Raw genomic sequence first — 266,957 nt, forward strand, 5'->3', positions numbered from 1 at the left:
ACTTGCGAAAGATTCATCTTGATGTGAGAAGCGCATCGATCCACCTGTTTTCCTGTCCTGTGAAAGTCCTGGGCCTCAGCCAGGATGGAGAATGCTATATAGGCAACTCTATAGCCATGGGAATAGGATGTCATCCATGTCAGCACAGATATACCTGTCACCATACTCAATAAAATAAACAATACATCCATGAATAAGACTCAAAATAAAAAAAAGATAACTACATTGAATGCAAGATGCATACCAAACCTGTATGTAAATAGAGATCCTATATGTAAAAGAGTTGGGCTTGTTATTTTGTCCAGTGCTTGGGCTTCAAATCAAGCCCTGGACCAGGCCTGACATTCTAGTCTTCAAGGATGGTGAGCTTCCCCTTCTCCCACAGTGCAATGGGGTTACCCAGACCTGAGTTTAAATCCCAGCTCTAGCAGTATCACAGTGTGAGTTCTTAGCTAGGGTGCTTCATTCATAATTTTTTATTTATTTATTTTTTTGCCAGAGCCGGGCCTTGAACTCAAGTCATGGCAACTCTGCCTCAGCTCTGATCATCCTAGGCTGCAGCCTCTGGACCCACAGACCTCGGACCCTAGGATCCAGGGGCTTGCTGGAAAAATAAAAGCCCCGAGGGGAAATAAAAGCGGTGGAAAGTTCCACCTGGCACTTTTACATTTATTTTCCTTTGCATGCTGACCATGCTGGGTCCAAACACGGTGGCCTGCAGAGTGAAGGTTACCTGGTGTGGCTGATGGCCTGTTGGCCATCAGAAGATCCAGAGGCCGACCCAGCAACGTAGGCCCCGGGGTCGAATCCTGGTCAGCCCCCATGCATTGAGGGAATGGTGGGAGATTCTGAGATACTCATTTCCAGACCTAGGAAGAGTCATGGAATTCGATGGATCTCATCTTTGAATGAGTAGTTCCAGTTTGATGCTAGTAGGAAATGATAGGCAGGACTTATGGGGTATAGATTATTTTTAATGAAGAGCTGATGAAACATGGCCATAATCATCACAGTCATGAAATGGAGGCATTGGGGAAGATCCAAGAATCATTAGTCACAAGGTAGACTGGATTCCATCACTGGTCGCCATCCTACTCTATACAAATATGTACTTATTTACATACTTCCTTTAGATTATGAAAGGATGACTGTTATGCTCCCCTTCTCCGCCCTGCCCCACGCCCACACGGGGCTCAATTTCAGGTCCTGGGAATGGCCTCGCTCCTTAGTGTCTCACAGTCTGGTGTGCTTACCTGGACCCATTCGCCTATTGGTCCTGCCATACCCCGAGGTCAGATCCCAGCACTGCCAAAAGATGAATCCTGATGTGAGAAGCCAATCGTTGCACCTGTTTCTCTGTCCTGTGAAAGTCCTGGGTCTCAGCTAGGATGCAGTATGCTATATAGGCAACTCTATATTCATGGGAATCAGTTGCCATCCATGTCAGCACAGTTATAGCTGTCATCTTATACAATAAAATACAAAATGCATCCATGACTAAGGCACACAATAAAAAGAATAACTACACTGAATGCATGATGCATTCCACATCCCTATGTAAAGAGAGATCCTATGTATAAAGTAGGTGAGCATATGATTTTTGCCAGTGCTCGGGCTTCAGTTCAGGCCCTGAGACTAGGCCTGACCTTGTAGTCTTCAAGGATGGTGAGCTTCACTTTCCCCCACAGTGCAACAAAGTTACCCAGTCCTGAGTTGGAATCTCAGAGGTGGCAGAAAAATGGTGAGAATTCTGAGCCAGGGTGTGCTATTGTTATTATTATTATTATTATTATTATTATTATTATTATTATTATTATTGCCAAGCATGGGATTTGAACTCAGTTCATGACAACTCTGCCTCAGCTTCAATCACCTCAGGCTGGTGGGCTCCCATGGGCTTGTAGCCGATCCTGGGATCCTAGGCTCTAAAACTTTGCAGGAAAAACTGACAGAAAAATGACAGGAAAAGATGACAGAAAAATGACAGAAAAAATGTCGCAGGATGGATTTTTTATATTTTCTTGTTTTGCACGGTGACCATCCTGGGTCTGAATTACACGGCTGCAAATGGTACTTCACCTTGCATTGGAGAAGGCTAACGGCCCATCAGGGAAACCATAGGCCCATGCGGCAAAATAGGCCCTGAGCTTGAATCCTGGTCCTGACACCTACCAGTGCGGGGAGATCCCAAGATACTTGTTCCTATGCATGGGAATAACAATGAAATGTTAGCAAACGCATGATTGAATGAGAAGTTTCTGCGTGTATTGGTGAAGTCCAAAATTAGAGGCAGTGATCCTAGGACAATGATTCATCTTAATGAATGGTTAATTAAGCATGAAAAGAATACTATTCCTTCAATGGTGGCATAATAAAGTCCTAAGAGTTAGTAGGAATGTAGTTGATGTCATTGAATATTACGTAGATATCTCTGGCACTATGTACAAATATATTTTTTTTGTTGTTCTACCACCTGTCTATCCATGTATGGCTATTTTGTCCACTCCTGCAGCTCAATCTCAGGGTCTGGAAATGCCCTGGCAGCTTCATTGGCTTGAGGTTGCAGTTTTGACACACCCATTCAGGGTCTGAATTGGGTCTGCTAGGCCCTGAGTTCAGATCCCAGCACTGCCAACAATTGGATCATGGAGTAAGAAGCTGAGTGTGATACCTGTTTTCCTTTTCTCTGAGAGTCCTGGGTGTCAGACATGATGGAGAACACATGTGCAAATCTAGATACTATGTGATGGGTTGTCATCAATATCATGAATGGAATGTGTGTCATCAGAGTCAATAAAAAATCTCATATCTAAAATATACTGGGAAATCAGAAAATTAAATCGCCCAACAACACATCCTCAAAGAAACAATTGCCCAATAAAAGAGTGGGCAAAGGACTTAAAGAGAAACTTCTCTGAAGAGGAAAGAAGCATGGCCAATAGACACATGAAGAAATGCTCAACCTCCATAGCCATAAAAGAAATGAAATCAAAACAACATTGAGATACCACCTCACACCAGTTAGAATGGCTATAATCAAGAACTCTAATAACAACAGATGCTGGAGGGGATGTGGACAGAAGAGAACCTTACTGCATTGTTGGTGGGAGTGTAAACTTGTTCAACCACTTTGGAAAGTAGTATGGAGGTTCCTCAAAAGACTCCACATAGAACTCTCCTATGACCCAGCAATCCCACTTTTGAGCATTTACCCAAATGTTTACAAACAAGACCACACTAAAGCTACCAGCACGACTATGTTTACTGCAGCACTATTTACTATAGCTAAGATATGGAACCAGCCCAGATGCCCCTCAGTAGATGAATGGATCAAGAAAACGTAGTATATATACACAATGGAATTCTATGCCTCCATCAGAAAGAATGACATTGCCCCATTTATTAGGAAATGGAAAGACTTGGAAAAAATTATATTAAGTGAAGTAAGCCAGGCCCAAAGAAACATAGGTCCCATGGTTTCCCTTATTTGCAATATCTAGTATATGTCTGGGTCAAGCAGAATAGGTCAGATAAGGTGATGTTAGGGAAATGAACCCTAAGATATGTACTCAAATGATTTTTCTCTCTCTTGTGATTGTTTCTAACACATGTATAATATTATTTCTTTGTTGCTTTGTACGTCCCTCTCCCACAGTATAACACCTGCTTTCACTGTATTTGATGTCGGTATAATTTGTGGAGGGAAACAGGAAAAATTAATCGTTTAAATAGGGATACAGGTGGACCCATTGCAGCAATGAGATGTACAAGTCGTTATGTCAAAAATGAACTTTACAACATTGGTGCAGGGGGAGTGCGGGGGAGGAGCAGGGAGGATTGGTTGGGGGGGTGAGAGGGAACATGGGAAGGGATGGGAAGTGGAAACAAAGGAGGAGGCTACAATGCTTGATATGAAATGTACTCATTATCTTGCCCATGTAATTGTATCCCCTATGTACAGTATTTTCACAATTAAAAAATGGAAAATAAATGAATAAAACAAAAATACAATAAATAACCAATACAAACAGGACATGGACTGAAAATCTATATGTAAGTAGAAATCTTACCTTTACAATATATATAAATAGAATTTTTCCAGGGCTGGGACTTTAATTCATGCCTAGGGACCAGGCCTCACTTTCTTGTCTTCAAGCATGGTGAGCTTCCCCTTCGTCCACAGTGCTTCAGAGTTACCCAGGCCTTAAGTTCAAAATCAAAGGTAGGAGAAACAGCGTGAATTGCAAGCCAGGGAGCTAATTTTTTTCTGCTTTTTGCTTTTTTTGCCAAGCATGGTCTTGAACTCAGGTCATGGTAACCGTGCCTCAGCTTTCATCACCATAGGCTGGGGTGCAGCCGCTGGAAACACAAGCTATCCTGGGATCCTAGAACTTCAGGCCCTGTGCAACGGGGGAATTGCACAGAAAAAAGTGGCAGGATGGCATTTTTACATTTTCTTACTTTGCAGTATGGCCATCTGGGTCTGAGTGATCTGGCTCCAAAGCATACTTCACCTTGCATTGCTGAAGGCTTGCAGGCTACTGAGGAAGCCATAATCCCGAACAATGATTAGCCAAGCACCAGTGGCTCTCACCAGTCCTCCTTGATACTTACAAGGCTGTGATAGGAGGATCATGGTCAAAGTAACCCTAGGCAGGAAAGTCCTTGAGACACCTGTCCAACCTCAATGCCAACAAAGCCAGATGTAGAGCTGTGTGGCTCCAGTGGTAGAGGGCTAATATTGAGCAAGAACACCTCATGGACTGTGACCAGATCCTGAGTTCAAGGTCCAGGACTGGCAAAAACAGACATACACACAATCTGTGCAGCCATCTGGCTAAAGCAGGTCTCCCTCTTGTCCCCAACTGGATTGGACAGACTTTCCTGGTAAAGGAGCTGCTGTCATGTTGACTAGGCCCATTTGGTCTGCATCCCAGGATTCCAGGCACACCCCCATTTTTCATCATTCTTTTTCACCAATGGGATCCAAGAATAGTGGACATGCCCATATTACATGCTTCCCAGTAGCACCTGGAATCCCTCTGTTGGGTGACACCACTATCAGCAGTTGAGGAATGTAGAGGTGGCTGAGTGGTGAGCAAGAGACTCCAGGTGACTTTGAGGTAGAGTAGGAAACGATGTCCTAGTCAGTGAGTGGGAGAATAGAAGATTTTCTAGAGCCTGGGAATGTGGCCAGCCCAACTTTCCCGTCCTGGCGCTCAGATGTCTGAAACAATAAGAATCAATGAGAGAACTGTGGGCAAAAAGCTGCCACAAGAACACCAGCAGTATCCTCCCGACAGACCTGAAACATTCAAGAAAACAAAGAACACGAAAAAGGGAGGGATCCCCAAGACAAACACCACTGGGGAGCGAGATTGAATGGAGAGTCCAGCGAAAGGTGATGCCGACCATGGGCCTACCCTGACTTTGGACTCAGTCACAGCCACCAGGGTCCAGAGTGTCAAGGGTCCCAATCCCACCAAGGATCCACAGAGGTGCTACCTGCATATGGTGCCCACCCTGGACCACAGAAAAGAAGAAACCAGGCACTCTGTGCCAAGATCCAACCACTGAAGTAGGGAGACAGACCCGCAGGGTCAATGGGAGTAAGAGAGGGAGAAGATAGACCAGATACATGCAGCACCAAAAATGGAGGTAGAAATCCAAAAGGCACCCATACAGCGGTTGGTTTCGGCAGAAAGCGATTTACAATGTGCACTGGCCCAAGTGCAGCAGGCCGCTGATGACAGAGAAAGGGAGCATGAAGCTGTCACCAGCTGCCTACAAGCTACAGAGTGGCGTGTGGCAGAGCTGGAGATAGTGGCTTCTCTGGTCACTGCTGCAAAGGAGAAGACCAAAATGTTCCTCAAACAGCTGAATGATGTGATCCTTCAGCTCGAGGAAAATACCAGAAACTTTGATGACCTGGAGCAAGTGAACACAGAGTTGCAGGAGAAGGTGGAAGTGCTGTAGATACAGAGGAGCAACATGAAGAAGAGAATATGCAAGTTCCAACAAGCGCTGGAGGGCATTAGGTACTGAAGATGGAGTTGAATAACCTGGAGGAACAACTTCATATCCAGGTCCAGGAAAACCAGTCTCCGTCTTCAGAACGTGGAGCAGCAGGAGCAACTGCAGAGACTGGAGGAGAAAGCCTAGGATCAGCAGGAGACCCCTGAGACCCCACGATATGCATGTGTGTGGGATAGACAACCGGAGGAAAAGCTGGCCCTGCTGTGGGACGCTCTCCACCGGGTGAGCAGTGAGAAGGAGGAGCTTGCCAGCATCCTGGACACAAAGCAGCAGATGAAGAAACATCTGCGGGAGCAGTAGGACTGCTCAGAGAAGAAGATAGAGAAATGGATAGTGGTGGCTGAGAGAGAGAGAGCCAAGCAGCTCAGGAGCAGCAGGAGCAGTCCCTGGGCCAGTGCAGGAGTTCAGAACCTCCTGTGAATGGCACATTGTCTCCAATGAGCGACTGTGGTCTGAGAAGGAGGCCCTGCAGCAGCACTTAGAGAGGCAGATCCAGCTGCTGGAGCAGCTGATGCAAGTGAAGGGCTCAACAAACTGGAGGGACCAGGTGGTGTCCCCGAAGTGGCAGGACACTCTCAAGTGCCTGGAAGCCACCAGATCACAGGAGGAATGCCTGCAAGCCCAGCTGAGCTTCCTGGCTTTCCCTGGGGAAGGGGAAGGGATGAGCCCTGGAGAAGCAAAAGGTAACTAGGTGAATCCCCCCCACCACATGTGACCATCACACAGGATGGAGAGGTTCCCCAGACCAAGAGTGACATGGCTCTGAGAGTGCTCTTGGAGGATGAGATCCACAGGGGGAAACTCCTGACCCAAGAATGGTGGGCTAGCTTCAGGCACCCCATGGCCAACCCAGCAGCTCAGTGCCAGACTGAGCTGGAGCCACAGACCCTCATCCATGACCTGCCTGATGAGGTGGACTTCCAGAGTCCAGCAGGTGAGCTCCACCATTGATGCAGCCAGCTTTTGGCACACATCCAAACTATCAAGGAGTCCCTCATGGTGTGTAAAGAGCAGATGTTGGTCCTGAATGAGCTATGTTGGGAAAAAGCCCAGTGCATGCACTGGCTGTCTCAGGAGAAGATCGAGAAGAGGAGAGTGTTTAGGAGCTGCTGTCACTCCTAGCCAGGGAAAGCACAGACAGCAGTTTCCAGATGCCAGCACAGGCTGAGCCTCCCATCCCCCTCCCCAACACTGCTTCAGAAGCAACTTGAAGACAGCATGGAAACTGCCAGAGGAGAGGTCAGGGTTCCCGACCCCATAGTGGATTCCCCCAAGGAGCAGGTCCCGCCCCAGATGCCCCACATCCAGATCTGCCCACAGCTTCCAGGCTCAGGGGAGGAGTGCTCTCTCACTTTCTCCGGTAGACTGATGTAGATGACGACTCTCTATGTGACATACTGACTCTCAAAAGCGTTGGCAGCCACCAGAAGTAGGTGACCAAGTGGCTTTCTCTCAGGCCTCCATCTGCCGGGCAACGGGAAGGTTAAACTGGGGGTAGGGTAGGGCAGAGGCTGAAGGGAGTTGGCCCAAACTCAAGGGACATCTAATGGCCTATTGGTGGCCCATTGGTGACTTCTGGCATGCTAGGCAAACACTCTACCACTGATCCACATTCTCAGCTAGGATGATTTTTCCCCCTCCCAAACCCATATGGCCATTCCTCAGATAAATAGGAAGTAGGGGCTAGGATTAATATGAAGCACAAGTCTGGTTCAACCCAAAATATTCCCCTGCCCCCTCTTCCCACACCCTGAGTTGAAGTTTTTCTTCTACCATTGAGGGATGAGAGAGGGAGGGGGGAGTCCCAAGAAAATACCAACAACAGTGGCCCCCTGAGTCCCACATCCTTCCCCACACAAGTGGTCCTCCAGATTCCAATCTTACCTGACTCAATGTAAAGTCTAAACTGTCTCCCTACCACTGCAAGGCTCAGGATGAAATAAAAGTCAGCCCAGGCCTCAGCCCACACCCAAAGTGGAAGCTCCTAGTCCCAGACCTACTTCCACCTCTGACTGCCCCTAGTTAGGCCACACCCACCACTCACCACTATGATGGTGGTGATGACCTCATGGATGGATTCCAGGAAGAAGGTCTATGGCAAAGAGCAGAAGCATCAGGGTGAGCAGGGCAGAAGGAGGTGGGGTGATTGCTCTGGGATCTTCCTTGGAGCCCTCCCATCCAGCCAGAACCATGCTGACCCAAAGCACGAACAAGGCCAGGGGGTGAGACGAGATGGAGGAGCACAGGATTAAAGGAGGTACTGCTTTGTCTTGGAGGACTTGATTAATTCCAATTATAATTAATTCCAATTACATTTGGCCCATGACAATCCCAAAGACATCATGCAATGCCTCTCCGTGTTGTTGTTGGTCGTGAAGGCTGTCCCTGAGCTCTTTTTCTCAAGGCTGGCACTCTACCACTTGAGCCACACTGCCATTTTTGTTTTCTGATGGTTCATCGATAAGAGTCTCATACACTGTCCTGCCCAGACTGGCTTGGCACCATGATCCTCCAGATCTCAGCTTCCTGCGTAGCTAGAATGACAGGCATGAGCCACCAGTGCCCAGTATGTGATGCCTTTTGAAGGCATCTTGGCGAGTCTGTAAAGGAGCCCCAAAGGGCCTGGATAGACGATGACCCAATCAAGGAGCCGGGATGGGGGAAGGTTGACCTTCTAGCCATTCTGTTCCTCCAAAATTGAAGATGCCAGGTGATGTTGTATGCACCAAACATCTGGGCCAGCAGCCACCAGGCTTAGTGGGGGAAAAAGTAGAGAATACCCAAAGACTGCAGTGTAGAAATCTCTGATTTTGCATATATGTGGTGTGTGTGTTTGTGTTTGTGTGTGTGTGTGTGTGTGTGTGTGTGTGTGTGTGTGTGTGTGCAGCCCCACTTCCTTTTTGATGGTTAATTGTAGGTATGAGTCTCAAGGACTTTGCTGTCCATGGTGGCTTTGAATCATGATTGGGGGCCCCAGGGAAGCAAGAGTAAACACAAGTGACAAGTACAATCCCTATTGTGGGCCACTCCTGCCCCCTGGTGGCCACACACGGAACATGCGGTCTCATGCCATTATCCTCTAGAGTTCAATTTGGGCAAGTTACTAGGGCCAAGCTGACTTTTGCTCACCCTGATTGCTGATGCCTGAGTAGGTCTGTTCAACCCTAGGCCCAGAGAGCTCCAGGAGGCCCAGCTTTCCAGGGCAACAGGGAAGGGAGAGGTCAGCTCCAGGCTGAGCTAAGAGCCTTTGCCCACGGATACCCTAACTTGGCCTTACTTATCACCATAAGACCTGTCAGAGAAAAACCCCAAAAAACAAAATTGGATCTGTGCCTCCAAGTGTTAGAGCTCTAGCATTGAACCAAAGAGCTCAGGGACAGGGCCCCCAAGCTTTTAGTTAAAGACCCCCAGCTGACTTCCCTCATAAAACACAGCTTGTCTAAATGTGAACTGGTAGGATTTGTGACGTGTTTCTGAAGAATGGTGATACTGAAGAAAGCACCCTAATTCTAATGACAGCTGAACTTGTGACATACAGCTATGTGCTGAGTCCTTCACAGGGCGCTATTTACTGGGTCCTTCCCTCATGGGAGTTATATGCTGAGTCCTTAAAAAGATGCTGTTTGCTGAGTCATCCCAAAGGGTGCTATGTGCTGAATCCCTGAGAAGAGTGGGCCATCCTGGTTTTTTTTTAAGGGGGCTTTTTGCTGAGTCCATTACACAAAGTATTGTACTCTGAGTCCTTCAAAAGTTGTGGTGTGTTAATGCATCCTAAAGGGTCCTGCTATGTGTGAGCCATTGAGAAGAGAGGGATGAAGTGTATTTTGAGTGCTGTGTGCCAAGTCCTTTCCATAGGGTGCTCTGTACTGTCCTTCAAATGGTGCTGTGTGCTGAGAGCTTCCACAGTGTGGTATGTGCTGAGTCCTTCAAAATTGTTCTGTGTGCTGAGTTTATCTAAGGAAGCTGTGCACTGGGTGTTTTACACAGCGTGCTTCAACACAGATTGTGATGAGTCCCTGGGAAAGAGTGCTATGTGCTGAGTGTTTCAAAGCATGCCATTCACTGAGTCCTTTACACTGTGGGCTATAGACTCCCTCCTTCAAAGGGTGCTGGGTAGAGTACTCAGCATACTACATGCTGAGTCCTTCAAGGGGAGCTGTGTGCTGAGTCATTTACACAGGGTGCTTTGTGCTGATTTTGGAAGTGTGCTGTGTGCTGAGTCATCCCAAAGGGTGCTATGTTCTGAGTCCTTGAGAGGTGGTTATCCCCAACAATCACACAGACACAAACACAAACACACATACACACAGGAGTGTCACCATGCAACTGCTTGGTGTGTGGAGTGGAGGGGGATGGAGGAGAGTCTCCTCCAGCGGTGGGGCTGAGGGGAGATTCGATCCCCTGGGCCGGTACTAGGGGTGGGGGTAATGTTGAGCTGAGGTAAGGCTGCAATTGCCATGGTCCAGAAGCCTCAGGGCCCAGTCAGGGCTGCAATTGTGGCCAGGGGTGGGGGGTGGGACCCAGGGGAGGAGGGGGCGGGGCCCAGGAGCACACTTTGGTGGCAGCAATGGCCAGGAGCTCCAGGGGCATCGGTGTGTGTGCAGCAGGGGTGGGTGGCCCAGGAGAGGAGTGTGGGGCAGAGAGAGAGCTGGGAGAAGAGCGAGCATGAGCACTAGCACGCGTGGAAACGGCTTCAGTGGCTGGCGGGTGCTCCGATCATAGTGTGGGTCCTGGCCGGGAGCGCAGAGCATGTGGAGCTGCAAGGCACGCACATCGCCACACGCAGCCCCTCGGAGGCGCCCAGCCATGGTGGCCCTGAGTCTGAGGTCCCGGTGCGGGGAGCACGGCAGAGGCAGTGGCTGCTGAGGCGGCGGCGGCCACAGGTTAGGAGGCCGCTGAGTCTGCGGTGGTGGCTGAGGAAGAGCAGAGGCTGCGCACAGCTACACCACGCGCCCGCGCTGGGTTTCAAACATGGCGCTGCTGGCTGGGACCCACGGAGCCTCTAGCAGTCACCTGGCGGAGATGTTGCGCCCCTGGCCTGCTGGTGGCCCTGACTTGGTTCCAGCCCTCGGTTCTCAGACTCCTGGCGCCACACGGAATCGCAGCCTACAGCTTCTTCCAGCAGCACACGTGAGTGGCCGACCTGAGCTCCCGCACTCCACAACCCCTCCTGTAAACCCCATCCCCCACTCTACCCTTCCTCCCCACCCTCGCGGCCCCGACCCTTGCCTCTTGCCTCCCCATCCTGCCCTGCCTGTGCCTCCACCGTGCCCCACAGTCTGTCCTGGCTCTGCCACAAATGCACCCCAGGGGTGGGGGGTGGAGGTGGGTGTCCACCTGAGGATCCCACCCTCATCCCTAGTGGCCAGTGTTCCAGGAAAAGGGGAGCTGCAGGGATGGGGAGGAGGGGACACCACAGAACCCCTGGCCTGGAGCAGTGGGAACCACACAGCTGTGCATCTGCACCCTACCTCTCCCTGGTGGGAACCTGGTGGCTTTAGTCAGAGGTGGGGAGCTGCACCTCCACACCTACCTTCTAGGTTCTTTTCCCTTTTGCTGGGCAGGGGTTGTTGGATGCAGAAGATAGACTCCGTTGTTGTGTGAGCCCTTGTCTTCTGCGCTCAGTCACCCTTTCACCTGAGGTCATTCCCAGAAGAGCCCACTACAGAGGTGAGGGCACTGGGGTCAGATAGAAGGTGGGTATTTGGGAGAAAAACACACCCCCTCTGACACACATATAACCGGCCTGTACACCAACCCCAGCATTCAACAGTTCTGACTGGGTGATCACATTTCCCAGTTCTGCCAGCTTCTGCTAGTGCTACCAGTCCATCTAGTCTCCTAGTCCTCACCAAGAATTTGCCACGTTGCCCAGAAGTATGTAGGAGGGAAGTAGGGAGTCCATCCATGTATATAGCCTTTAGGACCCCATCAAAGTCCCCAACAACGCCCCCACCCCAGGTCAGACACCTTTCTGGAGGCACCTGCTTTGTTTTCTGTCCAGGCTCTGAGAAGCCACGTGTCTCGGAACTCCTTCACCCAGCATCCTGGTCTAGGGTTTTGGTGAATGGGGAGTCAAGGCTTGTTGTTACCAATGGGAAGGGTCTGGCCCTTCTGCATTATGAGAGCATTGTTCCCCTTGGGTGAGATCCCTTGGTTCTGACAAGGGAACCCCTGTGCTCCAGCTAGTACATTGCCCAGGTGAGAAACCAACAAACTCAGGAGAGACACTGCTCTGAATCTGTGTGTGTGTGTGTGTGTGTGTGTGTGTGTGTGTGTGTGTGTGTGTGTGTGTGTGTGTGTGTGTGTGCGTGTGTGTGCGTGCGAGAGAGAGAGAGAGAGAAAGAGACAGAGAGAGAGAGAGAAAGAGAGAGAGAGAGAGAGATAATCTTTCTCATTGTACAGTCACCTTGTCTAAAAAGAGCAAAAGCATTTTATTTGTGTGTATGTGTGTATTTGTTATTCTTTTTCAATTAATGTCCAGTATGAGCCCAGCCATAATTTTTGTTTTCTCTTTCACCGTTTCATGGCTCCTTTAGAGAAGGTCTCAGTAGATGTTCCTTTCCACCTCTTTCTTCCCCTTTTCTGCAGCCCACAGTAGCTGCTGGACCTGCGTGGGTCTCTTCTAGGAGGCCTGTGTGAACCGCAGACCAGAGTGGACACCTGCCCTTCTGTCTTTAGCCAGAAGGCTCATGAGGCTACTGTGATCACAGCCGCACTCTTCCAGCCAGACAGTCTGCTCTGGTGTGTATAGTTGGAGCTAATTCAAGGTTGGGAATGAGTCTGCCAAACATAAATAGGGAATTAGATGGGAGGTAGTAGGGCAGGGGCTGTGAATCTAGGAGGGTCTGGGAAGTGATGAACGGTGTGACATAGCAGATGGTTCACCACGACTGAGGATGAGAGGAGAATCTTACCCAGGGTATTGACCATGTAAGTGGGCATCTGGGGAGGGGGCTCCGTCCCCCAGTGGTGGCGTGGATTCACTCTAGGGGCAGTGCACTGGTGGGTAGTCCTACCTGGAGTCCTGCAGACTCCAATCTGTGTCCCTCCTGGGCTGTTTCCAGCTAGGCAATGGTAGGCAAGTGTTTGCCCCTGCTGGAGCCTGCTTGGTATCAGGACATGGCTGTTAGCTAGGGCTCTCTGAATGCCATTTTCTGTAACCTACTGTAGGCTGTCTGGAAGGAAAAGGGGACCACTGACTTTGGAACCCTTTAAGTTTGATTGGGACAAGTTGAAATGCCAGCTTTTCCAGGGTTTTTTCCTTGAAGCTGGCAATTTCTACTAATGCTTGGGATAATGGGTCAAATGAGAAGGACCATTTCAGCCACCAAACAATGATATTCAAGCAGCACAAGCAGAGTTGCGGAGCCAAATGGTCTCCTGATATGAACGCCGTGCCTTGACTGCCTTTCTCCAGCAGCTGCCGATTCTCCTCCGGCTCTCTCTAGGGTGATCACTACATTCGAGAATGTTGTGGGGAGCAGAGATTGTGACCTTGCCATCTGCAGCCTGATTGCTGTGAGCAGAGACAATTCCCAGGACCTGTACTGGACTCTGGGAGATTCAGAGACCCAGGATGCCTCAGGGATCCTTTTCTGCAACATGAAAATTGGGGGCCGGATATGGTGGACCATCCAGTCTGGCACTAGGGAGTGCAGAGGAGGCCCCTTGAGCCAAGCTTTCAACTCAGGACAACCTTGTTCACAGCTGAGTGGGGAATAGAGTGCCATACAGCTGGTCAGTGGCTGGACAGAGATCTTTGAGAAGATAGTCATCCTAGAGACCCCAGAATACAGTGAGTACATGGCTCACGTCCTTGGAACCAAAAGAGTTAAGTGCGGTGGCACCAGGAGGGTGGGAAGAGGGAGGAGGGAGAACTGTGGGAGAGCTACATCAGGCTTTACCCCCACCCAGGATGCTTACCTGAGTTGGATGGGACTTTTCTGTAGTATTGTCATAGACAGATGCTCATCTATTTATCTAACAAAACGTTACAGTGTGTGCCAGTTCCTGGGGGAGAGAGAGTTGGAGTCATACACGATGAAAGGTTCCAGTGCTGGTTCCACAGCACATGAAGAAATCTTGGTTTGAGCTGGATGCTGGTGCCTCACACCTGTCATCCTAGCTACTTAGGAGGCTTGAGACTCTTTATCTCCAACTGACTACCAAAAAGAAAATGCCAGAAGTGGATTAGCAGCTCAAGCTGTAGACTGTTGGCCTTGAGTAAAAAGGCTCAGGGACAGCACCCAGGCTCTGAGTTCATGCCCAGGAGTGACACAAAGAAAGGAAAGAGAAAGAGAGGAGGGAAGGATGGAGGGAGAAAAGGAGGAAAGGAAGGAAGAAGGGAGCATGCAAGCCTTGGTTTGGAGTCCCTAGATCAAGGGAGCCAACCATTCACAATCTCTGTGGGGACAGTTCCAGAGCCTAAAGCTAGTGTGTAGGACCAAGCCACTGACCCATTCATGACATCAGCAACTTCATGACATACAAATCTGAGTGGTCGCTGACTGCAGAGGGAAGTAGCCTCGGGTAGACCCTAGGACTCAGGGTGGGTCACAGAGTTTCAATTTCCCCTGGCTCATGGAGTTTATTTTCTGGTCAGATAAGAAGATACTGTCCAAGCGCTAGGGAGGTATAGGTTGAGGGAGTGTCTAGAGGGGGGTGGCAAGGGATTAGCAGGGAGATGAAGAGGGAGGACAATCCCAGATCCAGTGACTCAGGCCTAGACCATCAGTGATAGAATCTTCGACCCAGCCACATGGCTATTAAAAGTCCTGGCACTCTGGTTTCACCATTGAAAACCTGGCTGTCGTCCACTGCAGGATGCCTGTGCAGTACATCCATGGGCACTGGCACTTTTGCTGGCTCAATCTGAAGGTGACACCCCCAGTGTTCATTCCTCGACCAGAGACAGAGGTAAGCGTGCCACTGGAACAGGACACCCAGGGAATGAGGGCAAGAGTCAGACCCGTGTTGCCCCCAGACTTCCTCTAGGGGATTCTACGGCCCCCTGACTGCCATTCTCAGAGGTAGAGGTGGGTCTCTTTGCTGGCTCACCCTTTAGTCTAGATGGCAGATGTGGGAGGGGCCGACTGAAGGTTGAGGCTAGTGGGAAATCAGGAGGCACTGGGGTGGGAGCAGGGTTGTTTCTTTGAGGATACTCACAACCCAGGAACATTCCTGAGATGGATCAGCCCCTTTCTCCTCCCTGAGAGAGAGGGACCTAGAGCCCTCCAGTCTGCATCCCTTGGCTGAGAAATTCATTCATTCCCATATCCTTTGTTTGGATAACTAGATCTCACCTGACTGCCCAGTGTCAAGGCAGGACAGTGAGAGATCTTGAGTCCTTGATGAGGTCATGGGATCCTCAGTATGGATTGTACTTGAATGTCCTGACTTGGTGCATGGTCAGTCCCATCTCAGCCTGCCATGATCTAGTACATAGAATCTAGAGACTCAGAGCAGGATGGGGTCTATTCTGTGAGTCTTGAGTATTGTGTGTGAGCTTTGAACTCCCGTGTGCTCACCTGCTTCCTTTTCTTGGGTGTGTCTATGCTAGAAAAAGCTTAAAACTAGGGCCTGGGTCCCATCCCTGGTTTCATGCTCAAAGCTAGCACTCTACCATTTGAGCCACAGCTCCACTTGCAAGGTTTTTGGGTGTTTAATTGGAGATAAGAGTTTTCAATGACTTTGCTGCCAAGGGTTGCATCCAAGTGCAGTCCTCAGATCTCAGTCTCCTGAGGGGATAGGATGACAGGCATAGAAAAGCCTCTTTGGCCGGGTGCCAGTGGCTCATGGCTCTCATCCTAAGTACTCAGGAGCTGAATCTTAGGATCATGGTAAAAGCCAGCTTGGGCAGGAAAGACCCTCAGACTCTTCTCTCCAATAAAGCACCAGAAAACCGGAAGTGGTGCTGTGGCTCAAGTAGTAGAGTGCTGGACTTGCGCTGAAGAGGTCAGGGATAGAACCCAGGCCCAGAGTTCAAGCCCCACAACCAACAAAAAGAAAGAAAGTAAAACATCTTTGCCTGCAAAGGATGGTGGAGGTGTGTTTGTGTGTATGTGGGGGGTGGGGGGAGGTAGTGGTGGTGGTAGACATTTAGTGCCCTGCTCAGTCATCATTTTAGATGGATTGTCCCAAACTCTTAGTTCACGGCAGCCGATTCTTGACCACAGGTGAAGCTCTGGGTTGGATGTCCACCATTGGACCTAAGTCTCCTCATAGGACAGTTGTGAGTAAATAAGGGACTAATACAGAGGTGTCTCTGGAGCAGGGCCAGGCACAGAGGGAGCAGGTGTCAGATACAGTTCTCAACAATTCTGTGAGCATATGACAGGAAGTTGCCGGGAAAGGGCTCAGATGGGGTCTGTTATTAATCAAGCAACAGGTGTGGGATTATGAAACAAAACATGGCTGCCTTTCATCATTACCCTGTCCCCATGCGGAAGGGATTTTTCACTCTATTCATTTTTCCAGCTGGGGAAAATGAGTCATGGAGAAGCCAGGTGACCTACTCATGACCCCAGCTGAGAGGAATCTTGGCCTGATTTCTCTGCCAGGCTTCCTAGGACCCTGTGTGTTATTCAGTCCCTTCTTGTGTGGGAAGTCCACTTCTTGTCATTTGTGGGGATTGAATTCTGGGCCTGGATGCTATCCCTGAGCTCCTCAGAACAAGGCTAGTACTCTACCCCCTGAGCCACAGCATCACTTCCGGTTTTCTGTTGGTTCTTTGAGGATAAGAGTCTCACAGACATTCCTCTGGAGCCAGCTATGAACCACCATCTTCACATCTCAGCCTCTTGTGTAGGTAGGATTATAGGTCCGAGCCACCGGCACCTGGCTTAAGTGTAATTCTGGACCTCTGTCTCTCTCTCTCCCTCTCTGTCTCTTCTCTCTCCCTCTCTCTTTCTCTCTCGCAGGAATTGGTAGAATGCTGGAGGAGGTGGCCCAGCATTCCCATGTGGCTGGAACCCAAGGTGGCCCTCTCATTCTGGAGGTGGGCTGTGGGTCAGGAGCTGTTTGCCCAGCCTGTTGAACCAGCCCCTTGAGGTAAGCCCCTCTGTGCCCTGGCTAGACCGTGATGGTTATTCATTGTCTATCCCATCAGTCCTTGCCCACATCCCTCTGCTACACTGTTGAAGGAAAGTGGATGAGAAGGTGTCGCCTTGTCCCCCTGCCAGCACAATTCCGGGCCTCTGACCTATACCCCCACGTATCTGACGAGACCCTGGGTATAAGACAATAAAAACACTCTGTGTGTACTACGCTTTGCTGGGGAGTGTCGTTTTGGTTAGGGTGGCGGGGTTCAGAGGAAAGACCACAGACCTGACGCCTCCCGGGGGGACATTTGTTCTTGTGACAGAGCCATGTCATTGCTGTGGATAAGGACGAAGCCTCCATCAGACTGACCCAGAACAATGCTCAAAGATAGGTAGGTTGTTGAAGTATCAAACCCACTCATGTCTGCTTCCTACTCCCAACAAGGAGGGGTAGTATAGGTAGCCTGGCTCTGGGCCTAAGGGATTATAAATGGATGGCGGCAGTCAGGAGCTCATGGCTCCCACCCATCATTCTGGCTCTTTGGGAGGCTGAGATCTGATGGATGTGACTCAGAGCAGCCCGGGCAGGAAAGTCCAGGAGATTCTTATCTCCCATAAACCACCTAGCTCCCCAAAACCACACACAAAAAAGCCAGATGTGGTGCTGAGGCTCAGTTAGTAGAGCCTCAACCTTGAACAAAAGAAGCTAAGGGATAACACCCAGGCCCTGAATCCAAGCCCTAGGACTAACACAAACATAAAATAAATGAATAGTGTACATCTTTTTTCTGACTACCAAGAAAGATGTATTCAGTTTTCTTGCTGGTACATGTAGCCAAAGGTAGGGGCTCACTTTCTTGTTCCAATAACCCTCTCCTTCTCTCCTTTATCTGTCCAGGCTTTATCAGTGCAGGACAGAATTCGGATCATCCCCCTGGATGTGACCTTAGGTACCCTCCCTCATCCACCTCCCTTGGGGTCAGGATCCTGGATGCACTCCCTGCTGGGAGGAGGAGGCATCACGTAGATGAGGATAGGTATCCCTAACACCCACACACACAAACATCCCTAAGCCAACTCAGACTAGCCTTTTCCAAAGACATTTTATCTGCCTGGATTAACCGACCTAGGGGAGGAATTTGATCCCCTGTAACTGATTATTTTAACTTGGGCTTGCTAGTTCACAGGAGATAAACGGAAGCAAACAAAAACCAAAAAGCCTTTGGTGCCCGTCACCTCTGGCTCAGGGTCAAGCCTGACATCCTGGTGACTTGGGATGCAGAGATCTGAGGATCAAGGATCAAAGCCAGCCATAAGCTGGAAAGCGAGAGAGACACTTCTCTCCATGGAACCACCAAAAAGCCAGAAGTGGAGCTGTGGCTCAAGTGGTAGAGCAGCAGCCATGAGCAATAAAACTCAGAGAAACAGCTCCCAGATCCTCAGTTCAAGCCCACAAAAAGAAATGGCCCTGTCATGTTGCCCACAGATTGCCCAGTCCTCGAGCCCCTCTCACGGAGTGTGATACAACACCTGCCCCTGGGTGGTGTATCAGGGCCTTCAGAAATCCGGTGGTGGAATCCAGGCCTTCCCCTTCATGCATTCTCAACACACACTGGCTGGAGGGCAGAGTCTGACAAGGCTGGCAGCCTGCACAGCGGAGAGGCTCCAGCTTTTCCAAGGTGATCAGAAAGGGCTTCTTGGAGACAGCACTTGAAAAGGGGTCTTGCTTAACAAGGAGGATCTGTAGGAAGCACAGACAACAAAGGTGCTACAGATGATGGGCAACATAGCAGAGCGTGTTCATTTCCAGCCAGGGCTGCTGGTGAGAGACTTGGTATAGATGTGCGAGACTGTCCCAAGACAGGCCCGAGGGATCACAGAAGAACAGCTATCCAGGGCTGGGATTGCATCCTAGAGGTAGAGCTGCCTAGCACACAGGAAAGCATGGGTTCAATTCCTAGGTCCTGCATACACAGTAAAAGCTGGAAGTGGCACCATGGCTCAGGTGAAAGGGCACTCCCCTGTAGACACAGAAAGTCAGGGACAGTGCCGGGCCCTGAGGTCAGGCCCCAGGGCTGTCACCATAAAACACTTCTCCCAGGGACCTTTCGTGACAGGTAGATGCACTGAATCTCTTAGTAGATCCATCTGTGCTTTGTGTCTCCTTTGACAGAGGGGAGCTGGACACTCCTTCTGCCCTGGGTACCCCTGGGCCTGGTTATCAGCAACCCTCCCAACGTCTTCCACCGGGACATGGCGCAGCTGGCCCAAGAAGTCCTCAGGTATCGGTTGGGTGGGGCACGGGGACATAGGGCAGGCCCCAGAACTCCTTGTGGGTCTGATCCACCCTGGAAGACCAGGCAATCCAGAGGAGGCAGATGGGAGCTTAGAGGGGGTTAGTGATGTGGAGTGGGCCCTTTAATCCCCATGACCCCACCCAGATTCTAGCCTCCCTTTGCTTTCCCTGAAGGAGGTAGAGGGGTGTCTAGGTGGTAGTGTCTAGAGAAGGACTAGGTGGAAATTCTGAAGGACTAGACACCTTAAGCCATGAGCCAGTGGCTCACACTTGTCATCTCATACCTGTCATCCCACACCTGTCATCCTGCCCACTCGGGAGGCTGAGATCCAGAGGATCTCATTTCTCAGCCAGGCAGGAAAGTCCCTCCAGAGCCTCATCTCCAATCTCCAACCCGAAGTGGCACTGTGGCTCAAGTGTTAGAGCACTGGCCTTGAGGAAAATTAGACATCAGGGACAGTACCCAAGCCCTGAGTTCAAGCCCCTCAACCAAAACAAAACAAAAAAAAATTCAGAAACCGAACAAGAAAGAAAGACACCCCTTCCTTGCTTGCAAGAGATGGTGAAGTAGTAGTGTTTCTGTGGTTCTGAGACCAGATGCTGACCTCACAGTACAGACATTTCTAATAAGTCCCCAGGTTTACCCCAGTGTGAAGCCAAAGCAGGGTAGGTGGTGCCTTACCAAGAACTCCAGAGGTTATGGCTATGGCAGACAGGGAGTGGGTGAATGGGATCTGGGGTGGAATGGTATTGTCAATTATATGCTCTCCATCCATGGAAGAATGGTTTTGGATGCTGGTGACAAAGTCTGAAGTGTAGGGTTACATTTGGTTTGTGTCTTGATGAGTTGGGTTTTCCCTTGGTATAAGAAGGTGGCTGCATAGGAGGCTACAATGCTTGATAAGAAATGTACTCCTTTTATGGCTAGGGAGGTTGAGCATTTCTTCATGTGTGTATTGGCCATACTTCTTTCTGCTTCAGAAAAGTTTCTCTTTAAGTCTTTATCCCACTTATTTATTGGGCAGTTGTTTCTTTGAGGATTTGTTGGTGGGGGATCTAATTTTTTGAGTTCCAAGTATATTTTAGATATGAGACACTTGTCCATTGTATGGCTCAGTGAAGATCTTCTCCCAATCCGTAGGCTTTCTATTGGTCTTGCTAGCTATGTCCTTTGCCATGCAAAAGCTCTGCAACTTCATGCAATCCCTTTTCTCCAACCTTTCTTTGATTTGTTGTGTTTCTGGGTCTCTATTAAGAACATTTTGGCCTGCGCCAAGGAGACCTAGGGTTTCTCCTATTCCATCCTGTAATGTTTTCCGAGAGTCTGCTTTGACTCCGAGGTCTTTGATCCATTTGGAGTTGATTCTGGTGCAGGGTGATATATAAGGATCTAGCTTTAGTTTTCTACAAGTAGTTAACCAATTTTGCCAGCACCATTTACTGAAGAGGCTGTCTTTCTTCCATTCTATTTTTTTAGCTGTCTTTCTTCCATTCTATTTTTTTAGCTCCCTTATCAAAGATTAGATAGCTGTAGTTCTTTAGGTTCATTTCTGGGTTTTCAATTCTATTCCATTGGTCCTGAGGTCTGTTCTTGTGCCAGTACCAAGCTGTTTTGATTACTATGGCTTTATAGTAGAGGTTGAAATTTGGTATTGATATTCTTCCAGCAGGGTTCTTTCTGTTGAGGAGCGTTTTTGCTATTCGGGGTCTTTTATTGTTCCATATGAATTTTTGGATTGCCTCTTCTATTTCCTTGAAGAATGAGGTTGGAATTTTGATAGGTATCACATTGAATTTGTAGATAGCCTTGGGAAGTATTGCCATTTTCAAAATGTTAATTTTTCCAATCCAAGAGAATGGGAGTTTTTGCCATTTTTGGCTTAAGGTGTCTAGTCCTTCAGACACCTTAAACCATGAGCCGATGGCTCACACCTGTCATCTCACATGTGTCTTCCTGTCCACTCAGGAGGCTGAGATCCAGAGGATCTCATTTCCCAGCCAGGCAGGAAAGTCCCTCCAGATACTCATCTCCAATCTCTAACTGGAAGTGGCACTGTGGCTCAAATGGTAGAGCACTGGCCTTGAGGAAAATTAGACATCAGGGACAGTAACCAAGCCCTGAGTTCAAGCCCCTCAACCAAAATAAAAAACAAAAACCAAACATGAAAGAAAGATACCCCTTCCTTGCTTGCAAGAGATAGTAGTAGGGTTGCAAATCAAAACAACATTAAGATACTACCTCACCCCAGTTAGAATGGCAAAAATCAAGAACTCTAATAACAACAGATGCTGGAGGGGATGTGGACAGAAGGGAACCTTACTTCATTGTTGGTGGGAGTGTAAACTTGTTCAACCACTTTGGAAAGTAGTATGGAGGTTCTTCAAAAGACTCCACATAGATCACCCCTATGACCCACGAATCCCACTTTTGGGCATTTACCCAAATGTTTACAAACAAGACCACACTAAAGCTACCAGCACAACTATGTTTATTACAGCATTATTTACCATAGCTAAGATATGGAACCAACCCAGATGCCCCTCAGTAGATGAATAGATCAAGAAAATGTTGTATATATACACCATGGAATTCTATGCCTCCATCAGAAAGAATGACATTGCCTCATTTGTTAGGAAATGGAAAGACTTGGAAAAAATTATATTAAGTGAAGTAAGCCAAGCCCAAAGAAACTTAGGTCCCATGGTTTCCTTTATTTGCAATATTTAGTATATATATGAGTCAAGCAGAAAAGGTTAGATAAGGTGATGTTAGGAAAATGAACCCTAAGGTTTATATTTAAATGTTTTTTTTTTCTTTCAAGCATTTGTTTCTAACACATTTATAAGATTATTTCTTTGTTGCTTTGTATGTCCCTTGCCCACAGTACAACCCCTGCTTTCACTGTATTTAATTGTGGTATAATTTGTGGAGGGGAAGGGGAAAAAACAAGTCATTTAAGTAAGTATACAGGCTGACCCTTGCATCAATGAGAAGTACAAGTTGTCATATCAAAAAAGAACTTTACAACTTTCGTGGGGGGGGGGAAGGGTTGGTTAAGGGATAGGGGAAAGCTGGGAAGGGATAGGAAGGGGAAACAAAGGAGGAGGCTACAATGCTTGATAAGATATGTACTGCTTATCTTGCCCATGTAATTGTAACCCCTCTGTACAGTATTTTCACAATAAAAAAAGAAAGAAAGAAAGCTGAAAAAAAAAAAAAAAGAAGTTGGTTGTAGCCGGGCACAGCCAGTGGCTCACAACTGTCATCCTAGCTACTCAGGAGGCTGATATCTAAGGATCACGGTTCAACGCCAGCTTCGGCAGGAAAGTCTGTGAGACTTTATCTCCAATGAACCACCAGAAAATTGGATGTGGTGCTGTGGCTCCAGTGGTAGAACACACAACTTCATCTGAAGAGCTGAGGCCCTGCTGGCAGGCCCAAAGCTCAAACTCCATAACCTACAACCAAACAAAAGGTAGCTGAATTTTCTGCATAACTGTACAGTAGAAATGCCATGATGTGTTGTGAACCATTCCAGACATGTGAGAGGCTCTGAGTTTTGTCTACAGTTGGTCTATGATGGTAGTGCCATCATCTCTGGGGTGGAATATTCAGGGTGCTCAGGGACTGCTGAGGCTTTGGGCTACCAGTGTGTATGTCTGTGTGTTCGTGTGTGTGTCTGTGTGTGTCTGTGTCTGTGTGTTTGGATGTAGAAGACCTGGGTCTTGAACTCAGGGCCTAGGTGAAGTTCCTATGCTTCTGTGCTCAAAGTTGGTGCTCTAACACTTGAGGTACAGCTCATTTCTGGCTATTTGTTGGTTCATTGGAGATAAGAGCTTCACAGACATTTCTGTGCTGGCTGGCTGGCTTTGACCTCAACCTCCTGAGTAGCTAGGATGACAGGTGTGAGACACCAGTGCCATATTTGTGTGTGTGTGTGTGTGTGTGTATGTGTGTGTGTGTGTATGTGTGTGTGTGTGTGTGTGTGTGTGTGTGTGTGTGTGTGTGTGTGTATTTTCCTCATCTTTCTCTGTCCGCTTCCTGGGTGACTGTCTGCCTCTTTCTGACCTCGGATGGTGGTCCTTCTCCACACCACCCTTGCCTATAGCCTCCTATCTGGGTCTACAATGAGTCCTAAATTGCCAGAGACCTGAGTTCAAACTTTTCTTTGGGGCCCAAGTCCAGATGTCCAAATCTTTGGCCTCCTGCAGGGGATTCTGGGTCAGCCAGGCCAGCTGCAATAAAGTATTGCCTGTCTGTGGGTGGGGAACTTAGACATGGGATGTCCTGCCCTTTTCCTCTTCTAGACCTCTGGCTGCATGTCCCTCTCAGCAGGCTGGCAGTGAGTGGGGGAAGGGAGTTGCCAGTGGCTCTGGCCAACTCCAGCTTCATAGGGGACTGAAGGCCACCCAAGCAAGAAGGATTCCGGGCTACATTGGAGGTGAGGCCAAGATGGCTTGGAAGTGTCTGTTGGTGTCTAGGAAATGTCAACATACATTATCGCAGGCAAGTCAATCTTCCAGCCTTAGCTGGGCCTCTCAAATCCTTCTAGAGAATTCTGGATGCCCAGAACACTGAGGCACAGACTTTAGATTCCAGGGCCAGGGAATTGGGGTAGGAGAGACTGGTATGGCCAATACCTCAATGTTCTAGGCATTAGCCTTGACCTTGGTAGGCCCCCATTGTGTACGTTCACATCTTAACACAGAGCTGGCCAGAAACAGGCCACTTGTGGTGGGGCTGTAGAAGTGGCAAGAGTGGAAGTGAGATCTAGGATGACCAATATCTGGATTTAGGGCCTGACGGCGGGGGCGGGGGGGGAGGTGAAAGTGTCTTTTTTAAAAAAAAATCTCTAAGAGCTGGAACTCAGGGCCTAGGCACTGAGTTTCCTTTGCTCAAATCTAACACTCTACCACTTGAACCACAGCTCACATTTCATCTTTTTTAGTAGTTTAGTGGAGATAAGCGTCTCACGAACTTTTCTGCCTGGGCTGGCTTCAAGCTGCCATCTTAAGAGCTCAGCCTCTTGAGTAGCTAGGATTGCTGGTATGAGACACTGGCACCTGCTAAGGATGTTAGTGTGTGTGTGTGTGTGTGTGTGTGTGTGTGTTTACCAGGGCTTGAGCTCAGAGCCTAGGTGGTATCCTTTAGCTTGTTTGTGGAAGGCTCATGGTCTACCAGTTGTACTACAGTAGCTCTACTTCTCAGCTTTTTGGTGATTCATTGGAGATAAGAGTCTGCCCACCCAAGCTAGCTTTGAATCTTGCTTGATCCTCATGTGTCAGCCTTAAGTAGCTAGGATTATAGGCATGAGCCACTGGCATCCAGCTGCAAGGATGTCTCTTCATACTGTCTTCTGTTCTAACAGCTGTCTACTTGCCCTGGCCTAGATCTCTGATCTCCACATCAGCTCCCAGCAGCCCTTGACTGTGTGGAGAACATAAAGCTCAAACCTGCCAAATATCCTATTACTATGTTCTCACCGGAGGGTATGTTTCCTCTGAAGCCTGGAGGAGAAGGGGGAGGAGGAAGAAGGTTAGCTGTAGATGGGAGCTAGGCTGGGAGAGAGGTACACTGTCTTAGCCAAGAAGGAAAATGTGGCCAGATGTTAATAGCTCATGCTCTCATATTCCTAGCTCCTCAGGAGGCTGAGATCTAAGGATTGGCATTCAGAGGCAGCCCAGCTCACTTTTCTTTTCTTTTTTTTTCTGGTATCAGTAGGATCTTTTTTTGTGTGTGAAAATATTGTACAGAGGGGTTACAATTACATGGGCAAGGTAATGAGTACATTTCTTATCACCAGCTCACTTTTCTAAAGTGTGTGAGACTCTCCTTTCCCAGTAACCACCTGAAAGCTGGAAGAAAAGCTCTGCCTCAGGTGGTAGAGTTGTTAGCCTTGAATGAAAAAGTGAGGGACAGAGCCCAGGTCCTGAGTTCAAGCCCTAGTACCAAGATGTGCCCATGCACACACACACACACACACACACACACACACACACACACACACACACACACACACACACACACACAGGTAGGTTGTAATGATGAGTTGAGCTAGAACTGGGGGCAGTCGAGAGGCACAGTCATAGTAAATTCTGGACACATAAGTTATTTCTCCCCAACTCCTTCTCGGGCTGAGGGGTCTGGGCCATAGCAGTAAATTCCATGGAACCGGCACCTCCATCCATGCATAGGGTACAGGACCAAGGGAAGAACACGTTTTTACTCGGTGCATGATTGCAGACCTTCATCTGCCGCTGAACATTGTTGAGGAAAGCAGGGCTCTGAGCCCTGGGACTCTTGGGATAGCCACTGCTACAAGCAGCAGCCAGCCACCTGTGGATTCCTGAGCCTACGAGTCTTTCATGAGCCCAACTCAACACCCACCCAAGGTGTGCTTGACAAATTTGCCCCCGTGAGTAGGCATTACCTGCTGTGCCATCTTGCAGATCTTGCCCCTCCTGGCCCAGAAACCTGGTCTGAAATGTTGACTTACTGCTCAGATCCACACTGCACCCATGACAGTTGCCATTCTGATGCCATTCTGGCCCATGTCCTCCGTGCCCCAAGGCTAAATCCTTCTCTGATACTTTGGCCCGCTCTGTAGGCAAAGGTTCCCAAAGAGTGGTGCTTTCAAGACTTGTAAGACATGTAGATATTGGGAGACCCTTAGGGGCCCACTGGAAATTACTCTGCCTAGAGCCACAGAGTGAGGTTCAAGCAGGACAGGTGTTGCTCATGGGGCTAGAACTCTGGGCCTGGGCACTGTCCCTTCAGCTTTTCAGCTTACCACTTGAGCCACAGTACCACTTCCAGTTTTCCTGTGATTCATTGGAGATCAGAGTCTCCTGGACTTTCCTGCCCAGGCTGGCTTTGAACCATGATCCTCAGATCTCAGCCTCCTGAGGAGCTAGAAGGATAAACATGAGCCAGCAGCACCCAACTGATTTGGACTTTCACCACAGTGGACTAGGAACTCCTGAAAGCTTTTCTTTATTTTTTCTATGCCAGTACTGGGGCTTGAACTTAGGGTCTGGGCTCCGGTCTCTTTAATTTTTGCTTCAAGTCTGGCACTCTACCACTTGAGCCACAGCTCCATTTCTGGCTTTTGGTAGTCCATCGGCAAGAAGAGTCTCACTAACTTTCCTCCCCTGAGCTGGCTTTGACCCATGACTTTGATCTCAGTCTTTTCAGTAGCTAGGATTTACAGGGGTTGAGCCACCAGTAGCATTGGGCTAGAAGCTTTTCTTAAGCAAGTGTTCTTCCCTGCATTTGCCCTGACTCCTCCATGTAAAGGAGGCCTGAGGGTAAGGAGCTGTGAAAAATAGTCTTCCAGCCACAGGAAATTGCTGGGGTCCATGGTGAAAAGCCAAGCTCATCTTCCCCCTTAGCCCCATTCTGGGACCTCCACCCTCTGCCCTCCCTGTGGCTCAAGTACAAACCTTGACCCAGCCTTGAATGTCCTGCAGGACTTGTGTGAAGCCACAGAACATTCATTCTACCCACACCACCTATTCTACACCACACCTCAGGAAACTTTGTGCATGTTGTACCTTCTGCCTGAGGCTCTCTATCTTGTTCCACATCTTAGAACTCCTGTGGAATTTTGGCACTAGTTATATCACCTCCAGGAGCCAGTCTTTCCTTCCCTTCTCCCTCTTTTTTTAATATTGAGTTGCTAGAGATGGATCTTGTGCAGGCTGACTGGCAAATGCTCTAGCTTGGTGTGTGTGTGTGTGTGTTGCTAGAGATGGAACTTGTGCAGGCTGACTGGCAAATGCTCTAGCTTGGTGTGTGTGTGTGTGTGTGTGTGTGTGTTTGCCAGTCCTAGGGTTTGAATTCATAGCCTGCATACTATCCCTGAGGTTTTGTGCTCAAGGCTAGCACTCTATTACTTGAACCACAGCTCTACTTCTGACTTTTGGGTGATTAATTGGAGATAAGTGTCTCATATAGACTTTCCTGCTTGCAATTGTGATCCTCAGATATCAGCCTCCTGAGTAGCTAAGATTACAGGTGTGAGCCACCAGCAACTGTCCTCTACCCTACCTCTTACCTCTAACCTTGGCTCTCCTATGAGTACCAGAAGAATATGTCTCACCAGGCTCACTTTTTTGCCAGTCTTGGGGCTTGAACTCAGCGTCTGGGCATGTTCCTGAGTTTCTTTTTGTCAAAGCTAGCACTCTTATCACTTAAGCCACAGTGCCACTTTTGGCTTTTTCTGTTTCTGTGATACTGAGGAATCAAACCCAGGGCTTCGTGCGTGCTAAGTAAGCACTTTACCACTAAGCCACATTCACAGCCCAAGGCTCACTTCTGACAGGAACTATGAGGGTGGGATTTATTGGCTTACCCCTTTTGGTGCAGGAATCGCTGGCTATTTCATATCTTTGCCAAGATTTGGGACCAGGATGTGACTCGGCAATGAGGAATGGTGAATGAGGGATAGCCACCAGGCCCCAGAGAAGTAGGCTCACATATTCTACAGAGGGATAGAGAATATGGAGCCAGAAACTTTGACAACTCCTACAGCCTAGGAACTGTGGTCTCCCTGGAGGCAGTGGCTGGCTGCTAGGTGTCCCGATGGGACATCTCAACCAGAACATAAGGCACTTGTTGCACTGCCCAGGCAAAGCCGGGGGGGGGGGCTTCAGTTATTAAATGGCAGAGAAGGATGCTTTGTTCAAGGTGCTGGCTCAGACTTAGGACTCTCTGAGGACTTGCCCAGGTTGGGGGGATGGACATGAGCAACCTGCTGAATGCCCATCATCCATCCATACACAGAGACATGGAGTTATTGCCTCCTTTATTTGGGGGGGGGTTGAGGAAGGTCCAGGGTTGTCCTATGAGCCTAGGCCCTGTCCCTGAGCTCCTTTTACTCAAGGATAGCACTCTGCCCTTGAGCCACAGCCCCACTCATGGTTTTTTTCCCCCCTGTGATCTCTTAGAAAGAAGAGTGTTTTGGACTTTTTTACCCTGGATGCATTCAAATTGGCATTCTCTACATCTCAGCTTCAGGAGGAGTTAGGATTATAGGCAGGAGCCACTGACACTTGGCTTTCTTTTCTTCTTGTTGTTCTTTATTTTAATTGTGACAATCTGAAATCTTCACAGTGTCATTCCAATGTTTTGCATTCAAAGTAATCTACCCAGGCCTGGAATTCGAGTGCTATGACTATCACCCACAAATGGAGGGAGATCCTGATGAACTCATTCTTGTTCATGTGAATGCTAATGGAATGTTATAAAAGTAATAATTAAATTTGCCGTTAATTCATGATTGTATTTTAGAATGCCACACAAAAATTATTGGATATATATCTTCATTCTAGCACCAAGGTATGATTAAGGATATTGACTAATTTTTAATTAATGCTGTTGTAAGTATTTAACTATGATACTTCATTAAATGGAGTCATAATTTAGTAACTAATAATTGGTTATAACATATATATAATTTAATAACATCTTCACATTCCCTCTTTGTAAGTCTGTGTAAATATATATATACATATAGATGCAGGTATATATATATATATATATGTATATATATATATATATATATATATAATATCAATCTACACATTTATCAATTGAGCACTACTGTGGCTTGGTCACAGTTCCTTAGAATTTCCTGGATGCTCAGTTTGCTGGAGGCTGGTGTGCTAAGACTGTACCCCATTTATGGATTGGGCAATGTAGGCTCAGTTGAAATTCCAGCATGGCCAAAAACTTATTTGTGGAGTAAGAAGCCAATTTTACACTTTTTGTTCATTCTCTGTGAAAGTCCTGGGTCTCAATACGATGTATAATCCATATGCAAATATATCCTATGAGATATGATATAATAAAGGAAATGTTATATGTGTAACAATACTAAATAAATAAGAGTAATAAATGTCATATGCAGTAGAACCTATGTATGTAAATAGATCTCATATATATGAATATTATTTTTTCCAGTGCTGGGGCATCTATTCAGACCCTGGGAACTGGTCTGAATTTCTTTTTTCTTTTTTTCTTTTCTTTTCTTTTCTTTGCCAGTCATGGTGCCTGAAATCTGGGCATGAGCACTGTCCCTCAGCTCTTCAGTTCAAGGTGAGTGAACGCTCTACCACTTGAGCTACAGTGCCACTTCCAGCTTTTTCTGCTTATGTGGTGCTGAGTTATTGAACCAGGGGCCTCATGCATGCAAGGCAAGCACTCTACCACTGAGCCAACTGCCCAGCCCCATGAATTTCTTGTCTATAATGATGGTGAGCTTTCCTCTTCACACATAGTGTCACAGAGTTACCCAGACCCTGAGTTCAAATCCCAGGCCTGCTAAAAAAATGGTGCAATTTCCTCACCAGGGTCTTATTGTTATTATTACTTTTTTTTGGCCTAGCACAGGGCTTGAACTCAGGTCTTCGCATCTCTGCCACAGCTGATCATTGGATCCTACCACCCTACTTCAAATTTCAGAGCTGGCAAAAAAATAAATAAATAAAAAGGAGAAGGATAAAACTGAGAAGTTCAAGAAGGCGGTTTTACTTTTTTTATTCCTTTGTATTGTGACCATCCTGGGTCTAAATGACAAGCCCCAGAATGTGTACATGACATTGCATTGCTAATGTTTCATGGGCTATTAGGGAAGCCATAGCTGAAACAAGCAACTTAGACCTGGAGGTCCAATCTTGGAACTGCCACTAATGAATGTGGGAGGTTCTAAGAAACACATTCTGATATACATCCGTACAAATAGAATGTTATAAAAGTAACATTTAAATTAGTAGTTAGTATATGATTATATTCTAAAATTATACACAACAATTACTCTACATTGACTAATTTTCAATTAATACTTTATTATATATTCAATCATGATACTTAAAAAAGGAAGGAACAATTTAATTGCCAATAATTGGTAGTAATATCATATATGCAGTTTCATAATATACAGACATCTCTTGTTTTATATCTATCTATCTATCTATCTATCTATCTATCTATCTATCTATCTATCTATCTACCTATCTATCTATCTGTCTATCTATCTATCTATCTATCTCTATCTACCAATCTACACATTAATCTGTTTATACACTTGTCACTCCTGGGGCTCAGTGTTAGAGTGCTCACTGAGTATGTACAAAGTCCTGGGTTCCATTCCTCACTACCACTTGCACAGAAAAATCCAGGAGTCATGCTGTTGCTCAAGCAGTTGAGTACTAGCTTTGAGCATAAAAGTTTAGGGACTGTATCTAGACACTTACTCAAGATGCAGGACTGGCACCAAAACAAAACAATTGAATGTTCTGACTGCAAAGATATAAGAATAGGACTGCAAATACATCATTGTAGAGCAAGCTAGGAGTCTGGTGCTGAGAGCTGCAATCTAACCTGACTTAGCCAGAGGTAAACTGCTGCAACCCAGCTACACGGAACCAGATGCTTCTGGCTCAATCAGCCCTGTCATCCAAGATACTGGGGGGCTGAGATCAGACACTGGTGGTTTTAAAATCCAGCCCTGACAGGAAGTCTGCAAAACTCTGAGCTTTGGCTCAAAGTGGTAGAGCTCTAGCCTTGAGCAAAAGATCTTAGGACAGTACCCCCAAACTTTCAGTGGAATCCCCGTGGCTGACTCACCACCCCCTCCCTACAAAAAACCCACCCCTCTAAATCATTAGAACTTTGTGTAGTTTGGTGACACTGATTAAAGCATCCTAATTCTAATGACAGTGTGTGGGATACAGCTATGTCATGAGTCTTATATGAGGAATGGTGTACTGAGTGCATCTGGTCCTTGTAAGAGCTCCACAGATTATTGTGCAGATGAGAACCTTAGGCTCAGATATGTCCCCATGTCAGGGCCAAAATGATGTATGTACTGAACTCTAGTGAGTTTTTCTCCTGCAGACAATTGTTTTGGTTTATTTTTCTCGGTCATGAACCTTAAACTCAGGGCCTAGCTACTGACTCTTCACTGTTGGGCTCATGGCTAGCACCCTACCAAGGGGACCCAAGGACACCCATACAAAAGTGTTACAGTCTAGGCATCTGTGGCTGATATCTGTCATCCTGCCTACTTTGACACATTTTTTTTCCTTCTCTGTAAAAATCCTGAGTCTCAGTATGAAGTATAATCCATATGCAAATATATCCATGTGATAAGATGTAATAAATGAAATAAATGTTATATATGTAATAATACTAAATAAATAAATAATGAATAAATAAGTGTAATAAATGTCAAATGGAGTAAGCCCATGTATGTAAAAAGATCACATATATGAATATTAATTTTCCCAGTGTTGGTGCTTAAATTCAGCCTGGAAACTGGTCTGAAATTCTTGTCTTCAACAACAGTGAACTTCCCTTCCTCCACAGTGTCACACAGTTACCCAGACCCTGAGTTCAAATACCAGGCCTGTCAGAAAAATGGAGCAAATTCCCAGTCACGGCCTTAAGTTATTTTGTCCAGGCCCGGGGCTTGAACTCAGCTTGTGGCATTTCTGCCTCAGATTCTATCACCCTAGGCTGGGGTGTAGCCAAAGGACCCACAGCCCATTCTGAGATCCTAGGACCCAAGTTCAAATCTCCGGACTGATAAAAAAAAAACAAAAGGAGAAGGGCAGGGAAGATGGCCCAGTAGTAGAGTGCTTTCCTTGCATGCATAAGGCCCTGGGCTCGATTCCTCAGCACCACATAAACAAAAAGCTGGAAGTGGTGCTATGACTCAAGTGGTAGAACACTAGTCTTGAGCTGAATAGTTGAGGAACAGTGTCCAGACCCAGATTTCTGGCCCCACAACCAACAAAAAAGAAAAAAAGAGAAAGGGGGGGGGGAATAAGGATAAAACTGGGAAGTTCCAGAAGGTGGTTTTACTTTGTTTTTTTTTCTTTGCATTGTGACCATCCTGGGTCTAAATGAAAGGGCCCGGAAAGACTATGTGACCTTACACTGCTGAAGTTTGGTGGGTTATCAGGCAAGCCATAGCCAAAACCAGCAACCTAGGCCCAGGGTTCAAATTCTGGGACCGCCACCTACGAATGGCGGGAGATCCTAAGAAATGCATTCTGACATACATCCATATGAATGGAATGTTTAAAAGTAACAATTACATTAGTAGTTAGTATATGATTATATTTTAAACTTAAAAACAATAATCATAGTACATTGACTAATTTTCAATAAATATATTATTGTATTTTCAACAATGAGAAATGAAGGAATAATTTAATTATGGATAATTGATAGTAATATAGTATGTGTAATTTAATAATATACAGATGTCTTTCTTATTTTATACATATATATCTGTACATATATATTTCTACACTTGTCACTCCTGGGGCTCAGTGGTAGAGTGCTTGCCTAGTATGTATAAAGCCCTGGATTAGTTTCCACACTATCACATGCACAGAAAAAGCCGGAAGTGCTGCTGTCACTCAACCACCAAAGAAAAGTTAGAATGTTCTAACTGCAACTATACAAGAACAGGACTTTAAATACGTCATGACAGAGCAAGCTGGGAATCTGAAGATGACGGCTGCCATCTATCCTGAGGTTAACAGCTGCAAACCAACAGCCAGGGGTTAACAGCGCAAACCAACTCCATCGAACCAGATGCTGCTTGCTCACCCTAGCTGCTCAGGGGATGAGATCTGACATTGGTGGGTTGAAAACTCAGCCCTGGCAGGAAGTCTGTGAGACTCTGAGCTTTGGCTCAAAGTGGTAGAGCTCTAGCCTTGAGGAAAAGATCTTAGGACAGTACCCACAACCCTATGAGTGCCACCCCTGAGTCTGATGACCCTCCTCCCCCACCCCGACTAACCACCCTTCTAAACTGTTAGATGTGAACTTGTGTGGTTCATGACACTTTTCTGAAGGAATGGTGATACTGATGAAAACATCCTAATTCTAATGACAGCTTGTGGGATACAGCTCTATGAAGATTCCTTCCTGGGGTGCTAGGTCCTTCACGGAGTGCTGTGTGCTGAGTCAGGGCTGCTCAGGGTGGCAGTATCAGCTCCTTAGCCTGTGCTGTGGCCCTGGCCGGTCAGTGTAGGAACCTTCTCAATAAAGTTGCTTCTTTGTTACTAACTTTGCTGCGGTGGGCTCTGTCACTCCAGACGAATAGGTGGGTTTGCCTGCCTGAGTAGGAGTCTTCCTACTACACACTGAACTTCTGTTCTGAGCTCATGGTCAGTACTCAGGCCCTGTGTTCAACCTGGAAACCTAGTCACCCAAGGCCCAACTAGGAGAGGTCAAAGGTTTCCAAACCTGATGAGCTCCACCAGCCCTACATAACAGGGAACATTGTGATTTTGCAAATGTGCTTAGATGTAGCAAGCTTCGGAAAACCTGGGGAGGCACCATTGCCAATAATGAATCATTGCATTAGGTTCAGCTCCCTAGTTGTTGTCTGCCAGAATAAATCTTGAATTAATTGTAGCAGTTTGTTTCAACACTGGAACATATTCTAACAAAGACAGGATAAGTGCAGGGAACTTGGCCTGTCCCTGGAGGTGGCACAAATGAAGGCTTCCTGTCAAAACAGAGCACTGGGGAGAGAGATATCTTGGGGTACAAAGAGGCTTTTTTCTCCTGGTCTTCAGAGCCTGCCCACACTCATCATAACTAGTTGGCCCGGATAGAGTTGTTTGTTAGAGAGCTGTACGGGAGTGAGGCCTTTTGACTGCCTGTTCTAACAAAGAGGCAGACTTCCTCCAGCAGCATGGGGTGTGAAGAAACCCTTAGGCTACACTGGGAACAGGGAGGGGAGCCCTGGAACATGCACTGTCTTGAAAGCACCCTCTGGGCTATGAAATCATTCTATTCAAAGCAAATTTCCTAGCTGGGTTCCTTTCTTCATAGCAACTCTGGATGTTTACCAATAGAAATACATTTACACATACACAGACACATGGAGTTACTGGCTCTTTTTTTTTTTTTTTTTTTTTGGTGCAGGTCCTGAGGCTTGAACTGTGAGCTTAGACATTGTCCCTGAGCTCCTTTTGCACAAGGAAGCACATTATTGTGCCTTAAACCATGATACATCATTAAATGAAGGCATAATTTAATACCTAATAATTATTAGTAATGTATTACATTTAATTTAATGATATATAGACATCTCACATTCTATAAATATATTTATATATTTAAATATACACTGTGATATACATATACATCTCTCTCTCACACTCTCCATGCATATATATGTATTTGCAGCAATTTATGCATCTATCTATTTATATATTGGCCACTCCTGGAGGTTAAACTTAGGTCCTGGGAACTCCCTGGCAGTGAATTTGTTTGAGGCTGCTGTGCTTACATTGATCCCTTGATGAGTTGGGCATTCAAGGCCCTGAGTTCAAATCCCAGCAGTGCCAAAGACAATAGGTGGGGTAAGAAACCAATGTTGACCTGTTCTGCTGTCTGTGAAAATATTGTTTCCTAGGTACAATATGTAATACCTATGCAAATACATATATATGATGTATATTATAAATGTATATAAATATAATATTGCCACTCCTGGGTCTAGAATTCATGCCCAAGGAAATGCTCTTGACTTTCTTTTATTCAAGGAGAGTGAGCTTCCACTTTACCCACAGCAAAATAGAGTTACCCAGGCCCTGATTTCAAATCCCAGGTATGGCAGATAAAATGTCCCAAATTCCAAGCCAGGACCTTAACTTTTGGGGGGGGGGCAGGCACGGGGCTTGAACTCAGTTCGTCACAACTCTGCCTCAGCCTTAATTACCCTAGGTTGTGTTGCAGGTTTTACACCCACAGATGAACCAAGGATCCTAGGACCCAATTTCAACTCCCAGCACTGGCCAACAAACAAACAAACAAATCAAAATGGAAGAGGAAAAACCAGAAAGTTTTACACAACAGTTTTACCTTTGTTTCTTTTGCACAGTCGACATCCTGGGTCTCACTGACTTGGCTTGAAAATTGTACATGACTTTGCATGGCTGAAGCTGGTGGGCTGTCAGTGAAGCCTGAGGTTAACCCTGACACCTGCGCCCTGAGTTCGATCCTGGGACTCCCACATACACATGGCTGAAGATACTAGGAAACTGGTTCCTATCTCTAGGAACACTAATAGAATGTTTGAAATGTGCTAATTGAATTACTAGTTAACTAGTCTTTCTAATATAAAATTGTATGCATTAAATATAGGTCATTGGTTAGTTTAATTAATATTTTATTAAATCTTCTACTGTGATTAATTAATGGAGGAATAATTTTAGACCAAATAATTAGTAGCAACAGAATATATAAAAGTAAGATATAGACATCACTCTTTATATAGAGTTATACACTAGAATCTACATAAATGTCTATCTGTCTCCCTCTGCATATGTTTATAGATGCATATATATATGTAATTAAACACACACTGCATTTTACACATCTATGCGTTTATATCTTGGCCACTCCTAGGGCCAAATTTGACCGAAAACTCCATTTGCATCAGACTGGTGTGCTAACATTGACCCATGCCCCATTCATGAAGTGGGTTTTCTAGGCCCTGAGTTCAAATCACAGAACTGCCAAAACTTAAGTAATCCTGGTGGAAGAAGCCAAATGTCCCATTTGTCTTCCTTATCGGTGAAAGTCCTGGGTCTCAGGAATGATGTATAGTACATTGGCAAATCTATGTTGTATGTAATAAGATGTAAAAATGATTATGTGTGTAATCATACTCACTAAAATACATAAGAAATAAATAAAACACAAAATAAAATGAATAACCACACTAACTGCAATATGCAGTAAACATGTGTATGTAAATATGAATCCTGTATTTAAAATGAATACAAATATTATTTTTGCAAGAGCTAGGACTTGAATTCAGTCACAAGGAACTGGCCTGACTTTCTTGTCTACCAGCACGGTGAGCTTCCCCTTCTCCCACAGTGCTGTAGATGTACCTAGGCCCTGAGTTCAAATCCCAGGACTGGCAGAAAAAAATGGCATGAATTCCAAGCCAAGCAGCCTCATAACTTTTAAAATATTTTAATGTGTTTATTTATTTATTTATTTATTTATTTATTGTCAAGCATAGAGCTTGAACTCAGGGCATGGCAACTCTGCCTCAGCATCGATCACTCCAGGCTAGGGTGCAGCCACTGGAACCACAGCCAAACCTGAGTTCCCAGGGCACAAATGCTGACAGGAAAAATAAATACATAAAACAACACAGAAACAAAGAATAAAAACCTGCAACTTTCAGATGGCTGCCGGTTTTACATTTGTTTTCGTTGCAAGGTGATCTTCCTGTGTCTGAATGACATGGCTGAAAAGTGTTGGAAACCTGGCATTGCTGAAGGCTGGAGGGCTACCAGGGAAGCCATAGGCCAACACTGCAACATAGGCCCTGGGTTCAAAGCCTGGTCCTGACCCCTACAAATGGCAGGAGATCCTAATAGTCTCCTTCCTATTCATAGGAATACTGATGGAAGGTTATGAATGTCAAGGTTGAATTAGTTGTTCCTGAATGATGCTGCTATAAAATTAGAGTGATTTTAGGAGGCCGATGGATTTTCATGAATATTTTTGACACATTAAAAGAATACTATTAATTACATGGACACAATGGTTTTGGGACAGTGGTTGATTTAATTAACAATTCATTAAGGATGAAAACAATAATATAAATGACATGGAGGCATTAAAAATACCCAAATATTGGTAGGAATGTAGCCTATTTAAATGAATAATGTATAGACATCTCTGGCACTCTATAAAGATCTATATTTATTTGTGTACTACCATCTGCATGTCAATCTGTTCTTATTTTCTCAAAACTTGGGGCTCGATCTCAGGTGCTGGAAACTGCTTGTCAGCTCAATATGCCCCAGGCTGGCATACTGACACTCACCCATTCATGAATTGGGGCTTGTAGGTTGTGAGTTCAGATGCCAGCACTCACAAAAATTGATTCATAGAGTAAGAAACCCTTGGTGACACAGGTTTTCCTTTGCTGTGAAAGTCCTGGATGTCAGGTGTGAAGTTCATACATAGGTAAATCTATCCTATATAATAAATGTAATAAATAGTCCATGTGTAAGAACAGTCAATAAAATAAATGGTAAATAAATGAATAAAACAAAAAAAATGAATAGCTACACTAAGCACAATATGGAGTCAATATATGTGGCTCGATCTCAGGGCCTGGGAACAACCTGGCAGCGGAATTGGCTAGAGGCTGCTGTGCTGACAGCCACACATAAATGAATTGAGCCTTCTAGGCCCTGAGTTTAGATCCCAGCACTGCCAAAAATGTAATCATGGAGTGGGAAGCCGAGTGTGACACATGATTTTCTTTTCTTTGAAAGTCTTCAGTGTCAGGTAGGATGTATAATTTGGATGCAAATCAATATGCTATGTAAGTAGAATGTCACAAAGGTAAAAGAAGTCATAGGTGGAAGAATTGTCAGTACAATAAACGATAAACAGATTGAATTAATAATGAATCATTCTAGGATAAAACTAGATGTGGTAATTATAGGATGTGGATTAAGTTTAATTAATATTTTATTAAGTATTAACAGAATAAAAATTGCATAGAGACATAAATACCTAATTATTGGTAGTAGCACATGATGCATAATTTAAGAATATATAGACACCTGTCTCATTCTCTAAAATATTTAATTATATGTATGGATGTATGTACATATATGATAAACAATAACAGGATATTGAGTATTAATTAATGCTTTATTAATTGTTAGCTGGGACACATCATTAAATGGAGATATAATTTAATACCTAATAATTGATAACAATATTATCTATAATGTAATAATATAGACATCTCTCTTTTGTCTATATAATATTTATATACAACAATCTATATATTTATACATCCTTTACTCCTGGGGCTCAGTGATTGAGTGCTCCTCTAGTAAGCATGAGCCCTGGGTTCGACTCCTCAGTGCCACTAAGCAGAAAACTTGGAAGTTCTGCTGTCTTTCAATCAATTGAGTGCTAGCCTTGAGCACAAATGGTTAGGGACAGTGTCTAAGCCCTTACTCAAGCCCCAGCACTGCCACCAAAAAAAGGTAGAATGTTCTAACTGCAATTATAGAAGGACAGGACTTCAAATACCACATCACAGAACAAGCTAGGAGTCTGGCACTGAGAGTTGCCACCTAACCTGACTTAGGCATATGTAAACAGCTGCAACTGAGCTCCACAGAAGCAGATGCTGCTGGCTTACCCCCATCATCCTGGCTGCTTGGGAGCTTTAAAACCAAGCCCTGGTAGGAAGTATGTGAGACTCTTGGAGATGTGGCTCTAAGTAGTAGAGCCTTAGCCTTGAGCAAATGTTATTAGAACAGTATCCCCATGCATTGAGTTCAAGCCCTATGGGTAGACTGGCCCCAAAAAAACACCCCACTAAACCATTAGATGTGAACTTGTGTGATTTGTGAAATGTTCTTCAAACAATGGTGATACTGATGAAAGCAACCTAATTCTAATGACAGCTTGTGGAATAGAGCTATGTGCTGAGTCCTTCATAGAGTGCTCTGTGCTGAGTCTGGCACAGGGTGCAGTGTGCTGAGTCCTGCATTGGGTGCTGGGTGCTATTTCTTCACAGGATGTTGTGTGCTGAGTCCTTCAAAGAGTGCCATCTGCTGTGTCCTTCACAGAGTGCATTCTTTCATATGGTCCTTGTAAGAGCTACACAACTGAGATGATTATGCAGACAAGAATATTGAGATGCAGATATGTCCCCATGGCAGGGACAAAATTATGTATTACTGAAGAGTGGGTGAGTTGTCTACTGCAGACAATTGTTTTGTTTTGTTTTTTCTCAGTCATGAACCTTGAACTCGTGGCATAGGCACTGACACTTACCTCTTGGGCACATGGCTAGCATTCCACCATGTGGAGCCAAGGACCCCCTTGCAGTAGAGTGCCACAGTCTAGGGTTCTATAGCTGAGGTCTGTCAGCCTGCCTTCTCAGGAAGCTGAGATCTGAGGATCTGGTTTCCAAACTATGCCAGACACAAAAGGTCCCATGAGACTATTATCTTCAATTCACCACTAAGAAACCTGAAGTGGAAGCTGGATGCTTGTCACTCACGCTTGTCATCCTAGCTCCTCAGTAGGATGAGATCTGAGAATCATGGTTCAAAGCTAGCCTAGGCAAGAAAGTCCCCGAGACATTTAGCTCCAATGAACCATGAGACAACCTGAAATGGTGCTTTGCTTCAAGTGGTAGAGCACAAGACTTGAGGGACATCACCCAGGCCCAGACTTCAACTCCTACAAGCAACAACAACAAAAAAGAAACAAAATAACAAACCTGAAGTAGAGGGATGGGTATGTGCCTTAGGGGTTGGGTGCTTTGCATCTATGAAACTCTGGACTTGATTTCTCAGGAACACATCACTAGAAAAAATTCTCAAGTGGCTCTGTGGCTCAAGTGGGAGAGGACTATTCTTGTACAAGAGAAATAAGGTACAGTGTTCAGGTCCTGAGTTCAAGCTCCAGGACTGGTGTATTTGTGCAAGCTTGCACACACACACACACACACACACACACACAGACCAGAAGTAAAAGCTGTGACACAAAATGGTAAAGCATTGGGCTCCCTCACACCTCATGGTCAGCACCCAGGCACTGTGTTCAACCCCAAAACTTTGCCACCCAGGGCTCAACTAGGAGAGGTAAAAGGTTTCAAAACCTAATGTGCTTCAGCAGTCCTAGATGACAGGAAGCATGGTGAGATCAGACATGTGATTGGATTTCTAAAGCTTCCGGAAACCTAGCAGAGGCATCATAGGCCTATCATCTCCCTCAATGAAACATTTCTTGAGGTTAAGTGCCCTAGTTGTCTGCCAGAAGGACTCCTGAATTATATTGAGCACTGTATCTGATCACCAGAATACAGTCTTACAAAGGCAAGATTAGTGCTGAGAACTTGGCCTGCCAAAGGAGGTGGCACAAATGAAGGCTTCCTGTTAAAATGGAGCACTGGGGAGAGAGATAGCTTGGGGTACAAAGAGGCCTTTTTGTCCTGACCTTCAGAGCCCATCCACACTCCTCCTTACTAATTGTCCCATATGGAGTTGTTTGTTACACAGCTGTACAGGACTGAGGCCTTTTGTCTGCCTGTCCAGACAATGAGAGAGACTTCTTCCAACAGGCCTGGGAGGCAGAGAAACCCTCAGGCTGCACTGGAAACTGTGAGGGGAGCCCAGGAACATGCACTGAAATGAAAGCAGTCTCCGTGTTATGAAATCATTGTATTGAAAACAAATTTTGTAGCTTGGTGCCTTTCATCATAGCTACTCCGGAGCTTCACCTATAGGAATACATCCACACATACACAAAGACATGGAAGCAGATCCTGAGGTTGAACTATGAGCATAGGCGTCCCTGAGTTACTTTTGCTCAAGAGTAGTGCATTAACCTGGAGCCACAGCCCCACTTCTGGGTTTTCTGTGATCTCTGGAAATAACAGTGTCATGGACTTTCCTATGCTGGCTGGATTCAAACTCAGATTCTCTATATCTCATCCTCTGAGGAGCTGGGATTTCAGTCAGCAGCCAGTGGCACCTGCCTTTCTTTTCTTCTTCATTTTTTAATCTGGACAATCTGACTACTTAACAGCATCATTCCAGTGCTTTGAATTTATAAGTAAACTACCCAATGTTCTTTATAGGTGCTTTCTCTGAGAAGGAATTTCTCTCCTCATCTTTTCCTCTGGTCACAGGTTTGAAGCCAAAAGTGAGAAATGAGTGTCACATGATTTTGGCAGCAAATGTCCACAGGACATGCCAGTTCAGTCACTTAGCATTGAGCTGCAGTGAATTTACTGTCTCAGGATGAGAGGACCAAAAGCTGGAGCGATCATCATACTGTCTGCATTGCTCCTTAGGCTTATAAAATTATCTATAATTATGATTGTTTTGTGTCTCCAACTTAAGTATCTAGAATACACTAGAAGCATCATCATGTTTCCCTTTTGTTCTAGTACCTCTCAAGATTTAGACTAAGGGTTTGTGTGGAGCAGATCCTCGGCGAATCCCTGTGGAAAGCCACTTGAAGTCTCCTCAGGAGATCTCTGTTCAAAGCCAGCCCAAGCAGCAAAGTCTGCGAGACTCTTATTTCAATAAACCACCAGAATACCAGAAGTGAATCAGAGGCCCAGAGGGTAGAGCTCCAGCTTTGAGAAAGAAAGCTGAACAGGAGATACAAGCCAGACCAGGCGGGAAAGCCTGGCAGGCGCTTATGTCCAATTAACAACCATATGGTTGGAAGTGGAGCTGTGGCAGTGGTAGAGTCTCAGCCTTGAGCAAAACGGCTGAGGAACACATAGGGCCCTGAGTTTAAGCACGGGATGGCCACCATAAAAACTCAAAAAGAGAAGGCCAAGTTTATGTATGATTGTCCTACCTACTTATGTGTGTATATTACCTCCCTGAGTTCAAACAGATTGTATGCAATGCTTCTCCTTTTATGTACAGATTTATTTTTCAGATAGGCTTGTTGCACATACTGCATCATTCTTTTTTTTTCAGGCCCGTGGCTTTTCTCTTCCAGAGTTCCAGGCCTGGTTCCTTATATGGTGCACACTTAAGATCTCAGCAGCCTTTATTACATTTTATTATGAGGCCAAGGCAGGAGCAGTCACAAATCAGGTAGGAGAAGGGAAGATCAGGGTTTTTGAAATAACTGGTATTCAGAAAATTAAACTTGGGGGATGTAAAATGGTACCATACTTAGGTAGAAACTACCATTAAGAAAAAGATGAGAGGACTGGGATTGTGGATTAGTGAGAGAGGGCTTGCCTAGCATGCAAGAAGCCCTGAGTTTGATCCCTCTGTAGCACATGCACAGAAAAAGCCAGAATTGGTGCTGTGGCTCAAGTAGTAGAGTGCTAGAGACAGTGCCCTGGCCTTGAGTTCAACTCAAGTACAAGTAACTTCTCATCACCAAAGGAAACCCAGGAAGCTCTTGAACATCTGCCTTTCAGAAGTGGAAGTCAGAGTGTCATAGACATTCCTGCCCTGGCTGGCTTCACCATGTAATCCTCAGACCTCAGCCTCCTGAGCTAGGGGATGGGCCTTAGCTACTGGTGCTCTGCTAGGCCAGAAGTGTAATGACATTGACAATACAAGTCAACTGCTTATCACAAAGGGCTTGGGGAACATATTAAGCCTTTCAACAATGGACCTTTCAGAACCCTGTAGGACACAAGGTTATAATTCTAGAGTCTGAGAGGCTGGGCAGATGGATCTGCTAAACTTGAACCTTGAGCTCTAACTCCAATTCTGGTGTATATCAGCTTTCATTTTTCCAGAGAATGTTCTCCTAATTAGGAAATAGGAAAAGTACTTTGATTAACCTTCACTTTTTCCCATTGTGTGTCTCGAACTCAAGCTTGGGCACTGTCCCTGAGCTCTTCCTCTCAAGGCGAACAAGCTACCACTTGAGCCACAGTGCCACATGGGGTCTTTTGGTGGCTCATTGGTAATAAGAATCTAACAGGCTTTCCTTGCCTAGGCTGTCTTTGAACTGTGGTCTTCGGATCTCAGCCTCCTGAGAAGAACGGTCCCAGGTGTGAGCCATTGGAATCAGGCCTATTGTTTTTGCCAGTGCTGGGGCTTGAACTTAGGGGCTGGGTACTGTCTCCGTACTTCTTTTTCTCAAGGCTAGTGCTCTACCACTTGAGCACTCCACAGCTTCTGGCTTTTTCTGAGTATGTGGCACTGAGGATTCAAACCCTGGCATTCATGCATGCTGAGCGAGCTCTCTACCACTAAGCCACATTCCCAGTCCCACCCTTACAATATTATCCCTCAACTTGCCTATCCTCAAGGAAAGACTTCTGAGTATAAATCATCTAAAAAATACGTGTAGGAAGTTGTTAAAGATAAACAAGACACAGCTCATATTTGGGAGTGACTCCAAACATGTGAAGGCTGTGACAAATGCCTCCATTTAATTATGTATCACGTTTCAACACTTAATAAAGTATTAATGAAAAATGAGTCAATGTATTAAATTGATGTGTATAATTTTATAATAGATGTGCAAAATGTAATAAATATTATGTGTATAGTGATACTAATACAATAATAAAAAATCATAGTTTGTAATAAACATACACATGTAATACGTCACATATATTACACATGTACATAAATATTATTTTCCATTATAGGGACTTAATTCAGGCCCTGGGAACTCTACCCTGAATTTCTTTTCCTCAAGGACAGTGAGCTTCCCCTTCACCTAAGATGCAAAAGAGTTACCCGGATGGTGAGATCAAATCCCAGCAGTGGCAGAAATACTAGCCCCAGTTCCAAGACAGTCAGTTAACTATTTTTAATGGAAGGAGTTATTTTTATTCAATTTCATACTGAACATTTTAAAAACTGCAGTGTATAATTTTGTACAGCTATTCAGACATCCTTCCCTTACCTTCAAAGTGCTTCTCTGAGCTCTAAATTTTTTCCTTTTTTGTACATTTTTTGTTGTAAAAATGTGGTATAGAGGGTTACAGTTACATGAGCAAAGTAATGAGTACATTTACTATTGAGCATTGTTGCCTCCTCCTTTGTTTTCCCCTTGCCTTCCCTTCCCTCCCACCTCCACAGCTATCCCCCTCCCCCCAGCTGAGGTCAGTGACTTAATTTTTTGTTTTTGTCTTGGCACAGGATTTGAACTCAAGTAGTAGAAACTCTGCACCTTCCCTCACATTGCTACAGATATACCAAGATCCTGAGTTCAAATCCCAGGCTAGGAAAGAAAACGCAGAAATTCCAAACCAGGGGGATTTTTTTCAATTTAGTTCAACAATTAATTATTTTTTTATTTATTCTTTTTTATTTTGCCAACCATGGAGCTTGAAATCAGGCCATGGCAAGTCTACCTCAGCTTCGATTGCCTTAGACTAGGCTGCAGCCTCTCACCCATAGTCAATCTTGGGATCCTAGACCCTGAGAGCTTGCAGGAAGAAAAAAAAAAGTGGGACAGCACAAAAAGTGTCCAGCTGCAGAGGACTGGTGGTTTTACGTTATTTTTTTCTTTGCAGGGTGATCATACTGAGTCTGAATGACACGGCTACAAAGTGGAACTGAACTGATATTCCTGAAGGCTGGTGGGCCATCAGGGAAGCCATAGGCGAAACCTGCCAACATAGGCACTGGGTTAAAAATCTAAGTCCTGACACCTACCAATGGCAGGACATCACAATAGACTCATTCCTATGCATAGAAATACTGATTGAAAGAGTAGTTCGTGCATCCATCAAATCTAAAAGTGGATGTAATAATCCTAGGATGCTGATTGATTTTAATTGATAGTTTAGTAAGCATGAAAAGAATAATATTACTTCAAAGGCAGTATAATAAATACCTAAGAGTTGGTAGGAATGTAGTGGGCATCATTCAGTCAGATAGATGGCTCTGGCACTCTACCAATATGTATTAATTGTATACCACTCAGATCATGACAGCTCTGTCTCAGCTTCCATCACACTAGCCTGGGGTGCAGCCTCCAGAACCAAAGCCGATCCTGGAATCCTAAGACCTGATGTCTGACAGGAAAACAAAATGAAAATGACATTAAAACAAGCATCAAGCTGAACATGGTAGGCGGTTTCTTGGCTTTGGTTCCTTGCATGGTGACCATCCTAGGTCTGAATGACATGGATACCACGCACAGGTGACCTGTCATTGCTGAAGGCTGGTGGACTGTCAGGAAAGCTATAGGCCAACCCCACAACATAGTCCCTGAGTTCAAATCCTGGTCCTGTCACCTACCAATGGCAGGAGATCCTAAGAGACTCCTGCCTGTGCATAGAAATTCCAATGGAATGGTATGCAACTCATGATTGAATAGTTCATGCAGCGGTCTGGACTCAAATTAGATGAAATAATCCTAGGACGCTGATTGAACTCAATTAATGGTTACTTAGGCATGAAAAGAATAATATTCCTTCAATGGAGGCATAATAACTACCTAAGACTTGGTAGGAACGTAGCAGATGTCATTAAATACTAGATACACAGCTCCGGCACTCTGTACTAATATGTATTTATTGGTGTAGTACCACCTGTCTATCCATGTATAGCTATTTTGTTCGATCTCAGAGCCTGCCAAAAATGTCATACTGGAGTAAGAAGCCAAGTGTGACACCTGTTTTCCTTTTCTGTGAGAGTGCGGGATGTCAGGCATGATGGAGAACAAGTCTACAAATCTAAATGCTATGTGATAGGGTGTAAACAATGTAATACAAAGTTAGGTGTCATCATAGTCAATAAAATAAATGGTAAATAAACGAATAAACCAAAAAGTAAAATGAATGACCACACCAAACATAATATAGACTGAACACCTGTCTCGAAGTTCAATCCTATCTTTAAAATACATGTAAGAACTACGTTTTCCAGGGTTGGGGCCTGAATTCAGGCCTAGGGAAGAGGCCTGACTTTCTGATCTTCAAGCACAGAGACCTTCCCCTTCCCCCAGAGTGCAACAGAGTTACCCAGACCCTGAGTTCAAATAGCAGGCCTTGCAGACAAAAAATAGCATACATTCCAAGCCAGGGAGCTTCATTAGCATTTCTCATATTTTTTAAAGTTCACTTGGCCTTTATTTGATATATTTTGATTTTATAACAAGAGAGTTTTTCAAAAAGTGGTTTAAATGTTTACATTTCAGCATAGCACATTGGTGTTTCCATTTTGACCATCTGCCATGAAAAGTGAGAATTAAAATCAGTACATCCTTCCTCCCTAGAGGGACAGTTCATGTTAATTCTATTTAGAGTTATTTCTGTAACTATAAACTCTCTGCAATTGTATCGTGTGAGTTTTCCTCGGTGCCTACCACAAAATACACTAGAGGAGTCCTCATACCACAAAAGGTTGGGTTTCTGAATAAAAACTCACTTCTGTGAGGACAGGAGGTACTTGTAAGCATTATGGGAATAAAGTGAATTTTAAAATGAGAAACTAAAACATTGGGACTGGAATGTAGCTCAGTAGTGGAGTACTTGCTTAAAGAGCATAAGACCCTGGAAGAAAAGGAAGACAAGTTTCCTAAAGCTCAGAAGGTTAGAATTTTATGATCTGTATGAACAAATTTCTTTCTTTCTTTCTTTCTTTCTTTCTTTCTTTCTTTCTTTCTTTCTTTCTTTCTTTCTTTCTTTCTTTCTTTCTTTCTTTCTTTCTTTCTTTCTTTCTTTCTTTCTTTTTTTTGATGGTGGGGCTTGAACGCTGGGCTTGGCTGCCCACCTTCAGCTCTTCAACTCATGGCAAGTGCTCTACAGCTTGAGCCATAGTGCCATTTCCAGTTTGTTGGAGATAAGCCACAGTGCCGTTTCCGGTTTATTAGAGGTAAGAGTCTCATGGACTTTCCTTTCCAGGCTGGCTTTGAACCGCCATCCTCAGATCTCAGCTTCCTGAGTAGCTAGGATTGTAGGAATGAGCAACCAACGCCCAGCGCATGAACAAATTTATCAAAGATTGATTCTGAGGAATGAAACTTGAACAAATTTATCAAAGATTGATTCTGAGGAATGAAACTTGGAATACACTTTTAATATAAATAATTTATAATGCCATCCTTAAGGCACTAATTCAGAAGTATTTATTCATTGGCTAGTTTCTTAGTTTATTTAAATATATATATATATATATATTTAATATATCTACATGTATATTATTAAAACATAGCTTTGAAGTGTACCTAAAAGCATATGTGCTCATGTAAAGTTATACAACTGCTTGATTTTTTTATTTTCAGTTTGTTGGTGCCATAAATTAGGTGGGATGTGTGTACTGTTGTTTTGTTCTCTGTTTTTGGAGGATTTCTCTCTGCTTTCTTCCCCTACTCCCCTCTCTCTGCACTTGAATGCAGCTTGCTCTTTCTTGGCTTGATTGTTCATAGCTGATTTTCTACCACTTCAGCCATACCTGTAGCCTGGCTTTTTGCCAGTTAATTGGAGATGTCGTCTCTCAGGCTTTTCTGCCTAGATTGGCTTTGAAACTTCATCTTCCAGTTCTCACCTCTTGAGTAGCTGGGATTACAGATGTGAGCCACTGGGGTGCTTAGGGATGAATTCGACTTTGGTGGGTGTATTCTTTCTGTTTTTCTAAGCATGGGATCATCTACTATAGAATTTCTGTGAATGTCCTGGGTCTGAAGTAAGATATATAATACATATGCTAATCTGTATAGTTCTCCTAAGATGTAATCCATTTAATACAAGTTATAAGTGTAATAATAGTTAATATAAATAATGAATGAATGAATAGTGCAAAAAATAAAATAAATAAACAGTAAAATAATATGCGGTAAACATAAGTATGTAGATATTACTCATTATTTCAAATGTGGATGAATATTACTTTAACAGGGCTGGGGATTGAATTCAGGCCTAGGGAACAGGCCTGAATTGCTTGTCTTCAAAGACGGTGAGTTTCCCCATCCTCCATATTGCATTAGAGTTACCCAGACTCTGAGTTCAAATCCCAGGCCTGACAGGAAAAAAAAAAAAGGTACGAATGTCAAGCTGGTGAGCTTCATTAGTATTTTTACAATTTTTTTTTGTGGGGCTTGAGCTCTGGCCTTGGGCTCTGTCCTTGCGCTCTTCAGGTGAAGGCGAGTGCAGTACCGCTTGAGCCACAGCACCACTTCTGGTTTTCTAATGCTTTATTGGAGATAAGAATCTCATGGGCTTTACAGCCTGGGTTGGATTGAACCACAATCCTCAGCCTCTTGAGTAGCTAGGATTACAGGTGTGAACCACCAGCGCCCGGCTATTTTTAATATTTTAATATTTTTTGATTGATTGATTGCCAATCACTGTACTTGAACTGAGGTTGTGGCAACACTGCCTGAGATTCCATCACCCTAGGCTGGGATGGTGCAGCCTCTGGACCCACAGCCGATCAGGGGATGGTACGCCTCAGGGACTGACAAGAAAACAAATTGAAAACAGCACCGAAAAAAACGCCATCTGTGGATGGTCGGCGGTTTCTTGGTTTTCCTTCCTTGCATGGTGACCAATCTGGGTCCAAATGACATGGCTGCAACCTGTAGGTCACTTGGCACTGCTGAATGCTTTCAGGTTGTCAGTGAAGCCATAGGCCAACCTGACCACCTAGGTCCTTAGTTTGAATCCCGGTCATGCCACTTACAAAGGGCTGGGGAGCCTAAGAAACTATTGCCTATCCATAGGAGCACCAGAAGAATGTGAACAGTGTCACGGTTGGATGAGTAGTTCATCAATCAGTCTAGCAGAAAATTAGACCCAATAATCACAGGACAGAGACTGATTTTAATTCATAGTTTATTATGCACTAAAAGAATACTATTGATTAAATGGAGTCCTCACTAAAGACCTGAGAATCTGTAGGAGCGTAGTATGTGTCATTGAACACTAAATAGACATTTCTGGCAGTATGTAAATGTCTAAATTTATTTATATTTATTTGTATACCATCATCTGCATAGAACATTTTTGCTAATTTGGCCAAATCTGAAACTTGTTCCCAGGTCTTGGGATCCACTTGGCACCTGCATGGGCTAGATGCTGCCGTGCTGACACTCACCCCTTCATGAATTGGGCCTACTAGTCCCTCAGTCAAGGTACCATCATTTCCAAATCTTCTTCCTGGAGTAAGATTCCATGTGTGACAACTGTTTTCCTTTTCTGTGCAAGTGTTGAGTGTCAGGTATGAAGTACATATTATCTCTGCAAAGCTATATGCTATGGAATAGATTGGAACAAATGTAATAAATGTTATAGGTGTACTCACAGTCCATAAAATAAATGCTAAATCAATCAATGAATCAATAATAATAAAATATAATGAATCACTCCAACAAACATGATTTAAAATGAATATAGAGATATAACTCCAATATTTAAAATGTCTATAAATGTTATGTTTTTCAGTACTGGTGCTTGAATTCAGGCCTAGGGAAGAGTTGAGAAGTTCAAGCATGATTTGCATAGGAAATGATCTTAATTAAGACTGCATGAAGTGTGACAATAATAATTACATTTAGGAAATCGAGGCAGTGGGAAAGATCCAAGAATCGGTAGTCACATGGAAGATAGGATTCCAACACAGCTCACCACATCTCCAACTCTCTACAAACAGGCCTTTATTAGCATATTAATTTCAGCTTATGAATGGGTGAATATGGTTCTCCACCCCCACCACAGGGCTAGATCTCAGGTCCTGGGTATGGTCTAGCTCCTTAGTGGCTCACAAGCTGGTGTGCTCATGTGGACCCATTTGGCAGTTGGTTCTGCTAGGCCCTGAGTTCAAGTTCCAGCACTGCCAAAAGGTTCATCCTGATGTGAGATGCCAAACCTTGTAGATGTTTTCCTATCCTGTGCAAGTCCTGGGTCATAGCTAGGATCTAGAAAGCATAGGAAGCTCTATACCCATGGGAAAAGGTTGTCATCCATGTGAGTACAGTTATATATGTCATCCTATACTCAGTAAAATACACAATACATAGATAAATTAGACACAAAATAAAAAGATTAACTACACTGAAAACAAGGTGCATACCACACCCATATGTAGAGATCCTAGGTTTAAAGGAGGTGGGCTTGTCCAGTGCTGGGGCTTCAAGTCAGGGCCAGTACCAGGACTAACCTTTTAGTCTTCAACGACGGTGAGCTTCACCTTCCCCCACAGTGCAACAGAGTTACCCAAACCTGAGTTAAAATCCCAGCTCTCACTGTAAAATGGCACAAATTCTGAGCTAGGTTTCTTCCTTCATAGTTTTTTCTTTTTTCTTTTTTCTTTTACCAGATCTGGGGCTTGAACTCAAGTCGTGGCAACTCTGCCTTAGCTCTGATCATCCTAGGCTGCAGCCTCTGGACCCACATCAAGTCCTAGAACCCTCGGACTCTGGGGTTTGCTGGGGAAAAAAAAAAACCTTCGAGGGGAAAAAAAGCAGAGGAAATTCTACCTGGCTCTTTTATGTTTATTTTCCTTTGCATGGTGACCATTCTGGGTCCAAACATGGCTGCCTGCAGAGTGAAGTTGACCTGGCATGGCTGAAGGCCTGCTGATTTTTGGGGGAGCCACAGGCTAACCAGACAGTGAAGGCCCTGAGGACGAATCCCAGTCAGCCCTGTGACGATGAGGGAATGGCTGGAGATCCTAGGACACTTGTTTCCAGACCTTGGAAGAGTCGTGGAATGCAATCAATCTCATCCTTGAATGAGTAGTTCTTGCTTGATATGAGTAGAAAATCATAGGCAAGACTCATGGGGTATCGATTATTTTTAATGAAGAGTTGATGAAACATGACCATAATCATCACAGTCATGAAATGGAGGCATAGGGGCAGATCCAAGAATCCTTAGTCACAAGGTAGATTGGATTCCATCACTGGTCGCCATCACTGCGGGGGTCAATCTCAGGTCCTGGGAATGGCCTAGCTTCTTAGTGGCTCACATGCTGGTGTGCTTACCTGTTGGGTCTTCGTCCATCCCACAAAAGACGGACGGAGTCCGAGGAAAGGTAAGTGTGGCGTTCACCCGTTCCCTAGCCTCCCTCAGCACAGGAGACAATCAGACACAGCAGGGAGCCAAATCCAGCAGGTAGAAAAACTCATTTATTAACAGAGAGCAGCCCCTTTTAAAGACAAAAAGGGTGGGTGGTATGGTAAGGGAGGAAGAGGAACCAATCACTGTCAAGGTCACACCCTATCATTCACCTGGCTGGTTAGGCACTGATCGGCAGGTCAATTGGGGTCTGCCCACTCTACTCTCTCCCAGAGCCATCTTGGCTGGCCATGTGCTCTACAGTAAATTAGGCTCTGCCCACTCAACCCCCTCCCAGCGCCATCTTTGCTGCCCATGTGTTCCAGATTCCCCCTTTTTTTTTTTAATGGCTGACCCACCTAGCACAGTAATAAACATCAGTCCCACCACAGTTAGAAATGTCCAAAGCAGTTCAATTAATACCTGGGCACCTGGTGTCGTTTAAGTAAGCCAGTTCCTTGTACGTGTCTTTAAGCTAGCACAGGAGTCAAGATGACCTTTGAGCTTTACTGTCAGCTCCCAATTGCTCCCAACATCATCTCCCCCTGTCTTTGCTTAAAGAAGTGAACCCGCCTGTCTTAGGTTGGGTGGATCGCCTTGTCTGCCTTGCCCATCATTGGGAACTTCTTCAGAGCGAAGCTGAAGGCCCTGTCTTAGGTTGGTCAGACTGACACCCCCTCTTACCCGTCTCTGGCTGCGATTCCTCTGGGGGGGGGGGAATTCATTCATTTGGAGCTTGTTAACTGGCTGGCTAAGCTCATAAGAGTTTTGCAGTGCACGTATAATGCAAGGAAGGCATAGAAAAACCATCAGCAAAAGCATTCCCAGGCCAGGAAATGTCACTACTAGTCCTTTAACCTTAGTGAAGGATGGGATAGCAGTCTTTGCCACTTCAGAGTCCAGAGGTGGGGATTGTTCTAATCCAGCTATTTGCCTGTGGGATTGGACAAAATCTAAGCTGGAAGCATAACAAAAGGTGGTTGTTTAACAATTAAGTATGGATTCAATGCTGCTATACAAGCAATTAGTAAAAGAACAATTAAAGCAGGTAACATTAAAATAATTAACTCCTACAAAAATATTAAGCAGTCCATAGGGTGGTGATCAAAATGAAGGTCAGGCCACCAGGTCGAAGGGACAGCTTCTCTTGTGGTGCTCCTGATGATTTCTGCATTGCCAGCGTTGACCACTGCCCAGGTCACTTGTCGAGGTTGATGCAGATTCCATACGGCTGTTCACAGGATCGGGAGAGTCAGGACAGCCAACAGCTGGAGTGTCAGGACAGCTGGAGTATCGCCATCTGCTGGTTGCCCTTGGGGATTGTTAATAATTGTCTTTTTGGCTTTTGTCTTTAAAACATAAGCCTCGGCCATGGCCATTTTTTTTTCCTTGTTGGTTAGCTTATTCTTGGGCATCCTCCTGTATAGAGGAAATGGGTAAAAACTTAGGTTCCTGGCAGGGATCCAAATGGGAGTGTACTCCCCTATAGGAAAAACGCATCCAAATCCCCTGCTCATAGTAACTAGGGGGTCAGGTCCTCTCCATTGTTGTGTCAGGGGGTCCTTCCACCTGACTTTCACTTGGGGCTTAGGGTTTAGTTGTCCCCAGTGCTTTTGAAATCTGGATTCAGTTGCCCCTTTTGACAAATTTAAAAACAAAGCTATCTGTAACTGTATATGGGGGCTAACTCCCCCTTTTTTGTTTTAATAATTGCTCTTTAAGACATTGATGATTTCTTTTTATAATTGCTTGGCCTTGGGGATTATAGGTAATTCCTGTAGTATGATTAATATGCCATTTGTCAAAAAACTCTGACATTGCTTTGCTAACAAAAGAGGGTCCATTATCGGTTTTAACTTGTGCTGGTAGACCCAAGGTGGCAAAGCATTGAAGAAAATGTGCTTGTGAATGTTTAGTTCTTTCTCCTGTATGTGCTGTGGCCCAGCATCCTCCTGAGTAGGTATCTATAGAGACAAAGATATATTTAAACTTATCAAAGGCCAGGAAATGAGTGACATCCGTTTGCCAGAGGACGTTAGGTTTAAGGCCTCTGGGATTTACCCCTGGGGTTGTAACGGGGTACTTTTAAGAAAGGCTGGCATGTTTTACAGGTATGTACTATCCTTTTAAGGTCCTTTACAGGAATCTGAGGAAATCTATGCTGAAGACCTCTCCAATTAATATGGGTTAAATCATACAAACAGGTAGCCTCTTGTAATGTTAATGCTTGTGGGCCAGTAGCTAACTGGTCTGCCCACTTATTGCGTAGGGGAAAAAACCCAGGAAGTTTTGAATGCCCTCTCAAATGTTGAATATGAATAGGGGCTCCCCGCCCTTCTAATAGGCCCTTAAGGGTAACCATAAGGGGGGAAATAGGGTTTTCATCCAGCTTAATATGTGCCTGGGGAATATGAGGGAGCAAGTTAATCATATATAGGCTATCAGAATACAAATTAAAGGGTTTTTGAATGTCCTGAAGAGCCATAATTACGGCCAGCATTTCTTTATATAGTGCTGACCCTTGACAAGGTTGAAATCTTTGTTGGCTCGGGGTCTTTTGTTGTTCCTCAAAGGCTGCATATGCAGAGCCTGCTTTACCTCCGTCAGTAAAACCATGAAGGGTGCCAGGAATAGGCGTAGGAGAAAATAGAGATGGTATTTTGAGGGGAAGCTGCCATAACATGACAGTCCATTTGGATGGCCCATAATGGCAGTCAATTTGGCCTAGAAACCTGTCCAAGGAGAGAGCAAGACGAGCATTGGCTCGAGTGAGCCACTCGACGCCTGCCATCCGAAAAGGAAAAACAATGGAGTGAGGGTCGAGGCCATAATGCCTTTGGGCTTGCGTCCTTCCCTTCACAATAGCATCTGCAAGTTGGTCTGCTTGAGAATATACCCGAGGCGTGCCCCCAGGGGAGTGTGAACCCACTCTAATGGCTCCCCACTTTGAGTTAAAACTGCAGATATTAATGTGACCCCTGCAAACAACCAAAGGGAAATGGGCTCACTAATAGAATACCTCTTTAGAGAAACTTTATCCAGGGCTTTTTGGAACTGCAAAAATATTGCCCTATGGCTGTCTGTAATTGTAATAACTTCTTGTGGCGTCCTGTCTTTTAGCAGGGCAAATAAGGACACAAGACTATCTTTAGGGACAGAAACCCATGGCAACAGCCAATTTATTTCCCCTAAAAGACTCTGAAGTTGGGTTAAGGTTAGAGTGGCCGGAATATCCAGCAAAGGCTTAAGGGGGCTGGCCTGAGTCAAGGTAAAGTGGGTCCCGAGCACCTTAAAAGGAGCTACCTTTTGAATTTTATTAAGGGCTATGGTAAAACCCCCCTTTTTTAATATGTCCAGAACCTGGGCCAGAAGGCCTTCCAGGCAGCTTGGGTCTCGGTGTCCCAGAATTATATCATCCATGTAGGCATAGACAAAGGAGTTATCTGAACCCAGCACAGGCTCTAAAAGTGTGGCCGAGTATTGTTGGCAGAAGGCCGGGCTATTGGCCATACCCTGTGGCAGCACTGTCCATTTAAACCTCCGATCAGGCTGGGAAAAATTAAGAGAAGGTATAGAGAAAGCAAACTTCTTGCAGTCATCTGGATGCAGAGGGATAGAGAAAAAACAATCTTTAATATCAATCACAACCAAGGTATATTCTGAAGGTATAGCAGGAGTCCAGGGCATGCCTTTTAGGGGCTTTCCTACTAGCTCCATCCTTTCATTTACCTTTAGTAGATCTAGGAGCATCCTCCAAGCCCCGGAGGCTTTTTGAATAACAAATACGGGTGTGTTCCAAGGACTTATAGAAGGGCAATATGCCTGAGGCTTATCTGTTCCTCCACCAGAAGGTGGAGGGCTTCAAGTTTAGGTTTGGTCAATGGCCACTGCGCCACCCAGATTGGGCTTCCTGGCTTCCACCTAATGGGAGGTACTTGGGGGGCAGTGGCCTTTAGGATTGGGGGGTGCACCTGAGAGGGTCCCCTATGTTCTTCCTGTTTAAGCCTTTGTGCTTTTTCTCCATCCAGGATATCATCATATGATGCTCGATGGTCTGTAGTGACCACGACATCCATTTGTCTTAGTATGTCTTGCCCTAGTAAATTGACAGTGAGGTTCTTTGCCACTAAAGGGTGTATCTTTCCCTGTTCTCCATCTGGGCTAGTCCATGTCAAAAGGGCAACCGTTTCTTTGGTCTGGGAGTTGCCCCCTACCCCCAATATCGGAGCCCCAGGTGCAAGCTTCCAGTCCAAGGGCACTACCTCCTCCCTGAGTATGGTTCGGTCTGCCCCAGTGTCAATTAAGCAGTGAAACCTCTTTCCGCCTATGAGAATACTCATTTTAGGGTGGAGTCCGTCCTCCAGGGGGATAGTCCAATGGGCCTGGGTCACCCCGCCATGAGGCTGCCTGGGCCTCACAGCAGAGGGGGTTCCTCCTTGAGTTAAAGGGGCTAGAGGATGCCCCTCCCCAAGTTTAAAGACTTCCCCTCTAAATCAAACTTGTATCCCTCCATGCCCCTGGGGCAGGGTGTAGGGGGTGGTTTGCTCTCAGGCCGGTTGGCGGGGGATTGTTGTAAACAGTCCCTCTTAAAGTGCCCCTCCTGCCTGCATTTAAAACAAGTCCCTCTTCCCGATAGTCTTGGGGTTCCTTGGCCCTGGGCTGCCAGCGCCTGAGTAATAGCCTCAGTCATTGCAAATGCCTGAGCCTGTAAAGCTAAAGCTAGTGATTGGGACTGGTGCTGTTGCATTCCCACATCCTGCGAGGCCACCACCCATCTGCTCAGGGAACTCTCTCTCAATCCCGAGCAGGCCATGAGGTGGTCTGCATTCATCCCTTCCCAGACCAGCAGCTTTACAAACTGATCTCGGAGGTTCCCTGCTGGCAGCTTGCGGTGAACACTCTGTTGGACTCGGTCTATGAAATCAGGTAGAGACTCACCCGGTTTTTGTCTCACTCCTGCTATGGGGGACTCAGTAGGCCCATCATCTAGTTTGTACCACGCAGCAAGTCCTGCCTGCCTCACCTGGTCACGGTACGGGCCAGGTATTGCAGCCTGTTCGACGCCGGTGGAGTAGGCTTCTCCCGTCCCTGCTAACATGGTATAAGTAATAGGTATTGCAGGTTGAGCCTGCCGGTTACTCTCTGCTCTCACTCTGCATTCCTCCTTAAAGAAAGCACACCATTTAATAAACTGAGAACTAGTAAGAACGGCTTTGGCCACATCCATCCAGTCCTTAGGGACACAAGGGTGATAGGCAATGTCTTGGAATAGGGTCTGGGCCCAGGAAGAGTTTGGGCTATCCTCCGCCACCGCCTTGCGGAGCTCTTTAAGATCCTTAGCTTCCCATGGATACCATTCCAAGGGCCTGTTAGCTCCTGGTGCCAGATTGACTGGATACGCTTGGGGAAGCGAATCCTGTGGCCGAGAGTCTGGGCTCTTGGGTGGCCCTTCCTTTCCAGGGCTCTTTGGTGGCCCTTCCTTTCCAGAGGAGGTCTCCGAGGAGGTTACTTCCCCGGCCCTCGGCCCCTCCATAGAAGGCTGGTAGGGGTCTGGGTCTTGCAAGTCCCTCTCACAGGTCTGTAGGGCACCATACCTCCCCTCCAATCAGGAGAATAGGGAGGGGGCCTAGGACCGTCAGTATCAGCTGGGTCAGAGGGGGTAATTTTTACCCTCGTTTTGACTTCTACTGTGCACGTCTCAGTGCGTTCTCGATTGGATTTGACCCTTTCCTTTTCCTTCTCACTTCCCAAGTCCTCCTGTACCCCTTCTAGGCCTAATGTTGCCTCTTCCTTCTCCTTCTGTGATATAGCATTACCCATATTTAGGGTTTCACTTACCCCAAGAGACCGCTTAGCCTCGGCCGGTATCTTTTCCTTTCGTGCCCCACGTTGGGCGCCAGATGTTGGGTCTTCGTCCGTCCCACACAAGACAGACGGGGTCTGAGGAAAGGTAAGTGCGGCGCTCGCCCGTTCCCTAGCCTCCCTCAGCCCAGGAGACAATCAGACACAGCAGGGAGCCAAATCCAGCAGGTAGAAAAACTCGTTTATTAACAGAGAGCAGCCCCTTTTAAAGACAAAAAGGGTGAGTGGTATGGTAAGGGAGGAAGAGGAACCAATCACTGTCAAGGTCACACCCTATCATTCACCTGAGCCTTCATGGGCTGGTTAGGCACTGATTGGCAGGTCAATTGGGGTCTGCCCACTCTACTCTCTCCCAGAGCCATCTTGGTTGGCCATGTGCTCTACAGTAAATTAGGCTTTGTCCACTCAACCCCCTCCCAGCGCCATCTTTGCTGCCCATGTGCTCCACACTTACCTGGACCCTATTGGGCCTGCCAGTCCCCGAGGTCAGATCCTAGCACTGCCAAAAGATGAATCCTGATGTGAGAAGCCAATCGTTGCATCTGTTTTTCTGTCCTGTGAAAGTACTGGGTCTCAGCTAGGATGCAGTATGCTATATACGCAACTCTATATTCATGGGAATCAGTTGCCATCCATGTCAGCACAGTTATAGCTGTCATCATATGTAATAAAATACAAAATGGGCATCCATGACTAAGACACACAATAAAAATAATAACTACACTGAATGCATGATGCATTCCACATCTCTATGTAAAGAGAAATCTTATGTGTAAAGCAGGTGAGCATAGGATTTTTGACAGTGCTGGGGCTTTAGTTCAGGCCCTAGGACTAGGCCTGACCTTGTAGTCTTCAAGGATGGTGAGCTTCACCTTGCCCCACAGTGCAACAATGTTACCCAGACTTGAGTTGGAATCTCAGAGGTGGCAGAAAAATGGTGAGAATTCTGAGCCAGGGTGTGTTGTTGTTGTTGTTATTATTATTATTATTATTATTATTATTATTATTATTATTATTATTATTATTCTTGCCAAGCATGGGATTTGAACTCAGTTCATGACAACTCTGCCTCAGCTTCGATCACCTTAGGCTGGTGGGCTCCCATGGACCTGAGATCCTAGGCTCTGAAGTTTGCAGGAACAAATGACAGAAAAATGACAGAAAAAATGTCACAGGATAGATTTTTTTATATTTATATTTTATATTTTCTTCTTTGCACGGTGACCATCCTGGGTCTGAATTACACGGCTGCAAAGGGTACTTCACCTTGCATTGGTGAAGGCTAATGGGCTATCAGGGAAGAAATAGGCCCATGTGGCAACATAGGCCCTGAGCTTGAATCTTGGTCCTGACACCTACCAATGGGGGGAGATTCCAAGATATTTGTTCCTATGCATGGGAATAACAATGAAATGTTAGCAAATTCATGATTGAATGAGAAGTTTCTGCATGTATTGGTCTAGTCCAAAATTAGATATAATGATCCTTGGACAATGATTCATCTTAATGAATGGTTTATTAAGCATGAAAAGAATACTATTCCTTCAATGGTGGCATAATAAATACCTAAGAGGTAGTAGGAATGTAGTTGATGTCATTGAATCCTAGGTAGATGTCTCTGGCACTCGGTACAAATATATATTTATTGATGTTCTACCACCTGTCTACCTATCTATGGCTATTTTGTCCACCCCTGTGGCTCAATCTCAGGGTCTGGAAATTCCCTGGCAGCTTCATTGGCTAGAGGTTGCCATGTTGACACACCGATTCAGGGTCTGAATTGGGTCTGCCAGGCCCTGAGTTCAGATCCCAGCACTGCAAACAATTGGATCATGGAGTATGAAGCTGAGTGTGATACCTGTTTTCCTTTTCTCTGAGAGTCCTGGGTGTCAGACATGATGGAGAACACATTGACAAATCTAGATATTATGTGATGGGTTGTCATCAATATCATAAATGTAATATGTATCTTCACAGTCAATAAAAAATCTCATATCTAAAATATACTTGGAATTCAAAAAATTAAATCCCCCAACAACAAAGCCTCAAAGAAATAACTGCCCAATAAATAAGTGGGCTAAAGACTTGAAGATAAATTTCTCTGAAGAGGACAGAAGGATGGCCAATAGACACATGAAGAAATGCTCAACCTCCATAGCCATAAAAGAAATGCAAATCAAAACAACATTGAGATACCACCTCACCCCAGTTAGAATGGCTATAATCAAGAACTCTAATAACAAAAGATGCTGGAGAGGATGTGGACAGAAGGGAACCTTACTACATTGTTGATGGGAGTGTTAACTTGTTCAACCACTTTGGAAAGTAGTATGGAGGTTCCTCAAAAGACTCCACATAGAACTCCACTATGACCCAGCAATCCCACTTTTGGGCATTTACCCAAATGTTTACAAACAAGACCACACTAAAGCTACCAGCACGACTATGTTTATTGCAGCACTATTTACTATAGCTAAGATATGGAACCAACCCAGATGCCCTTCAGTAGATGAATGGATCAAGAAAATGTGGTATATATACACAATGGAATTCTATGCCTCCATCAGAAAGAATGACATTGCCCCATTTATTAGGAAATGGAAAGACTTGGAAAAAATTTTATTAAGTGAAGTAAGCCAGGTCCAAAGAAATATAGGTCCCATTGTTGCCCTTATTTTTAATATCTAGTGTATGTCTGAATCAAGCAGAAAAGTTCAGATAAGGTGGTGATAGGGAAATGAACCCATTGTTTCCCTTATTTGTAATATCTAGTGTATGTCTGAGTCAAGCAGAAAAGGACAGATAAGGTGGTGATAGGGAAATGAACCCTAAGATATGTACTCAAATGTGTTTTTTTTCTTTCTTGAGATTGTTTCTAACACATTTATAAGATTATTTCTTTGTTGCTTTGTATGTCCCTTCCCCACAGTATAAATCCTGCTTTCACTGTATTTGATGTAGGTATAATTTGTGGAGGGGAAGGGGAAAAACAAATCGTTTAAATAGGGATACAGGAGGACCCATTGCAAAACTGAGATGTACAAGTCATTATGTCGAAAAAGAACTTTAAAACTTTGGTGCAGCAGAGGTGGGGGGGGAGGGGGGAAGCGGGGAGGATTGTGGGGGGGGCTGGGAGGAGGATGGGAAGGGATGGGAAGGGGAAACAAAGGAGGAGGCTACAATGCTTGATAAGAAATGTACTCATTATCTTGCCCATGTAATTGTAACCCCTCTGTACAGTATTTGCAAAATAAAAAATGGAAAATAAATGAATAAAACAAAAATGCAGTAAATAACCACAACAAACAGGATATGGACTGACCATTTATACATAAGTACAAATCCTACCTTTATAATGTATATAAATAGAATGTTTCCTGGGTGGGTACTTGAATTCAAGCCTAGGGACCAGGCCTTACTTTCTTGTCTTCAAGCATGGTGAGCTTCCCCTTCATCCACAGTGCTTCAGAGTTACCCAGGCCTTAAGTTCAAATTCAAAGGTAGGAGAAACGGCGTGAATTCCAAGCCAGGGAGCTATATATATATATATATATATATATATATATATATATATATATATGTATATATATATATATATGTATATATATATATATATATATATATATATATATATATATATATATATTGCTTTTTTTGCCAAACACGGTCTTGAACTCAGGTCATGGCAACCGTGCCTCAGCTTTCATCACCATAGTCTGGGGTGCTGCCGCTGGAAACACAGCCTATCCTGAGATCCTAGAACTTCAGGCCTTGTGCAGGGGTTGGGGGGGTGGGGGTGGAGAATGCACAGAAAAAAAGTGGTGGGATGGCATTTTTACATTTTCTTCCTTTCCACCGTGGTCATCTGGGTCTGAATGATCCGGCTCCAAAGGATACTTCACCTTGCATTGCTGAAGGCTTGCAGGCTACTGGGGAAGCCATAATCCTGAACAATGATTAGCCAGGCCTATTTCCTGGCGACCAATGGGCCATTAGATGTCCCTTGAGTTTGGGCCAACTCCCTGCAGCCTCTGCCTTACCCTACCTCCAGTTTAACCTTCCCGTTGCCCTACAGATGGAGGCCTGAGAGAAAGCCACTTGGCCACCTATTTCTGGTGGCTGCCAAGGCTTTTGAGAGTCAGTATGTCACATAGAGAGTCATCATCCGCCACATTCTCAGATCTCAGCTTCCTGAGTAGCTAGGATAACAAGCATGAGCCACCAGTGCCCAGTATGTGATGCCTTTTGAAGGCATCTTGGCGAGTCTGTAAAGGAGCCCCAAAGGGCCTGGATAGACCATGACCCAATCAAGGAGCTGGGAGGGGGGAAGGTTGACCTTTTAGCCATTCTGTTCCCCCAAAATTGAAGATGCCAGGTGATGTATGCACCAAACACCTAGGCCAGCAGCCACCAGGCTTAGTGGGGGAAAAGTAGAGAATACCCAAAGACTGTAGTGTTGAAATCTCTGATTTTGCATGCATGTGGTGTGTGTGTGTGTGTGTGTGTGTGTGTGTGTGTGAGAGAGAGAGAGAGAGAGAGAGAGAGAGAGAGAGAGAGAGAGAGAGAGAGAAAGAAAGAGAGAGAGACAGAGACAGAGACAGAGACAGAGACAGAGAGAGAGAGAGGCAGAGAGAGAGAGAGAGTGAGAGAGAGAGAGAGAACTCAGGGCCTAGGCTCTATCCCTCTATCCCTGAGTTTTCTTGCTCAAGGCTAGTGCTGTGCCACTTGAGCCACAGCCCCACTTGCTTTTTGATGGTTAATTGTAGGTAAGAGTCTCAAGTACTTTCCTCTCCAGGGTGGCTTTGAATCATAATGGGGGCCCCAGGGAAGCAAGAGTAAACACAACTCACAAGTACTATCCCTATGGTGGGCTACTCTTGCCCCCTGGTGGCCACACGTGGAACATGCGGCCTGGTGCCATTATCCCCTAGAGTTCAATTTGGGGCAGTGACCAGGGCCAAGCTGACTTTTGATCACCCTGATTGCTGATGCCAGAGCAGGTCTGTTCAACCCTAGGCCAAGAGAGCTCCAGGAAGCCCAGCTTTCCAGGTTCACAAGGAAGGAAGAGGTCAGCTCCAGGCTGAGTTAAGAGCCTTTTCTCACGGATACCCCAACTTGGCCTTACTTATCACCATAAGACCTGTCAAAGAATAACTCCAAATAAACAAAATTGGAGCTATGCCTTCAAGTGGTAGAGCTCTAGCATTGAACCAAAGAGCTCAGAGACAGAGCACTCAAGCTTTGAGTTCAAGACCCCCAGCTGACCTTACCCCATAAAACATAGGCTGTCTAAATGTGAACTAGTAGGATTTGTGCAGTGTTTCTGAAGAATGGTGATACTGAAGAAAGCACCCTAATTCTGATGACAGCTGAACTTGTGACATACAGCTATGTGCTGAGTCCTTCACAGGGCGCTATTTGCTGGGTCCTTCCCACATGGGGGTTTTGTGCTGAGTCCTCAAGGTGCTGTTTGGTGAGTCATCCCAAAGGGTGTTATGTGCTGAGTCCCTGAGAAGAGTGGGCCGTCTAGGGTTTTTCAAAGGGTGCTGTGTGATGAATCCATTACACAACGCACTGCATGCTGAGTCCTTCAAAAGGTGTGGTGTGCTAATACATCCCAAAGGCTCCTGCTATGTTCTGAGCCCTTGAGAAGAGAGGGATGAGGTGTTTTTGGAGTGCTGTGTGCTGAGTCCTTTACACAGGGTGCTCTGTACTGTCCTTCAAATGGTGCTGTGTGCTGAGTCCTTCCACAGTGTGGTATGTGCTGAGTCCTTCAAAATTGTTCTGTGTGCTGAGTTTTTTGAAGGATGCTGTGCACTGGGTGTTTTACACAGCGTGCTTCAACACAGATTGTGATGAGTCCCTGGGAAAGAGTGCTATGTGCTGAGTTTTTCAAAGTATGCCATGCACTGAGTCCTTTACCTTGGGGGCTATGGACTCCCTCCTTCAAAGGGTGCTGTGTGCTGAGTAGTCTACACAGCATACTACATGCTGATTCCTTCAAAGGGAGCTATGTGCTGAGTCATTTACACAGGGTGCTTTGTGTTGATTTTGGAAGAGTGCTGTGTGTTGAGTCATTCCAAAGGGTGCTATGTTCTGAGTCCTTGAGTGGTAGTTATCCCCAACACACACACACACACACACAAACACAAACACAAATACACAAACGAGTGTCACCATGCACCTGTTTGGTGTGTGGAGTGGAGGGGGATGGAGGGGTGGGGCTGAGGGGAGATTGGATCCATTGAGCAGGTACTGGGGATGGGGGCTAGTGCTTAGCTGAGGTAAGGCTGCAATTGCCATGGTCTAGAAGCCTCAGGGCCCAGTCAGGGCTGTAATTGTGGCCAGGGGTGGGGGACGGGGCCCAGAGGAGGAGGGGGCGGGGCCCAGGAGTGCACTTTATTGGCAGCAATGGCCAGGAGCCCAAGGGGGCAGGGGTCTGTGCTCAAAAGGGGCGGGGTGGCCCAGGAGAGGAGTGTGGGTCCAAGAGAGTGCTGGGAGAAGAGCAAGCTTGAGCACAAGCACTAATGGAAACGGCTTCAGTGGCTGGCGGCTGCTCCAATCATAGCGTGGGTCCTGGCTGGGAGTGCAGAGCATGTGGAGCCTACAAGGCAGGCACATCGCCACACGCAGCCCCTCGGAGACGCCCAGCCATGGTGGCCCTGAATCTGAGGTCCCGGTGCGGGGAGCACGGCAGAGGCAGTAGCTGCTGAGGCGGCGGCGGCCACAGGTTAGGAGGCCACTGAGGCTGTGGTGGTAGTTGAGGAGGAACAGAGTCTGTGCGCAGCCCCACCACTAGCCCGCGCTGCTTTTCAAACATGGCGCTGCTGGCTCGGACCCGCCTAGCTGGTGTACCCCTGGCCTGCTTTTGCCCCTGACTTGATTCCAGCCATCGGCCCTCAGACTCCCGGCCCGCACCCGGAGTCCCAGCCTACAGCTTCTCGCAGCAGCTCACGTGAGTGGCCAACCTGCACTCCCGTACTCCACGACCCCCCCTGTAAACCCCGTCCCCCAATCTACCCTTCCTCCCCACTCTCTCGGACCTGGACCCTTGCCTCTCCCCTCCCAGTCCAGTCCTGCCTGCGCCTCCCCCATGCGCCATAGTATGTCCTGCCTCTGCCAAAAATGCACCCCAAGGGTGGGGTTTGGAGGTGGGTGTCCACCCAGGTATCCCACTCTCATCCCTAGTGGCCAGTGTCCCGGAAAAGGGGAGTTGCAGGGATGGGTGAGGAGAGGGCACCACAGAGCCCCAGGCCTGGAGCAGTGGGAGCCACACAGCCTTTCATCTGCATCCTTTCTCTCCCTGGTGGGAACCTGGGGGATTTAGTCAGAGGTGGGGAGCAGCACCCCACATCTGCCTTCTTAGGTCTTTTCCTTTTTGCTGGGGAGGGGGGTGTTGGATACAGAAGATAGGCCCCCCTTGCTGTGTGAGCCCTTGTCTTCTGTGCTCAGTTACCCTTTCACCTGAGGACATTCCCAGAAGAGCCCACTAGAGAGGTGAGGGCACTGGGGTCAAATAGAAGGTGGATATTTGGGAGAAAAACACACCCCCTCTGACACACATACAACTGGCCTGTACCCCCAACCCCAGCTGTCAACAGTTCTGACTGGGTGATCACATTTCCCAGTTCTGCCAGCTTCTTCTAGTGCTCCCAGTCCATCTGGTCTCCTTGTCCTCCCCAAGAATCTGCCAAGTCTCCCAGAAGTATGTAGGCTGGAAGTAGGGAGTCCATCCATGTCTATAGCCTTTAGGACCCCATCAAAGTCCCCAACAACGCCCCCACCCCAGGTCAGATACCTCTCTGGAGGCACCATGACCCCCTGCTTTGTTTTCTGTCCAGGCTCTGAGGAGCCACGTGTCTCAGGACTCCTTCACCCAGAGTCCTAGCCTAGGGTTTTGGTGAATGGGGAGTGAAGGCTGGTTGTTCCCAAGGGGAAGGGTCTGGCCCTGGAGAAAGGGGGAGGCAGGGTAGTTCTACATTATTAGAGCATTGTTCCCCTTGGGTGGTTGCCCCTGGTTCTGACAAGGGAACCCCAGTGCTTGAGCTGGTATATTGCCTAGATGAGAAACCAACAAATTCAGGAGAGGCACTGCTCTGAGTCTGTGTGTATGAGAGAGAGAGAGAGAGAGAGAGAGAGAGAGAGAGAGAGAGAGAGAGAGAGAGAGAGAGAGAGAGAGAGAGAGAGACAGAGACAGAGACAGAGACAGAGAGAGAAAGAGAGAGAGACAGAGACAGAGAGAGAGACAGAGAGAGAGACAGAGACAGAGAGAGACAGAGAGAGAGAGAGATCATCTTTCTCATTGTACAGTCAGCATGTCTAAAAAGAGCAAAAGCATTTTTTTGGGGGGGTTCTGGTTGTGGGATCTGAACTCTGGGCCTGTGCCCTGTCCCTCAGGTCTTGAGCTCAAGCTAGCACTCTACCACTTGAGCCACAGCACCACTTCCGACTTTTTCTTTTTGCTCACGTGGTGCTGAGGAATCGAACTCAGGGCCTCGTGCATGCAAGGAAAGCGCTCTACCACACAGTCAACTTTCTAGCCCAAGCGAAAGCATTTTATTTGTGGGCATGTGTGTATTTGTTGTTCTTTTTTCATTTATGCCCAGTTTGAGCCCAGCCACAATTTTAGTTTTCTCTTTCACAGTGTCATGGCTCCTTTAGAGAAGGTTTCAATAGATATTCCTTCCCACCACTTTCTCCCCCTTTCCTGCAGCCCAAAGTAACTGCTGGGCCTGCGTGGGTCTCTTCTAGGAGGCCTGTGTGAACCGCAGACCAGCGTGGATACCTGCCCTTCTGTCTTTAGCCAGAAGGCTCATGAGGCTACTGTGACCACAGCCACACTCTTCCAGCCAGAGAGTCTGCTCTCATGTGTATAGTTGGAGCTAATTCAAAGTTGGGAATGTGTCTGCCAAACATAAATAGGGAAGGAGATAGGGGGAGTAGGACAGGGGCTGTGAAGCTACGAGGGTCTAGAAAGTGATGAATGGTGTGACATGGCAGATGGTTCACCACGACCGAGGATGAGAGGGGAATCTTACGCAGGGCATTGATGGTGTCCATGGGCATCAGAGCAGGGGGCGTTGGGCTGCCAATGTTGGCATGGATTTCCTCCCAGGGCAGTGCACTGGTGGGCAGTCCTCCCTGGAGTCCTGCAGACTCCAATCTGTGTCCCTCCTGAGCTGTTTCCAGCTGGGCAATGGTAGGCAAGTGTGTTCCCCCTGCTGGAGCCTGCTTGGGATCAGGACATGGCAGTTAGCTAAGGCTCTCTGAATGCCATTTTCTGTAACCTGCTGTAGGCTGTCTGGAAGGAAAAGGGGACTACTGATTTTGGAACTCATTAAGTTTGATTGGGACAAGTGAAATGCCAGCTTTTCCAGGTTTTTTTCTTGAAGCTGACAATTTCTACTAACGCCGGGGATTCTGGGTCAAATTAGATGGACCATTTCAGCCACCAAACAATGACTTTCAAAGCAGCACAGGCAGAGTTTCCGAGCCAGATGGTTTCCTGCTACGAACGTCGTGCCTTGACTACCTTTCTCCAGCAGCTGCTGATTATCCCCCGGCTCTCTCTAGGGTGACCACCACAGTTGAGGATGTCTTGGGGAGCAGAGATTGTGACCTCACCATCCACAGCCAGCCAGCTGAGAGCAGAGAATTCCCAGCACCTGCACTGGAATCTGGGAGATTCAGAGACCTAGGATGCCTCAAGGATCCTTTCTCTGCAACATGAAACTTGGGGGCCGGATATAGTGGACCATCCTGTCTGCCCCAGGGAGTGGAGAGGAGGTCCCTTGAGCCTGGTGTTTACTTCTCAGCAACCTTGTTCACACCTGAGTGGGGAATGGAGTGCCACAGAGCTGGTCAGTGGCTGGACAGAGATCTTTAAGAAGATAAGCATCCCAGAGGCCCTGGAATCCAGGGAGGACATCATGGCTCATGTCCTTGGAACCAAAACAGTTAAGTGCGGTGGCACCAGGAGGGTGGGAAGAGGGAGGAGGAAGAACTGTTGGAGAGCTACATCAGGCTTTGCCCCCACCCAGGATGCTTACCTGAATTAGATGGGACTTTTCTGTAGTATTGTCATAGACAGATGTTCATTTATTTATCCAACAAACCGTTATAGTGTGTGCCAAGCCTGGGGGGGGGGGGATCATACAGGATGAAAGGTTCCAATGCTGGTTCCACAGCACATGAAGAAATCTTGGTTTGAGCTGGATACCATTGCTTCACTCCTGTCATCCTAGCTACTTAGGAGGCTGAGATGGGAGGATTGAGGCTTAAAGCCCATGCAGGAAATCCTATAAGACTCTTATCTCCAACTAACTACCAAAAAGAAAATGCCAGAAGTGGATGAGTGGCTCAAGCCATAGACTGTTGGCCTTGAGTAAAAAGGCTCATGGACAATACCCAGTCTCTGATTTTAAGGCCCAGGAGTGACACGAATAGAGTAAAGAGAAAGGAGTTAAGGATGGAGGGAGAAAAGGAGGAAAGGAAGGAAGAAGGGATCATGCAGGCCTTGGTTTGGAGTTCTTGGATCAAGGGAGCCAACCATTCACAATCTCTGTGGGGACATTTTCAGAGCCTAAAGCCAGTATGTAGGAGCAAGCCACTGTTCCCTCAGCAACTTCATGGCATCCAGGATCTGAGTGGTTGCTGACTGCAGAGGGAAACAGCCTGGGGTAGACCCTAGTGCCCAGGGTGGGCCATGGAGTTTCAATCTCCCCTGGCTCACTGAGTTTATTTTCTGATCAGATAAGAAGAAAGTGTCCAAAGGCTAGGGAGGATAGGGAGAGGGAGTGTCCAAAGGGGGGTGGCAAGGGATAAGCAGGAAGATGAAGAGGGAGGACAATCTCAGATCAGGTGTGTCAGGCCATTGAAGCCATGACCTCACCTGATAACCTAGACCATCAGTGATAGAGCTTTCGACCCAGCCACATGGCTATTAAAAGTCCTGGCACTCTGAGTTCACCGTTGACGACCTTGCTGTCATCCACTGCAGTATGCCTGTGCAGTACATCCTTGGGGACTGGAATTTTTGCTGGGTCAATCTTAAGATGACACCCCCAGAGCTCATTCCTCGATCAGAGACAGAGGTAACCAGGCCACTGGCACAGGACAGCCTGTGAGGGCAGGAGTCAGATCCGTGTTGCCCCCAGACTTCTTCTAGGGGACTCTAGGGCCCCGTGACTGCCATTCTCAGAGGTAGAGGTGGGTCTCCTTGCTGGCTCAGCCTTTAGTCTAGAGGGCATATGTGGGATTTAGAGAAGGTCGACTGAAGGTCGAGGCTGGTGAGAAAACCAGAGGCACTGGGCTCTGAGCAGGGTTGTTTCTTTGAGGATACTCAAACCCAGGAATATTGCTGAGATGGATCAGCCCTTTTCTCCTTCCCAAGAGAGAGGGACCTAGAGCCCTCCAGTCTGCATTCCTTGGCTGAGAAATTCATTCATTCCCATATCCTTTGGTTGGATAACTAGATCTCACCTGACTGCCCAGTGTCAAGGCAGGACAGTGAGAGTTCTTGAGTCTTTGATGAGGTCACGGGATTCTCAGTATGAGATTGTACTTGAATGTCCTGACTTGGTGCATGGTCAGTCCCATTTAAGACTGCCATGACCTAGGACATAGAATCTAGAGACACAGAGCAGGATGGTGTCTATTCTGTGAGTCTGGAGTATTATGTGTGAGCTTTGAGCTCCCGTGTGCTCACCTTCTTCCCTTTTTTGAGTGGGTCTATGCTAGAAAAAGCTTAAAACTAGGGCCTGGGTCCCATCCCTTGTTTCATGCTCAAAGCTAGCACTCTACCATTTGAGCCAGAGCTCCATTTGCAATGTTTTTGGGTGTTTAATTGGAGATAAGAGTTCTCAATGACTTTGCTGCCAAGAGTGGCATTCAATTGCAGTCATCAGATCTCAGTCTCCTGAGGGGATAGGATGACAGGCATGGAAAAGCATCTTTGGCTGGGTGCCAGTGGCTCATGGCTGTCATCCTAAGTACTCAGGAGCTGAATCTTAGGATCATGAGTAAAATCCAGCTTGGGCAGGAAAGACCCTCAACTCTTGTCTCCAATAAAGCACCAGAAAACCGGAAGTGGTGCTGTGGCTCAAGTAGTAGAGTGCTGGACTTGCGCTGAAGAGGTCAGGGATAGAACCCAGGCCCAGAGTTCAAGCCCCACAACCAACAAAAAGAAAAAAAGTAAAACATCTTTGCCTGAAAAGGATGGTGGAGGTGTGTTTGTGTACGTGTGTCATCACTTTAGATGGATTGTCCCAACTCTTAGTTCACGGCAGCCGATTCTTCACCACAGGTGAAGCTCTGGGTTGGATGTCGACCATCAGCCCTCAGTCTCCTCACGGGACAGTTGTGAGGAAATAAGGAGGGATCTTCAGAGCAGTGCCAGGCACAGAGGGAGCAGGTGTCAGATACAGTTCTCAACAATTCTGTGATTATATGACAGGAAGTTACCAGAAAGGACTCAGATGGGGTCTGTTTTTAATAGTGCAACAGGTATGGGAATATGAAACAAAACATGTCTGTCTTTCATCATTACCCCATTCCCATGAGGAAGGGGATCCTTCACTGTATTCAGTCTTGCAGCTGGGGAAAATGAGTCATAGTGAAGCCAGGTGAACTACTCATGACCCCCAGCTGACAGGAAGCTTGGCCTGATTTACCTGCCATGCTTCCTAGGACAGTGGGTGTTATTCAGTCCACTTCTTGTCGTGCAAAGTCCACTTCTTGTCATTTGTGGGGTTTGAATTCTGGATCTGGATGCTGTCCCTGAGCTCCTCAGATCAAGGATAGCGCTCTACCACATGAGCCACCACATCACTTCCGGTTTTCTGTTGGTTCTTTGAGGATAAGTGTCTCACAGATCTTCCTGCCAGGGCCAGCTATGAGCCATGATCTTCACATCTCAGCCTCCTGTGTAGGTAGGATTATAGGCCTGAGCCACTGGCACCTGGCTTAAATGTAATTCTGGTACTCTCTCTCTCTCTCTCTCTCTCTCTCTCTCTCTCTCTCTCTCTCTCTCTCTCTCTCTCTCTCCTCTCCCTCTCTCTTCCCCTCCCCCCTCTCTCTCCCTCTCCTTCTCTTTCTCTCTCTCCCTCTCTCTTTCTCTCTCTCAGGAACTGGTTGAATGTGTGCTGGAGGAGGTAGCCCAGCATCCCCATGTGGCTGGAACCCACAGTGACCCTCTCATTCTGGGGGTGGGCTGTGATTCAGGAGTTGTTTTGCTCAGCCTGTTGAACCAGCTTCATGAGGTAAGCCCCTCCATGCCCCGGCTAGACCATGACAGTTATTCATTGTCTATCTCATGAGTCATTCCCCACATCCCTCTGCTACACCATTGAAGGAAAGTGCATGAGAAGGTGTCAACTTGTCCCCCTGCCCAGCACAATCCCGGGCCTCTGACCTATACCCCCACTTATCTGACAAGACCCTGGCTATAAGACAATAAAAACACTCTGTGTGTACTACCCTTTGCTGGAGAGTGTCATTTTGGTTAGGGGGGAGGGGTTCAGAGGAAATACCCCAGACCTGACACCTTCCAGGGGACATTTGTTCTTGTGACAGAGCCAAGTCATTGCTGTGGATAAGGATAAAGCCTCCATCAGACTGACCCAGAACAATGCTCAAAGATAGGTAGGCTGTTGAAGTATCAAACCCACTCATGTCTGCTTCCTACTCCCACAAAGGAGGTGTAGTGTGGGTGGCCCGGCCCTGGGCCTAAGGGATTATAAATGGATGGTGGCAGTCAGGAGCTCATGGCTCCGACCCATCATCCTGGCTCTTTGGGAGGCTGAGGTCTGATGGTTGTGACTCAGAGCAGCCCGGGCAAGAAAGTCCATGAGATTCTTATCTCCCATAAACCACCTCCCTCTCCAAACCCACACATAATCCAGATGTGCTGTGTCTCAAGTGGTAGAGCCTCAGCCTTGAACAAAAGAAGCTCAGGGATAACACGCAGGCCTTGAATCCAAGTCCTAGGACTAACACAATCATAAAATAAATGAACAGTGTACACCTTTTATCTGACTATGAAGAAAGATGGATACAGTCTTCTGCTGGTACTTGTAGCCAAAGGTAAGGGGCTCCCCTTGTTGTTCCCCTAAACCTCTCCTTTTCTCCTTTATCTGTCCAGGCTTAGGCTGCAGGACAGAATTCCGATCATCCCCCTGGATGTGACCTTAGGTACCCTGCCCCCCCCTTCCTTGGGGTCAGGATCCTGGATGCACTCCCTACTAGGAGGATGAGGCACCGCAGAGATGAGGGTAGGTATTCTGGACACTTTTACACACACACACACACACATACACACACACACATACAAACACATACGAACACACAAACACCCCTAAGCCAACTCAGACTAGCCTTTTTCAAAGACACTTTATCTCCTTGGATTAACTGACCTAGGAGAGAGTTTTGATCCCCTGTAACTGATTATTTTAAATTGGGCTTGCTAGTTGACAGGAGATAAACAGGAGCAAAACAAAAAGCCTTTGGTGCCCATCACCTGAGGCTCAGGCTCATGCCTGTCATCTGGCTACTCAGGAGGCTGAGATCTGAGGATCACAGCTTGAAGCCAGCCATAAGCTGGAAAGCCCGTGGGACTCTACTTTCCATGGAACCACCAAAAAGCTAGAAGTGCAGCTGTGGCTCAAGTAGTAGAGCACCAGCCTTGAACAATAAAACTCAGAGAGACAGCTCCCAGATCCTCAGCTCAAGCCCACATGTAGAAATGGCCCCATCTTATGGCCCACAGATTGCCCTGGCCACGAGCCCCCACTCATGGAGTGTGATACAACACCTGTCCCTGGGTGGTGTATCAGGGCCTTCAGAAATCCAGTGATGGAATCCACGCCTTTCCCTTCGTGCACTATCAACCCACACTGGCTGGAAGGCAGAGCCTGACAAGGCTGGCAGCTCTGCCAAGGTGATCAGAATGGTCTTCTTGGAGGCAGCACTTGAAAAGGGGGTCTCACTTAACAAGGAGGATCTGCCCGGAAGCACAGAGAGCAAAAGTGCTGAATATGATGGACAACACAGCAGAGCATGCTCATTTCCAGCCAGGGCTGCTGGTGAGAGACTCGGTATAGATGTGTGACTTGGTATAGATGTGTGAGACTGTCCCGAGATAGGTCTAAGGGGTCATAGAAGAACAGCTATCCAGGGCCGGGTTTGTATCTTAGAAGTAGAGGGCTCACCTAGCACGCAGGAAAGCACAGGTTGGATTCCAAGGTCCTGCATACACAGAAAAAGCTGGAAGTGGCACCACGGCTCAGGTGAAAGAGCACTCCCCTTGAGACAAAGAAAGTCGGGGACATCGCTGGGCCCCAATGTCAGGCCCCAGGGCTGTCACCATAAAACAGTTCTCTCAGGGACCTTGGTGACAGGTGGATGGCTATGCCCTGAAGCTCTCAGTAGATCCATCTGTGCTTTGTGTCTCCTTTGACAGAGGGGAGATGGATACTCCTTTTGCCCTGGGCACCCCTGGGCCCGGTTATCAGCAACCCTCCCAAGGTCTTCCACCGGGACATGGAGCAGGTGGCCCTAGAAATCCTCAGGTATCGGTTGGGTGGGGCAGGAGGATATAGGGCAGGCCCCAGAACTCCTTGTGGGTCTGATCTGCCCTGGAAGACCAGGCAATCAGGAGGAGGCAGATGGGAGCTTAGAGAGAGCTAGTGATGTGAGGGGGCCCTTTAATCCCCATGGCCCCACCCAGATTCTGAGCCTTCCTTTGCTGTCCCTGAGGGAGGTAGAGGGGTGTCTAGGTGGTAGCTTCTAGGAGGAGTAGGTGGAAATTCTGAAGGACTAGACACCTTAAGCCAGTCGCTCACCCCTCTTCTCCCACACCTGTCATCCTGGCCACTCGGGAGGCTGAGATCCAGAGGATCTCATTTCCCAACCCAGGCAAGAAAGTACCATGAGAGGCTCATCTCCAATCCAACTGGAAGTGGCACTGTGGCTCAAGTGGTAGAGTACTGGCCTTGAAGAAAAATCGACCTCAGGGACAGTATCCAAACCCTGAGTTCAAGCCCCTCAACCAAGAAAGAAGAAAAATAAAAGAAAACAAAAAAAAAAACAGGAAAGAAAGAAAGGCATCCCTTCCTTGCTTGCAAGAAATGTTGAAGCAGTGGGGTTGCTATGGTTGGGAGACCAGATGCTGGCCTCCCTGGGTTTGCTCCAGTATGAAGCTGTAACAGGGTGGGTGGTGCCTTACCAAGAACTCCAGAGGTTGTGGCCTGTGGCAGGCAGGGAGTGGGTGAATGGGAGCAGGCGTGGGATGGCAGTGTCAATTATATGCTCTCCATTCATGGTTTTGGATGCTGGTGACAAAGTCTGAAGTGTAGGGTTACATGTGGTTTATGTCTTGATGAGTTGGGTTTTCCCTTGGTATTAGAAGGTGGCTGAAGCCGGTCGTTGCCCGTGGCTCACAACTGTCATCCCAGCTACTCAGGAGGCTGAGATCTGAGGATCATGGTTCAAAGCCAGCTTGGGCAGGAAAATGTGTTTGACTTTATCTCCAGTGAACCACTAGAAAGCCAGAAGTGGTACTGTGGCTTCAGTGGTAGAGCGCCCACCTTCAGCTCAAGAGCTAAGGGACTGTGTGCAGGCCCAGAGTTCAAACCCCATGACTGACAACCAAAAATAATGTAGCTGAGTTTTCTGCATAGTGGTATGTACATTTAGGAAATACCAAGATGTGTTATGAGCCATTCCAGATGTGTGAGATGTCCTCAGTTTTGTCTACACTTGGTCTGAGGATGGTAGTGCCATCTTCTTGGGTGTGGGATGTTCAGGGTGCTCAGGGACTGCTGAGGCCTTGGGCTATGTGTGTGTTTGTGTGTGTATTTTTCCTTCGTCTCTCTCTGTCTCCTTCCTGGGTGCCTGTCTGCCTCTTTCTGACCTTGGATGGTGCCCCTCCTCCACACTGACCTTGCCCTTTAGCCCGCTATCAGGGTCTACAATGAGTCCTAAATTGCCAGAGGCCTGCATTCCAGTTTTTCTTTGGGGCCCAAGTCCGGCCTGTCCAAATCTTTGGGCACCTCCAGGGGATTCTGGATTCTGGATCAGCATGGCCAGCTAGCATAGGGTCTCTCCTGCCTCTGGGAGGCCTCAGTCATGCGATGTCTTGCCATTTCCTCAGCTGGGTCTCTGGCTGCACGTCCCTCCCTGCACGCTGGCTGTAGAGTGGGGGATGGAAGTTTTCCGGTGGCTCTGGCCAACTCGAGCTTGATAGCTGACTGAAGGCCATCCAAGCAAGGAGGATCCGGGGCTACATGTGAGGTGAGGCCAAGGTGGCTTGGAAGTATCTGTCAGTGTCTAGGAAATGTCAACATACCTTGTCACAGGAAAGTCTATTTCCCCCTCCCCCTCCCCACAGCTTGGCTGCTCAGGTCCTTCTAGAGAATTCTAGATGCCCAGAATACAGATGCACACATTTAGATTCTAGGTCCAGGGAACTGGGGCATGAGAGACTAGTATGGCCAATACCTCAATGTTCTGGGTCATTAGCCTTGACCTGGCTATGCCCCCCTTGTTGTACGTTCACTCCTTTTTTTTTTAAATTTTTTTATTGTAAAGATACTATACAGAGGGTTACAGTTACATGAGTGAGGTAATGAGTACACTTCCTCTTGAACATTGTTACCCCCTCTATTATTTTCCCCCTACCATCCCTTCCCTTCCCTCCCTCCCTTCCCCGAGGTTCTTTTTTTTTTTTTTTTTTGATTGTGATTAAGTGATTACATAATTTCCGGAAATTCACAGTATTGTGGAATAATGATGCTCATTTAAAGTCACAAGTTCATTCTAACTTTCCTGGAGCAAATTGTCTATCACAGTCTGTAATATATAACGGTGCTCACATGTTATATACCATATATGTGATCAGCAGCATGGGGATATTTGGTTGGGGTTCAACCAGTTGAGTGGGAGTTATTTGTTTCTTAAGTCCTGTTAGTTTTGTCATATCACCTAACATTTTGGATTTAGCATCCACTTATCAGGGAGACCATGTACTGTTTGTCTCTTCGTTCTTGGCTTACCTCGCTCAACATGATTCCTTCTAGCTCCATCCATTTCCCTGCAAATGCCATTATTTTGTCATTTCCAATGGCTGCATAATATTCCATTGTGTATAGATACCACAATTTTTGGATCCATTCATCTGTGGTGGGGCATCTAGGTTGTTTCCATATCCTAGCTATTGCGAACAGTGCTGCAATAAACATGGAGGTGCACGTGTCCTTGTATATTGGTTCCTGTTGTTCAGGGTAGATGCCTAGAAGTGGTATGACTGGGTCGTAAGGGAGGTCAATCTTTAGCTTTCTAAGGACCCTCCAGACTGCTTTCCAAAGTGGTTGTATAAGTGTACATTCCCACCAGCAGTGTAATAGCGTTCCTCGTTCTCCACATCCCCTCCAGCATTTGTTGTTGGCTGATTTGTGGATGTGGGACATTCTGACTGGGGTAAGGTGGTATCTCAGGGTTGTCTTTATTTGCATTTCCTTCACCACCAGAGATGATGAACATTTCCTCATGTGTTTCTTTGCCATTTTTATTTCTTCATTTGAGAAGTCCCTCTTTAGTTCCCTTGCCCATTTAGTAATTGGTTTGTTAGGTTTGGGAGGGATTCGTTTCTTGAGTTCCCTTTATATACAGGATGTTAACCCCTTGTCTGATATATTGCTGGTAAATATTTTTTCCCAATTAGTTGGTTGTCTTTCTAGCTTGGTTGCGATAGCTTTATCTGTGCAGAAGCTTTTTATTTTAAGGTAGTCCCATTTGTCGAGTCTCTCTCCAACTTGTTGTGACCCTGGGACTCTGTTCAGGAAGTTCCTTCCTGTGCCTATTAGTTCAAGTGTCCCTCCTACTCTGTCCTGCAGTAGTTTCAGAGATTCAGGTTTAATGTTAAGGTCTTTAATCCATTTTGAGTTGATGTTGGTGCATGGTGATAGGCTGGGGTCCACTTTTAGTTTTCTGCATGTGGCTGCCCAGTTTTCCCAGCACCAGCGGTTGAAGAGGCTGTGTTTCTTCCATTGTATGTCTTTGGCTCCTTTGTCGAATATCAGCTGGCTGTAGGCCTGTGGATTTATTTCTGGATCTTCTATTCTGTTCCATTGGTCTTTGGGTCTGTTTTTGTGCCAGTACCATGCTATCTTTGTTATTATAGCTCTGTAGTAGAGTTTGAAGTTCGGCATGGATAGCCCTCCCATATTGTCTTTATGCCCTAGAATTGTTTTGGCTATTCTAGGTCTTTTGTTGTTCCATATGAATTTTTGGACTGTTTTCTGTATTTCAGTGATGTACGTCATTGGGATTTTAATAGGAATTGCGTTGAATTTGTATATTAGTTTTGGAAGTATTACCATCTTTACTATATTAAGTTGGCCTATCCAGGAGCATGGGAGGTCTTTCCATTTCCTAGTGTCTTCTGCAATTTCTTTCTTTAACTTTTTATAGTTCTCATTAAATAGTTCTTTTACATCTTTGGTCAGGTTAATTCCTAAATATTTTATTTTTTGGGAGGTTATTGTGAATGGGGTTGCTCCCTTTATTTCCCTCTCTTCCTGTACATTATCAGTGTATGGGAAGGCAACTGATTTTTGTGGGTTTATTTTGTATCCTGCTATTTTGCCGAAGTGATTTATGATTTCTAAGAGTTTGGGGATGGAGTTTTTGGGATCGTGGAGGTATAGTATCATGTCGTCTGCAAAAAGGGATAGTTTAACTTCTTCTTTCCCTATGTGGATCCCTTTAATGTCTTTTTCTTGCCTTATTGCCCTGGCTAAGGGTTCTAGGACTATATTGAAGAGGAGTGGAGACAGTGGGCATCCTTGCCTTGTTCCTGATTTTAGGAGAATTGGTTGTAGCTTTTCCCTATTAAGTTTTTCCCTATTAAGCTTTTCCCTATTGGCTATTAGTCTGTCATAAATGGCTTTTATTGTTTTTAGAAGTGTTCCTTCTATTTCTATTTTCTCCAGAGCTTTTAGCATGAATGTATGTTGAATTTTGTCAAAGGCCTTTTCTGCATCTGTGGCGATAATCATGTGATTCTTGACCTTGGCTCTGTTGATATGTTGAATTACATTTATTGACTTACGTATGATAAACCATCCCTGTGTCTCTGGGATGAAGCCTACCTGGTCATAGTGAATTATTTTTTTATGTGTTTCTGGATTCTGTTAGCTAGAATCTTGTTAAGGATCTTTGCATCTGTGTTCATCAAGGAGATTGGCCTGTAATTCTCCTTTTTGGTTGGGTCTTTGCCTGGTTTGGGGATGAGTGTGATATTGGCTTCGTAGAATGAGTTTGGGATAGCTCCCTCCTTCTCTATTTCTCTGAAGAGCTTGAGGAGTATGGGTATTAGTTCTTGTTTAAAGGTCTTATAGAATTCTGCTGTGAATCCATCTGGTCCTGGGCTTGTTTTTGTTGGAAGACTTTTGATAGCTTCCTGTATCTCATTATAGGATATTGGCTTATTTAATTGGTTAACTTCTTCTTTGCTCAGTTTGGGCAACTTGTATTTCTCTAAAAATGCATCCATTTCTGCCCGATTTTCTTCCTTTAGAGAGTATAGCTTTTGAAAGTAGTCTGTTAGAATTATTTGGATATCTTGAGTACGTGTTGTGATGTTTCCCGTGGCATCCCTAATCCTATTAATATGGGTTTCCTCTCTTCTTTTTTTAATTAATCTAGCCAATGGGCCATCAATTTAGTTTATTTTTTGAAAGAACCAGCTTTTTGTTTGGTTTATTTTGGTTATGGTTTTCTGATTTTCTAATTGGTTAATCTCTGCTTTTAATTTGGTTATCTGGCTTCGTCTAGTAGCTTTAGGTCCCATTTTTTCTTGTTTTTCTAGCTGTTTTAATTGCAACATGAGATTATTTACTTGGTTGGTCTCCATTCTCTTGATGTGGGCACTGAGGGCAATAAATTTGCCCCTCAGGACTGCTTTTGCTGTGTCCCACAAGTTTCTTTGTGAGGTGTTTTCATTTTCATTGAGTTGTAGGAAATGCTTTATTTCTTCTCTGATCTCTTCTGTTATCCAGGCATTGTAAAGGAGTGTGCTGTTCAATTTCCATGTATTGGAGAAATTTCTGCGGTATGCTTTGTTATTGAGAGCTAGCTTGATTCCACTGTGGTCAGATAGGATACAGGGGATTATGTCGATCCCTTTGTATTTGCTTAAAGTTCCTTGCATGAACTATGATATGGTCTATTTTGGAGAAAGTTCTGTGAGCTGCTGAGAAGAATGTGTACTGTGTTGTTTTAGGGTGAAATACTTGGTAGGTGTCAGTTAATTCCGCTTGGAGTATGGCCTCTCTTAATTCGGTGGCTTCTTTGCCAATCCTCTGTTTGGTAGACCTGTCCTTTGGTGAGAGTGGTGTGTTAAAGTCTCCTAGTATTATCGTATTGGGATCTATTTTATTCTGTAAGTTTGAGAGCATTTGTTTTACATATCTGGTTGCACCAATATTTGGGGCATATAAGTTGATGATGGTTATATCCTCCTCTTGGATTGTTCCCTTTATTAATATGTAGTGTCCATCCTTGTCTTTCTGTACTGATTTTAATGAAAAGTTTATTTTGTCAGATATCAGGATAGCTACACCTGCTTTCTTACTGGGGGCGTTTGATTGGTAGATCCTTTTCCACCCCTTCACTCTGAGTTTGTTTGTATGTTTGGCTGAGAGGTGGGTCTCCTGAAGGCAACAGATGGATGGGTCTTGTTTTCTGATCCAGTCCTCAGTTCGTTTTCTTTTAATTGGCGAATTCAGCCCATTTATATTAAGAGAAAGTATAGAGAGATGCATTGTTGTCCCTGCCATTCCGTTTTCCTAAGTTTTTCTTCTTTCCTTTCCTCCTGTGCTTGCTCAGTTAGACTTTGAGTAATGCCTGTTTGGGGCAGGCCCCAGTTCCTGGTTGCTTTCTTCAGGTTGTGTCCCCCCTCTTAGAATTCTTTGTAATGCTAAGTTCACTTCTTAATCCAGTGCTGGCCCCACACCGACCATTTGTGGCAGTGCTGTGAAAGTGGCAGGAGTGGAAGTGAGATCCAGGGTGCCCAAAATCTGGATTTATGGCCTGATTGGGGGTGGAGTGGGGGCAAAGGGTGTCTTAAAAAAATCTTAGAGCTGGAACTCAGGGCCTAGGCACTGTCCTTGAGCTTCCATTGCTCAAAGCTAACACTCTACCACTTGAACCACAGCTCACCTTTCATCTTTTTTAGTAGTTTAGTGGAGAGAAGAGTCTCACAGACTTTCCTGCCTGGGCTGGCTTCAAGCTGCCATCCTAAGAGCTCAGCTTCTTACGTAGCTAGGATTGCTGGTATAAGACATTGGGACCTACTAAGGATGTTTTTGTGTGTGCTTTGTGTGTGTGTGTGTGTGTGTGTGTGAATTTACCGGGGCTTGAACTCAGAGCCTAGGTGGTATCCTTTAGCTTGTTTACATAAGATTGGTGTTCTACCACTTGAACTACAGTACACTTCAGCTCCCAGAAGCCCCTGACTATGTGGAGAGCATAAAGCTCAAACCTGATCATATTTCTTTGACCTCAGGGAAGGATATGACTCCTTTGCAGCCTGGAGGAGTAGGGGTGGATTAGGAGTGATAACTGTAGATGGGTGCTAGGCTGGTAGAGTGGTACTCTGTCTTTTGCCAAGAAGGATAGTGATAGCTCAAGCTCTCATTTTTTAGCTATTCAGGAGGCTGAGATCTGGGCCAGGAGGGGCAAAAGCTGCAAGATGGCACGGCAGGTAATGCCTGCTCATGCAGGGATCACAAGAGTGCAAATCTGTCAGGCACACCTCGGGGGAGGGGATATTGAGTTGGGCTCATGAAAGACTTGTGTGCTTACAAATCCACAGCCAGCTAGCTGCTACTTCTAGCAGCAACCTGGAGTCCCAGGACTCAGAGCCCTTCTTTCCTCACCAGTGTTTGGGGGCAAATGAAGGTCTGCAATCATGGGCCAACTACAAAGGAGCATTTGAAGTGTTCTTTTCCTTGGTCCTGTGGCCCCATGCATGGATGGAGGGGCGGGTTCCCTGGAACTTACTGCCTTGGCCCAGACCCCTCAGCCCAAGAAAGACTTAGGGAGAAACCACATGATCTGGCTTGAGAGTTTACTATGACTATGCCTCAGGACTTCCCCCAGTTCTGACTCAGCTCATCATTACCACCTTCCTGTGTGTGTGGGTGCATCTTGGTACTAGGGCTTGAACTCAGGTCCTGGGCTCTGTCCCTCAGTTTTTTTTCATTCAAGGCTAGCACTCTACCACTTGGGTCCCAGAAGAATATGTCTCACCAGGCTCACTTTTTTTTTTTTTTTTTTTTTTTGCCTGTCATCAGGCTTGAACTCAGGGTCTGGGCATGCTCCTGAGCTTCTTTTGCTCAAGGCTAGCCCCAGTGCCACTTTTGTCTTTCTTTGTTTCTGTGGTACTGAGAAATCGAACCCAGAGCTTTGTGCGTGCTAGGTAAGCACTCTACCGCTAAGCCACATTCGCAGCCCAAGGCTGAATTGTAACAGGAGTTATGAGGGTGGGATTTATTGGCTTACCCCATTTGGCATAGAAATCGCTGACTATTTCATATCTTTGCCGAGATTTGGGACCAGTCTGTGACTCGGCAATGAGCAATGATGAATGAATGAGAGCCACCAGACCCCACAGTTCTAGGCTCACATACTACAGAAGGATAGAGAATATAGATCCAGAACCTTCGACCATTCCTACAGCCTAGGAACTCTGAGGGCTTGTCCCAGCTTGCCCAAGTTGGGTGGGCTGAGCATGGACAACCTGCTGAATGCCCATCATCCATCCATACACAGAGACATGGAGTTACTGCTGCCTTTTTTTGGACAGGGGGCAGGTCTGGGGTTGAACTATGAACCTAGGCCCTGTCCCTGAGTTCCTTTTGCTCAAGGGCAGTTACTCTGCAACTTGAGTCACGATCCCACTCATGTTTTTTTTTTCCCTGTGATCTCTTAGAAATAAGTGTCGCCTACTTTCCTGCCCTGGCTGAATTCAAGTTGGCATTCTCTACATCTCAGCCTCCTGAGGAGCTAGGATTACAGGCAGAAGCCACTGACACCTAGCTTTCTTTTCTTGTTCTTTTTTAACCATGATAATCTGAAATCTTCACCGTGTCATTCCAATGGTTTGCATACGATGTAAACAACCCTGGAGTTCGATTGCTAGGATTGCCACCCACAAATGGAGGGAGATCCTGACAAACTCATTCTTATTCGTGTGAATGCTAATGAAATATTATAAAAGTAATAATTAAATTTGCAGTTAATTCATGATTCTATTTTAGAATGCCACACAAATATTATTGGATTTATATCTTCCATTCTAGCACCATGGTATGATTCCCCTAATTGAAGGATTTTGACTAATTTTTAAGTAATGTGTATATAAGTATTCAACCATGATACTTCATTAAATGGTGGCATAATGTAATAACTAATAATCGATAATTATATATATAATTTAATATCATCACATTCCCTCTCTCTCAGTATATATCTATATCTATATACATACATATACACACACACATATATACATATACATATCTATTAATGTATATATTGGGCACTACTGTGGCTTGATCAAAGGTCTTCAGAATTTCCTGGCAGCTCTGTTTTCTGGAGGCTGGTGTGCTAAGACTGTGACCCCATTTATGGATTGGGCATTGTAGGCCATGAGTTGAAATCCCAGCATGGCCAAATATTTATTTGTGGAGTAAGAAGCCAACTTTGACACATTTTTTTTCCTTTTGTGTCAAAGTCCTGGGTCTCAGTATAATGTATAATCCATATGCAAATATAATCTAGGTGATATGATGTAATAAATGAAGTGTTATATGTGTAACAATACTAAATAAATAAGGGTAGTAAACGTCATACGCAGTAAACCCATGTATGTAAATAGATCTCACATATGAATATTATTTTTTCCAGTGCTGAGGCTTGAATTCAGGCCCTGGGACCTGATTTGAATTTCTTATCTTCAAGGACAATGCCACAGAGTTACCCAGGCCCTGAGTGAAAATCCCAGGCCTGCCAGAAAAATGGTGTAAATTCCAAGCCAGGGCCTTATTATTTATTTATTTATTTATTTATTTTATTTTATTTTATTTTTTTGGCCAAGCACTTAGGTCTTGGCACCTCTGCCACAGCTGACCCTGGGATCCTAGGACCCAAGTTCAAATCTGAGGCTGGCAAAAAAAAAAAAAAAAATAAGGAGAAGGATAAAACTGAGAAGTTCAAGGAGGTGGTTTTACTAATTTTTTTCCTTTGTGTTGTGACCATCCTGGGTCTAAATGACAAGGCCCAGAAAGTGCACATGACCTTGCATTGCTGATGTTTGGCGGGCTATTAGGGAAGCCATAGCCAAAACTGGCAACCTAGGCCTGGAGGTCAAATCCCAGGACTGCCACTAATGAATGGTGGGAGGTTCAAAGAAATACATTCCGATGATACATCCGTACAAATGGAATGTTATAAAAGCAACAATTAAATTAGAAGTTAGTGTATGATTTTCATATTATAAGATTATACACAATTATACTACATTAACTAATTTTCAATTACTACTTTATTATATATTCAATCATGATACTTAAAAAAGGAAGGAATAATTTAGTTGCCAATAGTTAGTAGTAATATCATATATGCAATTTCATAATATACAGGCATCACTCTTGTTTTATACATATACATCTATCTATCTATCTATCTATCTATCTATCTATCTATCTATCTATCTATCTATCTACCAATCTACACATTTATTTGTTTATACACTTGTCACTCCTGGGGCTCAGTGGTAGAGTGCTCCCTAGTACATACAAAGCCCTGGTTTCTATTCCTCACTACCACATGCACAGAAAAATTCAGAAGTCGTGCTGTCGCTCAAGCAGTTGAGCACTAGCTTTGAGCATAAAAGCTTAGGGACTGTGTCTAGACACTTACTCAAGACCCAAGACTGGCACCAAAGAAAAGAATGTTCTGAGCACAATGATATAAGGATAGGACTGCAAATACCTCACCACAGAGCAAGCTGGCAGTCTGGTGTTGAGAGCTGCCATCTAACCTGACTTAGCCAGAGATAAACCACTGCAACCCAGCTCCATGGAACCAGATGCTACTGGCTCATTCACTCCTGTCATCTAAGATACCCGGGGTCTGAGATCTGACACTGGTGGGTTTAAAACCCAGCCCTGGCAGGAAGTCTGAGAAACTCTGAGCTGTGGCTCAAAGTGTTAGAGCTCTAGCCTTGAGCTAAAGATCTTAGGACAGTAGCCCCAACTTTGAGTGCAATCCCCATGGCTAACTCCCCCCCACACAAAAATCCCCACCACTTTAAACCATTAGATGTGAACTTTGTGCAGTTTGTGACATGTTTCTGAAAGAATGGTGATACTGATGAAAACACCCTAATTCTAATGACAGCTTATGGGATACAGCTATGTGATGAGACCTTCATGATGTGTTTTGTGCTGAGTCCTTCATGGGGTGCATTCTTTCATCTGGTCCTTGTAAGAGCTCCACAAGTAAGATGATTGTGCACATGAGAAAGTTGAGGCTCAAATATGTCCCCATGTCAGGGCCAAAATTATGTATGTATTGAACTCTAATGAGTTTTCTCCTGGATTATTTTTCTCGGTTGTGAATGTTGAACTCAGGGTCTAGGCACTGACCCTTCCCTATTGGGCTCATGGCTAGTGCCCTATCATGTAGAGCCAAGGACCCTAGGTATCTGTAGCTGGGGTCTGTCATCCTGCCTACTCAGGAAGCTGAGATCTGAGGATCTGGGTTCAAAACTATCCTGGACACAAAAGGTCCCATGAGACTATTATCTCCTACTCACCACTTAGCAACTTGAAGTGGAAGCCAGCACTGCTGACTCGTGCCTGTCATCCTAGCTACTCAGGAGGCAGAGAGCTGAGGAACACATTCCAAACCAGCCTGGGCAGGAAATTCCTTGAGATGGTTATCTCCAGTGAACCACCAGAAAGCCTGAAGGAGTGCTGTAGCTCAAGTGGTAGAGCTTGAGCTGAAGAGCTCAGAGACATCACCCAGGCCTGCCATGGGAGGTGGCACAAATGAAAGCTTCCTGTCAAAACACAGCACTGGGGAGAGAAAGACCTTGGGGTACAAAGAGACCTTTTTCTCCTGGACTTCAGAGCCCACCCACATTCATCCTCACCAATTGCCCCCAGATGAATTGTTACAAAGCTGTACAGGAGTGAGGCTTTTTGTCTGCCTGTTCCAACAATGAGGCAGACTTCCTCCAGCAGCCTGGGGTGCACAGAAACATTCAGGCTACACTGGGAACAGTGAGGGGAGCCCCGGCACATGCACTGTTTTGAAAGCTCTCTCTGTGCTATGAAATCATTCTATTCAAAGCAAATTTCCTAGCTGGGTGCTTTTCTTCATAGAGAATCTGGATGTTCACCAATAGAAATACATGCATTCATACACAGACACATGGAGTTACTGGCTCTTTTTTTGTGTTGCAGGTCTTGAGGCTTGAACTGTGAACCTAGACATTTTCCCTGAGCTCTTTTTGCTCAAGGAAGCATTTTATTGTGCCTTAAACCATGATTACTCTAGGCTGGGGTGCAGCTTTTACACCCACAGATGATCCAGGGATCCTAGGACCCAAGTTCAACTCCCAGCACTGGTAAAAAAAAATCAAACCAACACAAATTTAGGAGGAAAAAACCAGGAGGTTTTACATAACTGTTTTACCTTGTTTCCTTTGCACTGTGACCATCCTGGGTCTCAATGACTTGGCTTGAAAATTGAACGTGACCTTGCATGGCTGAAGGCTGGTGGGCTGTTAGTGAAGCTCAACTCACACACCTAGGCCCTGAGTTGGATTCTGGGACTTGCACCTACACACTGCTGAAGATCCTAGGAAAATTGTTCCATGTATAGGAACACTAATAGGATGTTTGAAATGTACTAATTGAATTACTGATTAGCTAGTCATTCTATAAGTTTGTATGCAATAAATACAGGTCATTGATTAATTTAATATTTATTAAGTCTTGTACTGTGATTAATTAATGGAGGCATAATTTTAGACCAAATAATTGGTAGTAGTAGAATATATAAAAGTAAAATATAGACATCACTTTATATAGAGTTATACACTAGAATCTACATAAATGTCTATCTGTCTCTGCATACATTTATGGATGCATATACATACGTAAATACACACATACACTGAAATCTACACATCTATGTGTTTATATAGTGGCCACTCCTAGGGCTTGATCTCAGGTCCTCAATGTTGCCCGATAACTTCACTTGCATCAGACTGGTGTGCTAATATTGACCCATTCATAAAGTGGGCCTTCTAGGCCCAGAGTTCAAACCACAGAACTGCCAAAAACTTAATCCTGATGGAAGAAGCCAATTGTCCCACTTGTTTTCCTAATTGGTGAAAATCCGGGGTCTCAGGAATGATGTCTAATACACAGGCAAATTTATGTCCGATGTAATAGGATGTAAAAAATATTATATGTGTAATCATACTCACTAAAATATATAATAAATAAAACAAAATAAAATGAATAACTACACTAACTGCAATATGCAGTAAACATGTGTATGTAAATATAAATCATGTATTTAAAATGTATACGAGTGCTAGGACTTGAATTCAGGCTCTGGAGACAGGCCTGATTTTCTTGTCTTCCAGCATGATGACCTCCCCCTTCCCCCACAATGCTGCAGATTTACCCAGACCCTGAGTTCAAATCCCAGGCCTGGCAGAAAAAAATGGCATGAATTCCAAGCCAAGGAGCCTCAAAAAATATTTTAGATATTTTTAATGTATGTATGTATGCATATATGTATGTATGTATATATGTATGCATTTTTATTTTGTCAAGCACAGGGCTTGAACTCAGGTCGCAGCAACTCTGCCTCAGCTTCAATCACTCTAGGCTAGGGTGCAGCCACTGGACCCACAGCCAAACCTGGGTTCCTGGGCCCCAAAGGCTGACAGGAAAAAAATAAAACACTAGAAAAAAAAAACTCGGCAACTTGCATATGGCTGCAAGTTTTACATTTGTTTTCTTTGCAAGGTGACCTTCCTGGGTCTGAATGACACAGTTGAAAAGTGTTGGTAACCTAGCATTGCTGAAGGCTGGCGGGCTATCAGGGAAGCCATAGGCCAACATGGCAACATAGGCCCTGGGTGGGAAGCCCGGTCCTGACCCTTACCAATGGTGGGAGATCCTAAAAGTCTCGTTCCTATTCATAGGAATACTGATGGAAGGTTATGAATGTCAAGGTTAGAGTGATTTTAGGAGGCCAATGGAGTTTAATGAATATTTTTGGCACACTAAAAGAATACTATTAATTACATGGATGCAATTATTTTGGGACAGTGGTTGATTTAATTAATAATTCAATAAGGATGAAAACAATATTAATTACATGGAGGCATAATAAGTACCCAAGAATTGGTAGGAATATAGCATATATAACTGAATATTGTATAGACATCTCTGGCACTCTATAAAGATCTATATTTATTTGTGCACTACCATCTACATGTTAATCTGTTCTTATTTTTCAAACCCTGGGGCTCGATCTCAGGTGATGGAAACTACTTGTGGGCTCAATATGCACCAGGCTGGCATGCTGACACTCACCCATTCATGAATTGGGCCTTGTAGGCTGTGAATTCAGATGCCAGCACTCACAAAAATTGAATCGTGGAGTAAGAAGCCCATGGTGACACATGTTTTCCTTTTCTGTGAAAGTCCTGGATGTCAGATGTGAAGTTTCATACATAGGCAAATCTATATCCTCTGTAATAAATGTAATAAATATTCCATGTGTAATAACAGTCAATAAAATAAATGGCAAATAGATGAATGAAACAAAAAATTTAATGAATAGCTACACTAAGCACAATATTGAGTCAACAGATGGGGCTCTATTTCAGGGCCTGGAAACTGGCTAGGAGCTGAATTGGCTGCTGTGTTTACTATCACCCATTCATGAACTTCTAGGCCCTGAATTTAGATCCCAGCACTGCCAAAAGTATAATCTTGGAGTGAGAAGCTAAGCATGACATGTTTTCTTTTTCTTTGAAAGTGCTCAGTGTCAGGTAGGATGTATAATTTGGATGCAAATCTATATGCTATGTAATAGGATGTCATAAATGTAATAAATGTCATAAGTGGAATAATTGTCACTACAATAAATGATAAAGGGTTGAATTAGTGAATCATTCTAGATTAAATTAGATGCAACAATTATAGGAAGTGTATTAAGTTTTATTAATATTTTATTAAGCATTACCAGAATAAAAATTACATGGAGACATAATTAAATATCGAATAATAGGTAGTGACACATGATGCATAATTTAATTATATAAGACATCTGTCTCATTCTATAAAATATGTAAATATATATGTGTATATGTACATATATGATAAACAATAATGGGATATTGAGTAATTATTAATTAATGCTTTATTAATTGTTCAACTGGGACACATCATTAAATGGAGACATAATTTAATATCTAATAATTGGCAGTAATCCCTGCAACTACTGCTGCCTCCTTCTTGCCCTCATCGCTGGCCTGTCAGTGCCAAAAAAGGCCTCCAGGAGAACCCCTCCACCCCTGCACCAATGTGTCCTGTACTTCCAGTGACTCCTGGTGGTCAGTATGATCTACATGACCACAGAAGAGCATGAGGATATATGTTACACACAGACATGAAGAACTAGTATGATGGCTTGACCTTCATGGCCTCTGAAAATGGAGGTTTGACCTGCATAAGTTTTGCTTCACTATGAATTTTCTATTTTCACACTGAACACCATATACTTTCATTGTGATTCCTTTATTGGTTTTTGTCTTATTCTCTCAAAACAAGTCTATTATCATAGGCTGATACTATGTCTCTGGTGATGGCACCAGCAGATCCAAGTGGAAAGGGAAGTGGGACATAGAGTACCCATCCTTTCCAAAAGAGTCCACCACAGGTCAGAAGAACAAGTCTTAGGAGAGTGGGCACAGCTGATGCTTCCCTCTCTGAAGCATGGCTCAAGTTTGGAGAGGGATTTCAGGACATCTGAAATATTGAATTATTGAAATATTGAATTATCTCCAAGACCAAAGAAACAACCACATCTAGTAATTGAGCTCACAAGTATACCATGGAGATCCAGTGAAAATGATCAATCAGATGAAGATAGGACACTGTTTAAAATACAGAGAAACAATGGGATTGGCACTATTGGCAGGAACAATTTGTGTACAGAAAGAAGATAGAGCCAAGGGAGATGAACTGCAGTTGATTGACTAGAAAATGGACAGTGACAGAGAAGAAACCAGTAAAGGCAATGAATGTGAAGATGGAGAGGGTGCCATGGAAATTTCAGATGGTGCTTCTAGTGCAAGTAGTTATTCTTTGGCAAGTGATAGTAGGAAACCTGAGCTTCCTAAGGCAGGACCTGACTTTATTGCCTAGCTGGACTAAAAGTGAAGATCCTCCTGCCTCACATTCCGGAGTTCTAGGATTACAGTCATGCATTACCACATTCCTGTTTGAAACATTTAACTTTCATGTTAGATTATTTCTTTTTCACCTGTGGCCTTTATAAGCCTGACTTCGACATTTTTGGACCTTGGCGTGAACATTTGTCTGGATTATGAGGAAACAATAATTATTCCAACAGTTTCCCATATTGAAACACCCACTCCTTGGGTACTTGTCAACTCACTGTGTTCATCTGGCCTGTGTGGAGATTGTCCATTCTGCTCTGGTCCTTAAGAGGTCTGCAAGATTCTCAGCTGTGTACTAGAAGAACACAGAGATGGAGAGTTTTAGATAGCAATGAGAAAAAAGAAATTTACTTCACTGAAACTCTATTATTTGCCTTATTTTTGCCTGTCATATTTACCTTGCTCACAGTTTACATTCTTTTATGGTATAATGAAGTAATAACATTTATTTTCCTCAGCATTTAAGTTTAATTCTTTGTTTTCATTGAGACAAACTTCTAAGAAAGAACAACTAATCTCATGTTCATTTCCACAAATGGATGTTTTTATTTTCATATTCCCTTGTAAGACAATAGTTCTTGGTGTGGCAAGTCAGGAAATAGAAATAGATTAAAATTTTAAACATGATACATTTATTTGTGATGTCAGTAAGCTTTGGAATTTTAGTCACTAAAATGTGTGTGACTACTACGTTTACTCTTGCCCACTCTGGTGAGCGCATCCTTAATTACTAAGTTATTAACAAGTGAATGGATTGCCAGACAAACTTTGAGAGTTTTTGTTTTCTTGGCAGACCATTAAACATTCATTTAGAGGAAAAAATACCACACTATTTCTGCTCTTCATAGAGTCTACTATACTTCAGTTAATTCATCTGTAACTATTAGCATACAACTGAATGTATTTGCTTTTGGGTTTATTGGAACATTCTAGCAGCCACAAATAAGGGAAACCATGCAGCTTGTGTTCTCTGGGTCTGGATTACTTCCCATAATATAATTCTTTCCCAGTCTTTCCACATTATTACAAATGGTAGTCTATCATGCTCTCTGACAGATGAGTGGGATTTCTCTCTGTTTGTTTGTGTGTGTGTGTGTGTGTGTGTGTGTGTGTGTGTGTGTGTTCATACATACATTTATATATATGTATATATGTACATATACACACATATATGTATATATATTTATATCTATATATACATATATGTATATAAAATGTGGTATACATGTATGTAACCTCATACATACATACATATATATATGTATGTATGTAACCTCATACATACATATATATATATATATATATATATATGTAACCTCATACATGTATACCACATTTTATTGATCCATTCACCATTTTAGGGTTTTCTGGGTACTGGAAAGTGAGAGACAGGAGCCTTATCCCTCTGTTTGTGGGAAGACATGAACTCTTGTAGCAACAGTCCTGAGCCTTGTTACCCTTTTTTATGGCCTGAAGTGGTAAAAGCTGATCGACAATTTGTTCACTTTTGCAATTCCTGGGGCCTGAACTCAGTGCCTGTGCACTGTCCCTAAGCATTTTTTGCTTAAATCTAGCATACTAACACTTGAGCCACTGCAACACTTCCAGCTTTTTCTGGATATGTGGTTACTGAAGAATCAAACTCAGGGCTTCATGCATGCTAGGCAAGCACTCTACCACTAGGCCACCTTCCCAACCCAATATTTTATTTTTTAAAAAACTAACATGTAAAAGAAACAACTACATGAGCAACTGTATTACAGGAGGCAAGCTCCATGACTAGAACCATGACTTCCCTGGCCAGAAACCTGGGAGACCAGGCCTTTGCCACAAGTCTCCTGTGAGGTCAGCTTCCAACCACTGAGCATCATTTCATTGGCCTGAAAGGAAGGAGAGTGTTGAGATGTGAAACATGATGCAAACAGACAGAGGGAGCCTCATCCCCCAATGTCAACAATGAGGATGGTTACTCACAAACCCCAGATCCTGTGGCACATGTGCTAGTAGACACTAATTATGAATTGTGTAGAGTCATGATCCAATGGGCAGATGGGTTGAGCTATTATGAGAAAGACATAACCTCATTCAGAATCATATGGACTCCAAAAATGTGAACTAGAAAAGGTCTACTTTGTGTTTGAGGTTATTGTTTTAACTTCCTTTATCTGCACTCTGTCCTCTAAAGTCAGCTCCCATGTGTGAACTCTTCATATGCAAGAAAATGAGCCATAAATAAGGCCAAGTAATTGTTAATCTTATGGAAGTGAGCCAGGCATAGAATGGCTGTCTGGGGTTTCTTTTCCTCTCTGAGTTACAAAAAGTGATTTGTTCCTGAGACAGAGCCCATGTTCTAATGGCTGAGCTATTACTGCTGGATATCACATTTCACCATGTGGATATAACTATAAGAGACAAAGCAGCCAGGACTTTGATGTTCCCAAAATTATTGCCATGCTGAGTGAGTCTGACACATGACTTCGAATGACTGCATGAAGGAAGTGAACATTCTTTTGTTTTTACAACATGTAATAGTGTATAAATCGATACATGCTTATTCACTTTACACTGACTTTAATTTTGTCCCAGGTTTTCATTTTGGTTTCAGAGGAAAGTGTCTGGATTTACCATTCCAACAACAGGCTCCCAGATGCTCATGCAGGGTGAGGAGGGGAGAATGGGTCGAAATGATGACTTCCTTCTGTGTTTCCCTGGCAGTGCTGAAAACCAGACCCAGAGCTTCTGGGCTTCAGGTAAACAAGCAGTGGGTAGAGTCTCCCTTCTCAAGAGATGAAATCTTCATGAAAATTGCCCACAGGACACTACAGTTTCCACTGCTTTTTTACTTCCACGCAGTGCACATAGCACACGAACTAATGCTGGAGGGCACAGGTATGGCTGACTCACCACCCTTCAAGAGAGGCAAGAAGGATGAACACAGTGGCAGGGGACCTGTTCCTCAGCAGACAGCCTTGCAAGGTTCTGAACATCACCCTAAGTGAGGCTGGCATTTGAGCACAGTCTTGGACAGATCATAAGCATCTGAAGAGTGTGGAATGTTCTGCTAATACACAGGTTGACTAAGCAGCCTGTCCTTGGGGGAAAAGGATCTACTATAAGTAAACATTTATCAGAAATCTCACTAAACCTTGTTCTTTATATTAAGTCAGTTCTTCAAGGCAGACAAGTGAGAGTGGATAAAGGAGAAGGGCTCTAGGACCACTGAATTTTCCCATCTTAGAACATCATTTTCTTTCTCAACATATAGTAGGGAAGCCACAGCCTAGTCCTGCTAGCCAATAGAAGTATATTCTCAATAGTATATGCCAATATGTTCAGGTCCAGATAACTCAGTGATAGTGGTTCCACTCTGTTCTCTCAGTAACTTCTCTTTTTTGAGATAGGGTCTAATCTAAGTAGGACTTTGGGCTAAGCTACCTTTGTATGCAGATCATAGGCATGTACCACCATGCCTAGTCTCATTACTTCTTTTTGTTTTCTGCCCTTTGAAAGTCAGCCAATAGCTCTAACATCGTTCTCTTCCATTACATTCTATTCATGCCCTTATCTGGTTCTCTCCATCTGGTCTAACTGGAGCCATCTGTCTCTAGCCAGCACACTGTCATGGTGGTCCATCTTCCCAGCTAGCTCCATACACATCTGTTTGTTACTAGGGAGTCTTTCCTGACTTGTGCTTTTCACTTTTCCAAATGACTGGATGTGCAAGACAATAAAAGGAGTTCCTGAATTTTGCCAAGAGTGTGAATGACATGACTGATTCAAGGCTGTTAACCATTTTCTTTTCTTTTCTTTTCTTTCTTTCTTTTTTTTTTTGGTCCGGTTGTAGGGCCTGAACTCTGGGCCTGGGCGCTGTCCCTCAGCTCTTCAGCTCAAGGCTAGTGCTCTACCATTTGAGCCACAGCGCCACTTCTGGCTTTTTTTCTTTTTGCTTATGTGGTGCTGGGGAATCGAACCCAGGGCCTCATGCATGCAAGGCAAGCACTCTACCACTGAACCACCTTCCCAGCCCCCTGTTAACCATTTTCCACTTAAACACACAAGCAGTGGGCCAGGATTGGTGGCTCATACCTGTGATCTTAGCTAATAGGTAGGCTTAAATCTGGAGGATGGTGGCTCTGAGACCAGTCTAAGCAGAAAAGTCTTGAGATCCCACCTTCAAAATAATCGCAAAAGAAGGGCTGGAAGTATGGCTTACGGTGAGCATACAATATGAGCAAGAGCTGTCATAGTATAGGTCACCTTGTGCTGCTTGTAGCACAGGTCCTTTAGTCCCAGGTCTGTACTAATAACATCTCTTCAATTCCAACTTTGTGTATGTGTGTGTATGTGTACAACTTCACGTACTCATGCACTTGTTGTGTACACTGATAATATTAAGTTGCACGTGCTTATGTTGCAGAGACTTCAAACTAATTTTTATCTTTCCAAACACAATGAACCATCAAGAATTCTACCACTGTCAACATTCATTACAAAGATTCCACTTCCAAAATGCCATTTGGTTAGATGGTGTTTACCTATCCATATTTACTTAGTCTTTCCTCTAGTTGACTCTCATCCTCCCATACCATTGCACCTCCACACATTCCCCCAGATTATTGTTTACAATGATCTTAACATTTTCCTGGAAATAAGGATTCTTTAGTGGTAGAATTAGCATTTAATTGCTAGCAAGTCAGCTTCTTCAGTAATAACTCACAATGAGCTTAAAGATCTACCCTTAATCAGGTAGGGATAGGTGGACACAGCATAGTAAAATGGACAAAAAAGCATTTCAATGCCAGGTGGACCACTATGGGACCTGATGCGATACCATCATGTGCTAAACATGGACATCCCAGGTGAGGGCAGAATACTCTCTTGTACGTGTGGGACTCCTGGATATCAGGAAAGTAGGAGGCTGAGACCTGAGTCCAACCCTTACTCTTCTCAAATTGCTGGCAAAGTTTCAGAAAAACTCAGTATTCTGCCCAAGGAAGGTATGCTAGGCTACAGGTGAAGAAAGACAGGAGCCTAAAACGTGGCATGCAATTTCTGAGAAGACACCTTCATACTTACTAAGAACTTATGAGCTTATAGAAATTGATTTGTTGTGGTCAGACAGTGTGGGTATGCAAGCCAAGGAGGGGACTGGCCACTTCCTTACAGTATCATCCTATAGTGACAAGAAGAGGAAAATGACCCCAAATGGGACTGCACTGGTCATCTACTTGATGTCAAAGTATTGGGGCTGAACAGTACTGAGTGTTAACCTGGACTGCTGGTCAGAGAGCTGGAAAAGTAGGGAATAGGATGTGAATTGAATGATAAATAGAGGGATGGGTTGATGGAAAGAATTGTCAACTGCAACATCACATTCAGATCTACCAGAGATCTCTCATAAAGGGCCAGTACAGTCAACCATATGAACCCATTAGCACTGGTCATTCTTGTTTGCTAGCAATCACTTTCTGACTTATCAGACATACACACACACCCCAAATGGCCATGGTTTGGTGGACACAGAGGGCTAGAATATAAATGTCAGTAAATGCCTGACATGTTAGCAGAGAGTATCAAAGTTTAGCCACCCTGCATTTTTCATTCCCAAGATTCTCAGCCTGTTAGGTCCTTGTGGCAAACTCAGTGCTCCAATGGGAAGAGATGCTGCCTCCAGGCTTCCCTTTCTTATCCTCCAGGTCTCAGAAGTCCCCAAAAGGCTGGTCTGGAGGTGTGGGGGAATAATGCAGGCAAAGCCCAAATGTTGGAGACTCCAATTCATAGCAATGATAGGGTGCTGCAGAGCTCTGGATTGTGTTGTGCCTCCAAGGGAAGGAGGCACTGTTGGCACATGAGTGCATCAGGGCTTCCTGATCCTCCCTGCCCAACAGCAGCTGTTCTGGATTGAGCAGCACACTGGGATGGGGTATGAGGCACCCTGGGGACAAGTACCCACCAGTAGAGGGATGGATAGGGCAGGTAAATCTACAGAGAACAGTGCCAGTACTGGGCAGCTGTGCTCTTTTATCAACTTCTCCACATTTCAGTTTTCAAAAACAACTTAGACTTTAGAGTAAGTTTCAACCTATGGAAAATTTACACAAGTGTGTTTCCCTCACTGCCCTAGCTCTCCCTTGATTCACATGTCATAAAACATGTTAATCAAAGTCAGAACATTTCCACTGAAGCCATAGTAGTCATTAAACACAAACCCCGTACCAACCTCAACATTGCCTCCTTCTGCCCTTCTCTCACTCAGGAGTCCATCTGGTCCTGCAGATCGTTGCTCTCCTCTCCTTTGAGGGGCCAAAGTTCCAACTAAACCTCCATCCTTGGCCATTGTGAGGGGTTCTGCTCAGCATTTGCTGTCTTGGTAAGCATAGATTGAGGGATGTCGATGGACTGTTCCTCTTTGGCAGGAGCCTACAGAGCAACAGATGCTGCAGCCATCTCAGTGAATCACACTGGGGCACCGAGGTCACCATGCTTAACCTTGTTCATGGTACTCGTGTTAGAACTCAGAGTATTGTACTTGCTAGGTAGGTGAGCTATATTCCTATTTTGTGCTGGTCATTTTTTAGTTATGGTCTTGCTTCCTATCCAGGTACATGCCTGGGCCTGGACTCACCTATTTTAAGCTTCCTGTTGTAGTGAAGTTGATATTAATTGATAGCTTAAGAGGAGATGTCACCCAGTTTTTGGCTTGGGCTGGTCCTGAATAATGATCATCCAAATCTCAGCATCTTAAATAGTTAGGATTACACATGTGACTCCCAGCTCCAATGTGCCTTCCTTCTCAACCCTACCAACTCAGCAGTGACTGACAGCTTCCTCTCCTCAGTTACTCTTACCCTCTGGAATTTCAGAGAGGAGACACACATTTTCTTCTTCATTGTACTCTAATTGCTCCCAAGATTGCCTGAAATTGTACTATCTCCCCTCATTGTAGGCTCCCCAAGGAAGTGATACCCTTGGATACTGGATATTTCTACATGAGGAAGTAAACTTAGCTGTGAACCCCAAAGGGAGATCCTGTTACTTCAGCTGTGGGCTGTCAGTTCCTTCCGCAACTCCCTCAGCTACAGTCATTTTGCATGACACAATTGTCTTCCTGCACTCCCCACACTGATGGGTACAAAGACAGCATCATGCCAATTGGCCAGGTCAAACTATGGGACACTCAGTGGTGGAGCTGGAGGAGTTGCACTTGTCCCCTATCCAATCTGACATCCAGTCCCTCTCTTCAACAGAATTCAATCTTTGTGGATTCTCCTCTCTGCCAACACTCTCAGTCTGTCTCTAGAACTAAGGAACAAGGTATATGTAATTGAGAAAACACAAACACAATCTCTCATCATGAATGGACCAATTTAAATAGTGAAAAAATGAACTACAAAATTATACTGAACCCCTCTCCCTGCTTCTTGTATTTGTGCAAGTTTGCTCCCTAATTGCTTTTGTGTGTTTGTTGGGGAAGGTGTGTGGGTACGGGTGCGGGGGATATTGTGTATAATAGGACTTGAACTCAGGGCCTATGGCTCTTAACCTAGCTCTTTTTTGTTCAAAGCTGGCACTCTACCATTCCAGCCACTGATCCCTAGTGGCTTTTTCCAGGCTAATTGAAATAAGAATCTCTTGGGTTTCTCTGCCTACAATGGCTTCAAACTGCAATTCTGGTATCAGCCTCCCAAAAGGCTAGTGTGTGAGCCACTAGTGCATGGCCTCCCACTGCCACTTTAAAAGGGCAGCTTTTAAAGTGAAGTAAAAGAAAATTCTTGATTGAAAACTGGGTATCAGTGTGATTTAGGTAAATCTGGAGGCTCCTCATGGGAGGAAAGGCCTTCTCCTGGGAAGTATTACAGCACTACATGAACCAAGTGGGTTTGATGAAATGTCCCCAGAGAACACACAAGATACCCTGAGTGAAACAACACCCAAAGCACAGGTTCTTAGGACATTGTCTAAAATAAGTTTTTAACCAAGGTGCTCACAGATGTGCCTCTCATATCCTTGGGAAAGATATCAGTAGAGCAGCCATCTGGATTCTGTCCTACGGGGGTACAAGGTGTTTGGAACCAAGCCTTTTCCTTGGTCCAAACCACATTACAAAGAGGCCATGTGGATGCTCCTAGTCCAATGGCTGGGCCTTTTACTGCTACAAAATTAGGCTTCTTAAACTGGATGAAAGTATTCACTAAGTTTCTAAAGTTAAAAAAGTACACAGGGAACAAGTAAAAACATTGCATATGTGAGCAGATGACAAAAATCTATTCTAGATTGGAAGTTGCCAAGCAGAAACTATGCAAATCATAAAAATTAAGATTTCTTAAAAAGCCTCCTCCCAGAAAAGGTAGATTGTGGATCTACCTGCTGCAGGTTGTAAAGGCTTACCTACAGCCTGGATATTACACAGGTGTCGCTGCTACCACCAGTTGTAGGTGACATAGCCAGAAGGGCTTTCATATTTACAGTGGCTCTTGGCCACTCTGACTATTGCATATAGCATTTCCAACTTTCTCTCTTTGAAGACCCAAGGATCATACTGACTTTAGGGAGTTCTTGTATCCAAGAAAAGGGAAAATTCAGAGTGAACTTGGCACTAAGATTGTCTGGTACTGACTGAAGGGTTATTGACTAAGCGATATAACCTGCCCCTGCAAGGAGACTTTACACATTGAATTGGAAACACGTATTTTCTAAGGTCTTATAAACTGGACTAAATTAACTTATGGACATGGAGATAAGCTAATTTAAGACATAAGGTTGGAAATAAAGATCAGCAAGCATCTCAATGCCTGTATCCCATTATGTGTTGTTGGATGCTACTGCCACAGGAAATTGGAGAGCAAAGCAGACATGGGAGAGGGAGGCCTTTGCAGGGAACAAGAACTTGCCATAAAACACAACCAATGCTGTGCTGGAGTTTGTTTTATAGGCTTTGTAGTTCCAGGGAGGTTGATGCTATACTATATAGGGAATCTGCTTCTTCCTCCCCACCATACAGCTGATTCTGTTTTCAGAGGTAGTCTCTTGTTCTGATTTCACAGAGTAGATCAAAGCATAAACTTATACCTACATACATATAAAGTGACTCTTTATAGGTAGTTTGAGCCTGACCTTTGAAGAATAACTAAAACTTTTCATATACAGAGTTCTAAGCCAGAGCTTGACTGACAACAGCTATTGAGGCACTTCCTACTAGTTCCTCATCCTCTGAATACTATCAAGATGGAATATAGTGCTGCATCTCCCCTCCCCCTCCCTTCCCCCCCCCACCCCTGTGCAAGTCCTGCAGTTGAATTCAGGGTCTTCTGCTTAGTTGGCTGGCACTTGAATACTTGAATCACACTTTCAGTCCTGTTTGTACTAATCATTGGAGGCTCAATTTTAACAGACTTTTCTAATTGATCTGGTATTAACACAAATCCTCTGGATGTATCTCAGACTTTTGAGTAGCTAGAATTACAGATGTGAGTCACTGCTTCCAGCTAGATTATATTGTAAGGAGGGAGGTTGGGAGGTTTGTAAGGAACACAGGAGAACAGGGCTTGCAGATGCAGATTCCAGCAACTGGTGTGAGGTGTAGTCCATTAGGTGAGGCCAACCTCATCTCAGCCTTGCCAATTGCCCCCAAGGTAAGTAATGTTTTGCATTATGCAAGAATTGATCCTTTAAAAGAATAAGCCACACTAATATCTAAGGTTTCTAAATGAGATGGCCCAAGGCATTATTCGAAAGCTCACAATGGAGTTTAACAATAAAGCTGTGGTACATGAAAACATAAGAATAAAAAAACTGTCCATGATTCCATGCTTCTCCCATGATATATTTGTACATACATAAAAAATTCTCATCTCAAGCCCAAAGAAACACAGGTCCCATGGTTTCCCTTATTTACAATGACTAGTATATGTCTGAGACAAGCAGAAATGTTCAGAGGAGTTGATGTTAGGTGAAATGAATCCCAAGATAAGGACTCATATTTTTTCTTTCTTGCTATTGTTTTAAACATATTTATAAGATGATTGTTTTGTGGTTTTTTATGTCCCTCCTCCTCAGTATAATCCCTGTTTTCACTGTATTTGATGTTGCTATAATTTGTGGAGGGGAAGGGAAAAAACAAATTGTTTAAACAGGGATACAGGTGGACCCATTGCAACAATGAGATGTACAAGACGTTATGTCAAAAATGAATTTTCAACTCTGGCATGGTATGGGGAGGGAGATGGGAAGGGATGGTAAGGGGAAACAAAGGAGGAGGGAACAATGCTTGATAAGAAATGTACTCATTTGGGCTGGGAAGGTGGCTCAGTGGTACAGAGATTGCCTTGCATGCATGAGGCCCTGGGTTTGATTCCTCAGCACCACAGAAGCAGAAATAAAAAGCTGGAAGTGGTGCTGTGGCTCAAGTGGTTGAGCGCTAGCCTTGAGGTGAAGAGCTGAGGGACAGCGACCAGGCCCAGAGTTCAGGCCCATGACCGGACTCCCCACCCCCCAAAAAAAGAAATGTACTCATTACCTTGCTCGTGTAATTGTAACCCCTCTGTACTACATTTTCAAGATTAAAAAAAATTCTGGTTTCAAAGTCTTTGAGGAAAATCAATACCAGGATTTCAATAGGATTGATACATTGTTTTATAACTGGAATTTCAATTTTTGCCTGGAATGATAATAATGTCAAATGAAATTATGTCTCTATTTCAGAGGTCCATGCTAAATTCATCAGCAGCCCTGCTCAGAGGAAGGGTGCAATGATGATGTGTAAACTCATTTGTAAACATGAGTTGAACAGAAACTCAGTTTGTTAAAACACAGCCACCCACCAAATCTTTGTAGAAATGACCTGTCAGGAGAGACCTCTCCAGTCCACAAAGCTGTATGATCATGAACTACAAAAATCCAGCGGCAGTGTGGCTAGTGGTAGGAGATCATGATGGACCTAAAGAGGAAATGTGTACAGTTTTGTTAAGTATACATGCGGTTGTGTTTGCTAGCCATTGGACTTGACATAGGGCCTGTGCACTGTCTCTGAGCCTCTTTGTGCTCAAGGCTAGTGTTCTACCAACTAAATCCCAACACCACTTCCAGCTTTTTCTTAGTAGTTTATTGGAGATAAGAGTCTCATGGACTTTCTTGTCTCAGCTGGCTTCAAACTGCAATCCTCAGATTTCAGCCCCCTGAGTAGCTAGGATTACAGGCATGAACCAGCAGGCTCCTGGTTTTTATACTTATCTTTTAAAACTTAATATTAAAGCCCATAAACATTAATAGGTGTACAATGCAGCATACTCAATTTGTATTTGTTCCCACTGGATTATCTGTGAACTGAGTTAAAGGCTGTCTTAGATATGGAAGGGAAGGAAAGATTTTCCACAAAGTTAGTTTTTGAAGACATTATTATTCAATAGAATTCCTTCTGAGAAGACACTTGACAAGATCAGATATTAGGTCAAACCCTCATGGAAGGGTGTAGGAATTGTCTGGGGAAACCAGGCAACAAAATTTGAATTAGGAGGTAGTGTGCTTCCTTCCTCAGCTTACTCAGCTTTATTATCTGAAGAAAGGAATGAGTAGGAAGAGGTCAAGTTCTAGGGCGAGTTTACGGGTTTGTTTTGTTCTCTCTCCAAATCCTGTAATATAGGAGTGCTGAATAATAGCCTCTTCCTTTGGAAAGTCCGCACATTATCTCACTCTATCATGAGAGGAGACCTCACTTCTGTGGAGATAAGCTTGCTCTTGGGTCCTTCAGACACATAGTATGCAGACATCAAAAGTCCAATGCTATAAAGGGAACCCAAGATACTCAGTTTTATCAATGATGTAAGGGCCATTTCATGACAATGAATCTGCAAACTGGGTATCATCAATTCCAATAGTGGAAATAGCAGCCCTGGACAGTGGATGATGTAAGATGTTAATTGATCTCCATTATCACTTCCCTTTCCTTCCATTCTGAATATTTGCCACAATGAAGATCTTTGCCTCAAAAAGTTTAAGGAATTTGAGTCATGATACCACAGAAACAAGCAAAAATACAATACATAGAAAGATTGTTTTGTGTAATGTCCCTCATAGGCATATAAAGTTAATTTAAATAAACTGAGTAAGAGAAAGGTTAAGTGAAACTGCTTTAAATAAGTAGTTTTTTCTGATTCTCCCATATTCCATTAAGCAAAATTATCGCTGATAAAAATACGTTTACTCAAAGCAGCAGCAATGCAGGTTTCACAGAAGCACAATGTTTCAGTTTCCTATAATATCAGCTGAGCCTTCTGTGGGATCTAGGAGAAGGACATGGCATAGGGAGGCTGGGAGAAGTAATAGGAGTGAGGATCTGATGAAAACAATCATCTAAAATCACCTAAAAGTGCATGAGATGAGGTTTCTACTTAAATATCTGTATCTATCTTTTCTCTTTCTCTAATCCCAGTACTACAAGCCTCAGCCACTGTCAAGGGCAGAGACTGGACACCTGAGGAGGGAGAAGACTGGAGAGCAGCAAGATTGGTAAGAAAAGCTCTAAGATACATAAGAGAGGACTCAGGTGGTCTCACAGAAGATGTACAAAGTCACCACTGAAGACAATGGTATGTGTGTGTGTTTGTGTGTATGTGTGTGCATATGTGTGTGTGTGTGTGTGTGTGTGTGTGTGTGTGTGTGTGTAAAAAGTGAGGCTTAAAGACATGCAACATATCCTGAACTATGATTTAACAATGAGCAGTGTCTACACTTTGATATGAGGTTCTGATAGTCTAGAGCAGAATTATGTCCACTGATGAAGGTTTATAATTTCAAGTCAAGTAAGAAGGCAATGCCTTCTAGCACCACATCTGAGAACTCAGAATAATAATGGGATTATAATATTTCAAACCATAGGTATGTTATTTTGGGGAATAACAGAGATGGGGGGGGACTGAGATCCAAGGCTAGTCTAGGCAAAGTTTTAGCAAGCAGACCTTATCTCAACAAATTATTCTGGCTAGGTGGTTCATTCCTGAAATCCCAGCTCTGTGGGAGGTGTATGTGAGGGAAGAGCAAAGCCCAAAAATTACTTAAAATACTTAAAGCAAGATGGGGGCAGGAGGTGTGGTAGAATGCATGCCTAGCATGTATGAGGCTTTGAGTCCAATCAAACCATAATACTATTAAAACAACCCAACAGATGTAAGATGTGTTCATTAGCTGATTCAGCTTTTTTCCTCTCTACTAGAAATATTTAGAATTCGGGGAAGCATAGGAGAAGTGTACAGCACAAGTACCATGCAGCTGTACATTATCTATACAGCACTCTTAGCCAACATGCCGAGCACTTGCTGGGTTTCAGTTGTTGGCCTCTGATAAGCAGTCATTAATGTCAGACTCATAGAAAGAGCAGATGAGTTAATTGAGTCAACTGACTTAAATGACTGACATTGAAGCCTATGCAGGGCTGTGATCTTCAGTTCTAGTACTTGGAAAACTAACCCCAACCCCGATGCAAACACATTGGCTCTGCAAACCTGATTGCATCTGCCATCTTGGTGCCTTTTCTCTTTCTATCATCTGTGAGATGGTCTATGAAGTAAATTAAGTCCAGGCCACAATAGAAGATGCTGCCGGGTGCACTGAGATAGACCTGCTGTCATTGGCAGTGGCTGTTTTCAGGGCACTCAGGACTTCTTTTATCACCGGGAAGTCACCATAAGTTCCAATGATAAGGACCACTTTGGGTACAGACTACTATAAGCATTTTAAAGACCCCTCTGTATGGTATTTTCACAATAATAATCATAATAATAAAAAGAAAGCCTTTGTTTCTCTGAAGGTTACAAGAAATGGGTATTTCTGCAGTTTGAACAGCAGGTGGCACTTTTAACTACTTTACAAGTGAGTCCAGTCTGTTGTTTTTGTTATTGTTGTTGCTGATTTAGCTTAGGATAGAAACCTATGTGATATGGTGAGAGGGCAAAAAATCATTTAAAATGATCTTGGAAACATTAAAAAACCTCACCAGTGAAGAGATTGCAGTCTAAAAGTGTACCAAAAATCAAGCCCTGAACTGCTTGTTCTGTATGAGTGTAGCTAGCACACAGACCTTCTGTAGGTAGCTTTCCTTGTCTGGAACAACCTACTCAAGCTGTGTACAAAGGAAAAGAAACAACACTAGAACTTAAAATTTGGAAATGCCCAGTGCAAGTTGAGATGTATGCATTTCCAGAGCCTTCCTAGCACTAGGGGCTTTTGAACAACAATCTCTTCAACAACAATCTCCTTGGCCTTTGCAAGCTGCCTTTTCAGGTATTAGTCAATATGCATACATAGAAAGCCCCCTTGCTGTGTGCTCTGCCACAACACTAAGACCATCAGTGTTGTAGGATGATAGGGAAACTTTTCCCAGGACAGAATGCAGCCATTGTTATGTTTAGCAAATAATTAACCTGTCAAACTGGGCGCCAGTGGCCCTTGACTATAAACCTAGCTACTCAGGAGGCAGAGATCTGAGTATGCCAGTAAAAAACCAGCTTGGGAAGGATAGGCCTTGAGACACTTATCTCCAAGAAACCACCAGAAAACTGGAAGTGGCACTGTGGCTCAAGTGATAGAGAGCTATACTTGAGCTGAAGAACAGAGAGACAGCCCCTAGGCCTAGAGTTCAAGTCCCATGACCAACAAAATAAAGAAAAAGAAAGAAGGAAGGAAAAAAGAAAGAAAGAAAGAAAGAAAGAAAGAAAAAGAAAGAAAGAAAGAAAGAAAGAAAGAAAGAAAGAAAGAAAGAAAGAAAGAAAGAAAGAAAAAGAAAGAAAGAAAGAAACCTGTCATGATGAGAGATATGGCAAAGCTCAAGCCTTTGCAGATAAAGACATCCTGACCTGGGAGATGGCTCAAAAACAGAGGCACTGTTACCTTCTCCTGGTAAGAACCAAAGCTCCCACTGGAGCCCATACCATTAGAATAGAGCAGATGCCCAGCACATGCCTACAGCCCCAAGTCAGTGTGACCAGAGTGATTAGCAGCCAAGCTTCCAAGTCCCCTTTGATTCCTGCCTCCTGGGCACATTGTGGGCCAGCTCAGAAGGAGGTTTCAGAAGAGCATAAAGAGCCATGAAGCAAAGCAGTCGTGTAGAAACGCAAAGCACATGACTCTCACCTCTGGGATTCCAGAGTTATTCTCAGATTATTTTGTGGATAAGAAGATGTGAGTGAATCATCTTGCTTCCTGAAAAATATCTCTGTATAGGTAGGCACTCTTTGCCTCACACTGAAATGCAACCACTTGTCCAAAGGCTGGTCTCATCTGTGGCCAATAAATTTCCTTTTCCCAGCCATCACCCCTTTAACAGACATCTGTATGTTGGCTGATAGCACATCCATGAATGGAGATGTACCTGTGAAGGGTTTGAAACCATAGTGGTCCATGATGTCCTATCACCATTTCTCTCCCACTGTCATCTCAGAATTAGACCAGAAGCTGGTTGCAATCACAGCACATATCAACACAAGACTGTCAATACCAGAACCTTGTCAAAGTCTACTTTAAAGATACCTTTCAGTTTCAATCTATGTCTGACAGAGTATCTACCCCCTACTTTTTTGGTCTAGGATATGTGTAGCTATAAACTAGGAGACTTTTTTTTTAATTGTATTTTATTTTATTTGAGAACATACTGTACAGGGGGGCTACAATTACATGGGCAGGATAATGCATACATTTCTTACCAAGCATTGCAGCCTCCTTAAACTAGGAGACTTTTAGAGAATAAGATTAGAGAGAATGGGTCTCCTGGACAGGATCTGCTATAGGTACGACAAGTTGGAAGGAAAAAGGAAACAGCATAAGGAAATATCATTAACATGGCCAAAGTGGTCAAAAGACACCTCTCCAATGCAAGAATGTCTGTTCTTGTCAGGCCATGGCCTGGTATGGTGGTGCCACTATACACTCTGGTCCCATTAGAGTAACATAAATGTCATGGCTTCTTCCTTCCACGGCCTAGGCTGACTACCAGAGGTTAATTCCCTGTTTCTACCTCTGCTTTCTAAAAGGGTACACACATCAAGGGGCTTTCTTCTTCCCCCCTACAAATATTCTACCAATGTTCCCTCATTTCACAACTCCTCATTGCCAATCTGGGTGCTGCTTTTCTATGAGTCCTAATGTATCCTCTCCTGAGCCTAACATTTGTTGCCTTTCCTCCTTTTGGTGCTGGGGACTGAACTGAGAGTCATGTGTTTGCCAGGGATGTACTCTACCACTGAGCTGCATCTTCACCTCTGAACTTTGTTTATCATACTTGTCAAGAACTCTATTAAGTATTTGATACAATTACTAAGGTACATGAGAATAAGGGAGATGCTACACTTAGCAATTGGACAAAAAATCACCTATCTATAGGAATCACCTCCACATTAGCTTGTGTGGCAATGAATGCAGAGCTCTGGCTAGGAGAAAACAAAAGTCATGCCTGAAAAATACATGGGGGTCTACTGGTAAAATTATCAACAGGAGTTTTCTAAGGAGTGAGGCATGAGTCATTAATTATGAACCAAGAACTACTTCTTCAAAAGTGTAAAGAAATAAGCCAAAGCCACCAGAAAAGACTCATGAAAAGACTCATAAATGAGTACTTAAGAGAAAACAAAAATGTTCTTAGTCAAACACTGGTAGATAGGATGGGTGGTGCCTCCATCACAGCTTGGCCTCAATCCTTAACCCACTGAGGAATGAGAGTGCCTTGGCCAGGCCTGCCTTCAGTTCTGACCCAGCAACCTTAGAAGATTTGGGGTCATCCAACCTGGTCAGTTCTAGGACTAGAGTCCTAGGGGAGTCAACACTTACTCCCTAGGACTCCCACAATGGAAGCTATTTGCACTTTGATCTCCCTGGGGCAAGGACACAAAACCTGCTTCTAGTCATAGATCACTCTCTGGGACAGTTTTACTTTCTAATGAGTGAGACCAGCTTGGCTTAAAGACCTCTATCCCACCCCTCCCTACCCTACCCCAACCTCAGGCCTGGTAGAGGAAAACTTACGGAACTTACCATCTCCCAACTTTACTAGCAACAAGGGACTTGCACCTCACCCAGAAGTACCTTTTCCTTAGAGCTTTCTATAATTTGCCATATTCCCATAGCCCTGTTTCTGAAGAAAAAGGTGCTCTTACAGGTTATTGGTGGCCATGGAGGAATGCTTGGCACAGACAACCTGCCTGGAGCCTCACTGAAAGAAGAATGAAAGATTCTGGCAAAAAGAACCAGTGACTGATTTGGCCTCCAGTGAAAACAGAAGTGTTTACCTTTTTCCTGGCTATTGTAGGTTCTAAGCAATTGAGATTTCTGTTTCACTCACGTAAAGTAAACATACCCAACAGGCTAGATCCAGCCATCCCTTATATCCTTACAACACCCTGTGGGCCTCAGACAGCTTTGACTGCTGGAAAAGTGAACGTGAGAATGGGTCATTGGGACAGGCCATGTCTCCCCTCCTCTCCTTGACTTGGAAGTACTGTGTCAAGCAGTTCTTGATACACTATGGGACTGGTCAGCTTCTCAGCCTCTCACTCCCTCAAACAGCTAGAGTCACTTCTGTACTTAAAGCTCCAGACACCTTGAGAAACTACCCTGGAAACCAGGAACTTGCACTCATCCTGTGAGTGCTGCTTCATTGCCAATTGAACTCTAAACACAGGGATCAGTGTTCCTGATACTGTTTCTGGGGAATGTGACTGAAATCCCTCTGATGGGACATGAGACAAGAACCTGTGGTTGTCTGAAGAAGTAGCATCTGGATCTAGTTTTCTTTCTCTTCAAACTGCTTTTTTGCTACTTGCATGCTTTTGAGAGATTGAAAACTATAAAACTGGGCCAGGGGGAAAAACAACATTGGCACTTGTCATCCTCCTCTTCAAAATAGCAGAAAAACCATGAATTTAATACTCCTCTTGAGTACCAGTCCTATATTGTTAAGATTAAATCCTTCTGGCCAAATTTATATTTCAAATACACTGAAAGAATAAAAAGGATTCTAAAGAAGAATAAGGGCTCAGGGTATAAAATGTATACTTCTTTATTTATACAAATAGGGTTTTAAAACAATCATATTTAAAAGAAATCTGCATTTTTACATTCACCGTCAGTGAGTTCCTGACAGAGAAGGCTGAGCATGATGATACATAGCAGGTCCCACTGCAGGACAACAGTAGCTCAGGAAAGCACCATTTATTTGAGAAGCCGTAGGCGGGCTCTGGCATTCCTGTTGCACTGCTAGCAATGGGAAGTCTTAAACCTCTTCTTCCACAAGACTTCTTCAAATTCCCCCTGTTTATCAGCAGTGGCATCTTTGCATTGCTGGTACTTGGACACCGGGTTGTTGATGTTGCTCTCAGCCTCAGTGAACTCCGTCTCATCCATACCCTTGCCTGTATACCAGTGCAAGAATGCCTTGTGCTGCAACATGGCACTGAACTGCTCTGAGGTGTGCTTGAAGGGTTCCTGGATGGCCGTGTTGTTACCAATGAATGTGGCCAACATCGTGAGGCCATGTGGGGGGATGTCACACACAAGTGTCTTCACGTTGTTGGGGATCCATTCTGCAAAGTAGCTGCTTATTTGTTCTGCAAGTTGAGCATCTGCTCATCCACCTCCTTCATGGACATGCGGCCTCGGAAGATGGCAGCCGCTATCAGGTAGCAGCCATGGTGGGGATCACAGGTTGCCATCGTGTTCTTGGTGTCAAACATCTGCTGGGTGAGCTTGGGCCCTGAAAGAGCATTGTACTGCTGGCTGGCATGGCTGGACAGGGTGCAAGGCCAGGCATGAAGAAGTTCAGGCAGGGGAAGGACACCATGTTCACAGCCAGCTTGCTCAGGTCTGCATTCAGCTGGGCAGGGAAGCACAGGCAGATGGTGACCTTGCTCATGGTAGCCAACACCAGGTGGTTCAGGTCTCCATAGGTGGGCATGGGCAGCTTCAGGGTGCAAAAGCAGATGTCATACAGGGCCTCGTTGTCAATGTAGAATGTTTCATCTGCATTTTCCACCAACTGGTGGACAGACAAGATGGTGTTGTAGGGTTAGGTGAGGATGATAGGGTTAGGTGGATAAAGGCTCAGCCCAGCACTGGGAACTAGTGTCTGGACGTTAGGGAGGAGGGGTGCCTGTTAGCCATCTCCTATGGACTATGATGACATATCAAATATGAAGTTGTCTGGTCTGAAACTCTGGCCAAATGGTTCCGATCTCACTGAGTCTAAGGTGCCAGTGTCCAACATCTTGGGCAAGGGCATGACACTGAAGGTGTTCATGATGCTGTCTGGGAACTCCTCTCGGATCTTATTGAGAATCAGGGTGCCCATGCCTGACCTGGTGCCACCTCCCAGGGAGTAGTGCAGCTAGAAACCCTGGAGACAGCCACACCTTTCTGCTCACCACTTCCAACACTGACTCCACCAGCGCGGCTCCCTCTGTGTAGTGGCCCTTGGCCCAGTTATTGCCTGCCCTGTTCTGGCCTATCAGACACAAAGACATGATGAGACACATACTCCAGGAATAATGACTGTGCTATATGCATTGTGAAGACTATAGGCTCCTCTGAGCAACTTTGGCTATTATTTTAGATACACTTTGGTGAAATAAAGGAAATGTTTTCTTTTTTTGGGTCCAGTCATGGGCCTGAACTCTGGGCCTGGGCGTTGTCCCTCAGCTCTTCAGCTCAAGGCTAGTGCTCTACCACTTAAGCCACAGCACCACTTCTGGCTTTTATTTCCTGCTTATATGGTGCTGAGGAATCGAACCCAGGGCCTCATGCATGCAAGGCAAGCACTGTACTGCTGAGCCACCTTCCTAGCCCTCAGGAAATGTTTTCAATGTGTCTGGGACCCTACAAATCACCCAGGTTCTAAAGAAAGTAAAGACAATGTGGAGGAAGATACATTTTAACCCAAACCACGTGCGTACTTCTAAAAATGAGCAGAGCCTGGGGATGGGAAGGGGTCTCAGTGGTAGAGTGCTTGCCTCACATGCACAATGCCGTGGGATCGATTCCTCAACACCACATAAACAGAAAAAGCCAGAAGAGATGCTGTGGTTCAAGCGGTAGAGTGCTTGCCTTGAGCTGAAGAGCTGAGGTACAGTGCTCAGGCCCAGAGTTCAAGCCCCACGACCGACCAAAAAAAAATGAACAGAGCCTGCCTCAATACTGGAAAAGTACTTACTTTCACAGGAGGAACAGGAGAACAGAATGGTAAGAGGGAAGCTAAGCTGCAGGCACTTGTCTGCACCTTGCTCATACATAGCTGTGCTTTGATTTCTGGTGTCCTGAAGTGGTTCCCTGTTATTGCCAGGTATTTGAAATGGCCAGCAGCGCTGAAACCTTGTTGGAGGCATTCCCTGCTCGCTGTTCATTCCCTTCAGAGGCTGTTTGCAGACTGGCATTTATCTGTGCTGATTGAGTGGCCAGGGACATGACTCCCATGGACTGAAATAGGTAGGTTAGGTGAGGATGATATCTAGATGGATAAAGGCTCAGCTCAGCTCTGGGAACTGGAGTGCCTGGATGTTAGGAAGGAGGGGTGCCTATTAGCCATCTTCCATGGACCATGCTGACCTACTAAATATGAAGTGTCTGGTCTGAAACTCTATGGTTCCAATCTTACTGAGTCTAAGGTGCCAGGCTCTACGTCCACCATGATGGCCCGAGGAACATATTTGTTGCCTGTGGGAACAAGAGTTGACTTAGGCCTATAAATGACAAGGAACTTAGGGGCAGAGCTTATGATTCTAAGTGGCTCTCAGCATTCATTACAGAAATTACAGCATTTCAGACATGGAAACAGAAAAGATATCTTGAGAATGAATCACCATGCAAGAGGCTTCAGCAACTTTAAGGACGTTTGCAGTTGTCTATTTCCATGCATTTCATTCCTTTGCTTTGGGCATGGTGGCTGAAATCTCAGCTACTCAGGAGGCAAAGATGAGCATCAGGCTTTGAGTCTAATGGGGCAAAAGAAAGATGACAACACCTTTTCTTGTTGTTGTTGTTCATGGTGGGGCTTGAACTCTGAGCCTGGGCTGAGTCCCTCAGCTCTTCAGCTCAAGGCTAGCACTCTATCACTTGAGCCACAGTCCCACTTTCAGTTTTCTGAGTTGTTTATTGTAGATAAGGTCTCAGGGGCTTTCCTGCCCAGGCTGAATTTGAACCATGATTCTCATTTCTCAGCCTCCTGAGTAGCTAGGATTACTGGTGTGAGTCATCATTGCCTATCAGCAAGAACCTTTCTCTTTTTTTGTTAATTTTATTTTTATTGTAAAGGTGCTGTATAGAGGAGTTACAGTTACATGAGTAAGGAAATGAGAACATTTATTGTTGAACATTGTTACCCACTCCTTTGTTGTTCTCCCTTTCCTTCCCCAATTAAAAGTAGCTAGGTGCAGAGCACCATTGGCTCATGCCTATAATCTTAGCAACTGTGGATTTGGAGATCAAAGGATCGCTGTTCAAAGCCAGCCTCGGCAGGAAAGTCTGTGAGACTCTTATCTCCAATAAACTAATAGAAAACCAGAAATGGCACTGTGGCTTAAGTGGTATGGCTGCTTGTCTTGAACAGAAGAGTTGGGGCACAGTGCATAGGCCCAGAGTTTAAGCGCCACTGCTGACAAAAAAACAAACAAAACAAAAGAGCCAGGTGTGGCTCTTCAGCAAGTAAATGTAGAGGAATTCAAGTATAATGCTTTCCTGGGGAAAATACATAAAATACATATTTCTTGTGTTATAATGTTTCAATAATTGTTATCAAATAGCACATTTCCCTGTATTCAAATACTCAGAGCAACCTTGGGCAATTACTTGCAATTTGCCATTTAACCTGATTTTTCAAAAGGGATATCAGTTAAAATAATATAAACATGAGTTTGAGATTGCCCCCTTCCTAAACAATCACATGAAGAAAACTGGCCATCCTTCCTGATATGCAGGATCTAATAAAGACACAACATAAAATACTGCTCATAGGAGTGACACAATCCCACACAACTCTCAACCAAGGAACCACAAGATTAAAGTCTTATATCTTACTTAAGCAATATCAACACAAAATACCAAGGTGAGGACATCCCCAAATGTAGATCCATAAAACTCAAATACATTAAATAGCTCTGTCCTTTTGTTTGCACTTTTTCATTGGTTTATTACACAGGAAAACCAATTATCTACGATTCTGTTTGTATACAATAATGTAGAATGGAAACTCTTTATATAAAATTAAATGAATTTCACATTGACATTTACAAAAACTGAAAATCTACTCTGTAGACTTCAGTAAGGTTGTTTGTATTAGGAAAGACAATATGAATCATTTAAAAGCAGTGTTTACACATTATTATTGGGTTTTTCTACATCACAACAATGTTTTTTACTTTAAAAACCTTAAAAAGAATTTATTGTTGGCTAAGTATTCATATTCAAAATGCTGAAGTCCAGAAGTGTTATAGATTTCAGGGTGAGACACTTTATTTATGCTTTGTGATTTGGACTATTCACATATATATTAGTGACTGAACATCCCTCTTTAAAATTTTAAAATTTTCAATTTCAAAAATTTTCTTTTTAGAAATTTAATCTGTATTTTAAAGAGGGCAATGCAACTGGGCTCTGGTTGCTGAAGGGTGAAATTCTAGCTACTCAAAAGTCTGAGATCTTAGGATCGCAGATTGAAGCCAGCTGGGGCAGGAAATTCTGGGAGACTCTTATCTCCAAGAAACTACCTGAAATAGTTGGTGCCATGCCACCTCCTATGCCACCTCTGCATGAGATCGTGTTAGACAAAGAGCTTTAAGGAAGCATGCCTGCAGGAAGAGGGTGTTGGTTCAAGGCATCCCATACACTTGGCTGCACCTTTATAGCCTCTACCTTTATTCTTACTATATTCTTCTTGGCTGTACATTCGTTGCTTTTATTCTCATTTTGGCTATTTTTCTATTGATCCGTGAACAGAGCATGTTGTTTCTTTCCAGTCCAATGGAGATGACTTCTCTAAATAATAAAGACTAGGACCAAAGATTAAATGTGGGCGATGCCCCAATCAATCTATCATCTGATGTGACGCTGCCTCCAAAAACTCCTACAACTTCACAAGCGGTTTTGCAGCTCACGCATAGTAAACATAAAAACTTAAAATTTCCAAATATGTTACAACAAGCAGAATTAATGAATTAAACTAAGCTAGAAGGAGTTATCCCAGAAGCCCAGAGAGTTCTAAAAAAAGGAACCCCTGATAATAAAAGGAAAAGAAAGATTGAAGAGATGAAGGACAATGCCTATGCCCAGAGTTGAAACCCCATGACAAGAAAAAAAAATCCAGGTGTGGCTAGTCAGCAAGTACAGGTAGGGGGAATTCAGTAAAAGGCTTTCCTGAGGAATTCACAAGTGTATACTCAAAAATTAAAACAAAATATATGGTGGAGTGGCTCAGGTGGATACAGCACTTGACTTACAAGATGGAGGCCCCAAATTCGAACTACAATACCACCCTAAGAAAGGCAGGAACTCCTTCCTTGTCATTAGTATTCCTAGGGACCTATTCTGCCACGGTATTGGAAGCCAGTTGGGAGACACTCACTAGCTGCCTCATTGTAATACACCTCGATTCTCTGCAGCTGTAAGCTGCTGTCTACATAGTAGTTTCCAGTGCAGTCAATGTTGTGCTCATTGCTTAGCATTTCCCAAAACTGAGATGGAAATAGAAGTGTATTATGGCCTAGAATGTTAACTGTCCAAACAATGGATTTTAAAATAACTATAAGAAACCCAAGTCCTGTTGACACAACTATTTTTGTAAAAAAATTAGATTTTTTAAATTAAAAAAGCACAAAAATTGATAGTATTTTAGCTTTGTTAATCTCTTTGCTATCTTGCTGAATAGAAGACATCTGGGTTCTCCTATGAGTATTCTATCTTATGGGATACCATATTCTGTTTGGATTCTATGACCAGAACCTGGTCTTATATGGACATTAAGTTGCCAAAGCAGTAACTTGAAGACTCAGCTAGAAGGGTCTCCAGAACCCCAAGGGTCCTCAGAGCATACACTGATTTAGACAACCACTGATTTAGAAAACACCCAACTTAAGGGAACTGAGTTAGGGCATGAAAACTCAGAGAAATTTGCATTAAGGTGGACGAACTGTTCTCAATTATCTGATACTCATCAGTTGACAAAAAGGGAATCCTCTGTATCTGTCAGCTCAAAGACACTGCACTCCTTTCATTCAAATCAGACCAAAAATGCATTAGTCTATTCCCAGGAAACTAAGTACAATGACTTGAGTCTCAGGTAAGACAAAGACATGCAAGCCTTGCTTAAAAAACCACACCCACCTGGGCCACACAAATTAGGGAAATTGGGGAAACTATCTGGGGGACTTGATTTCCAGGAGGTTAGGGACTACTATGGAGCCCCACCTACCTCAGCCTAGACATGACCACCACCACCTGCACCCTCCAACCCCATCCTCTTCCTCCTCATCCCCCTAAATTTGAGACTAGGATCCTAGGCCAGTGTCATGCTCCCCTTTGCGCCAATCTGGTTGCCACAGTGGCTTGCCGGTATGTACATGATCTCCCTCACGGTGTAGGGCTGCAGAGCAGTTGGATGCGTGTCCTCAGCAGTGGTGTACACAGAGGCAAACAGGTAGGGCTGGGGAGCAGGAATCTGACACAGCCAACTCAGATCCCCATTTAAACCTCTGGTTGTTACAGGGGCAGAGGAGATGGGGTGGACTTGATAGGCAGAGCCAGTAGGTGCTCCAGCTCATTCTCCCTACTGCTGGGTAATCAGAGATAGCTACCTGTTATCACTTAGCCCTGGCATCCAGCTGTCAGCCTCAAGTCAATTAGCACAGCTGCCACTCTATTTGGAACCTCTTGTCACACTGCCATCCACGTCCCACCCTGACTCACAAGAGAGGCTGAACCCTGGGATCCAGGAAGCAAGAGGAGGGGCTTCCTTTACACAAGGTACTTGTGCCAGAAGCCAAGAACAAGCCTACCTTCTATTTTTGATAGGAGGGCCTAGAACTGAAGGGGCACGTTCAGCTGTGATCCCAAGAACAAGCACAAACTGTTGGATTCCATGACTGATTTCCATTCTGGGAAGAGTCAGGGGCTTAGGGCCTTGCCTTCATACTCAGGTTTTCTTTTCTTTTCTCTTAAAAGCAGCTTGCTTTATTACTTAAGCCATAGGTCTACTACAGTCTACTTTTTGTTTCATTTGGCTTTTGCTCCAAGCATGAGAACTCAGCTCCTGCTCTGTGTGTGTGTGTGTGTGTGTGTGTGTGTGTGTGTGTGTGTGTGTGTGTGTGTGTGTGTGTGTGTGTGTGTGTGTGTGTGTGTGTGTGTGTGTGTGTGTGTGTGTGTGTGTGTGTGTGTGTGTGTGTGTGTGTGTGTGTGTGTGTGTGTGTGTGTGTGTGTGGCCGGAGTTAGGCACGTTGGTGTTAGGGCTTGAAATTAAGGCCTGGTGACTCTTTTTGAGATTTTTACTATTATTGAGATTAGGTGATTACCTAAATTTCTCTTATTTCAGAATATTGTGGAATAGTGATATTTAGTTGAAGTCACAAACATATTTTAACCTTCACAATGCAAATTGTCATTATTATGGTTGTTAAAGTTTGTGAATTCTATAAGCTTTGACAATACAATTCTATAAGCTTTGACAATACAATTATTTCTCCCAGGTGATATATACATTTCTTTCCTTTTGCTTATGTAAGACGTTCTGTCTTTCACTCTCATTCCTCTCCTCTCTTTCTGAGGTTTTATTGATTTACTTAGTTAACTGAAGGGTAGGTGGCTCTACTACTTGAGCCACAGCTAAACTTCTGCCTTCTTTAAGTGATTAATATGAGGCAAGAATTCCATGGGTAGTCCAGGGCAGTACAGAAAGGCTTGAAATCTGATGATCAGAGTTCAAAGTCAGCCTGGGCAGAAAAGTCAATGGGACTCTTATCTCCAGTCAACCTAATAGGTGGAAGATAGTAGAGCTGTAGCCTTGAGCAAAACACTTCAATTTTAAGTCCCTCAACTGAACACACTGAAGCAAGTTTCATGGACTTTCCTGTCCAGTATGGCTTTGAACCATGACCTACAGATTTCCGTTTCCTTAGCATTCAGAATTATAAGTGTGAGTCAACATTTACAAATCTTTAATTACCTCTTCTTTCACCTTTTCAGTTATTTATTCTTTCTTTCTTTCCTTTTGACATTTGTTATTAGGCGCTAGCTCTTATGCTGTTTTTTTGTTTCCCTTGAAACTACCATGCCCTACAACTTTGACCACAGGTAAACTACAGGCTGTTTTTCTTTTTTGCAGCTCTTTTTCTAGGGCTTAAACTCAGGTCACAGTGACTGAGGTTCTATTTTTTTTAATTGAGTGGTGGTTCTTAGGTCTTGAAATTAAGTCAAGATGACTTTCCTTGAGGTTTATTTATTTTTACCTTAATAGTAGCTGGTTTCACTACTTGAGCCACAGCTCAACTTTTGCATTTTTTGTGGTTAATAGGAGATTAGAATATCAATAGAAAGTCAAGAGCATTACAGAAAGGACTGAAATCTGAGAATCATGGTTCAATGCCAGTCTTGGGCAAGAAAGTCAATGAGACAATTATCTCTAACAACCACCAAGAGGTTAGAAGAAGTAGACCTGTAGCCATGAGCAAAACATAGCAAGTTCAAGCCCCCATACTGAACACAGTAAAATATGTCTCCTGTACTTTCCTGCCTGGGCTGGCTTTGAACCACAGTCCTCAGTTTTCAGTAATCTGAGCAGGTAGACTTACAGTTTTGATTTAGAAAGCCTTAATAGCTCCTTTTCCACCTTTTCATTTATTTGATTGTCCCTTCCCCCTTTTTCAAAGTTTATGTCCTTTATTATTAGGGCCTACTCATTTATGCTCAGTATTTAATTAATTAATTTATTGATATTGTCAGTTGGGGGCTTGAACTCAATGCCTAGGAACTGTCTGTCAGGGACACAGCAGGTACACTACTATTTTCAGACACAGTGCCACTTCTACTTAGTTGGAAAAAAAACAGTCACCAGGGGACTTTTTAGCCGAGGCTGGCTTCCAAATGTGATTCTCAGATCTAAGCTTCCTGAGTAGCAAGGATTACAGGCATGAGCCAGAGGCACCTGGCTTGTTTTTTTAGATCAAAACTAGCAGGCTCTACATTTAGGCCACACTACTTCACTGTCCATGAGATTTTTGGCCTTTTGTTTTTTGCTCAAAGCTAGCAGGAACAAAAACTCAACTCCTGAGGGTTCTTTTGGGGGGGGGAGGGGAGGCTTGAATTCAAGGCCTAGTGACTATGAGGGTTGTTTTGTTTTATTTTGGGTATTTTGTTTTTCATTTCAAAGCTAGCAGGCTCTACTACTTGAGCCTCAGCTCAACTTCTGCCTCTATTTTTCTTTTAGTGGTTAATAGTAGATAAGAGTCCCATGGGAACCAAGGCACTACACAGTATCCTAAAATCTAAGGATTACAGTTTAAAGCCAGCCTGGGCTAGAAAGTCCATCAGACTCATCTCCAATTAACCAGATGAGACAGGAAGTAGTATTTTTAAACTTGAGTAAAAACCCTCAAGTTCAAGCCCATGTCTAGCACACTCAAAAAGAAGTTAGTTGGACTTTCCTGCCCAGGCTGGATTCGAACTGTAATCTTTACATTTCAGCTTGGATTAAAGATATGAGTCTATATTATAAAAAACTAATTGGCTCTTTTCTTCTTCACATACATTTATTTATTTGTTGGTTCTCTCTCTTGTTTTTAGGGCCTCACCAATCTTGCTGAAGGATAGAATGCTCTAAAAGTTTAGTAACAGTTGCAATTTGGTTCATTTTTTGGTTTTGGTGATTAGTAGGAGGGAAGTATAGACACTCCCACAAGGTCCTGAATTATACTGATTGCGGTTCATTGTCAGAGGACAAGGAAAGTTCATGAAATTCTTATCTCAAATTAACCTCCAAAAGATTGGAAATGGTCAAGCAAAAACTTGTAGATCATATCCCAGAAAGGAACACACACACACTCATACACACATACACACACACACACACACACACACACACACACACACACAATGGGCTTTTTACACACACATACACACACACACACACACACACACAATGGGCTTTCCTGTCCTGGCTGGCTTGGAATAGTAATGCTCGATTTCAGTGTTTTGAGTAGCTAGAATTTCAAGTGTGAGCCACCAGTTTCTTGTTAATTTTTATCATTTCTAAGACTCTTTGTGCTCTCTTGTACTTTTTTAAAAATTTATTTTGTGGTTGTCTTAGTGCTAGATCTGTTTTTCACTTACCTTTTTATAAAACTTTTTTTTCTTAGCTTTATCTTAGCTTTTTTTAGGCTCAAGGTTGCTGCTCTACCACTTCAGCCACAGTTCCACTTCTTTTTGCTGATTAGTTGGGAATAGGAGGCTCATTGACTTTCCTACCCAGGCTGGCTGTGAACCACAGTCCTCAGATTTGAGGATACTGTGTAGTGCCCTTGAATTCCTGTGGGACACTTCTGTCCTATTTACCACCAAAAGATAAAGAGAGTGGGGCAGAAGTTGATCTGTGGTTCAAATAAGAAAGCCTGCTAGCTTTGAATTTAAAAAAATACTTGGAAGTCTAATTCTGGTACTAATTGTACACTATTCAAACAAAACAAAACAAAACAAAAAACAAAAACAACTTATGCGCAGTGACCAGGTAATTAGGATTCCTAACTGATAATCTGAACTCATTTCCCAAAGCCTTTTTAAGATATATATGGTCATTTGTGTCAGCTGAGGAGAGATTAAAGAACAAGGCTTTACAGGCCAGTTACTCAGGACTTGGAAATCAGGATCCATTGGCAAAGCTTTTCAGAAAATGACTAAAAACTCACTCTTCACAATTCCAAATTGTTCTTCCTTCTGTGCAAGGGAAAGAGGGATGAGAAGGAAGAAATATGGGAACTAAGAAACCTCAAACAAGGTAAGTTATGTTAACTTTATTAGATAAAGTAAAACATAGGTGTACGGTGTGCATTCCAGAAAAGGACATGTCACCTCTGTGTGGATCCCAGTTAATTTAGTTAATCGATGGTAAGAAGTAAAACCCACTATTGTATTTATAGAAAGGAGGTACATGGCAGGCAAGTCAGTTCACTAACTTCAAGGATTTTGAACATAAAGGAGTGAAAGTGTTTGATTCTGTTTGGGCAACAGGAAGGAACAGAGCTGAGGAGGACTGAGATGTGCAGACATTCCCCAAGAAAGATCTCACTGACATCAATTCTTCAGATGCATGCTGGTTGCCAGTGGCTTATGCCTGTAATACTACTCAGAAGGCTTAGATCTGAGGATTGTGGTTTGAAGCCATCTGGGATAAGAAAGTTTGTAAGTCTTTTATGTTTTACAACTCAAGAATATTCATATTTGTTGCTAATTGCAACCCAAGGCAGTGCAATAGGATACCAAGCTGAAGAAAATTAGAAAATACCAGACAGGTATAGAGAAAAAGAAAAAAAAATCAATGAGGACCTTGGGTACCAAGGCTTACTGGCACCTGGGCCCCAGGTCACACAAGCAATCATATTTATTTGAATTCATGCTGGGAATGTTACCATGGATACATGCAAAAATGAAGCTTCTATATTGCAATCAGAGCCACCACAGTGAGTGAGAAACACTGGTTCCCTTTTTGTTTTGAGAAAGGAGAATGCAACCCAGAGAAAATCCAGACATTTGGTCTATTTTATCTAGCTTCCTAGGTTAAGTTGTCAATTCTTTTACCTCCCAGGCTTCAAGGCCTTTAAAGCACTATGGAAGGGGGCAATAGTTTAACCCTCTCCAGAGCTGTGCTTTTTTGTAAAATTGTGAAAATACCATACAGAGGAGTACAATTACATTGGCAAGATAGTGAGTACATTTCTTATCAAGCATTCTTACCTCCTCCTTTGTTTCCCCTTACCATCCCTTCCCCTCTCAACCCCCCTTCTCTCCCTCCATCCCCCACCGAAGTTGTAAAGTTCGTTTTTCAACATAACATCTTATACATTTCATTGTTGTAATGGGGTCACCTGTAACCCTATTTATATATTTATTTATTGATTGATTTTTTTATTGTGAAAATACCATACAGAGGAGTTACAATTGCATGGGCAAGATAATGAGTACATTTCTTATTAAGCATTGTTGCCTCCTCCTTTGTTTTCCCTTCCTATCCCTTTCCATCTCCCATCCCTCCCCCCATCCCTCCCCACACCCCTCCCTCCCGCTCTTCCTACCCCCCCCAAGTTGTAAAGTTCGCTTTTCGACATAATGTGTTGTACATCTCATTGTTGCAATGGGTCCACCAGTATCCCTATTTAAACAATTTGTTTTTCTTCCCTTCCTTTCCACAAATTATACCAACATCAAATACAGTGAAAGCAGGGCTAATACCATGGGGGAGGTACATATAAAGCAACAAAGAAATCATTTTATAAGTATGTTGGAAACAATCTCAAGAAAGAAAAAAACTTTGAATCCTTATCTTGGGGTTCATTTCACCTAACATCAACTTGTCTGACAGTTTCTGTTTGTCTCAGACATATACTAGTTATTTCAAATAACTTTGGGCCTGGCTTACTTCACAGAGCTGTGTTTTAACCTTTGCATGGTCAGCTCTCAGCTTTCTGAGTACTATTGAGGTGGTGTTCCAACCTCTCAAACCTTTTCCAGGTTCAACAGCTCAGCTCGAGTCTCCTACACCTATTAATATTAATAGTATAGATTACAAACAGTAAAAAGATAAAAATAACATTATACATTTAAACAGAAATAACTGACTGCATTCATTTATCCAGGACAAAAAATTTAGCACTGCTGTTTAAGTCACTAATAACACTTTTTTAAGATATACTTTCATGGATTTCATAAAACTTCCTATATACTCCTTAGAGTGTCTTTTTACCTCCCATTTTTATTTATTGCATTTGCATAGTAGTATATCATCCTTAAAATCATATCACCTCATAATTAAAGTTTATCTTGTAAGTAAATACTTATGAGACTCCAATAAAATATCAAAAAAGCTGAAAGTGGATCTGTGGCTTAAGAGCTATAGTACAAGCCTTGAGCAAAAGAGGCTCAGGGGCACTGTCCAGGCCCAAAGTTGAATCCCTAGTGTCCACACATATACCCCCCACCCCCACCCCAGACCCCACACACAATCAGATGATAATGTCTATGAAGTTCTTCCTTAGGATGATCTTGGTGATGTCAGCAACTGTATGAAGTTTCTATCTCTCTTCCATGCATTTGTGGTAGTAGACAGCAGAGTCACTGTAGTATAACATGTGTCTAAGATGGCATTAGCAAAGGCTATCATGTAACATATGCAACATAATGTCCAGCTCTCTTGATGGTAGATCTGCACATCTTGAGACTTGATGTGACCCATGTACTCCTAAACTCGCTTTCCCATCCTCTGTGCCACCTGCTGCAATGATTCACTATCCACACCAAATAGGCTTTCATAACCTTTCCCTAATTATCTGAATACTGGATGCCAGAGATGTCATGGAGACACTCTGTGGCTATTCCCCTCCCCTGACAGTCCATTTTACCTCCTATGCTCTCCTCACAGATGTGGGCAATGGTCTCTGAGAGACTTCGTGCCTCATCTTGGAGAGATTTAGTTTCATTGTATCCATAAGCTTTGGGAAATCATGCAGTGAAGGGTCCAGGTTAGGAACATAGCTCCTCCTTCTGCAGGTTTTCCTGTATGTTCTCTTGGCCATTGAACAGAAGGGGGGTCTCTGAAAGGGAATTTATATGGTGTTCTCTGTCTGTCTTGGTCCATATAACATAGAACCACTTTCCCATCCCTTTAATGATTTAGACATGCTCCATGTGATTTGTGCTGCACTGCTCTCAATGTAGTAACAATGTAGAGGACACAACTGGATGTTGTATGGATAGCTGTCCATACTTGGGCATGAGTCCCCTTCCAGCCAGGGCCCATAACTCCATGCTGGGAAAGTGAGAGGAAGATTAGCTGGCTTATATCTATGTAGTCTGAATGACCCCAGGAGGCATTGAGGCCTCCTTTTCATGTCCATGGCCCCTCAGCATATTGATAAAGAATGACACACCATGCCCAATCATCACCAAAATGCTCACCTGGTCCTGGGCATTATCACCACCATCTCACCCACTTCTAGAATATTCCCTTTTTCAAGGCATTGCCAATCCTCCTCCTTGCATTCTCAGTTAAAATACTGCTGTCCATGAGTAAAGAGCAGAAGACAAGGAAGCAGCTACCCTAGGGAAAGTAAATACTGGACCTCTTTCATGGTGAGAAGATAATGCAACCTGCAACTATAAAATAGCGAAGGACTTAAGATGGTTGTGCACACAGTTTGTGTAGAAAAAATGCCAGACCTAGTATGCCCTGTTCAGAGTTTCAGTCCATAATCGTCTCTAACAAAGTCATCTCAGGTACAGATAAACCAAGTTCATAGTGTCTTTCCTTCTTTTATTCTGTGCCTTTCTGGGGCTTGCAATCAGGAAATGGATACTATACCTGTAGTTTGTTTTTCCCCTCAAGTCTACTGTTTTACCACTGGAGCCACAACTCTACTTCTAGATTTTTTTTGTACATAATTTGAGATAAAATTCGTATAGGCTTTCCTACCCAAGTTGGCTTCAATCACTGATCCTCAGCCTCATGAATAGCTAGGAGTACAGGCTTGGCCACTGAGCCTGGCAGCAATACTCTTCCTTTTTTATTTCCTTTTCTTTATTTTTTTTTGTCAGTTATGGGCATGAATTCTGGGCTTGGGCACTGTCCCTCATCTCTTCAGATCAAGGTTAGTGTTCTACCACTTGAGCCACAGCGTCCCTTCCAGCTTTCTTTCTGCTTATATGGTACTGAGGAATTGAATTCAGGGCCTCATGAATGCAAGGCAAGCACTCAACCATTGAGCCACCTTCCCAGCCTCATTTTCATTTTCTTAAAAAATATTATTAGGAATATGATGTTCAGAGGGGTAACAGTTAAGTCAGTTAAATTAAACAGTTGTCAGGTAATGAATACATTTTTGGGGGATAATTACACCCCTTCCCTTGCTCTCAGTTTATCCCTCCCACTGTGGCTTTTTTGTGGTTAACTGGAGATAAGGGTCTTCCAGACTTTGCTGCCCAGGGTGACTTTGAACCACAATCCTCAGACATCAGTCTGCTGATGAGCTAGGCTTGAGCTTTAAAGTCAGGATGACTGTTCTGAAGGTTGTTCTATATTTTCTATGGGCTGTGGGCCTGAATGGACTTAGGCAGTGAATGCCAGGCAGGTCTGTCATCTGGAAGCATGTGTCCTACTTAAGCCTGACTGGCTCTCAGAACAGATAGGTGATGCTTTCAGAGCAAGAACCAGTGTGTACTAGCTCAACAGAAGTCCTCACTATATTTATCTCATTCAACAACTACTGGGTTGCTTATCTTATCAACACTTTTTCTTTCTTAAGAATATATGTATTGTAAGATTGCAGTAACTACAGATTTGTAATGGCCTAAGAATATATGTGTGTTATCATATTTAATATCCAAACTACATAACTGCTCCAAATCATGTTTTATTTATCTTAAAGTAGTTCTTGAATAATACTCTTTATTAGTAATGATATTATTAATATAAGTATTAAAGTTCTTCAAACATGTTTCTCTTATTAGATTAATCCTTACAGTGACATTGAAAACACCTTCTGGAGCAGCAATGGAAAAGATACTTGGTGAATACTAAGAATGAGGGATGAGAAGTGTGAAAAACTAAGAGACTTACAAGTGTGACTGGGAAACATCTTCCACAGAGCAGAACCCCAGACTTTTGAAGGTATGTCAGTGTGAGAATAGGTCTTCAACCAGTTCACATGACCACATGGGTGAGTCTCAATGTTGCCACATAGATTCCTATATGAAAGACTCATGTCTGATGGGCTTTCACAACGCCAGATTTATGAAAGTGTGCTGTCTTCTTTCCTTCAATATTACTTCATACTTTAGTATTGAGTGCATTTTTTCTTTAAAGCATGAAAAAAACACCATCTTTTGGACTGAGGTGTTTCCTGTCTCCCTAAGAATAGCTCTGGTATTTAAGAGGATTCCTGACAGGTTCCAGTGCCTCACTTCTTTAATACCAGCTACTCATGAGGCTGGGATTTGAATATCACAGTCGAAGCCTGCCTTGGTAGGAGAGTCCATCAGAATCTCATCTCCAATCAACTACCAAAAAAGCCAGAAGTGGAGCTGTAGAGAAGCCTGAGCCCCTGCCCAGCCTTCAGGCACACACACACACACACACACACACACACACACACACACACACACACACGTGTCTTCCTGCCAGGCTTGTCCATGGGGTCCCATGAAATTGTTGGAGACCTCTCTTCAAATGGACTCACCCTTGTATTCATGCCATTAATGTGGAAATTGACTCTCAGTCACCTATAGATCTATTGGTTCAGATTGTGTATTTTGCATCCCACTTCCTCTGCTTGTTTTCTGAGGTGAGTCTTATAGCTCAATACAGCTGTCCATACACTTCAAGATGCTGCTTATGATCTCAGGGCCTGCATTCACACTCCAAATGGAAAAATAAAATATAACCTGAGGGTCTTGTTTAAATAGGGATGCAGGTGGACCTATTGCAACAATGAGATGTACAAGTCATTATGTCAAAAAACGAACTTTGCAACATTGCTGGGGGGGGAGGATCTGGTAAGGGGTCAGGGAAGGTATAGGAAGAGATGGGAAGGAAAACATAGGAGGAGGCAACAATGTTTGATAAGAAATGTACTCATTATCTTGCCCATGTAATTGTAACCCTTTGTACAGTATTTTTACAAAACAAAAACAAAAACAAGAACAAAAAACAAAAAAACAAATCAGCAACTTGCAGATGGCTGCCGGTTTTACATTTGTTTTCTTTGCAAGGTGACCATACTAGGTCTGAATGACATGGCTGAAAAGTGTTTCTAACCTGGCATTGCTGAAGTCTGGCAGGCTACCAAGGAAGCCATAGGCCAACACGGCCACATAGGCCCTGTGTTCGAAGCCTGGTCCTGACCCCTACCAATGCAGGGAGATCCTAAGAGTCTGGTTCCTATACATAGGAATACCGATAGAAGGTTATGAATGTCAAGGTTGAATTAGTTGTTCCTTAATGATAATACTATAAAATTAAACAGAGTGATTTTAAGAGGCCAATGGATTTTAATGGATATATTTTGACACATTAAAAGAATACTATTAATTACATGGACACAATAGATTCAGGACAGTAGTTGATTTAATCAATATTTCATTAAGGATGGAAATGAAAATATTAATTACATGGAGGCATAATAAATACCCAAGAATTGCTAGGAATGTAGTTTATATAACTGAAGAATGTATAGACATCTCTGGCACTCTTTAAAGATCTATATTTATTTGTGTAGTACCATCTGCATGTCAATCTGTTCTTATTTTGTCAATCCCTGGGGCTTGATCTCAGGTGCTGGGAACTTCTTGTAAGCTCTATATGCCCCAGGCTGGTGTGCTGACACTCACCCATTCATGAATTGGGCCATGTAGGCTATGAGTGCAGATGCCAGCCCTCAGAAAAATTGAATGGTGGAGTAAGAAGCCTATGGTGACACATGTTTTCCTTTTCTGTGAAAGTCCTGGGTGTCAGGTGTGAAGTTTCATACATAGGCAAATCTATATCTTATGTAATAAATGTAGTAAATGTTTTATGTGTAATAACAGTCAATAAAAATAAATGGTAAATAAATAAAATAAAACAAAAAATAAAATGAATAACTACACTAAGTGCAATATGGAGTCAACATACAGGGCTCGATCTCAGGGCCTGGGAACTGCCTGGCAGCTGAATTGGCTAGAGGCTGCTGTGCTGGCAGGCACCCATTCATGAACTGAGCCTTCTAGGCCCTGAGTTTAGATACCAGCACTGCCAAAAATGTAATCATGGAGTGAGAAGCCGAGTGTGACACATTTTCCTCTTCTTTGAAAGTGCTCGGTGACAGGTAGGATGTATAAATTGTATGCAAATCTATATGCTATGCAATAGGATGTCATAAAGGTAAGAAATGACATAGGTGGAAGAAAAACAGATTGAATTAGTAGTGAATCATTCTGGGATAAAATTCAACGCAATTATTATAGGACTTGGATTAAGTTTAATTAATATTTTATTGAGCATTAAGAGAATAAAAATTACATGGAGACATAATTAAATACCTAATAATGGGTAGTAACACACGATGCATAATTTAATTTGTCTCATTTATAAAATATATGATTATATGTATGGATGTGTGTACATTTATGATAAATAATAACAGGATATTGAGTAATTATTAATGCTTTATTAATTGTTCAACTGGGACACATCATTAAATGGAGACATAATTTAAAACCTAATAATTGGTAGTAATATTATCTATAATTCAATAATATACAGACATCTATCTTTTTGTGTATATAATACTTATATACAGGAAGCTCTACCTATTTATACCTCGTTCACTCCTGGGGCTCGGTGGTTGAGTGCTCGCCTAGTAAGCAAGAAGCCCTGGGTTGGATTTCTCAGTGCCACATAAACAGAAAATCCAGAAGTTCTGCTGTTTTTCAATCAATTGAATGCTAGCCTGGAGCACCAACACTTAGGGACATTTTCTAAGCCCTTACTCAAGACCCAGGACTGCCGCCAAAAAAAGGTAGAATGTTCTACCTGCAATGATATAAGGACAGGACTTCAAATACATCAGCACAGAGCAAGCTAGGAGTCTGGTGCTGACAGCTGCCACCTAACCTGACTTAGCTATATGTAAACCGCTGCAACCCAGCTGCATGGAACCAGACACTGATGGCTGGCTTAACCCCATCATCCTAACTGTTTGGGAGCTTTAAAACCCAGCCCTGGTAGGAAGTCTGTTAGACTCTAAAATGTGGCTCCTAGTGGCAGAGCTCTAGCCCTGAGCAAATGTTATTAGAACAGTATCCACATGCTTTGAGTTCAAGCCCCATGGTTAACCCCCCACAAAAAAACACCCCTCTAAACCATTAGATGTGATCTTGTGTGGTTTGTGAAATGTTCCTCAAAGAGGGGTAATACTGATGAAACCACCCTAATTCTAATGACAATTTGTGGAATAGAGCTATGTGCTGAGCCCTTCATAGGGTGCTCTGTGCTGAGTCTTGCACAGGGTGCTATGTGCTGAGTCCTTTACAGGTTGCAGTGTGCTGAGTCCTGCATTGGGTGCTGTGTGTTGAGTCATGCAAAGATTGTCACGTGCTGTGTCCTTCATAGGGCACATTCATTCATCTGGTACTTGTAAGATCTCCACAACTGAGATGATTTTGCAGACAACAAATGTGATATATATATATATATATATATCACATTCTATGCCTCCATAAGAAAAAATGACATTGCCACATTTGTTAGGAAATGGAAAGACTTGGAAAAAATTATATTAAGTGAAGTAAGACAGGCCCAAAGAAACATAGGTCCCATGGTTTTCCTTATTTGCAATAACTAGTATATGCCTGAGACAAGCAGAAAATGTCAGATATGTTGCTCTTAGGCGAAATGAACCACACCATAAGGATTCAAATGTTTTTTCTTTCATGTGGTTGTTTCTAACATATTAATAAGATGATTTATTTGTTGCTTTGTAGGTCTCTCCCCCACAGTATAACCCCTGTTTTCACTGTATTTGATGTTGGTATAATTAATGGAGGGGAAGGGAAAAATCAAATTGTTTAAATAGGGATACAGGTGGACCCATTGCCACAATGAGATGTACAATTCATTATGTCTAAAAACGAACTTTACAACTTGGGGGGTGGGGAGTGAGGGGGAAGGGATAGGAAGGGGAAACAAAGGAGGAGGCAACAATGCTTACTAAAAATTGTGTTCAATACTTTGCCAATGTAATTGTGACCCCTCTGTACAGTATTTTCACAATAAAGAAAAACAGGAGTTTGATTAAAAAAAGAATATTGTGGCTCAGATGTGTCCCCATGGCATGGACAAAATTATGTATAACTGAAGGCTAGTGAGTTGTCTCATGCAGACAATTGTTTTGTTCTATTTTTACTCAGTCATGTACATTGAACTTGGGGCCTAGGCACTGACCCTTACCTCTGGGCTCAGGATAGCCCTCCACCACGTGGAGCCAAGGAACCCCTTGCAGCAGAGTGCCACTGCCTAGGGGTCTATAGCTGAGGTCTGTCATCCTGCCATCTCAGGATCTGGGGATCTGGGTTCCAAACTATCTCAGACACAAAAGGTCCCAGGAGACTATTATCTCCATTGACCACTAAGAAACCTGAAGTGAAGTTTGGTGTTTGTGGCTCATGCCTGTCATCCTAGCTACTTAGGCAGATGAGATCTGAGGATCATGGTTCAAAGCTAGGCTGGGCAGGAAAGTCCTTGAGACACTTAACTCCAACAAACCACAAGGAAACCTGAAGTGGTGCTGTGGCTCAAGTGGTAGAGCACAAGACTTGAGCTGAAGAGCTCAGGGACAGCACCCAGGTCCAGACTTTAACTGCTACAACAGACAACAACAACAACAAGAAAAACACAGAAACAAACTAACCAACCTGAAGCAGAGGGCTGGGAACGGGCCTTAGGGGTAGAGTGCTTTGCATATATGAAACCCTGGGCATGATTTCTCAGGACCACATCACTAGAAAAAAGCCTGAAGTGTCTCTGTGGCTCAAGTGGGAGAGAGATATCCTTGTACAAGAGAAACTAGGTACACTGCTTAGGTCCTAAGTTCAATCTCCAGGACTGGTGTATGCACGAATGCACATGGACACACACACACACACACACACACACACACACACACACACACACACACACATACACACACACACACACACACACACACACACACACACACACAGACCAGAAGTGAAGCTGTGACACCAAATGGTAGAGCACTGGGCTTCTGCACTGAGCTCATGTTCAGCACTCAGTCCCTGTGTTCAACCCCAAAACCTAGCCACCCAGTGCCCAACTAGGAGAGGTCAAATATTTCAAAACCTGATGAGTTTCACCAGCCCTAGATGACAAGAAGCGTTGTGATATCCGACATGTGCTTGATTTCCCAAGGTTCCAGAAACTTAGGAGAGGCATCATAGGCCCATCATTGCCTGCAATTAAACATTTCAATAGGTTCAGTGCCCTAGTTGTCAGCCAGAAGGACTCCTGAATTATATTGAACAATGTATCTGAACACCGGAATTTAGTCTCACAAAGGCAAGATAAGTGCAGGAAACTTGGCCTGCCAAGGGTGGTGGCATAAATGAAGGCTTCCTGTCAAAACAGAGCACGGGTGAGCGAGATAGCTTGTGGTACAAAGAGGCCTTTTTTTCCTGACTTTCAGAGCCTACCCACACTCATCCTCACTAATTGGCCCAGATGGAGTTGTTTGTTACACAGCTGTACAGGAGTGAGGCTTTTTGTCTGCCTGTCCAGACAATGAGAAACTTCTTCCAACAGGCCTGGGATGCAGAGAAACCCTCAGGCTACACTGGGAACAGTGAGGGGAGCCCTGGAACATGCAATGTCTTGAAAGCCCTGTCTGTGCTATGAAATCATTGTATTGAAAACAAATTTCCTAGTTCAGTGCATTCATCATAGCTACTCTGGAGATTCACCTATAGGGATACATCCATCCATATACAAATACATAGAGCTACACTGTCTTTTTCTTTTTTGGTGGGGGGCAGGTCCTGGGGTTGGACAGTAACCCTAGCCATTGTCCCTGATCTCCTTTTGCTCAGAGGTAGTGCATTAAAATTCACAGCCCCATTTCTGGGTTTTTCTCTGATCTCATTGATATAATAGTGTCAAATTTCCTACACTGGCTGGATTCAAACTAAGGTTTTCTACATCTTAGCCTCCTGAGGAGCTGGAATTACAGTCAGCAGCCACTGGCACCTGCCTTTCTTTTCTTCTTCATTTTTTACTCTGGACATCTGACTTCTTAACAGGGTCTTTCCAATGGTTTGAATTTATAAGTAAATACCCAATGTTCTTTATAGCTGCCTTCTCTGAGAAGGATTTTCTCTCCTTATCTTCCCCTCTGGCTACAGGTTTGAAGCCAAAAATGAGAAATGAGTGTCCCAGGATTTTGGAGCAAATGTCCACAGGCCATGCCAGTTCAGTCACTTAGCATTGAGCTGCAGTGAATTTACTGTCTCAGGACGAGAGGACTGAAAACTTGAGCGATTTTCATACTGTCTGCATTGCTCCTTTTGTCTATAAAATTATGAATGTTTTTTTTTGTCTACACCCTTAAGTATCTAGAACACACTTGAAGCATCTTTCTGTTTCTGTTTTTCTCTAGAACCTCTTGAGATTTAAACTAAATGTTTGTGTGGAGCGGCTTCTCAGTGAATCCCTAAGGAAAGCCGCTTAATCCTCCTCAGGAGATCACCATTCAAAGCCAGCCTAAGCAGGAAAGTCTGTGAGCCTCTTATCTCCAATAAACCACCAGAAAACCAGAAGTGGAGCAGTGGCCCAGAGGGTAGAGCTCCAGCTTTGAGAGATAAAGCCAAGCAGGAGATACTGTCCAGAGCAGGCAGTAAAGCCTGGGATGCGCTTATGTTCAATTATCAACCAGATGGCTGGAAGTGGAGCTGTGGCGGTGGTAGAGCCTCAGCCTTGAGCAAAACAGCTCAGGAATGCATTGGGCCCTGTGTTTAAGCCCTGGGATGCCCACAAAAAAATTCAAAAAGAGAAGGCCAAGTTATGTATCAGTGTCCTCCTACCAACTTATGTGTGTATATTACTTCCCTGAGTGCAAACAGACCCTATGAAATGCTTCTGCTTTTATTTACTGATTTATTTTTCAGATATGCTCATTGCGCATACTGCAGCATTCTCTTCATTTCAAGCCCACATCACTTTTCTCTTCCGGGGCTCCATGCCTGCATCCTTATATGATGCACACTTAAGCTCTCAGCAGCCTTTATTTACATTTTATTATGAGGCCAACACAGGAACAGTCACAAATCAGGCAGGGGAAGAGAAGATCAGGGTTCATATTTATTACAGCCATTCAGAAAAATTAACTTGGGGACGAAAAATGGTAGCATACTTATGTAAAAACTACCATTAAGAAAAAGATGAGGGGGCTGGGAATGTGGATTAGTGAGAGAGTGTTTGCCCAGCATGCAAGAAGCCCTGGGTTTGATTCCTCAGTAGCACATACACAGAAAAAGCCAGAATTGGTGCTGTGACTCAAGTAGCAGAGTGCTAGAGACAGTGCCCAGGCCTTGAGTTCGGCCCAAGAACTGCCAAAGAGATACCAGGTAGGTAGATAGGTAGGTAGACAGACAGACAGACACATAGACAGACAGACAGACAGAGAGATAGATAGATAGATAGATAGATAGATAGATAGATAGATAGATAGATAGATAGATAGATAGATAGATAGACAGACAGACAGACAGACAGACAGACAGACAGAGAGAGAGAGAGAGACAGACAGACAGACAGACAGACAGACAGACAGACAGACAGACAGACAGACAGACAGACAGATAGATAGACAGATGATAGGTGAATCTGGTCTTGGATGTCAGTAGGAAAGAAGGGAACACTTCCCTACCATGAGGCCTTCTGCAGTATGCCAGGAAACCAGCATCACCTTCACATAACCACAGAGCAGGAAGACTGTCTCTCCCACTTCTCAGGCAGTGGAGGGCCCGAGAGTCAAGAGGGCAGAACCAAGTTTTAACTCACATGCTTGGAGGCAGAAGAGAAAGGGCCCTGCCTCTCTTTGGACTGGGGATGTACATTAATGATGTGGAGAATGAAGGAAGGAGAATGGACTGGCAGAGGTAGAAGGGCCTTTAAATCTGACAGATAGAGAGTCAAGAACCTACTCCCTAAGACCAAAAAGCAGTATTTTTCTACTCTGTTCCTCCCCTCTCCCCTACTAAACTGGTTCTCTATTGGTAACCTAAAGATAGCCTGAGGCTCCCTTCACCTGAGGGAGGAAGGATAATTAGTCATTGTTTGAAGAGGCTGAGAAAAGCCTGACCCTGGTGTGACTCTAACAAATATTTCAGGTTTCCCCCCATTGCTGGCTGTTCCTGGAATGAATGAAGTGGTTTTGCAGCTCACTTCCCTGTTGAGTGTATACATTCTGCCTTCTAATCCTGCAGGCCTAGGTCTCTGCACCTAGCCTGTTTTTTTGAAACTGTTTCCTGTCCTTCAAATAAAGAGTTACATTGGAGTTCTTCCTGCTAGCAGGGCTAGGTCTTGGATCCTGAGAACTTCATTTATACCCAGGATGGGTCAATGATGTTTCTTTCCTGCTTTTATAGCTTGAGAACTCTAAGAACATTTAGAATGTAAGTAACTTCTGATCACCAAGGGAAACCCAGGAATTCTTGAACATGTGATCTTTCGGAAGCCCACTGGAGGACACAAGATGATTACAATCTTCACGTGAGTGGCTGGGCAGATGGATCTGCTACACTTGAACCTTGAACTCAGCCTGCTCTCCTAGTCCATGTCCTTCTTTGGTCCTTGTCCTGCTAGCTCCTCAGGAGCTTCCAAGATAGAAATAGATTGATCAAACCCAAAGGAAGTTACTTGCTTTTTCCTTCTTTTTCTGGGGCTTGATCTCAGGTCCTGGGAACGGCAAAGCTCCTTAGTAGCTCACAGGCTGGTGTGCTCACCATGTCCAATTCACCAATTGGGCCTGCTAAGCCTTGAGTTCAAATCCCAGTACTGCCAAAAGCTTCACCCTGATGTGAGAAGCCAATTGATCCATCTGTTTTCCTGTCCTGTGAAAGTCATGGGTCTCAGCGCAGATGGAGAATACTATATAGTCAGCTCTATAGACATGGGGATAGGTTGTCATCCATCATCACAGTTATATCTGTCATCATACTCAATAATCATGAATAAGACACAAAATAAAAAGAATAACTACACTGAATGCAAGTTGCATAACACACCTGTAGATAAAGAGAGATCCTATGTTTAAAAAAGGTGGGCTTATTATTTTGTCCAGTGCTGGGGCTTCAAATCAGGCCTGGGACCTGGCCTGACATTCTAGTCTTGAAGGATGGTGAGCTTCCCTTTCCACCACAATTCAACAGAGCTACCCAGACCTGAATTCACATCCCAGCACTGACAAAAGTTTCATCCTGATGTCAGAATCCAGTCATTGCAAATATTTTCCTCTCCTGTGAAAGTCCTGGGTCTCAACTAGGATGGAGAATGAATTCATAGGCAACCCTATAACCATGGGAACAGCTTGTCATCCATGTCAGCACAGTTATACCTATAAGCAATAAAATACACAGTACCTCTATGAATTAGGAACAAAATAAGGAGAAGTGCACTGAATGCAAGATGCTGCCCACACATGTATGTAAATATAGATCCTATGTTTAAATTATGAATTTATGACTATCTGGCCCTCTCTGGCACTCGGTGTCAGGTCCTGGGAATGGCCTATCTCCTTCATTGCTCACAGACCTGTGTCCTCACATTGACCCTTTCCTCAATTGGGCCTGCTAGGCTCTGAGTTCAAACCCCAACACAGCCAAAATATGAATCCTGATGTGAGAAGCCAATCGATTCACATATTTTCCTGTCTTGCGAATGTCCTGGGTCTCAACTAGGATGGAGAATGCATAAGAAACCCTATAGACATGGCAATATGTTGTCAGCCATGTAAACACTGTTATATCTGTAACCATACGCAGTAAAATATACAATACCTCCATGGATAAGAAGTAGACCGAACACGAGATGCTGTCCACACATATATGTAAATATAGATCCTATGTTTAAACAATGAATTTATAACTATTGTGGCCCACCCTGGGGATCAATGTCATATCCTGGGAATGGCCTTCCTCCTTAGTTGCTCACAGGATGGTGTGTTCATATTGACCTATTTGCCAATTAGTCGTGCTAGGGTCTGAGTTCAGATTCCAGCACTACCAACAATTGGATCATGGAGTAAGAAGCTGAGTGTAAAACTTGTTTTCCTTTTCTCTGAAAGTCCTGGGTGTCAGGTATGATGGAGAACACGTCTACAAATCTAGATGCTATGTGATAGAATTAATGTAATAAACGGAATGGGTGTCATCATAGACAGTAAAATCAATGGTAAATAAATGAATACAACAATAAATACAAGGAAAAACCACACCAAACTTGTATGGACTGAACATCTATAGGTAAGTACAAAGCCTATCTTTATATAAATAGTATGTTTTCAAAGGCTGGGGCTTGAATTCAGGCCTAGTCAACAAGCCTGAAGTTCTTATCTTCAAATCCACTGCAGATTTACCCAGACCCTGAGTTCAAATCCAAAACCTGGCAGAATAAATGGTGGGAATTGCAAGGCAGGGAGCTAAATTTATTTTATTTTATTTTTTCCCAGAGTGGGGCTTGAACTCGGGTCGTGGCAACTCTGCTTCAGCTTCGATCACCCTAGGCTGAAGTGCAGCCACTGGACCCACAGCTGATCCTGGGATCCTAGATCCCTAGGCCTTGAAGGGGAAAAAAAAAATCACAGGAAAAATGTGGCAAGATGGCCTTTTTATGTTTTCTTCCTTTGTGAGGTGACCTTCCTAGGTCCAAATGACACTGTTGCAAAGGGTATTTTACCTTCCATTGCTGAAGGCTGGTGGACTATCGGGGAAGCCATAGGACTACGTGGCAACATAGGCCCTGATTTCAAATCCCCGTCCTGACACCTACCAATGGCAGGAGATACTAAGAGTCTCATTCCCATCCATAGGAATGTTATCAATGTCACGGTTGAATGAGTTGATCGTGAATGATTCTTCTATAAAATTAGACAAGATGATTTCAGGAAGCTGATTGATTTTATTTAATATTTATGAAACATTAAAAGAATACTATTATTTACAGGAATGCAATAATTTCAGGACACTGATTTAATTAATAGTTTATTAAGGATGAAAACAATAACATTAATTACATGGAGGCATAATAAATACCCAAGAATTTGTAGGAATGAGTCTATATAACTGAATAATGTATAGACATCTCTGGCACTCTATAAACATATATATTTATTAGTGTACTGTCATCCGCATGACAATCTGTTCATATTTTGTCAACCCCTGGGGCTCGATCTCAGGTCCTGGAAACTGCCTGTCAGCTCAATTTTCCCCAGGATGGCTTGTTGACACTCACTCATTCATGAATTTGGTCTTGTAGGCCATGAGTTCAGATGTCAGCACTCCCAAACAATTAATCGTGGAGTAAGAAGCTGATGGTGACACATTTTTTTTCCTTTTCTGTGAAAGTCCTGGGTGTCAGGTATAAAGTGAAATACATATGCAGACCTATAATCCTATGTAATCAATGTTCTATGTGTCATAATAGTCAATAAAATAAATGGTCAATACAAGAAAAACAAAAATGAATAACTATACTGAGTGTAATATGGAGTGAACATTTGTATATGAATATAAATCATATATTTAAAATGTACATTAATAGGATGTTTTTTAGTGCTGGGGATCAATTTCAGGCCTAAGGAACAGACTTGAATTTCCTGACTTCAAGGAGGCAAGCTACCCCTTCCACACAGTGCAACAGAGTTATCCAGACAATGAGTTCAAATCCCAATCCTGGCAGAAAAAATTACACCTATGTGAGGTCCAATTCTTAGGTATTTCGTTCTGCCTCCATTTAATGAATGTGATTATTTAAATGTTTAATGAAGTATTAACTAAAATTGATCAGTGTCCTAGGATATAATTGTGTATAATTTGATCCTAGAATCATTCAAGAACTACTCATTCAATCTTGACATTGATCACATTCCATTGGTAATCTTATGGATAAGAATGAGTTTCTTAGGTTCCCCTGCCATTTGGAGGTGGCAGGACCAGGATTCCAACTGTGAGCTCCAGCTCCCACCACTTCAACCCCAGGATAGGGAACTCACAGGTCTGTGCCAGAACATCAGCAAGACCAATGATTAGGCAGGCACCAGTGGCTCTCAGCAGTCCTCCTTCATACTTACAAGGCTGTGATAGGAGGACAATGGTCAAAGTCACCGTAGGCAGGAAAATCCTTGAGACCCCTGTCCAATTTCAATGCCAACAAAGTCAGAAGTAGAGCTGTGTGGCTCCAGAGGTTGAGGGCTAGTCTCGAGCAAAAGCAGCTTACAGACTATGCCCAGATCCTGAGTTTAAGGTCCAGGACTGGCAACAAACAGACATACACAACGATCTAAAGCCGGTCACCCTCTTGTCCCCAACTGAATTAGACACAGTTCCCTGGGAAAGGGGCTGGGGAGCCACTGTCATCTTCACTCTGCCCATTCTGCCTGCATCACTGGATTCCGGCCATACTCCCATTCTTTCATGGTTCTTTCTGACCAATGGGATATAAGAATGGTGCTCACACCCCATTCCATGCTGCCTGATAGCACTGGGATTACTCTGTTGGTTGACACCACTACCAACAGTTGAGGAAGGTAGAGGTGGCTGAGTGGTCATCAAGACTCAAGCTGTAAGAGGAGAGGCCTTGCTCAGCCCTGCCACGCACCTGCCCACGCCCCGGTCCCCTTCAGCATTCCGCAGCACTGCATTTCAAACCTAGCACTGCTTGCTTGGACCCATGGTACCTCTTGGAGTCCTCAGGTGATGGCACACCACAGGCAGGCTTGTGGCCCTGACCTGGTCAAGGCCCCCCTGTCTCTGCTCCAGGCCTGAGTATTTGCCATGCTAATGCCTTCGCTGCTCGAACCCACCAGGAGCTGCCTCCAACAGCTTCTCCCAGCAGCACATGTGAGTGGCCTCCTCCTCGGCCCATACCCTATGACCCCCACACCATGCGATTCCCCCCCCTTCCCAACTGGACCTCCGGCTCCCCTATGCCCTACAGTCTGACCAGGGCGCTGCAACAAATGTGCCCCAGGGGTGGGGGTGGGAGTGGGTGTTGACCAGGGGATCCCATGCCCATCCCTAGCTGCCAGTGTCCCAGGAAACAGGGAAATGCAGGGATGGGTGAGGAGGGGGCACCACAGAGACCCTGGCTTGGAGCAGTGGGAACCACACAGCCACGCATCTACACCCTTCCTCTTCCTGGTGGGAACCTGGTGGCTTTAGTCAGAGGTGGGGAGCAGCACCTCCACACCTGCCTTCTTGGGTCTTTTCCTTTTTTCTGAGGGCTGGGGGTGTTGGATGCAGAAAATAGGTCTCTCTTGCTGTGTGAGCCCTTGTCCTCTGTGCTCAGTCACCCTTTCACCTGAAGAGAGGGTCCCAGAAGAGCCCAGTAGGGAAGTGACAGTGCTGGGGGTCAGAGCAGAATGTGAATATCTGGGAGGAACACCCCCCCAAACTCACATACACATACACCCAGCCTGTCCCTTCCCCCCAACTGTCAACAGTTCTCACAGAGTGATCACATTTCCCAGCTCTGCCAGCTTCTGCTGGTGCCCCAGTCTATCTGGTCTCCTTGTCCTTCCCAAGAATCTGCCATGTGGCCCAGAAGCATGTAGGCTGGAAGTAGGGAGTAAGTCCATGTATGTAGCCTTTAGGACCCCATCCATTTCCCCAACACCACCCCCACCTGGGGTCAGACACCCCTCTGGGGTCACCATGACCCCCTGCTTGTTTCCTCTCCTGGCTCTGAGGAGCCGCTTGTCTCGGGACTCCTTCACCCAGCGTCCTGGATTAGGGTTTTGTTGAATGGGGAGTCAAGGGTCTGGCCCTGGAGAAAGGGATAGGCAGGGTGGTGCTGCATCATTAGAGTGGTGCTCCCCTTGGGTTGGAGCTCCTGATTCCTCCAAGGGAAGCCCCGTGCACTAGCTTGTACATTGTCCCAGATGAGGAACCAACAAACTCTGGAGAGGCACTACTCTGAGTCTGTTTGTGTGTGTATGTGTGTGTGTGTGTGTGTGTGTGTATGTGTGTGTGTGTGTGTGTGTGTATGTGTGTGTGTGTGTCTGTGTGTGTCTGTGTCTGTGTGTGTGCATGAGAGAGAGAGGGAGAGAGAGATATCATCTTCCTCCTTGTATAACCTGACTGTGATCAGGTGAGTGATCATTTGGAAAATTGCAGGTGCTGCATGGATGAGTCTTCTGTCACTGGTCTGGATTTGTGTGTGTGTGTGTAGAAGTGGGTTGTAATAAGGTGGCTGGGTCCTTTGGTAACTTGTGCCTGATACATTTGGGGGATGCATGGGCTTTGTGGCTGAGGTCTGGGGGCCTAGAGTGAGACGCTTGAAGGGGACTCAGCAACATTAAATTATAAGACCAAGGGAACTGTGTGCCTTCGAGCTCTCTACTCCTTTAGGCCTGGTTGGTGGCAGCTGGAGCTTGGGAGGACCTGGGTATGGGGCCCACAGGGGTTGGCTTCCAAGGGGGACAGAGAGCATGGCCAGCACTTAGTAAGGAGGTGAGCCCTGCTGGTATGGAGTGCACCAGCATATGTCAGACTCCGGGTTTTCTCATCTTGACTTCTGATGGGTGAGGCCAAACCTATTTTAAATCTTTTGCTGTGATCTTCATATCTCAGCCTCCTGAGTAGCTAGGATTATATGCATGATCCTCTGGCACCGGGACTCTCGTTCCTTTTGGTGTATTAGGGTTGAACTCAAGGCCTTAGGCTTGCCAGTCAGGTCTTCTACCACGGTAGCCAAGCCTTTATGTCTTGGGCATTTCCGAGATAGAGACTCACTCAATATGTGCTCAGGCTGGGCTGGATCGTGGTCCTCCGATCTGTGACAGGCATGCGCCACGAGGCCTGGTCCTCCTTAGTTGGGATGGTAGACATATAGCACCATGCTCAGTCATCCATTTAGATGATTGTCCTAAACTTAGTTTACAGCAGCCGTAAAGCTCTGGGTTGGGCCTCCACCATTGTACCTCAGTCTCCTCCTGGGACAGTTGTGAGGAAACAAGGGATCAATATAGGGGGATCTCTGGAGCAGGGCCTGGCACAGAGGGAGCGGCTGTCAGATATGGTTCTTGGCAATTCTGGGAGCATATGACAGGAAGATAACTGGGAAAGGGCTCAGATGGGGCCTGTTATTAGTCATGTGACATGTACGGGATTATGAAACAAAACATGGTTCTCTTTCATCTTTATCCTATTCCCATGAGGAAGGAGATCCTTCACTGTGTTCAGTTTTGTAGCTGGGGAAAATGAGGCACGGAGAAGATAGGTGACCAACTCATGACCTCCAGTTGACAGAAAGCTCAGCCTGACTTCTCTGCCATGGTCCCTAGGAGAATGAGTGGTATTCAGTACACTTCTTGTGGTGGGAAGTCCACTTCTTGTCAGTCGTGGGGCTTGAACTCTGGGCCTGGGTGCTGTCTTTGAGCTCCTCAGCTCAAGACTAGCACTCTACCACTTGAGCCACAGTGCCACTTCCAGTTTTCTGGTGGTTCTTTGGATATAAGAGTCTTATGGACATTCCCGCCTGGGCTAGCTATGAACCATGTTCATCATATCTCAGCCTCTTAGTTAGGATTATAGTCCTGAACCACTGGCACCTGGCTTAATTGTAATTCTGGCTTTCTTTTTCTCTCTCTCTTTCTTTCACAGGAACTGGTTGAATGGGTGCTGAAGAGGTGGCCCAGTGTCCCCATGTGGCTGGAACCTAAGGTGGCCCTCTCATTCTGGAGGTGGGCTGTGGGTCAGGAACTGTCTCACTCAGCCTGTTGAACCAGCCCCATGAGGTAAGCCCCTCTGTGCCCTGGCTAGACCATCCAGCCTTATTGTCCATCCAGCCTTATTGGACTTAGTATTGTTTTCTATGTCCTTTTCTAGCAACTGGCCAAAATTATGATACATAGTTATGGAATGAAAATATAATACCATCTTAAGAAAGTCATTTAGAACTCTGGGAATGTGGCTTCATGGTACGGTGATTGCCTACCATGCATGAAAACCTGAGTTCAATTCCTCAGTACCACATAAACAGAAAAAGAAACACTGGAAGTGGTGCTGTGCCTCAAGTGGTAGAGTGCTAGCCATGAGAGAAAGAAAAAGCCCAGGAATAATTCCCTAGCCCTGAGTTTAATCCCCAGGACTATAGGACTGGCAAAAAAAACCCAAAAAACATTAAAAAAATTTAGTTAGTAAATGCAAAATAAATAATCCATACTTGGAATATATGTTGCTCCTTCCATACTAATACCTGACAATACTCCCTAATTCATGTACTTTACCTATATTAGGATACTGTGTTGAAAAAAAAGTTTTGTTCATTAGGTCACAACAATTAATGCTAGGAATGTGCTTAGATGTCAGGTGAAGATTATTTCTGGAAATTCAAAGATTCCAGGCTTTTGAGTGGTCACTGCTAATCACAATGAGAAGGATAGTCTAAGTGAGATTTGGAAATCTTTTTGGTCAGTCATGGCACCAAAAAGGCAGAGGCAAATTATCAGTTGGGACAAGAGAAGGAATAACTCTAAATGGAAGGAACAAATGATTGTAACTAATGCATACCAGAAATCATTCTAGGGAACCATTTTTGGTTATTGAAGAACTAGTTATCAACCAGGCTTATTGTTCATTGCCTTTAGCATTCTAAATCTCTTAGGCTAGTTCTTAATCTCTATGTGATAAATGTATCTCCTCTTATGCTGTTTTTCCATACCTGATCTCTTTTGCTTTCTAAAAATCACAGTCTTTCCTGATACTAAATACACCTACACAGATGGCAAGGGGTTGCTAATGTAAGGGTCCCATAGTTCATGAGTCATTAATGTAACAAAATGGAATGGGAGGACTTATTTATTGCTACCTCAATTTTTCTGAAAGCTGCCATGGATTTCAAAAGGCCTCTTTTTTACAACCTGATGGGGCACCAGATAGTATTTTTGATTTTTCCATTGCTAACCCCGATTATGATTATGCCGCCTACTTAAAACATAATTCATGAAAGTTTAATGGCTATGCTCCTGATACGCCCGGGGAACCCCTGAAAAGATGGCTCACTCCAGGGTGGGTGGCTTCCATTTTGGTGAGTCACTCTCCCTTTCACAATAAAACTGGCATTCAGCTGGATTTGTTCAGACTTTTTGCAGCAACAAACATGATTTTACTGAAAAAGCCCATAGAAACTAAGAGTACTGCAATTGGGGTAAGAGCATGTGTGAGTTATCCTATGGAAATTTTAGCTGGAAAACTAGATAATTTAATCATTATTAATCAAGGAAAATCTTATTATATTAGCTGTAAGGGTTGTATTTTTACTAATTGTCTTACTTCTTCTCTGGATAAAACATATTCTGTAATTTTTATTTTAAAAAGACCTTCATATGTAATGTTACATGTAGATCTATAAAATGACCCTGTGGATATTATGTTGCAGCCAAAACGCTTTGTTACGGCCTTGATTTTAGGAATAAGTTCTTTAATAACAATAATTAGCTCTTTAGCGATTTCTACAGCAGCCTTAGTAAATGAAGTAAACAATGCTCATTTTGTTACTGATTTAAGCAAAAATGTTTCATTAGACCTAGCAGAACAACAAATTATAGATAAAAAGTTAGAAATGAAAATAAATGCTCTGGAGGAAGTGGTTCTGGCTATAGGTCAGGAAGTTCAAAATTTAAAAACACAACTCTGTTAAATGTCATGCTAATTTTAAATATATCGGTGTTACTGCTCTAAAATATAACTTTTCTTTTAATTGGAATGCTACCAAAAATCATTTGTTAGGAGTTTGGAGAGATAAAGATATCTCTCATGTTATGGAGGCTTTACAAGACAAAATTACATCAATTAGTAAAGCTCATTTAGATGTAAAAAATTTACAATCTTTGGCAGAGTTATTTAAGCATAACTTGGAGGCCCTCAATCCTCTGGATTGGATTCATGTAATAATTATAATTGCCATTGTCAGATCAATTCTCTCAATTCTTATTCTTATATTTTGAGTCATTTTCAGGATGATCTTTGGATTTGTCTCTTCTGTGCACCAAGACATTCATGAGCTTCAATTAAAAAAAAAATAGGAAGAAATGCCATGACACCTCCTGCTGAATCTGCGTGAGAGATCATGCCAGACAAAGCATAAGCCTCATGGAAGCATGCCTGCAGGAAGCGGGTGTTGGCTCAAGGCTTCCTATACACTTGGCTGCACCTTTATTGCCTCTACCTTTATTCTAACTATATTCTTCTTGGCTGTACATTTGTTGCCTTTATTCTTGTTTTGGCTATTTTTCTATTGATCCACAAACAGAGCATGTGAAGCCACTTACCCTTGTGCCTGAACTCGCTCCTCTCTGCTCTCTCTATCTCCACTCCTCTCGCAGGCCGCCTCACACCCTCTGCGCATGCACACCTGCCCCTGCGAGACCCTGGCCACTGCTGCCTCCACAGTGCGGCCCCTGGGCCCTGCCTCCTCCTCCCCTCAGCTCAGTCCCCTTTTCCCCTTGGCTCCGACCCCTACCCTTGCCCACAAGAGCAGCCCTAACTGAGCCCTAAGGCTTCCAGGCCATGGGAATTACAGCCTCACCTCAGCTCAGCACTCCCCGCCAATTGTAGCACTTGCTCAGGGGATCAAATCTCCCTCAGCCCCACCACTAGAGGAGACTCTCCTCCAAGCCTCTCCACTCTACATATCAAGGATGTGCACAGTGACCCAGTGAGAGAGAGAGAGAGAGAGAGAGAGAGAGAGAGAGAGAGAGAGAGAGAGAGAGAGAGAGAGAGAGAGAGAGAGAGAGAGAGAGAGACTGAGAGAGAGAGAGAGAGAGACTGAGAGAGAGAGAGAGACTGAGAGAGAGAGAGAGACTGAGAGAGAGAGAGAGACTGAGAGATTTAGAAAGATTGTTGGGGAAAACTACCTCTCAAGGACTCAGAACATAGCACCCTTTGGGCTGACTCAGCACACAGCATACTTCAAAAAACAGCACAAAGCACCCTGAGTAAAAGACTCAGCACAATGTGCCCTTTGAAGGACTTAGCATATAGTAGCCTTTGGGATGACAGCACACAGCAGCCTTTGAAGGATTGAGTCCATAGTAGCAGTGAATAGGACTCAGTGCATGGCACACTTTGAAAAACTCAGCACGTAGCACACTTTCCCAGGACTCAGCACATAGCACCCTCTGTTAAGACTCCATACACACTATCCTTTGAAGGGCTGAGTATATACCACCCTTGGTAAAACACTCAGTGCACAGCACCCTTTGAAAATCTCAGCACATAGCACAGTTTTGAAGGACTCAGCACATACCCCCTTGTGGAAGAACTCAGCACAGCACCATTTGAAAGACAGTACAGAGCACACTGTCTACAGGAGTCGGCACACAGCACTCACCTCATCCCTCTCTTCTCAAGGATGCAGCACATTGCACCCATTGGGATAACTCAGTACATAGCCATCTTTGAAGTACTCAGGAAAAGTACCTGTGTAAAGGACTGGGCCCACAGCACCCATTGAAAAACTCATCTGTCCCTCCCTTCTCAAGGGATCATCACATAGCACCATTTGGGATGAGTTAGCACACCGCACTTTTGAAGGACTCAGCATAAAGTACATTGTGTAATGGACTCAGCACACAGCACCCTTTGAAAAACCCAGCACAGCCCACTCTTCTCAAGGACTCAGAACATAGCACCCTTTGGGATGACTCAGCACAACAGCATGGTTTATGAAGACTCAGAAAAAACACACTATGTGGGAAGAAACCAGAAAACAGCATCCTGTGAAACATTCAGCACATACCTGTATGTCACAAGTTCAGCTGTCATTAGAGTTAGAGTGCTTTCTTCAGTATCATCATTCTTCAGAAACACTTCACAAATCCTACTAGTTCACATTTAGCTAATGTGTGTTTTATGGGGGAAGGTGAGCTGGGGGTCTTGAACTCAAAGCTTGGGCCCCTGTCTTTGAGCTCTTTGGTTCAATGCTAGAGCTCTACCACTTTGATTCACAGCTCCAATTTTGGTTTGTTTTTTTTGGGTTGTTCTTTGCCAGGCCTTATGGTGATCAGGAAGGCCAAGTTGGTGTGTCCATGGGCAAAGGCTCTTAGCTGGGCCTGGAGCTGACTTCTCACTTCTTGTGCCCGTGGAAGCAAGGCCTCCTGGAGCTCTCTTGGCCTAGGGTGGAACAGATCGGCTCTGGAATCAGCACTCAGGGTGAGCAAAAGTCAGGTTGGCCCCTGTCTATTCCCCAAATTGAACTCTAGAGGACAATAGTCCCCCACGATGGCACAGGGACATATGTTCCACGTCTGGCCACCAGGAGGCAGGAGTTGTCAACCATAGGGATTTTATCGAGTTGTGTTTTCTCTTGTTTCCCTGGGGACCGCATCATGCTTTGAAGCCACCCTGGACAGGAAAGTCCTTGAGACTTACCTACAATTAACCATCGAAAAGCAAGTGGGGCTGTGGCTCAAGTGGCAGAGCACTAGCTTTGAGCAAGAAAACTCAGGGATAGAGCCTAGGCCCTGAGTTCACACACACACACACACACACACACACACACACACACACACACACACACACACACACACACACACACACTCCACATGCATGCAAAATCAAAGATTTCTACACTGCAATCTTTGGGTATTCTCTACTTTTTCCCCACTGAGTCTGGTGGCTATTGGCCTAGGTGTTTGATGCATCCAACACCACCTGGCATATTTAATTTTGGGGAACAGAATGGCTAGAAGGTCAGCCTTCCCCCATCTCAGCTCCTTGATTGGGTCAAGGTCTATCCAGGCTCTTTGGATCTCCTTTTACAGACTCGCCAAGATGCCTTCAAAAGGTATCAAATGCTGGGCACTGATGGCTCATGCCTGTCATCCTAGCTACTCTGGAAGCTGAGATCTGGAGGATCACGGTTCAAAGCCAGCCTGGGCAGGAAAGTGTGTGAGACTCTTATCATCGATGAACCATCAGAAAACAAGAAGGGGCCCTGTGGCTCAAGTAGTAGAGTGCTAGCCGTGAGAGAAAGAGCTCCGGGACAGTGACCAGGAAAAGAGTTGAAGCCCCAGAACTGGAAGAACAAATCTTTATTGGAGGCTTGTTTTCCCTTTGAAAACGATTTTTTCTTTGTGATAAGCATAACATGGGCCTCTTCCCTGGCCACCAATAGGCCATTAGATGTCCCTTGAATATGGACCACCTCTCAGCAGACTTTGCCCTACCCAACCCACAGTTAACCCTTCCCAAGACCCAGAAGATGGAGGCCTGAGAGAAAGGCCACTGGCCACCTACTTATGGTTGCTGCTGAGGCTTTGGAGAGTCATTATGTCACATAGTCATCATTTGCATCAGTCTAAAGAAGAAAGGGAGGGAGCACTCCTCACCTGAGCCCATGAGCTGTGGGTGGATCTGGATGTGGGGTAGCTGCAGCAGGATGTGCTTTGTGGGGGAGTCCTCTATGGGGTTGTGAACCTCGATCTCTCCTCTGGCAGTTTCCACACTGTGTTGAAGTGGCAATTCTTCAAAACCTTTCTGCTCCTCCCTCATTTTGCCCGCCCTGGAGCCTGGAGGCATTCAAAGAGGTGGCAGTGACAGAAGGCGCAGCCTGTGCTGGCATCTGGAGCCCGTTGTCCATGTCTTCCCCTGTGAGGAGTGACAGTGGCTCCCACAGCTCTCTCCTCTTCTCCATCTTTTCCTAGGACAGCTGGTACACATGCTCACGTTTCTTCTGTCACAGTTCAGCCAGAATGAACATCTGCTCTTTACATGCCATGAGGGACTCCTCAACAGTGTGATGTGTGCCAACAGCTGGCTGCATCTATGTTGAAGATCACCCGCTGGACTATGGAAGTCCATCTTATCAGGCAGGTCATGGACAAAGTAGATTTTCTTCTCGGACACCCATGTGTCCCGCTTCCCATCCCCACACAGGCTGTGGTGCCAGCTCACGGGATGGAGGGCCTGTGGCTCAAGCTTTCTCTGGCACTGAGCTGCCAGGTGAACCAGTTGCCCACAGTGGGCCTGCCACTCCTGCTGCAGGAGTTTCCCCCTGTGGATTTCAGCCACTAAGAGTCCTCACAAATCCACATCCCTCTCAGTTTGGGGAATGTCTCCATCCTCTGCAATGGTCATGTGGGGGGTGGGGGAGTTGACTCCTAACCTTGTGCTTCTCCAGGATTTTCAACTTCACCTTCCCCAGGGAAAGCCAGGAAACTCAGCTGGACCTGCAGCCGCTCCTCCTGTGGTCTGATTGCTTTCAGGCACTTGAGAGTGTCCTGCCACTTTGGGGACACCACCTGGTCTCCCCAGTTGGTCAGGCCATGCACTTGCTTCAGCTGCTCCAAGAGTTGGGTCTGCCTCTCTAGGTGCTGCTGCAGGGCCTCCTTCTCGGTGCTCAGCCGCTAATTGGAGGTGATGTGACACTCACAGGTGGCTCTGAGCTCCTGCAGCTGGGCCAGGGACTGCACCTGCTGGTCCTGCGATTCTTGGCTTTCTTTCTTTCTCAGCCACTTCTTTCCATTCCTCTATCTTCTCCTCTGTGTGGACCAGATGTTCCCACTAGTGTTTCTTCACCTGCTGCTCTGTGTCCAGGATGCTGGTGAGCTCCTCCTTCTCACCGCTCACCCTCTGGAGAGTGTCCCACAGCAGGACCAGCTGTTCCTCCAGCTGTCCATCACACACATATGCACATCATGGTGTCTCAGGGATCTCCTGCCAATCCTTGGCCTTCTCCTCCAGTCTCCACAATTGCTCCTGCTGCTCCACATTCTGGAGATGGAGACTCTGGTTTTCCTGGTCCGGGATGTGAAGTTATTCCTCCAGGTTTTTCAACTCCATCTGCGTGCAGTAGGCCTGGGCCTGCAATTGCCACTTGGCCTGAGCTGGGCCATGGTTCCTCCAGCCTGTTCTCTAGGCCAAACACCTGCCTCGCCCCTCGCTCCCTCTCCTTAGTCAGTTGGTTCACCCGCTGGGTCAGCTGCTGGGCCTCCTCCTTCCACGTGGACCTCTCAATGCTCAGGTCTTCTGTGAAGGTGTCTTTCTCGAGATTGGATGTGCTCACCAGTCAGCTCACGTTGTCCAGTAGTCTCTTCAGTAACTCATGCCCCACCAGTGCTTGTTGGACCTTGCAGATTCCTTTCTTCCTGTTGTCCAGAGCACTTCCAGCTTCTCCTGTAACTTTGAGTTCACTTGCTCCAGGTCATCGAAGCTTCTGGCATTTTACTTGAGCAGAAGGGTCACATCATGCAGCTGTTCAAAGAACATTTCAGTCTCATTCTGTGATCAGTGACCACAGAAGCTGACATCTCCAGCTCTGCCACGCACTGCTCTGTGGCCTGTAGGCAGCTGGTGAGAGCTTCATGCTCCCTTTCTGTGTCATCAGCCGCCTGCTGCATGCAAGCGAGTGCACATTGTAAATTGCTCTCTGCCGAAACCAACCTCTGTATGGGTGCCTTGTGGCTCTCTAGCTCCATTTTAGGTGCTACCTGCACCTAGGCTATCTTCTCCCTCTCTTTCTCCCGTTGATCCTGCAGGTCAGTCTTTTCCTGCTTCAGTGGTTGGATCTTGGCATAGAGTGCCTGGTTTCTTCTTTTGCTGGGGTCCAGGGTGGGCACCACGTGTCGGTAGCACCTCTACAGATCCTTGGTGGTATCAGGACCATTGACACTCTGGAACCTCGTGGTTGTGACTGTGTCCAAATGCACGGGAGGCCCGTGGTGGGCATCACCTTTGGCCGGACCCTCCATTGAATCACTCTCCCTGGTGGTGTTTGTCTTGTGGATCCTTCCCTTTTTCATGTTCTTTGTTTTCTTGAATGTGGCAGGTCTGTCAGGAGGATTCTTCTACCGGTGTTCTGGCGGCAGTTTCAGGCCCACAGCTTTCTCATGGAGTTTTACTGCTTCAGACATCTGAGCGCTGGGATGGGAAAGATGGGCTGGACATGTTCCCAGGCTCTGGGAAATCCTCTATTCTCCCACTCACTGATTAGGATGTCAATTTCGTACTCTACTCCAAGGTCGCCTGGAGTCTCTTGCTCACCACTTAGCCACCTCTACCTTCCTCAACTGCTAGTAATGGTGTCAACCAACAGAGGGAATCCTGGGCAGCATGGAATGTGGGTGTGGCCGCCATTCTTGTATCCCATTGGTCAGAAAGAACCATGAAAGAATGGGGGTGTCAAATGTTTACAAACAAGAACACACTAAAGCTACCAACACAACTATGTTTATTGCAGCATTATTTACCAAAGCTAAGATATGGAACCAGCCCAGATGCCCCTCAGTAGATGAATGGATCAAGAAAATGTGGTATAGATACACAATGGAATTCTATGTCTCCATCAGAAAGAATGACATTGCCCCATTTGTTCGGAAATGGAAAGACTTGGAAAAAATTATATTAAGTGAAGTAAGCCAGGCCCAAAGAAACGTAGGACCCATGGTTTCCCTTATATTTGCAATATCTAGTATATGTATGAGTCAAGCGGAAAAGGTCAGATAAAGTGAAGTTAGGAAAATGAACCCTTAGATATGTATTTTAATTTTTTTCTTTCATGCATTTGTTTCTAACTCATTTATAAGATTATCTCTTTGTTGCTTTGTATGTCCCTCCCCCACAGTATAACCCCTGCTTTCACTATATTTGATGTCAGTATAACTTGTAGAGGAGATGGGGAAAAGCAAGTCGTTTAAGGATACAGGTGGACCTGTTGCAACAATGAGAAGTACAAGTTGTCATGTCGAAAACGAGCTTTACAACGTTGGTGCAGGGGGTGGGGTGGGATGGGGGGGAAGGCGGGGTGATTAGGTGGAGGGGTTGGGGGGAGGCTGGGAAGGGATGTGAAGGGTAAACAAAGGAGGAGGCTGCAATGCTTGATAAGAAATGTATGCATTATCCTGCCCATGTAATTGTAACCCCTCTGTACAGTGTGTCCACAAAAAAATAAAATAAAATAAGATAAAAATAAAAAAAAAAGAATGGGGGTGTGACCAGAATACTGTGATGCAGGCAAAATGGGCAGAGTCAAGATGAGAGCAGCCGCTTTCCCAGGAAAGTCTGTCTAATCCAGATGGGGACAAGAAGGTGACCTGCTTTAGCTGGATGGCTGCACAGATTGTTCTGTATGTCTGTTTGTTGCCAGTCCTGGACCTTAAACTCAGGATCTGGGCACAGTCTGTGAGCTGCTTTTGCTCAAGGCTAGCCCTCAACCTCTGGAGCCACACGGCTCTACTTCTGGCTTTGTTGGCACTGATGTTGGACAGGGGTCTCAAGGACTTTCCTGCCTAGGGTGACTTTGACCATCATCCTCCTATCACAGACTTGTAAGTATTAAGGAGGACTGCTGAGAGCCATTGGTGCCTGCCTAATCATTGCTGATGTTCTTGGACAGACCTGTGAGTTCCCTATCCTGCAGATTGAATGGTGGAAGCTGGAGCCCACAGTTTGAATCCTGTTCCTGCCACCTCCAAATGACAGGAGATCCTAAGAAACTCATTCCTATCCATATGAATACCAATGGAATGTGATATATGTCATGAATGAATGGGCAGTTCTTGAACGATTCTAGGATAAAATTATACACAATTATATCCTAGGACTCTGATCGATTTTAAGTAACACTTCATGAAGCATTTAAACAATCATATACATTAAATGGAGGCATAATGAAATATCTAAGAATTGGGTGTCACATAGAATGAAGGTGCCATTTTTTCTGCCAGGACTGGGATTGGAATTCATGGTCTGGGTAACTCTGTTGCACTGTGTGGGAAGGAGAAGCTCACCTCTGAGAAGTCAAGAAATTCAAGTCTGTTCCTTAGGCCTGAAATCAATCCCCAGCACTAGAAAACATCTTTTTCATGTATATTTTATATACATTATTTATATTTACATACATATGTTGACTCTTTATTGCGTTCAGTGTAGTTATTCATTTTATTTTTTGTTTTATTCATGTATTGGCCATTTATTTTATTGAGTATTATGGCACATAGAACATTGATTACATTGATTACATAGGATATAGGTCTACATATGTATTCCACTTCATACCTGACACCCAGGACTATCACAGAAAAAGAAAACATGTCACCATCAGCTTCTTACTCCATGATTCATTGTTTGGGAGTGCTGGTGTCTGAACTCAAAGCCTACAAGGCCAAATTTATGAATGGGTGAGTGTCAGCACGCCATCCGGGACAAATTGAGCTTACAGGCAATTCCCAGCATCTGAGATCGAGCCCCAAGGGTTGACAAAATAAGAACAGATTGACATGTAGATGGTATTATGCTAATAAATATATATCTTTACAGAGTGCCAGAGATGTTGATACATTATTCAGTTATATAGACTACATTTCTACCAATTCTTGGGTATTTATTATGCCTCCATGTAATTAATGTTATTGTTTTAATCCTTAATAAACTATTAAGTAAATCAAGGTCCTGAAATTATTGTATCCCTGTAAGAAATAGTATTCTTTTAATGTTTCATATTAAATAAAATCAGTCTACTGAAATTATGATGTCTAATTTTATACGAGTAGTATTCACGATTAGCTCATTCAACTGTACATTCATAACATTCCATCCTTATTCCGATGGATGGGAATGAGTCTCTTAGGATCTTCCACTATCTGGAAGTGGCATGACTGGGATTCGAACTCTAGACCTATGTTCCTTTGCAGGACTATGGCTTCCCCAATAGCCCGCCAGCCTTCAGCAATGCAAGATGAGGTACCCTTTGGATCTCTGTCATTCAGACCCAGATGGTCATGGTGCAAAGGAAGAAAATGTAAAAATGCAATCATGCAACATTTTTTTTTTTGGTCGGTCATAGGGTTTGAATTCTGGGCATGGGTATTGTCCCTGTGCTCTTCAACTCAAGGCGAGCACTCTACCGCTTGAGTCATAGCACTACTTCCGTGTTTCTAGTGGTTTACTGGAGATAAGATTCTCACGGACTTTCCCGCCAGGGCTGGCTTTGAACTGCGATCCTCAGATCTCAGCCTCTTGTGTAGCTTGGATTACAGTTGTGAACCACCGGCGCCCGCCTCTGTCACTTTTACTCTGTGCATATTTTTCCCACTTGCAAGGTTTGGAGATCTAGGATCCTAGTATCTGCTGTGGCTCCAGTGGCTGCACCCCAGCGTAGGATGATGGAAGCTGAGGCAGAGTTGCCATGACCTGAGTTTAAGACCTTGTTTCTCAAAATAAATAAATAAATAAAAAATAGCTCCCTGGCTTGCAATTCACGCTGTTTTTTTCTACCAGGCTTTGGATTTGAACTCAGGGTCTGAGTAACTCTGTAGCACTGTGGAAGTTCACCATGCTTGAAGACAAGAAAGTCGGGCCTGGTCCCTAGGCCTGAATTCAAGCCCCAGCCCTGGAAAACATACTATTTATATTCATTATAAAGATAGAATTTGTATTTACCTATAGATGTTCAGTCCATATCCTGTTTGTTGTAGTTATTGATTGTATTTTTGTTTTATTCAACTATTTACCGTTTATTGACTGTGAAGATATGCATTCCATTTATTATACTGATGACATCCCATCACATAGTATCTCAATTTGTAGATGTGTTCTCCATCATGTCTGACACCCAGGACTCTCAGAGAAAAGGAAAACAGGTGTCACACTTGGCTTATTATTCCACAATCCAGTTGTTTGCAGTGCTGGGATCTGAACTCAGGACCTAGCAGACCCAATTCAACACAGCATCCTCTAGCCAAGGAAGCTGCCAGGCAGTTCCCAGACCCTGAGATTGAGCCACAGGGGTGGACAAAATAGCCATACATGGATAGGCAGGTGGCAGTATACCAACAAATATATATTTGTATAGAATTCCAGAGACATCTACTTAAGATTCAATGACATCAACTACATTCCTACCAACTCTTAGGTATTTATTATGCTGCCATTGAAGGAATAGTATTGTTTTCATGCTTAATTACCCATTCATTAAGATCAATCAGCATCCTAGGATCATTGCGTCCCATTTTAGATTAGACGATGCCCGCAGAAACTTATTCAATCATGAGTTTCCAAATATTCCATTGTTATTCCCGTGCATAGGAACAAGTCTCTTGGGAAGTCTCCCCACTGGTAGGTGTCAGGACCAGGATTCAATATCAGGGCCTTCGCTAACATATGGGCCTGTGGCTTCCGCAATAGCCCGCTAGCCTTGTCCAATGCAAAGTGAAGTAAACTTGTAGCCTTGTCATTCAGGCCCAGATTGGTCACCATGCAAAGGAATAAAATGTAAAAAATCCATTCTGCGGCTATTTTTCAGTGAGTGTTTTTATTTTCTCCTGCAAGGCTTCAGGGCCTAGGATCACAGGGTCGGCTATGCGCCCATGGCAGCCCACCAGCCTAAAGTGATCGAAGCTGAGGCAGAGTTGCCATGAACTGAGTTCAAATCGCTTGGGTGGCAAAAAAATAAAATAAAATAAAAAATAATAAACATCCGAGCTCAGAATTCACATCATTTTCTCTGCCACAGCTGGGATTCCAACTCAGACCTGGATAACACTATAGCACGGTGGGTGAAGGGGAAGCTCACCCTCCTTGAAGACTACAAGGTCAGGTCTGCTTCCAGGGCCTGAATTGAAACTCCCACACTGGCAAAAATCATATGCCCACCTAATTCAAACATAGGATCTCTATTTACATACATGTGTGTAATGCATCATGCATTCAATGTAGTTATTCTTTTTATTTATGTCTTAGTAAGGGATGCATTTTGTATTTTATTGATTATTATGACAGTTATAACTGTGCTGGCAGGGATGAGAACTAATTCCCATGTCTATAGCATTGCTTAAGCCTTCTCCATCCTAGCTGAGACCCAGAATTTTCACAGGGCAGGAAAACAAGTGGACATATTGGATTCTCACATCTGCATTCCTCTTTTGGAAGTGTTGGGGTTGGAACTTAGAGCTTAGCAAACCCAATAGGAGAAAGGGTCAAGGTGAGGACACCATGCTGAGAGCTAATAAGGAACTAAGCTCTTCCCAGGACCTGAGATCGAGCCCCAGGAGTGGGAGAGGGAAAGCACAATACTCATCCATTCATAAGCTGAAGGTAGTAAGCATATTTGTATACAGTAGGAGAGATGGTGACCTGTGATGGAATCCAATATACTCCATGACTACCGATTCTTGGATCTTTCCAGATGCCTCCATTTCATGACTGTGATGATTATGGTCAAGCTTTATCAACTCTTCATTGAAAATAATCGATACACAATGAATCTTGCCTATCATTTCCTGCCACGCCTACTCCGGTGGAGTCTGCTTAGCATGGCAAACCTGCTTTTAGATCTGAGAATGGGGCTTTAAAGAGGCCTACCTCCTGGAAAGGCTGCCAAGCCCCTGGGAAAGATGTGTTCCTGTTTTCCTTTTCCTCACTGTATAGGAGCGCCTATTAATCTTTTACTGTTCTTGCTGCTTGTTCTACTTACTCATGTTCTACGTTCCCTTATTCAAGGCTCTTTTGTTGACGACTCCAACATCCGATGAGTGTCCTGAGGATATGACTAACTCACCAGAGTTAAGTGCTACCCTGAAAGCCCCTCTTATGGAGGCTAGTAGACAAGTCATAAGTAAATATAAAAGTATTGGGGGTTTCATGATGTCACTTCAGCAGAAGGAATTGTAAGAAATTTACAAGAAGCTGTAGGCACGGCTAGAGCAGAAAGAGTGTATGGCTATTGGAGACGTCCCTTTAATCCTGAAGCATATACAATAGACTCATATAGATATCCTGTGGATAAGAAAGATGTAGAGGGATATGTGGACCAAAAACTAAATAAGATTCCTAAAAAGTCGGTAGATGGAAGGTGGCAATGGCTTATCAAAGGAAAATGATGGGATCCTCCATTATCTAGAGGACCTCAGAGACTTCCCCCAGATCCATAGCCTTTTACAGTTTGTATGATAAGGATGGCAATCATTGGGAGAACTACTTAGGAGAAAGAACTTCCTATTACTCTCTTCCATTTACTCAGAGACTTGCTAGATCTAGGCCTCTTTGGTACTTACTATCAAAGAAGGAATAAGAAAGATCTTATGAGCCAGTTAAGGCCTCTATGGAGAAGAGTAAACGATTATGTGAACGGGTTACAGAAAAGACACTGTGAGCTTAAATTTGATATATGGCCAGATTTAACTAAGTATACTAAATATCATGATTTGGGCCACAAATTGGGGACCCTCTAAAGAATGGCAAAGAAGCAAAATTGCTTAAAAAAGATTTGAATCATATAAAGTACAAAACTAAACAAAAGTAACTATGAAGTACTAGAGTTCATGCCTTTCTGTTCAGCCCTTGCCCATATGCTCTGGTTAATGGTTAATAGGTGATAAACATTGAAACCAATTGTATTTCTTAAAAATAGAGGTAAAGCCAAAAACAAGTGCCTATCGTCATAGTTCGTCATCCAAAAAACAAGATCAGGTGACCAGCTGGTGACCGATCACCCAAGAATGAAGCCTTACAACAAGATTGTGTAACCTTTTGCCCATTCTCATGGAGACTTTTGCTATAAAAGCTTGTTATCCTCTGCAATAAATCCCACTCAGCACTCACTCCTCTTGTGTGTGAGTTGTCTGCCATCTCCCCACCTATTCCAGTTATCTCCACTTGGTGTCCTCAGTTGTCCGACAGAGCTGGTCCGTGGCAATTTCCTAAGTTCATCCTGCAGAAAGTACTCATTCAAAGATGAGAATTCAACGACCCTTCCAAGTGCCAGAAACGAGTATATCAGGATCTTCCGCCATTCCCTCAATGGAGGGGGAATGACCTGGATTCGACCTTGAGGTCTCCGATACCCCGTTGCCCTTAGGCTTCCCCGAGAGCCAGCAGACCTTCAGTCACTCCAGGTCAACTTCACTCTGCAGGCCGCTGAGTTCGGACCCAGCATGGTCACCATGCAAAGGAAAATGAACATAAAAGGGCCAGGTGGAACTTCCTGCCACTTTTTTTTTCCCCTAGCAGCTTTTTTTTTTTTCCTGCAAGCTCTGGGGTCCTAGAATCTGATGATGGGTTGTAGATCCAGAGGCTACAGCCTAGGATGATTGGAACTGAAGTAGAGTTGCCACGACTTGAGTTCAAGCTCTGAGTCTGTTAAAAAATATTATGAAGGAAGCACCCTAGCTCCGAATTCGCCCCATTTTACTGCCAGAGCTCGGGTTTGAACTCAAGTCTGGGTAACTCTGTTGCACTGTGGGGGAAGGGGAAGATCACCATCCTTGAAGACTACAAGTTCAGGCCTGCTCCCAGTGCCTGAATTGAAGCCCCAACTCTGGCAAAAATCATATGCCCACCTATTTTACACATAGGATCTCTATTTACATACATGTGTGGAATGTGTCATGCTTTCAGTGTAGTTATTTATTTTATTGTGTGTCTTAGTCAGAGATGCATTTTGTATTTTATTGAGTATGATGACAGATATAAAGGTGCTGACATGCATGACAACCTATTCCCATGTCTATAGAGTTGCCTGTGCCTTGTCCATCCTAGATGAGACCCAGGACTTTCACAGGACAGGAAAGCAAGTGAACTGTTATACTGCTCACATCAGGATTCATGTTTTGGCAGTGTTGTAATTTGAACTCAGAACCTAGCAGGCCCAATTGGCGAAAGGGTCAAGGTGAGGACACTGGCCTGTGAGCAACTGAGGAGCTAGACTATTCCCAGAACCTGACATTGAGCACCAGGGAGGGCCAGTATAGGCATAAATTCATAATTTAAACATAGGACCTCTATTGATATACATGTGTGGACAGCATCTTGCATTTGGTGCACTTCTCCTTAACTTGTGTCTAATTCATGGAGGTATTGTGTATTTTACTGAGTATGGTGACAGGTATAACTGTGCTGTCTTGGATGACAACCTGTTCCCATGGTTATAGAGTTGCCTATATAGCATGCTCCATTCCTAGCTGAGAAGCAGGACTTTCACAGCACAGGAAAAGAGGAGGATCACTTGGCTTCTCACATCAGTATTCATCTTTTAACAGTACTGGGATTTGAACTCAAGGCTTAACAAACCCAAGTGGTGAATGGGTCATGGTGAGTATACCAGCCTGTGAGCCAATAGAGTGTTAGTTCTGTCCTGGGACCTGAGATCGAGCCCTGGTGGGGCCATTATTGATATAAATTCATAATTTACACAGATGATCTCTATTTACTTACATGTGTGGAATGCATCATGCATTCAGTGTAGTTATTCTTTCTATTTTGTGTCTTAATCAGGGATGCATTTTGTATTTTATTGCATATGATGACAGATATAACTGTGCTGACATGGATGGCAATCTATTCCAATGAGTATAGAGTTGCCTATATAGCATACTGTGTCCTACCTGAGACCCAGGACTTCACAGCACAGGAAAACAGGTGCAACAATGGGCTTCTGAAAGAAGCATTCATGTTTTGGCAGAGTTGGGATTTGAACTCAAAGCCTAGCAGGCCCAATTGGTGAAAATGTTAAGGGAAGGACACTGGTCTGTGAGCAACTGAGGAGCTAGGCCGTTCCCAGGACCTGACATCGAGCCCTAGGGAGGGCCAGGATAGGCATAAATTCCTAATTGAAACAGGATCTGTATTGACATATTTGTGTAGACAGCATCTTGCGTTCGGTGTACTTCTCCTTAACTTGTGTCAAATTCATGGAGGTATTGTGTATTTTACTGAGTATGGTGACAGATATAATGTGCTGACATGATGGCAACCTGTTCTCATGGTTATAGAGTGGCCTATACATTCATTCTCCATCCTAGCTGAGACCCAGGACTTCCACACGAGAGGAAAACAGATGCAACGACTGGCTTCTGACAACAGGATGAAACTTTTGTCAGTGCTGGGATTTGAACTCAAATCTGGGTAACCCCATTGCAATGTGGGGGAAGGGGAAGCTCACCATCCTTGAAGACTAGAATGTCAGACCTGGTCCAAGGCCTGATTTGAAGCCCCAGAACTGGACAAAATAACAAGCCCAACTCTTTCAAACATATCTCTACTTCCATACTGGGGTGGTATGCATCTTGCATTCATTGTAGATTTTTTTTTTATTTTGAGTCTTATTCATGGATGTATTGTGTATTTTATTGAGTCTGGTAACAGGGATATCTGTGCTGCCCTGGATGCCAACTGATTCCCATGAGTAGAGAGTTGCCTATATAGCATTCTCCATCCTAGCTGAGACCCAGGACTTTCACAGCACAGGAAAACAGGCAACGATGGGCTTCTCACATCAGGATGAATCTTTTGGTAGGGTTGGGATTTGAACTCAAGGCCTAGCAGGCCCAAGTGGTGGATGGGTCAAGATGAGCACACCAGCCTGTGAGCCACTAAGTTGATATGCCCTTCCTGGGACCTGAGATTGAGCCCCAGTGGGGGCCTTAATAGTCATCAATTCATAATTAAAACAGAGGATCTCTATTTCCATACATGGGTGGGCAGCATCTTGGGTTCGGTGTAGTCATTGTTTTTACATGGTGTCTTATTCACGACGTATTCTGTATTTTACTGAGTATAGGATGACAGATACAACTGTGGTGACCTGGATGACAACCTATTCCCATGAGTATAGAGTTGCCTATGCATTCTCCATCCTAGCTGAGACCCAGAACTTGCACAGCACAGAAGAACAGGTGCAATGACTGTTTTCTCACATCAGGGTGAATTTTTGGCAGTGCTGGGATTCGAACTTGGGGTCTAGGAGGCCCAACTGCCCAATGGGTCCATGTGAGCACACCAGCCTGTGAACAACTAAGAAGCTGGGCCTTTCCCAGGAACTGAGATCTAGCCCTAGGGAGGCCACAATAATCGTCAATGCATCATTGAAACATGGGATGTCTATTCACATCCATGTGTGGACTGCCTCCTGCAATGAGTGTAGTTATCCTCTCTATTTTGTGTGCTATGCATGGATGTATTTAGTATGTTCTTGAGTATATGATGACAGGTATAACTGGGCTGACATGGATGACAACCTATTCCTATGGCTATAGGGTGGCCCATGCATTCTCCATCCTAGCTGAGACCAAGGACTCCCACAAGAAAAATAAATAGGTGTAAACACTGTCTTGTCACATTAGGATGAATCTTTTGGCACTGCTAGGATCAGAAATTAGGGCCTAGTAGGCCCAATAGGTGATTGGGTCCACGTAAGCACACCAGCTTGTGAGCCACTAAGGAGCTAGGCCAGTCTTAGGACTTGAGATCGAGCCCCAGGGCAGAGGTCCTGGGGAGCACAATCTTCATCCATTTATAAGCTCAAGATATTATGCAAATAAGTACATATTTGTACAGTGTAGGAAAGATGGCGAACTGTGATGAAATCCAATCTACCCTGTGACTACCAATGGTTAGATCTTCCACTATGCCTCTATTTCATGACTGTGATGATTATGTTCATGCTTCATCAACTCTTCATGAACAATAATCGATACCCCATGAGTCTTGCCTACCATTTCCTGCTTGCATCCTGCAGGAACTACTCATTCAACCACATTCCATGACTCTTCCTAGGTCCGGAAACAAGTATTTCAGGATCTCCCGCCATTCCCTCAATGTAGAGGGGCTGTCCAGGATTTGAAATTGGGGTGTCTGTTGCCTGGTCAGCCTGGGGCTCCTCTGATATCCAGCAGGCCTTCATCCATGCCAAGTCACCTTCAATCTGCAAGCCATCAGGTTCAGACCCAGCAAGGTCACCATGCAAAGGAAAATAAACAAAAAAGCATCAGGTGGAACTTCCTGCCACGTTTTTCTTCTCATGTCCATTTTGTTTGTTTGTTTGTTTTTTTCCTGCAAGCCCTGGGGTCCTAGGATCCAAGGATGGGCTGTGGGTCCAGAGGCTGCATCCTAGGATGATCAGAGCTGAGACAGAATTGCCACAACTTGAGTTCAAGCCCTGGGTATGGAAAAAAATTAAAAATTAAAAAATTATGAATGAAGCACACTCGCTCAGAATTTGCGCCATTTTACTGCCAGAGCTGGGTTTTGAATTCAGGTCTGAGTAACTCTGTTGCGCTGTGAAGGAGGGGGCAGCTCACCATCCTTGAAGACTACAAGGTCAGGCCTGCTCCCAGTGCCAGAATTTGAAGCCCCAACACTGGCAAAAATCATATGCCCACTTACTTTACACATAGGATCTCTATTTACATACATGTGTGGAATGCATCATGATTTCTGTGTAGTTATTCATTTTATTCTATCTTAGTCAGGAAAGCATTTGCATTTCATTGAGTATGATAACAGATTTAACTTTGCTAACATGGATGACAACCTATTCCCATGTCTATAGAGTTTCCTATGCCTTGTCCATCCTAGATGAGACCCAGGATTTTCACAGGACAGGAAAACAGGTGGACTGATGTACTGCTCACATCAGGATTGATGTTTTGACAGTGTTGTGATTTGAACTCAGATCCTAACAGGCCAAATTGGTGTAAGGCTCAAGGTGAGGACACTGGCCTGTGAGCAACTGAGGAGCTAGACCATTCCCAGAACCTGACATTAAGCACCAGGGAGGGCCAGGATAGTCATAAATTCATAATTTATACATGGGATCTCTATTGATATACATGTGTGGACAGCATCTTGCATTCGGTGTACTTCTCCTTAACTTGTGTCTAATTCATGGAGGTATTGTGTATTTTACTGAGTATGCTGACAGCTACAACTGTGCTGACATGGATGTCAACCTGTTCCCATGGTGGTTGAATTGCCTATATAGCATGCTCCATCCTAGCTGAGTCCCAGGACTTTCATAGAACAGAAAAAGTGGAGGATTGATTGGATTCGGACATCAGTATTCATCTTTTGGCAGTGCTGGGATTTTAACTCAATATCTAACAGGCCCAAATGGTGAATGGGTCATGGTGAGTACACCTGCCCGTGAGCCACTAGGGGGTTAGGTTGTTCCTGGGATCTGAGATTGAGCCCTGCTGGGGGTCATTATTGATATAAATTCATAATTTACACAGATGATCTCTATTTACATACATGTGTGGCATGCATCATGGGTTCAGTGTAGTTATTTTATTGTGTGGCATAGTCAGCGATGTATTTTGTATTTTATTGGGTATGATTACAGATATAACTATGCTGACATGGCTGGCAACCATGAGTACAGAGTTCCCTATATAGCATACTCCATCATAGGTGAGACCCAGGACTTTCACAGCACAGGAAAACAATTGCAACGATGGGCTTCTCACATCAGGATGAATCTTTTGGTAGGGTTGGGATTTGAACTCAAGGCCTAGCAGGCCCAAGTGGTGGATGGGTCAAGATGAGCACACCAGCCTGTGAGCCACTAAGTTGATATGCCCTTCCTGGGACCTGAGATTGAGCCCCAGTGGGGGCCTTAATAGTTATCAATTCATAATTAAAACAGAGGATCTCTATTTCCATACATGGGTGGGCAGCATCTTGGGTTCGGTGTAGTCATTGTTTTTACATGGTGTCTTATTCATGACGTATTCTGTATTTTACTGAGTATAGGATGACAGATACAACTGTGGTGACCTGGATGACAACCTATTCCCATGAGTATAGAGTTGCCTATGCATTCTCCATCCTAGCTGAGACCCAGAACTTGCACAGCACAGAAGAACAGGTGCAATGACTGTTTTCTCACATCAGGGTGAATTTTTGGCAGTGCTGGGATTCGAACTTGGGGTCTAGGAGGCCCAACTGCCCAATGGGTCCATGTGAGCACACCAGCCTGTGAACAACTAAGGAGCTGGGCCTTTCCCAGGAACTGAGATCTAGCCCTAGGGAGGCCACAATAATCGTCAATGCATCATTGAAACATGGGATGTCTATTCACATCCGTGTGTGGACTGCCTCCTGCATTGAGGTTAGTTATCCTCTCTATTTTGTGTGCTATGCATGGATGTATTTAGTATGTTCTTGAGTATATGATGACAGGTATAACTGGGCTGGCATGGATGACAACCTATTCCTATGGCCACAGGGTTGCCCATGTATTCTCCATCTTAGAGGAGACCCAGGACTCACACAGGAAAGGAAAACAGGGCAATGATTGGCTTCAGACATCAGGATGAATCTTTTGGCACTGCTGGTATCTGAACTTGGTGCCTTGCAGGCCCAATAGGCAAATGGTTCCACCTGAGCACACCAGCCTGTGAGCCACTAAGGAGCTAGGCCATTCCCAGGACCTGAGATCGAGGCCTGGAGTGAGGGGGGCACAATCTTCATCCACTTATAAGCTGAAGGTAGTATGCAAATAAGTACATATTTGTATAGAGTAGAGAGATGGCGACCTGTGATGGAATCCAATTTACCCTGTGACTACCAATTCTCAGATCTTCCCCAATGCCTCCATTTCATGACTGTGATGATTATGGTCATGCTTCATCTACTCTTCATAAAAAAAAATGGATACCCCATGAGTCTCTCCTATCATTTCCTACTCGCATCTTGCAGGAACTACTAATTCAAGGATGAGATGATCACATTTCACACTTCCTAGGTCCGGAAACGAGTATTTCAGGATCTTCCACCATTCCCACAATGTAGGGGGTTTGACCGGGATTCCAACCCGTGGCCTCCGTTGCACGGTTGGCTGTGACTTCCCCGATAGCCAGCAGGCCTTCAGCCATGCCAGGTCACCTTCACTCTGTAGGCCACCGGGTTCAGACCAACATGGTCACTATGCAAAGGAAAATAAATTTAAAAGCATGAGGTGGAAATTCTGGCTACTTTTTTCCCCTTCTGGCCATTTTTTCTTTCCTGCAAGCCCTGGGGTCCTAGGATCCGAGGATGGGCTGTGGGTCCAGAGGCTGCAGCCTAGGATGATTGCAGCAAAGGCAGTGTTGCCTCGACTTGAGTTCAAGGCCCAGGTTTGGCAAAAAAAATTAATAATAATAAAAATAAATAAATAAATAATTATGAATGAAGCACTGTCGCTCAGAATTCATGCCATTTTACTGCCAGAGCTGGGATTTGAATTCAGGTCTGGGTAACTCTGTTGCACTGTGGGGGAAGGGGAAGATCACCATCCTTGAATACTACAAGGTCAGACCTGCTCTCAGGGCCTGAACTGAAGCCCCAACACTAGCAAAAATCATATGCCCACCTATTTCACACATGGGATCTCTATTTACATACATGTGTGGAATGCCTCATGCTTTCAGTGTGTGTCTTGGTCAAGGATGCATTTTGTATTTTATTGAGTATGATGACAGATATAACTATACTGACATGGATGGCAACCAATTCCCATGTCCATGGAGTTGCTTATGCTTTCTCCATCCTAGCTGAGACCTAGGACTTTCACAGGACAGGAAAGCAGGTGGATCGATGGGCTTCCCATATCATGATTCATGTTTCCGTACTGTTGTGATTTGAACTCAGAACCCAGCAGACCAATTGGCAAAAGGGTCAAAGAGAGAACATGGGCCTGTGAGCAACTGAGGAGGTAGGCCATTCCCAGGACCTGGCATCGAGCCCCAGAGAGGGCCAGGATAGGCATAGATTCATCCTTGAAACACAGGATCTGTATTGACATATATGTGTGGACAGCATCTTGCATTCAGTGCACTCCTTCTTATTTTGTGTCTAATTCATGGAGGTATTGTGTATTTTACTGAGTATGGTGACAGATATAACTGTGCTGACATGGATGATGACCTGTTCCCATGGTTAAAGGGTTGTCTATGCATACATTCTCCATCCTAGCTGAGACCCAGGACTTCCACATGAGAGGAAAACAGGTGCAACGACTGGCTTCTGACATCAGGATGCAAGTTTTGTCAGTGCTGTCATTTGAACTCAGTTCTGGTTAACTCCATTGCACTGTGGGGGAAGGGGAAGCTCACCATCCTTGAAGACTAGAATGTCAGGCCTTGTCCAGGGCCTGATTTGAAGCCCCAGCACTGGACAAAATAACAAGCTCATCTCTTTTAAACATAAGATCTTTATTTACATACAGTTGTGGTATGCATCTTCCATTCAGTGTAGTTTTTTTTTTTTGAGTCCTATTCATGGATATATTGTGTATTTTATTGAGTATTGTGACAGGTATATCTGTGCTGCCATGGATGACAACCTATTCCCATGGCTATATAGCATTCTCCATCCTCACTTAGGTGCAGGACTTTCACAGGACAGGAAAACTTCTCACATCAGGATGAATCTTTTGGCAGTACTGGGATTTGAACTCAGGGCCTAGCAGGCAAAATTGATGAATGGGTCAAGGTGAGCATATCAGCCTGTGAGCCACTAAGGTGCTAGGCCGTTTCCAGAACTTGAGCTTGAGCCCCAGAGTGGGGCTGGTGCACGATATTCATCCATTCATATGCTGAAACTTCTGTGCTAATAAATACCTATTTGTACAGAGTAGGAGATGTGGCGAACTGTGTTGGAATCTTATCTACCATGTGAGTACCAATTCTTGGATCTTTCCCAATGCCTCAATTTCCTGAATGTAAGTATTATTGTCACACTTCATGAAGTCTTAATTAAAAATAATCATTGTGCCAAAGATCTTGCATATCATTTCCTATGAGAATTATGCATTGACTTCTCATCTCCTCCCTAGACCTAAATTCAAGCACCAGCCCGAAAAACGTAACATTTATAGACATTTTAAATATATGATTTATACTTACATCTATATATTCAGTCTATATCATGTTTGTTGGAGTGATTCATTATATTTCATTATTGATAGATCGATTTAGCATTTATTTTATGGACTGTGAGTGTACCTATAACATTTATTATATTTATTCCAATCTATTCCATAGCATGTAGCTTTGCAGATATATTATGTACATCATACCTGACACCCAGTACTTGCACAGAAAAGGAAAACAGGTGTCACACATGGAATATTACACCAGGAAGAAACTTTTGGCAATGATGGGACCTAGACTAAGGGTGAGTGTCATCATGGCAGCCGCTAGCCAGTTCAACTGCCAAGTGGATCCCAGTATCTGGGATTAAGCCCCAGGTTTGGCCAAAATAGCAATAACTCTCTATGCAGATGATGGTATATAAATAAATATAAATTTAGATATTTAGATACTGTCAGAAATGTCTATCTGATATTCAATGATATATACTACATTCCTACAGATTCTCAGGTCTTTAGTGAGGACCCTATTTATTCGATAGTAGTCTTTTAATGCAAAATAAACTATGAATTTTAATCAATCTGTGTCCTGTGATTATTGGGTCTAATTTCATGCTAGACTGATTCATGAACTACTCATCCAACCATGACATTGATCACATTCCTCTGGTGTTCCTAGGGACAGGCAATAATTTTGTAGGCTCTCCAGCCCTTTGTAAGTGGCATAACCGGGATTCAAACTCAGGGCCTAGGTGTCCAGGTTGGCCTATGGCTTCGCTGACAGCCTGACAGCCTTCAGCAATGCCAGGTGAACTACAGGTTGCAGCCGTGTCACTTGGACACGGGAATGGTCACAATGAAAGGAAGGGAAACCTGAGAAACTACTGACCATCTGCAGTTCACAGTTTTTTTTTTCAATGCCATTTTCATTTTGATTTCCTGTCAGGCCCAGAGGCCTAGGATCCCAGGATGGGCTGTGGGTCCAGAGGTTGCACCATCCCAGCCTAGGGTGATGTTAGCTGAGGCAGAGTTTCCACGACCTGAGTTCAAGCCCTGTGATTGGCAAATAAATAAATAAATAAATAAATAAATGAGTGAATGAATAAATAAATAAATAAACCTAAAAATAGTAAAGGGACTAATGAAGCTCCCTGGCATGGAATTTGTGCCCCCCCTTTTTTTTCTGCTAGGCCTGAGATTTGAACTCAGAGTCTGAGTTAATCTGGAGCACTGTGGGGAAAGGGGAAGTTTACCTTCCTAGAAGATAAGAAATTCAGGACAGTTCTCTAGGCCTAAATTCTAGCCCCAATCCTGGAGAACATAACATTTATAGTAATTTTTAGTATATGATTTATACTAACATCCATATGTTCAGTCCATATCGTGTTTGTTGAAGTGTTTAATTATATTTTAGTATTTATTTACGTATTTACCAATTATTTTATTGATCCTGAGTACACCTATAATATTTATTACATTTATTCCAATCTATTCTGTAGCATGTAGCTTTGCAGACATACTATATACATCATACCTGACACCCAGCATTTGCACAGAAAAGGAAAACAGGTGTCACACTTGGAATCTTACTGCAAAATGAAATTTTTGGCAATGCTGGGACCTGAACTGAGGGCCAACGAGGCTCAATTCATGAATGGGTGAGGGTCAGCACAGCAGCCTCCAGACCATTCAGCTGCCAAGTGGATCCCAGGACCTGGGATGGAGACATAGGTTTGGCCAAAACAGCAATACCTTTCTATGCAGACAGTGGTATACAGATAAATATATATTTAGGTATTTAGATACTGTCGAGAGCCCTGCAGGGAGTCTATCTGCATGATAAGCTTGACTATCTCGCTGGAACATCTCTCAAGGCTATTTACAGAATCTGGTCTTTGCATCCTGCCCCAAACAAAGACCAGGTAGCTGCTATTGACCACCTTTTCACATTGCCCTAAGCAAGCATCCTGCAGCTGCTATGCCCAATGAAAAAGCTTCCTTATTCTAAGCATATAAATACCCCTGTGTGAAAAATAAAATTTGGCAGCTTGATCAGAATCCTTGTCTTGCTGTCCTTCTTCGTGTCTCTTGTCCCTTCATTCCTTCTCCCTTAGGTTCACTGCCCTGGTTGAAGTCCTGCGGGTCAGGACAACTGGCGCCCAACGTGGGGCTTGAGCCTCTGACTAAGGAAGGAACGCCGTCCTCCGGGAAAACTTGGCCAAGTACAGTCCGAGATCGAGAGATCGCCTCAACAGACCCCACTGAGAGACAGATCCAGGAGGAGAGTGGGGACGGCGCAAGGTGAATGACCCACCATGGGACAAGCAATGTCGTCACATGATCTATTTCTGTCAGACCTCAGGGAGGCCTTCAAGACATGGGGAACGCGGGTTAAGAAAAAGGATTTAGAATTATTTTTCTCATTCATAGAGGACTTGTAGGAATCATAGATGCAAAAAGATGGCAAAGAGTAGGAGATTGTTTAAAAGATTATTATGAAAACTTTGGTCCGGAAAAGGTTCCTGTTACCGCCTTTTCCTACTGGAATTTGATTAATGAAGTTTTAAAATGTTCTCTGTTTGATAGTGGAATTTTAAAACTTATAAAAATGGGAGAGGAGGTTCTCCAACAGGCCTCTCTGCCCCCCGCGGCTTGCCCATTGGTTGTATTAGATCTTGAACCTCCTTCTCAAAAGGTAGATGAATATTATTATCCTGTACCCCAGACTGCCCATTCCCCTCAGAATAATTGAAATCCTGAGGAAGAGGCCACCCTGGAAGAGGAGGCGGCCCAATATCATCAGCCTGATTGCCCCCCCTTACTCAGTCACCCCCTACCTCAGACTAAACCCTCTATCTCAAATATTCCGCATTCCTCCTATGCACCCCCTCCCTTTTGTGACCCGGCCTTTCAAGGGCCCACTGCCCCTCCAGATCCAGATGTTTTTTCTCCCCCCCCTTTACCTAACCTGGCACCTTTACGCGAGACTCTTCAACATAGGCGAGAACACCTTCAACTTTTAAAAGAACTGCGGTCCCTTGATTATGAACTCCGCACACTGGCCTTGGCCGATACGCCAAAACAGCCTGATAAAATTAAGGTTAGAGCAGGCCATCAATCAGTTCTCGCCTTTCCAGTAACTCGGAGCCAGACAGATAGGACCTCAGAGGGTGAGGAGGACGAATCAGAAGAGGAGGAAAAAGAGGATGAGGAACAGGATACTGGGGATGAAGAGGAACAACCCACCCAGGGAAAAGGCCAACAAGAGTATAAGAGGCTTAGCCTCCGGTATGGCCTGACTGCCCCTTATACGTTAGCCTTATTAGAAAACCAAAGTGCGCGCTGGCTCACCCCTAATGATTGGAAGTTTCTGGCCCGCGCCACCCTTAGTGGGGGTGATTTTGTTTTCTGGAATGCGGACTTTAAGGAACAATGTAGAGAGACCGCACAAAAAAATTTGGCTAAAACATCTTCAGAAACCTGGACCTATACTAAACTTTTGGTTAATGCGCCCTTTGATACCAATGCTAAACAGGCGTGCTTTCCTACCGGACTTTTGGCACAAATTCAAAACGCTGGCCTTTATGCTTGGAAGCGTCTCCCTCAAAAGGGATCGGCTACTACTTCCCTGGCAAAGGTTAGACAGGGGCCAGAGGAACCCTACAGTGACTTTGTCTCACGGCTTAACTTGGCTGCAGAAAGGCTTCTTGGGCCTAGTGAAAATGAAAGTGCCTTTGTTAAACATCTTGCCTTTGAAAATGCTAACCCGGCATGTCAAGATGTCCTCCTGCCACATAAAAACAAGGGTGACCTCTCTGAGTTTGTCTTCGTGCTGGAGTAGGGACTGCTCACATCATAGGCGCTGCTTTTACCAAGGCATTTCAAAGTTCAGTCCCGGGCTTGCTCGCTTACTTGCTTTAATTGTAAACAACCTGGTCACTTTGCACATGAATGTCCCTTCAGCAAACAAAGACGGGGGCAATTCCCTCCCAAGCTACAGGTAGACCACTCCCTGCCACTCTTTGTCTTTGTCAAGAACAAGCAGCCCCAAGGTTGCTGCCAGAACGCTTGAAAACAGGTTAATGGCTTACCACAACCCAGGGGAAACCTTCCCCCTGAGGATGATTCCTTTTCTCTTGCAGATGCAGCTAGAACTCCAGACATGGACCATCCTGTTTGAATTTATTAAATAACAGATTAATCTCTTGGCTTCTAAGCCCATACAGGTTCATCACCATCGCCTTGATGTGGCAGACCATGGCATTGAGATCTAGGATTTACCCCAGGCTTTTAATTAGTGTTTTGCCATGAGCTTGTTCCAGTGGGAAACAGCCCGCCTTCTTTTTCTTATTTAGAAAACTCTCCTTATTCATAACTCCTGACCATTCAACGGGCAAGACCTATTGCCATAAGGGATAGGTTCACCCCTCCTCCTGTAGGCCCCTCCGCTTGGGGGAGGATGCACCTATGGGAGGAAGAAAAAATGCTCAAATCAAGGGTGCAGGTAAGACTGCAGGGGGATGGATCCGTGAGATCCCAAAACCCAAGACCCCTGAGTGGCAAGCTCTGGTGCATGACAGTTGGCATGCATACCCACAAGCCGTCTCCTCAAAAAACAAGCCAAGGCCTGTAAAATTCCCCTCCCTGAGTGAGGATGCTCGCTTGGGAGCGGAGAAAAACCCTGGCCCCTTAGAGGAACAGAGCCTCTGTCACTCCCTCAAAAAGAGCACCAACAATTGATGGTCAATTTTCTAAATAAGAAAGGGGGAGATGTCGAGAGCCCTGCAGGGAGTCTGTCTGCATGATAAGCTTGACTATCTCGCTGGAACATCTCTTAAGGCTATTTACAGAATCTGGTCTTTGCATCCTGCCCCAAACAAAGACCAGGTAGCTGCTATTGACCACCTTTTCACATTGCCCTAAGCAAGCATCCTGCAGCTGCTATGCCCAATGAAAAAGCTTCCTTATTCTAAGCATATAAATACCCCTGTGTGAAAAATAAAATTTGGCAGCTTGATCAGAATCCTTGTCTTGCTGTCCTTCTTCGTGTCTCTTGTCCCTTCATTCCTTCTCGCTTAGGTTCACCACCCTCGTTGAAGTCCTGCGGGTCGGGACAGATACTGCCAGTGATGTCTATCTGGTATTAAATGACATATACTGTGTTCTTACGGATTCTCAGTCTTTAGTGAGGACTCCATTTAATGAATAGTATTCTTTTAATGCATAATAACTATGAATTAAAATCAATTTGTGTCCTGTGATTATTAGGTCTAATTTTATGCTAGACTTATAGATGAACTACTCATCCAGCCATAACATTGATCACATACCTCTGGTGTTCCTAGGGACAGACAATAGTTTCTTAGGCTCTCCAGACCTTTATACTGGCATGACCGGGATTCAAACTCAGGGCCTAGGTGTCCAGGTTGGCCTATGACTTCGCTACCAGCCTGCCAGCCTTCAGCAATGCTAGGTGACCTACAGGTTGCAGCCTTGTCATTTGGGCCCAGAATGGTCACAATGCAAGTAAGGAAAATCAAGAAACCACCATCCATCCACAGTTTGTAATTTTTTTTCAGTGCCATGTTCATTTTGTTTTCCTGTCAGTCCCCGAGGCCTGGGATCCCAGGATGGGCTATGGGTCCAGAGACTCCACCTTCCCAGCCTACGGTGATATTAGCTGAGGCAGAGTTGCCACGACCTGAGTTCAATCCCCGTGCTTGGCAATAAATAAATAAATAAATAAATAAATAAATAAATAAATAAATAAATAAATAAATAAATAAATAAAATAATTTAAAAATATTAAAAATAGTTGGGCACCAAAGGCTCATGCCTGTAACCTTAGCTACTCAGGAGGCTGACATATGAAAATCGCGGTTCAAAGCCATTCGGAGCAGGAAAGTCCTTGAGACTCTTATCTCCACTAAACCACTAGAAAACGGGAAGTAGCAAAGTAGCACTGTGGTTCAAGTGGTAGAGTGCTCTCCTTGAGCTGAAGAGCCCAAGGACAGCTCCCAAGGCCAGAGTTCAAGTCCCATGAACAATATATAATGTATATACATACATACATACATATATATGTATATATATATGTATATGTATACATATATAAAACTAATGAAGCCCCCTGGCTTGGAATTCATGCCTTTTTTTTTTTTCTGTCATGCCTGGGAATTAAACTCGGAGCCTGGGTAACTCTAATGCACTGTTGGGGACAGAGAAACTTACCTGCTTTGAAGACAAGGCCTGTTCCCTAGGCCTGAATTCAATCCCCAGCCGTGTTAAAGTAATATTCATCCACATTTCAAATAATGATTAATATCTACATGTGTTTATTGCATATTGCATTGAGTGTATTTATTTTACTTTTTGTATTATTCATTCATTCATTATTTTTATTGACTATTATTATACTTATGTATTAAATTGATTACATCTTCTGAGAACTATACAGATTTACATATGCATTATATATCTTACTTCAGACGCAGGACATTCACAGAAATTCTATAGTAGATCATCCCATGCATAGAAAAACAGAATGAATACACCAACCAAAGTCTAATTTATCCCTAGGTACCCCAGTGGCTCACATCTGTAATCCCAGCTACTCAGAGGTGAGAAGTGGAAGATTAAGTTTTAAAGCTAATCCAAGCAGAAAAGCCTGAGAGATATCGTGTCCAAATAAATTGCCAAAAACCAGGCTACAGGGATGGCTGAATTGGTAGAAAATCAGCTATGAAAAACCAAGCCAAGAAAGAGCAAGCTGAGTTCAAATGCAGGGAAAGGGGGTTTGGGGCATAAAGGGGAGAAAACTCCTCCAAAAACAGAGAACAATCAACAGTACACAAATCCCACCTAATTTAGGGTACCAACCAAAGTGAAAAAAAAATCAACTTGTGCAGTTGAATAACTTTACATGAGCACATATGTTCTTAGGTACACTTCAAAGCTATGTTTTTAGTAATATATATGTATTTGTTAATAATGTATATATTATGTGTATATATATATATATAAATAATGTGTATATATATGTGAATAAACTAAGAAACCAGCCAATGAATAAATACTTCTGAATTAGTGTCTTAATCATGGCATTATAAATTATTTGTACTAAAATTATATTCCAAGTTTCCTTCTTCAGAATCAATCTTTAAGACGTTTGTTCATGTGCTAGGCGTTGGAGGCCCATCCCTATTATCCTAGTTATTCAGGAGGCAGAGATCTGAGGATGGTGGTTCAAGGCCTGATCTGGCAGGAAAGGCTGTGAAACCCTTATCTCCATTAAACCACTAGAAAACTGGAAGTGGCGCTATGGCTCAAGCGGTAGAGTGCACTCCTTGATCTGAAGAGCACAGGAATAATGCCCAAGCTGAAGAAAGAAGTTTGTTCATACAAACTTCTAACATTCGAAGGTTAAGAAACTTTTCTTCCAGGGTCTTATGCTCTTTAGGCAACTACTCCACTGCTGGGCTACATCAAAGTCCCAATGTTTTTGTTTTTCATTTTACAATCCAGTTTATTCCCAAAATGCTTACAGGTACCTACTCTCTTCACAGAAATGAGATTTTATTCACAAACCCAACCTTTTGTGGTATGACACCCCTAGTGTATTTCATGGTAGGCACTGAGGAAAACTCACACAACACAATTGCAGACAGTTTATAATTACAGAAATAACTTTAAATAGAAACAACATCAATTGCCAGGTGCTGATGACTCAGGCCTGTAATCCTAGCTACTCAGGAGGCTAAGATCTGAGAGTCACGGTTAAAAGCCAGCCCAGGCAAGAAAGTCCATGAGGCTCTTATCTCCAATAAACCACTAGAAAACTGGAAGTGGTGCTGTGGCTCAAAAGGTAGAGTACTCGCCTTGAACAGAAGAGCGTAGGGACAGTGCCCAAGCCCAGAGTTCAAGCCCCAGGACCAACTCCCCCCCTCAAAAAAAGAAATAACATCAACTGTCTCAACCTTCTAGGGAGAAATGATGTCCTTATTTTCATTCTCACTCTTCATGGCAGATGGCCAAAATAGAAACACCAATGTGCTATGCTAAAATGTAAAAGTTTAAACCCCTTTTTTGAAAAAACTCTCATGTTTTAAAATCAAAATGTATCAAATAAAGGCAAAGTGAACTTTAAAAAAATATTAAAAATGCTAATGAAGCTCCCTGGCTTGGAATGTGTGACATTTTTTGTCTGCAAGACCTGTGATTTGAACTTGGGGTCTGGGTAACTCTGTTGCACTGTGGGGAAACGGGAAGCTCCGTGTGCTTGAAGACCAGAAAGTCAGGCCTGTTCCCTAAGCCTGAATTCAGGCCCCAGCCATGGAAAACGTACTCCTTATATACATTTTAAAGATAGGATTGAACTTCCATACAGATGTTCATTCTATGTTATGTTTGGTGTGGTTATTCATTGTATTTTTTTTGTTTTTTTCATTTATTTTCCATATATTTTATTGACTCTGATGACACCTATACCATTTATTACATTGTTTACATCCTATCACATAGCATCTACATTTGCAGATGTGGTCTCCATCACGCCTGACACCCAGGACTCTCCCAGAAAAGGAAAACATTTGTCACACTCAGCTTCTTACTCCAAGATTAAATCTTTGGCAGTGCTGGGATCTGAAGTCAGGGCCTAGCAGACCCAATTCATGAATGGGTGAATGTGAGCACGGCAGCCTCTAGACAATGAAGCTTTCAGGTGGTTCCCACATACTGAGCTTGAGTCCCATGTTTGGCCAAAACAGCGGTACATGGATCACCAGATGGTGGTATACAAATAAATATATATTGGTAAAGAGTGCCAGAGCTGTCTATCTATTACTGAATGACCCTTACTACATTCTGACCAAATCTTTGGTATTTATTATACTGCCATTGAAGGAATATTATTCTTTCCATGCTTAATAAACTATTAATTAAGATCAATTGGGGGCTGGGAAAGTGGCTCAGTGGTAGAGCGTTTGCCTTGCATGCATGAGGCCTGAGTTTGATTCCTCAGCACCACATAAGCAGATAAAAGAAAAAAGCTGGAAGTGGCACTGTGGCACAAGTGGTAGAGCACTAGCCTTGAGCTGAAGAGCTGAAGGACAGTGCCCAGACCCAGATTTCAGGCCCCATGACCTCCTACCTTCCAAAAAAAGATCCATCAGCATCCTAGGATTATTGCATCCAATTTTAGACTTGACTGATGCACAAACTACTCTTTCAATCCAGTCTCTTGTGATCTCCTGCCATTGGTAGGTGTCGGGACTGGGATTTGAAAATGAGGCCTATGTTGACAGGTCGGCCTATAGCTTTCCTGATAGTCCACCAGCCTTCATCAATGGCAGGTCAGGTCCACTTTGCAACCGAGTCATTGCAGACCCAGGATTATCACCATGCAAAGAAAAAAACGTAAAACCCCCAGCTTTCTGCAGCTTGTGACTTTTTGTGCTGTCCCACTTTTTTTTTGTCCTGTAAGCCCTCTGGTCCTAGGATCCCAGGATCGACTATGGGTCTAGAAGCTACACCTCAGCCTAGGGTGATCACAGCTGCGACAGGGTTTCCACGACCAGAGTTCAAGCCCCATGGTTGTCAAAAATAAAAACAATAAATACAAAATTAATTAATTATTTAACTAAATAAAAAAATAAATCTCCCTGGTTTGAAATATCTGCTAGTTTTCTTTCCTAGCCTTGGATTTGAACTCAGGGTCTTGGTATATCTGTAGCAATGTGAGGGAAGGTTCAGAGTTGCCAATACTTGAGTTCAAACCCCATGCCAAGCCAAAAATAAAAAATTGTCACTGACCGTGGCGGGGGAGCAGTTGTCCATATTAGAGGGAAGGGATGGTAGGGGGAAAACAAAGGAGAAGGCAACAATGCTCAATAGGAAATGTACTCATTACCTTGTTCATGTAACTGTAACTCTCAGTACAACATTTTTACAATTAAAAACGTGCAAAAAAAGAAACAATGTAATGATCAGAGAAGCATTTAGGGGGTAAGGGAAGGATGTCTAAATAGCTGTACAAAATTCTACACTGCTTTGCTTTTAATGCTCAGTATGAAACTGAATAAACATAACTGCTTCCATTAAAAAAAAATCAAGTCACTGTCTTGGAACTGGGCCAGTATTTCTGCCATTGCTAGGATTTGATTGCATCGCCCAGTAACTCTTTTGCAACAAGGGTGAAGGTGAAGCTCACTGAACTTGAGGAAAAGAAATTCAGGCTAGAGTTCCCAGGAACTAAATGAAGACGCTGCAATGGAAACAATACTTCCATACATGTGTAATATATGATATATACTTACATATGTATGTTTATTACATATTATTATTTTTATTATTGATTTTGTATTTATTATTTGATTCATTTATTGTTTATTGTATTTAGTGTTATTATACACATATTTTTACATGTTGTACATGTATTATAAAAATATACAAAATAAATTAGGACATTGACTCATTTTTCATTAATACTACATTAAGTGTTGAAACATAATACATAATTAAATGGAGATATTTGTCACAGTCTTAACATGTTTAGAATCTGTTCCCAGTATGAGCCTTGTCTTATTTATCTATGGCCATCTTCCTATACGGATTTCTTTACATGACTTATACTCAGAAGCCTTTTCTTGAGGATAGGCAAATTGAGGGATAAAATTGCAAGGGTGGGGTTAAAATATGGCTTAGTGGTAAAGAGCTCACTCAGCATGCATGAATGCCAAGGTTTGAATTCTCAGAGCCACATACTCAGAAAAAGCCAGAAACTGTGGAGTGGCTCAAGTGCTATAGCGCTAGGCTTGAGAAAAAGAATCTCAGAGACAGTACCCAGGCCCTAAGTTCAAGCCCCAGGACTGTCAAAAACAGTAGGCCAGATGCCAATGGCTCACTCCTGGAAACCTAGCTACTCAGGAGGCTGAGATTTGAACACCACAGTTCAAAGACAGCCTATGCAAGGAAAGCCTGTTAGACTCTTATCTCCAATGAACCACCAAAATACCTCACATGGCATTGTGGCTCAAGTGGTAGAGTGTTCACCTTGAACTGAAGTGCTCAGGGACAGTGCCCAGGCTTGATACAAGACACACAACTGGAAAAAAAGTGAGGATTAATTAAAGTACTTTTCCTACTTTCTAATTATGAGAACATTCTGTGGAAAATGAACACAGATGTACACTAGAATTGGAGTCAGAGCTCAAGGCTCAAGTGTCCACATCCATATACCCAGCCTCTCTGACTCTAGCATTATAACTTTGCATACTACAGGGTTCTGAAAGGTCCAATATTGAAGGGATTAATATGATCCCCAAGCCCTTTGTGATAAGCAGTTGACTTGTATTGTCAATTTCATTACAGTTCTGAAGCTAGCAGAGCACCAGTAGCTCACGCCCATCACCCTAGCATAGGAGGCTGAGGTCTCAGTATCACAGGCTGAAGCTAGCCAGAGCAGGAAAGTCTATGACACTCTGACTTCCTCTTCTGAAAGGTTAGATGTTCAAGAGCTTCCTCTGTTTCGCTTGGTGATGAGAAGTTACTCACACTCTAAATATTCTTAGAATTCTTGAGCTATAGAAGCAAGAAAGAAACATCATTGACCCATCTTGGGTTCAAATGAAGTTCTCAGGATCCAAGCCTTAGCCCTGTTGGCAGGAAGAACTCCAATGAAACGCTATATTTGAAGGACAGAAAACAGTTTTAAAAGCTGGACTAGGTGAAGAGACCTAGGACTGCAGGATTAGGAGGCAGAATGTACACACTCAACAGGGAAGTGAGCTGCAAAACGACTTCATTCATTCCAGGCACAGCCAGAAATGGGGGGAAACCTGAAATATTTGTAGACTTACACCAGGGTCAGGCTTTTCTCATCCTCTTCAAACAACAACTAATTAACCTTCCTCTCTCAGGTGAAACAAGCTTCAAGCTATCATTAAGTTCATAATAGTGAGCCAGTTTAGTGGGGGAGAGGGCAGGAACAGAGTAAAAAAAAACATGCTCTCTGGTCTTAGGGAGTGAGTTTTTGACTCTCCATCTGTCAGATTTGAAGGCCCTTCTTCTACCTCTTCCAGTCCATTCTCCTTCCTTCATTCTCCACATCATTAATTCAAATCCCCAGTCCAAGGAGAGGCAGGGCCCTTTCTCTACTGTCTCCAAGCACCTGAGTTAGAACCTGGCTGTGCCCGCTTGGCTCTGGGGCCTTCGGCTGCCTGAGAAGTGGGACAGAGACAGTCTTCTTGCTCTGTGGTTGTTTGAAGGTGATGCTGGTGTCCTGGCACACTGTAGAAGGCCTCACGACAGAATTGTTGCCTTCTTTCCTTCTAATGACCAAGACCAGCTTCATTTATCATCTATCTATCTATCTATCTATCTATCTATCTATCTATCTATCTATCTATCTATCTATCTATCTATCTATCTATCTATCTATCTATCTATCTATCTATCTATCAATCTATCATCAATCTCCATATCTACCTACCTACCTACCTAGCCAGCTAGGTATCTTTTTGCCAGTTCTTGGGTTGAACTCAAGGCCTGGGCACTGTCTATAGCACTCTACTACTTGAGCCACAGCATCAATTCTGGCTTTTTCTGTGTATGTGCTGTTGAGAAATCAAACCCAGGGCTTCTTGCATGCTAGGCACTCTCTCACTAATCCACATTCCCAGTCCCCTCATCTTTTCTTAATGGTAGTTTTTACTTAAGCATGCTTCCATTTCACGTTTAATTTTACGTTTAATTTTCTGAATGCCGGTTACTACTATGAAACCTGGTCTTCTATTTCCCTGCCTCATTTGTGGCCATTCATGCATTGGCCTCACAATAAAATGTAAATAAAGGCTGCTAAAAGCTTAAGTATGCATCATATAAAGACACAGGCCAGGAACCCCAGAAGAGAAAAGCGATAGGCCTGAAGTGAAGAGAATGATGTAGTATGCAAAATGAACATATCTGAAAAATAAATCAGTAAATAAAAGCAGAAGCATTACATGTGCTCTGTTTGCATTCAGGGAGGTAATTTACACACATAAGTAGGTAGGGCACTGATTCATAAACTTGGCCTCCTCTTTTTGAATTTTCTTTTTGGCCATCCCAGGGCTTAAACTCAGGGCATGATGCGTTCCTGAGCTGTTTTGCTCAAGGCTGTGGCTCTACCACCACCACAGCTCCAGCCATCTGGTTGTTAATTGGACATAAGCACCTCCCAGTCTTTCCTGCCTGGTCTGGGACTGTATCTCCCACTCAGCTTGTTCTCTTAAAGCTCGAGCTCTACCCTCTGGGCCACTGCTCCACTTCTGGTTTTCTGGTGGTTTATTGGAGATAAGAGTCTCACAGACTTTCCTGGTTGGGCTGCCTTTGGATGGTGATCTCCTGAGTGGGTTTCCAGTGGCTTTTCTCAGGGATTCACCGAGGAGCCTCTCCATACAAACCCTTAATCTAAATCTCAGGAGGTACTAGAGAAAACAGAAACATGCAGTTGTTTCTAGTATGCTCCAGATACTTAAGGTTGGAGACACAAAACACTCATAATTATTAGATCATTTTATAGGCAAAAGGAGCAATGCAGACAGTATGAAGATCACTCCAGCTTTGGTCCTCTCATCAATTCAGCTCAATGCTAAGTGATGGAAATGGCATGTCCTGTGGACATATGCTCCCAAATCCTGTGACACTCATTTCTCACTTTTGCCTTCAAATCTGTGACCAGAGAAGATGAGGAGAGAAAATCCTTCTCAGAGAAAGCAGCTATAAAGAATATTGGGGTAGTTTACTCATAAATTCAAACTATTGGAATGATCCTGTTAAGAAGTCAGATTGTCCAGATTAAAAAAATGAAGAAGAAAAGTAAGGCAGTGTCTGTGTAATCCCAGCTTCTTAGGAGGCTGAGATGTAGAGAATATTAGTTTGAATCCAGCCAGCATAGGAAAGGAAATGACACTTTTATTTCTAAGAGATCCCAGAAAAATCCAGAAGTGAGCTGTGACTCAAGATTAATGCACTACCCTTGAGCAAAAGGAGCTCAGGGACAATGTCTAGGCTCAATGTTCAACTCCTGGACCTGCCTGCCCCCAATAGAGCCTATACCTCCATGTCTTTGTGTATGTCTGGATGTATTCCTATAGGCAAAGCTCCAGAGTAGATATGATGAATGGCACCAAGTTAGGAAATTTGTTTTCAATACAATGATTTCATAACACAGAGACTACTTTTATGACAATGTATGTTCCAGGGCTCCCTTCACTGTTCCCAGTGTAGCCTGAGGGTTTCTCTGCATCCCAGGCCTGCTGGAAGAAGTCTCTCTCATTGTCTGGACAGGCAGACAAAAGGCCTCAGTCCTGTACAGCTTTGTAACAACTCCACATCTGGGCCAATTAGTGAGGATAAGTGTGTGTGTGCTCTGAAGGCCAGGAGAAAAAGGCCTCTTTGTACTCCAAGCTATCTCTCTTCCCAGTGCTCTGTTTTGACAAGAAGCCTTCATTTGTGCCACCTCCCATGGCAGGCCAAGTTCCCTGCACTTATCCTGCCTTTGTGAGACTATATTCCAGTGCTCAGATACAGTGCTCAATATAATTCAGAAGTCCTTCTTGCAGACAACTAGGGCACTGAACTTAATGAAATGTTTCATTGCCAGCGATAATGGGCCTATGATACCTCTCCTTGGTTTTCTGGAAGCTTGAGAAATCCAAGAACATGTTGGATATCACAAAGCTTCCTGTCATCTAGGGCTGGTGAAGATCATCTGGTTCTGAAACCTTTGACCTCTCTTAATTGGGCCTTGGATGGCTAGGTTTGGAGGTTGAACACAGGGCCTTGGTGCTGACCATAAGTTCAGTGGAGAAGTCCAGTGCTTTACCATTTTGTGTCACAACTTCACTTCTGGTCTATGTGTGTGTGTGTGTGTGTATGTGTGTGTGCGTCTGTGTGTCTGTGTGTGTATGTCCATGTGTGTGCGCGCATACAGTCATGGAGCTTGAACTCAGCACTGTATCTAATTTCTGTTGTACAAGGATAGCCTTCTCTCACTTGAGCCACAGAACCACTTCATGCTTTTTCTAGTGATGTTGTCCTGAGTAATCAAGCCCAGGGTTTCATATATGCAAAGCATTCTACCCCTAAGGCACATTCCCAGCTCTGTACTTCAGGTTTGTTAGATTGTTTCTGGTTTTGGGATTTTTTTTATGTTGTTGGTTGTAGGAGTTGAAGTCTGGGACTGGGTGCTGTCCCTGAGTTTTTCAGCTCAAGTCTTGTGCTCTATCTCTTGAGCCACAGCACCACTTCAGGTTTTCTGGTGGTCCATTGGAGCTAAGTGTCTCAAAGACATTCCTGCCCAGGCTAGCTTTGAACCATGATCCTTAGTTCTCATCCTCCTGAGAACCTAGGATGATAGTCATGAGCTGCAAGCATCAAGCTTCCACTTAATGTTTCTTAGTGGTGAATTGGAGATAATAGTCTCATGGGACTTTTTGTGTCTGGGATAATTTAGAACTCAGATCCTCAGATCTCAGCTTGCTGAGAAGGCAGGATGACAAACCTCATCTATCGACCCCTAGGCCATGGTAGTCTGCTGCAAGGGGATCCTTGGCTCCACGTGGTGGAGTGCTAGCCTTGAGCCCAAGAGGTAAGGGTCAAAATCTAGGTCCTGAGATCAAGGTTCATGACTGAAAAAACAAACAAACAAAACAATGGTCTGCAGGAGACAACTCACTAGTCTTCAGTTATACTTAATTTTTTTTCCTTCCATGGAGATATATCTGAGCCTCAATATTCTTATCTGCTTAAGCATCTCAGTTGTGGAGCTCTTACAAGGACCAGATGAAAGAATGCACCCTGTGAAGGACATAGCACATGACACTGTTTGAAGGACTCAATACACAGCATCATGTAAAAGACACAGCACCCAGAACCCAATTCAGGACTCAGCACACTGCAACCTGTGAAAGACTAAGCACATAGCACCCTGTGCAGTACTCAGCATAGAGCACCTTATGAAGGACTCAGCACATAGCTGTATTCCACAAGCTGTCATTAGAATCAACGTGTTTTCTTCAGTATCACCATTCTTTGAGGAACATTTCACAAACCACACAAGTTCACATCTAATGGTTTAGTGGAGTGTTTTTTTGGGGGGGAGGTTACCTATGGGGCTTGAATTGAAATGGGATACTGTTCTAATAACATTTGCTCAAGGCTACAGCTCTACCACTTGGAAGAGTCTCACAGACTTCCTGCTAGGGCTGGGTTTTAACGCAGGTGAGCAGCTAGAATGACTGAGGTAAGCCATCAGCGTCTGGTTCGGTGGAGCTGGGTTGCAGTGATTTACATCTGGATAAGTCAGGTTAGGTGGCAGCTGTCAGCACCAGACTCCTAGCTTGCTCTGTGATGAAGTATTTGAAGTCTTGACCTTCTATAGTTGCAGATAGAACAGTCTACCTTTTTTGGCAGCAGTCCTGGGCCTTTAGTAAGGGCTTAGCCACTCTCCCCAAGCGTTTGTGCTCCAGGCTAGTACACAATTGATTGAAAGAAAGCGGAACTTCTGGTTTTTCTTTTTATATGGTACTGAGGAATGGAAGCCAGGGCTTCCTGCTTACTAGGCGAGCACTCAACCACCGAGTCCCAGGAGTGCATGAGGTATAAATAGAGATTGCTGTATATAAATATTATATATACAAAAAGAAAGATGTGGGCTGGGAAGGTGGCTCAGTGATAGAGTGCTTCCCTTGCAAGCATGAGGACCTGAGTTCAATTCCTCAGCACCACATAAGCAGGAAAAAAAAAGCCGGAAGTGGTGCTGTGGCTCAAGTGGTAGAGTGCTAGCCTTGAGCTGAAGAGCTGAGGGACAGAGCCCAGGCCCAGACTTCAGGCCCACGACTGGACCCCAAAAAAAAATATAGAGAGAGATTTATGCATATTATTAAATTATAGCTAATAGTACTACCAATGTTAGGTATTAAATGATGTCTCCATTTAATTATATATCCCAGTTGAACAATTAATAAAACATTAATTATTACTCAATTTACTGTTATTGTTTATCATATATGTACACACATCCATATATATAATTACATATTTTATAGAATGAGACCTCTATTTATAATTAATTTATGCATCATGTGTTACTACCAATTATTAGGTATTTAACTATGTCTCCATTTACTTTTCATTCTGTTAATGCTTAATAATATATTAATTAAACTTAATCCATGTCCTATAATTATTTTGTCTAATATTATCCCAGAATGATTCGCTACTAATTCAATCTGTTTTTCATTTATTGTAGTGACCATTTTTCCACCTATGACAGTTTTACCTTTATGACATTCTATTACATAGTATATAGATTTGCATACGAATTATACATCCTACCTGGCACAGAGAAATTTCATAGAAAAGGAAAATATGTGTCACTCTTGACTTCTTACTCCAAGATTGCATTTTTGGCTGGGCTGGGATCTAAACTCAGGGCCTAGAAGGCTCAGCTCATGAATGAGTGACTGTCAGCACAGCAGCCTCTAGCCAATTCAGCTGCTAGGCAGTTCCCAGCCAATGAGAATGAGCCCTGTATGTTGACCCCATATTGTGCTTAGTGAAGTTATGCATTTTATTTGTAGTTTTATTCATTTATTTACCATTTATTTTATTGACTGTTATTACACATGGAATATTTATTACATTTATTACATGGGATATAGATTTGCCTATGTATGAAACTTCATACCTGACACCCAGACGCTCACAGAAAAGGAAAACATGTGTCACCAGTGCTTCTTACTCCACGATTCAATTTTTGTGAGTGCTGGCATCTGAACTCAAAGCCTACAAAGCCCAATTCATGAATGGGCGAGTGTCAGCACGGCCAACCTGGGCCATATGGAGCTGACAAGCAGTTACCAGCACCTGAGATCCAGCCCCAGGGGTTGACAAAATAAGACAGATTGACATGCGGATGGTAGTACACAAATAAATATAGATCTTTATAGAGTACCAGAGATGTTTATATATTCTTCAGTTATATAGACTACATTTTTAACAATTCTTGGGTATTTATTATGCCCCCATGTCATTAGTATTATTGTGTTCATTCTTAATGAATTATTAATTTAATCAACCACTGTCACAGAACTATTGCATCCATGTAATTAATAGTATTCTTTTAATGTGTCAAAATATTCATTAAAATCCATCAGCCTCCTAAAATCACTACTTTTATAGTAGTATCATTCAGGAACAACTAATTTAATCTTGACATTCATAATCTTCTATCAGTATTCCTATGAATAGGAATGAGACTCTTAGGATCTCCCACCATTGGTAGGGGTCAGGACCGGGCCTCGATCACAGGGCCTATGTTGCTGTGTTGACCTATGGCTTGCCTGGTAGCCCACCAGCCTTCAGCAATGTCAGGTTACAAAACTTTTCATCAATGTTATTCAGACCTAAGATGGTCACCTTGCAAAAAAAAAAAAAACAAATGTAAAACAGATAGCCATCTGCAAGTTGCCAGATTTTTATCCGTGTCATTTTATTTATCTTTTTCCTGTAAATCTTTGGGGCCCAGGAACCCAGGTTCAGCTGTGGGTCCAGTGGTTGCACCCCAGCCTAGAGCGATCAAAGTGGAGGCAGAGTTGCCCCAACCTGAGTTCAAGCCCTGTGCTTGACAAAATAAAAATAAATAAATAAATAAATTCATTAAAAATATTTATAAAATAATGAGGCTTCTTAGCTTGGAATTCACGCCATTTTTTCTGCCAGGCCTGGGATTTGAATTCAGACTTTGGGAAAATCTGCAGCATTGTCGGGGAAGGGGAAGCTCACCATGCTGGAAGACAAGAAAGTCAGGCCTGTTCCCAGGGCCTGAATTCAAGTCTTAGCACTCAAAAAATAATATTCATATACATTTTAAATACATGATTTATATTTGCATACCCATGTTTAGTTATATTGCAGTTAGTGTAGTTATTCATTTTATTTTATTTTTATGTATTTCTTATGTATTTTAGTGAGTATGATTACACATATAACATTTTTTACATCCTATTACATAGGACATAAATTTGCCTATGTATTATACATCATTCCTGAGACCCAGGAATTTTGACACCCATAAGGAAAACAAGTGGGACAATTGGCTTCTTCCACTAGGATTAAGTTTTTGGCAGTTCTGTGATTTGAACTCAAAACCTAGCAGGCCAACTTCATGAATGGGTCAATGTTAGCACACCAGTCTGATGCAAATGAAGTTTTCAGGCAAATTTCAGGACCTGAGATGAAGCCCTAGGAGTGGCCAATATATAAAAAGATAGATATGTAGATTGCAGTGTGTGTGTATTTACATATGAATATACATCTATAAATAAATGTATACAGAGAGAGACAGACATTTATGTAGAATCTAGTGTATAACTCTATATAAAGTGATGTCTACATCTTATTTTTATATATTCTATTACTACCAATTATATATTCTATTACTACCAATTATATATTCTATTACTACCAATTATTTGGTCTAATATTATGCCTCCATTAATTAATCATAATTATATATCATTTTTTATTTTATTTATATTTATATATTTATGCGTACAATATTATACTAGAAAGACTAGATAAATAGTAATTCAATTTGTACATGTCAAATATTCTATTAATGTTCCTATAGATAGGAACGAGTTTCCTAGGATCTTCAGCTGTGTGTAGGTGGCAGTCCGAGGATAGAACTCACGGCATAGGTATCTGGGTGGGGCTTAGGCTTTACCAACAATCTGTGAGCCTTTGGCCATGCAAGGTCACATACAATTTTCAAGCTGAGTCATTGAGACCCATGGTGGTCACAGTGCAAAGGAAACAAAGGTAAAACAGTTGTGTAATACTTGCTGGTTTTTTCCTCATCTATATTTTTGCCAGTGCTGGGAGTTTAACTGGGGTCCTAGGATGACTAGATCATCTGTGGGTGTAAATGCTGCAAACCAGCGTAGGGTAATCATGGGTTAAGACACAATATGGTGCTTCCTTGAGAAAAAGGAACTCAGGGACAGTGCCTGGGGTCACAGTTCAAGCCTCAGGACCTGCCACAAAAATAGAGCCAGTAACTCTATGTGTCTGTGTATGTATGCATGTATTTCTATCAGTGACCATCTAGAGTTGCTGTGAAGAAAGGTTTGAATGGAATGATTTCACAGCACAGGGAGTGCTTTCAAGACAGTGCATGTTCTGGGGCTCCCTTCACTGTTCCCAGAGTAGCCTGAGGGCTTCTGTGCACCCCAGGCTGCTGGAGGAAGTCTGCCTCATTGTTGGAACAGGTAGACAAAAGGCCTCACTCTTGAACAGCTGTGTAACAAACAATTCATCCGGAACAATTACTGAGGATGAGCAATGAATGAGGATGAGGGCAGAATCTGAAGGCCAGGAGGAAAAGGCCTATTTGTACCCCAAGCTATCTCTCTCCCTAGTGCTTTGTTTTGACAGGAATCCTTCATTTGTGCTGCCTCTCGGGGCAGTCCAAGTTCCCTGCACTCTTCCTGTCTTTGTTAGACTATGTTCCAGTGTTGAAACAAACTGCTACAATTAATTTAAGGGTCCTTCTGGCAAAAAACAAGCGAGCTGAACCTAATGAAAAGATTCCTAATTGGCAAAGGTGCCTCCCTAGTTTTCCGGATGCTAACTCTAAGCATTTGTGCAAAATCACAATGCTTCCTGTCATCTAGTGCTGGTGAAACTAATCAGGTTTTGAAACCTTTGCCCTCTCTTAGTTGGGCTCTGGGTGTTTATATTTTGGGGTTGAACACAGGGCCAGAGTGCTGACCATGAGCTCAGAGCAGAAGCTCTTTTCTTTACCATTTAGTGTCACAGCTTCACTTACGGTATCTTTGTGTGTGTGTGTGTGTGTGTGTGTGTGTGTGTGTGTGTGTGTGTGTGTGTGTGTATGTGTGTGTGTGTGTGTGTGTGTGTGTGTGTGTGTGTGTGTAAACACCAGTCCTGGAGCTTGAACTCAGTACCTCAGCTCTGTACCTGAGTTTCTCCTGTATAAGGATAGTGCATTACCACTTGAGCCACAGAACCACTTCAGGCTTTTTTTTTCTAGGGATGTAGTACCGAGGATTCAAACCCAGGGTTTCATACATGCAAAGCACTCTACCCCTAAGAAACATCCCCAGCACTCCACTTCAGGTTTCTTTCTTTCTCTCCTTGTAGTTGGAGGAGTTGAAGTCTGGGACTGGGTCCTCAAGTCTAGCACTCTACCACTTGAGCTACAGTGCCCCTTCAGGCTTTCTGGTGGTTCACTGGAGATAAGCATCTCAAGGAATCTCCTGCCCAGGCTGGCTTTGGACTGTGATTCTCAGCTCTCAGGATCCTGAGTAGCTAGGATGACAGGCATGAGTCACCAATGCCCAGCTTCCACTTCAAGTTTCTAAGTGGTGAATAGGAGATAATATTCTCATGGGACCTTTTGTGTCTGGGATTGTTTGGAACCCAGAACCTCAGCTTCCTGAGAAGGCAGGATGACAGACTTCAGCTAAAGACACACTTTGCTGCAAAGGTGTCCTTAGCTCACAGGTAGAGCACTAGCCATGAGCCCAAGAGGAAAGTCAGTACCTAGGCTCTAAGTTGAATGTTCATGATGGAGAAAACTAAACCAAACAATTGTCTGCAGGAGACAAGTCAGTAGAGTTCAGTATATACATAAATTTGACCCTGCCTTGGGGACATATCTGAGCTTCAACTTTCTCATCAGCACAATCATCTTACTTGTGGAGCTCTAACAAGGTCCAGATGAAAGAATACACCCCATGAAGGGCTCATAGCATAGCACCCTGTGAAGGACTCGGCATACAGCAACCCGTGAAGGACTCAGCACCCAGCATCCCAGGAAGGGCTCATTACATAGCTGTATCCCACAAGCTGTCATTAGAATTCGGGTGCTTTCATCAGTATCACCATTCTTTCAGAAACACGTCACAAACCACACAAGTTCACATCTAACAATACAGATGGGTGGTTAATGGGGGGGAGGGTCGTCCGCTTCGGGGATCTCACTCATAGGTTGGGGGTACTGTCCTAAGACCTTTTCCTCAAGGCTAGAGCTCTACCACTTTGAGCCACAGCTCAGAGTCTCACAGACTTCCTGCCAGGGCTGAGTTTTCAACCCACCAGTGTCAGATCTCATCCCCCAAGCAGCTAGGGGTGAGCCAGCAATGTCTGTCTAAATAGAGTTGGTTTGCAGCAGTTGACCTTTGGCTGTCAGGTTAGATGGCAGCCATGAGCTTCAGACCCTCGGCTTGCTCTGTTATGAGGTATTTGAAGTCCTAGCCTTCTATACTTTCAGTCAGCACGTTCTAACTTGATTTTTTGGTGCTGGAGTGACAGCACCACTTCTGGCTTTTCTGTGCATGTGATAGTGTGGAAACAAACCCAGGGCTTCATACATACTAGGCGAGCACTCTACCACTGAACCCCAGGAGTGACAAGTGGAGACTTAGATATGTAGATTGTTTTATATATACATATATATGCATAAAACAAGAGGGAGATGTCTGTATATTATTAAATTATATATACTATATTACTATTAATTATCGATAAATTATTTCTTCCTTTATTTAAGTATCATGGTTAAATACATAATGAAATATTTATTGAAAATTAGTCAATGTACTATGATTATTGTGTATAATTTTAATATAATCATACACTAAATACTAATGAAATTGTTACTTTTACAACATTCCATTCATATGGATGACTATTGAAATGTGTTTCTTAGGATCTCCTGCCATTTGTAGGTAGCAGTCCCGGGATCCGAACCCCGGACCTAGGTTGCTGGTTTAGGCTGTGACTTTCCTGATAGCCCACCAAACTTCAACAATGCAAGGTCATGTACACTTTTCGGGTCCTGTCATTTAGACCCAGGATGGTCACAATGCAAAGGAAAAAAACAATGTAAAATTGCCTTCCGGAACTTCCCAGTTTTATACTTCTCCTTTTTTCCCCGTCTTTTTTTTTTTTTTTTGGTCTGTTGTGGGGCCAGAAGTCTGGGTCTGGGTGCTGTCCCTCAAATCTTCAGCTCAAGGCTATCGTTCTACCACTTGAGCCATAGCACCACTTCTGGCTTTTTTCTGCTTATATGGTGCTGAGGAATCCAACCCAAGGCCTTATGCATGCAAGGCAAGCACTCTCCTATTGAGCCACCTTCCCAGCCCTTCACTTTTTTTTTTTGCCAGTCCCGAGATTTAAACTTGGGTCCTGGGATCTCAAGATGGGCTGTGGGTCCAGAGGTTGCACCCCAGCCTAGGATGATCAAAACTGAGGCAGAGTTGCTACTAGTTGAGTTCAAGCCCCGGGCCTGGCCAAAAAAAATAAGGCACTGGTTTGGAATTTGCACCATTTTTTTGCAGGCCTGGGATTTGAACTCAGCGTCTGGGTATCTCTGTGGCACTCTGGGGGACAGGAAGCTCACCGTCATTGAAAACAAGAAATTCAGACCAATTTCCAGGACCAAATTCAAGCCACAGCACTGGAAAAAATAATATTCATGTATGAAATCTTTTTACATACATGGGTTTACCCCATATGACATTTATTATCCTTATCTATTTATTCTTTATTTTACTATTATTACATATATAATATTTATTTCATTAATTACATCTTTATCACATGGATATATTTGCACATGGATTTTACATCATACTGAGACCCAGGACTTTTACAGAGAAGGGAAAAAAAATGTCAAAATTCGCTTATTACTCCACCTATAAATTTTTGGCCATGCTGGGATATGAACTCGCAACCCACAATGCCCAATTCATGAAAGTGTCAGTTGTAGACAAAGCCTTTGGCAAATTGAGCTGCCAGCCAGTTCTGAGGATGTGTGATCAAGCCATCATAGTGGCCTAGATTTAGATATAGATATAGATAGATAGATAGATAGATAGATAGATAGATAGATAGATAGATAGATAGATAGATGTGTAGTTTGCTCTCTCTCTCTCTCTCTCTATATATATATGAGAGAGAGACAATATGAGGATATTGAATAATATATATTGTGAATTATTAGTTATTAAATTAAGCCTCCATTTAATAAAGTATCATTGTTTAATACTTATTAAAGCATTAATGTAAAAGTAGTCAGTATTCTTTAATTAAGAGAATCATACCATGGTGCTAGAATGAAAGACATAATCCAATACTTTTTGTGTGGCATTCTTTAGGAGAATCATGAACGACTGTGAAATTTAATTGTTACTTTTATGACAGTCCATTAAGCATTCCCATGAATAGGAATGATTTTTTCAAGATCTCCCTCCATTTGTAGGTATCAGTCCTGGCATTTGAACTCCAGGCCTCGGTAGTTTACTTCGAAATGCAAACCATTAGTATGACACTGTGAAGATTTCAGATTGTCATGATAAAACAAAGAACATCAAGAATAAAAGAAAGCCAGGTCTCAGAGGCTCATGCTTGTAATCCTAGCTCTTCAGGAGGCTGAGAGGTAGAGAATGGCAGCTTGAATTCAGTCGGGACAGGAAAGTTCAGGACACTCTTATTTCTAAGGGATCACAGGAATATAAACACCCAGGAGTGGGACTGAAACTCAAGGGCAGAGCACCACTCTTGAACAAAAGGAGCTCTGGGAGAGTGACTAGGCTCATAGTACAAGCCCCGGACCTGCCAAAAAAGAAAAAGTAGTAAATCCATGTCTCCCCATGTATGTATGCATGTATTTCTATTGGTAAAGATCCACAATAGCTATGTTGAAAGGCACTCAGCTAGGAAATTTGCTTTGAATAGAATGATTTCATAGCACAGAGACTGCTTTCAAAACAGTGCATGTTCCCGGGCTCCCGTCACTGTTCCCAGTGTAGCCTGAGGGTTTCTGTGCACTCCAGGCTGCTGGAGGAAGTCTGCCTCCAGGTCTGGACAGACAGACAAAAAGGCCCCCCTCCTGTAGAGCTGTGTAACAAACAATTCCATCTGAGCCAATTAGTGAGGATGAGTGTAGGCAAAATTTGAAGGCCAGGAGAAAAAGGCTTCTTTGTACTCTAAGCTATCTCTCTCCCCAGGAAGCTTTCATTTGTGCCACCTCCTGTGGCAGGCCAAGTTCCCTGCACTTATCCTGTCTTTGTTAGATTATGTTCCAGTATTGAAATAACCTGCTCCAATTAATTCATGGGTCCTTCTGGCAGACAATAAGGGAGCTGAACCTAATGAAAAAATTTCTAATTGGCAATGGTGCCTCCCTAGGATTCCAGAAGCTTGCTAAATCTAAGCACTTGTGCAAAATCCCAAAGTTTTCTATCATCTAAGGCTGGTGAAGTGCATCAGATTTTGAAACCTTTGACCTATCCTAGTTGAGCCCTGGATGGCTAGCTTTTGGGGTTGAACACAGGACCTGGGTGCTGACCATGAGCTCAGAACAGAAGCTCAGTGCTTTACCACCATTTGGTGTCACAGCTTCACTTCTGGTATCTGTGTGTGTGTGTGTGTGTGTGTGTGTGTGTGCATACACTTGTCCTGGAACTTGACCTCAGGACCTGAGCATGGTTCCTGAGTTTCTCCTGTACAAGGGTAGCACTCTACCACTTGAGCCACAGGGCCACTTCAGGCTTTTTTCTAGTGATGTGGTACTGAGGATTCAATTCCAGGGATTCATACATGCAAAGCACTCTAACCACTCCTCTTTTGGTTTGTTTGTTTCTTTTCTTTTCTTGTAAGTTGGAAGAGTTGAAGTCTAGGCCTGGGTGCTGTCTATCCTAGAGCTTTTCAGCTAAAACCAAGCACTCTACCACTTGAGCTACAGCACCCCTTCAGGTTTTTGGTGGGTCACTGGAGAGAATTGTCCATCTCAAGGAATTTCCTGCCCAGGCTGGCTTTGGACCATGATCCTCAGCTCTCAGGATCCTGAGTAGTTAGGATGACAGGCATTAGTCACTGGTGCCCAGCTTCCATTTCAAGTATCTAAGTGGTGAATAGGAGATAATAGTCTCATGGGAACTTTTGTGTCTGGGATAGTTTAGAACCCAGATCCTCACATCTCAGTTTCTTGAGTAGGCAGGGTGACAGACCTCAGCTACAGACACCTAGATCATAACTCTCTGTTGCAAAGAGCCATGGGGAATGCACTGAAAATTTGGGGGTACTGTTCTAAGGTCTTTTGCTCAAGGCTAGAGCTCTACTACTGTGAACCACAGCTCAGAGTTTCACAGATCAGCCCCCGAGTATCTTGGATGACAGTGGTGAGTGAACCAGCAACTTCTGGTTCCGTGGAGCTGGGTTGCAGTGATTTATCTCTGGCTAAGTCAGGTAAGATGGCAGCTGCAAGCACCAGACTCCATGCTTGTTCTGTGATGAGGTATTTGCAGAACTATCCTTATATTGTTGCAGTCAGAACATTCTATTTTATTTTATTTTTTTGGTGCCAGTCCTGGGTCTTGAGAAAGGGTCTAGACACAGTCCCGAAGCTTTTATGCTCAAAGCGAGTGCTCCACTGCCTAAGCGTCAGCACGACTTCTAGATTTTTCTGTGCACAAGGGAGTGAAGAATCGAACTCAGGGCTTTGTACATAGTAGGTGAGCAATCTACAAATGAGCACGATGACTGACAAGTGTATGAACACATAAATATGTAGATTGATAGATAGATAAATAGATGCATATATATATATATATATATAGCAAGAGAGATATATACTAGGAAATTGCATATAAAATATTATTACAAATTATTGGCATTTAAATTATTCCTTCTTTTTTTAAGTAACATGATTGAATAAATAATAAAGTATTAATTGAAAATTAGTCAATGTAGTTTTATATAATCATACACTAACTACTATTTTAATTGGTACTTATTTTCTTTTATTTTACATTGTGAAAATACTGTACAGAGGGGTTACAATTACATGGGCAAGATAATGAGTAAATTTCTTATCAAGCATCGTAGCCTCTTCCTTTTTGTTTCCCCTTCCTATCTTTTCCCATTCTCTCCCCGCCCCTCACCCCCCCACACAATCATCGTTCCAAACACCCCCTCTACCACAGTTGTAAAGATCATATTTTGACATAATGACTTGTACATTTCATTGTTGCAATGGGTCCACCTGTATCCCTATTTAAACAATTTGTTTTTTCCCTTCCCCTCCACAAATTATACCGACATCAAATACAGTGAAAGCAGAGGTTATAAAGTGGGGAGGGACATAGAAAGCAACAAAGAAATAATCTTATAAATGTGTTAGAAACAATCACATGAAAGAAAAAACACATTTGAATACATATCTTAGGGTTCATTTCCGGGAAATCAATTTATTTGACCTTTTCTGCTTGACTCAGACATATACTAGATATTGCAAATGAGGGAAACCATGGGACCTATGTTTCTTTGGACATGGATTACTTCACTTAATATAATTTTTCCAAGTCTTTCCATTTCCTAACCAATGGGGCAATGTCATTCTTTCTGATGGAGGCATAGAATTCCATTGTGTATATATACCACATTTTCTTGATCCATTCATCTACTGAGTGGCATCTGAGCTGGTACCATATCTTAGCTATGGTAAATAATGCTGCAATAAACATAGTCGTGCTGGTAGCTTTAGTGTGGTCTTGTTTGTGAACATTTGGGTAAATGCCCAAAAGTGAAATTGCTGGGTCATAGGGGAGCTCTATGTGGAATCTTTCGAGGAACCTGCATACTCCTTTCCAAAGTCATTGAAGAAGTATACACTCCCACCAACAATGCAGTAAGGTCCCCTTCTGTCCACATCCGCTCCAGCACCTGTTGTTATTGTAGTTCTTGATTATAGCCTTTCTAACTGGGGTGAGGTGGTATCTCATGTTCTTTTGATTTGCATTTCTTTAATGGCTAGGAGGTTGAACATTTCGTCAGGTGTCTATTGGCCATCCTTCTTTCCTCTTCAGAGAAGTTTCTCTTAAAGTCTTTAGCCCACTTATTTATTGGGCAGTTGTTTCTTTAAAGATTTGTTTTTGGAGGATTTAACTTTTTGAGTTCTAGGTATACTTTAGATATGAGACTCTTGTCCATTGTATGACTAGTGAAGATTTTCTCCCAATCCGTGGGCTTTGATTGATCTTACTAGCTATGTCCTTTGCCATGCAGAAGCTCTGCAATTTCATGCCATCCCATTTGTCCAACCATTCTTTGATTTGTTGCTTTTCCGGCTCTTTATTAAGAAAATTTCAGCCTGTGCCAAGTAGACCTAGGGTTTCTCCTATTACACCCTATAATGTTTTCAGAGTGTCTGCTTTGACTCTGAGGTTTTTGATCTTTTTGGAGTTGATTCTGGTGCACGGTGATATATAGGGACCTAGCTTATTTTTCTAAAAGTAGTTAACCAATTTTGCCACCACCATTTACTGCAAAGGCTGTCTTTTTTCATTCTATTTTTTTAGCTCCCTCATCGAAGATTAGATGGCTATAGGTCTGTAAGTTCATTTCTGCGTTTTCAATTCTATTGCATTGGTCCTGAGGTCTGTTCTTGTGCCAGTATCAAGCTGTTTAGATTACTATGGCTTTGTAGTAGAGTTTGAAATTTGGTATTTATATTCCTCCAGCACTGTTCTTTCTGTTGAGGATCATTTTTGCTATTTGGGATCGTTTGTTGTTCCATATAAATTTTTGGAGTGCGTCTTCTATTTCCTTGAAGACTGAGGTTGGAATATTGATAGGTATCTCATTGATAGACAGCCTTGGGAAGTATTGCCATTTTCATGAGGTTGATCTTTCCAATCCAGGAGCATGGGAGTTTTTGCCACTTTCTAAATTCTGTTTTGATTTCCTTTTTCAACTTTTTAAAGTTTTCATCATAGAGCTCCTTCACTTTTTTGGTTAATTCCTAGATATTTTATTTTTTTGTGGGGCTATTACAAATGGAGTCGATTTCCTAATTTCAGCCACACTTTTCTCATTGTTGGCATACAGAAAAGTCAATGATTTTTGAGGGTTAATTTTATATCTTGTTACTTTGCCAAAGTTTTGAATCAGCTTGAGTAATTTGGGAGTGGAGTCTGTGGGATTCTTTAAATACAAGATCATGTCATGTGCAAAGAGGGAGAGTTTTACTTCTTTCCCTATTTGGATCCCATTTATGTTTACATCTTGTCTTATTCCTGTAGCTAGGTATTCTAATACTAGATTCAAAAGAAGTGGAGAGAGTGGACCTCTTTGTCTCATTCCTGAGTTAAGAGGAAATGGCATTAATTTTTCACCATTAAGAATAATGCTGGCTGTAGGTTTGTCATATATTGCCTTTATTGTATTGAGGAATGTTCCATGGATTCCTAATTTTTCCAACACCTTCATCATAAAGCGGTGTTAGATCTTGGCAATTGCTTTTTGTGCATCTATTGAGATAACCATGTGGTTCTTATCCTTGCTCCTGTTGATGTGATGAATTATATTAATTGATTTGCATATATTGAACCAGCTGTGCATCTCTGAAATGAATCTTGTTTGATCGTGGTATATGATTTTTTGGATGAATTGTTGAAGTTGATTGATCAAAATTTTGCAGAAATATGACATTTATTACCCTTATTTATTTAGCATTATTACACATATAACATTTCTTTTATTACATCATATCACATAGGATATATGTAGATATGGATTATACATCATACTGAGACCATGGACTTTCACAGAAAAGGAAAACAATGTGCTAATATTGGCTTCTTATTCCATGAATAAATTTTTGGCCATGCTGGGATTTCAGCTCACAGCCTAGAATGCCCAGTCCATAAATGGGGTCACAGTCTTAGCAGACCAGCCTCTGGGAAACTGAGCTGCCAGGAAGTTCTGAGGACCTGTGATCAAGCCACAGGAGTGCTTGATATTTAGATAGATAGACAGATAAATAGATAGATAGATAGATAGATATAGATAGAGACATGTGTAGATATATATATATATATATATATATATACAAAGAGAGGGACTGTGAGGTAATTAAATTATATATATTATTACCAATTATTAGTTATTAAATTATGCCTCCATTTAATGAAATATTACTGTTGAATACTTATAAAAGTATTAATTAAAAATCATTCAATACCCTTAATCATACCATGGTGCTAGAATGGAAGACATAAATCCAATATTTTTTGAGAGGCATTCTAAAATAGAATCATGAATCAACGGCACATTTATCATTTTTATAACATTCCGTTAGCATTCACATGAACAGAAATGGGTTTTTCAGGATCTCCCTCCATTTGTGGGTGGTAGTCCTAGCATTTGAACTCCAGACCTCGGTAGTTTATTTCGAATGACACGGTGAAAATTTCAGACTGTTAAAATTGAAAAAAATAACAAGAAGAAAATAAAGTAAGGTGCCATTGGTTCCTGCCTATAACCCTAGCTCCTCAGGAGGCTGTGATGTAGAAAATACCAATTTAAATTCAGATGGGATGGGAAAGTCTAGGACACTCTTCTTTCCAAGAGATCACCAGAAAAATAAACATGAATGGGGCTGTGACTCAATGGCAGAGCGCTACCCTTGAGCAAAAGGAGCTCAAGAGCAGGGCCTAGGATCATAGTGCAATAGAGTACCTGCCCTCCCCCAAAAAGGAGGCAATAACTACATGGATCTCTGTATGGATGATGGGCATTCAGCAGGTTGCCCGGTCCCCAGCCACCCCAACCTGGTCAAACTGGGACAAGCCCTCATAGAGTACTAAGTGTGAGCCAGCAGCTTGAACAAAGCACCCTCTGCCATTTAATAACTGAAGACCTGAAGGCTTTGCCTGGGCTAGTGTGTGCAACGGGTGCATAATGTTCTGTCTGAGGCATCCCATTGGGACACTTTGCAGCCAGCCACTGCTTCCAGAGAGTCCACAGTCCCTAGGTTGGAGGAGTTGTCCAAGGTTCTCTCTGCATCATCTCTATCCCTGTGTAGGATGTGAGCCTAGACCTCTGGGGCCTGGTGGCTATCACTCATCTATCATTCTTCATTGCCAAGTCAAAAGCTAGTCCCAAATCTTGGCATAGACATGAAATAATCAGCTATTTCTGCGCCAAAAGGGGTAATTCAATAAATCCCACTCTCATAATTCCCATTAGAAGTGGGCTGCAAATGTGGCTTAGTGATAGAGTGCTTACATAGCACAAATGAAGAGTTTCATTCTTTAGTACCACAGAAACAGAAAAAGCCAAAAGTGGCACTGTGGCTTAAGTGAGAGAGTGCTAGCCTTGAGCAAAAGAAGCTCATGAACATACCCAGACCCTGAATTCAAGCCCCAAGACTGGCAAAAAGAAAAAAAAAAGTGAGTCTGGTGAGACATATTCTTCTGGGACACAGAGGAGGGCCAAGGTTATAGGTAAGAGGTAGAGTAGAAGGCAGGTGCTGCTGGCTCACCCCTGTAATCTTAGTTACTCAGGAGGCTGAGATCTGAGGATCCCAATTACTAACAAAAAGTCTATATGAGACATTTTTCTTCAATTAAACACCCAAAAAGTGAGAAGTAGAGCAGTGATTCTAAGAGTAGAGTGCTAGCCTTGAGCACAAAAGCTCAGGGTTAGGACAACGTCCAGACCATAAATTCAAACATTAGGACTGGCACACACACACACACACACACACACACACACACACACACACACACACACACACACACACACACGCACACGCGCGCATGCTCGCGTGGGTGCACACATGCACATGCACACACAACACACCAAGATAGAGCATTTGCCAGTCACCCTGCACGTTTTGTCTATAGCAACTTAATAATAAAAAAAAAGGGAGAAGGGAAGGAAAGATTTGCTCCAGGAGGTGATATAACCAGTGCCAAAATTCCACAGGAGTTCTAAGGCATGGAACTGGACAGAGAGCCTCAGGCAGAAGGTCCATCATGGGCAAAGGTCCTTATGTGTCGTATGGAGCAAGTGGTGTAGGTGGAATGAAGGTTCTATGGCTTCAGACATTCTGGCAGAACATTCAAGGCTGGATCAAGGTTTGTTGAGACACAGGTAGGGCAAATGGTGGGTTCCCAGAATGGGGCCCAGGGGGAAGATTAGCTTGGCTTTTCACCATGGACTCCAGCCATTTCCTGTGGCTGGAAGCCTATTTTTCACACCTCCTGACCCTCAGGCCTCCTTTGCATGGAGGATTCAAGGCAAACACAGGGAAGAATGCTTGCTTAAGAAAAGCTTCTAGCACAATGCCAGAAGTGGCTCAACCCCTGTAAATCCTAGCTACTCAGAAGACTGAGATCAGAGATCATGAGTCAAGCCAGCTCAGGTGAGAAAAGTTAGTGAGACTGTTCTTGCAGATTAACTACAAAAGCCGGAAATGGAGCTGTGGCTCAAGTGGTAGAGTGCCAGCCTTGAGGGAAAAAGTTAAGAGACCAGAGGCCAGACCCTGAGTTCAAGCCCCAGCATTGGCACCTAAAAAAATAAAGAAAAGCTTTCAGGAGCTACTGAAAGGTCAGATCAGCCAGGTGCCAGTGACTCACACCTCTCCTCCTAGCTCCTCAGGAAGCTGAGATATGAGGATTACGGTTCAAAACCAACCCCAGGCAGGAATTCCAGGAGACTCTGATCTAAAAGGAACCTCCTGAATACTGGAATTGGCCCTGTGACACAAGTGGCAAGCTGAAGAGCTAGGGGACAGCATCCAGGCCCAGAGTTCAAGCCCCATGAACAACACCTGACCTTCTTGGACCTCACTCTGTGACTCTAGGCAGAGTACTTTCCAGTGGGCCCCTGAGGATCTCCCAATGTCTTGGTCTTCTACAAGTCTTGAGTGCAGCCTCTTTTGAGGCCTTTTCCTATAGAGCAGGCCACAGTATCAGAGAAGAATCCAGCCCTGGGGTATGGAGGTCATTGGTCGGGTCATCAGAATGGCATCTGTCATGGGTGCATCTGACCAGGCAATCGACGTCTCAGATCATAGTTCTGGGCCAGGAGGGGCAAGGGCTGCAAAATGGCACAGCAGGTAACACCCACTCATACAAGTATCACAACAGTGTTAATCATCAGGCACACCTTGAGCAGGTGTTGAGTTGGGCTCATGATAGACTTGTAGGCTCAGGAATCTAAAGCCGGCTGGCTGCTGCTTGTAGCAGTCGCTATCTCTGGAGTCCCAGGGCTCAGAACCCTGTTTTCCTCACCAGTGCGTGGGGGTATATGAAGGTCTGCAATTGTGGGCCGACTACAAAGGAACATCCATAGTGTCCTTCCCTGGGTCCTGTGGCCCCATACACGGATGAAGGGGCAGGTTCCATGGTACTAACTGCCATGACCCAGAACCCTCAGCCCAAGAAGGACTTAGGGAGAAACTACTTGATCCACCTTGAGAGTTTACTATGTCTATGCCTCAGGACTGCCCCCAGTTCCAGCTCAGCTCATCATTACTACCTTCCTCTGTGTGTGTGTGTGTGTGTGTGTGTGTGTGTGTGTGTGTGTGTGTGTGTGTGTATGTGTGTGTGTGTAAAGAACACTGCTGGTGGAATATCAATACTAAATTTCAAACTCTACTATAAAGCCATAGTAATCAAAACAGCTTGGTACTGGCATAAGAACAGACCTCAGGACCAATGGAATAGAATTGAAAACCCAGAAATGAACCTACAGACCTATAGCCAACTAATCTTTGATAAGGGAGTGAAAATAATAGAATGGAAGAAAGACAGCCTCTTCAGTATATGGTGCTGGCAAAATTGGTTAACTACTTGTAGAAAACTAAAACTAGATCCTTATATATCACCCTGCACCAGAATCAACTCCAAATGGATCAAAGATCTCGGAGTCAAAGCAGACACTCTGAAAACATTACAGGATGGAATAGGAGAAACCCTAGGCCTCCTTGGCTCAGGCCGAAATTTTCTTAATAGAGACCCAGAAACACAACAAATCAAAGAAAGGTTGGAGAAATGGGATTGCATGAAGTTGCAGAGCTTCTGCATGGCAAAGGACATAGCTAGCAAGATCAATAGAAAGCCCACAGATTGGGAGAAAATCTTCACTAGCCATACAACGGACAAGAGTCTCATATCTAAAATATAGTTGGCATCCACATTCTTTGGCAAGACCAGCCCCAGGGCTCAGCCCCATAGCTCACCTGCCAGTGGGGTGCTTGGGGCGGTTTCTGCCATGGGGCTCTCTAGCAGGAGCGCCTTGGGCGGTACCCGAATTAGGGCCCCATCCCAGCGGTTTGCCCATCAGTACCTGCACCTTGAGCAGGACTCGCCCTTTAGGTCTCCCTCCATCCCCTGGATTCAGGGCAGAACAGATGCAGGGGCCTGACTGGGCCCACCCACTTCCTTCTGCTCCCACCTGCATCACAGGGACAGACTCGCGACAAGGCCCTGCCCTTTCAGGCTTGCTGGCATCTGTTTCCTGAGCCTGGTCCCGCCCCATTTTTCCTGCTGTTGCTTGGATCCCAGTGCCTTGTTCCCAGTAGGCCTTTTGCAGCCCCGGTACCCCAGGCAAGACCCTCAGGCTGAGGCCCCAGCAACTCTTCCTCTGCCCCGCATCAGCCCATGGGATCAGGACAGCTCCAGAAGTCATTTCCTGGAAAGCAGAGAATGGCCCTGGCCTGGAAGGGATGAGGTTGGAGCAAGCTCCAAGACTGGTAACTGACTCTTAATGGCCCATGGAGCCTATGCCATTCTGAGAGGGCCGGGCTGCCAAGGAGGGGTGGGATAAGTGGAAGTGGCATGAAACTTAGGACAGTGGCAGGCCAGGAATGGAGGAGGTAGGGCTGATGGGGGAAATGGAGGAGCAAGGATGGAGCAGATGGAGATGGGGTCTCGGTGTTGTGCCTGCTGGGCCCCTAGGCCCCTATGGTTAGGAGAAGCAGGAGAGGGACTGGAGGGGCAGGAGAGGCAGGAGCAGTTAGTGGGAAAGGGCCAGCCAAGCGGGGAAGAGGAAGGCAGGATTTCTGGGCTTCCTCAATGAGAACCAACCCGGGCTGCCAGGGAGGGGCAGCAAATGTGGAGCAGGCCAACCCAGCAGTGTGGGTGGACTTAGTAGGCAGAGCCCTCAGAGACCAGTAGGGGAGAAGGGGTGGGCCTCCATCTGGGAAATCTTGAAGTTGGCCTTCAGGGAAGGGAGAAAGTAGGAAGGGAGAATTTGGGGCTGCTGCCATATGCCTGCAGGGGGGAGAGGGGCTAGGCCTCCCTTGGGCTTTGCTACAACACATCCGACCATACCAGTGGGGCCACGGGGCACCAGCACCTCCTCCCAGACTAATATCCTGGGATGAGGGAATGTAGGAGATAGGAAAGGCTGCCCTCAACCTGTGGGTCCCCTCTGGCTCCTGAGGCCTCTCTAATTCAGACCCACTGTGGCTGACATGGCCCAGGTGCCAACAGAGAGCCTTGGCTCTGTGTGTGGCTGTGGCATTGAGAGGTCATTTCCCAGGGAAATGGGTGAGCATGGGGGAGGGAACTCAAGACACATCCGAGAGCAGTGGAGGAGAGAGCCTCCCACAGGAATGCAGGCCAGCTTCTGGATTTCCCACACAGATCAGACTTGGTTGCATAGGGCTGGACAGCCAAGAGGGATCCAAGAAGGAGCTGGGGATGGGAGTGGGGTGAGGGGGTGGGGAATCAGCTGGTGACCTCTCCAGGTGGGGTGAGAAAAGGCATCTCCAGAGGAAAGGGGTTGGGGGAGGCCGTGTGCACCTGCAGAGCCCACAGCAGAAACAGTCCAGGAAGGAAGAGGGGGAAACATGAGCCAGGTGCTTGGGCCTACTCCTGCCCCACCAGGGAGCCCATCTCTCCCAGTGAGTTGTCTCCCTGGAGTCGGGGGAGTGGTGGTATTGCTCCTTTGGCTCCCTAGGTGGGGCAGGGGGCAGGGGCATGTCTCACAAGCCTTATCCAGACATGGAGAGGTCCTTCCTGCATGGGGAAGGTGGAGAGGGAAAGCACAGTGCAGAATCAAGTCCAGGAAGGAGCACTGGAGGATGCACGGTGTACAGGAAGCACCCTCTGGCTCAACAGTGGGTGGAGCAGTGAAGGGCTGGCAGGGGGGAGGGGGAGAGTGGGTGGTCGGTTCAGATGCGGCATCTGGTACTCTGTGTATGTGGGGGGGGGGTTCTCCTAAAATCTATTCCCAACAGATGGAGAGACCCGCACTCAGGAAGTGAAGAAGCCTGAGAGATCTTGGTGGTCATGAGTGGCCAGGGATAGAACAAGGTAGGAGGGACGAGGAGGGAAGATGGCCCCCTTTGGGGTGGTGCAGGACCTACTCAGGAACTTGGGCTTCTGGGGGCATTCTGGTGCAGATCTGATCTGTTTGTGTGGGGGGCAACTTTGGCACATGTGGTGGGCAGGGCTTCTAAAAGCTATTTCTGCTGGGAGGGTGGGTAGGAGGGGTTTCTAAGAGCAGGAAGATTTAAGAAGCAAAAATAAAGACATTAGACCATGAAAATTATGTAAAATTGGAAAGGGTGTGGAGGATTTGACAGGAGAGTGCTGGGGTGAAGAGGGGCTGCATGTGGTCGAAATTAAGGAGATGTGGCTCCACCTGCTCAGCTAATCGGCAGCTCTGGCCCCATACAGCCCAGGGATGGGGGGTCTCATCCAGAGGGACACTTCCAGTACACAGATCGGGGTAGAAAGAGGGGGGAAGGAGGTTGAGTCAGATACCTTCTAAGAAGTCACCCAGACTTCCATTTTCCATTGGTCTCTGTAGGTTCCAAGGTAGAAGGTGGCTCTGAGGCTTTGTGTAGAATCAGGGTCAGTATGTGAAGATCCACGTTCAGACCCCCTTGCAGAGACCAGGGACTCGGGAAGGAGCTGGACTCGGAGCCACAGGTCTCGAGCAGAAGAGTGCCTGCCAAGTGGGAGAAAGACATGCCGGATTATACAGGCCTGTAGAACCAGAGTCTGGGCTCTGGTGTATACACACACACACACACACACACACACACACACACACACACACACACACACACACACACACACACACACACACACACACACACACACACACACACACACACACCGGCCTTGCCTAGAATACCTATCTATAGGTAATGGTGAGAGAAAGATATCCTACACAGGGAATATACACATAAGGTGTCTTCAACCTAAGCCAACACGGCTTAGGGCCAGTGCAGACAGCATAGCCAATTAGATGTAGGTGGGAGTTCATCAGTAGCATTTTTTTAAATTGCAAAAAATTTGGACAGGGAACAAATATACACATTTTTCAACCATCATATTCCACATCCTTCTTCTTCCTTCCTAGGAAACACACCCAATCAACAAAAAGGCTTAGATATGGCTCTTGACCATGAAAGTGGAAGCAGAATATTTTGGATGTCTGAGCTGTTAATAGTGTTTTCAATAATAATGTCACATGCAACAGCCCTATGAGTCCTGCAGGTCAACACTGTACTTCCTTAGTGATGTGATAGGAATGTAAACCTTACTGGACTTAGTATTGTTTTCCACTTCCTTTTCTACCACCTGGCCCAAATTATAATACAAAGTAATGGAAAGAAAAAGTAATGCCATCTTAAGAAAGTCATTTAGGGTTCTGAGAATTTGGCTTCATGGTACAGTGATTGCTTAGCATGCATGAAACCCTAGGCTCAATTCCTCAGTACCACATGAACAGAAAAAGAAACACTGGAAGTGGTGCTGTGCCTCAAGTGGTAGAGTGCTAGCCTTGAGCAAAAAAAAAAAAAAAAACACCGAAAAGCTCAGGAACATTTCCTTGGCCCTGAGTTCAAGCCCCAGGACTGGCAAAAATGTCACTTAGCTAGTAAATGCCGAATAGAGAATCCATACTTGGAATATATAGTTGCTCCTTCCAACTATTACGTAACAGTAGTCCTTAATTCATGTTTTTTTTTTAACCTATATTAGGATACTGTGTTTAAAAAAAAAAAAACCCTTTTGTTAACAGGTCACAGCAATTAGTGCCAGGAATGTGCTTAGATATCAGGTGAAGATTAATCCTGGAAATTCAAAGATTCCATGCTTTTGAATTGTCACTTCTAATCACAATGAGAAGGGTAGTCTAATTGAGATTTGGAAATCTTTTTTGGTCAGTTATGGCACCAAAAAGGCAGAGGCTAATTAATAGTTTTAACAGAAGTGAAGGAATAACCCCAGCTCGAAGAAATAAATGATAATAATAACTAAATTATACCAGAAACTGTTCTAGGGAACTATTTTGGGTTATTGAAGAACTAGTTATCAACTAGGCTCATTCCACATTGCCTTTAGCATTCTAAATCACTTTGGCTAGTTCTTAATCTCTGTGTGATAAGTTGTATCTCCTTTTATGTTGTTCTTTCATTCCTGATATCCTTTGCTTTCTAAAAATCTGTCTTTCTCTATTTCTCTATGAACAATTCCTAATATTAAATAACACCTACACAGATGGCAGAGGATGCTAATGTAAGAGTCCCATAGTTCATGAGTCATTAGTATAACAACATGGAAAAACGAGGACATAGTTATTCCTACCTCAATTTTTCTGAAAAGCTGCAATGTCATCATTTGATTCAAATTTCCATTCTTTGCATACATAGTGTCATTAAATGCAGTAAATTCAAACATGAGCCAGGTGCTGGTGGCTCACGCCAGTAATCCTAGCTACTCTGGAGGTTGAGACCAGAGGATTGTGGTTCAAAGCCAGACTAGTCAGGAAAGTCCATGAAACTTTTCTCTTCAATTAACCACCAGAAACCCGGAAGTGGTTCTGTAGCTACAGTGGTAGAGTGCTCAACTTGAGCTGAAGAGCTGAGGGACAGTGCCCAGGAGCAGAATTCAAGCCCCACGACAAACAAAACAAGTGCAAATATGACTTTCAGTTTCCCCAAAAGGAACTACGAAGTCAATATTAATCTTCCTATGCATAAAAAATAATTCCAAAATGATTCAGTGCACCTACTTTAGTTGAGTTATTTAAGTTATGGCTTCTTTGATGGATATATTCTTTTATTTTAAAAATTACTAAATATTAGCTTTATAAATAAACTTCTTCTAATACTTCTTGTTTCAAAAGAGAAGTCCATACAGTTGATGTCACTTGGTTTTCTCAGTTCAAAGCCAACCCAGGCAGGGGAGTCTGTCACATTGTTATCTCTAATTAAACACCAAAAAAGCCAGACGTGGGGTTTTAGCTCAAGTAGTAGTATACTAGATTTGAGGGCAGGTAGACAAGAAAGACAACTGTTCAGGGACAGGGTCCAGCCTCTGAGTTCCAGCCCCATATCCAGAAAAAACTGAACAAATGAAGAAGCAAACAAAAAACCCACATATTTCTTTGGGACCATCCTTACAGCACTGGTTTGAGAAGAGGCTCCTTTTGCTTATCATATTCACTGGAACCTGCTTTTTGGAATCCTCATTGCTATGGTGAACTCAGGACCAGATTAAAGGAATGGATAACTGACTTTTGCAACAAGAGAATCATCTCAGGAGTTAAATACCCATGCATAAGACATTTTAAAACCTCATGTCTTTGTTTCTTTGAAGTAGAATACTTTAAAACAAAGTTATTTTCTTTTTCTATGCTGGCCTTCAAATGGCAGATTGTTTCCTTTTGTAATACTCTCAATTTTAGAAGTTTACAGAAAAGTTTTATATGAGTAAAGAACAAAATGGAACAAGTCAGGGACAGATTTTCCTTCAAGCCTTGGATTATTTTCTTGTACAGTAAAAAGGACAGCACAAATTAACTTGAACTTGGTCATTGCCCTATGTTCAATTCCTCTCTTGGAATCAGTATCCACTTCCCATAACAGTTCCTTCCACTTACTTCCAGGAACAATCTATGGTGCTACTCCCGATAAAATGAATGTTTTCTGGCTTCATTGAAATAGCACAAGTACATCTTTGGACATGAGGTAACACGTGTTTCAGAGACAACTTAGTAATGAGAAAATATGGAATTGTCATGGTTTATAAAACATTATCCATGTACATATGGCCATATAAGATGATGTTAAGTAAAATGAACCTCAAGATAGGAACACAACTTGTTTTTTTCTTTTTTGTTATTGTTTTTAATGTACTAAATGTACTATGTGATTTTTTGTTTCTCTTCTATTTTCTTCCTCCATGGTGTAACCCCTGTTTTCACTGTATTTGATGTCGTTAATCTGCACCTTACATATACATTTTTCTAATGTGGGGAGGGGAAGGGAAAAAAAAACGCTGAAACAAGGAAACAGTATGACCCATTGTAACAACAAGATGAACAAGACACTATGTTGAAAACGAACTTTAAAACTTGGGGATGGGAGGGGGAGTTTGGATGGTGGAGAGAAAAAAAGATGACGGGGAAAAACAAAGAGGATGTAACAATGCTCATTAGATAATGCACTTATTAACTTACTTATGTAACTCTAACCCCTCTGTACATCATTTTCAAAATAAAAAACATGACAGAAATTATCCTGGAGTACATTAAGTTGAAATTTCCTATGCTCTGTAAATTAAGACCAATTTTAAGTGGGAAGAAGATTCTCAGAAACATTTTTTAGTAAGTGTGTGTGTTCATTAGTTCCCTAGTGTACGTAAGTTAACAGTAGGAGATACAATGAGAATAATAGGAGAAAGACAAGTTCTGTGTTTAAATATAATGGTCCAATACACTATAGAAGACTCTGCAAAACACAACTTTGAAACAATAAAGCCAAAACCAGTATTTAGATCTATGGGAGTGATATAGAGAAAGCATTACTATTAATGAAACATGAAGGATAAGGCCACTCTCTTTCATCTACTAACTCTAAATCATGGTAGCTAATCATGCAAATTTGTAAAAAGTAGAATGGAAAAATAATTCTGGTTCCAAGTAAGTCAGATATAAGAGCATGGACTTAATTGGAAAAAAAGGCCATGTTGATAAAGCAGGAATTATATTAGCAATGAACTGGTGGCTAAGATCACATTTCTTTTTCCATTTTTCTTTCTTTTTTTTTTTTTTTTTTGGATGGTTGTGGGCTTGAAGTCTGGGCCTCCACTCTTCAGTCCAAAGCTAGTGTTCTACCTCTTGAGACACAGTGCTACTTCCAGTTTTCTGCTGGGTAATTGGAGATAAGGGCCTCAGAAACTTTCCTACGCATGCTGGATTTGAACTGCAATCCTCAGATCTCAGCCTCGTGAGTAGCTAGCATTATACGCATGAGCCACCAGCATCCCTCTTAACATCACATTTCTAACAGTGTATACTCAGTATATGTAATGTGTATGTTTCTCTATCTTTATATGAACTCGAGTTAAAAATCTGGGCTACAGCTTTTGCACTCACAAAAATGTTTCTAGTTTAAAAGTTGATACTCCTGGAAAAATAGAACCTAAGAATGTAAAGGAGTCTGGGAAGTTCAGCTTGCATCAAGCCTGGGAGAACAGTCTTTGAGACACTATTTATAATTACCAGCCAAAAGCTGCACTGGAAGAATGGCTCATGTGATGGAATACTAGTTATAAGCAAGATTGCTGAATAAGAGCTTGAGGTTATCATATATATATATATATATATATATATATACAAACATGCACATACACACAAAGGCACTTATATGTGCAAACACACATATGAAACAACTCTCAGAATGTGCAGAAATGTTAGAAAATAATAAAAAAAATATGTCCTAAGACTAGAATCAAGTGATAATTTTTTAATTTTAGAAAGTCCTCAAGTGAAATTTCCCCCCAAAACGCTTGAGAATATTACATAGTTAGGGACCAGAGATAGTAAGAAAGTCAAGTAATCGTTATTGAAGGGGTTGGATCCATGGAGGAATGAATCAGAGACCCCTGCAGGTGCATCTGAAAACGTTCATATCCTGTGTCAAATGTTAGAAAATAGTACATAAACATTCTGAGCCATCAGTCTTTTGAAAAATATTATCGGAGAAGTTCAGAAATGCTAGTCTATATCAAGATTAAATAAACCAACAAAGTATGGTAGGACAATGAGATACAAGCCTGGAATTCTAGCACTCAGACTAAAACAGGAGATCAGAGAGTGGAATTACATAGTGGTACCTTCCCTGGACTAGGTAATATAATTTTGTCTCAATAAAACAAAACCAGAAAGGAATAAAAAAAACAAGAAAGGAATATACAGTTGCAAGTTTTGGCTAATTTTGTCATTATGTTTTAAGAAGTCAAGTTTCCTATTGAAATGCAACTCATATGTAATCCTCAGTTGTGTTTTAAATGCTGTCATCATTACAGAACATTCCTAGATGCTAAAGAGCTCAAGATTCCCAAACAAAAAATTGAAAAAGTAAGCATCATTCTGTTGGATTCCAAAGAAATGATGGATTACCAAAGCTTAAGCCTAGGGAAATAGCGAAGTTCATCTAATGTAGGACTTTGTAGACCTGTCTAAATTAGAATTTAGATTTAAAATAAATATTTTTGTTTGTAATTTTTGTTTGTAATTTCATATTCTATTTCATATTGTATTTCATATTCTATAGGATAGAAGATTTAATTCACAAATTCACAAATGATTCTGGCATTCTATTTGCCTAAAATATTCTGTCAAGTGAGGTATAATTAGAACTTAGTTAATAGATAATTGAAACAGTTCCTGTGTAACATGATAATGTGAATAATCTAGAAAAAGTTGCCAACAAATTTATAACATTAATTTATAAATTTAGAAAAAGAGGAATTTTGTGAGACTTTGGTACACCATGGTATGTATAGAGTAATTGTGTGACATCCTTTTTCTTCTACCTATATATAACACAGGAAGAAATTTCCTTAATTACATACCTCTGTATATGATGAGAAAAATGCTAGGTTTGGGGTTTGTTTTTATTTTTGTTTTTTTGTTTGCTTTATCCTTGGGCTTAAATTCTGGGCTTGGGTACTGTCCCTGAGCCTGTTTTTGCTCAAGGCTACTGCTCTTCAATTGAACAACAGTACCACTTGTGTCTGGCTTTTCGTGAGCAGTTTATTGGAGATAAGAATCTAAGGAACCTTCCTGCCTGTGTGGGCTTTGAACCATAAGCTTCAGATCTTCATATTCAGGTATTCAGATCTCCTGAATATCTGTGATAGATAAAAATATAGCTATAAATAATATTTGCAAGTGTTTTGATCTCAAGAATACCACTGGGGGGAAAATGATGCAGCAAAGTTTAGTGTAATGTTCTTTCCCCAATAGGAAGAGCATCACATTAGCAGAAGTGTAGTATTTTTTCACAAGAATGATAAGCTAGTCCTGATGTGAATTTAGGGAATTTTAAGGTCCACCTTACAAGTTGGAAACTGTTGGGCTAGGATGAATTTACAGCATAAAAACTTAGGATTGATGGTCATAGAAATAATAGCTTACTCTGATGAACATATGTTTACACTTGAGGAATTTATTATAGATACTTCATAGTTTTATCTTCTACCAGAATGTGGCTATTTTTTCTGTTGACTTTTAAATATGTACCCCCCCCACTGGAAACTGCATCAGTTGCAGAATAAAATGCAAACAGGTACTGTTTTGAATGTCTCTGGTTCGGCATGTTCAGAATTTGAAAATGAGTAGTTAGTAGTTACAGGAATGTTGAAAAATACATATATTCTGTCCTCTTAACAATTAGTCAGTTTTAAAAGTTAGGAGTTTCCATAGAATTGAACTGTTTTCTGTTTTAGTATGACAATACTAAAATAATGTGTTTTTTCCAAAATAATGGCAAGTATATTCTGAAAAATTTGTATAGTTTGATAACATTCAAGTTGATGACCATCTGATAAAGAAAGGGGTAATTAATACAAATTAGAAAACAAATAGCGTTCATTTTTTAAAAAGGTAATCCACATAGAATATTTACTATACCAATATAGTGAAATTATATTTTATGTGGCTTATTTTTTAATTTAATTTTATTGTCAAAGTGATATATAGAAGTGGTTGCAGTAATTGTAAGGTAGTAAATATATAGCATGTTGAACTTTTTACCTCCTCCCTCATTTTTCTCATACTTTTCCTTCACCCTAATACCCCTTACAAGTTGTAATGTAAATTTCCAACAAGTCTTGTGCGTATTGCTATTGCACTGGTTTGTCTTTTTTTTTTTTTTTGGTCCAGTCGTGGGGCCTGAACTCTGGGCCTGGGCGCTGTCCCTCAGCTCTTCAGCTCAAGGCTAGCGCTCTACCACTTGAGCCACAGCACCACTTCTGGCTTTTTTCTTTTTGCTTATGTGGTGCTGAGGAATCGAACTCAGGGCCTCATGCATGCAAGGCAAGCACTCTACCACTGAGCCACCTTCCCAGCCCTGCACTGGTTTGTCTTTTGCCCTTTGTCTCGCCATTTTGTTGTTCCTCTTCTCTTGCCAAATTAAGATATATGTATATACAATACACAGGATCCCAAAATCAAATATAGCAGGGGATAAACCATAGGGGTAAACACAAAGAAAAAGAAATTACATTGTACATCAAAAACAACAACCTCAAAGAAAAACCTCTGTTTCCATATCTAGGAGTTTATTTTGCTCAGCATTATCTTATATGGTCATATATACATAACTATTGAGACATTCGGCTCATCTGCTAGGACTATCCTAGACATTTCCTACTTATTACAAATGAGAGAAACCATGGAATCTCTTTGTGTCTTGCTTATTTTACTTAGTAGGATATTTCCAAGTCTTTCCATTTCCGTATGACTTAGAAGCATAGAATTCCACCGTGTGTGTGTGTGTGTGTGTGTGTGTGTGTGTATACCACATTTTGTCAATTCGTTCATCAACTGAGTGGCATATTGGTTTAAAACATGATTGCATGTAAGTATCACTTTGGGTCATTCAAAAATGACAGATGCCACTTCCCCAGACATTCTAAAATCATGATTTCTATGTCAGGATTTTATGGTGGCAGGTGTTGAGATATCTGAATTAGTCTATCTATATCTTGCACTGAATTAGGCAGGAAGATATCCAATATCATATAGGATAAAAATGGTAGTGATAAAATATTCCCTTGAGAAAGACATAGGAGGTTGCCAGAAGTATGAAGTAGTTGAGATAATTTTGAAGAATTTAGAAATGCAAGCTCAGGTATGTCTCTTTAAATAATAATTATGTAAGTGGAAGGGCAAAAGAAGGGGAAGAGAAGAAAATAACTGACAGCAGATCATTGTCCCAAATTAGAGTATAAAAGACATAATCTATAACTTCCAAGTTAAAAAGAGACCAATATAATACGTCGCACTTAATTTAGGTACATGCAAAATGTTTACTTGGCTTTTTCCTACTCTAATGCTCCTAAATAAATGAAGACATAAGAAAAGGTATGTGATTGCCATTATTTCAACCTGAACACTAACTGTGATGAGCCCTCTTTTTCTCACTTTGCACTTGGAAAATAGTACCTAAGTTGATGATGTTGTGGCTGATTAGAGGTAGACTAAGGAGCTTCTAATTGTACAATTATCCCAGAATAGTTTAAAGTAGTTTTTTCTCCCAAGATATCCAACTACATTTTCTGAAGTTGTGCTTTGAACACACCCTCACACATGAGCAGATTATTTGAAATTATACTTCAGCATTTCCTTGGCACATTCTACTTTGTGCCTTTGTCTTTTTTTGCACATTCCTTTTGAGTTCATGGTTGCTCTATTTCCATTTCATCTGTAAAAACTGCTAAGAACATTGTTCAACTACCACTTCTTGTTTGCACATGCCCAGTCTATGTATGAAGGTACTTTGTACATGCTGAGGAGAATAGTTCCACATTATAACCTTATGCTCACATTAGAGGGCGTAGAATTTAAAGCATTTTGAGACAAACAGTGATATTAGAATTGAAAGGCTACTTAGGGACATTTTCTTGGAGCTATTAGTTTACCCAGGAGAAATATAAATATCCACAAAACCTGGAGCTTATTAGTAAGTATCCGAATTAACACTAGATCTTAGATGCTGTGTTAATACAAGTCACCATTGTATTATTGTTACATCAGAATCCTTCCCTATTGCAAATATGGATGAGAAAATGAAAGAAAGGCATTACAAAATGTCTTATCTTTTTAGGCATTTAATCCTAGTGGCGAGGGTAATGTCTGAACTCTCCCATTCAATAAACATTTAAAGTTTATAAGAGTACTTCCTACATATAAGAAGTTGTGGCATGTTGATTGACAGGGTTATTTCAGCATGGAGATATCCCTAACAAGAACTAGATTTAAATAGAATATATGTCAGTTATGATGTGTCAATCAGGCATTTTCTATTCTAAAGAAGAATCAATTCAAGGACTGTTCAGTAACATCAGTAACATCAGTGTTACTTGTCCTACATTTATAATGAATAGGCTGATAAAATATCCAAACATATCTGAAGATATTTCAATAAAATCCCAAACTGAATGGATACATGGCTCACTCATTGAAACTGTAGACAAATTAGTCTTATCTGTGCTATAGATCAATCTATAATCACCTGGCTAAACAAACTCTTCAAAAATATTCACAGAATTCCTCTAAGTAAAGATCATGACAGTTATATCTGTATAATTCTTCTAAGGTCAGGATAAAAGAATTTGTTCTCAATATTTTAAATCAACAGGATCTGTTGAATTCATGGATCCAGAATTTTATGGCTTCACATTCATATCTCAAAATTTTATTAATATGACTTTCACCAAAACACTGTTCTTATTGAACTTGTCTATGTCCTTTTAGTTTTCAAATCCAAATAGCATATTTCCTTCAGTATCTTCCTGACAATTTGTTCCCTCATTTACCTCTCCAAATCTGTTTTTGGTCGTGGATATTTTAATGATGTCTAAAAAGACTTATCTATGCATCTGTTTAACATAAATTTTAGAACTATCAGAGAGTTTTTTCCTCTAAATCCATCATTTCCACCTGTAATCCTTATCACCAAGAATATTACTAACATGGTTGCCAGCCAGAGACGTGGGAGCACTTTAGATTTCTTCTTACCCTTCTTACTTCCGTCTGTTAGATAAGATGAATGATCAAGATTTTCTGTTTCTGTCACTAATATAATTTCTATGTACTCCTTTTTATGCAACTGAAACTGGCCTGTTTCAAATACTCATCATTGGTCACTTTGTCCTAAAACAACTGCTTACATAGTATGCTTTTTCCCCATAGACTTTTCATATTGTTCTTCTCCATCACCAAATTACTGCTCCATGTAAGCACACAGAGTGAATATCTCAGACACAAATTCTAGTATCATTAATTACTCACTACATTGACTGTTGGCATTACACTTCTCATCTGTAAATGGATATAGTCTACCAGAAATATTGAAGAATGAATTTGTTGAATTCTAGAGCAAGAAAAAAGAAAAGTGAAGAGTCCTTACATTTTCCACCTTACCTTACAAATAAGAAAAGAGTCAAATTCAGTTTGTTGGTTTAAAATCACAATTTTTTTCATGCAGAAATAAAAATAAGTCATCATCAGGCTACACTGTGGTCATCATCCTCACCAAAATTATTATTAGCATCATAAGTGCTAATTATTGAAAGCCTGGTATGTGTCTATGACGTTGCTATTATTTGTCTTTTGATTAATAATTTTAATGTTACCACTGTGCATGCATCCATATTAAAATTTTGAACAAATAAAGAAACTAAAAAAACTAAACTATATCAGGTAGCTTGACTATGTGCTTTTAACAAATTATGGAATAGATTTTTGAAGCATTACAAATTCCTAACCAGTATGAATTAACTTCCTCTCTCTCCGTCACTACACACAAATATTTAAGAGTTTGAACAGAACTTTTTTCAAGTGATATACTCTAAATGTTACTACAATATCATGTGTATATCTAAAATTTCCTTTAAAGTAATAAAGTCTACTTTCAAATCAAGTATTAGTTATTTTATTCTCAGGAACTTTTAGATAAAGACTGTATATCTTTGAAATGAAAAAGGTCAAAATAATAGCATAAAAATTTTAGAGGGAGTCTGTCTTCAGAAATACATATACATATATATCTATATATATGTTATGTGCAGAAAGATATAGAGTTTTAGAGATTATTTGTCATCAGAAATATGTACATATATTTAAATTTCTGTGTAGAATGATGTACATTATAGTGAAAGATACATCTTAAAACATAATTAAAATTAAAAAAATACATCAAACCAAGTGCCAGTGACACGCTTATAATTCGAGCTATTCTGGGTGCTGAGATCGTAGAATTGTGTTTGAAACTAGCCCAGACAGAAAAGTACTTGTTAGAGTCTTATCCCCAATTAATCACTAAAAACAGGAATTAGCTCTGTGCTTCCAGTTGTGGAGTGCTGTCCTTGAGCATAAAAACATTGGGGACAATGCCAAAGTCTTGCAAACAACAACAACAACAAAATGTATCACATTAATTTCACAAAAGCAAATTTTAACTGTTGTGAACATTTCTTAGAAACATGAATACATGCCCCTGGAAAATGTTAAGTAAAAGTATAGAATATTTACGTCTATGTTAAAGACAAGACTATTTAGATTGTTTAAGATATTTAGGTAATGATTAGGAATTAAGAATAATGATAGTTAGGTAATAGATTGGGATTGGACTTTAATTCTAGTTTACAGTAGTAATAAAATGATATTTGTAATGATTATATAAAATTATTCTTGCTTGGTATATGAATTATAATAAGTGATAAACATTTTAAAATGATTTCCAATGCAAAGGATTATCAATTCTTTTGTACTTTCAAAACAATTAAGAAATGTATTCCAAGGCTAGTTTGCTCTAAGACTATATTTGTTTTCTAAAATTAATTTAGGAATGAGTTAAGATTTAGATAACGATGCACAGCAGAAGAGAGTGAGAGGGGATAGAATGATGGACCACATAGGAGCTGTATGTCATTTGTACTGTGTTTCAACAAACAGAAACACTTCAGAGAAGAGAAACAGGAATATAAGGTGTCCTGAATCAAGTTTCATTTTAATCCACCTAATAGTTTGACTGAGAATCAGAGAACATGGGAAAAATAGAAAATAAAGCATTGTGTAAACCTGTTACAATGTAAAGAAATTGTAATAGGAAGATGATATTTTCCAAAGAAATAAAAGAAAGGACAGGTAAACTCTAAAGGGAAAAAGAATGAAGAGAGAAAAGAAGCAAAATAAACCTTTATCAATAACAAACACAGGAGTTTGGAAGTGCAAAGCCAGTAGAAATATTGTAAATAACAATAAAATAACAATAAAAATTGCTAATGTGGATAGAAGATGGATCATATTTTATCATATATGATTTTGAAGTAATAGGAAATGAAAATTTAAAAGTCATAATTTAAAACACTATAGCCCAATGGTAAAACATTGCCATAGCATGTGTGAAGCAATGGTGTGATCGCCCAAACATTACAAAGTACACCCAAAGCACACACACACAAAAACCCACATTAACACACACACACACACAACATACACACATTTGGAATATTGATATTATCATATTAAACAGAGATAATTATCACAAATAGTAAAAATATGTTAATATGAAATCATATTATTGCTCATACTATTTAAAAGTTTACTAGAAATAAAATACTCACAATATACTTAGATTCTTATAGATCAACTAAATTGAAAATTAAGAAATAGAAGACACGAGAACCTTTGCAAACAAGTTTTAAATAATAAACATTTTGAAACATGTATACTTTTATTTTGACAAAAGATTGATGTTACTGGTATTTTAACTCAAGATTTAGAATATGATAACCAGATGCTCTATATCTCGCTAGAGATGGCTATATTTCTAATCATTTCACTCTGGATACTTTTATAATAAAGGTCTCATCATTTCAAAGCCTCTCCCGAATCACAAACCCTGCTTATATTTCCCACCATAGCTAGAAAATGGAAGCCACAAATCACCATTCCCTGCTCAAACATTTTTTTAATTCAAGTACAAATATTTCCAAAAAGTGACCAGGTAATGAAGCCTTCTTAATAAAGTATGTGCTTCTTGGAAACACAGTAAGGACAAATATGTTTAGAACTATAAGAAATTAAAATTATTTAAATTCACCAACCATATAAAAATTAAGAAAATAATTTTTAAATATTCATGTTAAATATTTTAAAAGCAAAATATATGTGTCTAAATAATTTACATTGTAAAACTCATGCAAAATTAAATTAATCCTTCGACTCTGAAAAAAGAATTACTCTAAAGAAACAAAAGAAAATAATTAAGTTCAAAATTTGAAATTTAGAAAATGAAATGAATTGCATTCTTTAGTTGACTGAAGAAACTGTAAACCCTCTGTATATCAATTTTATAATAAAAAATGCATGACCAAAGAAAGCAAAAGTACCCATTGATCAATAGCACCAGCTAAAGTATCAGTATTTCTTTTTTTGAGTGTACAAGAAAATCGATGGAGGGGATAACAATGTTCCTTCCATTAAAAAATGTACTCATTACCTTACTTATGTTACTGTAACCACTTTGTACATTATCTTTACAATAAAATTAAATTGAAATTAAAAATAAACTAAATAATATACCAATTAAGAATTCTTAGAAGCCATTGGTTAAAAACTTTGTAAAAAACTGTCTTAGGAACCCAAGAAATATACTTTGATGATACTATTTAAATACTCAAACTTCAGCAGAGAAGCAAAAAGTTTATAAATGTTACAAGTAAAGTAATAAATCAGAATATATTACTATTAATAAAAATCATAAGATGAATTTATAGTGGTAGTCAAATATGTAACAAATGAGACGAATTGCCATTCGTTTGCACTTAATAAGTGAGAAAGAACTTTCTAGGTCTTTTAAAATATATATTAAGATAATGAAGAAACTATTCTGTCACATCATATGATAATCAGATAAAGATGATATTAAAACAAAGAACAGATTGTACTAAGTTGTGGGATGTTAATGTATTTACCTATTTTGGTTGTGGGTAACTGTGGGGATTTCAACTTGGAGTATTGTTCTTGCTAGGCTGGCGTCATATCAGTGGTTAATTATAGGATAGGGGTTCCCTTTCCACAAGAACATGCACCTGATCTGTCCTTTTAGCCTTCCCATCATCAATGGCATCAGAGTTGCACACCAACTTGTCTAGCTGCCTACCTTGGCTGGCCTGGATTCTGCAGTCCTTCCAATCTTTGCCTCTAGATAGTGCAGGATCGTGGAAATGATCCAGTTCACCCAGCTATAGAGTGAGAAGGAAGTCCACTAAACTTTTGGCTTGGGTTCTGTACTCAAGCCTCCTAAGTAGTTAAGAGTAAAGATGGGAGCCCCTGGTGCCAAGCAGTAGCAGTATTTTTAAAAAACTTGACATATATATGAGTTAGGCTTGTGATTACCTCAGGAAAAGAATAAAAGAGCAGTGAAGCATAAAGGACAGTCAGAACTTTAACTAGCTACTCAGAGGCTGAATCAGCTTAGCTAGCTACTCAGGAGGCTGAGATCTGAAGACCACTGTTCAAAGCCAGTCCAATCACGAAAATACATGTGATTATTTCCAAAAAATCAGAAGTGCAGCAGTGGCTCGAGTGGTAGACTACTATCCTTGGGCACAGAAGCTTAGGGATAGTGCCCAGGCACTAACAAGCTTCAGGAATGATGAATACATGCATGAGCTCCTGCAAATGTGCATGTGCATACACACGTGTGCATGAACACACAAACACACCAATGAGTATTTCAATGCTACCTTCTTTAATTTTTTTTTACCTTGTTGTACCCTATTGCCATGTATTGGTTCACAAATTAACAAAATCAGCTAAGCAGCTATTTACATATAACTGATCATGTTTCTCTAAAGTCTATTCTCTTTTTGCAAGCCTGCTTTTATATGACCCAAAAGTAAATTATTCAGGAGGGCAATTCATCTCCCTCAACTCTGTAGTATTAGATGATTGTTTAGGTTCTTCCTAGCTATATGATTTTGTGAAATCCTGCATCAAACAAAGTATTTCTTTCACGAGAAGGGAAGCCTTTGTCAAACAATTAATAATAGGATTTTCTCCTCCTGGCAAGCATGTATAGTTTTATTATCTTCATATATTTCATGATCTGTCTGTGTATGCCAAAGACTGCTGTGAAAATAAAAAGACCATTCTCAGCACTTAGCATTCGTATAACATTCATATGTATGAAGGTATTTAAATATTACTGAAATTGCTTTGGAATAAATAATGTTCACCTTGACTATGTTGAGAAAGAAGAATTGGTTTCTCAGCACTTAGGTAAGAACGTGAGTGAAAGAAACAAAAGGAAAGTTTGGAACAACTCAACACATACATTCAAATGAAACAAAACAACCCAAGAAAACACAAATTAATTCAGTACTTAAAAACCTGCAGGAAATCCTCCTGAGTAACCAGGATTCCAGGCATAAGCTGTCTATTTTTTAAATAGTTTAGTAAATCATGTAGTTACAGAAGTTATAAATTATCATTACAACCTGTGTAATAGATGTGTGTATGTATATATCAATGCATACAGACAGAAATATTTTATCGAATCTTTGTATCTACAGTAGATTTATGAAATATCAACCTTCGTTGTAAAATAAAATGGAAACAAAAGTTATTAAGGAGCAAAACAAAGGGAATTCTCACAAGTTTCTTGTTGAATGGAATATGAATTGCGAGAATCAGTTTGGGAAAACCATCTTAATTTAACATAATGGATAATGGGTATTAATTCCAATCTATCTATTTGCCCATATTGTGCATCCTCACACATGAGTATCAAAATCAAACCACAATTTTTGCTTTTGTATTTAACGCACCTGTTATAATTTAGGGGATTGATGAAGTACTCAAATAAAGATTAAAACAATAGTAAGTGAGGAGATGAGTTAGAGCTGAAAATGTTTTTAAATATTATAATAGCTAATTAAATTGAAATTTTCTTACTTTTACTCTATTGTCATGTCTCTCATTCCCACATTAGAAAAGTATATAGAAGGTTCTCAGTAAATTATGTGTATAATCATGAAAAAAAATGTATTGAAAGAATATGGGCCCAGTGTGGTTTTAGCTTATTGAGACCTGTAGGGGGTAGTGTGTTTTTGAGGCCTTGCAAAACGTTGTGATGGAGATGAAAGGAGGGATGTGCTTATTCTTGAAAATTGTCTAGAGGATTGCTCCCAGAAAGATAGTGACGAATAATTCCAAAAGATACAGCAAAATCACTTCCACAACCATGTTCACTGCTGCACTATTTACCATAGCCATGTTATGAAAACAGCCCAGATGTCTTATGGTAGAAGGATGGTTGGAGAAAGTGGGGCACATATACACAATTGGATTGCACCCATCCATTATGAAGACTGTTACATAATTTGCAAAGAAATAGATAGATCTAAAAATATGTTAAGTAAACTAAGTCAGAGCCAGACACACAAAGGACCCATGTTCTGTCGCGTATTTGGAACATAGGACTTTATGCAAGTTTACACAACAGTATTCACCAAAGCATGCTCTTTGCAGACGAGTATTTAAAAGGTGTAATTTCTTATAAAATTGAACTTTTATTCCAACAAAATGAATACCAAGAAACTATCATTTGGAAGATATGAGCGGAAGTCAAAGGGAAGGAATAAAGAGAGTTATGGATGAAGAGAGGGAAGGTATAATATTCAATGCAGAAACTAGAAGAAATGAAAGTGGGGTGAGGTTTGGAAGGGTATTGGAAAGTTACATAAAGATCCATTGTACTTATAAACTGATTTGTTGAATGGAAATTCCTTCATACAACTATCTAATAAAAATATAATTAAAAACAATGGAGACGGGGCTGGGAAGGTGGCTCAGTGGTAGAGAACTTGCCTTGCAGGCCTGAGGCCCTGGGTTCGATTCCTCAGCACCACATAAGCAAAAATAAAAAGCTGGAAGTGGCGCTGTGTTTCAAGTGGTAGAGAGCTAGCCTTGAGCTGAACAGCTGAGGGACATCACCCAGGCCCAGTGTTCAGGCCCCACGACCGGACCCCCCCCCAAAAAAAAAACAATGGAGACATCTGAACCTTAAACTGTGTTCTCTTCAATCATGAGTCAAAATAATAGTTTCCTTCTCAGAAATTTTCTTTGCAGTTATTTTCCTCAAAATGACAGAAAAGTGACCAACAAAATGAATGTCAATACATCACATTGCATATCCTAAAGAGAAACAATATAAAAATCACAGTAAAAATGTTAGAATTCATCACATGATAAAATAACAGGTAGAAAGGATCAAATGCTGATTGTTTTTCCAAGTACGTTACCTATGGTATCTAATTTAATCCTCACAATAATCCCATAAAGTAGAACTACTTCTATTTCTAATTCTCAGATGATGATATTGAAGTCTTCAGAGTTGGAATTACTAGTACAACATTTCACAAATGGTAAATCTTAGCCTGCGGCCCATTCCCACCGTACCAAATAACTTCATTCTATTTTGTGACTAAAATACCAGCACTTAGTCCACTAATTCTAGGAAAATTTCCCAGAATTATTGTCCACACTCTAATAATATTTCACTTTATCTTTGTTAGAAAATAGGAAACTAAGCGGGATGTCGGTGGCTACACCTGTAATCGTAGCTACTCAGGAGGCTGAGATCTGAGGAATGCGGTTCAAAGCCAGCCCAGTCAGGAAAGTCCGAGAGATTCTTATCTATAATAAACCGCTAATAAACCAGAAGTGGCACTGTAGCTCAAGCGGTACAGTGCTTGACTTGAGTGGAAGAGTGCAGGGACAGTACCCAAGCCCAGAGTTCAAGTGCCAAGACCAACTAAAAAAAAAAAAAAAAGGAAATAGGTAACTGCAATATGAAAACTCCAAGTTCATAATCAATTTATACCTCCCTGGTGAAAGGAACTGCTAAACTATAACATTCTTGATTTCTAGCTCAAAATTGTAGAAATTATATTCTATCCCATGACAACACTGCATCGCAGTCATACTGAAAGAATAATCTCCCCAATTCCTGATGGAAACAGATTGCAGGTCTTATAGACCAATCATTTCCACATTGTAGCTCACATAAGTTGTTTACCATTAGAGGTATTTTGATTGCTTTTTATACCCAACATTTTGAGAGAAATGTATTACTTTAAAATGTTATTAAAGCAAGACTGATATAAAACTCACCTTTGACCCCAGATAAATATTTACCTTTCATATACCCAAAAATGCAGTCTTACCTATCATTAATGTTAGGAACGAGAGGTTAAAAATTATGGACACCAAGACCTAAGCATGAATTAAAGACTCTCCAACTTGTGAATACAATTGGTTTAAAAAGACATCAATACTACTGCATGTTTTTCAAAATTTCTTGTGATATTGAAGATTCAATGATAAAATATTAACACTTGAAAATAACTCATTTTCTTGGGAGTAGAACAGAAAACACAAGATTAATCCATCATTTTCAAATACCTTTATTTTTCTACAAATTCACTCTTATAATTATCAAGATTATAAAACTAACTGAAGTACAGAGCCACAAAGGAAATAATTTAACTGCATCATCTACATTCAAAAAACTGTTACTGGGGCTGGGAAGGTGGCTCAGTGGTAGAGTGCTTGCCTTGCATGCATGAGGCCCTGGGTTCAATTCCTCAGCACCACATAAGCAAAAAGGAAAAAGCCGGAAGTGGCGCTGTGGCTCAAGCGGTAGAGCACTAGCCTTGAGCTGAAGAGCTGAGGGACAGTGCCCAGGCCCAGAGTTCAAGGACCCACGACTGGACCCCAAAAAAAGAAAAAAAAAACTGTTACTAGAAAACAAAGTTATTCTAATAATTAGCTTACCAAATTCACTTATATCCTTTTATTCTATTTCATAATATTTCATAATATTCTATTGCATAAAAAGCCTATATACCCACTTACATCTTCAGATCTTAATATTTATTTCAGAAATGTCTATAGCTCTATAGTCAATGAACTGAAATAATACTAAAAATATTCAAAGGCTTTTCAGAAATTGCAAGACGCTCTCGGGGTTGTTATTTATATTGGAAAAGATATTTGAAAAGCCTTGTTTGTTAAAGTTGTGATAGTTACTTTCACAAAAGAGCCATTAGTGAGGATCCCATTGCATGTACAAAAGAACTTCAAATGCATCCACAATCTGGAGGTGACACATGCTTTTTGTTTGTTTGTTTTGAAAGGTATATCTAGCAAGCATATCCACAATACTGGTTTTCAGTCAATATGATGGGATATTCAAACCTAATAAATACAGGGTTGATTATCTTAGTGAGAATAGATATGATGTTACAAAGAAAGTTATTTTCAACAGAAATCCAGAAAGAGTTTATTCACCTTGTGTTTCACAGGAATAACCAGAGAGTAATACCTGTTTGGTCAAGTCAGTCAAACTCACTCCATGAGTATATCTTAAAATCATAACCAATTTAAGAGGTCAAATACATATTTTGTACTGACAGTCATCTTACAACAATAACTTACTACCTAATTATATCTGTATCTTCTTACCTAACATATAATAAGAGCTGAAAGTGGTCTCTTTTATCTAACTTAATGTTGTATATGCTTTGATTATGATGATGTTATTATTTGACAAATAAAATGTACAGAAGGGTGGCTCCACAGAAATGACATGACAGAACACTGATAAATAAAAACATTGCAACACAGTTAGCTCTTTTGAGCCTCACCTTGTCCACATTGGCAAGCAACATTGCAAGAGCACACACACACATATAAACATACACACATGTGTGCATATGTACACACATATACTTGCATGCTAAATTCAGGGTTTAGTACAAAAAAGTACAAATAAAATTTTAGTGATTAAGACAAATGTTAATTTGCCTTATTACAAAATAATACACAATAGAGTCACCATGGGTGTTACATTTTACTTGCCTCACCACATGTGACCACTTAATTTATTTTAATTAATTAATTAATTCATTTGTTTGGTGTTAATACTAGGCTTGAACTCATGGCCTGGCTCTGTCCCAGGATTTGTTGTTTTTTTGTTGTAGTTTTCTCAAGCCTAGAATTTTACTGCTTGTCCCACAGCTCCATTTCTAGCTTTTGCTGGTTACTTTCAAATCAGAATTTAATGGACTTTTTTTTGCTTGGTTTGGTTTCAAACCACAATCCTCAGATTTCATCTTTCTGATTAGCTAGGATAAACACATGAGCCACAAGTGTGGCTTCTAGTTTTTCCTCTATAGCTATCTAATACACATATTAGATAGTAATTTAAAACTTAGAGTATAGAAGCAAGTTGTACAGTGATGATATTGTCTTGTCAGAAATTTAAGCTAGCAAATTTCTTCTTAAAACCATAAACAAAAATACCATGGTATAATATAAGAGAACTCACTATTGAACATATGAGCTTTAAGAGCTTTCTAATAGATCCATTATTTGTTACCCAACATTAGAAAAAACTATATAATGCAGTAGTAAAATAGAAGTCCTTTGTAGGAATACTTAATTACCTTGTTTTTAAAGATACTTGTTTTCATCCAAAAAAGTAGGCCTCTCTATTGTCTTCATGTGATTTTGATGATTGAAGGTGCTTAATGAGAAGTCAAAGTGTATTACTAATCCTTTGCTATCAATTAAATCTCACCTTTTCTTCTTGGAACTTATAATTATTAAAGAAATAGTTCAGAATCAGCAAGCAATAGTTCAGATTCACACTTCCAGTGCAAGTGGATCACCAGTAATTAATCCTTGATACCATTTTCCACAAAGTTTTGTCACAGATACAATCGGTCTGCCTTCTCTAGCTGTTTTCCTAACCTGAACCTATTCCTTCACTCTACAGGAAAAGTGTGATTCAACTGATTTCAGTCAGATCTGTTACTAGAATTATCAAGGATTTAGATTTTTGTCTGTAATTTGGTCAAAGCTATGTCTCTTTATGTAGGCTAATAAAAATGTATTTACTAATTTCAAGTAAATTCATAAATTCCATTTCCACCTCTTTTAAAAAATAAAATTGTTTGCTCTATAAATTGATCAGAGGCATGGATTTTGTGGCTAGCTAGGTCATTGTACATCTGTCTCTCTCTTCCTCTCTCCCTTTCATGGTTCTCATAGATAATGTGACTGCTCCATAATTATCCTAATTTATTTTGCTTTTATATTTTTGGTTGCATCATTTCACTTTCTGCTCTGCCATTTCCCAAATCATTTACTTAGAAGGCATTATTTCATATTTTCTCATTCCTATAATAAGCTGCACATGAAGACACCACTGGTCCCATTTTCAGTCTGTACCTTTGAATATGGAGGAAAACCTTTCCTTTGCTCTCTATGAATTCCCTACTCTCCAGTTAGAATAATTTCCAATAGTAAAATTGGAAAAAGAGAAAGAAAATCATGGTGAAATAACAGATGTAGAAAATTCACTGGATTTTTCTGACCAGTTCAACCAACGTGAACTATTAGGGAATACATGTGCACCCCATTCCCACTGGTACTCACTGTCTCTGGTTAGGCAATTCTGATGAAGACAAGGAACAAGATGAAAAAGTGAGGAATGTCATCATTTGCAAAAAAAAAATGGAGAAGTATTAAAGCAAATTTTTGTTTGGGCTGCTGAAAATAATTGGCTTACTACAGTGCAGACACTGCTTTCCTAAAAGGCCACTCATGTGAATACTAGGGATGATGATGAATATACCTCTCTTCATCGGGAAGCCTCCAGTGGGCACTTAGACATTGTCCATGAGTTGGTGGCTCAAGGCAGATATTCATGCAATTACTGTGAATGGCTAGACACCCCTGCACAGTGCTTATATATTGAATAATACCAGAGTGGCTGCTTTCTTAGTTCACATTGAGGCAGATACCAATGCCCAAACTAAAGTCCTCTTGACTCCCTTGCATCTTGCTGCTTGGAATAGAAATAGCGAAGATATGCTGGATCGCCTTCTATTGAAGCATTATATCAAACCAGGTCTGAAGAACAACTTGGAAGAAACTGCATTTAATATTGCCAAAAGGATAAATATGTATCACTACCTCTTTTAAATTGTGGAAGGCTGTAAAAATTGTTCTCCTAACTCATAATGGTTTGGTTAAGATTCTTAAATTTCAAAAATGCCAATCCATCTTTGTGTCTGTACAAAATATTTTCACAATACAAAGCAACAGCAATATCTTACTTTAAAAATTCATGGATTCCATAGTATTCTTCAAGTGAATTGCCTGACTGATGTCAAAATGTATTCAAGAGTTGTTTGTATACATCTATAATGATTTCTGCAGGGTTTGTGATTTTTAAATCAGAAATCACTTTAACTTATCTGTTGAAATGAGTAGTACAGAAACTAAAAATATTTCTGGTGCTTGTATGAAAAAAGTATATTTTAAAATACTCTGTATTTTATTTGTATAATGTCCATAATCTATTTAATTCTCTCCTAGATATAATACTTTGAATTATACATTGTTTTATAATATATAGGTTCATTAATAAATGTGTTATTTCAGATAGCATTCCATATAGAAAAAGTTTAAGATTCCTTTTTTTTCCTAGGTCCTTATAGTATTTTATTTCTTTGGGATAAAATGACAATGTTATCCAATTTCAAATGTTTTGTAAAGATTATGCTATGTAAAGGCCATTCTAAGGTGAGGATTTAACGCACTGATGTCAAACTAACTTTCAGTTCAATGAATTACGTATATTGTTACATTTGCCTTTTTAAATTTTTTATTGTGAAAATACTGTACAGAGGGGTTACAATTACATGGGCAAGATAATGAGTACATTTCTTATCAAGCATTGTAGCCTCCTCCTGTATTTACCCTTCCCTTCCATTCCCATCCTTCACCTGCTCCCCCACTCAATCCTCCCTGCTACCCCTCCACCCGCACAAAGTTGTAAAGTTCATTTTTCGACATAACGACTTGTATTTTTGTAATCAATTTTTAATAACTGTTTTTCATTTCTTGCATCTCAAGAATGAAAAATATGGAGTATTTCACAAATTTTCATATCATCCTTGTGCAAGTGCCATGATAATCTCTATATTGTAGTAATTTGGGTAAACGTCCTGCTGAAGCATGTAGTAGCCTGTAAATTTAAGTAGTTATTGATGCAATCTTTATACAGGCATATATCCTTGGTTGACTGTTTGTAACTAGGAAACCTTATTGTTCCTAAAAGTTATTGATCTTACTTCTCTAAAATTCTGTGTATATTGGGAAAAGCTTATATTGTTTGGTCGATTGCTCACATTTGCAATTTTTTTTGTCTATGACTATTTTAAGTCTTTTTCATTTTAAATTTGATCATACTTTGAAGCCTTTATAGCTAGGTCCAAAGATGATTGTTTTTCAAGTACTTATTTATAAACTGAGTTAGCTTTGTGGAGCTAATGGATTCAAAGTAAGTCTTGCTTAAGAGCTACTTCTAAACTTCTGCAGCTTAAAAATTCCTAAATGATGTCTTACTGGTACAAATGTCTACCTGACCCTTTACTCTTCTTCCCTGTAGCAACAGACCAACCAGAATATCTTACCCTGACAGCATAAATTTTCTTATTGGAACAAAACTAATATTAGTTAAAAGGGATCATAGAGAGATAAACAGTTAAGACAGAATCATTTAGGCTAGAAGGTATTTTATCAAAATATAATAGTTTTTTATACCTAACATTTCAATAGTAGCTAAAGCCAAGAAGGTGAAAAAAATTTTCACATGCATGATTACCAAATGTCCTGGCCTGTCTACCATCCATCCAGGCAGGAATTTACACTACTGCCTTTCTTTCATCAAATATTTTCATAGTTACAAGAGAAGTCTATATGTTTCTCCTCGATATTAGGCCTTAAATTGGTAATGTTTTAATCACAGTGTTTCCTCTTGTCTCTAGGCTGTAAATCTCCAAATGGTAAAGCTTTAGGTCCAACTCTACCAAACACTGAGGTAGAAATAATGGAATAATATTTTAAAACACAGTTGCCTTTGATACCCTAACCACAACAGAACATTGCAAAACATGTGCCTTTTTTCTTATATTTTATAGTTATATATTTTATATTTATACGTGCTGATATTTTATTTCACACAGTGAAACTTACTAGAATTAATTGATAATTTGACAAATAAATAGACATTTATTACAATAAATAGATTGGAATATAAATAATAAGGTTTAGAATGTACATTAGAATATAAAAAGTATCAATGCAATGTCTTTGGTATAAACTTGTGATATGTTCTAAGTATTCTTGGTCTCCTGAATTCACATTGTAAAAAAAAAACAATTGTTTTCCTCTAATCTATAAGGGATTTTACTCTGCTGCTCTGTTTATTGTTTTAACTCACTGGTTGCAAAATGTTTTTCTCTATATTTCTGAAGCATTTCTACTGATTGTACCCAAATTTTGCTGATATGATATCTAAAAGGTATTATTCTTCTGCAGGACCCATGGGTCCTAGGATCCCAGGTCTTAGTTATCCTCTTCATCTGATAACAAGGGGAAGATTTCTCACCTAGGCTCATGAAACATGCTAACAGAAAGTAATTGAAAATCCATCTCAATTCCTTATGACCCCGGAATTAGTGGTAAGCAATTGTGTAATGCAATGCAACTTAAAATGAAAGATGAGATCACAAAATCTGAGAGACAGTACAGCAATTCAAACTTTCAGTTTACAAATGACCAGCCCATATGAGTGACCAAGATCACAAATGTCACAAAATTATTTTTAATACCCCTCTTCTAATGATTACTCAAAGATTTCAGTCCAGGATAAGTAGGCAAAAATAAATAGTTCCTAGAACGATAGATCCATAATTGGTCTACCAAGGCTAGGAAAACTTGACTTACAGGTCAAATATAATTCACAAAAACATTAATTGAGAAGATCGTTAATGCTTCAAAATACTGGTACTTCAGTAAAACTTGTTTCTGTAGAATAAAAATGTTATCATTCTCAAACCAATGATAACCTACACTTAATCTCCTGAAAACAGATTCCTTTTCAAATAATTTTTTAAAAATCACATACACCAAAATAACATTTGACAAGTAGACAATATTGACATTACAAAGTTTTCAAGTTTAGGGTGCAAGTTACAATAGAGTTGTTTTATTTACCCAGCACTAATGCCAAACAGGTTCAACCATTCATTAAAGTGTAGAAATAGTACCACCCACCATTTGTGTTTTTCAGTAGGTGCCTTACAGAGATGTGTCAAATAGAAAAACCTCCCATAATTCAAACCCAAACACTAGCTAATAAAGTAAGTTTAATCACTTACTAAGGTACATTTTAAAAAGTCACAAATAGTTGCTTTATCATATGTTGTTTTATGTTTTACCTATCAGTCTAACATAGTAAGAAATATGACTTAAAGTCATGAATATGGGTACTCATCAGAGATGTGACAAACATAAAATCTGTCTTCTATTTCTACCATATTCCTGTATAGTAGTAAATTGTAGTCGTCTTCTTTTTCCAAAACTTATAGGTAGTAGAAAATATTATCCCATGTAAAATAAAATAATCACAAACCTTTTTTCAAAGCCATTTATAAAATTTGGTAGTTAGGAATATATTCTAAGCCATTTTTAAACTTTCTTGTTGACTAAAGATTAATCTTACAAATGGATGAGAATAAAATCATGTCTAGGTGCTTCACATCTCCAGTCTTGCAAATTGTTATTGCAGATGAATGAACTATGGAAATATAAGCTGACATCAGTTCAAGTGTACGCAGGATTGAAACTCCATGGATATTATATAAACCTTTCAAAATATTAACAGTTTAACAGAATGACTATCAGGAAGTTGAAACCAGAGGGGAATAATAGTAAAGACAGAATGAATGAAAAATGGAACAAGGGGCAAGTACAGCTAGAATACTCAATGTACACATGTGATAAAGGAAGTGATAAATCTGAAATACATCTTGGAGAAGGGGTTGGTTGAGAATGATAGAAGGAGTCACTCTGATCCAGGAGCATTGGACAATTAGATGGACATATTTATTGTAATACACTTGCACAACCTTTTGAAATTTAATTAAAAAACACAACAAAAAACAAAAACACACAAAAATCACAACCAAACAGCAATCTCTAGAGAGGATGTATATGACCTCTCAAAATTTTAAATAGTTCATGAAGGGTAGTCTTGGGACTAGTAAAACAAAGCTGTTCAAAGAGGGCAGTTTGGGGTAGCAGAGAATTTTGAACAGATTTAAGTAGATTGTCTAAGGTTGTGAATCACCTACATCTGCTGCAAATATTTTCTTCTGTGAGTTCTCTTTGTCTGCAATGGATACTCCAGTCCTCAGCCACACTTGATAGCTTGTGAAGATAGAATGGAAGAAACAAGATAAAGAATCCATTACTCCACTGGAGACAGAAGAGTCCTCTATGTTTTCTCTCATCTCTCTTCACTACTCTTTCTTCATACTTTTAAGTCAAGTGATTTTGAATTATATCTTTCATTCTTTGTTCTGGCAAAGTAATTAGCCAAACTAATTTCCTAAATATTATTTGCCATTTTTTTCTACCATGCTGTTTACTTGTCCAAGGGAGTCCATTAAGCTTCACCCTTGCATTTGGTTGCCATGAAAATCCATCTATGTTAATGAGGACAAACTCTAATGTAAAACTTTGTCTCCAAAAAATGGATCCAAGAAGCTGTGATCACAAATATTTAGCTATACTTTTTTTCTTTTACCTTGAAAGTCTTCTTCTGTCTAAAGTTCCACAAAAATAAGTACTCCACTACTTTTTGGTTCAATCACTTCTAACCTCAAAGATATATTTTGCTAACAAGATGCTTAGAGGAAACCGAAGTATACTCCACTTTTATGTTCTCTCTTAAGACTCTCCATAGATACCATATCAGGATCAGTGAAGTTATTCTTTGCAAAATTATTTCAATAGATTATTTTTTCTTAGTCTTGCATTTGCTCAGCAAGATGTATGGAATAGAATAGAGTTAAATCATCCATACCTTGGGTAACAGTGTCTATTACAAAGGACAATACTTCTATGTCCTAATTCTATGTCCTCCTCTTAGCTCTTCCCTGATTTCCAATTAAGCACAGCTTCTTGACTTCAAGTCCAGTGAAGCTGAAAGACTATAAGATCTCCTCCCTACCCCACCCCGCTACATCTTCATGGTTTCTCTTTTAAAACTCTTTTAAGTTGCCTCATTTGGACGTAGAATTTATTTTCCTGTCCTCATTCAAACTGTTCTACATTGTAGTGAGCCAAATAGGCTCTGTAAAATCACTTTAGGTAGCAAAAATATTAAGACAATCTATATCAAAATTTTTGGCCTCCCTCCACTGCTGAACTCAGTATGCTTAGATAGGGCTTCTAAGAACATTGTTTTCTTCCCCTTTCAATTTTCTCAATTCTTTTCTGATCCCAAACATTTTGGCTTATGTAATAAGAGAAGTCTTCACTACCTCATGTTAATAAGGATATTATTTTTTGTGAGCTACTTAGAAATGTGTAATCATTGGCGTAACCAATCAGATTTTTTTCTGTGTTTCAGTGCTTCACGTGCAAAGACATTGTGGAAAGTGTTACAAACAGAAAAGTGTGAACCCAATACCTTCTTTCATTTTGAAGGGCCCTTTCTCCCTAAGTATTTTGACCCAAATTATCTTTTTCAAAGAATAATTTGGGTAATTAAAGGTCAATTCACAAAATTTGATGTCTTAGTTTTCTTAAGAACTTTGAATTTCACACAGTGAGAGTATATTTCCTGGGTAAGGACAATTCTCAAGGGAACCTACAGGATTTACAGTAAGGTTTCTGAAGTTTGTTTAGTGTGAAAATGAGCTATCTTTACCCACATTGCTCCCTCTCAACTAGGTCTCCATAGCTTTCTTTGCATGAAAGCCTATTTTCCCAGGCAATTTTCTTAATAGGCTAATTTGTTAAAAATTTGAACAATTAAAATATACCTGTCATAATTTTTAAACTCTTTTGAAATTCCTTTATCAGAATCACGTTTTCCCCAATCCTAATTCAACCTTTTCCATCAAAAACAGTAACATGTTGTTTATATGATATAGTGTCCATGCAACTATTATTTTCCAGTGGCTTTATGTGTATATATGAACATATAAGCTGATGCTGAGCAAAATGAACTCCAAGGTATGGAAACAGAGATTTTTTTGCAGTTGTTTTTAATGTACTATGTGATTTCTATTTTCTTTGGGTTTTCCACCTATGGTTTGGCATTGGCTGTATTTGATTTTGTGCCCTGTGTATTGTGTATACATTTACCTTAATTAGGGAAGGGAAGAGAACAACAAAATGGCAAGACAAAGGACAAAGGGCAAGCCAATGCAATAACAATACTCACAAGACAATATGTTGGAAATGTATATTAAAACTTGTGAGGAGTATTGAGGTGAAAGAAAACTGTAAGAAAAATGAAAGAGGGGGTAAAAAGTTTGAAAAGTTATGTTTTCACTACCTTACAATTACTGTAACCCATTGTTCACCAATTTGACAATAAAATTAAATTAAAAAATAAGCTACATAAAAAATAATTTCACTGTATTGTTATAGTAAATATTATTTTATGTAGTAACTTTTTAAAAATCAATATTATTTGGCATCTAATTTGAATTGATTACTCCTTTTTTATCAGAGAGTCATCAACTTGAATGTTATACAATTAGACAATATTTTCACAATAAACTTGACAATATTTTGAAAAAAGGAAAAATTTTGTACTTTCTCATACTAAAACTGAATGTAGTTTAATTCTATGGAAACCCATAACTTTTAAAAGTAAATGAGTTGTTAAGAGGACAGAATATATGTGTTCCTCAAAATTCCTATGACTAATAACTACTCATTTTCAAATTCTGAACATTCCATACCTGAGCGATTCAAAACAGTACCTGTTTGCATGTTAAGTAATTTTGCAATAGATGCAGTTTCCAGTGGAGTGTTACAGATTGAGAAGTCAACAGAAAAATAGCCACATTCTGGTAGAGGATAAAATTATGAAGCATCTGTAATTAATTCTTCAAGAGTAAGCAAATTTTATCAGAGAAAGCTATAATTTCTATGAACCATCAATCCAAAGATTTATGCCATAAAGTCATCCTAGTCCAATAATTTCCAACTTGTAAAGTGCACCTTAATATTCCCTTAATTCACATCATGAATAGCTTATCTCTATTGTGAAAAAAATACTACACCTCTGATAATGTGATTCTCTCCTTCTTCTGGAAAGAATACTACAATTAACTGGGTTGCATCACTTTTCCCCCAGTAAGATTCTTGAGATCAGAACACTTGCAAATGTTATTTATATTTATACTTTTTTAAACTATCACAGATATTTAGGATGCTAAGGTCAGAAGATTATGGTTCAAATATCCAATAAACTCAGAAAAAGTCAGACACAAGTGGCACTGAGATTGAAGTGGTAGCACACGAGCCTTGAGCATAAACAGGCTAAGAGACAGTTCCCAGGCCCAGATTTCAAGCCCTAGGACAAACCAATAAAATAAAAACAAACCCCAAATGTAGCATTTTTCTCACTGTATACAGAGGCACGTAATTAAGGAAATTGCTTCCTGTGTTACATATAGGTAGAAGAAAGAAGATGTCACACAATTATTCTCTTCATACAATGTTATACAAAACCCTCAAAAATTGCAATTTTTCTATATTTATAAATTAATATCGATTTGTTGGCAACTCTGTCTAGATTATTTACATTATCATTTTATACATGAATTGTTGGAATTTTCTATTAACTAAGATCTAATTATAACTCTCTTGAAAGCATATTCTAGGCAAATAAAATGCCAGAATCATTTGTGAATTTGTCAATTAAACCCTCTACTCAAAAAGAATTTTGTAGTATCCTATAAAATATGAAATTAGAAGCAAAACTAAACTATTTATGTTAATTCTAAATTCTATTTTAGATTCTAGCTAACAGAATCCAGAAACACATAAAAAAATAATTCACTATGACCAGGTAGGCTTCATCCCAGAGACACAGGGATGGTTTAACATACGTAAGTCAATAAATGTAATCCAACATATCAACAGAGCCAAGGTCAAGAATCACATGATTATCGCTACAGATGCAAAAAAGGCCTTTGACAAAATTCAACATTCATTCATGCTAAAAGCTCTGGAGAAAATAGGAATAGAAGGAACATTTCTAAAAACAATAAAAGCCATTTATGACAGACCAATAGCCAATATTATACTTAATGGGGAAAAGCTACAACCAATTCTCCTAAAATCAGGAACAAGGCAAGGATGCCCACTGTCTCCACTCCTCTTCAATATAGTCCTAGAACCTTTAGCCAGGGCAATAAGGCAAGAAAAAGACATTAAAGGGATCCGCATAGGGAAAGAAGAAGTTAAACTATCCCTTTTTGCAGACGACATGATACTATACCTCCACGATCCCAAAAACTCCATCCCCAAACTCTTAGAAATCAGAAATCACTTCGGCAAAATAGCAGGATACAAAATAAACCCACAAAAATCAGTTGCCTTCCTATACACTGATAATGTACAGGAAGAGAGGGAAATAAAGGGAGCAACCCCATTCACAATAACCTCCCAAAAAATAAAATATTTAGGAATTAACCTAACCAAAGATATAAAAGAACTATTTAATGAGAACTATAAAAAGTTAAAGAAAGAAATTGCAGAAGACACTAGGAAATGGAAAGACCTCCCATGCTCCTGGATAGGCCGACTTAATATAGTAAAGATGGTAATACTTCCAAAACTAATATACAAATTCAACGCAATTCCTATTAAAATCCCAATGACGTACATCTCTGAAATACAGAAAACAGTCCAAAAATTCATATGGAACAACAAAAGACCTAGAATAGCCAAAACAATTCTAGGGGATAAAGACAATATGGGAGGGCTATCCATGCCGAACTTCAAACTCTACTACAGAGCTATAATAACAAAGACAGCATGGTACTGGCACAAAAACAGACCCAAAGACCAATGGAACAGAATAGAAGATCCAGAAATAAATCCACAGGCCTACAGCCAGCTGATATTCGACAAAGGAGCCAAAGACATACAATGGAAGAAACATAGCCTCTTCAACCGCTGGTGCTGGGAAAACTGGGCAGCCACATGCAGAAAACTAAAAGTGGACCCCACCCTATCACCATGCACCAACATCAACTCAAAATGGATTAAAGACCTTAACATTAAACCTGAATCTCTGAAACTACTGCAGGACAAAGTAGGAGAGACACTTGAACTAATAGGCACAGGAAGGAACTTCCTGAACAGAGTCGCAGGGTCACAACAAATTGGAGAGAGACTCGACAAATGGGACTACCTTAAAATAAAAAGCTTCTGCACAGATAAAGCTATCGCAACCAAGCTAGAAAGACAACCAACTAATTGGGAAAAAATATTTACCAGCAATATATCAGACAAGGGGTTAACATCCTGTATATACAGGGAACTCAAGAAACTAATCCCTCCCAAACCCAACAAACCAATTACTAAATGGGCAAGGGAACTAAAGAGGGACTTCTCAAATGAAGAAATAAAAATGGCAAAGAAACACATGAGGAAATGTTCATCATCCCTGGTGGTGAAGGAAATGCAAATAAAGACAACCCACCTTACCCCAGTCAGAATGTCCCACATCCACAAATCAGCCAACGACAAATGCTGGAGGGGATGTGGAGAACGAGGAATGCTATTACACTGCTGGTGGGAATGTACACTCATACAACCACTTTGGAAAGTAGTCTGGAGGGTCCTTAGAAAGCTAAAGATTGACCTCCCTTACGACCCAGTCATACCACTTCTAGGCATCTACCCTGAACAACAGGAACCAATATACAAGGACACGTGCACCTCCATGTTTATTGCAGCACTGTTTGCAATAGCTAGGATATGGAAACAACCTAGATGCCCCACCACAGATGAATGGATCCAAAAATTGTGGTATCTATACACAATGGAATACTATGCAGCCATTAGAAATGACAAAATAATGGCATTTGCAGGGAAATGGATGGAGCTAGAAGGAATCATGTTGAGCGAGGTAAGCCAAGAATGAAGAGACAAACAGTACATGGTCTACCTGATAAGTGGATGATGAATCCAAAATGTTAGGTGATATGACAAAACTAACAGGACTTAAGAAACAAAGAACTCCCACTCATCTGGTTGAACCACTACTAAATATCCCCATGCTGCTGATCACATATATGGTATATAACATATGAGCACCGTTATATATTACAGACTGTGATAGACAATTTGCTCCAGGAAAGTTAGAATGAACTTGTGACTTTAAATGAGCATCATTATTCCACAATACTGTGAATTTCCGGAAATTATGTAATCACTTAATCACAATCAAAAAAAAAAAAAAAGAACCTTGGGGAAGGGAGGGAGGGAGGGGATGGTAGGGGGAAAACAATGGAGGGGGTAACAATGTTCAAGAGGAAGCGGAAGTGTACTCATTGCCTCACTCATGTAACTGTAACCCTCTGTATAGTATCTTTACAATAAAAAAATTTAAAAAAAATAAATTCTATTTTAGCAAGATCTACAAAGTCCTGCTTTAGATGAACTTTGAAATTTCTCTAGGCTTAAGATTTTGTAATCCTTCCTCATTTCTTTGGAATCCAACAGAATGATGCTTACTTACTTTTTCAAATTTTGGGTGGGAATCATGAGCCATTTTGAATCTAGGAATGTTCTGTAATGAAGAGAGCATTTAAAACAAAACTGAAGATTATATACGAGTTGCATTTCAATAGGAAACTTGACTTCTCAAAACATAATAACAAAATTAGCCCAAACTTCCAACTGTGTATTCCTTTCTTGTTGTTTGGTTTGTTTTATTAGACAAAATTATACTACCTGGTCCAGGAAATGTATCACCATTTAATTCCACTCTCTAATCTCCTGCCTTAGTCTGAGTGCTAGAATTCCAGGTTTGTATCACATTGCCCTGCCATGTTTGTTGGTTTATTTAATCTAGACATAGACTAGCAATTCTGAACTTCTCCAATGATATTATCCACTAGACAGACTGCTCAGAGTGTTTATGTACTATTTTAGAAGATCTTCTAACATTTGACACAGGATACGATCATTTTCAGATGCACCTGCTGGGATCTCTGATTCATTCGATCCCTTTAATAGTAATTACGTGACTCTCTTACTATCTCTCGTCCCTACCTATGTAATAGTCTCAAACTTTTTTGAAGAAAGTTCATGAGGACTTTCTAAAATTAAAATTCATCTCTTAATTCTTACTCAGGACATATTTTCTATTGCTATTTTTAAACTTTTCTACATATTCTAAGAGTTGTTTCATTTGTGTATTTGTGTGTGCACATATAAGTGCCTCTGTGTGTATGTGTATGTTTGTATGTATGTATGCAAACGCCTCAAGCTCTTATTCATCAATCTTGCTCATGCCTGGTATTCCATCACCTGAGACATTCTTCCAATTCAGGTTTTGGCTGGTAGTGTGGAAAAGACTGTTCTGCCCAGGCTGCATGCAAACTGAACTTCCCAGACTGCTTTACATTCTTAGGTTTTATATCTCCAGAAGTATCAACTTTTAAACTATGAACATTTTTGTGAGTGAAAAGTCTAAGCTGTAGCCCACATTTTTAACTCAAAAATTCATATAAAGATAGATGAACATACACATTGCATATGCTGAGTGTACACTGTTAGAAATGTGATCTTAAGCTGCGTGGTGGAGAGATCTGGGGATTGGGGTTCAAAGCCAGCCCAGCTAGGAAAGTCCCAGAGACTTTTTTCTCCAATTAACTACAAGAAAACTGGAAGTGGCACTGTGGCTCAAGCGGTAGAGCAGTAGCCTTGAGCTGAATAGCAGATGGACAGTGCCCAGGCCCAAAGTTCAAGTGCCAAGACCAACAACAACAACAAAATGCAAGTAAAGGAAAGAAAAAGAAATGTGATTTAGCCACTAGTTCATTGCGAGTATAATCCCTGCTCTCTCGAGATGGACTTGTTTTTCCAGTTAAGTCCATGCCCTTATATCTGACTTTCATTGGAACCAGAATTATTCTTCCATTCTATTTTTAAAAATTTGTGCGATTAGCAAACATGATTGAGAAAGGGAAAGGCCTCATACTTCATATTCCACTTAGGAACACTCCCATAAATCTACATATTGGACTTGGCTTTATTGTTTCGATGTTGTCTTATTTGTAGTCTTCTATATTGTATTGAACCCTTATACTTAAACACAGAACTTCTCTTTCTCCTATTGTTGCAAATGTTTCTCTTACTGTTAATTCATGTGCACTAGGGAAATAACACACAGCAAATACACTCACAAAAAGAATGATCTGAGGACCTTCTTCCCATTTAAAATTTGGCTTAATTTGCAGAACAATTATGAAGTTTGAACTAAATGTACTCATGGATAACATATTTATAAGCAATATAAATTTTATATTTTCTCTTTTACTAAGTTTTCTCTGAAACACCTATTACCTCATGTCCAAAAGTGTCCTTGTGTTATTTCAATGAAGACAGAAAACATTCATTAGACCTCAAGAAGCACCAATGATTGTTACTGGACTTTGTGGAAACTGAACCCAGGAGAGGAATTGAACACAGAGAAATGATAAAGTTCAAATTAACTTGTGCTTTCCTTTTTACTGTACAAGAAAAGAATCCCAAGGATTGAAGGAAACTCTGTCCCTTACTTTTTCCAGTGTATTTTTTATTCATATAAACTTGTCTGTAAACTTCTACTTGAGAGTATTACAAAAGATAATAATGTGCCATGTGAAGGCCAGCATAGAATAAAAGGAATTAACGTTGTTGTTTTTTAGTTAGTTTGTATTTGTTTTTGCCAATTGTGGGGCCTAAAGTCTGGGCCTGGGCGCTCTCCCTCAGATCTTCATCTCAACGATAGTGCTCTACCACTTGAACCACAGCGCCATTTCTGACTTTTTCTGTTTATGTGGTACTGAGAAATCAGGGCCTCATGCATGCAAGGCAAGCACTGTACCACTGAACCACATTCCCAGCCCCTAATAACATTGTTTTAAAGTTGTTCTACTGCAAAGAAACAAAGACATGGAGGTTTAAAAGTGTCTTATGTATGGATATTTCATCCCTAAGAAGATTCTCTTTTGGCAGGAGTCAGTTATCAATTCCTTTAGTCTGGTCCTGAGTTCTCCATAGCAATAAGGATTCCAAAAAAGCAGGATCTTGTGAATATGTTCAGCACAAGTAGCCTCTTCTCAGAGCAGTACTCCTTTAAGGACAGTCCCAAAGAAATATCTGGGGGTTGTTTTTGTTTGCTTGTTTGTTTAGTTTGTCCTGGTTCTGGGACATGAACCCAGGGGCTGGACCCTGTCCCTGAACAGTTGTCTTTCTTGCCCACCTATCCTCAAAGCTAGTACTCTACTGCTTGAGCCAAAACTCCACTTCCGGCTTTTTTTAGTGTTTATTTAGAGATAATAGTTTGACAGACTTTCCTGCCTGGATTAGCTTTGAAATAGGATAGTAAGAAAGCCAAGTGATATCGACAGTATGGACTTCTCCTTTGAAAAAAAATATTAGATGAAGTTTATTATAAAGCTAATATTTGACAATTTTTAAAAGAAGAGAATATGCCCAGCAAAGAAGCCATAACTTAAATAACTCAGTGAAAGTAGGTGCACTGAATCATTTTGTAATTATTTTTTATGCTTGGAAAGATTACTATTGACCTTGTCATTCCTTTTGGGGAAACTGAAAGTCATATTTGCACTTTTTTTGTGGGCGCTGTCCCTCACCTCTTCATCTCAAGTTGAGCACTCTACCACTTTAGCTACAGCACCAATTCTGGGTTTCCTGTGATTAATTGAAGATAAGGGTCTCATGGACTTTCCTGACAAGGCTTGCTTTGAACCACAATCCTCTGGTCTCATCCTTCTGAGTAGCTAGGATTACAGGCTTGAGCTACCAGCACCTGGCTCATATTTGCATTTATGTGTACTTAATGACACTATGTAGACAAAGAATGGAAATTTGAACCAAATGATGACATTGCAGCTTTTCAGAAAAATTGGGGTAGGAATAAATATGTCCTCATTTTTCCATGTTGTTATATTAATGACTCATGAGCTATGGGACTCTTACATTAGCATCCTCTGCCATCTGTGTAGGTGTTATTTAGTACTAGGCAATATTCATAGAGTAATATAGAAAGACTGAGGTTTTTAGAAAGCAAAGGAGATCAGGTATGAAAGAACAGCATAGAAGGAGATACATTTATCACACAGAGATTAAAAACTAGCCTAAGAGATTTACAATGTTAAAGGCAATGAGGTATAAACCTAGTTGATAACTAGTTCTTCAATAACCCAAAATAGTTCCCTAGAACAGTTTCTGGTATATGTTAGTTACTATCATTTATTCCTTCCATCTGGAGTTATTCCTTCTCTTCTATCACAACTATTAGTCTCTGCCTTTTTAGTGCCATGACTGACCAAAAAGATTTCCAAATCTCACTTAGACTAGCCTTCTCTGTGATTACCAGTGACTACTCAAAAGCCTGGAATCTTTTAATTTCCAGAATTCATCTTCCCTTGACATCTAAGTACATTCCTGGCATTAACTGCAGTGATCTAATGAACAAAACATTTTTTTTCAACACAGTATCCTAATATAGGCAAAATGCATGAATTAGGGACTATTGTCAGGTATCAGTATGGAAGGAGCAATTATATATTCCAAGTATGTGTTCTTTATTTTGCATTTACTAACTGTTTTCTTTTGTTTTTGACAGTCCAGGGGGCTTAAACTCAGGACTAGGGAATTATTCCTGAGCTTGCTTTTTTTTCCTCAAGGCTACCACTCTACCACTTGGGGCACAGCATCTCTTTCAGTGTTTTTCTGTGAGGAATTGAACCCAGGCATTCAGGCAGGCTAGGCAATCACCACACCATGAAGTCACATTTCCAAAGCCCTAAATGACTTTCTTAAGATGGCATTATATTTTCATTCCATAACTATGTATCATAATTTTGGCCAGGTGCTAGAAAATAACATACAAAAAATACTAAGTCCAGTAAGGCTGGATGGACAATGAATAACTGTTATAGTTTAGCCAGGGCACAGAGGGGCTTACCTCATGAAGCTGGTTCAACAGGCTGAGCAAGACAGCTCCTAACCCACAGTTTACCTCCAGAATGAGAGGGCCACCTTGGGTTCCAACCACATGGGGACGCTGGGAGACCTCCTCCAGCACACATTCATCCAGTTCCTGTGAGAGAGAGAAAAAAAGTCAGAATTAAACTTAAGCCGGGTGCCCATGGCTCAGACCTCTAATCCTAACTACACAGGGGGCTGAGATATGAGGATCATGGTTCACAGCCAGCCCGGGCAGGAACGTCTGTGAGACTCTTATCTCCAAAGAAGCACAAAAAACTGTAAGCGGCGCTGTGGCTTAAGTAGTAGAGTGCTAGCCTTGATCTGAGGAGCTCGGGGACAGTGCCCAGGACCAGAGTTCAAGCCCCACGACTGACAAGAATTGGACTTCTCACCACAAGAAGTGGACTGAATAGCACCCATTGTCCTAGGGAGTATGGCAGAGAAGTCAGGCAGAGCTTCCTGTGAACTGGAGGTCATGAGTATGTCACCTGGCTTCTCCTTGCCTCAGTATCCCCAGCTGCAAAACTAAACACAGTGAAGGATCCCCTTCCTCATGGGGACAAGGTAAGGATGAAAGAGAGACATGTTTTGTTTCATAATCCCTCACCTGTTCCACGATTAATAAGCTCCACGTGAGCCTTTTCCAGGTATCTTCCTTTCATTTGCTCACAGAATTGCCAGGAACCGTATCTAATGGCCGCTCCCTCTGTGCCCTGTGCGAGAGATCCCTCTGTATAAATCCCTTGTTTCCTCACAACTGTTCCAAGAGGAGACTGAGGTCCAAGAGTTGAAACCTAACCCAGGGCTTACCCTGTGGTCAAGAATTGACTGCTGTGCACTAAGAGTTTGAGATAATCCATCTAAACTGATGACTGAACATGGTGCTACATGTCTACTATCCCAACTACAGAGGACCAGGCCTGGTGGAGCATGCCTGTCACAGATAGGAGTACCATGATCCAGCCCAGCCTGACCATATATTTAGTCTCTATTTTGGAAATGCCCAAGACAGAAAGGCTTGGCTCACATGGTGGAATACCTGACTGGCAAGCCTAAGGCCTTGAGTTCAAACCCTAATATACCAAAAAGAATCAGAGGCCCAGTGCCAGAGGATCATGCCTGTAATCCCAGCTACTCAGGAGTCTGAGATCTGAAGATCATAGGTCAAGATTTAAAATAGGGTTGGCCTCAACCATCAGACATCATGATGAGAAGACCCGGAGTCTGACTTATGCTGGTGCACTCCATACTCGCAGGGTGCATATCCTTACTAAGTGCTGGCCACACACTCTGTCCCCCTGGGAAACCACCCCCTGTGAGACGCACCCCCAGGTCCTACCAAACTGCCACTGCCACCAACCAGGCCCAAGGGAGTAGAGAGCTCCAGGGCACACAAATCCCTTGGTCTTGTAATTTAAAGGTGATCAGTCCCCTTCAAGCACCTTACCCTTCCAGGTCCCTGGACCTCAGCCATGAAGCCCATGCACCCCCCCCTCCCCTCGCGAAGATAGCAGGAAAAGTTACCAAAAGGTTCGACCATCTTTGTTGTAACCCACTTCTACACACACACAAATCCAGACTGGTGACAGAAGACTTATCCATGCAGCACCTGAAATTTGCCAATTGATCACTCACCTGAGCACTGTCAGGATGTACAAGTAGAAAGATGTTGAGAGCCCTGCAGGGAGTCTCTCTGCATGATAAGCTTGACTATCTCGCTGGAACATCTCTCAAGGTTATTTACAGAATCTGGTCTTTGCATCCTGCCCCAAACAAAGACCAGGTAGCTGCTATGGACCACCTTTTCACATTGCCCTAAGCAAACATCTTGCAGCTGCTACGGCCAATGAAAAAGCTTCCTTATTCTAAGCATATAAATACCCCTGTGTGAAAAATAAAATTTGGCAGCTTGATCAGAATCCTTGTCTTGCTGTCCTTCTTCGTGTCTCTTGTCCCTTCACTCCTTCTCACTTAGGTTCATTGCCCTGGTTGAAGTCCTGCAGGTAGGGACAACTGGCGCCCAACGTGGGGCATGAGCCTCTGACTAAGGAAGGAACGCCATCCTCCGGGAAAACTTGGCCAAGTACAGTCCGAGATCATGAGATCGCGACAGACCCCGCCGAGAGACAGATCCAGGAGGAGAGTGGGGATGCCCCATGGTGAGTGACCCACTATGGGACAAGCAACATCATCACATGATCTATTTCTGTCAGACCTCAAGGAGGCCCTCAAGACATGGGAAACGTGGGTTAAGAAAAAGGATTTAGAATTATTTTTCTCATTCATAGAGGACTTGTAGGAATCATAGATGCAAAAAGATGGCAAAGAGTAGGAGATTGTTTAAAAGATTATTATGAAACCTTTGGTCCGGAAAAGGTTCCTGCTACCCCTTTTCCTATTGGAATTTGATTAATGAAGTTTTGAAATGGTCTCTATTTGATAGTGGAATTTTAAAACTTGTAAAAGCAGGAGAGGAGGTTCTCCAAAATGCCTCTCGGCCCCCCACGGCTTGCCCATCAGTTGTATTAGATATGACTGCTGGTCAATTTATTGAAAATCCCTCCCTTTTGTGACCTGGCCTTTCAAGGGCCCACTGCCCCTCCAGATCCAGATTTTTTTCTTCCAGTCCTTTAGCTAACCTGGCACCTTTATGCGAGACTCTTCAACATAAGTGAGAACACCTTCAACTTTTAAAAGAACTGTGGTCCCTTGATTATGAACTCCGCATACTGGCCTTGGCCAATAAGGCAAAAACGCCTGATAAAATTAAGGCTAGATCAGGCCATCAATCAGTTCTCGCCTTTCCAGTAACTTGGAGCCAGACAGATAGGACCTCAGAGGGTGGGGAGGATGAATCAGAAGAAGAGGAAAAGGAGGATGAGGAACAGGATACTGGGGATGAAGGGGAACAACCCACCCAGGGAAAAGGCCAACAAGAGTATAAGAGGCTTAGGCTTCCGTTTGTTGAAAAGCTTAAAAATGCATGTGCCCAATATGGCCTGACTGCCCCTTATACGTTAGCCTTGTTAGAAAACCAAAGTGCGTGCTGGCTCACCCCTAATGATTGGAAGTTTCTGGCCCGTGCCACCCTTAGTGGGGGTGATTTTGTTTTATGGAATGTGGACTTTAAGGAACAATGTAGAGAGACCGCGCAAAAAAATTTGGCTAAAACATCTTCAAAAACCTGGACCTATACTAAACTTTTGGGTAATGTGCCCTTTGATACCAATGTTAAACAGGCGCGCTTTCCTGCCGGACTTTTGGCACAAATTCAAAATGCTGGCCTTTATGCTTGGAAGCCACTCCCTCAAAAGGGATCGGCTACCGCCATAGGTGCTGCCTTTACCAAGCCCTTTCAAGGTTCAGTCCCCAGCTCACATACTTGCTTTAATTGTAAACAACCTGGTCACTTTGCTCGTGAATGTCCCTTCAGCAAACAAAGCCAAGGGGAAATGCCCTCCCAAGCTACAGGTAGACCACTCCCTGCCACTCTTTGTCTTTTAGATCAAGAACAAGCAGCCCCAAGGTGGCTGCCAGAATGCTTGATAAAACAGGTTAATGGCTTACCACAACCTAGGGGAAACCTTCCCCCGAGGATGATGCCTTTTCTCTTGCAGATGCAGCTAGAACTCCAGACATGGACCATCCTTTTTGAATTTATTAAATAACAGATTAATCTCTTGGCTTCTAAGCCCATACAGGTTCATCACCATACACATTGCCTTGATATGGCAGACTGCGGCATTGAGATCTAGGATTTACCCCAGGCTTTTAATTAGTGTTTTGCCATGAGCTTGTTCCAGTGGGAAACAGCCCCCCTTTCTTTTCTTATTTAGAAAATCCTTCTCCTTATTCATACCTCCTGACCATTCAACGGGCAAGACCTATTGCCATAAGGGATAGGTTCGCCCCTCCTCCTATAGGCCCCTGCGCTTGGGGGAGGATGCACCTATGGGAGGAAGAAAAAATGCTCAAATCAAGGGTGCAGTTAAGACTGCAGGGGGATGGATCCGCGAGATCCCAAAACCCAAGACCCCTGAGTGGCAAGCTCTGGTGCATGACGGTTGGCATGCATATCCACATGCCATCTCCTCAAAAAACATGCCAAGGCCTGTAAAACTCCCCACCCCGAGTGAGGATGCTTGCTCAGAGCAGAGAAAAACCCTGGGCCCTTAGAGGAAGAGAGCCTCTGTCACCCCCTCAAAAAGAGCAGCCAACAATTGATGGTCAATTTTCTAAATAAGAAAGGGGGAGATGTTGGGAGCCCTGCAGGGAGTCTCTCTGCATGATAAGCTTGACTATCTTGCTGGACCATCTCTCGAGGTTATTTACAGAATCTGGTCTTTGCATCCTGCCCCAAACAAAGACCAGGTAGCTGCTATGGACCACCTTTTCACATTGCCCTAAGCAAACATCTTGCAGCTACTATGGCCAATGAAAAAGCTTCCTTATTCTAAGCATATAAATACCCCTGTGTGAAAAATAAAATTTGGCAGCTTGATCAGAATCCTTGTCTTGCTGTCCTTCTTCGTGTCTCTTGTCCCTTCATTCCTTCTCGCTTAGGTTCATTGCCCTGGTTGAAGTCCTGCGGGTCGGGACAGAAAGATGATCTCTCTCTCTTTCCCTCTCTCTCTCTCTCTCTCTCTCTCTCTCTCTCTCTCTCTGTCTCTCTCTGTGTCTCTGTCTCTCTCTGTCTCTCTCTCCCTCTTTCTCTGTCTCTCTTTCTCTAATGCACACACACACACACACACACACACACACACACACATACACATGACTCAGAGCAGTGCCTCTGTTCGTTTCTCATCTGGGACAATGTACAAGCTGGAGCATGGAGGTTCCCTTGAGACAACCAGGGGCTCCCACCCAAGGGGAGCACCACTCAAATGATGCAACACCACCCCGCCTCTCCGTTTCTCCAGGGTCAGATCCTTCCCCTTGGGAACAACCAGCCTTGACTCTACATTCACCAAAACCCTAGGCCAGGATGCTGGGTGAAGGAGTCCTGAGACAGGTGTCTCCTCAGAGCCTGGGAAAGGAAACTAGCAGAGGGTCATGTTGACCTCAGAAGGGTGTCTGACCAGGGGTGGGGCACTGTTGGTGAAATGGATGGAGTCCTGAGGCTACATACATCGACATACTCCTTCCTTCTGGCCTACATGCTTCTGGGCTAATTGGTGGATTCTTGGGGAGGATGAGGAGACCAAATGGACCAAGCATCAGAACATGCTGGCAGAGCTGGGAAAGGTGATGACCCTGTGAGAACTGTTGACAGCTGAGGGGTAGGGGAACAGGCCGGGTGTATGTGTGTGTGTGGGGTGGGGTTATTCCTCCCAGATATTCACCTTCTGCTTTGACCGCCTGCGCCCTTCACCTCCCTTCTGGGCTTTTCTGGGACCCTCTTCAGGTGAAAGGATGACCAAGCACAGAAGACAAGAGCTCACACAGCAAGGGGGGGGGTCTATCTTCTGCATCCAACAACCCCCATGCCCAGAAAAAAGGAAAAGACCTGAGAAGGCAGGTGTGGAGGTACTGTTCCCCACCTTTGACTAAAGCCACCAAGTTCCCACTAGGGAGAGAAAGGGTGCAGATGCATGGCTCTGTAGCTCCCACTGCTCCAGGCCAGGGACGATGTGGTGCTCCCTGTAAGGTCCGCTCCTGGATGGCGAGCAGACTCCACCCTCCTCGCAGCAAAGTCTCCACCCAGTACCTGCGTTACCTAGGCAACTGGGACACCTGGAAGAGGTCACATCTGAATTTGATGTGGCCACACCTTTCCCCACCCATACCCTACATAAGGGCTAGCCCAGGCCCAGACTCTCTCCTTTTTCTCTCTCTGTTCATTTCTAGCTCTTGCTGCTCTTTTCTTGCTCTCTTGCTCTCTCTCTTTCCCAGCCACGTGGAGTGCCAACCTTGCCTGGTCCCAGCAGATCTACCCCTTACCTGAATACCACGTGAGTGCTACTGTTCTTACCCCTCTCTCTGCTCTTTTCTCTCTCTTTCCTCTCTTCCCAGCTCTCTCTCATTCCCAGGCCTTTCCCAGCCACGTGGAGTGCCACCCTTGCCTGGTCCAAGCAGGTCTACTGAATAAACCTACCCCTTATCTGAATACCACGCGCGTGCTGGTGCTGTTCTTACTCGGTTACCTCTTTTTAAAAAACCTAACACTCCCTTTTCACCCATCACTGCATCTGCCCTTTTCCTGGGACATTGATCACTAGGGATGGGAGTGGGATCCCCGGGTTAACACCCACCCCCTACCCTTGGGGCGCATTAGTGGCAGAACCCTGGCTGGACTGTGGGGTGTGAGGGAAGTGCAAGTCCGTCACCTGGGGGGGTGTCACCAGGTACGGGTGTTGCAGGGTGCAGGCCCACTGGGCGACCACTCACCTGTGCTGCTGGGAGAAGTTGTTGGTGGATGCTCCTGGTGGGGTGAGCAGCAATGGAGGGGGCATTGCAGACACTCAGGTCCAGAGCAAAGGACTAGGGGCCGGGACCAAGTCAGGGCTGCAAGCCTGCCAGCAGCTTGCCACCACCTGAGGTTTGAAATGCAGTGCCTTGGAGGAAGCAGGGGAGGGGGCTGGGAAGCAGGAGGCCACATCAATTTCCTACTCCAAAGTAGCTTCAAGACTCTTGCTCACTACTCAGCCATCTCTACCTTCTTCAACTGCTGGTAGTGGTGACATCCAACCTAGGGAATCCCAGGGGGTACGAGGCAGCATGGAATGTGGGCGTGGCCACCATTCTTGTATTCCATTGGTCTGAAAGAAACATGAAAGAATGGTGGTGTGGCCAGAATCATGTGATGCAGGCAGCATGGGCAGAGTCAAGATGACAGCAACTCCCCCAGCCACTTTCCCAGGGAACAATGTCCAATTCAGTTGGGGACAAGAGGGTAACCTGCTTTAGCCAGATGGCTGCACAGAATCTTGTGTGTGCCTATTTGTTGCCAGTCCCAAAACTTGAAATCAGGATCTGAGCACAGTCCATGAGCTGCTTTTGCTCAAGGCTAGCCCTCTACCACAAGAGCTACACAACTCTTCTTCTGGCTTTGTTGGCACTGAAGTTGGACAGGGGTCTCAAGGACTTTCCTACTTAGGATAACTTTGATCCTCCCATCACAGCCTTGTAAGTAACAAGGAGGATTGCTGAGAGCCACTGGGCCTGCCTAATCACTGGTCTTGTTTATGTTCTTGGACAGACTGGTGAGTTCCCTATCCTCAGGTTGAAGTGGTGGGAGCTGGAGCCCACTATTCGAATCCAGGTCCTGCCATCTCTAAATGGTAGGAGATCCTAAGAAACTTGTTCCTATCCATATGATTACCAATGTAATGTGATGTAAGTCATGATTGAACAGTTCTTGAATAATTCTAGGATAAAATGATACACAATTATATTATAAGACACTGATTGATTTTAATTAATACTTTATTAAGCATTTAAACAATCACATTCATAAAATGGAGGCATAATGAAATACCTAAGAAATGGACCTTATATACTATAAAGGTGCCATTTTTTCTGCCAAGACTGGGATTGGAACTCATGGTCTGGGTAACTCTCTTGCACTGTGTGGGAAGGGGAAGATTTCCTCCTTGAAGTCAAGAAAATCAAGTCTTCCTTAAGCCTGAAATTGATCCCCACCACTAGAAAATATCCTACTCATGTACAATTTACATATATGATTTATATTTATATACATATGTTGACTCTATATTGCATTCAGTGGAGTTATTCATTTTATTTTTTGTTTTAATCATGTATTGACCGTTTATTTTATTGACTATTATGACACATAGAACATTGATTACATTGATTACATAGGACATAGGTCTGCATATGTATTCCACTTCATACCTGACACCCAGAAGATTCACAGTAAAGGAAAACATGTCACCATCAGATTCTTACTCCACGATTCATTGTTTGGGAGTGCTGGCATCTGAACTCATGGCCTACAAGGCCAAATTCATGAATGGGTGAGTGTCCACATGCCATTCTGGGGCAAATTGAGCTGACAGGCAGTTCCTATGACCTAAGATTGAGCCCCAGGGATTGACAAAATAAGAACAGATTGACACACAGGTGGCAGTATACTAATAAATATATATCTTTATACCATTCCAGAGATGTCTGTCCATTATTCACTTATATAGACTACATTTGTACCAATTCTTGGATATTTATTATATTTCCATGTAATTATTGTTATTGTTTTCATCTTTAAACTATTAATGAACTCTGTGTCTTGAAATTATTGTGTTCCTGTAATAGTATTCTTTTAATGCTTCATAATATTAAATAAAATCAATCAGCCTCCTGAAATTATGCTGTCTAATTTTATAGAAGCATCATTCACAATCAACTCATTCAACCGTGACATTGATAACATTCCATTGTTATTCCTATTGATGAGAATAAGTCTCTTAGTATCTCCTGCCATTGGTTGTGTCAGGACAGGGATTCAAAATCAGGGCCTACATTGCCACGTGGGCCTATGGTTTTCCCGGTATTCTGCCAGTCTTCAGCAATGCAAGGTGAAGTACCCTTTGCAACAGTGTCATTTAGACCCAGGAGGTCACCGTGCAAAGGAAGAAAACATAAAAAGCTGTCTCACAGCATTTTTCTGTGTATTTTTCCCTGCAAGGCCTGGGGGTTTAGGATCCCAGGAGCAGCTATGGGTCCAGTGGCTCCATCCCAGCCTTGAGTGATCAAAGATGAGGCAGAGTTGCCACGAACTGAGTTCAAGTGCCGTGCTGAGCATAAAATAAAATAAAATAAAAAAAATTAGCTCTCTGGTTTGCAATTTGCACTGTTTATTCTGCACAGTTTTCGATTTGAACTCAGGGTCTGGGTACACATGCAGCACTGTGGATGAAGCGGAATCTTACCATACTTGAAGATAAGAAAGTTAGGCCTGTTCATTAGGCACGAATTCAAGCCCCAGCCCTGGAAAACATACTATTTATATACATTGTAAAGATAGGATTTATACTTACCTATAGATGTTCAGTCCATACATGTTTGGTGTGGTTGTTCCTTGTATTTTTTTATTCATTTATTTACCATTGATTTTATTTACTACGATGACACCCACTCCATTTATTACATTGATGATATACTATCACATAGCATCTAGATTTGTAGACATGTTCTCCATCATGCCTAACACCCAGGACTCTCAGAGAAAAGAAAAATAATTTTCACACTCAGTTTCTTACTTCATGATCCACTTGGTAATGCTGGGATCTGTCTCAGGGCCTAGCAGGACCAATTGGTGAATAGGTCAAGGTGAACAAACCAGCCTGTGAGTAACTAAGGAGCTAGGCCATTCCCAGGACCTGACAATGATCCTCAGGGTGCCCCACTATAGTCATAAATTCATTATTTAAACATAGGATCTATATTTACATACATGTGTGGACAGCATTTTGCATTCAGTGTACTTCTTATTTTGTGACTAATTCATGGAGGTATTGTGTATTTTATTGAGTTTGGTGACAGGTATAACTGTGCTGACATGGATAACAACCTGTTCATATGGTTATAGGGTTGCCTATGCATTCTCCATCCTTGTTGAGACCCCGCATTTCACAGGAGAGGAAAACATGTGCAACGATTGCTTTCTGACATAAGGATGAATTTTTGTCAGTGCTGGGATTTTAACACAAGTCTGGGTAACTCTGTGGCACAGTGGGGGAAGGGGAAGCTCACCATCCTTAAAGACTAGAATGTCAGTCCCAGTCCAGAGCCTAATTTGAAGCCCCAGCACTGGACAAAATAATAAACCCATCTTTTTTAAAGATAGGATCTCTCTTTACCTACAGGTGTCGTATGCATCTTGCATTCAGTGTAGATTTTTTTTTATTTTTTATTTATTCATGGATATATTGTGTATATTATTGAGTATGGTGACAGATATAACTGTGCTGACCTGGACAACCTATTTCTATGGCTATAGAAATAGAGTTGCCTATATAGCATTCTCCATCCTCTCTGAGACCCAGGACTTTCACAGGAAAGGAAAACAGGTAGATCGATTGGATGCTCACATCAGGATGAAACTTTTGGCTGTGCTAAGATTTGAAGTCAAGGCCTAGCAGACCCAATTGGTGAAAGGGTCATCGTGAGCACACCAGCCTGTGAGCCACTAAGGCGCTAGGTCATTCCCTAGACCTGAGATCGAGCCCTGGTGGGGGACAATATAGTCATAAATTCATAATTAAACCAAGGATCTATATTTCCATACATGGGTGGGCAGCATCTTGCATTTGGTGTAGTCATTCTCTTTATTTTGTCTCTTATTCATTGATATATTGTGTATTTTTTTGAGTATAAGATGACAGATATAACTGTGGTGACCTGGATGACAACCTAGTCCCATGAGTATAGAGTTGCTTATACATTCTCCATTCTACTTGAGACCCAGAACTTGCAAAGCACAGGAAAACAGGTGCAATGACTGGCTTCTCACATTAGGGTGAATTTTTGGCAGTGCTGGGATTCACACTCGGGGCCTAGGAGACCCAATTGCCCAATGAGTCTACGTGAGCACACCAGCCTGTGAACCACTAAGGAGCTGGTCTGTTCCCAGGAGCTGAGATCGAGCCCTAGGGAGGCCACAAGAGTCCTCAATTCATCATTGAAACATGGGATGTATATTCACATCTGTGTTTAGACTGCATCGTGCCTTTAGTGTAGTTATTCTCTATTTTGTATGCTATTCATGGATATATTGTGTATTTTCTTGAGTATATGATGACAGGTATAACTCGGCTGACGTGGATGATACCCTATTCCCATGGCCACAGCGTGGCCCATGCATTCTCCATCCTAGCTGAGACCCAGGACTTAAACAGGAAAGGAAAACAGGTGCAACGATTGGCTTCTGACATCAGTATGAATATTTTGGCAGGCTGGGATCTGAACTCGGGGCCTAGCAAGCCCAATTGGCAAATGGGTCCATATGAGCACAGCAGCCTGTGAACCACCAAGGAGCTAGGCCATTCCCAGGACCTGAGTTTGAGTCCCTGGGGAGGGAGAAGGAGAGCACAATAGTCATCCATTCATAAGCTGAATTTAGTATGCAAATAAGTACATATTTGTATAGAGTAGGAGAGAAGGCGACCTGTGATGGAATCCAATCTACCGTGTGACTTCCGATTTTTGGATCTTTTTTTTTTTATTTTTTTATTATATAGAAGAATTTTTTATTTTATTTTATTTTATTTGTGAACATACTGTACAGAGGGGTTACAATTACATGGGCAGAGCATTACAAAGAATTCTAAGAGGGGGGACACAACCTGAAGAAAGCAACCAGGAACTGGGGCCTGCCCCAAACAGGCGTTACTCAAAGTCTAACTGAGCAAGCACAGGAGGAAAGGAAAGAAGAAAAACTTAGGAAAACGGAATGACAGGGACAACAATGCATCTCTCTATACTTTCTCTTAATATAAATGGGCTGAATTCGCCAATTAAAAGAAAATGAACTGAGGACTGGATCAGAAAACAAGACCCATCCATCTGTTGCCTTCCTGGAGACCCACCTCTCAGCCAAACATACAAACAAACTCAGAGTGAAGGGGTGGAAAAGGATCTACCAATCAAACGCCCCCAGTAAGAAAGCAGGTGTAGCTATCCTGATATCTGACAAAATAAACTTTTCATTAAAATCAGTACAGAAAGACAAGGACGGACACTACATATTAATAAAGGGAACAATCCAAGAGGAGGATATAACCATCATCAACTTATATGCCCCAAATATTGGTACACCCAGATATGTCAAACAAATGCTCTCAAACTTACAGAATAAAATAGATCCCAATATGATAATACTAGGAGACTTTAACACACCACTCTCGCCAAAGGACAGGTCTACCAACCAGAGGATTGGCAAAGAAGCTACCGAATTAAGAGAGGCCATACTTCAAGCGGAATTAACTGACATCTACCAAGTATTTCACCCTAAAACAACACAGTACACATTCTTCTCAGCAGCTCACGGAACTTTCTCCAAAATAGACCATATCATAGTTCATGCAAGGAACTTAAGCAAATACAAAGAGATCGACATAATCCCCTGTATCCTATCTGACCACAGTGGAATCAAGCTAGCTCTCAATAACAAAGCATACCGCAGAAATTTCTCCAATACATGGAAATTGAACAGCACACTCCTTAACCATGCCTGGATAACAGAAGAGATCAGAGAAGAAATAAAGCATTTCCTACAACTCAATGAAAATGAAAACACCTCACAAAGAAACTTGTGGGACACAGCAAAAGCAGACCTGAGGGGCAAATTTATTGCCCTCAGTGCCCAGATCAAGAGAATGGAGACAGACCAAGTAAATAATCTCATGTTGTAATTAAAACAGCTAGAAAAACAAGAAAAAATGGGACCTAAAGCTACTAGACAAAGCCAGATAATGAAATTAAAAGCAGAGATTAACAATTAGAAAATCAGAAAACCATAACCAAAATAAACCAAACAAAAAGCTGGTTCTTTCAAAAAATAAACAAAATTGATGGCCCATTGGCTAGATTAATTTTAAAAAGAAGAGAGGAAACCCATATTAATAGGATTAGGGATCCACGGGAAACATCACAACACCTACTCAAGATATCCAAACAATCCTAACAGACTACTTTCAAAAGCTATACTCTCTAAAGGAAGAAAATCGGGCAGAAATGGATGCATTTTTAGAGAAATACAAGTTGCCCAAACTGAGCAAAGAAGAAGTTAACCAATTAAATAAGCCAATATCCTATAATGAGATACAGGAAGCTATCAAAAGTCTTCCAACAAAAACAAGCCCAGGACCAGATGGATTCACAGCAGAATTCTATAAGACCTTTAAACAAGAACTAATACCCATACTCCTCAAGCTCTTCAGAGAAACAGAGAAGGAGGGAGCTATCCCAAACTCATTCTACGAAGCCAATATCACACTCATCCCCAAGCCAGGCAAAGACCCAACCAAAAAGGAGAATTACAGGCCAATCTCCTTGATGAACACAGATGCAAAGATCCTTAACAAGATTCTAGCTAACAGAATCCAGAAACACATAAAAAAATTAATTCACTATGACCAGGTAGGCTTCATCCCAGAGACACAGGGATGGTTTAACATACGTAAGTCAAGAAATGTAATCCAACATATCAACAGAGCCAAGGTCTAGAATCACATGATTATCGCCACAGATGCAGAAAAGGCCTTTGACAAAATTCAACATTCATTCATGCTAAAAGCTCTGGAGAAAATAGGAATAGAAGGAACATTTCTAAAAACAATAAAAGCCATTTATGACAGACCAATAGCCAAAAGCTACAACCAATTCTCCTAAAATCAGGAACAAGGCAAGGATGTCCACTGTCTCCACTCCTCTTCAATATAGTCCTAGAACCCTTAGCCAGGGCAATAAGGCAAGAAAAAGACATTAAAGGGATCCGCATAGGGAAAGAAGAAGTTAAGCTATCCCTTTTTGCAGACGACATGATACTATACCTCCACGATCCCAAAAACTCCATCCCCAAACTCTTAGAAATCAGAAATCACTTCGGCAAAATAGCAGGATACAAAATAAACCCACAAAAATTAGTTGCCTTCCTATACACTGATAATGTACAGGAAGAGAGGGAAATAAAGGGAGCAACCCCATTCACAATAACCTCCCGAAAAATAAAATATTTAGGAATTAACCTAACCAAAGATGTAAAAGAACTATTTAATGAGAACTATAAAAAGTTAAAGAAAGAAATTGCAGAAGACACTAGGAAATGGAAAGACCTCCCATGCTCTTGGATAGGCCGACTTAATATAGTAAAGATGGTAATATAGTAAATATAGTAAATATAGTAAAGATGGTAATATAGTAAAGATGGTCATGGAGCTTGAATTCTGGGCCTTGGTGCTATCACTCAGCTCTTCAATTCAAGACTAGCATTCTACCACTTGAGCCACACTGCCACTTTCAGTTTTCTGCTAGTTTATTGGAGATAAGAGTCTCATGGACTTTCCTTGCCGAGCTGGCTTTCAACCGCGATCCTCAGATCTCAGCCTCCTTAGTGAGCCACGGGTGCCCAGCAAGAGTTGGCTTTTTGGAGTATGTGAAGAAGTAAAGAATTTTGAAAGTCAAGGTAAAGAAAAGCAGTCAATGTCTATGTGGATTGTAATTCCTCTGCATTTGTCTCTTATAGTAAATTCACTGATGTCTTTCATTTGAAAAGCCTTATTAGTCCCTCTCCAGCTATGTTCCCAGGCACCTGCTCAGGAGGCCTGGGAGAGTAGAGGTAGAAACAGGCCCCTCCCTGTACAGGACAGAAATCCAGGCCTGGGGCATAGGAGTTGTTTTACAGATTTTCACACAAATATATTTGCCCATTTCTTATATTGTTCTTATATTCTTGATGCTGGTTTGCACACATATTTAAAAATAGACCTCCATTTCTGTTCTATTGGAGGTGAGGAGGTGCCAAAGGGAACGGAAAAATGAATGTGTGTGTGTGTGTATAATATATATATATTATATAATATATATATTATATATATACTACACCTGCCCCCATGTATATATATAATATATATTATATATAATATATATTTGTATGTATATAATATATTATATATAATATTATATATAATATATTATAATATATTAAATTAATATTCTATATTATTATATATTATATATAAAATATATATTATATATAATATAGAGTATTATATAATATAATATTTATAATATATTATATATATATACATCGGGGGCAGGAGTAGTATATGGGCATGCCCTTCCTAACCAATGCCTCCTGCTTAAGTTTTTGAGGTTCTGTCCTCCCACGTAAAATGAAGGCAGTAACACTCACATTTTAGAGAGGGTTGATATAAAGATTAAAATGTATTTAATGAAATAAATGAACATTAAATAGTTGGAATGATGCCTTGTACAGAGCAAGACAATCATTATCAATGCACATTAACATGGTATCTTAAAGCTTAAGTTCAAAATGTATTTGAAGGCAAGATAGACGTTTATTTGGAGGAATATTGGAAATGCTCCAAGAATGCAATCTCTCGTTGTGTATGTGTATGTGTGTTTTTGTGTGTCTCATTTCCTCTCTCTCTTTCCCCTCTGTCTTTCCATTTCTTTCCCTCTCTCTTCTGAACCCCAGACACAAGCTTACGTAGTTTCTCATTCTCTTCATTTTTCCTCCAGGCTTGATTGCTCCACTCATTGAACGCACTGTGGCTGAAAATAGACTTAAGCTCTATCACAGACTCCTATCTGCTGCCTCATTTTCAGGTCCTCAATTCTATTTTCTGAGGCAAGATTGGCATATTAGACTTGGTTGGCAGAGTTCTTCTCTCCTGTCATGTTGTCCTGGTGCCGACCGTTCCAGCTGCAGGGTTAGAGTGCCATGAAGTGATTGAGACTGATTCTAATCTCTTGCAAACAGAAAAGAACAAGTGTTGAGGGAGGAGAGAGAAGGAGAATATGTGAGTAGATGTGTGTATACATGCACACACTGTTGAGGGAGCACCTAGAGTGGTGATTCACATCTGTTACTTGCAGGAAGAACAAATCATAGATTTCAATCCAGTTTGGACAAAGGGAATGAGATAGTATCTCAAAAACCAAATAAAAATCAAAGGCTGAAGTGTTGTAGAACACTTGCCTAAAGTACATACAATTAGATTTAATCCTCAGTATCAAAATAAAAAGAGTATTTAGCATAGACTCTGCCACTAGAAAATTCATAAATGTTTTTAGTGAAATAAACAGAAAAATGCTAGAGGAAATTCACTAAGACAGTAACTGTTCGGGCTGTTTACAGATGATTATTTCTCATTGTTCTCAAGATATTGTACTTAAAATAATTTTTTACAATAAATGTGCATTTCTTACTTATCAATACAGGACAGAAATGTATAAATTAAAGAGTGACAGTTTATTTTAATTTATATTCAACTACTGAATCCCCTATATATTCGACTGCAGGAACATCATTTTTAGCCATGCAATGGACAAAGATCTCATATCTAAAATATACATGGACCTCAAAAAAAATAAATCCCCCAACAACAAATCTTCAAAGAAACAACTGCCCAATAAATAAGTGGGCTAAAGACTTAAAGAGAAACTTCTCCGAAGAGGAAAGAAGGATGGCCAATAGACACAATCAATCTACCTAGCCATAAAAGAAATGCAAATCAAAACAACATTGAGATACCACCTCACCCCTGTTAGAATGGCTATGATCAAGAACTCTAATAAAAGCAGATGCTGGAGGAGATGTGGACAAAAAGGAACCTTACTTCATTGTTGGTGGGAGTGTAAAGTTGTTCAACCACTTTGGAAAGGAGTATGGAGTTTCCTCAAAAGACTCCACATAGAGCTCCCCTATGACCCAGCAATTCCCCATTTGGCATTTACCCAAATATTTACAAACAAGACCACACTAAAGCTACCAGCACGACTATGTTTATTGCACCCCTATTTACTACAGCTAAGATATGGAACCAACCCAGACACCACTCAATAGATGAATGGATCAAGAAAATGTGGTATATGTACACAATAGAATTCTATGCCTCCATCAGAAACAATGACATTGCCCCATTTGTTAGGAAATGGAAAGACTTGGAAAAAGTTATATTAAGTGAAGTAAGTCAGGCCCAAAGAAACATAGGTCCCATGGTTTCCCTCATTTGCAATATCTAGTATATGTCTGAGTCAAGCAGAAAAGGTCAGATAAGGTGATGTTAGGGAAATGAACCCTAAGATATGTACTCAAATGATTTTTTTTATTTCTTGAGATTGTTTCTAACACATTTATAAGATTATTTCTTTGTTGCTTTGTATGTCCCTCCCCCACAGTATGACCCTTGCTTTCACTGTATTTGATGTTATAATTTGTGGAGGGGAAGGGGAAAAACACATCGTTGAAATAGGGATACAGATGGACCCATTGCAACAATGAGATGTACAAGTCGTTATGTCAAAAACGAACTTTACAACTTTGGTGCGGGTGGGGGGGAGATCGGGGAGGATTGGGTGGGGGGGGCGGGGAAAGGATAGGAAGTGATGGAAAGGGGAAACAAAGGAGGAGGCTACAATGCTTGATAAGGAATGTACTCATCTTGTCCATGTAATTGTAACCCCTCTGTGCAGTATTTTCACAATAAAAAAATGTAAAAATAATAAAAAACAATAAATGTGCATTTCTTACTTATCAATACAGGACAGAAATGTATAAATTAAAGAGTGACAGTTTATCTATTTTATATTCAACTACTGAATCCCCTATATATTCGACTGCAAGAACATCATTTTTTGATGGTACTGTCCTTTTAATATTCTTATTTCTCCAGTTTTTTTTCAGGGTAGGGGGAGAGGTTAAGTGTTGAGAGGTACCTAACTGCATGTGCTTTGTGATATGTGATGGTTTCAGCAGTTGAAATTTTGCGGTACGTATACTGGATAGTTTCCAAGTTGGTAAAGTAGAGAGAAAGCATTCAAGAAATAAAAAAAATGCAATGTACACTTAAAATCTTCAAACCAAAATTAGTTATTTAATCACAAGATGGACATGTTGTTGCCTTTGATGATTGTTTGGTATCCATCAATAGCACCCAGATAATTCCTATCATCCTAAATGTTGTTTTCCTTTTTAAAGATATCCTGCCTTGTTTATCTGATTGCTGAGTATAATTGCTTTGTCTTTGATTTCAAAATCAGAACTTTTCAGCAAAAAACAAAATGTAAACAAAAAGTTTTCTTATCTTGGATAATAAAAGTAGGAATAAGCAATGGTATCACACAGAAAGACATAGTTTTATATTTTAGCTTGATGCCCTATCTGCTGTGAGAATCTAGTACTTCTTGGTATTTTGTTAATCATAGATAACTTTTCAGATTGTTACCTGGATTTCACTTAGAATGTTTACCCTTAGAAAGTCTAAAGTCACGGGTGATCTCTCTCATGTGGCACCTTCAAATTGCCAAGGTAGATTCTTAGTCTGAAGACTAATAACCATTCAAGTCACAACATTTTAATGAAGAAAGGGGAATATGGGCTTAGACTGTCCAAGTTGTATCTTTCTTGGGAAACAAAGCAAATTCTTTGCCCCTTTGAAATTGCCACTGAGTCATTGTTCATGTTTCCTTTTGTTCTGGGCCTTCCAAGAAACTCAGAAACACATCATAATCAAATTGTGACAATGATCCCTTAGAATTGTTTTGTGTAATAACATTCCATTATACTTTTCTTTTCTTTTGTTTTTCCTGTAAATCTATTTCCTTAACTATATCATTTTTACCGAGATTGCTCCATAAACTAACTCAAAACTTTATTGACATAAAAAATTGCTTACGTAAAAAGGGAATTTTATAAGCCTTATCCCAATGTAGCTGCTGGTATAGACCCAGGACACTTTAAAAAGCCTGTTACACTTTTTTTAAGAAGGGAATTCATTCCTATGGTTTAGTCAGTGTCCACTACACAAAACTCTGTAGCACCACTGTGAACTTGTGACAAGTTAAAGAATTACTCTGAAGATTTAGAAAGTTCCTTTGCTGCATACATCAGCACTGTCCTTAAATCTCTTTTTCAGTTCAATTTTATCCATAAAGTATTTCTATCTACGGGATTTTTTAGCAGATATTTATAATTTAGAATAAAACTTATATGCATATTTTTTCATGGTCCTTTTGTGTATCTCTATATAATGGTAAGAAATCCTCAAAAGCTCTGCAACAGCTTCATAATGGCAGCTCTATTTCAAATGTGTGGAGACAGAAGATCACATTCCAGTAAGCAGCAGGGATGGGAATGAAAGGCAGGTTCTTTTATTTCTAGGCCAGTCTGTTCCGAACTCTGAACCATGACAGTATTCAAGCTTCTAAAAATTAATGGTCCTTTCCCCAGAGGACACGGAGGTTCTCAGGAAGCTGACCTCATCCTACTCTGCCCTGTTATCACTGAATATCAGAGGCTGAGTGGACTGAGGGAGCTCTTACTAACACTGTCTCTGCATTTATGACTCTCTTTTCAGATTTCAAATCTAAATTCACTTGGAGGTTTTTCAGCCTTGTATATTTTAAATCATGCATAGATACTTAGTATAAACACAAGCTTTTCTACAAAACTCCCTTTGCAAATCAATTACAAAATGGTTTTGTGTGTGATGTTAAAGAATGCAAATTTTGGGGAGGGGGATAAGTTAGATTTAAAGTAAAATAATACATACAAAGTCCTTGCATTCAGAAAAGAAAAAAAAACAGCACAATGTTAATAGAACTGACATTGTTTAAATTGATGCATTTAAAACAGAGATAAAATATCTTTATTATTTGAACTTTATATTTGTAATCTAGCATGTCAAACACAAATTAGACTTCTTTTTCTTTCTTTCAAGTGAACATATACCTTAAAATTGTATTATCTTTAAGTAGTTATACAAATGGGTTTTCTTTCAAGGTGTCAGGTTCTGACATGACATCTTGATTAATGTATCCCCTTTCAACATTCTCTGTTCTCTACACCCTGCCCCTGAATATTAGGATTTGAACTGAAAGCCTTGTGCTTATTAGACAAGCAAGCACAAACCTCCAGCCCTTTTTTCTGTTTACTTTATTTTCTCAGATAGGGTCTCTCTTTTTAATCTCTGTTTCTCTGCCTCTCTGTCTCTTGTCTCTGTCTCTGTCTCTGTCTCTGTCTATGTCTATGACTCTCTTGAATTTTAGGCCTATTTTATTTCCATTACAGCATTTAAAAAGTCTTGTGAGGAATAAATGATGATGTGCCCTATGTTTTATACCACAATTCAGATAGCATTTTAGCATTTAAAAGAATTTTTAGACCTATAGATTTATCCAGAGTGAATTAATGAGGCACAGGTCTAATGGAGGACCAAGTGTTATTTATTATCTTTTGGCCCAGGGAAACCTCAGACTGTAATCTTCCTACCTAGCTGAAATCACAGGTGGGAAATATCATGCCAAGCTTACTGAATGAGATAGGATCTCACTAGCTTTCAGTTATGATTAGCCTTGCATCCCAATCCTCCTGATCTCCACCACCCACGAAACTAGGATTACAGGTATACACCACCTTGATGAGCTCTATTTAGAACTCCTGAATTTCTTTTCCACCCACCATACAAAGCAGTTATGTGCACCCATACACCAAGTTTCCAAAAATTATTATTGGCCTCTCCATTCTCCTTTTGCCTCAAACTGAGCAATCATTTTTGCCTCTTTTTTTTCCTTCACATATTACAGCAAAATATCCCTGGAATCACAACATTACTGACACACTACTGAGTTCTCCAGAGGTCTTGCTCTAGTGGTCACCTACCTGCATTCCCTACATTTCCACTGTTTCTCGTTGCCCCCTACATACCCTAGCAATAGCTGGAGTTGTTGTTTAGTGTGTAATTCATTTGGTTCTTCCTATCCATTGCCTTCTTGATTTTTTTGAGATCAGACCCTAATCACCTCTTTCTCTCTTTCTTCTTTCCTTCTTTCCTTCTTTCTCTTTTTCTCTTTCTCCTATCTCCCTGCCTACCTCCCTGCCTCCCTGCCTCCCTTTCTTTCTTTCTTTCTTTCTTTCTTTCTTTCTTTCTTTCTTTCTTTCTTTCTTTCTTTCTTTCTTTCTTTCTTTCTTTCTTTCTTTCTTTCTTCCTTTCTTTCTTCCTTTCTTTCTTCTTTCCATCCCTCCCCCTTCCTTCCTCCATTCTTTCCTCCTCCCTCCTCCTCCTCCTCTTCTCTGTATATGTGTGTGTGTGTATACATGTGTGTGCATGGGTACACATGCATGCCAGTATTTGGGCTTGAATTCATGGCCTTGTACTCTCTCTTAGCATTTTTGTCTCAAAACTCTACCACTTGAGCCACATCTTTGCATCTTTTTGCTGGCTAATTGGTTACAGAGTTTTTTTACCCAGGCTGGCTGAGACTCATGATCCTCAGAGCAGATCTCAGCCTACATTTCCAGCCTTCTACCCTTGGACTACCCTTGGGATTCCTTGAACTCCAATCTGCAGGAGAGGTGGCATTCTTGTTTGTCTTTGAAATGCCCTGGCTTGGCCTTCGCCTCAGGCTTTGTGTTCTTCACATCTTTCTGCCTGAACACACTTTCTTCTGAACTCTGTGTTGTCTACTCCTTCAATTCAGTGTCCAGTCTTCAGAGTAGCTCTTCACTCTACCAAAGTGTGGCTCCTTCATCTCTACTGCTGTTTCCTCGCCCTGCTGCTTTATCTTCACAGCAAGTTAACTACCTGGTTGCTGCTGAATGCACATTCATTTCTAATCTGCCTCTCCCTTGGGAGCATTGGCAACAGAGGTCCCTGTCCACTACAGCCCTCATGCTTACAGCAGTTCGTATGTGAATGATGCTTTGCTTTAACTTACAATCTATAATCAGAAATGAAGTACATGCTTTTTCCTAAGCATGAGTAAAGACCCATTTATACCCTCAGAATATTTTTCAAAATGCAGCCATAACAAAGAAAAAAATGAACTCTCAGGAGAATTGAAGTTCAATGAAGAAAGTGAAAGTTGAGCTGAGTATGACCTGAAACCTGGCATTACAGAGACTGAGAAAGATAATAATGGAAGAAAGAAAATGAGACTGAAATTAAATATAGGAAGGTCAATGAAAGCCAGCTTCTGGGTCATGGATGGTGGAGCAGCAGAGGGAACCAAAATCTGTAATGCGCTATCTGTAATGCCCTGGGAAAAGAGCTGCCAAGGGCTACACTCTGTGTCAAATCTTGGGGAACCTTTTAATGAAGATGACTGACACAGTCGTGTAAGGTTAGTTGCAGAGTGCATCTGAGATGACAAGAGTGAGATCACATAGCTCATGTAAAGTAATTGTACTACAGGTAGTCAGAAATGTTGCTCGTACAGAAACCACACACAGAACAGGCCATGTGCAAGAGGAGTACAAACTGTTTTCAAGATCAGGATTCCTAGAATCATGTCTAATACTATACATGGCTAATTCTATAAACTATCCACTTGCATAAAAGAAAAAATCTAATATACTAGATGAAAAGGCAGACAAGACAGTGGTTCAAAACAGCAGTTAAACATGGATGTGAAACAGAGTTGAGCATCCCATACAAATAAGGCTGAAGAAATCTGGAGAGTCTAAATCATTGCACACATGCACAAACATGAACATGCTTATGCTTTACATACAGAATAACATAGGAGAATATTTCTGCATGTACTTGATTAAAGATACCTCCTGGTAATAATTTGACAACACTGAATTCAAAGCCAGAATCCCTGGGATTCGAGAACAGATCAGATTGCAAATTAGTTGAGCCATCTTCTCAGTCATTCACTCCTTGAAGCCTCACTTTTTCTCATGGCTAAAGGAAGAGCTCTAACAATTTATGTGCTATAATATTTATGACTAATTTGAGCTAGAAGAAGTATTACAAGTAGAACAAAGCTCATGAAGAATAGGCCCATTCCTATGAATGGCTTGAAGTCAACTACCCTTTGTTCACCATTTATCTGCCCTTCATGCAGCAAATATATACTTAGTAATTACTGTATGCCAAGCACCACTTTAAGAGATTCAACAGGCATAGATTATATTCTTTCCCATAGAGAATTCAACAAGAAGCCAAGTGTTGGTGGCTCATGGCTATAATCCTAGCTACTGAGAATCTGAGAATTGTGGTTCAAGGCCGACCCAGTCAGGAAAGTCCACGATATTCTTATTTCCAATTAATCACAGAAAAAGCCAGAAGTGGCATTGTGGCTCAAATCAAGTGCTATTCTCAGGAACAATGCATAGGCCCAGAGTTCAAGACTTATAACCAATAGCAACAAAAATTTAACAAGGTCAATTGCAGTAGCTTAAATTTATAATCCCAGTTATTGGAGAGGCAAAGTCAAAGACAATCTTGTTTAGAAAATTGGAAAGATCGGGGCTGGGAAGGTGGCTCAGTGGTAGAGTGCTTGCCTTGCATGCATGAAGCCCTGGGTTTGATTCCTCATCACCACATAAGCAAAAAGGAAAAAGCTGGAAGTGGTGCTGTGGCTCAAGTGGTAGAGCACTATCCTTGAGCTGAAGAGCTGAGGGACAGAGCCCAGGCCCAGAGTTCAGGCCCCATGACCGGACCCCCCCCCCCAAAGAAAATAAAAGAAAATTGGAAAGATCACTTCTGAATCAATAGCTGACAGTGGTGCTGTGTGTCATCCCAACTATATTAGAAGTATAAATAGGAGAATCATGGTTCAGGCCACCTGGGAATAACCATGAGGTGAGACCTTTTCTGAAAAATAAAGCAAAAATGGCTGGAAGCCTGGCTCAGGTGGTAGAATGCCTGCCTAACAAGCTAAAACACCACTAACATAAAGATGGAGGAAGAGGAAGAGAAGGAAAAGAACAGGAGGAGATTAATGAAGGAGGAGGCTAATTAAAGGTGAATTTGGCTTCAGGATCTGGCTAAGATTCTCTTACTGGTAGTAGACATGAATTTATTTAGCAACATGAAATTTGCATGCCCATGTTTATATCTGTATTTTCTTGTAAATCATATTAGAATTGTTGCTACAAAGATTACATATAGCCATATACACATATGCACACTTCCATGTTCTGCATTCTGGCAGCCTTATTAATATTGCTAAGCATAGTTTTTGTTTAGTTCACTTCTCCAAGTTGGTTCACAGGACTATCCTCAATAGATTCCACACCTGGGTTTGGCCAAAGCGATACTACTACTTGTACAGCAACTATGGGAAGAAGTGCCATGTATACCTTGACTCCCCTAGGTGGTGCAATGAAGCACAGAGTTCCCCTAGGGCATTCAGTGGTCTCACTTCATCATATGTCTCATTCTCTTTTCCATGCCCATTTCCTGGAGGATGAAATCATTTATCTTTCCTTTTTCCTCTTCAGGATGGTCTCTGGCAATTTTTCTTCTTATTTTGACTTGCCAGCCATTCCTAACATCCCTGCAATTTTGCCAGAACCAGGGTTGATATTCACTTGGAAACTTTTATTAAAATAAAATATCTAAGCAAGATGACCTTGGTTATGAATTTGTGCATCCATTGTGTGTGTGTGTGTGTGTGTGTGTGTGTGTGTGTGTTGGAGCTGGGGCTTGAACTCAGGGCTTATGGTTTTGTCCATGAGCTTTATTAGCTCAAAGATAGCACCCTATCACTTGAGCCATAGCCACTTTCAGCTTTTGGGTGGCTAATTGATGATAAAAATATCATGCACTTTCTTGCCCAGGCTGGCTTCAAACTATTGGCTATACATGTTTAGAGAATTGAAGTTAGATACTTACATATCATCCTGCATCAGACTCAACTGCATATAGATCACAGACCTTGAAGTAAGAGCAGATCCTCTGAAAATATGAGAGGAAAGGATAGGAGATACACTAGGACTCCTTGGCACAGGTTGAAACTTCCTAAATAAAGATCCAGAAACACAACAAATAAAAGAAAAGCTGGATAAAGTGGGATTGCATTAAACTGTGGAGCTTCTGCATGTCAAAGGACATAGCTAGCAAGATAAATGAATGATATAAAATACTTAAGTAGCCCTCTCTGACTGCCTGTAAGTGGGAAAAAAAAGCCCAAACACACAAAACCTTCAATAGCCTTTGAGAGTTTGGATGGTACTTACCCCATAGTGAAATACACAAAAGGAGCTATCATTGGTTTGCAAAATTTAATATTTTTAATCTTTATTTACCATTGATCATTTACTTTAGGCCATGAACCATACATTCCTTTACTTCCCCAGTGTATGACCTGTGAGAAAGAGAAGGGTTATTTATACGTATAGTGTGACTAACAGACATCACAAATGAATCCCCATGAATTATCATGGCATCATGCAGCTTGGTCTCCAGCTTCTCCACTTGCATAATGGAATCTCTCAAGGCTCTGTAGCAAGTCCGAAAATTGCTGGGCTGGTGGTCATTAGCTGTAATCCTACCTACCTAGAAGGCTGAGGATTATGACTCAAAACCAGCCCAAGCAGACAAATCCAAGAGATTCTTATTGCCAGTTAACCAGAAAGAATAAAGTATCGGGGTAGCTGGGGTTGGGGGGGGGTTGTTGAAGTGTAAATGTGGCTCAAGTTATAGAGCTCCAGCCCCGAATGAAAGAGTTAAATGCGAGAGTGAGACCCCCTCAGTTAAGCTCTAGTACCAGCAACACACACACACACACACACACACACACACACACACACACACACACACACACACACACACACGTCCTAGAATTATGGTCACATGGTCATATGTTTCTCCTAGCTTTTTAAAAGTAAGATAGTTCAATTGAAATCAGGCTAACTTTTGTCATCACTTTCCTCTAATGACAGTGGAGATGTTAGTAGCAAATGAAGACACATTTCGGGGGATAGTGACATACCTATGTTTAGCTATTGACAGTCATCACAACGTAGGATATGTCTCTAATAATACTGCCAAATTATGACACATAATACAGGAGCAGAGGTTGGGTCACCACATCAACTTGACACCTCTTTCACTACTAATTTTACTTTTATATTTTCTATTTTTCCTAAAAGAAGGCTTCTAAAATTGGATTTATACCTGAAGGGTGTGAGATGTAATCAAAATTTAAATTCAGGTCTGTTTGATTTCAAAACCAGCCCTTGTTATGGTTTAGAATTAAACAATTAATTAAAAATTAATCATTAATTTCTATTATATTTTTATTTTCTTTAGGTAGTTACAATACAACACAGCACATTAGAAATACATTGCCATTCCCTGCCCCCCTTTTTTTGTCAGTTGTAGAGCTTGAACTCTGGGCCTGGGTGCTGTCACTCAGCTCTTCAGCTCAAGGCTAGCACTCTACCACTTGAGCCTCAGTGCCACTTCTGATTTTCTGGTGGTTTATTGAAAATAAGAATCTCACGGACTTTTGTGCCTGGGCTGGCTTTAAACCATGATCCTCAGATCTCAGCCTCCTCACTAATTAGGATTACAGGCATGAGCCACCAGGGCCTGGCAAGTGAAGCATCCTTTACTCATAATGGCTGTGAGCCAGTGACTGCAAGCAGACTCATACCCCCCCAAAACTTGCAGTGCCTAATGCAGCTAGTGCAAAGTTTTTGAAGGCAAAAGCCACATCAAGGCAGATGTCACATGGTATGGGAACTAGCAAAGTGTATTTTACAGAAGCAAAGCAAGCTATCCAGGGGTAACAATCAGGGTCAATCAAGGGCCAGTTATCTAAGGGGAACAATAAAGGATATGCAAGGGCAAGTATTCTCTGGAACACATTTTTTTCTGGAGCTAAACAACCCATGATACATCTGCAATTTAACAACTCACAACACAGCTGTAGTTCAAAGAGAGTCCTATGTCACCTCTATAGTTCTTGGAACTGGGTGAAAATTTCCTAACACCTATTAAGACACCAGGATGGTGCTGAGGACAGATAGTATTATTTAGACAAAGTATCCATATTTCACCATCTGAGGCTGTTTTTCATTTTTCTCTGATTGTTCTTGAAATATGGATACTGGTTCTAACTGGCAGCATCTTTGACATGTTGATGGATGAGAGACTTTCTAAAAACTCTTATAGGTGAATCCTAACCCTGGGTGATAGGCATGCCTGAATTGTTAGAGGCAGGGGCACAGACTTGGACAATAGGTTACTGGACCACCAGACCTGTACCATGAACTCATGAGACTCTTTGAACTCTCAAGTTCCTCATGACCCTTTCCCTGACCATGACCGTATTTAGGTCCCAACACCTCAGCATCATTTTGTGCCATGCCTCACGTCTCATGGCCCTCCTCAAGTCACCATGGCATCCCTCTCAACTCTCCATTAGAGTTTATCTGGTTTGTTTTTCTGCTCTTTCTTTCCTATCTACATGCCTCAGTGTTTTAAAACAGTTCTAAGTATATTTGAGGCTGTGAGTTTCTTGGGAACATGTATCCCTCACAGTTGTTGGCTTTCTAATAAAGACTCCTGATTGGAACTTTCAGACTGTGACTTCTCTCTATCTTGTGATCAAATTCCTGTATAACATTCTGAGGCTACTATTTACTTTCCTAAGGAAGGGCTTTAAGTTGGTTCTTTTTGTTCCTAAGTAGGTTTTGGTTATCTCAAATGTATTAAATCTTAAACATTTTTGGCATTTTAAAAAATTCACCCACATTTGTCATTTTTTTTGAAAATATGTATTTTTATTGTAAAGATATTGTACAGAGGAATTACAGTTACGTGAGTAAGGTAATGAGTACATTTCTTATCGAACATTGTTACCTCCTCCTTTGTTTTTTCCCCTACTGTCTCTTCCCTCCCCATGTCCCCAACTCTCCCCCACCATAGTTGTAAAGTTCATTTTCACCATAGTGTCTTGTACATCTCATTGTTACAATGGGCCAAAATGTATCCTTATTTCTGCTTTTTGTTATTTTCCTTCCCCTTCCCAAATTAGAAAAATGTATGTACAAGATGCAGGGCACCAGAATCAAATGCAGTGAAAACAGGGGTTATACCATGGAAGAAGAATATACAAGAGAAATAAAAAAAAATCACATAGTACATTATAAGTACATTAAAAACAACAGCAAGAAAGATAAAACCTCTTGTGTCCCTATCTTGGGATTCATTTCACTTAGCATCATCTTATATGCACATAGATTTTAAATAGGGATACAGGTGGACCCATTGCAACGATAAGATGTACAAGTCGTTATGTTGAAAAATGAACTTTACAACTTTGGTGCGGGGAGGGGGACGGGTAGCGGGGATGATTGGGTGGGGACAGGGAGGAGGATGGGAAGGGATTTGAAGGGGAAACTAAGGAGGAGGCTACAATATTTGATAAGAAATGTACTCATTATCTTGCCCATATAATTTTAATCCCTCTTTACAGTATTTTCACAATAAAAAATAAAAAAAGAAATAAAAAATGAAAAAAAGAGGTTGGTATAATTTGTGGAGGGGAAGGGAAAAACAAATCGTTTAAATAGGGATATAGGTGGATCCATTGCAACAATGAGATGTAACAAGTCGTTATGTGGAAAAATGAACTTTAACTTTGGTGTGCGGGGAAGAAGATTGGGTGAGGGGTGGGGGGAGGATGGGAAGGAATGGGAAGGGGAAACAAAGGAAGAGGCTACAATGCTTGATAAAAAATGTACTCATTATCTTGCCCATGTAATTGTAACCCCTCTGTAAAGTATTTTCACAAGAAAAAACGAAAAAAAGAAAAAAAGAAAGAAAAATTTCCAAGGCATCTCTGATGCCATCTCTCCCTTTCTGACACCTTACCCTTTAATTTTGTATTTTCTATTGCTCTTTCTATTGCTTGCATTTCTCTCCTCTGCCTAGATTGTACTTTCTATCACTCATCTGAAATAATTAAGCAACTATCAATGCCATCCACTAGAATGCAAGGTATAACTTGGACATGAAAGATGTCTATCTTTCTGATTCTAAATAGAGATTGAGGATTATTTGGGGAACTTCAAAAAAAGTTGCAAGTAACAATTTTCAGGTAACCTACCTGAAATATGTTTTAGTATCCCTGCCTTTTTTAAGTTTACATTTCAATGACATAATCTAAATAATTAGAGGAGGAATGGGGCTGGTGTGCAACTTCTTCTTTGAGGGAGATTGTTGATGACAATTCAGCTAAAGCACCGAAAGCCCTTAGGGGAGGAAGGCAGGGGTGACAATGGGAGCAACACTATCAGACATCCCATTCTCCAAAGGATAATTTTGTGTCTGCATCAATTTTGAGAGAGTTAATAACTGCAAGGCTATTAAAGATTCATCTGGTCTAGGGGTGACAACTTGTTTTCTGCTAATGCTGATGAGTTTTCTTTGGTCTATATCATGGTCTTCATAAAAATTATGCCAGCACATAAAAATTCTGAAGATCTATACTAATGCAAGCTGTGAGTCTTAAGAACCATTAGGAGATTTGACAATTCAAATTTCATTATGGCAAATGTTGGCTCAATCTGATCATTTATATTTGTTTGTTTGTTTATGCCAGTACTAGGGTTTGAACTGAGAGCCCGAGCTTTTTTGCTTAAGGCTCATGCTCTACCATTTGAGCCACAGCTACGATTTTGGGTTTTGGTGGTTAATTGGAGATAAGAATCTCACAGAATTTCCTACTTGGGCTAGATCTTAGCCTGTTTATTTTTTGAAATTAATTTAATTTATTGTTATATAGTTGAGATACAGAGGGATTACAATTCTTTTTTTGGGGGGGGTCCGGTTTTGGGGCCTGAACTCTTGGGCCTCAGCTCTTCAGCTCAAGGCTAGTGTTCTACCACTTGAGCCACAGCAGCACTTCCGACTTTTTTCCTTTTGCTTATGTGGTCCTGAGGAATCTAACCCAGGGCCTCATGCAAGCAAGGCAAGCACTCTACTGCTGAGTCACCTTCCCAGCCCGGGGTTACAATTTCTTAAGTCACCTATTCAGTACATTTCCCTTTTATCTGTTTTTTAAAAATTTAATTTTATTGTCAAGGTGATATACAGAGGGGTTACAGTTACATACACAAGATAGTGAGTACATTTCTTGTGGAACATTGTTACTCTCTCCCTCATTTTTCTCCCACTTTTCCCTTCTCCACAAGGTCCCCTCCCCAGGTTGTAAAGTTTCTTTCCAACATACTGTCTTTTGAGTATCACTGTTGCATTGGCTCTCATTTTGAGTAGCTAGGATTACAGATGTGATCCACCAGCACCTAGCTTAAGCTGCCCCTTTAAATGGAGGTATTCAGTAGATATTGATGTCTAACCTTACAATTGCTCGTTTACTTTTTTTTTAATTACAAATGTGATCTCCTAATCTCACAAGTGTTAAAATTGATGTTCCAAATTCATGTAGATAGGCATGTCATATTTTCATTTGTAGAGCTCTTTCTACATGCCACATTGTTTCCCAACACTACTTGAATCTAATCATTTGTAATATGCAGAAGCAATGACCTGAATACTATTAGAGACACAAAATTCAGGTAACACCTTACCTTAGCACCTCCTTTTTAGTACAATGCAGTTTGCTCAGGAATTATTGTCATTGGGCCAATCAACAGCTCTAACCTACTTGATTACCTAACTTGCAGTTGTGTTCCTACTATAAAACTCATTGTCTATTGAAGCAAGCACACAATCTTCATTTGTATTTCTTACAATCTTGCTCAAACCACATGTGCTGAGGGTCAAGCCTTCTTCCTAGAGTTGTAACCACTTTTCTTTTAGTTTCTAATCAGCTAGGGGAAAATAAGAAGCTAAAACTGATTGTATAGTTTGTTGTCATATTAGAAATTCCTTTTCTCTGTATCTTTAAATATTATTGGTTGCAAACTCCTTATTATCATTACACAAGAAAATTCCAAGTGAACAGAGATTGCAAAAGTTCAAAAGCAGATGAATAAGCACATCAGTGAGGACACTCCCAGTGAGCCACACACACACAAGTCACTGCCATTGTTCCATCTCTATTCTCTCTAGCAGGCTGACTGTCAAAGGAAGCACTGGAATTATTGTTGGGTTGCCTTCAGCCTTGAAAAGTCACTTTGCCTATGAACACTACAAGCAAAGCAGTATTGTTTGTTAAAGAGTACAGGTACAAGTACAGGAATATACCATAGCTAAAGACTTGTGCAGAAAAAGCACATAACCAATAGCTAATCCTTAGAGGGATATAAAAGTGTGATTCCTTCAGTCTGGATAATCCTGACAAGTAAGTTTCCACATAGTTTTCCAGAGTTTGGCTGTAGGATAGCAGTGATCAATTATCTACGACAATAGTTGACTTGATAACTAACAAATCACTTGGCGGTGGCCCTCCCTCTTCTGAGTGCTTTCTTCCTTACCTACCCATGTTCTTTGCATCTGTAAGA

General features: G+C 42.4%; 1 long non-coding RNA gene and 2 pseudogenes across 2 annotated transcripts; all 3 read right to left on the minus strand.

Moving 5' to 3' along the window:
- Positions 1 to 2,026: 2,026 nt before the first annotated feature.
- LOC138815785 (uncharacterized) lies at positions 2,027 to 8,026 on the minus strand. 2 transcript variants are annotated; one of them, XR_011368475.1, is made up of 5 exons: positions 7,921 to 8,026; positions 7,389 to 7,500; positions 5,032 to 5,227; positions 4,071 to 4,203; positions 2,027 to 2,202 (listed from the first exon to the last, which is right to left on the minus strand). It is a non-coding gene; the product is annotated as an uncharacterized lncRNA (long non-coding RNA). The 2 variants fall into 2 exon arrangements; XR_011368474.1 differs by lacking the exon at positions 7,389 to 7,500.
- A 98,555-nt stretch (positions 8,027 to 106,581) lies between these two features.
- Positions 106,582 to 242,496, minus strand: LOC138815797 (tubulin beta-2A chain-like; annotated as a pseudogene).
- On the minus strand, positions 221,850 to 221,949 carry LOC138815805 (U6 spliceosomal RNA; annotated as a pseudogene).
- Positions 242,497 to 266,957: the final 24,461 nt, after the last annotated feature.

This window comes from Dipodomys merriami, unplaced genomic scaffold, assembly GCF_024711535.1.
Source record: "Dipodomys merriami isolate MVZ:Mamm:240054 unplaced genomic scaffold, mDipMer1.0.p SCAF_67, whole genome shotgun sequence".
Lineage (NCBI taxonomy): Eukaryota > Metazoa > Chordata > Mammalia > Rodentia > Heteromyidae > Dipodomys > Dipodomys merriami.